Source organism: Panthera tigris, chromosome D1 (genome assembly GCF_018350195.1).
Source record: "Panthera tigris isolate Pti1 chromosome D1, P.tigris_Pti1_mat1.1, whole genome shotgun sequence".
NCBI classification, from domain to species: Eukaryota; Metazoa; Chordata; class Mammalia; order Carnivora; family Felidae; genus Panthera; species Panthera tigris.
Window position 1 is genome coordinate 998,297 of NC_056669.1, and position 258,844 is coordinate 1,257,140.

Here is a 258,844-nt window from a genome sequence, read left to right on the forward strand (position 1 = left end):
TATTGCTGAGGGAATTTTATAGTAACTTGAACTAAAAATTAACTACTGACCGAACCTCTCAGGCTTCCAAAGTCATTACAGCACAAATCTCAAGGCCTGAACGTTTACAAGAGTTTTCATTGTGTTCTGCTAAACGTGGCAAATTTCAAAAGCAAATTAATCAAGTTTATGCACTCCTGTCGCCATTTACTGCGGGAATAATCTGTGCAGTCTCCAACACTGGGCGTGAGGACCAAAACAAAACGTTAGGATGACTGGCACACTGATAACCCTTAAAAGCGAAGTTGTTTAACATAACCATGGTCTTTCTCAGTATACCCTTCAATAGAGGCATACTGGTCCGTTCAGAATCCTTCAAATCTGAGTAGGTCTGCCCTGTCATCAGTATACACACCAAGTCCCTTCCCCTCCCCAGTTCTACAGAAGTGTGCTGTTTTCAGTGACTATTTTAATCATAACTTACGGGAACATTTGCACCTGTTACCTTCGTTGGTCATACCAAATCCTTAAAGATGCAGGCGTTTTTGCCATGCTTAACTGAGTGGCTTGAACCTGGATCCAGACCCCACGGTGTCGTTCTACAGGGGCTACCAGTGGAGCGGGAAGCCTGTAACGGAAATGTGTGTGCGCGAGGTCGTACTCCCTGGGGCTCACGACTGTCCTTACTTCTTGGTTCTGGGGTTCCCTGCTCCACTGCAGCTGTGACTTGCTCTCTGTGCAGACGCAGTCCTAAAGGGACCGCGCAACACTGACCATGCTCCGTCCTGTAGGTCATTAAATCTGTCCCGTTTCTCTGAAGTCCTGTACGTCGGTTCAGCAAACACACCGTTGGGTAATACTCGAGTACCTTCCTCACGTTGCCGAAGAGACGAGAAGGTTAAGTGCCGACCAGCACGGTCCGCATGATGTGCCGTGAGAGCAGAGTCTTTGGGAAGTTGCCCTCCTCCCGAGACGAGCTCAGGCTCCGTGCCTGTAGGACCGAACCTGGCGTCGAGGGGCTGTGATGGAGCCGCCTGAAGCGCAGGTGTGGGCAGAGGACATAGCGCGGAGGGAGAACGAGGGACGTGTGGGGGTGGGGCTGTTTCAATTCGGGCTGCAGACAGTGGGTCATAGAACTTGAGTGATGTGTGCAGGGCATTAAATCTTAGGATGCTGGATGGGCCAGGACCGGGTACTGTGCGCTCACTCTGCCAGGCTCTTCCCACGTACTGGCCTAGTGAATCCTGGCAGCAGGCCAGTGACGGAAGGTCTGCCCTAGTTTGGCAGGTAAAACTGGCTTAGTGCTCGCTCACCCCAGTGCTGCTTCGGGCTGGCTGCTCCGGACCTGACTCTGACCTGACCTCTGCCACCCGCTGCTTCCGAGTCGGATCCCACAGTGAGAGGTGTGCACCCGAGGAGCAGCGGAGGCCTTGGAAGGTCCTCTGCACAGAAGGATACTGCTCCCAAAAGTTACTGGAAGTGCAGGCTCTCAAACCGAATCTGAAGCAAGTCATGATCGAACTCACCCAAAGAGCAACAGGAAGAGGCTGACACACAAGTGAAGTTATGGATTTCTGGACGCACCTCCCCAGATGTAAACTGTGGGTGGGGTGGAGTCGCTCCCACCACGTCCTGAGTCTGTTCTCCTCACCTGGGAAATGGGGGACAGGAACGGGAGGGGACCTTGAAGGCTGTCTGCTTTGAGAGTTACCGTAGAAGAGAGTCTGTTCATCAGACGGACACGAGCTGGTACCGTCTGAGCACGTTCTTAACTTGTGAAACTTACCTCAAGTGAAGAAAAACGAGGCCACCACAAGCCCGTGTCAGGGGAGGGTCCTTGGCAGCAAAGCCCGACTCCTGGGCTCATGGGGACGGTCCTGGCTCCTCCCTATGTCCAGACGGGCATATCATGCAGGCCATTGTGAGCTGGGGCCAGGCAGGCCTAGTGCACAAGCGCACCTCGGTTTCACCCGGCTTTCGTGGACCCCGGTGGCGACAGGAAGCCGGCAGCTGGGCCGGGAGGAGAGAGTCGTGGCTCAGAAGCTCTCCAGCGGGTGCCCGCGGAGGAGCCACAAAGGGAGCAGGAACCCCAGTGCCCGGTGCTGGTGGCACCCTTCACACCTCACTCCTCCAGGGCGTGTGGGCAGGGTAGCGAAGGGCAGCCTCCCTCCCTGCAGCGTGGCGGCCACCTGCAGCCGTGGTCGCTCAACCCCTGAAGAGTCAGAGCTCAAGGGCCCTCATCTGGTCGGGGAGTGAGGGAGGCCGCACATGGGGACCCAGAGCACGGGTGCGGGCCAGGGGCCAGGGCAAGTGGACCGGCGTGTCCCCCACAACCTTGAGGCAGCGGTGAGCTGGAGTCAGCCCCCAGGACGGCGCAAACGGAGCACCGTGTGGGGAGCCCGAGGTGGATGCGGCCGGGCAAGTGACCGGAGGACGGGCAGGTGCAGAGAAAGCATTCGCCAAGCGCAGCTCGCTCTGTGTTAATCTTGGGTCGTCACGAGGCGCAAGTGACCTCACCACCTTAACCTAAGGCAGCTCTCTGGTGTGTCTGACCCCGTTCAACTCGAACTCGACACCCAGGAAACCCCACAGACGACAAGACCAGTCCGCAGTGCCCTTAGAATCCAGAGCAAAACCACCCAAAGAAACCAAAACCAACACAGAGCCCTCCAAGGTGCACGACGTGGATTCAAGCATTTGTCGCTCCACCGTTTTAAACCCCGTTAGCACATACCTGCATATGGTCAAGACCTGGTGCCACCAAGATTCTCATTTAAGGCAACGCACGTGACGAGGGAAGGTTGGCAATCCTGTTACTTCATCCCAAACAGAAATAGACCTCGTTTCTCCAGTTCACTCTCTGCGTCTTAAAGTGGAACAGAACCACCTGTGTGTCTGATGACACCGTGGGGGGCGGGGCCTGTTCCTGATGAGCTGCCGGGCCGAGAGACCCCCTGGTCAGGCCCAGTGAAACCCCAGAGAGCAGCCTGGGCCGGACCTGCTGGAGCGCTCTGTCCCCAGGACGGCACCCGGGAAAGAGACCTGTGGTCTGCCCTCCCCTCCGTACGGCAGAGTGTCCCTTGGGTTACAATGTAAATGACCACTGGTCTCCGTACCAGCTACTCAGCCCCACGGCTGCTGGGCCTTCGGGCCGGTACCGACAACCCCCTCACCAACCCCTGGAGCCGAGAGGCTTCCTGGGGTCTTGAGAGGCACCCGGGCAGGGTTGCCAGGGGCGAGGCCCACGCAGTCGTGACTGGGGAGTCAGATCCACCAGGCCACAGAGTGAGACGAGAGGGGTTAAGACAGGGTGCGTCCAGCTTCCAAACTCAGAATAGAAGTCTCCAGAGAAGAATGGGGCCCAGGGAGGCAGGGACCCTTGCTCAGAGCCACACAGCTGATAGAGCAGTCGAGCCAGGAGTGGAACCTGAGACTTTTGGCTCCCCATGAATGTATCCTGTAACCACATAGGTAAAAATCAGAGTCAAAATTAATCTCAAAAACTCAAATTGTGTGTATATAGTACAGCAAGGGCTCACACCTTGGCAGACACCCAGCATGCAGCCTGATGGAGGAACAGCAGACCCGCATCCCCCTGGGACCTGTGCTCACGGAGGGGAGGGTCCCTGCAGCCGTCCAGCCTCGGAAACCTCTCGTTCTCTCTCCTCTGTCTTCAGCTCACGTAGCTTGATTCATGCAAATTCAGGCTGTGGGAAGATGCCCGTCGGAGGGCCTTGGCGGGTAACTGCTGCTGCCAGCCACGCAGCTGGGCACACCGGGCGCTGGTCTGAGAGTGTTAGGACTCATCTAATACCAATGATGAACGAGCCCGCACTCTGCTTCCAACCAGTTCATTGTTAGAGAAGTAGTTTCAAATACTGTCTGAATATTAGAGTCGCTGGAGTGAGAGGGCATGAGTGAGTGGGAGAGGGGCAGAGAAAGAAAGAATCCCAAGGAGGCTCCACGCTCCATGCAGAGACCACGTGGGGCTCCATTTCAACCCTTGGATCCTGACCTGAGCCAAGATCAAGAGTCAGACGTTTAACCAACAGAGCCACCCAGGCACCCCACTTTTGTAAGATTTTTTTTTTTTTTTAATGTTTGTGAGAGAGCGTGAGCAGGGCAGGGGCAGAGAGAGAGGGAGACACAGAATCTGAAGCAGGCTCCAGGCTCTGAGCTGTCAGCGCTGAACCTGATGCGGGGCTCAAACCCATGAACCGTGAGATCATGACCCGAGCAGAAGTTGGACAGTTAACCGACTGAGCCACCCACAGGTGCCTGTTTTTTAAAAATCTTCACTGTATGTATTTTTTTAAATTGAAGTGTAATTGACATACAATGTTATGTTAGCTTCAGATGTACAACATATTGATTCAACAATTCCATCCAATATCATATTATTGACTATTCCCTCTGCTGTGCTTTTTTTCTCTGAGACTTATTTATTTTATAGCTGGAAGCTTGTACATTTTACTGCCCTTTATCTATTTCTTCCTTTTCTCCCCACCCACCTTTCTCCTGGCCATTACCAGTATGTTCTCTACGTAAGAATCTGGTTTTTGGTTCGTTTCTTTGTTTCTTTTGTTTTTTGGATTCCACATGTGAGTGCAATCATATGATGTTTGTCTTATTTCAGTTAGCCTAATGCCCTCTAGCTCCATCCATGATATTGTAAATGGCAAGATCTCATCCTTTTTGATGGCTGAGTAATATTCCATTGCACATATATACACATCATGTCTTCTTTATCTGTTCATCTGTCGGTAGACACTTCGGTTGGTTCCCTAGCTTGGTGACTATAAATAATGATCCAATAAACGTAGAGGTGCATGTATCTTTTCAAATTTTGGGGCTTTGGGGGGTAAATACCCACTAGTAGGATTGTTGGATCATAGAGTAGTTCTACTTTTAATTTTTTGAGGAACCTCCATACTGTTTCCACAGTGGCTGCTCCAATTTACGTTCCCGTCAACAGTACAAGAGGGCTTCTTTTTCTCCACATCCTCACCAACACTCGCTGTTTCCTGTACTGTTGATTCTAGTGATTCTGACAAGTATCAGGTAACACCTCATTGAGGTTGTGATTTGTATTTCCGCGATAATGAGCATCTCTGTCTGCTGGTCATCTGGATGTCTTCTTTGAAAAAGTGTCTATTCAGGTCCTCTGCCCATTTTTTAATTGGATTATTCATTTTTTTGGCATTGACTTTTAGAAGTTCTTTATATATTTTGGAGATTAACCCCTTTTCAGTTATATCACTTGCAAATTATCTTCTCCCATTCTGTTGGGTTGCCTTTTCGTATTGTTGAAGGTATCCTTTGATGTGCACAGTCTTTTGTTTTGGTGCAGTCCCAACAATTCTTTAGCTTTTGTTTCCCTTACCTGAGGGCACATATCTAGAAAAATGTTGCGATGGCCAGTGCCAAAGAGACTACTGCCTGTGTTTTCCTATAGGAGTTTTATGGTTTCAGGTCTCCCGGTTAGGTCTTTAATCCTTTTGAGATTTTTTTTTATGTGCAAGAAAGTTTCATTGTTTTGCGTGTGGCTGTCCAAATTTCCCATCACCATTTGTTGAAGAGACTGCCTTTTTCCCAATGTATATTCTTTCCTGCTTTGTGGAAGACTGATTGACCATATGGTCCTGGGTCTGTTTCTGGACTCTATCCTGTTCCACTGATCTCTGTGTCTGTGTTTGTGCCAGTACCGTACTGTCATGATCACTACAGCTTGGTAATATGGTTTGAAATCAGGGAGCATGATATCTCCCACTTTGTTCTTCCTTCTCAAGATGACTTCGGCGTTCGGGGTATTCTCTGATTCCATATAAAGCTTGTGATTATTTATTCCAGTTCTGTGAAAAATTTTGTTGGTATTTTGATGGGGATTGTGTTGAATCTGTAGATGGCTTCAGGTAGCATGGACATTTTTAGCAGTATTAGTTCTCCAATCCATGGGCCTGGTGTATCTCTGCATTTGCTTATATCGCCTCCAGTTTCCTTCCTCATGTCTTACGGTTTTCGGAGTATAGGTCTTTCACCTCCTTGATTAAGTTTGTTTCTGGGTATTTCATTCTTCTCGGTGCACCTCTTAATAGGATTATTTTCTTAAGCTTGGTGAGCTTTGAAAAACCTTCATGTGTGGGTTCTCCCCACAGAGATTTTGCCTTAATTGGACAGGTATAGAGCCTGGGCATCAACTCTAATGTGCAGCCAGGGTTGAGAACCCCTGGGCTACGTGAGGAGGCAGACATGGAAAGTGGTAGGGGTGGCTCGGTGCGCCATGGTCTGGGTCATCCCCGTGGGCCAAGGAAAACCATAGTGGGGACACCTGACCCAGATACTGTGGGTCAGAAAGTGTCAGAGGAAGTAACCGTGAGAGAGGGCCACTTGAGGCCTCTCCCTGAGCAAGTGTGTTCCAGGGGAGTCTCCCTTCCCATCGTGCTGCTTTGATTCACAGCTGCTGGTCGGTCCTGCCCGAGCCAGTTAGGGTCAGACTGGCTCTCCTGAGGGTAAGGGGCCAGGCACCAGGTATGAAGGTTTTCATACCCAACGGGAGGTGTCTGTTCTCTGCCTGGATCCGTGGTCAGCATCGAAGCCTGTGTCTCCAGGAGGGGCTGATCAGGAGAGGCTATCAGGAAGACGGGGTCTGGCTGGCCTGACGAGCCCCGCTTCTTGGCATAACTCTCCATAACCCAGCATAATTTTTAGGGTGAGCGTTGGGGTCTTGGACACAGAGCTCCTCGTTAATATTGCAGCTGCACCACCAATCAAACAGACTTGACGAGCTGAATTAGGGATTGAGAAGTATCCCTTACCTTGCTTTTGGTGGCTAATCTCATTCTGGTTCCAAACAAGCAACTGGCAGAGAGTTCTTAGAATATAACCCAGCCGTGGAGATCGAGTCTGTATAATACAGAGTGTATCCAAGGTATTAATCGGAGCTGCCGAAGGAAGTGGGTATAAAATATATATCTTTATTTTAAAATCCTTATTTGGCCTAGCTATATCAGTGAAAAAGTGTCGGACGTGTGATTTATAAATCTCTACGATCTGAACGTCTGAGTAGACACTATTCCTGCAGGAGAGAATCTATCTTCCTACAGGATGCATCTCCAGTCTGAAACCTTGTGCGTCACTTGCGTTAAGTAAGTACGGTCATTACACGTGATTTATAGCCTCTCAAGCCGTTTTTCAAATGTTACGTCTGGATTTCCAAGGACGATGAAGTCTGCGTGATACTGCAGTGGTGGCTACGTGACATGGCGCACTTGTCAAAACCCGCAGAACTGTGAATCACAGAGACTTGTCCATAATGTCTGCACGTTTGTAAAAGACCATTTACAAATTTAAGTTTACAAGTTTAAATTTACGAGTTTAAGGGGGTCCCGGGATGGAATCCAGAAGTCTTGAAACTACCTCTCTGAAGCGGGTGGGGGAAACGTTGCTGACCTAAGTGGCCTCAGAAGTGAATGGAAGTCTGTGCACGGCCCTGCGGTCTACTCGATAATGTTGGTCCCTGCCGATGCTCCTGCTCCTGTGCCCTGGAACTGAGCAATTAACCAGATGGATGACCGTGACCAGGGCCGGGTTTCCTGCTGCTGGAGTACGGGCTCGTATACGCAAGACGAGGGTGTGTGCGGTACCGGGCTAGACCGGGGACATCGGCACGAACTCGGGTTTGGTTCAGTGTGGACACAGCTGATGGCACACTTGTGCAGACATGGGTCCGTACACGGGGCAGTGTGCACACGTGCTTCCTTGCCGTCAGCTGAGTCTGGAAGCAGCAGCAGCAGCACACAGTCCTGTCCCCACCCCTTTCTTAGTAGCGCATCGCGCACGCCGTTCTGTCCCTTGCTTTCTCACTGATCAGTGTAACCTACGTACTTCCTCTATCAGCACTGAAGGCCGCGAGTGTTTTCACAGCTGCACGATGTTGTGTTGTATGCACACCCCGTGGTTGGTGCAGCAGCCCCGATCGGTGGACGTGTGCTCTTCCCAGTCTCGGGCCGTTTCCCGGTGATGCTGCAGCAGACGCACTGGTCCGTGCAGGACCCTGTTCGTGTGCAGGTGCGTCTGTCGGACAGAGTCCTCAGGTGAGAACGCCGAATCACTGGGCATGTGCCCTTGTAGTGTGATCAGTACAGACACGTTTCAGAGCACGGAAGTTCCACTTTTATGCTCCTGCCAGTAATAAGGTGAGAGTGTCGGTTTTGCACCCACCTTACCAACAGAGCCTCATGTCTTTCTTCCTCGTCTGGCATTTCGGCACCTCGTTCGGTAAGAAATGGTATCTCTGTGATCCTAATTTGCATGTCACTTGTTATGAATCAGGCTGAGGATCTTCCAGATATTTAAGACCCGTTTGTGTTTGTTTTACGCTGAATTGTCCTCTGGGTCGTTTTCCCATTCTGTTGAGTCAGTGGTTTCTTGCGGCTGGGTTTTTTTCCCCCCCATGAATACAAAGGAATTCTTTATGGAAAATTAGCCCTCTGTCTCTGACAAAAGTCACAGAAAATTTCCCCCATTTATCACTAGTCTTCTGACTTTGCATAAGATACTATGTTAACATGTGAATATCTGTTTTTACAGGTGTATTTATTAACCACTTAACCTTTACTTAGGAGAGAATATGCCAATGTGCTCTAGACCTGTAGACCCTTTGGAACATCACGTCAGCCCCTGGGCTCATGTGGGATTTACCCACCCTTTGGGGACGGAGGCATCTCACTGAGGTGTCTGGGTCCTCCTCACAAGGTCCTACCAGCTGTGAGTCTGTAACTCACCGGAAGAGTGATTCACAACACGCCTCTGTTCACCAGACCTAGAGATTTGGTGTTTTGTTTTGTTGTTTGTTGTTACGTGGATCAGGCAGGACCTGCCTGGGCTGCCATATCATTTGGCCGCAGGGAACTCACTCAGTCCCTGGCTGCTCCTGTAGGTTGGACGGTTCTGACGATGAGCCCGACCCTGCTGCCTACTTCTGTCGTGACACTCGCTGTGCACCTGACACTTCTCGCCTCTGCCCTGGGATCGTCCTCCCTGTGGGAATCAGGGCGCTCACTTCAAGTGCGGTCATTCCGGAGAGCCACTCTGGCCCTACGCGAGGCTCCGGTCCTTTGCTTGCTGCTACTTCTCAGGGTTTTGTTGAATGGTGTCTTCCTGCCCTTCAAGGGACACAGCCGGGAGAAGAGTGAGCAGTTCACCAGCCCTCCCACCCCCCCCCCACCCCCAGGTCTTTGACTCGTTTCCTTCCCGTTACACCAGGGAATCGCTAGCATATCAAGGGCAATGAGCCCGGGTCACCTGGGCCGGACCCCATGGGCAGGTCTGTGTCTTTGCAGCCCCGGGGATGGCAGCTGAGACTTCGCTAAGACTTGACTTTACAATTGCTTCAGAACGTACACAGTTCATTCAGGGTACAGGCTGGTGCGCGTAGACAAACGCCTCAGCCTACCTTCCCCCTCCCCACCCCCACCCCCCGTTAGTCACAGAGGTGAAGCCTAAGTTCGGTACCCTCAGCAGTGTTCACACAGTTAACGAATTCGTCAAGTCGTCCGCATATAGAAGCATGATAGACACCTTTCTTTTCTTTTTTAAAGTTTTTTTATTTATTTGGTGAGCGAGCGAGCAAGGGAGGGACAGAGAGAGAATCCCAAGCAGGCTCCACACCCAGAGCCCGACACGGGGCTCGAACTCACAACCCTGGGAGCATGACCGGAGCAGAAATGAAGGGTCAGTTGCTCCACCCGCTGAGCCGGCCAGGCACCCCAGGAAGCTGCCTTTCATATCGCTTTAGGCTGAAAGAGGGAAAGCCCAGGTCGTCGCTCAAGGGTCCACCTATGTCCATAAAAGGGATTTCTTAGTCAACTGCAGAAATATAATATGGTTCCTGCTATTTTCATGGCTTTCTGCATTGCTGGGCCTGTGAGAAACTGTACGGTAGCAGGCCTGGGCAGGAGCGGGCCCAGCAGCACAGCGCCTACTATAAAAACAGCACCTTTGGAATGGCTCCCAGCTGCCGGATCCAGCCCAGTGATGGCAGGATCTCCGGTAACCTCACCCACATTGACTGTCTTAGTCTAACCTAAAGTTTCCATCTTTACACCATCAGAGCACCGCTAAGCTCTTCTTTCTTTCCTATCGTAAGCTGGCAAAATCATCTCCCATCGGTTTGACTCCGTAGCCGACCACGCAGGGCGGGCTGGGCTCTGAGTTTGGCGACGGCTTGTCACGCGGTGGAGGGACAGGGCACACGCAGAACTGGTCACACAGGTGATGTGGTTGTACGGCCTGCAAGCCAGCAGGTGAGATAGTTCGTGAGAAGGGAGGCCGGGCAACGTCCTCTAGCAAGGGAGGCTCACGATACGTTGGGGACACATTTCAGTTCTTTGGCAGCATGCTTGCCCGGAGCTCTGACTTTCACTTCTTAGAACTGGGGAATCTGAATTCGACTAATGCAGCAACCAGCAAGATCAGCTTCGAGTCTGGCTTCATCCACCTCAGCCCAGTCGCTGGAAGACACATATTTCCCTTTCAGGACCATCATAGAAAGGCTCTTGTTCTCAGCTGGCCCGTGGCCAACAATTTAGGACTTCAGCAGCCACTACCCACTCCCGTAGATGAATTCCTTGTGGCTTTCATACTGTTCTGTGTGGGTCACCGCTGCTTTCTCCATAGTGTTGCCTTTCATGAGCACTTGAGACGCGTTTCTGGTTAATAGCTCGCCACTGTGTGCCCAGAGTTCTGTCCTTTATACTAGTTGGACGTTTCCTGCTGTCCCCAGAGTCCAAACGAGGACTCCCAGATTCGAGTGATTTCCTGAAAGCCTGCTGCCTGTAGCTGCTCCTGTCCTTGGTTTCTTGTTAGCAGCAGCAAAAACAAATTTAAGCTATTTTCTGCAGAAAACAGATTAAAACATATATACTTTTTAAATTAAAAAAATATATATATAATATAAAATATACATCGAGTAGGTCACAGACTGCAGGAGCCAGACCATCAGAGTGAGAGGCTGCCGCTGAGCTGGGAATTATGCCCAAACATGCCCTAGAGGGGGGTGTGCTGGGCACACACTGCCACCTCCATGGCTCACCCAGCTTGGACCAGGACACAAAGTGTCTGTCACTGCTGCCCCTGTGAAGTGGTCACAGCAGCCACCTCCGTGGCCACCTGTGCCAGAACGGAGTCAGAGTGGTCTCTTTTTTTGTGTGTCGCTGGTTTCCAACTCAGAGTCCTGGAGAGGACTTCTACTGGGGAACACTTTGGCCGCACGCCTCCTCTCCGGACACACAGTAGACCCGGAAAGCAGATATCCAGCACTCCAGCTTCCGTGGTGCACACGGGGCTTCTGCGAATACAGCACCTGCTGCTCAGAGGCTGGAAAGCCAAAAGGAATAGTGTATGTCCAGCTCGGCTTATGAGATCGATTGACATTTACAAAAAGAAGAAATTTCTCTTTCAAACTCCTCAATGTTAAAAAAAAAAGGGCATTTAAAGTCTCCACTTTAGGGGCGCCTGAGTGGCTCAGTAGGTTGAGCATCCTACCTTGGCTCAGGTCATGATCTCGCAGTTTGTGGGTTCGAGCCCCATGTCGGGCTCTGTGCTGACAGCTCAGAGCCTGGAGCCTGCTTCGGATTCTGTGTCTCCCTCTCTCTCTGCCCCTCCCCCACTCACACGCCCTCTCTCTTAAAAATAAATACACATTATGGGGCGCCTGGGTGGCTCGGTCGGTTACGCGTCCGACTTCGGCTCAGGTCATGATCTCACGGTCCGTGAGTTCGAGCCCCGCGTCGGGCTCTGTGCTGACGGCTCGGAGCCTGGAGCCTGTTTCAGATTCTGTGTCTCCCTCTCTCTCTGCCCCTCCCCTGTTCATGCTCTGTCTCTCTCTGTCTCAAAAATAAATAAACGTTAAAAAAATTTAAAAATAAATAAATAAATAAATACACATTAAAAACATTTTATAAAGTCTCCATTTTATTTACTGGTCTACAGTGCATTTTTGCTTATCTTTCTGTATTTTCCCCGAATACGACAGTAGGGGTTAGGAAGATTCTAAATATCAAATTATTAAATTTTATTCTGTCTTTGTACTTTACTGATCTACAGAACGTATCCCGTTTTCAAGTATTAGATTTTACACAGATTAATTCAAGATGTTTTTTATTTCTTATATGTTAAAATGTTTGAAAAATAGCAGTTATAAAATAAAGTAATAGAAACAGACTCTTTAAAGAAAGGTTTACTCTTGATATTTGTTGGTACAATATCCTAAGCCTTCCTGAGTTCATTTTGCTTTGTTTTATTTTAGGTAGAGCTGACCGTGGTCCCGTCTCTGTGCAGGAAATTGGACTTAGGCAAGTGGCAGTCACAGCCACATGGCGAGTCCTTAAGTAACAGTCAGTTTCTAACACTGAACCTCTAGACATCACACCAAGCCTGACGATGTAAGAGAAGGAGCCAGATCGAAGCCCATTTGGGAAAAGAAAGAAAATAATCTCAAACTGCTGCTTTGATGTCACATTAGGCCATTAATATGCATCACGTGTGTTTAAGTTAAAACTTTTGCCCGGTGCTGGTATGACTTCATTGCATGCCTACAAGATCCAGCATTAAGTTACTGTGCATTCGGACAGGAAACGTGACTTGGGCCATTGTTACTGATGAGGCTCAGAGTGCGGTCCCCGGTCCTGCGTTCTCTGCACTTTCCACCGGCCTGACTGCCTGTTCCTTGTAAACGATGTATTCGGTGGACGCGGGAACCATACATCTGCCCAGAGATGGTTCTACTTGGGCCTATCTGCTCTCTTCCTGGATGCTGCCTTTTGATTCCCTAGAGTCTTGATTCCCTAGAATAGAGCATACGGAGTTTGGTGACCAGTCCTTCCGGCCCCACCTGGTCTCATGTTGGGGGCTGTGGGAGTGGTTGTTAGCTTTTAACAGTAGAGTTGATCCTTGAACCACACAGTTCACACTGTGTTAATCCAGTTACATGCAGATTTTTTGATACATACAGTACCATAAATGTATTTCCCTTGTGATTCTTAATAACATTTTCTTTTCTCTAGTCGAGTTTGGATTAAGAATATGGTGTATGATACATGTAACATATAAGATATGGGTTAATTGATCGTATATGTTATTGTTAAGGCTTCTGGTTAGCAGTAGGCTATTCGTGGTTAAGTTCCGGGGGGAGTCCAGAGTTAGACCTGGGTTTTCGACTGGGTGGGGGCCGATGCCTCCCCAACCCCCACATTATTTAAGGGTCAACTATATCCACCCTTCAGACCATCATCTCTATTCATATTCCAAGTATTTTTAGAACGTGGTCCTAGTTTTAGATTTTAGAAAGTTTCCCCTTGAGATTTTCTCAAGCTTTGTGCAAAAACTGGAGGAGGAGGGCTTAACGATGATATGAAGGGGCGTCGTGAGCTGTGTTCACCCCTAGCCAAGGGGGGAAACGCAGCAGTTGCCTAGCAGACTGCAGCAGAGATCAGCTCAGGCTCTCACCTCTCCTCTCCACAGGAAAGAGGGCAAGGCAGCTGGGCGTCCGCAGAAAGGAGATGGAGGGGTGACCAGCAGTGCTGCAGAGAGCACAGGGCTGCATAAACAGGGTCAGGGCAGGGGTGCTAACTGGGACAGACTAGTGTGGCTGTGAGAACTGACACTGTCAGGAAAGGGACACCCAATACGAGACAGACAGCATGATCTGAAACCATGAGCATCACCCACAATACTTAGGTATTTATAGACACATTTTTAAGAAAGAAAAGAAAGAGAATTCTTAACAGTTTGGCACAATTTTAGTCCTCAAGGGCGCCTAAGAAAAAAGACACCCTTTAAAAGTTACTGTGAGCTTTAGATGAGCCTCTTGTTGTTAACATACATAGGGGACTGAAGGACACACATTAAGGACAGAAGGACACACATGGGGACAGAAGGACAGAAGGGACAGAAGGACACACAGAGACAAATAGGAGACAGAAGGACACATGGGGACAGAAAGACACACATGGGGACAGAGGGACACAGGGGACAGGACACACAGAGGAGACAGAAGGACACGTGGGGGCAGGACACACATGGGGACAGAAGGACACACAGGGCAGAAGGACACTCATAGGAGAGCAAAGGACACACAGGGGACAGAAGGACAACATGGGGACAGAAGGACACACATTGGTAGGATGGGACAGGACAGGGTGGGAGGTGGGGTGGAGAGAACTAGAATGATGAAGACCAACACGGCCAAGGTCACAGTTACCCAGCTCTCCTGAAGGTCATTTATTGAGCTCTGACTGAGATCGACAGGTTAGGGTAGAGAATCTGCAACTTCCCCGAAACAATTTCAAGGAAAAGGAAAGTAAGGAAAGTGAATGCGTATCCTCAGGGATTTGGAGCCATGACCCCATGCGTTTCCTCTGGTGAAATAAGGTCAGTCAGTCATGCTCCTTTTTGGTTCAGAAAAGGCATTTTCGTCTATTTGTGTTGAAAGAACACTAACTGTGAATTTAAGAAACTAGGAGGGGAGTGGGGACCAGAAAGGTTTCTAGCCTGCTCGTCCTGCACTCAGAATCCCAGGTATTTGAGGTGTTACCCCAATGAAACAAGGCTGCTTTTCTCATGACCTTTAAACATGTCAGAAAATGTTTTGAGAAACGACAGCATTGTTAAATGGACATATAGCCTCCTCCCAAGAAGGCAGCACTTACTTGAATATTTAAGTTAAAATTTAAACATCTGTAACCGAATGAATGTTGTAGATGAGGTTAAGCACGAATTCCTTCCTTTGAAAAGTGAAAAATCATACCTGGGCCTCTGCGGTCATTGAAAGTAATAGCGCCCGGTTCCCGTACTGCCCAGGGCTCCTTCTGCACAGGGACAGGTGGAGGAGGATGGGGTCGATCGGGATAAAAATCTCTTCCACGAATGTAAGCGATATGACCGTTTCTGAATTCCCGCAGTAATTTTTTTTTTATTTTTATTTTTTAACATTTATTTATTTTTGAGACAGAGACAGAGCATGAATGGGGGAGCGTCAGAGAGAGGGAGACACAGAATCTGAAACAGGCTCCAGGCTCCGAGCCGTCAGCACAGAGCCCGACGCGGGGCTCGAACTCACGGACCGTGAGATCATGACCTGAGCCGAAGTCGGACGCGTAACCGACCGAGCCACCCAGGCGCCCCATAATGTGTATTTATTTTTAAGAGAGAGGGCGTGTGAGTGGGGGAGGGGCAGAGAGAGAGGGAGACACAGAATTCGAAGCAGGCTCCAGGCTCTGAGCTGTCAGCACAGAGCCCGACATGGGGCTCGAACCCACGAACTGCGAGATCATGACCTGAGCCAAAGTCAGCCGCCCAACCAACTGAGCCACCCAGGCGCCCCAAATTCCCGCAGTAATTTATACGTGCTGTCAGCGTGGGTTAGAAATGGGGAGGAGATGATGGTGGATGTAAAATGCTTTAATTTCCAGCTGTTTGCCTCAGAATCTAGCTGAGTAGCTTGGATGCATAGAAGGTCACACGAAGGGGACGTTCACCTGCTTGCTTGCGATGCCTCTTCCTTTAGGTTGATCTTCCTCTCTGGTGTCCCCCACACGGCCTTGCATGGGCCACGGGACAATTCACGTGCTTGGAAGATTTCCCTGGTGGCCGTTGGAGAGACGCGGGCGTCCTACAGCCTTGCCTCTGAGTGCCAGGACCGTGCTGACGCAGGGACAGCAGAGCAGGCCCTGACCTAAGGAGCTCCCCGTCTCTGGGGAAGCAGCGCCACAGGTGAGTTGAGCCCACGGTGTCCCAGGGGGACGTGTGCAGAGATGTGTGTCTCGGGCTCAGAGCAGGACATCAGAGTGCACCGCTGGCAGGTGCCCAGGAGTGCACAAGTGCGAACCAGGCCACGCCCGGGGACTGGGTGACTGTGCCCACAGCCCTGCGCCGGCCCCCCCACCCCCAACCCCCGGGCACAGCGCCCAGCTCCCCTCTCCCCTCCCCCTCCGGGACAGAGCGCTCACCTGCCCTCCCCCCGCTCCAGGGCACAGCACCCACCTGCCCTCCCCCTCCAACGCCAGGGCACAGTGCCCAGCTGCTCGCAGCTGCACCGGGCATCCCCAAGTACCCCCGCACCGGGCAGAGTGTCCAGCTGCACTGCCCCCACCCAGGGCGCCTGGTCGAGGGCTGGTCCCTGTCGGGGAAATGTGGCCGGCAGAGCATGACCGCCCTCGAACAAGGTGGAGATGCTGCTGTCCCGAACGGTGCCAGCCGCGCCCTCGTCTGTTCCCGGGGCAGGCCGCGGGACACCCCTCTTTGCTGACCACCTTTCCCACTGTCTCCGGGCCGCACACCTAGGGCGCGTGACCACTTTCCCACGGAAGCAGCCCAGGGTGTGGAGGAAGCACTACTGCCCTGGGTGGCCCCGCGGGTGGGCGGAGCACCTGGGTGAGTGGGGAGAGCACTAGGCAGGAGTGGGCGGGGCATCCAGGTGGTGGGCGGGACCTGCACAAGGTGGGCGGGCACTTGGGAGGATGGGACCTCAGGCTGGGTGGGCGGGGCACCTGGGTGGTGGGAGGGACCTGGACACAGTGGGCAGGGCACTCAGGGGAAAATGGGACCTCAGGCTGGGTGGGAGGGGCACCTGGGGGGTGGGGGGCCCCCTAGGCAGGAGTGGGCGGGGCACACAGGTGGTGGGCGGGGCATCTGGGTGATGACAGGGCCCTGGGCAGGAGTGGGTGGGACATCCAGGTGGTGGGCGGGGTCTGGGCAGAGTGGGCGGAGCCTGCGCACTGACACCTGCTCCCAGGCTTGCACAAAGTGGCTGGTCCGCTGCGCAAGAGGGCGTTGTAGCTGCTGACCGCTCCATCCTACCCCGTGCGTTCTTTGCCAAAGTGAACTCTGGAGACTCGATTTCATTATCCACAAAATGGGGTGAATGAGCCACTTTAGGGCTGTTTGAGGGTTAAAAGAAAGATGTATCTAAATTACTGGCGTGCCTAGCACTGGTAGGTTCTCATTGGCATTAATTTCTTTCCAAACCGCATCTGATTCAACCCCCGGCCGCTGAGCGTCCACTAGCTTCCAGGCACTGGAGACACAGTGTAAAATAACACTCAAGAAGCCTGTGCGGGGGAGAGGAGGGACCAGTAGGTGGCCGCGGGGAGAGCTGTGATGGCAGAATTGCTGGGTGCTCCCGGGCCACTTGAGAGAGGCCTCGAGGCCAGGTTCAAGGTGTCAGGAGGGCTTCCCGCAAGAAGCAACAACAGAAGGCCATGGACGAGTGGAGAGGGCTGTGGAGGGAGGCAGGCTTGCAGTGGGTCGGAGGCGGGCTGAGCAGGAGGACCAGGGCGCTGGGAGGAGCTCACACCCGCTGGAAAGGTGCGGCTGGAGGCTGTATTGAGGAAGCCCTCAAAGAATAACCACTGAAGTGTCTAAAGCAGAGTCCGATTTGGACTCTAGGAAGGTTCTTAGAGTCCCTGGATCAGGTCCATGTGAGTGCAGTTTAACACCAGGTTCGCCGTTAGCGGCTTCCCTGGCCAAATGAAGAATTCTTCTAGAGTGTTGAAAAGGCTATTTGGAATTTTTCAGGTCAGGCCCTGTAACCCTGAGTTCACAAGTGACAGCAAGGATTTGTTAGTTTTTTCTCTACAAGCCAGATTGAGCTGGTTTAGAGTATCTCCTCTACAAACCAACCGTGGTTCCACCGTGAACTGTATCACTCAGGCGGGAAAAGAAGTAAAAGTTTTATACCTGCTCAACTGCCCTCTGTGTAAATTTGGTTTCTCACTCTCCTCCACGCTCCTTGCTGCTGAGTTCCAGAGGCCAGGAGGCAATGAAAGGTGCTACCCGCCTTGCATAAGACCAGTCCCTCCCTAAAGATGTTCTGGAGAAAAAGCCGAACAGGGTGGGGTTGGGCCGGGCTGAGGCTTCGGGCTGAGGCTTCGGGCTGGGATTTGAGGCCTGGCTTGGTGGGTTAGAAGCCCTAAGTAAGCCGGCTTGCTCCTCTCCCTTTGTTTCCTGTTAGATGATACGTGGATGGTCGGTTGGTTGGTTTTGTTTTGATTTCAGTGATTCGCCCCTGAATATTGCTTTTGAAACAGCAGTTTTCAGGATTAGCTAATAACCATGCTGTCGCCCTTGTTTAGACCCAGTGAACAGTGATTTGATCCCACGCTGCTCAGCACAGGCTTTGGGCCCTGTGGGCCTAGCCCTGGCCTTGCATGGGGAGGGTGACTGAGCAGGTTTGGGGATGAACTATTCGGTTTCTCCAGGTTGGGGGAGGGTGTTGCAAGAGATTGAGTCTTGTCAACAGCAGATCCGTTTGCTTTCCACCCGGTTGACTACATAGGACACAGTGAAGATCTGGAATTTACCCTGAGCTGTTCCTCATTTGTTGCATGATCTGGGGTTACTCGTTCAGTTCCCTAAGGCTGAATTATAAAATGAGAGTTTGAGGGGCGCCTGGGTGGCTCGGTCGGTTGAGCGTCCAACTTCACCTCAGGTCATGATCTCATGGTTCGTGAGTTCAAGCCCTAGGTCAGGCTCTGTGCTGACAGCTCAGACCCCGGAACCTGCTTTGGATTCTGTGTCTCTCTCTCTGCTCCTCCCCTGCTCATGCTCGCTCTCGCTCTCTCTCTCTCTCTCTCTCTCTCTCCCCCTCAAAAATAAACATTAAAAAATTAAAATGCGAGTTTGACCAAATGCTGGAAGTTTTCCTTCCTGATCTAGGCAATGCGGGTCATCGGAGCAGTCAGTGTCACATCCCTGCACTTGAGGGCAGCGCATGAAACTAATCCAATGACCTCTCCTCCTCAAACACCTGTTTACATCTGCATACTTGCCTGTCAGGCCTTCTTGTCATTGGAAATTGATTTCTAAGTGAAATTTTAAATCTTGTCAAATTGACAGGATTACATCAAGTTGACCATGGTAATGTTGGAGATGGCAAAGTGTTTGACTAACGAGAACTGAGCTGGATGAAAATACCTGAAAACAAGGCAAAATCAGCCAGGGTGGTGATGAGGTAAGTGCTTTAATTAGCAACAGATTTCATGCAGACCTTGGGGAAAATTTCGAGAAGCCTTTTTATGTTTTTATACAAAGGATCCTCTCTGTGATGATGTTGAGAAGGGCAAATATGATGAAGGTTTTCGGAGACTGATGCCAATAATACAGTAAATTCTTGACTCTTTGGAATTGTAAACTAAGAGACAAGGTACTTATTTTTATTTCACTGTGTTTTTCAAAATACAATGCAAAAATACTTATTTTTCTGTGAAATTTTGGTTTCCTGTTAGAGTTCATTTTAGATGGCTGCTTTTGGATACCAGTGTCTCCTGTATTTGCTAATTTTCCATGTTACTTCATTTTTTAAAATATTCTAATGTTTATTTATTTTTGTGCACACAAGAGAGAGAAAACATGAGCAGGGGAGGGGCAGAGAGAGAGGGAGACACAGAATCCGAAGCAGGTTCTGGGCTCTGAGCTGTCAGCACAGAGCCCACCACGGGGTTCGAACTCACAAACTGTGAGATCATGACCTGAGCTGAAGATGGGCACTTAACCGACTGAGCCACCCAGGTGCCCCTTTTCCATCTTATTTCAAAAAAAAAATCTAAGATATCTAACATTCTTCATTGATTATCAATATATTTTAAGTTCTTTCCCACCAAAGGGATCCATTTCCTAATACCTCTCTCATGATCCTCATCTTTAAAATCTATTTTGCCTACTAATTTGCATTTTTAATTGGTAAATTTCCCACATTAAATAAGACAGTGTGTGTGTGTGTGTATGTATATATATAATTTATTTTAGAAATTATATATTTAAATTGTATGTATAAATTTTGTACGTGTTATATATACGGCTATCAGTCATGGACATGACAGTTTTATGTGTTTTTTATATATAAATATGTGTGTATTTAACAGTTTTATATACTCACTTCTGATTAGCACTACACATAGTTGCTATGATCCTAGCTAAAAGTCGAGGTGTGGGGGCTCAGTCTCTGGAGCACGTGACTCTCATTCTCAGGGTTGTGAGTGCAAGCCCCACATTGGGCACAGAGGCGTGGAGGCTGGGGAGGGGAAGGGCTTCTGGGATGGGTGGTATCCAGGGATTGGTCAGGACATGGGAGCCAAGCTGTGAGGAGGGGGAGACTCCAGGGGGAGTGACTGACCTACCGAGTAGTAAGTCTCAGTCTTTGCAGGTCTAGGGAGCACATTCTGAATTTACGTTCCCTGGTTTGGGAGTCCATTCAGGCCAGGGTTTTGGTGAGAACAGGGAAGGGAAGAGGGACTATGGGAAACATGCTGTATTTTATTTTATTTTATTTTATTTTATTTTATTTTATTTTATTTTATTTTATTTTATTTTATTTTATTTTATTTTATTTTTAATGTTTATTATTTTTGAGAGAGAGATAGAGTGTGAGTGGGGTAGGGGCAGAGAGAGAGGGAGACACAGAATCTGAAACAGGCTCCAGGCTCTGAGCTGTCAGCACAGAGCCCGACGCGGGGCTCGAACTCACGGACCGCGAGATCGTGACCTGAGCCGAAGCTGGACGCTCAACCGATGGAGCCCCCCAGGCTCACTGGGAAACATGCCATATTTAAATAGATGGGGAACAGAAGGTGAGGAGTAACAACAAATGCTTATTTTTTGTCTCCCTTCACATTCTCAGGGGAGACTGAGCGTATGAATTTATGCAAAGTTGTTTTCCTTCATCTTTCTTTTCTGTCCAGATCTGCTTTCTCTTTTCTTACATCAGTGAGCTGGGGCGGTATCGTGCATGGTGGTGATGATGACAGGTTTATTAGTAGGGCCAGACCAAGTGTGAGATCGTTCACACCACTGCTCTGTTTCCAGGAGCCACGGTGAGAAGACAGTAAGCACAGTTTAAAATATTTAGTTAGGGGCCCCTGGCCGGCTCAGCCGGTGGAGTGTGGGACCCTTGATCTTGGGGTTGTGCATTCGAGCCCTGCGTTGGATGTAGAGATTACTTTATTTTTAAGTAATATTGACACCTGTAAGATCACTTAGAGAATAGAAAGAATAAAACGAAAATCACCTAATAATTCCACCTTCCCTCGGGCACCTGGGTGGCTCCAGTTGGTTGAGCATCCGACTTCGGCTCAGATCATGATCTTGCGGTTCGTGAGTTTGAGTCCCGCATCAGGCTATGTGCTGACAGCTCGGAGCCTGGAGCCTACTTTGGATTCTGTGTCTCCCTCTCTCTCTGCCCCTCCCAGCTCGTTCTCTGTCTCTGTCTCTGTCTCTGTCTCTCTCTCTCTCTCTGTCTCTCTCCTCTCTCTCTCAAAAATAAACATTTAAAAAAATCATTAATTCCACCTTCCCTAAACTACAATCCATGTTATCATCTTGGTGTATTTTCTTTTTTTTGTATGCCTTTTGCTTCTTTTTAAAATTTTGTATCTTTTTCTTTCACTTATTCTATCAAAAACATACTTTCATGTTGCAATATGGTCAGAGAGCTCATAATGTCATGGCTGAAAAAAATCATAGTTTCCTTATGTTATTAGTAGACATTTAGATGGCTTGGATTTTTTGGTTCTGTCTTTTTAAGATATTATTTTGTTTAAAATTTTTCTTCTTAATGTTTATTTATTTTTGAGAGAGAAGGAGAGAGTGAGCAGGGGAGGGCCAGAGAGAGAGGGAGACACAGAATGTGAAGCAGGCTCCAGGCTCCGAGCTGTCAGCACAGAGCCTGACGCGGGCAGGGCTCAAACCCACAAACCGTGAGATGGTGACCTGAGTTAAAGTCGGACGCTTAATCGACTGAGTCACCCAGGCGCCCCTTGAGATACTGATTTTATGGGCTTTTAAGGAGTATTGTTTATTATGAAGTGGGAGAAAGAAGTGATTTTATTAATCCATTCTAAACGAGCACTAACTGAAGAAGATGCCGTGTTAGGCACTGAGAGTAAAAGGCTCCCAGGACAGGCCCACCTGTTCTCTGCTCGTCGCGCAAGTAATGCCAGGCCGGTGTGAGACTGGCCCCAGCTAATCCACGACAGCGTCAGGGACCAGAGCTCTGCAAACCAGAGGCTGGTCACAGCATCGCACCTGTGAGGCCGGCAAGCCACTGGTGTCCCTCCCACGAGCACACCTGTACAGCTGGAGGTCAGGCAATCCCTGCACATGTCCCTGAAGTTCCTATTTCCCCAGCTTCTAGAGAAGAGTAAGTTGGGGGGGCGGGGGGGGGAAGGAACCATGTGGGGTGTTGACTAGCTTGATGTGATCATTTTGCAGTGTAGACGCATATCACAACACCGAGTTGTGTGCCTTCATGTATGGAAATGATTTTTGTCACGTAGACCTCAATAAAGAAAACAAATGAGCTTTACGCTTTGTTTCGAAGAGACTGCACGCTCTCTTGCTTAACAAGCCGTCAGCTCGGCTTTTCGTTCGGTGGCTTCTCCCTTTCAACAGCGGTATCGAGGATGAAAAGGAAAACAAAAAGTATTCCTTTCCCTCAAGGGCACATGACCTACACACGAAAGCCGTTACCGTGGCGTTGCCACGGGAGACGCGCCAACAGGAACCACCTGAGTGCAGGGGCCTCGGAGCTTCGCAGGGGGCCCTGGAGGAAGAGTGGCCGGGCTGCCCACACCTGCCCACACCCTCCCAGCAGCAGCCACAGGAAATATTCGTCGTGTCTCATTCTGCCTTCTCCTTGCGGGATCCAGCAAGGTAATACGTGTAAACTAACGAGAGACGCGCCTGGGACACAGAGAGCGTTCTCCGCACGGCAGCCCCGGGTCGCGTCTCAGCTGGCGCGGAGTGTCATCTCCCAAGCGGCACTGTGGTTCGGCCAGGTTCCCGGGGGATCAGGCAGCACAGACAGACAGAAGCTGGCTGTGCACATCGAGCTGCGAGGCCTCCCAGCCACTCAAGTTCACTTCCTTCTCATTTCAAGGTCGAATGGACTTGCAGAATTTGTCACCGTCTGCACACCGCCACTTCCCCAGGCACCAAGGCCGGGCTCTGAGCTGATCCCAGACCCTTTCCTGTACCTTGTACCTCACGTCCCTCCTTTGTTCAGCTGGTGTTTATTACAGCTGCCATCAGTCCCGGGCATGCTGGCAGGCGCGGGACCAGGGACAGGCGATCAGTCCCGGCCGCCGCTGGCAGGCGCGGGACCAGGGACAGGCGATCAGTCCCGGCCGCCGCTGGCAGGCGCGGGACCAGGGACAGGCGATCAGTCCCGGCCGCCGCTGGCAGGCGCGGGACCAGGGACAGGCGATCAGTACCGGCCGCCGCTGGCAGGCGCGGGACCAGGGACAGGCGATCAGTACCGGGCACCACTCACCAGGGATGGAGCCAGAACAGACAACAAGACCGAGTCTGTGTCCTGACATCACTCCCACTCTTTGTTGTCCAGTCAGGGACACAAACGAGAGGAAATTATACGGTCAGGTGACGATCTGTACCCTGCAGAAACATGCACACGGGTTAGGAAATGGGGGGGCTTTAAGGAAATCTGACCGTACCTGTCTCCCCGCAGCATCTCTGCGCCATGTCATTTCCTTCCCATCGTCCAGACCCTGGATCATTGATTCTGTACCTCTTCATGTCATACTCGCGTCCCAGTGGACCAGCTGCACTGGCCGCGTCTTCCTCTGTGGCCGCACACAAGTGTCACAACTCCTGCCCCACCACACACGCACCTGCTTGTTGCCCATGTGCTCCGCCCTTCCTGCCCACACCCCCTACTGTGTCCCTGTCCCCCATCCCCGCGGGGATGCAACACCCTCCCTCCGCGGTCTTCCCTCCCCCATGTGCACCACTGAAATCCCTTCTTCGTAAACCCTAAGTTCCCCTTCCTCCCCTGGTTACAGCCCGTCCTGCACACTCTTCTCCCCTTCTTTCCTGACTCCGCCCCAGTCAGGCCTTGGACCTCAGCAGCGCTTCTGTGGAGGTCCCCAGTGACACCCGCCCCGTGGGTCCAGAGGGCTGTCGTCGGCCCCACACGGTGGACAGACTCTCCCGACTTTGTTTCCAGACGCCGCAAGGTTCTTGGTTTCCCTCCTGCCTCCCGGGCTCCTCTCTCCCTCTTCCCTTGCTTTACTTCCATCCCAAAGATCGGGGTTTGGTTCCCTTGTGTGCAGTGCACTCAGGCTCTTGCTGTCGGCGTTCAGCCCCCACGCCGTCTGTGTCCAGCCCGGGACCCTCCACAAGTCCACGCTCAGGGGTCCAGTTGGTCTCCAAACCCGCTTTCTCGCGTCCGCATCTTCATAGACGACGACGCTGTCCAGACGCTCAAACCAGAACCTGGAGTTGTTACTCTCTTTCCCATCCAACCCTCACATCCTTCAAGTCTTGGCTCGAGGTCACCTTCCCATTGACTCCTTTCCCGTCCTGATTCATTCTCCCGCTTTCCTGGGGCCGACGTGCTGGCGTTGACTCGGTGTCTCGGCTGGGAGCGGAGGGAGGGAGCTTAGAGGGCTCATATTCCGACTTCCCCACGAAAGTGGTCCTTACCCCCCAGGCCAAGCCTCCACCGTGAGGTCCCCCTTTGGGGATGAGGGTCGTGTATGCTGCGGTGGCCTGCAGAGCGGGCGGGCCCCTGTGAGCTGGCCTCCACTTGTACTCCGCCCTCTGCGGCCCTCTGTAAGGGGACCTGTGCTGTCACCTCAGGTCTCCATTATTCATGTCAGACCCAGTGTTCGAGGATTCTTGAAGTATCTGGTCATTCCCTTTCCCCAGCGTGCAGCTAGGTAAGTCCACGGCCGCTAGTCTCTTGGGCTGGGGGGATCTTTACCATGTAGATGTGGTGTTTCCTGGAGCTTCCTCTTGGGGATCGGGCTTCTCTTTTGGTCATTGGGTTCCAAGTTGGAAAACTGGTTCAGATTGAGATATTGGCAAAGAATTTGTGACTTTTTATTGAGGGGCTGGCTTTAACTTCCTTTTTATCCATCCTTGATTTCTTTTGACTGTACAGATAGAGTAGTCTGTCCTGTATAGAGACTTTCTGGCTACGCATCTTTTTTGCCCGTTAGGAGGCTGTGTTCTGTTACCTCTGAGTTTTCTGTAACTCTCAGTGCGTCAGACTTCCCTGGCCTCCCCTCTCATCTTGCCACTTGCCTTTTCCTCTTGTGATTAGGTCCTAGTCTGGTCCTTGGCTCTGTCCCCGTTCCCCCCGCGGGCAGCGCGAGCCTCTTTCTATGCTGCCAACGAGGCCCTCTGGTTTTCACAGTAAGCATTTGGTTACTCTTGGCCATTTGTTTTCTTTTTCCAAAGCCTGGCTTCTGCTTCATAAGAACTGCCCGTAAGTGACTATTTCCCCCATATTTCTTGAACACCTGCTATGTCACACCTAGTGCACATCCATCTACAAAAAACCCATCCCGTTTTGTTATTGGTGCCAGTTTTTCCTAGTTCTACTTACTGCCTGTGCTGGACTGTGTGTACACCCTCAACTTCCACGGATGGGGTCCCCGTTTCCGAGTGGGTGGTGGCCGGTCCAGCCCCCACCCCATCCCAGTTTTGTTGGTCCTTCTGGTACCACGCAGTGTGGGCTGGGGTCCCCAGGAGGCCCACTCTGAGCCGGCGGTCAGTACAGAGTAGGTAACCGGTGCAGGCTCTTGGGGTCACTTCCTATAGAGGGGAGGGAAGGAGGGCAGGAAGGACATTTGGGTTGAGGGAGACGTTGAGCAGCAAAGCAGGGTCCCTAAAGTCAGGAGGGCCTCCGGGATCGTCCTGAGTAGGGGTGTGGGCGCAGGGCCTAATCTGGTCAGCAACCGAGGTGGCTTCTCTGGGAAGGCAGCATGGCCCTCATCACTCAGGCAGGCTGTGTGGGGCCACCGTGCTCCGGCGGCTGGCCACTGAGCCCTCCGTCAGGTGCACACGGTCATCAGGTTTGCATTTCCGCGGTTTTGTCCAGGGACTGGGGAACAAGAAGTGCCTGTGAGCTCTTTTCTGCCACTGTTCGTGCCTGTCTCCCTGTAAATCCGCCTTCTCTGCCTTAACGTCCCAGGGCCCTGAGGCCTGAAAGCTGCCAGCCCGGCCCCTCAGGTGTGATGGAGCCTCTCTAGCAGCTGGTTTCTCTTGGACTGCCTGGTGCATCGTGACATGGCTGTGACCTGCCTGGGGGCCACCCTGATGGCACCTGTGACCTGCCTGGGGCCATCATGACAGCAGCTGTGACCTGCCTGGGGCCACCATGATGGCACCTGTGACCTGCCCGGGGCCATCGTGACAGCAGCTGTGACCTTCCTGGGGCCACCCTGATGGCACCTGTGACCTGCCTAGGGCCATGATGACAGCGGCTGTGACCTGCCTGGGGCCACCCTGATGGCACCTGTGACCTGCCTGGGCCACCATGATGGCACCTGTGACCTGCCTGGGGCCATCGTGACAGCAGCTGTGACCTGCCTGGGGCCACCCTGATGGCACCTGTGTCCTGCCCGGGGCCCATCACGACAGCAGCTGTGACCTGCCTGGGGCCATTGTGACAGCAGCTGTGACCTGCCTGGGGCCACCCTGATGGCACCTGTGACATGCCCGGGGCCCACTGCGACAGCAGCTGTGACCTTCCTGGGGCCATTGTGACAGCGGCTGTGACCTGCCTGGGGCCACCATGATGGCACCTGTGACCTGCCTGGGGCCCATTGCGACATCAGCTGTGACCTGCCTGGGGCCATCATGACAGCAGCTGTGACCTGCCTGGGGCCATTGTGACAGCAGCTGTGACCTGCCTGGGGCCACCCTGATGGCACCTGTGACCTGCCTAGGGCCATGATGACAGCGGCTGTGACCTGCCTGGGGCCACCCTGATGGCACCTGTGACCTGCCCGGGGCCCATCGTGACATCAGCTGTGACCTGCCTGGGGCCATTGTGACAGCAGCTGTGACCTTCCTGGGGCCACCCTGATGGCACCTGTGACTTGCCTGGGGCCATGATGACACTGGCTGTGACCTGCCTGGGGCCACTCTGATGGCACCTGTGACCTGCCTGGGCTACCTTGATGGCACCTGTGACCTGCCTGGGGCCATGATGACAGCAGCTGTGACCTGCCTGGGGCCACCCTGATGGCACCTGTGACATGCCCAGGGCCCATCGTGACAGCACCTGTGACCTGCCTAGGGCCATGATGACAGCGGCTGTGACCTGCCTGGGGCCACCATGATGGCACCTGTGACCTGCCCGGGGCCATCACGACAGCAGCTGTGACCTGCCTGGGCCCATCGTGACAGCAGCTGTGACCTGCCTGGGGCCTGTCCATGTGCACGGTCCAGGTCTCCTCCTGTGGCTTGAACACAGCCTTCTCTGCACGTCTCCATTTCCCCCTTTTGGTAGACACTTGCACTTTACCTTCCAGACGTTGTCTGTGTGCTGCTTTCCGGCCCTCAGCTCCGAAACTCCTGCGCACAACCGTCAGACCCACGCCCTGGCGGCCCCTGCCTGCCTCAGCCGCTAGGCTGTGAGAGGAAGCGCCTGGAAGACGCAGAAGAAGCTCTGGATTCCAGAAAGCGTCCCGGGAACCCGGCCGCCCCCGTCCCCATCCGGAGCACCGCCCGCCGCCCACGCCCCCGGGAGCTGGATAAGCATCCCGGAGCCTGTGCCTTGTGCATAAACCCCGTGAGCACAAATCACTGCTGGCAGCCGGGAGCCCGCAGGGCAGGCCGTAAACGGCGTCTGTAGTTAGAGTTCCCTCTCACGATGCTGTTCTGTGCAGTGATGACAAATACTCTTTTTTGTCCTGAAGTCAGTGGGAGGCGTTGCCTTCAAGTTGTAACCTCATTTTAGCGGACTGTCGTTTTCACAGCTGCTGTCACTTCCCGTCACCACACACTTGACCTTATTCACCAGGAATGCGCGGCCTCGGACCCCTGGACTTCCAGGCCCAGGAAGCTTGGTAAGAGTTGGCAGGCGTCAGTTACTAGCAGTAGAAAAGCACACACGTTTGATGCAGCAAAGTGGTACCTTCTCCAGATGCCCAGCGTCGCGGGTGCATCCGGACCGCGCAGTTCACTTGGCCTGGCCCCGGCTGCCCATACCCGCTGCCTCCGAACAGCAGTCCCAACCCCGTGCGGGCTGCCTTCCGAGGAAGTGTTTGCAACTCACTTTAGGATCCAGATCACTCTTCCGTTGGAAACAGGTAGCACCTGAAGGCGGAGTCGAGGGGCAGGCCCCCGGCATCCCCTGAACGTGCAACGTGGCTGATGGCCGGCCGGGATTCTGCTCCTCGTGGCCTTCGCCCCTGCGGTGCCCAGATCCCACCTGCCCCCACACGGTGCTCTTTCTCTAGCACCTTGTCCTCGTCCGCCGCAGGCTCGACACCCTCCCTTGACCCCCAGCCCCCCCCCAGGACGTCAAGCGTCAGTTCTGCCCCCAGACAGTCTTTCTCGTCCCCGCTGCAGAGCCGTGGTCCCCCGGTCTGGCCGCATTGCCTCTGCCCCAACCCAAACCTGGCAGCTGTCGGGTGGGGTCTCCGGCTCATCACCACCGCTCGGCGAGCCTCGTCTGCCTGCCCCTGCGCCTGCTGTTTTCTTGGCTTTGCGGGGAACTCGTGGCCACAGTTCAGCACAGGCCTGCCTCCCTGCAGCCAGAGACAGAGTCGCTCGGTCCCTGGTGTTTCCACCACCTGGCATTATCGCCCACCTGCGTTGGGCCGGGTGGATAATTGTTGGGAGCATAAAGATGAGACATCCCCCCCCCCCCCACCCCACTCCTGACTCTTCCTCTCAAGACGCTCTCTGGACAGAAACGACTCGATGATCATCCGGGATGTAAGTGTGTCTGGATGCTATCCTTTCAGGGTCCAAGGAGTAACTGGGGGCCTGGAAGTCACTAAGATTACACGGTATTTGAGCTGCTACTTGAAGGGCTCCTAGACGTTCATGAAGCGATCCCAGGGGAGAGGGCTTAGCGGTCAGTGTTTGCAAAGGCATAAAGGCTGGGAGGGGTGAGCGTGTTTGGAGAATTGCAAACGGCTTCCCGTGGTTCCAGGGCAAGGCAGGTCCACAGAGCGGCGTAAACCAGGCAGTCAGATCACGGAAGGCCTTAGCAGGCAAAATAGGAGGTGTCCCTTTCACCCCATACACGTCTATCCTAGAGCCCTGCGTCCTGCCTTATTCTTCTCTGTGGCACCCTGTATGTAATGTCTTGACGATTTAAAAAATAGTTTTTAAACTATTTTTTACGGAAAATATAGGTAAATATATTTTTTAGGTAAAATATAGGTAAAACTAGAAGTTAAATCTAATAAAATTTGCAAACACACTTCTCATTTTCATACATTTGCTTTCATTATTTTAATGTTAAAGCAAATCAGGATACACAAGAAAGTGGGCTTGTCCTCTTCCCTTTTGATTATAAAAGTTTCTGTGTAATTTAAACATTTGGAGCATGGGGTTCATGTACCTTTCTAATTTAAAGGAGAGTTTATGCTTTGTTAATTAAAAACAGCAGGTAGAGGCCCTGACGTCGTTCACTTCAATTTCTTACAGATTTATTGCACAGTAAATTAGTTAATTGCAAACCTTCCAGCAATGTTTTACTCCATTGTAGGTTACTTAAAAAAAAAAGAGAGAGAGAAAGAAAACAAGTTTGAGTTTTCCCTCTTGAGAACAATGAGTGGTTTATTTCAAAGTAGGTGAAAGGTGACGGGAAGGAAAAAAAAACCCCAGCTTCACAGATGTAGGGTTTAAAGTTTGCCAAGTACTTGGGGAAGGTTACGCGGACTTCAAACGGCTGCAAAGTACAATGTAACGTGAGAACACCAAGGTCCTGTTTCTCTTCCAGCCTTACTCTCTCCGGGTCCCTGCAAAACGTCCACATAAAGAGCAGGGGTTTGCAGAAATCGCCTCCCCTGGTGGAGAGCAACTGAACAGAAGGGGGAAGGAAGTGCAGTGCGAACTCCGTGGTACCCGCGGACCGAGCTGCACCGTCCCCGGGGTGAACTTCACATCCCCGGGTGCATCTCAGAGTCCCTCTGCTCCGAATCGTGGGAGCAACGGTCCGAAGCCCGGGACAGGCCGCGCAGAGAGAGCGCTTCTCGGTGGACTGAATGCGCATTTGTGTATTTTCCGCACCTTACTCAAGGAAGACCTACTAAGTGTCGGTGACACAAACCTTGATGCCCCACGTTGTCACCCGCTGGCCAAGCACCCCAATCCGTCCCCCTTCTGTGTTGGGGCTTAACCGTCTCAGCGGGGAGAGGCCCCTGATTTGAAATGTTTTTTTGACAGGGTTTGTCGCTGGGGCACCTCGCGCGGGGCCCCGGACAGGCCAGGTTAGGACAAAATCCCGGGAAAGGAACGTGTTTCGGTGAGGCCGATGCGGGGGAGGCAGTCCGCCAGCGGCTCGGAGACTGTCCCCGAAGTCCTAAGCAGGTGTCCAGGTTTAGTTGAGAAAGTGTGGGGCAGAGCCGGGGGGTTCATGCTGGTGGGCAGCAAAGGTTGAGCCGACCGCGGTCCTGCCGGCCGGGGGTCCCTGCACCGTGGGGAGCCCTGACCCCCTCCCCAACCATCCTCCCGAGTTCAGCGAGAAGCTGGGAAGAACTTAAGGAATAAGCACCGACTCGGGCCGCGGTGGCGGGGGGCGGGGGGCGGGAGGTACATCCCGTTCGGGCCTGGGGTGTCGGTGCCACGGCCAGCACATCCCACTGCTTGGCAGAAGGATGTTTCCGAGCTGGTCGTTTTGGGGGACAGTGGCTGCAGAAGACGTCCTGCAAACAGAGAAGTCAGCCTTTCGTGAGGGACCCTTGTCTGCGTGCAGGAGGAGGGCGACCCGGCCGTGAGACGGTGTCGTCTGCAGGGAGCCATCCCTGTGCTGGCCTCGTGGCCTCTCTCGGTGGCCTGTCCCCACCCACACACCTCTCTTTGTAGCTGCTGCTGGAGTTTCCACTGGTAGCTCAGGTCGCCTCAGGGAGTTTGCCCACGGGGGTGGGGGGGACGCGTCTGCGGACCTCTTCGTGTTTCCCCCTCGTTACGGGGGTGTCAGCCGCCAGTTCAGAGGAGTTGAAGGAAAACTAGTTGTCCTCCCAGGGAGGGTGACACCGGATCTTCTCTGGCTCCTCTCGGAGGGCACTGTTGGCCCCAGTCAGCCCGGTCTCCGGGAGGCTAGCCTTGACTAGGGCCTCGGCCTGGGACCACGTGTGACTCCACCACCCGCTCGAAGGGGAGTGTCTCCCCTCGAGGGCCAGGGAGGTGATTTCAGGAGTCGAAACTTCCCTGAGGTCCTGGAAGACGCGGTCCTCTCACCTGCCAGCTCCATCGGGATCCGAGTGCCAGACATAAAGCTGCATTCCTTCCGCCAAAATGCAAACATGCCCAGCAGAATAGTAGAACTGTTTGTTTGTATAAGTCATTTACACCATAGGGAGAGCCAGGCTCTTCTTTATCCTGAGCACAGATTTAAACAAAACGTGGAAGAGGAAAGAGCACGAAGGTATTTAGATTTTGGCAAGAGAGGGAAAGGGGAAATGCTGGTTTAAAAGCAGCAATAAGTAAGTAGATGTACCACGTGGAGGGAAAAAAAGCAGGTGAGCAAGTTGAAGACAACCTTAAGTTCAATTCTGGCTAAGACCAGGCTGAATGCGAACGTTTCCTTTCGGCAGAAGGATGATGCATTCCTTCAACAAGCATTTGGAATTTCTTCTAGAGAAAGAGTGGTAAGTAGATTTTCAAAAATTAGGCAGAGGAAAATAAAAATCAATACTAGGAAAATATATGCCAATTTTTTCCCAATAGTCCCTAATAATCAAAGTAGGCTTAAAATCTAAGTGCAGAGTTAGACTCTCTTTTTCTATCAAGAAGAAATCATAAAGGATCCATGTCTAAACATGTGATTTTTCTTCTGAGCCATTTTCTGCCTCAAATACACTTGGGAATGTGATTTACAACCGCGTTTTCTGCTGACCAGGATGACTTGATGCGACTTGAAGCGATGCGTTAAAAAATGTACCAGTTACGGAAAACACAGGACAAAAGCACGTTTGTTTAGAGCCCGAGTTGGCAGAATCCGGCCTACAAGTCCAGCGCAGTCCAGTCTGTGCTTGTAGGGCCAGCGAGTTAAGGACGGTTGACATTTTTAGGTGGTTTAAAAAAATCAAAACGAGTAACGTAACAGTCAAGAGTTCTACTGAGGCGAAATTGTAGGATCTTAGCCATTCGTTTGCATCCGCGTGCTGTCCGTGACAGCTTTCAGGCTACAATGGCAAGTCAAGTAGCTGCAACAGAACATTGGGCCCCCGGAGCCTAAAATATTGATTGTTTTGTCCCTTACAGAAGGTGTTTGCCAGACTCTCGAGTACGGCGTTTGTTCCCAAAGCGTGTTCCATGGAATAGTCTGGTACCCTGCGTGTAAAACGTCTCCCGCGGTTGGATAAGTGTGTCTGAGTCTGCGGGCCACAAGTCGCTTTCGGGCAATCGTTGTCTACACTGGCATTTTAAAGGACCTGAGAAGTCCTGCAGTGAGTAAATCCTATTTCACTTTTTTAAGCCAGTTTCCCAAGCGTACTTGACCTGGGAACAGTCTCCACGTCCATTCCCCCTGTAAACAGCCATCGGACTCAGAGAAACTCTAGCATAAAAGCTTCCATTTGGGACCTCCTCGTGGATGGGGGGTGTTTTCAAGCAAGGTTCCAGCCAGTCCTTGGACCAGACATGTGCAGCACTCATTACATGTGTAAGGAATGTTCGAGACTATCCTGTCAGGTCATCTCGTGTCGCAGGTTGGGGGCTGGGGTTGGAAGGCGCTGCCTCTGGTTGTCCTTCTGTCTGCTTTTGCCTCCTGCAGGCGGTGGCCCAAATGTCACCTTCCTGGGTGGGGGGGTGCCTACCCTGACCCCCAACAGAGGCTCGAGCCTTCCTTCCCAGCACTCTGGGCCACCTTTGCTGGGCTATTTCTGTCCACGGCACTCAACCCCAGCTCACGTGCTCTATGTCCATATATTTTTTAAACACCGTATGCCCCCCTCACTGGGACACTCTGCTCCCAGGGACTTTTGTGTGTGGCGTTTGTCACGGCGCCTGGAACGTTACACGGGTCGTGCACAGTGTTCACGGCACACAGCGTCGGAGGCAGAGCCGGGCTGGTGCCCACACCTGTGCTCCCGGTCGTGCGGTCATAGAGTGAATGTCCGATCTTAGCGTCGTGTGCGTTTCCATTCAGATCCTGCTCCTGGTTTTCAGCAGAGGTTGAGTGGGGACCAGGTTTCCCCTGGAGCCCAGTGGTGGAGACGAAGTGTTGGTTGGTTGTTATTCCTCTATTGTGTTCGGGGGTCCGGGGCTGGTATGGCCACTCTGCAGCCACCGGGGCCCCTCGCTCCCCTTACTCCACCTCCCTGGAGCTCGGGTCCCAGCCCCAGGTTCCCCAGTCGTGACACCTGTGCCGCTGGCCGCGGTGGGGGACGCGATCCATTCTCCCCTACAGAGCCTTCTCGGTGCCCTCCGCCCCTCTGTCCTCGTCCATCCCTGGCTGGGAAACGTAGGATTGAGGACGGGCGTGTCGCCCGCCCCAAGACGCCTGTTCCCTGTTGGCAAAGGGAGCCTGCCTTCCAGTTGGGTGACCCACAGGGTCCGAAAGAGCAGCTGAGGAACTCTGGACAAGCCACTTATGGACGCTGACTCCCCAGCATTGTCACAGGGAAGTGTCCCCGAGCGAGCGGCTCAGAACCACACGAGTGTGTTCTCCGGCCTCCAGGAGGCCGCCAGTCCGAAATCGGGGGTCAGCGGGGCGGGCTCCTCTCCTGGGGGCTCCGGGGGGGTGGGGGGGGAGAAAGCGTGCCGGGGCCTCCGTCCCGGTGTCCACGCGTGGCTGCTACAGGGCCCACAGGGTTTCCCCTGCCCGCGTGGCCCGGGCTGGATCCGAACGCAAAGCTGACTAATCGGGGACAGGCCAGCAGACCTGTCAAGCGTGCATCAGGTGACGCGGGAGCCTCCGTGAGGAAATGCTGCCTTGAGTGTCTCCCGTGGGTGTGACGAAGGGGGAAGTGACACGGGCCGTGTCGTCCGGGGGCACGCTGGCACAGCCTGTGGGTTTGGATTCTTGCCGTCCCTTTGTGTATGGAGACAGGGGTGTGTGGGCGCCTCTCATGGTGGGGGGGGGGCGGTGTTGTGATCTGCTTCAGGGGACAAGGGTCCTGGTGACTGTCCTGATTGTGCTGTTTGCTCAGCCCCCTTCAAGTAATTAGGTACCACATGTAGATGTGTCCCTGGCTGCAGGCGACCCCCCGCTTGTAGGCCCGATGCCCCGATTGGCCTCCTGTTCTCCATGCTTCGGGACGTGTCCTCACTCTGTGTCTGGTAACGACACTGTCAGTGGATGCCTGGCCCACGCCAGCCCAGGGCGATGGCATTTCAGTCCCCACCTCAGTGACATCCGCAAAGACCCTGTTTCCACAGGAGGCCACGTTCCGAGGCTCCAGCTGGACACGACTTTTCTGGGGCGGGGGGGGGTTTCAGTGCTGGATGCAGAATCACCAGGACTGCTGAGTCCTGTGGGCGCAGGTGCTGGCCTGTCCTGTCCGGAAACTGGAACTTTCCGCTGAGAGGTGAGCATGAAACTCCAGGCGCGTCATGAGACTCCTGCTGGGGGGACGGTGTGAACAGGGAGCAGCTCGATTACAGGCAGAGGCACGCACACGCTCGTCCTCGGGACGGGAAGGGAGCTGTCGGACGCGACAGCCGTCCTCCCTCTGTGTCCCGTGACAGAAAGGCAGGAAACCTGTGGAGGGGCGTGCAGCAGGCGGGGGCCTTCTGGGCAGGATGCCGCTCCACTCAGAACCATCCTGCCCTTTCCAGAAGCCCTCGCACCGGGGCCATGCTGCTCGGAGGACCGACCCGTCCCGCTGTTGATGCCGTTTAAGAAACGTGGAATTTTGAACCCCCGATGCCGAGAGGGGCTTGTGGGGCTGAGCCGTGTCCATGCCTCTGGTCCCGTTTCCCGCCGGCTCCCAGGGCAAACCCACATCCTCTCCGTTCACCTGCGCCAACGCAGCTCACTTTCTGCAGCCCGAGGAGCCTGGCACGATGCTGCAGTCTTTGCAGATTAAACCCGACGGAGGGCAGCGTGCTCATTACAGATCACATCTCCTCTCACACGCGTCCACTGACATGACCACAACTCCTGAAGCTTTCTGATCCTGAAATCATTGACGAGGAACACAAAACTGATTTCAAAGCCGTCTGCGTTTTGTGGATAAACCTTAGCATGCTAAAATGTGCCAGTGGACCCGGGGCGCCTGGGTAGCTCAGTCTAAGGGTCCGACTCGTGATCTCGCAGTCTGTGGGTTCAAGCCCCACGTCGGGCTCTGTGCTGACAGCTTGGAGCCTGGAGCCTGCTTCGGATTCTGCGTCTCCCTCTCTCTCTGACCTCCCCTGTTCATGCTCTGTCTCTCTCTGTCTCAAAAATAAACAAACATTAAAAAAGTGCCAGTGGACCCACTGTGAGAACCAGGACCTTGGCTCGCAGCTCTGGGAGGGTGGAGCTAAGGGCCCAGGGCAGGTGCAGACGAAATGCTGGCATTTCTACGCAATTCTGCATGTTCCTCTTACTACTATCTGTTACGTGGCTTGGAAATCTGTGGCCCTAAACCTAAGAAAGACAAAATAGAGTGGATGCAACAGAGACCAGAGTTTTCAGTGAAAATCCACACCAAAGATTTCACACTTTCTGTATTTGGAACCATGAAATTATAGAAGAAAAGCCACACAGCCATTTTATTTTTTTTGTTGTTTTTTTCCCCCTTTGGTTACTTTCTGTTTAAATCCCAGTGGCTTCAGGTGTAGGACGTAGTGGTTCCCACTCTGTGTGACAGCCGGTGTGCATCATAACGTGTGCCCTCCTTACAACTATTTTCTTTCCTGACATATTAATTAAACCTATTTGTTGCTGTGTTTTGACCTATTTTAGTCACTGAATGTAATGGTGTTTGCGGGTGGTATTTTTAGTAAAATAGAAAAGAGGGCCATCTTTGCTTTGGTGATGTATTTCCTCCCTGCATCTGTGAAACTGAGGAGGGGAGCTTGTGAGAGGCCGAGAAAGTCCTGGGGAAGGGGGGATGTGGAACGGGGTTTATCTTACCTCGCTGGCGTCCCTGAGGGTGCTTGTACTGGGGGACACTTCTCAGCTTTTTGTGGTGGTCACGGCTGCCTGGTCTCTTGAACAGTGTTTCCTTCCCAGGCCTACGTTTATGTTTCTTCTTCTTCTTTTTTAAATGTTTTTATTTATTTTTGACACAGAGAGACAGAGCATGAGTGGGGGAGGGGCAGAGAGGGAGACACAGAATCTGAAACAGGCTCCAGGCTCCGAGCTGTCAGCACAGGACGCAGGGCTGGAACTCACGGACCGCGAGATCGTGACCTGAGCCGAAGTCGGACGCTCAACAGACTGAGCCACCCAGGCACCCCCCGTGTTTATGTTTCTTAAATGTTCTCTACGCGCTGAGTCTAAAGGTGCGATTGTGTCACAAGCATTGTCCAACCTTTCTAAGCGTTGTGTCTTCCTACCTGAACGCCAGTGAATGTATTTATACGGATTGAAAAATAGAATCCAGGGGCGCCTGGCGGGCTCGGTTGGTTGAGCGTCCGACTTTTGATTTCAGTTCAGGTCATGATCTCATGGTTCATGGGTTCGAGCCCCTGGTGTTGGACTCTTTGTTGACAGTGCAGAGCCTGCTCGAGACTCTGTCTCTCCTTCCCTCTACTTCTCCCCCATTTGCATTCTCTCTCTCAAAATAAATATACATTAAAAAAGTTTTTGGGGGGCTCCTGGGTATCTCAGTCAGTTAAGTATCCAACTCTTGGTTTCAGCTCAGATCACGATCTCATGATTTGTGACTTCGAGTCCCCAGTTGGGTTCTCCATGGACAGCACGGAGCCTGCTTAGGATTCTGTCTCTGTACCTCCCCCACTGCCTCTCAAAAAAAATAAATAAGCTTAAAAAAAATGGAATGAGTAATCATACTCAGATTAGTATTTAATTGTAACCACGTATAACACATTTTCTTATTTGTTTCAAAAAATAGAACTGTCGTGGCCACTACACAGAGGTGGGAGGTCGGATGGACCCTTCCCTCCCCCACACTTGGCTCCCTAGACAGGCGATGACATGTCCACACGGAGAGGGTGTGAAAAGGCTTATTCTGGGGGCACCCAGGTGGCTCAGTTGTTAAGCGTCGGCTCAGGTCATGATCTCACGGTTCGTGGGTTCAAGCCCCACGTCGGGCTCTGTGCTGACAGCTCAGAGCCTAGAACCTGCTTCGGATTCTGTGTCGCTCTCACTCTCTGCCTTTCCCCTGCAGGTGATTGATGTAGTACTAAGTAGCTAAAAAATACCTGGGAAAAGGTCAAGCTGGTTCATTCAGAAGCTGCTTTACACGCATATAATGTGTCCATTTTTTCTCCATTAAAAGATAATTTTCACTCCTCTGTTTTCTTTTAAAGTTTTATTTATTTAAGTAATATCTACTCCACACGTGGGGCTCAAACCCACAACCCCGAGATCAAGAGTCAGTCACGTGCTCTTCCAACTGGGCCAACCAGACGCCCCTAATTTTTACTTAAAAAAATGTGAACAAGTAGCTCAGTGTATTACCTTTATTTTGGGCTTCCAAGTTTGAGACTTCTGAACTAAATCAGTTGCAGAGAGCTGTACCACCACAGTGGGGTTTGGGGCCTGTCTGTCCCCCATTAGAATATAAGTCTCTCCAGGACTAAGACTACTTTAACCCTTCACTGTTTGCTGTTATACAGTACCTGACACATAGAAGACACATAAATATTGGAGGATGGGTGGGTGCATAGATGGGTGGATGGGTGGATGGATGGATGGAGGGATAGGCAGTGAATGGATGGGTAGATGGATGGGTGGATGGATGGGTGGTGAGTGGATGGATGGGTGGATGGGTGGATGGATGCATGGATGCATGGATGGATGGATGGATGGGTGGGTGGATGGATAGACGGTGAGTGGATGGATAGATGGATGGTAGGATGGGTGGATGGGTAGATGGGTGGATGGGTGGGTGGGTGGATGGATCCATGGATGGATGGATGGAAGGATGGGTGGATGGGTGGATGGATGGATAGACGGTGAGTGGATGGATGGATGGATGGATGGATGGAAGGATGGGTGGATGGGTGGATGGGTGGGTAGATGGATGGGTGGGTGGATGTTGAGTGGATGGATGGGTGGATGGGTGGGTGGATGGGTGGATGGATGGGTGGGTGGATGGATGCATGGATGGGTGGATGGATAGACGGTGAGTGGATGGATGGATGGATGGATGGAAGGATGGGTGGATGGGTGGATGGGTGGATGGGTGGGTGGATGGTGAGTGGAGGGATGGGTGGATGGATGGATGGGTAGGTGGATGGATGTATCGCTTGGTGGATGCATGGAGATGGTGGGTGGGTGGATGAGTAGGTGGATGGATGGATGGGTTGTTGGATGGGTGGATGGATGGGTGGTGGATGGAGATAATGGGTGGGTAGATGGTAAGTTCACATGAGTTGCCACTAGGTGGCAATGTTTTGGTTCTGTGATGACCTCTTTACAGCCCCAAAACTGTCCTCGCAAGGTGGCTCTAAGGGAGGATCACATCAACCACACATGCCCAAACCTCTGTGATCCAGCCTCTCATGTCTGCCCCTTCATGCTCACTAACCCTCCAAAATGCTAGGGGCTAGCGAATCATGAGATTTTCCCTTTGTAAGTACTCTTAGATATTATCTTTTCTCTTCCAATTCCCAAATTTTTCAATCCAACTAAGTAGGGGGGGCTGCCAAACCTTAAGCCCCACAGTGGTGGCTCAGTCCTCAGCAGCTGATTTAGTTCAGATGTCTCAAACTTGGGAGCAAAAAATAAAGATAAGACAACGAGCTACTTGTTCATTAAAAAAAAAAAAAAAAAAAAACAATTTCCCCTAGCAGAGATTTCACACGTGCCCCACTGCACTCACCCATTTCCCAGACTGCACTGCTGACCTGGCAAGCCCGTCCTGCAGGTACATTTACTCTTCACTCCTGGAGGAATTTTCTGCAAATCCATAGGTCTGTCATTTTGATTTCTTTCTCCTCTTGGCCTCAGGCCCAGTTTACCTGGCTTTTCTTCTTACTGTAAGTGGCAGTATTTTTTAATCTGAAAGGCCCAGCTGCAAATCCCATTACAGAGGCCTCTGTGGAACCCAGACGTTTCTAGCTGATGGAATCCTAGCCTTGAACAGTCCTGGAGGCCTTCTCAGCTCTGCCGTATCCAGGCCCGTGCTGGTTACATGCCCGTGCATTTTAGCAATTACTGAAAAAGCACCTTTTCACGTAGAAGTGGACTAAGTGGACTGTAGCCATCATTCATCCATTAATTTGTTCATTTGTCCCTTAAGGATTTACTATGTGTTTATTGCATAGCACCAGGCTTCTTAGTTGTCTATAAAGGTAGGGTATCTAACCCTCAAATATTTGAAATGCAATCGCATCAAGTACAAGAAATCAATAAAACACATGAAATGTATTGTAGTACAGTATAGCGAAACTAAATCGCAGGATTTTTGGCCAGAAAAAATTGAAAAATTATTCTGAAATACAGATTGCTGTAGCACTGAGCCTTTGTCTACAAAATAGGAATGTTGATGCCTCCGTCCTCGGGTAGTATGAAATTCAGGGTGGAGATATATCTGTATCTGTATCTGTATCTATCTATATCTAATATCTAATATAATCTGTATCTATCTATATCTAATATCTAATATCTATGTCTAATAGCTAATATAATCTATATCTGTATCTATATATCTATCTGTATCTATATCTATCTATATATCAGGATCTGTATCTGTATCTACATCTGTGATTTAGTACAGTTCCCAGCACACAGCAGGTGCTCAGTAAATACCAGCTCCCATTCCTGTCTCTGGAATAGGGGTACAAGCCAAGTGTCGTGGGGACACGGAGGTAGGAGCAGCTGACTATAAGTTAGTTCCAAGCACAGTGCAGACCACATACGTGGGAAGTGTGTCCTTCGGGGCCTCTGGGAGCAGATGCTGAGGCAGAGTGAGGAGTCCAGGGGGCTTGCCGGGAAGTCATGTGGATGAAAAACAGAAGGGAGCAGGAAGCATTGCTGGCCGCAGAGCCTCGGACCTCCTTGCACAGGGGACAGGTCTCCGCTTGCTGGACAGGGGCGCTGACCCCGGGGCTGCCGGTGAGACGGGCCGGCCTGGAGACCCCCGGGCCCCGGTGCCCCCCTCCAGGGAGGACTGCGCAGATGCGGGCGACGTGGCCACCGGAGGCCGGCACTAGTGCCCGTGTGGCCGAGGGGCGGCAGAAGTATTCCGAAGGGCAGGTCCGAAGGGAAGCACATGTCTGTAGCCGTCACAAGACGCGTTTTGCTCTGCTTCCTCCCAGACTCACAGGGTGAGTGCTCCTCTGCCCAGGCCCCGCGCCAGGCTTGGCGGCCCTCGGAGACGGACGACATGCCCACCTTGCGGGTGAGCAAAGTGTGTTTCCACCCTGCTCTCCCAAGCTGCCCTGCTCAGAGCCGTGCGGGCGGGGGCTGCCGACTGAGCCCCAGAAGGGACCCCAGGGAGCCGGCCTCGGGGGACGTGTGGATGCTGAGGAGCCCACGCCGGGAAGACACTTGCAACTGGCAGGCTCCAGTCAAAGCGGTGGTGACAGCGGCCGTTTGGACGGCTTCCCACTGACTCAGGACACAGTGCAGGCCCTGCCGGGGCCTCTGGCACAGTGCTTGTCACCTGGGGACATCTGGCACAGCCTGGAGACACTGTGCGTTTGTCCCAGCTGGGGTGACAGGGAGAGTGTTGCTGGTGTCCGCTAGGTGGAGGCCGGGGAGGCGGCTGAACACCCCCTGGGCACAAGCCGGCCCCCAGCACAGAGTGGGAAGCCCTGCCCCTGCCCCTGCCCCTGCCCCTGCCCCTGCCCCTGCCCCTGCCCCTGCCCCTTCTAGGGCTGCGCCGCCCTCCTCCGCCACACTCCGGCCACGCGTCTGCGCTCGCGCCAGACATGCTCACGGCCCCCCTCCGGGGGCGTGTCTGCCTCCCTCCGGCCTCTGTCCCCGCCCCGTCTCTCCAGGGTGGTCGCCACAATGTGTAAGTCCAGCTTTATTTGTTGACTGTCTTTCTCGTCCCCATACTGGGAACTCCAGACACTATCTTCCCATCAACCGGCAAAGTGCCCAGCATTTTGCGTGCGCTCAGACCTCTCGCTGAGCGCATTAATGACGTTATCCAGAAGATGCCCTGGTTTGGAGGGGCTACATCCCAGACGCGTTCAGAGGACGAATGTAGTCATAGTTCAGGGACAGTGTGACATTTGTCATTTAGTTCATTATTGATGCCCACATGTTCCGTCATCAGTGCTTTTTGGGGGCTGTCTCATAATATTTGTTTCACCACGTAGAATATCCCATTTTAAAAGGTGCATCATAAGTGACGTAAGATACGGTCGGCCCTTGAACAACACAGGCGTTAAGTGCGTGGGTCCACTTACCTGAGGGTTTTGTTAAGTAACTACAGTACGTGCCACGGATGTAGCCATCTTCCTCGTCGTTTTCTTTTCTTTTTCTTTTTTCTTTTCTTTTCTTTTTTTTTTTTTTTTTTTTTTGGTGCAAAAAGGTCATTTTATTACGGCATGGGGACAGGACCCATGGGCAGGAAGAGCTGCTTTCCTCGTGATTTTCTTAGCAGCATTTTCTTCTCTCTGGCTGACTCTGTCCTCAGAATGGAGCGTACGAGACGCACAACAGAAATGTGGTTAGTCAGCTGTTTTTGTTACTGGTAAGGCTTCTGGTCAACAGGAGGCTGTTAGTGGTTAAGTCTGGGGGCGTCAGCTGTCGAGTTTGGACCGCCCGGGGGCTGGCGCCTCTCACCCTGCTCCGCTCAAGCGTCAGCTGTAAATGTTACCGTCTTTCGGTGACCTTTCTCGCTCCCACTCGTCCTCCTCCTCCCGGCTCGGGCTCGCTGACTCAGCCCCGTCCGCCCTGGGCACTGGGCTCCCCCTCCGGGCCTCGCCACTCGCTGCCCGGTGCCCGGGCCTCAGAGGGGCTTCCCTGGCCCTGCGTCCAGAAGGGCCCCTGCCCTCTGCGCCTGCCTCTCCTCTTCCTCCTGAGCATGCCCGCCGTCTGTGTGTCTGCCTCGGGCCCCCGACTACGAGGTCAGCTCCCCGAGGGCAGGACTTCTCTCATTCATGGCAGCACCCCTGTCCCTGGACTAGAGTGAATGGGGGAAGAGCTGCATCCTGGGACGCGATACCAGCGATGACAGTCTGGGCACGGCAACAGCTGTGCTGGGCCTTCCAGAAGACAAGTCTCCTCCCGTAAGCACGGCTCCCGTGTTCCCTGCGGCCAAAAGTGTGTTTCAAGCTGCCTTCGGGGAACCTCCCACGTGTCCCACGGTGCCTCCCACCGCCTCCCTGCACCGTCCCTCGTCCCTCGTTCTTCACAGACGAGCGTGATGTCAGGAGCAGTGAGAGAGAGCCCCTGGGCATGGAAAGGACGTAGCTAGTGCTCGTGGCCCCGACCATAGACTTAGATCCACCTCTCAGAACAATGAAGCCCTCTCGCCAAATGTTTACTGCCCTCAGCAACCAAAAAAAACGTACCAAGACTTCCCACACGAGGGAAACTATGTCCAGAGTTTGGAACAATGTCAAAAAGGAAACCTTCAAAATGGCGTTCTAAAGTGTCTTACTGGGTGGCCTGGCTGGCTCGGTCGGTGGAGCAGGCCACTCTTGACCTCGGGGGTGTGAGTTCGAGCTCCACCTGGGGTGTGGAGATGACTTAAATGAATTAAAAAAAAAAGAAAAAAAAAAACTTCAACAAGAAATGAAAGTGTCTCAGCATAATGCAGGTATAGGAGTTGGTTTTGGAAGAAATAGGAGGGTGGTCCCTTCTTCAGCGCTCGCCCGACTCGGTGGGGCCATGTCTCCTTCCTTTTGGTACTAAGTGAGCACTGGCACATCTTCTCTTCTGCTTTACCCAATACTCTCTCTCCCAACAGCCCGTCTGTCCAAACGCCCGTCCGTTTAATGTTGAGCTAGAGGCTGCGAAACCATTAACCACAAACAAACGCAATGACAGATCCAGTACTGGTTAGCAATCAGAGACGTTGAGAAAAGTCACCATTCAAAAAAACCCAAAAACACCTAAAATTCCCTGAACTATCTTGACCTTTTATAACCAACTACATTACGTAGTTTCACATTTACGATGGAATGGTGCTCTGAATTGACTTCAGAATATTTTAATCTCTTTTTTGGAATTTCATGGCCTTTGTGGCTTTGTTAACAAAAGGAAAGAAAAGTAAAAATACCAGGAAGCTGTAGATTATGTTTGTCTTTTTACTTAAAAAAAAAAAAAAAAAAAAAAGAAACAAACAAAAAACCCAACAAACCTGAACCATCACGGGCAGGGTTTGCTTTCTTACCACTAGAAGGTGCCAACAGCCCTGTGAAATGAAAGCTCACCGTTTAATGTAGTTTCAAATGTGACAAACCATATGAAGAAGCCCAGGCGCCCGTGGGGAAATACATTTATATGTTTATTTTTGGAAAATCGATGGATAGTAGTTTGATTTGAAAAGACAACATGTACAAGTCTGTTTTTGCTCTAATGGGACGACACCTAGTCATAAATTTTGTTATTGATGTTCAATCCAGAACAGTAACGCAAAGAAGGAATACACTTTAAAAATGATCTCTTAGACTCCCAAATGTATTAAAATAACCTAAGGCGTACTTTTTCTTTTTTTTTTTAAGTTTATTTATTTATTTTGAGAGAGGTTGAGAGAGGGAGAATCTCAAGTAGGCTCCGCGCTGTCAGCACAGAGCCCGAATGGGGGCTCGAACCCATGAACCCTGAGATCGTGACCTGAGCCAAAATCAAGAGTCGGACGCTTAACCGACTGATCCACCCAGGCGCCCCTGAGGCACATTCCTGAACTCAGTGACAATGCTTCTTAAAATGTATACCGAGGTAAAATATCCCCCAAGTGAGCAAAAAATGAATGGATAATGTGTTCGCCTCGGTGTCATTTAAATAGCGTGTAAGACTTTATCAGGGTAAACACTCACCCAAATGAAGTTGGTCTCTAGATAAGGTCATTATGTGTTATCATTATTTTCTGGTTGTGTGATCTTGGGAAAGAAATGTGACCTCTCTGTACCTCTCAGTTCCCACAACAGCTAGTGGAGGCAGGGACACTTCATAACAACAAGTGAAGCACTTAGAACAGTGCCCGGCACATAACAAGTACTCAAAAAGTATTCGCTGTCGGGGCGCCTGGGTGGCTTAGTGGGTTGGGCGTCCAACTTTGGCTCAGGTCATGATCTCGTGGTCCATGAGTTTGAGCCCCGCGTCGGGCTCTGTGCTGACAACTCAGAGCCCGGAGCCTGTTTCAGATTCTGTGTCTCCCTCTCTCTCTGCCCCTCCCCCGCTCATGCTCTGTCTCTCTCTCTCTCTCTGTCAAAAATAAATAAACATTAAAAAAATTTAAAAAGAAGTATTCGCTGTCCTACATTATCCAAATTGTCTGTATTTTCTGATTTCATGAGTGTGTATGTGTGTATTATCAGAAAAGATGATAAACTTTTGTTGTTGTTGTTGTGTTTTAGACAGCTCACCGGGGAGGAGTTGTTACCATCTATAAAAATAGTAAGTCAATTCTCATTTACCCAGAAAGCGAAGTGGTCATACCTTTCTTTTAGTGTCTTATTTTCTGGCTATTCTAAACGAAGAAATCAGTTACCACATATGGATTCTTTCCAGCATTAGGTTCGTTAGTGTCAATTCAGGCTAAAGGATAAAAACGAAATGGCAGTTAAGGCGTGTCATATAGTACGAGCTCAAAATACGTTGTAGGAGTAAAAAGAGGCAATTAAAATCATAGGGAGCTTTGCGCCACAGCCCTGCGTGGGAAAGCCATTACTTTTGTTTGGAACAAAGACCCTTAGCCAGGTCAGTGTTTGGGTGTGTGGTGGGCACAGGAGCCTGGGCGTAGTCGGGGTCAGTGCTCTACAGAGGAAAGGAGTGGAGTCCACACAGGTCGGCAGGGAGGTGTCCCCGTCACTGTGGGCGGTATGTGATTGGATGGACCCCGCAATTCTGTGAGGTCTATGTGCTCAGGTTGGCGGAAGATGATGAAAAGGCTGGATTTCACGTTTTGTGGGTGCTGGTTGAACAGAGATAGCATGTTGAGATGCAGGAGATAGTTGAGGTATGGAGATCAGGAGACCACACACCTTTCCAGAAATTCATAGACATCTTGGACACCCCCAGGCCGTGCAACGTAAGCTCAGGATGACCCAGATCTCAAGGGACAGGGCCGAGGCGGGGTGCTCCAGCTAGCCACATCCAGATTACATAAAGATGGGGCGCGAGAGGGACAAATACCCGTGTAGGAAGAGAACTGGAGAGTGGAGAGAGAAATCAGTTGTGCTTCTGAAAAATCCAACCACGTTTATATCTTTATCTTTTAACGTTATTAATAGTCACTTTATTTTTTTACTTTTATGTGCATTTATTTTATGCAGGATTGACTCCTGGGTCATAACTCTTTGTTTCTTCAGTTTCCTGTGGGATATCTTTTCTTCTGTGCAACTTCCTCTTCTGGTTTAGGAACAGTCTGCTCTTCTCCCATCAGGATCATCTCCGTGGGGCAGGGAGAGCTCATGGGTGGGTTGATCTGATCGTGAGCCCCGTAAGTTCTGCCCTGCACCTGGGGGCTTTGTTCACCCTGATGTACTCAGTGACCAGAGAGCCTACGTCCCAACCCTCAAGGCCAGCAACACTCTCTGCGTTTGTAAACACGTGCAGTAAACTGGCACACTCTTTTTGGGCCCCCGACGCTGTGGCCAGCCCCACTGTGTGGCCTGGGCGCACCCCCAACTCCACCATCGTGGCACCGGAATGCACGTGCTGCTTCCGTAAAGTCACATCCTTCGGAGTCTAGCTGGGTTTTTGGGTGCGCACACCCCGATGCTCTGGACAGTTTCACGTGTGTTCTTAAAGTGAACACCAAGATCTGAACCTCTTGGTTTGCATGATTTTGTAGGCTTTGCTGGGTCAAGTAAATCGTGACCCACGTTCAGAGATTGCCTCAGGCCGCTTACCCGAAGCTGGAGTAGTCACACTTCCTGCAAATGTAAAGTCTCTCCGGTTCCCTCCCTGCTTCCCATTAGCGGTTGAGTGCACTGCCCAATGCCCCTGGTAAGCAGATATCCCCACTCACAGGAAACGTGGTGCCTTAGGGGGAAGTCCTTTCCAGTTTTGAAAACTTCTGTGGTTAGGAAGTTCCTTGATTGAACCAAAATTTTCGTGCATTCACCTAACAGGTATTTCTTAAGTGTCTGCTGTGTCCCAGGCTCTGGGGGTAGGAGGTCCTCACTTGGAGCAGATTTACCTTGCAGTGCAGAGACCAGGGGAATGAAAGATGTAATCTGTGCCGGGCAGAATCCTGGCAATACTAAGTATCCCCTGTATGGACAGGAGACCCAAGTTAGCGAGCTCTCAGCTTCTAACTGTCTTTACCGATGAGCGGGAGTGGCAAGGGGTAGACCCCTCGGGCACTGGTGTTAACAGGGGGCCGATGTGGGGACACTGGCAAGGCAGATACAGCAGACCCTCCAACAACACGGGTGTGAACTGTATGAGTCCACCTCTACGTGGGTTTTTCTCACTGCAGTACAGTAAGTGCTGTAAACATATTCCCTCTTAACGACGTTCTGAGTCACATTTTCTTTCTCTAGCCGACTTTTACTGTAAGAGTCCAGTACATAACACACACAAGAAATAGGAATTAATCGACCATTTCTGTCATGGCTCCCGGTCAACGGTAGGCTGCTAGTAGCTAAGACGTCTCTAGAGACGTCATTAAAAGCTGCAGGGAGAAAAGAATCTCTTCGTCAAACATTAGGTTGGATTGCACATCAGTTAAAAATCAGTGCCCGTCGGGGCTCCCGGCCAGCTCAGGCGATGGAGCATGTGATTCTCGATCTCAGGTTGTGTGAGCCCCATGTTGGAGGCAGAGGAGACTTTACTTACAAAAAGAATCTGCCTCTTAGGCCAACACGCAGCCAGTTTCTGTCCATTTGGCCACAAAGACGTCGTGAGGCATCGCCAGGTGCATCGATGAGATTCAGACTTGGGCGGCGTCACCAAGCTGACAGCGTTACAAAAGTTAGCATAACAGGAAGTGGGTGGGTCAGGCCTAGACGGTTCGTTAGGATTGCTGACCTCTTCTTCCTTTTCTGAAAGCGTGCGTACTGCCCTCTGCTAATTCATCATAGACTCTTGCTTCAGATGGTGATTTACTCGGAATTGTCTGCAGAATTTCCTTTCTTTCGTTTTTTAAACATGAGAATGATGGCTTATTTTCAGTTCTATTAGTTCGCGTGATCTTTTAAAAATAATTTTGTCGACGAGATATCTTCTGCATGTTTCTTTCTAAGTCATTTGTTCAAGACAAGGAATAAAACTCTTTTAGAGTTGGTACTTGCTTTTTCCAGCCTCCTTTTGTATCTTCACCTCTGTTTTCTTCTTACTAACGTTTGCCCCATTCTGTTCCCATCAAGACCCGGCAGGGGCCAGGCTGGACTGGAGACGCGCTAGCCAAGGAGCTGCTGCTGGAGGAGGGGCCAAGTTGATCGTCTCAGTTGCGAGCAGAGAGGGACGCGAGATGGGTCCAAGCTAGTGTCCACCGGAGGCATAAAGAATTGAATGCATAACAAACAGGAGAAAATGGGGGCTGGAAAGCAAGTCAGGACCGGCAAGCGTGGCATAAGGCCGTGGTGTCAGATTTAGTGGCCACTGGATGCGTGGGCTCCTGAGCACTTGACATGTGGCTAGCACGCTGAGGAACTGAATTTTCAATTAATTTACATTGAAAATTTTAAAGTTTATTTATTCGCTTTGAGAGAGAGAGCACACCTGGGGAGGGGCAGAGAGAGGGAGAGAGAGAATCTCAAGCTGACTCCTTGCTGACAACAGAGAGGCCGACATGGGGCTCCAACTCACAAACTGTGAGATCATCACCTGAGCCAAAATCAAGAGTCAGATGCTTAACCGACTGAGCCACCCAGGCGTCCCTGTGCTGTGTTTTGTTTTTTTTTTTTTAAGTTGATTTATTTATTTTGAGAGAGAGTGTGTGAGCAGGAGAGGGGCAGAGAGAGAGGGTGAGACAGAATCCCAAGCAGGCCCCACACTGTCAGCACAGAGCCCATTTCGGGGCTCAATCTCACGAACCACGAGATTATGACCTGATCTGAAATCGGTAGTCAAATGCTTAACTGACTGAGCCACCCAGATGCCCCAATACGTTGAAAATTTCAAATTGAACCAAGGTAAAACAGTTTCTTCTATTAAATAGAACCCTACTGTTTGATAGGACCGCATTTCACTGTAAGTGATGAGTCGTGGCGAATGTTACTTGATGTGGTAGTATGCCTTGTGGGCAGGTGTCTTTTCTAGGATTACACATGCACACGTCTCCAATCCAGCGGGTGTCAACGAAATGATCTAAGTGTTGTTTCCTATGCACCAATGTAACATCGTAACGTGATTATCTGAATGCTTATGCAGATGGCGCAAGGGATAGTGATACCTATGCAAGCTGTACTTGGTAATTAGATGGATATACTCACTGTTTAATTATAATCATATTATTGTTCTAATCTTACATTTAAGTATGGGCAAAACTTTAAGTTTAAAACTAGGGCATCCTAATGATGCAGAATCACACTGAAGTGCAGAAGTCAGTCCCACAACCAGAGCAGAAAAACAAAAAGGGGGGAGGGGCGCGCCTGGGTGGCTCAGTCGGTTGAGCGTCTGACTTCGGTTCAGGTCATGATCTCGTAGTCTGTGAGTTTGAGCCCCGTGTCGGGCTTTGTGTCGACAGCTCAGAGCCTGGAGCCTGCTTCGGATTCTGTGTCTCCCTCTCTTTCTGCCCTTCCCCTGCTCATGCTCTGTCTCTCCCTGTCTCAAAAATAAATAAAAACATTAAAAATAAAAAAAAAAAAAAGACTGGAAGAAGAGATGCCTCCAATTTCACAGTGAATGACAATTGTAGTCTGTTGTGCCAGAACAAAATGAAAAAGCTCTTTGCTTGGTGTACAATTTTCTCTAATAAAGTAGACAATAGTAGGGACCTTTTTTGCAAATACGTAGTGAATTTGATGTTTCCACTTAATAGTCACAAAAGGTTTGAAAAGAATAAATTAGTTCCTTGAAATCAGAAATAAATATCCAATGAAATATTAAAAATTATGTTTAACAGGATCTGAGTTTGCAATGTAGCTGGATATTAAATGGCTTAGATTCTTGCACAGAAAAGAAAAGCATTTTTAAACTTTATTTATTGAGGTAATCTGTACACCCAATGTGGGGCTTGAACTCATGACCCTGACCAAATTCAAGAGTCTCATGCCCTTCTGACTGAGCCAGCCAGGTGCCCCAAGAAAATAATTTTTAGATGGTGACATGGTAAAAGAAATCATTACAGTTATGGAAACATCGTTATAAATTATTAGAAGAGTAAAAATCATATTTTATAAAAAGTAAAATATTTTTGGTGGAGTCACCAAACAATCGTTCATAAAACACAAGCCTTTTTAAAGAATTTCAAGGGGTGCCTGGGTGGCTCAGTCGGTTGAGCGTCTGACTTCGGTTCAGGTCATGATCTCGTAGTCTGTGAGTTTGAGCCCCGTGTCGGGCTTTGTGTCGACAGCTCAGAGCCTGGAGCCTGCTTCGGATTCTGTGTCTCCCTCTCTTTCTGCCCTTCCCCTGCTCATGCTCTGTCTCTCCCTGTCTCAAAAATAAATAAAAACATTAAAAATAAAAAAAAAAAAAAGACTGGAAGAAGAGATGCCTCCAATTTCACAGTGAATGACAATTGTAGTCTGTTGTGCCAGAACAAAATGAAAAAGCTCTTTGCTTGGTGTACAATTTTCTCTAATAAAGTAGACAATAGTAGGGACCTTTTTTGCAAATACGTAGTGAATTTGATGTTTCCACTTAATAGTCACAAAAGGTTTGAAAAGAATAAATTAGTTCCTTGAAATCAGAAATAAATATCCAATGAAATATTAAAAATTATGTTTAACAGGATCTGAGTTTGCAATGTAGCTGGATATTAAATGGCTTAGATTCTTGCACAGAAAAGAAAAGCATTTTTAAACTTTATTTATTGAGGTAATCTGTACACCCAATGTGGGGCTTGAACTCATGACCCTGACCAAATTCAAGAGTCTCATGCCCTTCTGACTGAGCCAGCCAGGTGCCCCAAGAAAATAATTTTTAGATGGTGACATGGTAAAAGAAATCATTACAGTTATGGAAACATCGTTATAAATTATTAGAAGAGTAAAAATCATATTTTATAAAAAGTAAAATATTTTTGGTGGAGTCACCAAACAATCGTTCATAAAACACAAGCCTTTTTAAAGAATTTCAAGGGGTGCCTGGGTGGCTCAGTTGGTTAAGCGTCTGGCTTCTGCTCAGGTCATGATCTCGCGATTCATGATTTGAGCTCTGTGTTGGCCTATCTGCCTCAGTGCAGAGCCTGCTTCGGAACCTCTGTCCCTCTCTCTGTCTGCACCTGCCCTGCTTGTTTTCTCTCTCTCTCTCTTTCTCAAAAACAAAAAAATAAGCATTAATTAAAAAAAAGAATTTCAAAAATCAGTTGACTCAAAATCTGAAAGATTGCAAGTACTTTTTTTTAAGTTTTAGATGAATCATGTGCAGTTAGTATTCTGGATACATTTCATCTTGAAGGACTTCCAAATCTGTGAAGAAGTATCGTTAACTCGTAGACAAAAATGTCAAACTCTGACATAGATATATTTGAACCTTTTCTGACTATCAAAGAATTTCAGATAAATAGGGAAAAATATTAGTTTCTTCTAACAGCTCTAGCTATGACATAAAAAAAAATGCAGATATATTGGGATTTTAAAACAAGGGACTGATGTTTCCCTCATTGCTTTGTTTTACCATGTGATACATAGTGAAAATATTTTTGCTTAGTTTTCTGAATCAGACTCATGGGAAGTGTCACGGATACAGTTATTGAAATTGTTCAATCTACACATGCAAATGCTGTGATTCAGCACCACTCGATGGGACTGTTGAAGGAAGTAGAAGAAACTGAATTTGATGGTCTTGTGTTGTTTACCAATGCTCATTGGTTGACTTGTAAAGGAATTTTACAAAGATTTACATTGTTGTTAATTCCAATTCAAGATTTTATTTTTTTAATCTATTTTTTTATTTGAGTGTAGGTGACACACAATGTTGCATTACTTTCAGGTGTACAGCATAGGGATTGGACAAGTTTATATTTTATGCTGTACTCACATGTGTGGCTGCCATACTACGCTATGACAATATCACTGACTGTTTCCTATATTGTGCCTTTTATTCCCATGAATAGTTCAAGATTTTCTTGAAACGAAAGGATGTTTGCTGAGCTGTCAATAATCAAAGACAGAACCAGGCAGCATGATTTGTGCGCTCTCACTCAGATCACACTGCATATGGGCAAGCAAACCTTGAAACATCAAGCAAAAGAAAAGCTTACTTTTTTGAAGTTTATTTATTTATTTTGAGAGATAGAGAGGGAAAGATAGAGAGAGAACATCCCAAGCAGGCTCCACTCGGACAGTGCAGAGCCTGATGTTGGGCTTGAACTCAAATACCGTGAGATCATTGAGCTGAAGTCAGATGCTCAACTGACTGAGCCACCCAGGTGCCCCACAAGTCTGCCATATTTTAGCTTATGTGGCAATGTGGTTTCTCTCGGATTAGCCAACCTAAGAAATACCAATTTGCTAGTTTTCTTATATAATCCTAAAAACTGTAGCATATTGTAGAACCCTGTGTAGATTCAGTCAAACATGAAAGACATATCCAAATCTTATAGGGTCCATGATTGGGAAGAATACAATTCCTTGTTTGGTGTTGGCCCTATACCCTCCCAGACTGAACTACAAAGCATTGTGGCCACTCGATATGCTTTTGCTTCAAAGTCAAATCAATTTTTAGAAAAGATGAATGGTTTTGTCAATGTGAATACAAATATGAAAAGAAAATAAGTGTATTTGGTTTAGTTATTTGAAAATTTTAAGTATGTATGCAACAACTTGGGTATGTGAATCTTTTGCAACCGTGAATTTTTTGAAATCTAATACAGTTCAAGTATTTTGATGTAAATTTAGCATCTGGGAAACTCTCTATCTCTCCTTCTATTCTGAGTAACAGCCTTTCTGGAGAGAGCACTCTTGGATGCAGGTTTTTCCCATTCAGCACGTTGAACATATCCTGCCACTCCCTGTGGCCTGACAAGTTTCTGCTGAAAAATCCCCTATTAGCCTTATGGGGTTTCCCATGTGTGTAACTGTCTTCTTTCGTTGCTTTACAAATTTTTTTTTCTGTATCATTACTTTTTCCATTTTAATTACAATATGTCTTTATGTGGATCTGCCTTTGTTGATTTGGTGGAGGGGTGCATTCTCTGTCCCTCCTGGATCTGGATTTCTGTTTCGTTCCCCATATTAGGGAAAATTTCAGCCATTGTTTCTTCAATTAAATTTTCTGCCTTCTTTTCTCTTCTTCTGGGACTCCTGTAATATGAACGTTATCATGTTTGATGGAGTCACTGAGTTCCCTAACTCTATTCTCATTTTGCATAATTCTTTTTTCTCTCTTTTGTTCAGCTTGATAACTTTCCATTACTCTTTCTTCTCAGTCATGAATTCATTTCTCTGCTTCTTCCAGCCTGCTGTTCATTCCATCAAGCGTGTTCCTCATTATTTTTATTGAGCCCTTTATGTCTGCTGTTATTCCTTACCTTTGTGTTCTCACGTGTTTTCCACTCTTTTCTCAGCCCAGCAAGTATCTTTATGATCGTTACTTTAGTTATTTTTGTTTTTTAATGTTTATTTATTTTTGAGGCAGGGAGAGACAGAGTACAAGCAGGGTAGGGACAGGGAGAGACAGAGACACAGAATCTGAAGCAGGCCCCAGGCTCCGAGCTGTCAGCACAGAGCACAATGTGGAGCTCAGACTCATGAACTGCGAGATCATGACCTGAGCCAAAGTTAGACGCTTAACCTACTGAGCCACCCAGGTACCCCTATGATCATCACACTAAATTCTCTCTCAGGCTTGTTACTTATGTCTGTTTTGCTTGGGTCTCTTGCTATGATTTTGTCCTGTTCTTTCATTTCATAATTTTCTCTGTTTCCTCATTTTGTCTGCCTCTCTCTATTTCTGTGTTAAGAAAGTCACCCTCGTCTTTTACACTTGAGGGTAATGACCTTATGAAGAAGAGGTCCTGTAGTGCCCTCCAGTTGTGCTGCATGTGCTCTGCCCTTGTGTCCTGGCCGTTTTATCCTTCAGGCCAGTTGTCTGCAGAGGCTCTCATTGCCTGCTCTGGGCAGTGTTTAGTCCCTGGCCCGAGTGTGATGCATTTTAACTAGAGACTGCTGGTCTGCTTGTAAAATGAGACCTGTCACCACTGCCTCTGGAACAGAATCCCTGCAAAAGTCCTGGGTTGGGAGACACGGTGTGGGCAGGGGTTTGGGCCAGTCTTCTGGGGGAGGGGGCCTGGGAATGAGGCAGGTGTGACTGGGAAGGTCAGTTCCACGAGAGGGTGGGTGGGGAGGGGCTTGGTATATGCAAGTTAGGTAGCTGGTGTGGCTGCACTGGCTCCTGCCGGTGGCCTGTGCTTATGCTAAGGGGTGGGGGAGGGAAATGGTGCTGGTCAGTTCCTTTGTTCCTGGAGGGGTCTCTCTGTGAAGCTGCCTCTGTGGGACGTGCTCTGAGATGAGCAAGTAACCTCGCTGCTGTGGACCCCAGGCATTCTTCAGGGGTCTGTTTCCATTCGTTATGTCTGTGGGCCCTTTATTCTGCCTTCTCTCCAGGAGCAGCACAGTGCATGCCGGGCTCCATTCCCGTCAAGCCTGTTGACTTTAGAACTCCAGGCTTTAAGCCCCACTGGGGGCAAGAACTCATGAAATGCAGCCCCTCTCACTTTCCAAGCCAGTTGCTCTGGGGATCTGTTCTCCCCGTACACTCTCCCGTGTGTTCCTCTGTCTCTCCCCCTTCTCCACCACGGCTCCCTCCCCTCAGCACCTCCTATGATGTTTCTCCCCAAACCACGTCTTTGTGCTTCTTACCTCCTCCACTGTGGGCTCTTCTCTCCCTTTAGTTGTGGGGTTTGTTTTGTTGGTCTTCAGGTTGAGATCTGGGATATTTAGGATGATTTGATAGTTACCTAGTAGTGTTCCTGGGGCAAGGCTGTTATAGCAACGGCGCCCAGGAAGAGACAAGCCACACGCACTCAGGGAATCAGAAAAGATTGTTTATTGCGCACCAAAGGCTGAGCCCCGAACCTTGGCGTCGGCCTCCTTTTATGGCTGGGATGGTAGGGTGTTGAGAGACAAAGAAAAAGGGCAGGGGGCCCTTATCAGTGGTGCTACCCAGGCAGTCGGTGGACACAGGAGGTAAGCAAGATTGCAGAAGCCAAAAGTCTGCAAGGGGAGTGTCCAGCCTTGCGCATCTGGCTGGCCCCTTTTATCTTGTTTTTACTCGCTTTTCTTCTCAAGGTGAGCCTAGGGTACTTCTACTCCACCCTCTTCCCAACTCCTAAATTAAGCATCTGATTTAAGATGTGCTGTAAGCATATAGATCTTGAAAATGTACTATAAGATACATGGTAATACGAAATATTTTTGTATTGATTACATGTTGCGATGATAATCTGGATATATCGAGTTAAATAAAATATATAATGACAATTTCACTCTTTTTACTTTTTAAAAAATATGGTTAGTAGAAAATTTTAAATTATGTATGTGGCTCACATATTTCCACTGGACAGCGTGAGTCTAAGGCTCTGGTTGATAACCTACCTTTTATACGTACATGGTGTGTGCAACCAGAGGCAGAGTGGACAATTTTATTTATTTTTTGGTAACGTTTTATTTATTTTTGAGAGAGCGAGCGAGCGTGAGCGGGGGAGGAGCAGAGAGAGAGGGGGACAGAGGATCAGAAGCGGGCTCTGCACCGATGTGGGCTTGAACTCACAAACCACGAGCTCACATCCTGAACTGAAGCTGGACGTTGAACCAGCGGAGCCACCCAGGTACCCCAAGCGGCGGAGCGGACAGTTTTAAACCTTTACATTCTGTCGAATGATCAGCTCAGAAGTGAGGCGCATTATCCTGCTGGCACAGGTTTACCAGTTGGCTCTCTTCCACTGTGGTCCATTTCCTGCTACCAACTGGACATCACTGGGAGTTGGGAAGAGGTGCTTATGACCGGCCCTCACCAGCAGGCGGCCCCTGGCTTCAGCACACGGGTCAGGACCATCCATCACCATTCACTGCTTCTGCGGTCTGTTGCGCAAAGTTCAACGACCGGAGGTCTAGTTTAAATATTTGTCAAATGAATGAATGCTCTGCTGGCTACCCATCTCCTGTGGTTAATTTTTTCTCGAACTTTTAACCTTTCTGGAATGTACGTTCCTCAAGCCGAGGGGAGATGTGTGACTACGGCAAGCCTTCTCCTCCTTGGCCATCATGGTGAATGTGTTGTGGTGTCCAGATCTGCCTCCAGCGCTGAGTCCCTCACTGCCCCAGTTCTGGGGGTGCCACCTGCTGGCGGTGCTCAGGGGAAGACCTCTGAGGGGACAGTGAGGAGCTGAAAGGTGTCATCTCTGAGGGTGACATCCCATAACCCACCTGCACACGGTCTCCATCTGAAGGTCTCCTTGCCAAAGAATGCAATCTACAATAGCTATATTAAAAAAAAAATAGGGGAGTCAAGGTGGCTCAGTGGGTTAAGCGACCAACTCTTGATCTCAACTCAGGTCTTGATCTCAGGGTCGTGAGTTCAAGCCCCACGTTGGGCTCTGCACTGGGTGTGAAGTCTACTTAAAAAAAAAAATCAAAGGGCGCCTGGGTGGCTCAGTCGGTTAAGCATCCACCTTTGGCTCAGGTCATGATCTCACAGTTTGTGGGTTCAAGCCCCACGTCGGGGTCTGAGCTGTCAGCACAATTCAAATTCTCTGTCTCCCTCTCTGCCCCTCCCCCGCTCATGCTCTGTCTGTCTGTCTGTCTCTCTCTCTCTCTCTCTCAAGAATAAATAAACATTGGGGCGCCTGGGTGGCGCAGTCGGTTAAGCGTCCGACTTCAGCCAGGTCACGATCTCGCGGTCCGTGAGTTCGAGCCCCGTGTCAGGCTCTGGGCTGATGGCTCGGAGCCTGGAGCCTGTTTCCGATTCTGTGTCTCCCTCTCTCTCTGCCCCTCCCCCGTTCATGCTCTGTCTCTCTCTGTCCCAAAAATAAATAAAAAAAAAAAGTTGAAAAAAAAAATTAAAAAAAAAAAAGAATAAACATTAAAAATTTTTTTTTAAAACAAGAACATTGCTCTTTTCTCTCAACATCCTTTTGTGTTTTACTTCATCAGCCCGTTCTTTCGCGTTGACTACAAGGAATCTGTTACATCACCTCTGCCTTAAAAGAGATAACATGGACCAACAAGGTAAGTCCAGAAGTTCTCTCTGAGAACATTCCTAAAAAACCAAGGTTCTTATTGGCATTTGGAAAGGACTTTTCAAATATGTCTGGAAGTCCTCTGTTCCTGAATACTCACTGGTAGTTTCTGTTTGGCTGTGGCTTAATGAAGCAATTGCCACCTTAAATCACTGAATCTGGGGCTATGAGTCTTTGAAAATTTCTGGGGAAGTCTCAGCCACTACATCTTTATCCTGGATTTTCCCTGTCTCTTTGCTCTCTCTCTCTTTCTGGAATTAGGCAAACCTTTGGTGTCTTCGTCTCTCTGTGCTGCAGTCTCCACAGGTTGTGTATCAAGTTCGTTCATTATCTCCGTCAGCAGTTTAATGATTTCATTATGGTTTTTGATGCAGTGATTATTTTTCAGTTACTGCAGGTGCTGTCCTGTCCTTTTACCAATCTGCCTGTTTATTTTTTATAATCTGTTGCTCCTTACCCATGTTTTCAATTCCCTCTTTCATTTCTTTTAAAAAAATATTTATTTAATTAATTCATTTATTTTGGGAGAAAGAGAGTGAGCAAGCAGGGGAGGGGCAGAGAGAGAGGGAGAGAGAGAATTCTAAGCAGGCCTCTGCACTGTCAGCACAGAGCCTGATGCAGGACTCGAACTCATGACCTGAGCCGAAACCAAGAGTCGGACGCTTAACCAACTGAGCACTCAGCGGCCCCCCTCTTGTATTTCTTTTTTTTTTTTTTTTTAATTTTTTTTTTTCAACGTTTTTTAATTTATTTTTGGGACAGAGAGAGACATAGCATGAACGGGGGAGGGGCAGAGAGAGAGGGAGACACAGAATCGGAAACAGGCTCCAGGCTCCGAGCCATCAGCCCAGAGCCTGACGCGGGGCTCGAACTCACGGACCGCGAGATCGTGACCTGGCTGAAGTCGGACGCTTAACCGACTGCACCACCCGGGCGCCCCCCCCCCCCTTGTATTTCTATAAACATATTGGGTGTACTTTTTTTTTTGCATCTGATGACTCTGGACGTCTTACGACCCTTACATGGAAGCTCATATTCACTGCGGCTCTATCAGTGGGTTTTTGAGACCCATTCTGAGGATGCATTCCTCCAGAAAGAACTTGAGTTTGCTTCTGTGAGGCAACTTACTTTTTTTCTACGGTCGTATGATGTTCCATGGTCCAAACATCATTTATTTAATTACTGCTCTACTGACAGACTTGGGGGAGGGACATACACGTGCTGTGTATTTTCCTCTTCTTAGTACGGGTGCACGTTGGGTTTGTTTTTCGCAGGTGGGGTGGTGGGTTCTGAACCACAGAGGCCACGTGCCGTGTTCCTTGTGACTAATGGTAAAAGTCAGACACTAACTTGGCCTGAGAAGCAGCCGTCCTAAAACGACTGTACTGATCGGGCATTCTGAAAATCATCATGAAGAACCACCCTGTCTTTATATCCGACGGCACCAACCTCTCATAATGAGAGCTAAAGTGGCCGAGCCCTTTCTGTCTGGGGCCAGACACTCTTCTAAGTGCCTCACAACATCAGCCCTTTTTTTCCTGACAACACTGTGGAGGGTCGTGTGCCCCCGTAGCCGAGGGCAGGTGGGCGCCCGGCGGGTGACTCACTGCAGGCACCACTCCGTTAGGCTGTCCAGCAACAGAGGCTGGCATGGGGATTCAGGGCCACGGGATCTGTCAAGTGTCCTGCTCTTCAGGGAAGCCTGTAGCAAGGGAGGGGAGGGGATCCAGCAGGGAGGGTGAGCCGAACAAAGACAGGGTCTGGCCTCCCCGGGTCCACAGGGGAAGAGCGGGGAGGCAGTGGCAGCAGCTGTGGTCGTGGTCTCAGACTCACACCGACCGAGGGTAATGCTCCAGGTGGGTCAGAGGTGTCCCCTGTTGGCAGCTTTGGTGCCTCTGGGATTCAGGTGCACAGGGTGGTGGAGGGGGTCTGGGCTGGGCGCCGGTGACGTCTGCGTCACGTGGTGCCACGTGGCTACGGAGGGGAGAGCGGAGTCCGAAGCCGGACAGCCAGCTGCGGACTTGCACTGCTGTCCCTCCGGGGCCTGCCGTCGCCTCTGCCACGGCTCCCTCCGCGTGCCTCAAGCCCCGGACTCGCCAAGCCAAGTAGGCCTCCGGCTCCCTAGACGGTTTAGGTTGTTTTGTTTGGGGAAGATTTTACGCCCCTCGGTTCAGAGGTTGCAGGACCGTTTCAACAACAAATCTTGGTTCTCCTGCTCCCGATCTGGGAAGGCGCCTCAGTGCACACTTTGCATGTGCCCGAGGCCAGGACCAAGGTGCGCGACCCGGCCGGCCAGCACCTCCTGGGCTTTTGTACCTACCCTATGTGTCTCTCTTGCCCTCCCAGTACCCCTGAGAGAGGGGCTGTGATCCGACCCCCTCTCTTCGGACAGCAGAGCAGGCGTGGCCCTGAGGGTCCTGTGGAATGGATCGCTTCAGCTTTTAAAGTTGCTGCCCCTTAGACACGTCCTCAAACCTTCGTAGGCACAGATTCAGGGAGCCTGGGGAGCTTTGCGAGCGGGGAGACCGGTCAGCACAGCGCGCTCCCACACACACCCACACACACCCACCCACACACCCACACACACACACACACACACCCACACACACCCACACACACACCCACACACACACACACACACACCCACACACACACACACACAGTATTTGGATGCACTCTCTCTCCCACAACGTTGTCCAGTCTTCTTCGCCCAGTTCCTCTGCCCTAAACAAGCTTCCCCGGGTCCGAGAGCGTTATCTCCTAGCCAGCAGAGGAGACTGTCATCGCCGGCATCACCTCCCGCAAATGGATCACGTGTTCAGCTGGTTTGGCCCGTGTAAGAATCGGTCTAGTCCGGGAGCACACGCCTACTGTTCTTTTGCTTCTGTTGTGAATGAACCTGCTTTATCTCCCTTTGCACCGAAGCCCAAATCCGTGAGAGCCACTAACTGCTTACGCCCCGACCCGCTTCAGAGAATTGTCCGCGGCTGATGCGAGTCTGCGGCCACTGCCTGAGGCCTCCTGGCTGTGAAATTCTGCCGGTGACACTGACTTCGTGGGATCGAACAGGGTAAGTGTGTTTCATCACATCCTTCTCTCCGGTCGCCGACACAGCAAGTGTGTTTAGTATAAACTGTTGACTTTTAATCAGCTCTCACCTCCTCTACCGAATTTAAATAGTTTGTGCTAGCTGTGCTCTATGTTCCTGGTATCTTAATTATTCCACTTCCATTTTCCTCTTGTTTCTCTCCTTTTCTACCCTCAACTAAAAAATCCTGAACGTAATATTAGGAAATGAAATCCAGCAATACATAATAAGGCTATGAGATCCTGAGCAAGTGGAGTTTATCCTAGAAATGCAGGGTTGGTTTAATACTCATAAATAAATCAAAGCAATTCTCCATATTGACAGAATAAACAGAAAAAAAGAAACCTCCTCAATCAGATAAAGAATATCTGTGAGAAATCTACGGTTAACATCACTTTTTCCCTGAGTGAGGAATAAGGCAAGGAGGTTGACCCTAATCAAGTCTCATCACCATTGTATGAGAGGTCCTGACTTGTGCAATCAAGCAAGAAAAAATAAATGAAAGAAAGGAATACAATTGTTTTTATCTATTTTAAAAAAATATTTGGACATTTTTTTAAACATGTTTATTTTTATTTTTGAAAGAGAGAGAGTGTGAGAGAGGGAGGGGCGGGGGGGGGGGGCAGAGGATAAAAGCAGGCTTCAGATGACAGCACAGAACCTGATATGGGTCTCAAACTTATGAGCGCTGAGATCATTATGTGAGCTGAAGTCAGATGCTTAACTGACTGAGCCACTCAGGCACCCCTGGAAATTCTTTTTTTTTTTTTTTTTTTGTAACTTTATTTATTTTGAGATAGAAAGTGCAAGTGGGGGAGGTGCAGAGAGAGAATGGATAGAGGGAGAAAAATCCCAAGCAGACTCCGTGTTGTTAGTGCAGAGCCCAACAGGGGTTCAGACCCATAAACTGTGAGATTAAGACTTGAGCCAAAACCAAGAGTTGGATGCTTAACTCACTGAGCCACCCAGATGCCCCTGTTTTTATATATTGATGACATGATAGTTCGCTAAAGAAAATCCGGAAGAATCTAAGGATTGGCTACAATAAGTGAATTTAGCAAGGTAGCAGGACAAAAGATCCTTATACTAAAATTGATTTTATTTCCACTTTCTAACAACAAATAACTGAACACTCAGTTTAAAAATAATATTACCGGGGCGCCTGGGTGGTTCAGTCGGTTGGGCGTCCAACTTCGGCTCAGGTCATGATCTCACAGTGCGTGGGTTCGAGCCCCACATCAGGCTCTGTGCTGACAGCTCAGAGCCTGGAGCCTGCTTTGAATTCTGTGTCTCCCTCTCTCTCTGCCCTTCCCTACTCACACTCTGTCTCTCTGTGTCTCTCAAAAATAAATAAACATTGAAAAAAATTAAAAAAAATATTACCAACTGGAAATCTAAATTAAAAAAAATACTATTTACAATAGCATAAAAATATAAAATATTTAGGAATAAATGTAACAAAAGGTAAGATGTTTGTACTGAACACAAGGAAATTAAATAAGACAGTGGATGGAGGGATATACCATGTTCATGGATTACAAGACTCAGTAACAGGGCACCTGGGTGGCTCAGTCAGGTAAGCATCTAACCCTTGGTTTCAGTTCAGGTCATGATCTTATGGTTCATGCGTTCAAGCCCTGCACCAAGCTCTGCACTGACCGCATGGAGCCTGCTTGAGATTCTTGCTCTTTCCTCTCTCTGCCCCTCCTCCCCACTCTCTCTCTCAAAATAATAAACATTAAAAAAAGAAGACTCAATAACGTTGACATCAGTACTTCTAAAATTGACCTATAGATTGAACATAATGCTAATCAAATTCCTGGTAACTTTTAAAAAGATATGCACGGGCTCCTGGGTGGCTCAGTCAGTTGAGCATCCGACTTCAGCTCAGGTCATGATCTCACAGTCTGTGAGTTCGAGCCCTGCGTTGGGCTCTGCTGACAGCTCAGAGCCTGGAGCCTGCTTCCGATTCTGTGTCTCCCTCTCTCTCTGCCCCTTCCCTGCTCATGCTCTGTCTCTCTCTGTCTCAAAAATAAATTTAAAAAATTAAGAAAAAAAATTAAAAAGATATTCACAATTCTAAGAATTATACAAAAATTGAAAGGACTCAAACAAGATAATTTTGAAAAAAAAAAAAAGTTTGACTAATGGTATTTGGTATCACTGCTTATTTTAAACATACAGTGACCTATACAGTATGCTATTGGCATAAAGATAGACAAATAGAGAAACAGAACACAATACAGTGTCCAACAAAAACCCCTCCACATGTAAGTTCAATCGATTTTTGACAAAGACATCAAAGCAATTCAATGAGGAAAAGAGTCTTTTCAATAAACAGTGTTGGAACAATATTTAGAAAAAAAAAAAAAAAAAGAGGGACACCTGGGTGGCTCAGTTGGTTAAGTGTCCAACTCTTGATCTCAGCTCAGGTCTTGGTCTCATGGCCACGAGTTCAAGCCCTGTGTTGGGGTCTTTGCTGGGTGTGAAACCTACATATCTACGTATCTATCTATAGCATGCATTTATATATATATATATATATATATATATATATATATATATATATATATATAAAATGAACCTAGGCCCTCAACTCACACCACATGCAAAAATTAATCTGAGATATATCATAGTCCTAAGTGTAAAGGTTAATATCACAGCTTCTGGAAAAAAAACATAGAAGAAAATCTTTATGATCTTGAGGTAGGTAATGACTTCTTAAATGGGATATAAATTGTACTCTACATAAAAGAAAACATTAACTTAGGCTCCATCAGAATTAAAATATTCTACTTATTAAAAGACACTGTTAGTAAAGGCAAGAGGCAAGCCACCAACTTGTAGAAAATATTCACAATGCGCACAACAAAGGACTCATATGCAGAATATGTAAAGAATTCCCTTCAGTCAATAATAAAAAGTCAATCGATTTAGTTTAACATGTTTTTTAATGTTTACTTATTTTTGAGCGAGAGAAACAGTGTGTAAGCCCGGTAGGGGCAGAGAGAGAGAGAGAGAGAGACAGAGAGAGAGAGAGAGAGAGAGAGAGAGAGAGAGAGAGAGAATCCAAAGCAGGCTCCAGGCTCTGAACTGTCAGCACAGAGCCCGATGTGGGGTTTGAACTCATGAACCGTGAGATCACAGACTGAGCCGAAGTTGGACGCTCAACCAACTGAGCCACCCAGGCGCCCCACTGATTTAGTTTAAAAATAGAAGATTTGAACAGTCACTTCACAGAAGAGGAGATCGAAGTCATGAAGGCGCATATGAAAATATATTCATCATCAATTACCAGGGAAATAAAAATTAGAAGCATAATGAGATACCGGGACATACTCCCAGGAAGAGGTCAGATGTAGAAAGTTAACAATTCCAAGCCTAGGAGGGATGTTCAGCACGTAGAGTTGTTACACATTGCTGGCAGGGTGTAACGTGCCGCAAACGTTTTGTAAAAGCTTTTGGCAGTTCCTTGTGAAAACAAACACGCACCTACCCCACGCGATTCCGTGTCCAGGCGTCTATAAAACAGAAACGAATCCATAGAGTCGCACAAAGACTCAGACCAAAATGTTCATAACTTCACTCTGCATCAGGGGTCAAACCAGGAAATAACCCAAACGTCCACGAGCAGGAGAATGAATACACAAATGATGGTAACAGATACCATTTGTCAGTAAAATGAACAGACTGCTAAGATGTGGTACAGTGTGGATGAAACTACAAATAGTTAGTGAAAGAAGCCTTTATGAGTACACACCACACAATTCCACTTCTGTGAAGTGTGAGAACAGACAAACCAAAGCTGAGGCAGAAGATACCAGAACAGTGCCTGAGGAGGGGGGCCGGGCTATGCAGGTAAGTATTGACCAAAAACAGGCATGGAGGAATTTCCTGGGGTGGTGGGAAAGTGTTCTTGGTATCGGTCTGGTTGGTGGTCCCCCAAGTATACACATTTGTTAAGATTCATGAGTGTGCACGTAAGATGTGTGCCCTTTGACTGTGTAATGTAAATTATATGGGCAAAGTACTGTCAGGACAAAGAAATCAAAAGTAAGCCACCATGTATGAGGGCAGCGTCATCACTTCGTCTACACTAACAGACACTTCCAGGTAAACTTCTTCATTAGCACTTGTTCAGGGCTGATCTGTGTTTTATTTGCAAGTTACGAAGTTGCCAACAGACCAGGAAATCCCCAGCGTTCACAGTGACTCTCGTATTTGCTTTGGAATCAGGAACACCATGCCCCTCTGTTAGATTTCACTTTTACTTTCAGTTCTAGACTCCGGGGCACAATTTCTATGTATCTCCTTAACTAAAAATGTACTAACTTAGAGTGAAATACCCTTGGACTGGCGCTGAAGTTGTTAGAGCACTTACGACCACGTGAAATTCCTTCCAGAGAGGGAGTATTTTTTTCATCATGATCGCCCTCAAGGGAAACAGATATTTTAAGCTTGATTTAAATAGAATAGGATAATGAGAACACACCGCAGTTGAGAGTCCTAGAAGTTCCAAACCAGGAATGGGGTGAACACGCTTCTCATACCCTGCTTAGACATGGACAGAAGAAAGCTGTTGTAAACCAGATACTAATGGCCTCGTGTGTCTATCTTGTCATTGTCCTGAAGCATTTCCTCGCTTCCTTCTGTGTGTACAAGAGGACTGGAGAGAAAACATATTTAGGTGATGTTTGGGTGCTGCAAGGAAAAGTGGAGTTTTTATAGAAAATAGTTGGGATGTTCACAGAGTTGGGAGGGAAAAGGTAAGTTATGTTTCACTATTTAAAAAATGGGTGCAGGTTTAGGAGAGGGAGGGTCCAAGTGGATACACTGAGTCCGTTTCTGTCATTCAGTCAACAGAGGTTTATTGAACACTCCCTATTTACAGGTACCCTGCTTGTACTAGAATAGTGTGCTGAACAAAATACATGCAGCCTTGCTCCTGTGCACCTTAGATTATAGGAAAACAATTATTTTTAAAACATCAATCACTGGGGAGCCTGGGTGGCTCAGGAAGTTAAGCATCTGATTCTTTGTGTCAGCTCAGGTCATGATCTCATGGTTTGTGGGCTCGAGCCCCACATCCGTGCTGACAGTGCAGAGCCTGCTTGGGGTTCTCTCTCTCTTCCTCTCTCTCTCTGCCCCTCCCCTGCCCATTTTCTCTCTCTCGCTGTCCCTCCTAAAATAAGTAAGTAAACATTTTTTAAAAATCCATCGTTAAAGTTGCGTGAAATGTTGCGGAGGAGACGTGGCGATGCACTCCGGGGCCTGGCAGGTAGGTCTCCTCTCCACTCTCACTGTGCCCGAAGCACCCGGGAAAGCCAGTCCCACTGGGACTCCTCAGGCCGCTGGTCGTTCAGTTGGGACAGGTACTCCCTTGGGCAGGCTCACCACGTCTTCACAAAGATTAGGCCCAGGCAAGTGGGAACTCAGTGTTAAAGGAATTGACAGCCTGGTGCTTCAAGTCCACAGGGGGCTCTTCCTAAACCCGATCAGCCTGAAAACCAGAGCTGCGAAGGGGGCCAGGCTGTCCCGCCTTGTCACCAACCTGTTCACCGTGGGGCTCTCTTCTTGAAGAGAAGGCTTCGTGCTCACCCATCTTGGCTTGTAAAATAGCGTCTCACCCCAGGTGTAAAGTCTTCCTGAACAATTGGAGATAATTGGCATTAGTGCTGAGAACATGGGGTGACTCTCAAATCTGGGTATAGAGCTGCCAGATGAAATCTAGGACAGCCAGTTCGATGTGAATGTAAGATAATCAATGAATAAGGTATTGTATGAGACAAACTTATGCCACCAAATTATTTGTTGTTTTATCTCAGATTTAAATTTAACGAGGTGTCCTGTATTTTCATTTGCTAACTCTGGCAACTCTCTCTGGGAACAAAGCGCCTGTGGTTTCCAAGTCACTGATTTCAACAAAATTGACTTGTCTGCTAGTAACTAAATTTTTTCATTAAAGATCATTAAAGGATTTTGGAGGTATGAAACAGAAGGTCAAAATATTGTGAAAAATTGACAAATGACATTGTTCTGGTCCTATCTATACTTACTTATGTAAACAAGGTTTTCAACACTTAGAATCTTTAGCAATAAAAGGAGCAGAATCTATGCTGAACCCTATTATAGTTAGTAATAGGTAATACTGATGAACACACAGTTGAACATTGTTCAAATATAAGCTGACACCCCCACTGAGATTGCATTTATAGTAGAGTTTTACTTTTTATATTTAGTAATTATCAACATTTGTGATCTACATTTTTTAATTTTTAAATCTTTAAAACTATTTTAAAGTTTGTTTATTGAGAGAGAGAGAGAGAGAGAGAGAGAGAGAGCATGCGCGCAGGTGAGGGGCAGAGAGAGGGGGAGAGAGAAAATCCCAAGCAGGCTCTGTGCTGTCAGTGCAGAGCCCGATGCAGGGCTCAATCCCACGAACCATGAAGATTATGACCTGAGCTGAAATCAAGGGTCATTCGCTGAACTGACTGAGCCACCCAGATGCCCCTGATCCGTATTGTTTCGACCAACTGTATAATAAGTATTGAAACTAGTATCAGTAATGCAATCAAAGAGAAATTTTTAACACTTAGAGCCTTTTGATCACAGGAAAAAGTAATTTCAAGTGTTATTTATTTATTGAGAGAGAGAGAGAGAGAGAGAGAGAGAGAGAGAGAGAGAGAGAGGATCCCAAGCAGGCTCTGTGCTGTCAACACAGAGCCAGAGGCCGGGGGTTGGAACCCATGAACTGTGAGATCATAACCTGAGCCGAAACCAAAAGTCAGACACTTAACCAACTGAGCCCCCCAGGTGCCTTGCTTGGAAAAAAACGAATTTCAATTTATACACATTTTGTTTCAGAAATATGTGCCAGGGTGATCATAAAGCTGTCCCTTGCAAACATGTATGGAAATACTGTGGAGGCACCAGAAACTAATATAACACTGTATGTTACCTATATTGGAATAATAAATAAAATTAAATAAAAATCTGTAGGGGCAGTAAAATGTTCAAGGACAAAACGCAACGCTATAATATTTACAGTTATTGAAGCCGAGCTGATGTTTAATGGACGATGGTGGGTATCGAATGGCTGGCTGTGGTATTTGTATTCGACCAATCGGTTGAAAAGAGGGCCGGATCCATTGTGTTCCAAAATACCTATGTCTGCATTCTGCAGGTGCTTCGCAACCGTGACAACTTTTATGCTTTTTTTTTTTTTAATTTTTTTAACGTTTTTATTTATTTTTGAGACAGAGAGAGACAGAGCATGAATGGGGGAGGGTCAGAGAGAGGGAGACAGAATCGGAAGCAGGCTCCAGGCTCTGAGCCATCAGCCCAGAGCCCGACACGGGGCTCGAACTCACGGACCGTGAGATCGTGACCTGAGCTGAAGTCAGACGCTTAACTGACTGAGCCACCCAGGCGCCCCAACTTTTATGCTTTAAAGTTAACAATGTCCAGAGGAGTTTCGTGTTTCAAAAATCCTCTTGGTGGCTACAAGATCAAAAGCATATAACGCCCACAAAAAAGGTTTTCAGTCACCTCCAAGATGAGTTGAAAATGTCTTGCCAGGTTTTGAACCGGGCAGGGTCGGAAGTGGACTGCGATTTCCCCGTGACATAAACTCAGTCACGTCGGCCCCTTCCAGCTGGAGCCCCGACTGCCCTGGGCGGCCGGAGCCACCGCATCCTGAAGACGCCCCAGCCCGTGCTGACTGTGCCGAACGGAACGGGCGTCCGTTTTGTTTCCACGGGAGGAAGAATTCCCGAATAACGTTACAGGATTTCCTTTGGCTCCTGATCATCTTAGCTGTGCTGGAAGGCGGCGCAGTCAGTTGAGCGCCCCCATCCATCCGGTACCCGGCAGGCGCCCCCCCCCCCCCCCCGCGTGCGCCGGGCAGCTGGAGGGACGGCAGGTGCACAGACCCCGGTGTCCCGGAGAGGACCGCCGTCACCGAGAGCTGTCCGGTGCGGGACAAGAGCCTAAAGGAAGGGACTTTTTTTTTTTTTTATAGCCAGGCCCACCCTAGTTACAAAAACAACCAACCAGGCGAAGACAAACACGCGCACACACACCTCGCTACCGGAAACGAAGAAGGCCACGCCGCCGCCCCAGGCACTGCAGCTAGGCCCACGGGGAACCCGCGCTTCCGCCCGCGCCCTCGCTCCTGCGACCGCCGGCGGGGACGCGCGACCGGGCCGACCCCGAGCACGCGGCCGCTGCCCGGGCGCGAGCGCGCGGCGCCGGCTCTCTGGAAGGCCGCCCGGCGGGGTGGCGCCCGGGGTCGCGGAAATCCCCCGGGGTGGGGGCGGGGAGGGCTGGCCAGGCCGCGGTCAGGGGAAGCGCGTGTGGTTACCGCCCCGGAGTTCCCCGTCGTCCCGCGAGGAAAGCACCGGCCGCTGCACGGACGGGCGGGGGGCGGGGGGGTCGGCGCCAGGCGCTAAAAGGCGGCGACGCCCTGCGGCGCGCCCCGGAGCCGGGCGACGGCGGCCACCCGACGACGCGGCCGGCACGCGCGGGGCCTCGGGGCGGCAGGTGCGCGACGGGCCGCGAGGGCGCGGGGGCGTGGGTGCGCGGGCGCGGACCTCCCCCGGGGCGGCAGGAGGTAACGGGTCGCCGGGCGCGTGCGTGCGTGCGCGCGCGCGCGCGGGCCTCTCCTCGGGCGAGGGGCCCACGGGGCAGCGGGTGTGCGGGTGCGCGGACCTCCCCTCGCGCGGGCGGGGGGTTCACGGGGCGTGCGGTGGAGCGCGAGGGTCGAGGCCCCCCCCCCCCCCGCCAGCCCCTGCCGTGCGCACCTCCGCGCCAGCCAGTGGAGGGCCAGTGGGGTGGGAGGCCCTCGCGGCCGGGGTGACCCCAGGGCCAGGAGGTGTCCCCGCGCCTCGGTGGATGCCCAGTGAGCTGCGGGACAGGGCGCCCCACAACTTGGTAGGGAGGCCCCAGTCGAGTCCTGCTCAAACCCGCGGAGGAACGACTGTTGGAATGTTCGCACGTGGTGGCACAGAGAGTAGATTTCTGGTCGTTTCCCCGGTGGTCGGTGCCGGGACCCTGTAGACACCTTGAGTGAGTGGTTTGGGGTTCAAATCTCACGGTCTCCAGAAAGGGGTACCGTTATTATCTCCGTGGACAATGAGGGAACTCAGGCTCAGGGACGTTTTCTGGCCCAAGGGCACCCCTCCGGTCTCGGTTACCTGAGTGGAAACGTAGGATGCCTGACTTCAAACCCTCGTATGAAACCGTCGGGGAGCAGACTTGGGAGTCATTACTGTAACATTGATGTTCTTAATGCTGTGCCGGTGACCGTGAGGGTGTTGTCATCACCGGGCGCTCAGTCAACTTTGCTAACATTCACTCTGAACTTCGTGTCTGCATTCCGAACGGTGCCCGGTGGATGCCGGCAGTGGGTGGGCCATCCGGGGCTGAAACCTGGTTCTGATCCGGAGGAGATCACAGTCCAGGGAGGCAGAAAGGGGCCAGGGTCACAGCTGTGCATTTGTCAAGCGCCTAAGTCGGTAGAGACGGCCACCAGCCCTGGGATCAGGAAGGTTGCCCACGTCACGCTAAGGGTAAGAAGAGGCTGATTCTGTGAAGGAACCGCTAGAAAGGAGACAGGAGTCCCCAGAGGGTGGCATTACAGTAGCCAGGGGACTGGGACATATCTAAGAGGCGCCAGGGCCAAATGTGACTTCCACTGGTTGTGGGGAAGAAGGCGTTGGCGTTAACAATATCGACAGCACTTTTAAGTGGTGCTGGCTGAATGTAATTGTACAGGGGGGGTCTCACCCGAGGCCCTTGGCGGTGAAGACAAGGTGAGACGCAGGCACCACCTGGGCCTTGACAGCGGGGTTTGAACCGCACAGGTCCCCTTATGTGCCTGTGGTTCCCCTGAGTACGGCACAGCATTGTAAATGTATTTTCCTTTGGTTTTCTTAACATTTTCTTTTCTCTAGCTGGCTTTATTGTAAAAATACAGTGCATAGTACATATAACATGCAAATATGCATTAGTCGAGTGCCATCGGTAAGGCTCCTGTCAACTGTACTGTGTTACTAAGGTCTTCGGGAGTCAGCAGTTACGCTCAGATTTTCAACAGCCTGGGGAGAGGGGCGGGTGCCCCTGACCCTGCGTCGTCCAGGGGTCCGCGGTAGTCGCCAGATTGGAAAGTGGGGTCGAGAGAGGATTTTTGTTGGTGTTTTCATTTTGAAACTGAGACAGACTTAAGTTTGCTTGCTACATCGAGGGAAGGGTCCGCAGAGAAGAAGGGGTGAGGGACTGGGGCGGAGAGCAGGATTTCTGAGGCAGCGGGTAGGTTATGAGGGAGAGAGGCATGGATTTGAGGAGGTGAAGGTCTCTAACAGAAGGCACAGCAGTCTAGCAAACAGGATGCGGGCCAGTGGAGGAGAAATTTGAGGAGGGCCCTGCAGGTTTGCATACTTGCAGGGGCCAAGGAGCTGCCTAGCTCACCAGAGCTGTGGCTGTGCTAGTCCCCAGCCTAGGGCGGGAGGCGTGAGGGTCCCCAGCCTCGGGGGAGGGCCGCAGGGGAGGGCCCCATCCTGGGGGAGGGCCACTGGGGTCCTCAGCCTGGGAGGAGACTGCGGGCCCCCAGGCTGGGGTGGGAGGCGTGAGGGTCCCCAGCCTGGGGGAGGGCTGCAGCTGGGGGCCCATTCTGGGGGGAGGGCCACTGGGGTCCCCAGCCTGGGAGGAGACTGTGGGCCCCCAGCCTGGGGCAGGAGGCGTGAGGGTCCCCAGACTGGGAGGAGGCCATTGGGATCCCCAGTCTGGGAGGAGGGCTGTGGAGGTCCTCAAGCTTGCGGGGAGGCCTCAGGGGTCCCCAGCATATTTGGGGGTCTGCGTGCTGAAAGAGGGTAAGAGAGTTTGAATCCATCTGGGGTGGGCAATTTTTTGTACTTTATCATACAACTGTTGCCTGTATTTCCGCAGTCATGCATGTGCCTTGTGTCCACCCCCAGGCTTCTTCAGCATAAGGCCCGTGTAAGCAGTTCACAGTCTCAGATGTATAGAGGCCAGGCAGGTGACAGAGCGAACAGATCTGGGGATGTCTCTTTTAAACAAAACCCCACTCTATTTATGCATTTAACATGTAGGAATATTCTTCTTCTCCACAAATACAGGACTCTCATTTTTCTCCAAACTTGTCTCTCTTTGTCCACCTTGCATTTTTGGTGCTTTTGACAGACACAGGTATTAGAGCAGTCTCACTCCCTTGCTGACCGTACTGTGAGAAAAACCACAGTTCCAGTTCAGGGACAAATGTATCCGTATCAGAGGGCCGGGGCGTGTGCCCTGTGTGAAAGATGAAGCCGCTGTGTGCCTGCTGGCCGCTTGTCACCCACTGTTGGCAGTCTGGTTTTCACAAGGACCTGGGATCTAGGGTCATGGGAAATCTCTTACTTTTAACAATGTTAGTAATGAAGCAGGGCAAGTACATTAAGTAACAGCACTGTATCCGTGTTAATTTCCTGGCCTCCATAGTTGTATCATGATCTTATAAGATAGTAGCTTTGGAGAAGTTGAGTGTAGGGTATGTGGGAACCCTCCTGTTTCTGTAACTTTTCTGTATGTATGAATTCATTTCAAAATCCAAAGTTAAAACAATGAGTAAAATACCGAGATCCAATTCTGTGAAAGCCAAACATAATAATACCCTTGCTGGCCACCCGCTGGAGCCCTCTGGTTTTCACTTGGGATTTCGTGGCCTCTGCAGTGCATCACACAGCACCGTGTCTTGGGCAAGGTAGCCAATCAGCAAACACTAGTGCTCTGGCTTGAAGAACGTGTTTACAAAGAGATCGTTGTGTTATATCTGTGAGGTATTTGACTTTTAAAACTGTCTTTTTCTCGTTTTAAACAGGTTTTACAAAAGAGGCAAAGTGTTCTACTTCTAGATTTTTTCCATTTTTTTCCCCATAAATCAAAACATCTCAAAATGGAGGCCTAACACCCTTAAAAGGGACTTAGTCTGATCTCCGGGAGGTAGTTTTGTGCATGAAGAAACAAGTGTGAACTGGAGTTTTTATTATCCCAAAGGATGTTAATTTTAAACAATACAGTCTAGTGGCATGAGGTGTAACTATAAAGTCTTGATGATCTCGTCTTTGAATTTGACTGGTGGATATAAAGGGAAGTGATTCTAGCCAGAACAGAACAGAGAGAAGGAACTTGTGTTTGGTACAGATCTGAAAACGAGCGACAGTTATCTAGAACAATATTCACCCCTCTACTAAGTTAGAGAAGCACGCAGGTGAGGCCTCTGACAGGTCAAGAGACTTCCATGGTGACAAAGAAATGTCCAGAACAAGACTTTGCGGTGCCCCAGGCGTAGAGTATGGCACACTAGCATGGACGATTGGTAAAGGAATGATCTAAGCACTTATCTGAATGCGCATGTGTTAAAAGTCTCAAGTTCGGCTTGTTTGAATGGGCTGTTATCTCTGACAAGGATGACGGTGAGAATGATGGCTGGATGGTCCATTTTGGGAAAAGAACAGACTTACGCAGACACAGTGACTAGCCCCGGAAGGGTTTCTGCAATAATGTGTAAAATTTTTGTCCACTGCTGACGTTAGACACAATAACTGATCCCTGGAACAGAGCCACGTTTCTCATATCACCTGGAAGTAAAGAGCCAAAGTCGCAGCGGAAACCCCAACACCTGTGGGACCCAGGAAACTGTGCGCAGAAATCACTGCTAGAGAAGCCACGGAGACCCGTTTGCAGATTGTTGTTCATGTTACTGACACAGAAACTTTTTACTGGTAGCTGGTCGTAATTGAGAAACTCTGAACTTGCACAAGGTCTCTGCTTGGCCAAAGGAGGGGATTGTGACAACGTAAATTCATTATTTTCTTGTTGCGATGAATTCTGGCTCAAGGTATGCTGTCTTTGGGATTTCTGACCAAAGCCACCTTTGTACACTTCGATTATTCATCTTCGTGTACAAACGCAGCCCTCTGACTTTTGACTGTTTTAAGAAACAAATCCATTGTCAGAATAGATTTGGTAGTGTCTTTCAACAGCGTGAAGCTGAGCCTAAAAAGACCAGTTGAACAAACACATTCTTCTCTGAGGATTTATTTGAAATACAGTATTCAGTTTCCTGGAATCACTAGGATTAAGTAACCAAGCCGCTGACTATGGGAAGTAATTGTCGTTCAGGTAATTTTGAAACAGGACTTAAGATGCACCAGCCAATTCTGTTCCCACTTCAGCTCATTTGTAGGAAAATTCTAGATCGTTTTGTTTTTCCTATTACAAATATTCTAGGAAGAAAAATTACTTAATTCGAGCACGATTTGGGATAGATGGTATTCCATCGCATCTAAGATGTCACTAATTGGAAAACACACCATTATTTTATATAGTTCCAAGAAAGAAAAGCGCTGCTGATTAAAATACGGTATTTGTTAGCTGAAAGGTACCTCTTGGTAACAGAGGTGTTAAAAAGATACATCCTACAATCAGTGAAATGACCCCAATGTACTCGTTTCTTCTGTTCAGGCAGGTCTTCCGCTTTTTCTTTTTTTCTGGCTACCAAATTTCGTAATTAAAAAAAAGCAAGATAAACATAGTTTGGATTTTTTTCTGTGGAGCACGTGCAGGGCATAGGTTTCCTCCCCGAAAACAGGCTGGCAGTGTGAGCCCCACGCCTGGTCTCCAGGCCAGCCGGGCACCGTGAAGCGCCCCCGCCGAGGCGCTGTCCTGCCTGCGGGGGTGCCCGGCGCCGAGTGGCATCTTGGTGCCCTGAAGCGCTCCCCGCTGGTGCGCGGGGTTTTGACTTCCACGGCGAGGTGCCGTGTGCCATCGTGCTCGCGCTGTGTGTGTAAAGATTATGGAAAAGCGCAGTTGCACACACTCTCCCCCTACCGCGTGTCAGCGTCGAGCTTAGAATCTCACCATGCGGAAGCCCTGAATACACAGAGGGAAAGAAGGACAAGAGACTTCCTGTTCTGGGTGTCCGCCTCGTGATAAAAGTAACCACCGTCCAGAGCCATGCACAAAGCTACCTCCCCAGAGAAAGGCTGGTCCCTTTGCCACCCCGTCCGTTTCGTCATGAACATCGGAGCAAACAGCACATTGTCATCAAAGCTGCTGAAAGGCGGCACCGTGTCGGGGCTGAAATACGACCACTCGTGTGAGCTGTACCGAATGTCCACGTTCTCGGCCTTCCCCGCCGGCGCCCCTGTCTCGGAGCGGAGCCTGGCCCGGGCCGGGTTCTACTACACGGGCCGGAAGGACAGGGTCCGGTGCTTCTGCTGCGGCCTGACGCTGGACAACTGGAAGCAGGGGGACAGTCCCCTGGAGAAGCATCGGAGGCTGTACCCCAGCTGCAGCTTCATCCAGAGTCTGAATCCGGTGAGCGCTTCGGGCGCCACCTCTCAGTCCGCCTGTCCTTCCTCAGGGACGCGCTCCAGGCTCTCGCCGCCTCCCAGCGTGGAAAACGGGGGCTGTCCTAGCCGCTCCTGCGCCACCTTCCCGCAGAACCCTGTGACCTTCAGAGCAAACCAAGGTCTCTGTCCCCGGAGGACGAGACCCCGCCACCGTGCGATGGAGGCCGAGGAAGCCAGGTTGCACTCTTTCCAGGGCTGGCCCTTGACCTTCCCGCTGCCGGAGCAGCTGGCCAGAGCTGGGTTTTACTACCTGGGCCCTGGGGACAAGGTGGCCTGCTTCGCCTGCGGCGGGAGACTGAGTAACTGGGAGCCGGACGACGACGCCCTGTCAGAGCACCTGAGACACTTCCCCTTCTGCCCGTTCGCAGAAAGCCGGCTTCAGGACGCCTTGCGGTGCGCCGTGTCCAACCGGAGCATGCAGACGCACGCGGCCCGCTCCCGAAGCTTCTGCAGCTGGCCCCCCAGCGTGCCTGTTCTCCCCGAGCAGCTGGCCCTGGCTGGCTTCTACTACATGGGTGAGGGGCTTCGTGCGGTCGCGGGAGAACGGCCCGCGTGTTGTGCCTTAGCTCGTCGTCGTGGGCACCTTGTGTGTATTCACGAGTCTTGGTCCAAAATTTGTTTCAGGGCACAGTGATGACGTCAAATGCTTCTGCTGCGACGGTGGACTGCGCTGCTGGGAATCAGGAGACGACCCGTGGGTGGAGCACGCCAAGTGGTTTCCAAGGTGATCGTTTTGAAACCCTCTGTGCGAACGTTTGTCGTCGTTATGGGACGGGTTGTGTTTACCTGACAATCGGCCGTTGCTTTATTCTTTCTTTCAAAAATGCACTCGTGAATAAATTTAGGATGAATTGCTTAGAAAAATAACTAAACCGTTTCGACGGAAGATACAGGTTTATGGTTTCCTGTGTACACACATTGTAGAGAAGTACAGAGAAGAAAATGTAAAAGTCCAGAAACCCCATTATCTAAAGAGGACCACAGTTAGCATTTTAGTGAATATCCCTCCAGACACCTCTTGAAACATACGTACATCGGTAGATGAACGTATATAGTATTAAGTGAATTAGATATTATATATACCGTTTTGAAACCTTTTTTCAGTTAGCCTCATGTCTTGGACATATTTCCATGTATTCAGCATTTCATGTTAATTGATCATCTGTTGCCAGGCAGTGTTCCAGGTGGTTAAGATACTCAGCTGAACAAACCCAAGATCCTTGGTCTCACACATTAACTTAATAGCCAGAGAAGCAGACACTTCATAAAAACTCAATAAATTATGTAGCATGTCGGAAGATAGCAAGTGCTACAGACAACGAGAGAAAATAGGACGGTGAGAAAAATCAGAAGCACCAAGCAGGTTGGGGTATTGAATAGGGTGATCGGGTCAATATAGACACATCTCTCCTCCTTTGATCACTACAGAGCATTTCCTTGTCCGTTCCTACACTTACTTTTGATTATTCCATGCTTATTTGTGCTCTTGTTTTGAAATTGAAGTCAAGAGGCCTCCGATGGTATTGTTCATGGTCAAAACTTCTAGTGTTTCTAAGAAGTGCTCCTAGCTTTCCATTGCAGGAACTTTGACAATATATAAAGACAAGGGTGAATCTGGGTTCCTTTTATACTTGGGTGACAACGGGTGTGTCTGATCTAGGAACTGCTGACTTGGGACCATCTGTCTTGTTAGAAAATGTGTTCACCTTCCTCATTATTCCTCTCTTGTCCTGCTTCGTGTATTTTTAAGTTTTAAACGTGCAGGGTTTATGAGAGAGCAGCATTATTTATTAGAGAACTTTCTCCCTGTCGCTTTGACTCTGTTCTCAGTGTTCAGAGTGTATTTGGCAATCTGCAAAATTTTGAAGAGCACAGCCGGGAGCTCCCAGTGGAGACTGAGAGCCCCGTGACCCTTGGAGCTCCAGCGTCGGTGAGGCACTGTGTGCAGTCTCTCACTTACGGCATCTTGCCTCTTCCCATGTGTGAAATGAATGTTAAGTGCTGATGTGTACGTTTATGTTCACTGGAAATACTTAGCTGCCTACAAATAATGGGGTTAAAACAACCCCCCAGACTTAACTTTGTTCGTATTTCAGGTGTGAGTATTTGATACGAATCAAAGGACACGAGTTCATCAGTCAGATTCAAGCCAGTCACCCCTGTCTCCTTGAACAGGTATGGGTGGCTTTTACAAATCATTGGTCAACAACAGATAAATTATCTTCTGCTAATCACAGAGAGGAGTACTTAGCGAACAAAGAGTTGCTTTAAAAATACGTTTCATTTCTTTATAATACCCAACATGATCTTACAGCTAAGTCTTTGCATACAGATGCCGAATTAGAGACCTACCGAAAAATAATATTTAAGGTATGGCTCTGAGTATTTCTGTAACAAGGTTTCAGTAAGTTAAATTATTTGAGGGAAAAAATTGGCACGTAATAGTTTTACTATACAGTTTTCTCTTGAAAAGATGTGAGAATGAGAATTGTACTGGTCCTTCTCCTCTTCCTGGAATGAGATTGCTGGGAAGAGGGCAGAGCAGGAGGACCCTCAGCTCACCTCGTCCACGCCGGATACAGCTAGAGAACAGCCACATCAGTAAATAACCCAGAAAGTGGCCTGAAGACTGGCCACACAGACTCTAGAACTAAATATAGAGAAAAGGCCACATCGAAGGTGGCAGGAAGGGCAGAGACGCAGTGGGCAGCTCAGTGGACTGCAGGCCATCTGCGGGAGAGAGGGAGCCACAGGTGCAGCGAGGGGGGAGAGAAACAGACCCTCACAGCAGGGATCCCACGTGGGCAAGATGAATCCCCGTGACACCTGGCTTTGAAAACCAGAAGGGCTGAATTTTGTGAGTTCTTACAACCATCAGGACTGAAAACCTGGAATTTTCAAAATTGGCACGCCCAGCTCTAGAACAGCCAATAGGTAAGAGGAAACTGAGTCCCCACCATTAGACAGCACAACAAACATCCCGTGGAGATAGAGAGTAATAAGCAGCAGTTTGGGCCCCGTGGGAGACGGAAGTGTTTACTCCTTTCAGACTTCACTGAGGGACTTCTCTAGGAACCAAGGAGCTGGCAGGCACCATTTCCTTACTCTGTCCCTCAGCATAAGCACGTGGCCACCTGTGGGAACCAGGGCAGCACCTACACTTGCTACCTGACTTGCTTAAGTCACACCACCCCCTCTGCTGGGCCCACCCCAGCCCCCGTGCTGTGGGTCCCCTGCAACCAGAAGATTGGCATGAACCTTGCTAACACCACGTTTTGCGCTTTGTGGATCCATCTCATCCAACATGCTCTTGGCCGGAGCTCATCCAGACCGGGGCTGCAAGCCTGGCGGGGCGCAAGCAGCCCCGACGAGGGCCAGCGCCGCTCCAAAGTGAGTCCCGCCCCAGGGGGAGGGGAAGACAACCACACACACGGGTCCCAACAGGCTGCGGTAGTCGGAGGGGTGGGGCGGTGGGCAGACGCCCACCAGGCCTGCCTGGTCTGACGGCAGGCCCTGCTCACCAACAAACTTCTCAGGGAGCAACAAGCACAAGGCCGGTGCTACTGCATCTCTGGCAAACCCCTGCTCTGACTCAACTCAAACCCCAGGTGGCCCCAGACTGGCCCACAAACAGCCCAGGGACAAAACCCTGCCCACAACAGGCAAAGACACCCTGTGCGGACGACTGGACTTAAGGCAGAGGGAGCTCAGCCACCACAGGAGGGTGCACATCACATACAGGACATGCCCCTGAAGGGCCAGGTTCTGGGGAACGGGACAGCACAGCAGGACATGGAAGGTTCTCTCCTTCATAAGGACACTACTTTCAAGAGCAGGAGATGGAGCTGACTTTCCTAACACACAGAAACAGACACACAGACAAGATGAGGAGACAGAGGAATATGTTCTAAGTGGAAGAGCAGGAGAAAAATCACAGTATGAGACCCAAGCAAAACAAAGATAAGTAATAAGTCTGATGGAGAATTTAAAGCAATTATCATAAGGATACTCACTGGACTTGAGAAAATAGTGGGAAGTATGAGTGAGATCCTGACATAGAGATAAGGAATAACATAGCAGAGATAAAGGCTCACTAAATGAAATAAAAAAACATGGGTGATGGAATGAACAGCAGGACGGAAGAAGCAGAGGAATGAATTAGTGACCTAGAAGGCAGAGGAATGGAAAGTTATCAAGCTGAGCAGGAAAGAGAAAAAAATTATGCAAAATGAGAATAGACTCCATCAAGCATAACAATATCTGTATTATATGGATCCCTGAAGAAGAAGAGAGAGGAAAGGGGGCAGAAGATTTATGTGAGGCAATAACAGCTGACAACATCCCTGCTCTGGGGAGGAAAAACAGAAATCCAGATGTAGGAGGCACAGGGAGCCACCAATAAAATCAACCCAAGGAGGTCCACACCAAGACACATAGTAATTAAACAGTGGTGATAAAGAGAATCTTAAAAGCAATAAAAAAAAAAAGATATTTGCATATAAAGGGAAACCCCATAAGGCTACCAGGGGATTTTTCAGCAAAAACTTGGCAGGCCAGAGGGAATGGCAAGAAATATTCAAAGTGCTGGAAGGAAAATAATCTTCCTAGAAAAGCAGATAAGAATTTATATAATAGTTTGAGGGTTACTTTGTAGCCACAGACAGTAGAACTGATCTAGGGTCCAACTTATCCCAAAGGATGACCCAGGAAATGTCAGGTGTTTGGGATGAAAGGCAAACAATGATTGTCTCATATCACTGAGAAGGTGTAGCCCTTTTCTTGCCTTCATGAATGAATATCGGCTTCATCAAGAATAGTTTATGGCATAGAGAATTACTTTTGAATGTAGATGCAATATTGCTTTTGAGGTAAAAAATCATTTGCCTATAAGCTAGTCAGTTTCCAATAAATTGAATAAAATAGATCTCTTGACTCATTTATATTATAATGGACAGGGTAAAACTTATATCTATCCTAATTTATATACTTTTTTTTCCTGCAGTTGTTATCTACTTCAGACAACACAGAAGATGAGAATGCTGAGTCACCAAGTATGTATAATGATAATAATTACTGCACTTAAATTATTTTTTTAATGTTTATTTATTTTTGAGAGACAGAGTGTGAGCAGGGGAGGGACAGAGAGAAAGGGAAACTCAGAATCCGAAGCAGGCTCCAGGTTCTGAGCTGTCAGCACAGAGCCCATCGTGGGGCTCAAACCCACAAACCATGAGATTGTGACCTGAGCCAAAGTCAGACGCTTAACTGACCGAGCCACCCAGGTGCCCCTAATTACTGCATTTAAATAGAACCTTTTGGTACGATGGTGATTGAAATGTGATAATAGTAATAATGTACATTGTATGATGTTCTGGACTGTGCAATGCATTCTCAAATTCATTCAGTCGGTATTTGTCAAACTTCAGTGTGTATCATATTTGCCTGAAGAACATTAAAAAATACTGCAGATTATGGAGCACCTGGGTGGCTCGGTCCGTTAAGCATGTGACTTTGCCTCAGGTCATGATCTCTCGGCTCGTGAGTTCAAGCCCCGCGTCGGGGTCTGTGCTGATAGCTCAGAGCCTGGAGCCTGCTTCAGATTCTGGGTCTCTGTCTCTAGCTCTCTGCCCCTCCCCCGCTTGTGCTCTGTCTCTTTCTCTCAAAGTAAAGAAACATTAAGAATTTTTTAAAAAAATATTGGAGGTTTCTGGTCTCCACATTAAACCTACTGTATTGAGTCATGGTATCTAAGGGTGGGACTTGACTATCTGTAGTTTTAACACACTGCTTACATCCAGCCTCACCCTTGTTCTCAGACCTTGTGGGAGCGCGGGCACCATGACATTAGCTTGCTCACATATTCTTCCTGTAACATGAAGAGGGTAGAAATTATTATTCCCATTCTTCTGTAGGGACCTGAGGCTCAGACAGGTTAAACCTAAAAGATGATAGAGTCACTATTTGAACAAGCTGTTCTACTCTGTCATCGAGTGTTTAATTCACTTCAGTAAATATTTATTGTGATTCTGCTATTCTGAGGAAAAAATAGAGAACAGGGTAAACATACGTCCTATTCTCATGAGCTAATAGTGCAAGAGATACAGACAAGGACGTGGGAAGGGATATGCTGGGAAAAGTGAAGCGTGCTGGGCTCTGGGGGTGCATGAGGGGCGGGTCACCCAAACTTGCAAGATCAGAAAAGGCTTTCCAGAGGAAGTACTTGTCTTAGCGCAGAACTGAAGGCAAGGGTAGGAGTTAACCAGATGACCAAGGGAGCAAAAGAATATTCTAGGCAGAGAGAACACATGAAAGTCTTAAGCCACACAAAAGAGCAGGCACATTTGAAGAAATGAGCAAAATTCTGTATGGCCAGAAAAAAGTAGGATCGCGAACAGATACATGAAGGAAGCCGGCCAGCGCTAAGAGTGGTCAGCCCTGCGGGCGGGCTTGGACCCAAGAGCCACCAGTCTGTGACTTCTGGTCTTGAGTGTAGAGCGTGAATGAGAAAGTGGCAAGAGATGAGGCTCACGAGGTGAGCGGGGCCCAGATTGGGTGCCGTCTTGTAAGCCACAGTTGAGTGTCTGTGAGAACGAAGCAGTTGTTGATGGAGTTTCAGAAGGAGTACGACACAGTCGGATCTGTGTGTGACAGTCACTCTGGTTGCAGGGCCGGGAAGGAAGTAGACAGGAGAGATTCAGTAGGAGGCCCTGTGGCGACGGAGTGAGCGAGGACAGTGGCCTCTTTGAAAAATACATGAAACATACTGGATTTAGAAAGCTCCTTTGTTCCTTCATCACGGGGAGAAAAGAATGTTTGGTGGCCGGGATCCTCGACATTCTGTTTCTTTCTCCCACTCACAGTTATGCTGGGGAATGCATATTTTGTATCGGAATACGATATTCCATATTCTTATCTTCGTGACTGAACGTGTGTATCATTATTTTAAGTTTAACAAAGTTAAGACAAAATAATGGCTCTACATTTTCTGGACTTTATGTTTTTGAAACTAATAACTTTCAATTCCAAAAATATATAGACTATCCCAACATGTGCCAAATTCTCGATTTTATGTAGTTGTTCATTTTGGGCCTGGAGAAAGTTCCTCCGAAGATGCCGTCATGATGAACACACCCGTGGTGAAAGCGGCCTTGGAGATGGGCTTCGGTAGAAACCTGGTGAAGCAGACCGTTCAGAGCAAGATCCTGACGAGTGGGGAGAATTACAAAACAGTCAGTGATATTGTATCAGATTTACTCAATGCAGAAGATGAAATCAGGGAAGAGGAGAAAGAAAGAGCCACTGAGGAAAAAGAATCAGGTACATGCGTTTAGTAATCAGTGTCTCTTTCTGTATGGAGTTGATGTCTGTCTCTAAGTTACTGAAAGTAACTCATAGTTACTCAGATTTTAGTTCAATCAGATTTTATGTTCAATGTTCTGAATTTGAATTCTGGAAATTTTTACATTAAAATATATTTGAGAGGCGCCTGGGTGGCTCAGTCAGCTGAGCATCCCACTTCGACTCAGGTCATGATCTTGTGGTTCATGAGTTCGGGCCCCGCGTCGGGCTCTGTGCTGACAGCTCGGAGCCTGGAGCCTGCTTGGGATTCTGTGTCTCCCTTTGTCTCGGCCTCTCCCCTGCTCATGCTCTCTCTCTCTCTCTCTCTCTCTCTCTCTCTCAAAGATAAAATACACATTAAAAAATTTTTTTTAATATTTTTGAATTGCTCATTAGTAAATTGAAAATGTATATATTGAATGAAAGCATTTTCTTTTCTTTTTGAATGTTTATTTTGAGAGAGTGTGTGTGCATGCAAGCAGGGGAGGGGCACAGAGAGGGAGAGACAAAGAATCTGAAGCCGGTTCTACCTCAGTGCTCAGCATGAATTATTCAGGCCTGCACACCCCCAGGCTGGCAGCAACAGAGCCCAAGCTCATCTTTGACCATCATCTTTGAGATCATGACCTGAGCTGAAATCCAGAGCCGGACACTTAACTGACTGAGCCTCCCAGGCGCCCTGAGTGAAAGGATTTTCTTAACTTATATTTTTACTCTTAACTTATATTTTTATTTTACTTATATTCTTAACTTATATTTTACCCAGAGTAAAAATACAGTTAAGATTACATTTACATATACAGTTACATATACAGTTTTTTGTTGACTGTATATGTAATCATACATGGCTTGTTTTTGATCCTAGGTTCATTCCTCTTTGCTATAAGTTAGGGTAGAATCAGGGGCAATTATGTATTTTAAAATTACCATCACAGTGTGTCTCAGCCTAATGACATTATGATAACATTAATAACACACATTAACGTATGGGTTATGATTAAGTTTCCTACCTGCCCACACAGGAACCTAGTTCCCCTTTGGGGTGTCTTTTGTTTAGGGGAGGTCTAGGATGCTGTTTCCATTCTCCCGGGTCAGGTTATCTTGCCAGCCTTGTCTGCCACTGTATCATCTCTGCTCAGCCTTCCTTCGCAAAACTCTCCTCCTCCAAGCATGTGCATTCCCATCTGGCGACTCTGAACCCTGCCATCGCTCTGGCCTAGACCAGGAGAAATCTCTCCGTTGCCACCCTTTGCTAAGCATGGACCGGATACGCCAGTGTTTTCAACACGGTTGAAAACAGACTGCAACTTTTAACAAGCTCTTCCTGGAGATGTAGGGGTAACAGAAGAGCATTGTGTCACAGATGGCCATTGACGGCTGTAACTGTTTGGGCCTCTCGGTGCCTCTGAGGCCTTCTTCCTGCGTCTATCTGCTTAGCTTCTGTTCTGGTTCATCTCTCCAAAGTTGTGGCCGTTTTACACACATGACTAGGGACGTCCCTTGCGAAAGCCCAGGTCCCCTGGTATCCCCAAAGCCCAGAATGAGAAAAGTTTACCCCTTGTCTTGTGTAGTGCCATCTGGGATCTGTTTCTTCCCAGGATGATTGACCGTAAGATCGTGCGCTCTGTGCTTGGACAAGCCTACCGCTCTGGTGGCTTTGTCTTCGGGGCCAACCTAGATGGACGTACCCGATCCTAGCAGGACGGCATCCTAGCTTTACCAAGGCAGGCATTATTCAGTCTGCAGACCCCTGGGACGGCAGTGACAGAGCCCACGCTCATCTTTGCCTGGCCTCGTCAGGGTTCCTGTTTCACCGTGAAGTGGAGATACGGCTGCTTGACCTGGCTGCTAGTCACCAGCGAGCACTTCTCAAAGTCTGAGGGCATCCAGCTATAAAGCACTTATGTTTCTTTCAAAGAAAATCCACAGTCTGCACAGATGACCCCAGTCAACAATATACAGTAATTGACATCGTCAGAAAGATGTCTTCCCGTCTCCACACACCCTAATGTCCACACTGGCAGGCACACTGTGCACATAGTTTGTGCTCCAGAAATACTGTTTGAATGAGTGAACGAAAATATCTCCGTTCAGGTTACTGATGATTTTATAGTTTTCCAAGAGCAGTAGGTAAGTAATTTCTTGACAGGTGTGTAAGTAAACTTAGGATAATTTTTCCAGAACCAAAGAATAATATGCTTCAAAGGTCTATTCAAATCTTTCCCTCTTACGTGCTAGAATGCAGTCTGTGAGTTTCAGATGAGTCCTTTTCTCCTCAACCACTAGCAATCCAATTTTAGAAGCTTTGAGAATTTCAGAGAACTTGTTACATTTGTCTAAGTAAAATGTAATTAGAAACATAAATGTTAGATGGAAAAACTAACATACTTCAACACCAGGTGCAAATTACATCACTACTTCTCTACCAGAGGATTTACCCCAGTGCATTAGGTGCAAAGTCATAGCCCTCTGGCCATTACTTCTTTGTTCCTTCTGCTCTTTACATAGGAAGGCTTGCCTCCGCCTCTGTTCAGTGCATACTTGTGCAGCCTTTTCTTTGTGCTACACACTAATCTCGGTCCTGGCCATTTCCCAGTTTTTTTCCCAGAGCTCCAGCTCTCTTCAAATAGGGTATCTCTGGCCTTGACTTTTTGACTAAGCACTATTTTTTATCCTTTATTAAATGATTCTATTTTTGTGTCCTGTTACTTGACAGAGTCAGCGTTTCTAAAATCCAACAGTCATTTCCCCCACATAAGTTTTTTAGATAGCCCCATTTCTGTCATTAGTTATTTTATAGAAGGAGCCTTATGGGTCATGGCAGAATTGTATAATAATGATTAAACTTAGGTTCATAGATCATATTGCCAGGAGATAATAAAATTGCAGAATTTTGAAATGCAAAGTATTTTGCCAAGAGGTACAAAACCTAGATCTTCCAGGGGAATATGGTGATCCTGTAGACAGGAGGGTATCCCTGACCAGTAGGATTTAATTTTTAACATGCTGTTAATGCCTTTCCCCACTTCCTAGAAAAGATTTGAGTAATGGCAACATCGTGTCTAATTTGGGGAAATAATTAAAATTTCATCTTAAAATGGAATTCTGAAGAAATTTTACGGGTGAATGATCATTTGAGAAATAAATGTTCTGTTGTTTTCATCTCCTGATTTTATCTTTCCCCAAGTTGACTAGACTGAATTGGAATTTCAGTTTTATCAGGTTCTAAATGTTACTTGGTTAAAGGCTCAGCAGTAGTTCAGAATGTCCAGGAACACAGATCACGGCTCCAGACTGCCTCCGCCTGTGTTTGACTTTCACGAGTTGTGTGTCCTTTACAGTTTGTTCGCCTCCCGGTGCCTCCGGTTCCTCGTCTGCTAAGTGGGGGCAGGGCGCCTTCCTGGGACAGCTGTTATGGAGGTGGAAGGGATTAATATATGATGCAAAGTGCTTAACACAGTGATCGTCAAGATGGCCCAGGCAGCAGGTGGCCCCGACCCCAGCCACCTGCGCGGCCTGACCAATCACAAATTATGTTGCTTTTTCATGCAGTTACGTGTAGGCGTGGAAGGAAGTATGTGAGCACAGTGGGAACATGTTTGTTTTCTTTTTTACAAAGATGATGTGTCATTAATCCGGAAGAACAGAATGGCGCTCTTTCAACATCTGACTTCCGTACTCCCCATCCTGGATGGTCTCCGAACTGCCAGAGTGATTACTGAGCAAGAACACAGTGTTATTACACAGAAAGCACAAACATCTCTGCAAGCAAGATTGCTGATTGATGCTGTGTTAGTGAAGGGAAGTTTTGCAGTCACCGTATTTAAAAACTGTCTCCTAGAAATGGACCCCGTGTTATACGAGCGTTTCTTCGGTGAGTGCTGCACAGTTATTTGGGGGATCTTTCTAAGCCAATTGAAAATATGCTCTTCGTGTGACAAGCACTGGGTGTCGTACATCAATCAGTGTTGAGTCGCTATCTTGTACACCCGAAACGAATATTGCATTGTTAACGCACTGGAATCTAAAATTCAATGCAATTCAGGTTTTTAAAAAAGAAAATATGCTTTAATCTTAATACTTTGGGATCATTGAAAATAATTCAGTCTAATTTATAAACTATTAATTGCACAAAAAGATAAAAGATTTTTATTGCCTTGATGTTATGACCGTTATGTATAGCATTTGGCCAGAGTCTAAGCTGTTAGTTTAAAAATGTGTATTCCGTGAATAAATATTAACGTTGTTTGTTATAGTGCCATTTTGTTTAGTGCTTTTTGCTTTTCTCCCTTAGTGCAACAGGACCTAAAGTATGTTCCCACAGAAGATGGTTCAGGTAAAATAGTATTAATTTAACCAATAGAAAACATTGGTTTTATTTTCTTGGCTTTTCATGGGAGCAGAAGCAGCAAGTTTCCTGTCATTAAAAATTCTTTTCTCGCTGGGGCGCCTGGGTGGCGCAGTCGGTTAAGCGTCCGACTTCAGCCAGGTCACGATCTCGCGGTCCGTGAGTTCGAGCCCCGCGTCCGGCTCTGGGCTGACGGCTCGGAGCCTGGAGCCTGTTTCCGATTCTGTGTCTCCCTCTCTCTCTGACCCTCCCCCGTTCATGCTCTGTCTCTCTCTGTCCCAAAAATCAATAAACGTTGAAAAAAAAAAATTAAAAAAAAAAAAAAAATTCTTTTCTCGGGGCGCCTGGGGGGCTCAGGTGGTTAAGCATCCGACTCTTGATTTCGGTTCAGGTCATGGGCTCACAGTTTGTGGGATGGAGCCCCCCCAACAGGGCCCTGCCTGCTTGGCATTCTCTCTCTTTCTCCCTCCCTCCCTCCCTCCCTCCCTCTCTCTCTCTCTCTCCCCCCCCCCACTGCCCCTCCCCGCGCGTGCGTATGCTCTTGCTCTCACAAAACATTAAACTAAAAAACATCAAGAAAATCCTTTTCTCTTGTTAGATTTGCCAGTGGAAGAGCAGCTGAGGAGGCTGCAGGAGGAAAGAACCTGCAAAGTGTGCCTGGACCGAGAAGTGTCCGTGGTGTTCATTCCCTGCGGCCACCTGGCGGTGTGCCAAGACTGCGCCCCTCCCCTCAGAAAATGCCCCATTTGCAGGGGCCCAATCAAGGGCACCGTGCGGACCTTTCTGTCGTGAAGAAGATCCAAAACTGTTTAAGCTTTACAACTAATGGAGTAAACGTATTCTATTTTTTACTTCTATACTGATTTGGTTTCCGGAAGATTTTTTTTAATCTATTTGCAGCTGAAAACTGTTCTATGTAAACATACACCTAACACATATGAACCATACGTATATTAGCAGGAGAACGGTGGGCTTTCGTTCCTGTGAACAGGAGTAGAGAGAGCACTCCACGCTCAATACTTATTGAAAATCGTGAGTGAAGTAAAATTTAAAAATTTTGAAATAAGCTTTCAGAATTTTAAACACTTTGGAGTGGTATGAAGAATCGGGAGCACTTTGGGGGCGCCTGGGTGGCTCGGTCGGTTAAGCATCCAGCTTCGGCTCAGGTCATGATCTCGAGGTCCGTGAGTTCGAGCCCCACGTCGGGCTCTGTGCTGACAGCTCAGAGCCTGGAGCCTGTTTCAGATTCTGTGTCTCCCTCTTTCTCTGACCCTCCCCTGTTCATGCTCTCTCTCTGTCTCAAAAATAAACATTAATAAAAAAAAATTAAATAAAAAAAAAAGAATTGGGAGCACTTTGGACCAGTGTCCTGTATGTAGAAGGTCTTGATATTTGTTGAGCGATTTTTTTAGGGCCTTGGTGGTTTTGTAAAGAATGCTGTGAGGAACGTTTTAATAAAGTCACCAACATTCCACGTGTTCCGAAAATCTTTCTGTACGGTTTGGCCCCTCCGCGGCTGCCTTCATCCTCCTGAAGACCTCTTGAGTGTTGAGCTGTACTGAGACCCCCTTCTGTAAGATGCTTCTGCGTTTACACCGGGAGGGCACCGGGCTAGCCCAGCCTGGCTCGCACCTGCAGGGCTGCACCTGCAGGGTCCTGAGGGTGGTGGGAGCGGAGATCGGACAGCCTTCCCACCGAGCTTGCTTGTTCATTCGGGAAGTCTCAGGCCTGCCTGCCCACGGGGAGAAGTCCCTTGTTTGGTTCTTACCACTATGGTATGAAATCTGGGACTTAGGAAGTATACGGATTAACATCCTTCGGAACCAGCGCCCGGTTCTCTGAATAAATTTATTCTGTACTCTCGGGGCAGCACAGTTTCCTCGTTGGCGTTACTTTTTGGTGTTCAGCACACCCGATTCATAATTCTCTATCCTTCATTTCCTGTAGACTTATTAGGGCTTCAAAACCAGAAGTGACACAGAAATGGGAATACTGCAGGGGACAAACAAGGGACAACCATCGAAAGCATCTCTAGGTGTCTGGAAACCCAGCAACCTGGAAAGGTCTGGAACCCAGCAGGGAGGAGGGGGTGTCTCCACGCAGGGAATCCTCAGGTGCAGCTGATTTCGCCTCTCTGTAAAAAGACTCAGTTGTCTGGCCACGTACTAACAGCATCCTCCCGAGTCACTCAGCCAAATTAATTGTAACATTGCCTTCTTGCTTAGGTCGTTTGTAACCTAACATTGTTACAGGATAAATGTTTACAGAGTGTGGTTCCCTTTTTTTTTTTTTATCTGGTTCTTACCGCATACTACACACAATATTTTAAATTTGCCATCTTCACTGGGAGACGCCTGTTCATTTCTCATTTTGGTAATACGTTGCTAACATAGCCAACTTATTCATTCAAATGTTTTGTTATCGCCCCATGTGTTACTTAATGTGAAATTGTGTTTTGGAAAAAATAAATCACTACGGATAGTAAGGGCAGCTTGGTGTGCTGACAATATGTCAGGCCCCGTTTGGGAGCACTGGATGCGCATTAATTCACTTGATGGTCCCCAGCCTTGACCCCTGTGCCCCTGTCCAACCTGGCCTCCAGTCCCGGAAACGGGGCTCAGTATACAACATATAAAAAGCGTTGTAATTCAGACCTTTGCCCTGAGTTTAACCTCTCCCACTTCCCCATGTGTACCTGATGCTGTTAGCCATTAGGTCCCTTTTTGGTCACCGTCACTTAACCATCTTCACATCCCCCTGACACCTTACACCCCACAGTGGGCCTCATGGTGTTGACTGAGTATATTCCGGGCCAAACTATCAGATGGAACGCTTAAGAGACTCACTGTTTTAGAAACAACACTGATATCCTTGAAAGACACTAGTATTCTTTTTAAGACTGTGCCCACCCCCACTCATGTGGTCAAGAGGAGCTATGCGAATTTTCAGTTTGTACTGTGCAAATAATAGGGATTTTTTTTCACATTGCACAATCTACCTGCTCCTTATCAGATTCCCACACGGCCTGCCTAGGTTTCTGCCCCACTTTTGGCCCCTCTCCCCTTAGGCTCACCGCATCCCTGCTACGTGGCCTTTCTGCGCTTTCTAAATGCGACACGCTCTTTTGCTTCAAGTCTTTGCCTGGAATGTTCTTTCCTTCACCGTTTACCTGACAAATCCTATTCATACTTAAGGTCTTGCTTGTCCCTGTATGCTACCTCCTCAGAGAGGTGTTCTCTGACTTCCCCCGCCTGACTTCTATCTCGCAGACTGTTGTACTTTTTCCTTACAATGCTTACTGTGCAACGCAGTTTGTAGTTACAGATTTATTTGTTTAACGTCATACTCCATCGTGAACATTTCCATGGGAACGGGGGCCATGTGTTTTGTTCGCCGGCATGTGGCCAGCACACAGCCTGGCCTGGAAAAGGCCCTCACTGAACAAATGAGTGACTGAGCCACTTTCTGTGAGTGGGGGTGGGGTTTCTTCTTGCTGAGTTCCTGCCGTCGATAAAGTGTTATGGCATCATCACCGACCGAGAACCGGGGGCCAAATTCTGCACTCCTTTAGGTAGCAAAAGGCCGGTTTAGAAAGGAAAGCTCAGTCCAATTCAAAACAGAGTCATGAACAAAGTGGGGTGTGGAGCCATGTCCTGAATGATGGAGCGCAGTGTTTCAGGAGAGAGCATTTTTAAAAAGGCACAAACACAGGCATTAGAATCCTGATGATGGCAGACGTTTGCAGAACTTGCACGTGCTAGGTGTCCACACAGAGTCTTATCTGAGGTGCGCTGCTCTTTAAGAAAGGCAGCTCAGGTCATGATCTTGTGGTTCGTGAGTTTGAGCCCTGCGTCCGGCTCTGTGCTGACAGCTCAGAGCCCGGAGCCTCAGATTCTGTCTGTCTGTCTCTCTTGGCTCTCTCCCTCTGCCCCTCCCACACTCGCTCTCTCTCTCTCAAAAATAAATGAACGTGGGGCGCCTGGGTGGCTCAGTCAGTTGAGCGTCCAACTTCGGTTCAGGTCACGATCTCGCGGTCCGTGAGTTTGAGCCCTGAGTCGGGCTCTGGGCTGACGGCTCGGAGCCTGGAGCCTGTTTTGGATTCTGTGTCTCCCTCTCTCTCTGCCCCTCCCCTGTTCATGCTCTGTCTCTCTCTGTCTCAAAAATAAATAAATGTTAAAAAAAATTTTTTTTAAATTTTTTTAATGTTCATTTATTTTTTTTTAATTTTTTTAACGTTTTATTTATTTTTGAGACAGAGAGAGACAGAGCATGAACAGGGGAGGGGCAGAGAGAGAGGGAGACACAGAATCCAAAACAGGCTCCAGGCTCTGAGCGGTCAGCCCAGAGCCCGACTCGGGGCTAGAATTCACGGACCGCGAGATCACAACCTGAGCCGAAGTCGCGAGATCACAACCTGAGCCGAAGTCGGACGCTTAACCGACCGAGCCACCCAGGTGCCCCCCCCCCCAAAAAAAAATTTTTTTTTAAAGAAAAGAAAGGCAGCATAGCTCAGGGATGAGCCATATAGGCTTTGGGGGTCAAGTCAGCTGAGTCCCCTTGGGCTAATTATTGAACATCTGTACCTTTGGATGAACCTGTGTGGAATGGGGATCCTACAGAACATGCAAACAACCCAGACCTCACCTGGGGTCTCCAGGCAGGTGCGTGAAGGCGGGGGGGGGGGGGGGGGGGGGGGGGGAGGAGAATAGGGTTAATTGCTGCCCAAAATTGGGGGATTGTAGGAATCCTTTTGTCTGGTGGTCATTCTGCCGGCAGGATGTAGGAGTCACCTCTGTAAAGAGCCTGTCACAAAGGGGTCATCAGGTCAGCTCAAATCATCTTGCTGGATAGGTGTGCTTACGGCACAACTTAGGTCATGCCTAGAAAGAGCCATCCGCGCACTTTGTCAGACCAAAATTCGGTTCAGAGTAGCTTAGCATCCATAGCGTGTTCTAATGTGATATAATACCATGCCCTATTGTACTATTTTCCAAACATACATGGTGTTAGAAAGAAGGCCACAGGCCCAAAAATGGTGTCCCCAAACCAGGGCTTAATACCTAATGGAATTGCGGTTTCAAGCTCCCCAGGAAATAGTCTTCACCGGTCATTCAGGAATTTTCTATTAGCAACAGTGAGTCAGCCACGGAAGCCTCTCCATCCCCCGGGGGAAGATGAGGTCATCTGCATAAGACCCCCCCCTCCCCCTCCTGGGAACAATCCTCTTGCTAACAACTTTCTTGCCCCATCCTCCTTCCTATAAAACCTTTCATTTCCTCCAGCTAGTCAACCCTCGGAACTCCCCTCCACGTGCAAGAAGGGGCGGTGCCCATTTCACCCATCCCAGTACATCTTCATTCGGTTGACTTTTTAAGTTTATTTTGAGAGAGAGGGAGGGAGTGCTTACACGCAAGTGGGGGGAGGAGCAGAGAGAGAGAAAGAGAGAGAGAGGATCCCAAGCAGGCTCCGCTGTCAGCACAGAGCCCGACTTGGGGCTCAGTCCCATGAACCTTGAGATTGTGACCTGAGCTGAAATCCACAGTCGGACACTTAACCGACTGAGCCACCCAGGCACCCCCAATTTTGTTTCTTAACAGTAGACACACGCAAAATAAATACACACGGAAAAGCAGTGTTGAATTTATTCCTAAGAACGTTTTCAATGATTTATCAATCTGTGGATATTAAAAGTGTCGAACTATAATGTGGTTATTCTCAAAATATTTTGAGAAGGAGGTCTTCAAACTTGAAAATATTGGTGGAAAATAGATTTGTGTGCTCTGACACGGTAGGTCCTTAGCCAGGCTACTGAGCACTTAAAAGGTAGCTTAGTCTAAATTGAGATGTGTGGTAAGTTTAAAATGTGCAATGAATTTCAAAGTTCTAGTACAGAAGAATAGAAAATATTCCAATAATTTATATTTATTACATGTTGACTCATATTTCAGATACATTGGGTTATATAAATATATTATTACAAATAAAGTCACTTGTTCCTTTTTACTTAATATGGTTACTAGAAGTTTAAAATTACTTATGTAGATGACATTACATTTCTATTGGACAGCCAGGTCTAGATAAATAGAGTTGCTCTTAATTTTCTCACTTCTAAGACATTAGAGACTCATCAGAGTGTATACAAAGGTAATGTGCACTATAAAATATTATTCTCTCTAGGAAGCTACTCTGTGTCACCTGTGAGCTCCTAGGCATGGCACTTTTAGAACTTATGTCCAAGGTATACACTCCATAAATACTTCTTAAAAGAATGAAAGAGTCAAATAATTTGCTCAAGGCCATATAACCCAAGGAAAAGCAGCAGAGATTAAAGGCTGTTTCATTTTCATGCTTAAGTTTAAAACATTGTGACGTGTTGGATATATTGCAAAGATGAGAATCATTTCATGCTGTCATTTTTAAAAATATATGTTTTCCATATTTATGTAATCTCGTTTACATAAATGGGCATGGGGAGAACGTGACTTTCTAAGTCACCTACAGTTCTGTTTATTTATTTATTGCACTTTTTCAAGGCTTTCTAACAATATTAACTATGGACTCAGCTGTCCAGAGTCACCCACATGATTGCTGTCTGGGAAACCCCAGACCTGCATCAGCTTTGTGGGTCCTAGAAATGTTTTATCTTTGCCTCCTTTGTCAGGACATACAGAAAGAACCAGCTCCCCTCTGCCTTGTATTTGCCCGCACGACTTCTGGTGACTAATTTTCTGCATTCGTGAGGCTTTTCCTTGGGATTGTGATTCCTTTTGTGATAACTTCAAGGAGGATGCGGAGGCTGATTAAAGACACAGCAACAGGTGGCAGCAGCGTATAACGTGAGCGCTGTTTTGGTGGTGCCTTGACAACGTGCAAGCCGAAGACCCTCAGAGCAGACCTTCCAGAAACCAAGAGGTGGGGCCTCCGCTAGCAGGGAGGCTCACATGTGAAGTTGCACAACAGCTGGACGGGGAAGCTCGGAGTCCGGAGGCCAAGAGGGCAGCGGTGGCCTAGGGGCTTTTGTAGCCTGAGGGCTCGTCTTTAGCTAGGCAGGCAAAGCAGGCAGGCAAAACAGCGTTATTTTAAAGCGATGAGATGTGTGAAATTTTGAGTTTGGCGCAGCCAAGCTTTTCAGCGACTGATCCCAGCCTGCTGTGAAGAAGTAAATGGTCTGAGGGGCGCCAGGTGACTCACTAGGTTAAGTGTCCGACTCTTGATCTCAGCTCAGGTCATAATCTCATGGTTCGTGAGATCGAGCCAGGAGATGAGCGCTGTACTGACAGTATGGAGACTGCTTGGGATTTTCTCTCTCCCTCTCTCTCTGCCCCTCCCCTGCTTCTTCTCTCTCTCACAAAATAAATAAATGAACATTAAAAAAAAAAAGAGAAGTAAATAGTATGAGGCCCGTATATAGGGACCACATTTAACCCATATGTACAACACCTTTATCATCCTTTTAATTCATTGATTTTTTTAAAATTAGAGCTGCTGAGGGGCGCCTGGGTGGCTCAGTCGGTTGGGCGTCCGACTTCGGCTCAGGTCACGATCTCGTGGTCCGTGAGTTCGAGCCCCGCATCGGGCTCTGGGCTGATGGCTCAGAGCCTGGAGCCTGCTTCCGATTCTGTGTCTCCCTCTCTCTCTGCCCCTCGCTCGTTCATGCTCTGTCTCTCTCTGTCTCAAAAATAAATAAATGTTAAAAAAAAATTAAAAAAAAATAAAAAAATAAATTAGAGCTGCTGAGATTTTAATTCATATTAAATGATTAAAGTTTACTTATTAAGCTTTTAAATATTTCTGAAATGTAGAAAATTTGACTTTGGTAGACAACACAGTTTTAAAGCTGCCATGAACATTCAGCTTCTCCAGGAGAGAGCTCTACAAACTTTTCTGCAGTCATCTTGGTCAAGTCTTCATATGTAAAATATGCTGATTAAAGCAAGTGAGTTCAGATTCTTTCTAGTTCCCGTCAAAACCCTAATGAAAAGGTTTTATATATTGAAAACACAAAACAAAGTCTTAAGACAGAAATATAAAGCGATTAAAAAAAAAAAACAACAGGTGGAAATGTAGTGCTTGGAATGCTTGTAAGTAACTAAAAGTTGGACCAAAGAACCGCGATGGGGTCGAAATGTTCCAGTGCTTAATGTTCTGGGTTCTGTTCATTCCTTTTACTGAAATATTTCAAAAATTCAGGAAAGTATACATTTCATCTGTGTACTCAGTGGTACCAGAAAATGCCACCCCAAAATGTGTCTCCTTGCTATGTGGATTCTTTTGAGCTGAAGGCCATTGAGAACCATCACATGCCGGAAAAACTCTAAAAACGGCACAAGTTTTCCTTTCCCAAACAGAAATTTATATTTACAAAGTAAATTTCCATTTGTAGACATGTCTCCCTCTGAAGTATCAGGAAGAGAAGGATTCTTGATTCTTACCAATGCAGAGGGCATGGTCTTAAATCTGCCAAAACACATCTTACTAAGAAACCCTTACCATATTTTTCCTGGTCATTTTCCTATGACTTTCCTCTCTCACCCAGAATCCCCAAACCTCTTTTCCTTTGTTGGTGTTTAAACCCGAGTTCTAACTACCTCTTCGGGTTACTCATTACTGAGGGTTCTCATATGTACGTGTGTGATGCACATTTTAGTAAACTGTTTTTCTCTTATTACTATATCTTGGTCCAGTCTAGTTTACAGGACCCCAGCTGGAGAACCTTCCTTGCAGTATATGACTATGTACTATAAAATAATTTTCTCAGTGTGTCTGAGTGTGTCTGGCTCAGTCAGTTAAGCATTCCGCTCTTGGTTTTGGCCTAGGTCATGATCTCATGGTTCGTGAGTTTGAGCCCCATGTTGGGCTCTGGGCTGACGGTGCAGAGCCTGCTTGGGAATCTCTCTCTCTCTCTCTCTCTCTCTCTCTTTCTCCCTGTCTCTCTCTGCCCCTCTCCTGCTTGTGCTCTCACTCTCTCAAAATAAAGGTAAATTCTTTTTAAATAATTTTCCCTCTACCCTTCTGAGTTCATGACTATGAGATTAACAAGAGAAGAAGAAACAGCAGTTCAACATGTACACCTTACACATACATGGGAAAAATTAGTAACTCCTTGAATTGGCTAAGTACGGGCTTAAATACCTTCTTCAGCTAAAGACCAAAGAAAATAAAGGTACAAGGAGGCTGGTTCTGGGAGGCTAGCAGGAAAAGCACAGGAAAGAAGGGTGAGGTTTGTCCTGCAGATTTAAGTCTGCGCCTTCTCCGCAGGTCAAGCCCCGCATCTTCTGTCTGCCTTCCCTTTTCCCAGTCTTAGCAAGAATCCCGCTACTTCTGCTTAGTGAGAATGTCCCCACCCTTGATATCTGAACAAATTTCTTACCCTCTACCTTTGATGTATAAGCCCTTAGCCTGTCTTCAACCAGAATCCCCCTGCCCTTGATGACTCCATGAACCCCCTCATTCTGCTGGTTGGCTGTAAATCCTTAGCTGCCTTGGTGGGATTCAGACTCGAGCCTGCTGTGTCTCCCTGTTGCAATGCTCTTATTGCAACCGTCCTGAATAAAGTCTCCCTTACCTGTTCTCACCTGTTGACATTTCAACAAGTGTCGGAATAAGGTTTTCTTTAGCAGTACCACATAATCAATCCTAACATTCTTTTATACTTAATTTTTAAAAATACATAAAATGTTACATATGCAATTGGTACACATGAAAAGATGTTCAGTCTCATTCAAAATAGAGCAATTAAATTAAAACTATACTGAAATACTATTAATCTAACAGACTGGCAAAAATCTGCGGGTTTGACAATGTACTCCCCTGCTGAAGCTGTGCAGAGAAAGGAACTCACATATATTGCTGGCTGGATTGTAAAACACTAGCACTCCTATGGAAGGGGAGGGGTGTTTGGCCATGTCTAGCAAAATTACATATGAATTTACCATTTGACCTTAAGTCCAACTTCTGGGAATATATCTTAAAATAAGGTGTATGTTTGTGATTATTCATTATAGTACTATTTGTAAAAGCAAAACATTGGAAACCACCAAGATGTTCATCAAGAGGGAAGTATTTGAATAATTATGATACTAGTTGAATATATTATGGTACATCTATACAACAGACTACTGTGCAGAAGTGGGGAATCTCTCTCTACATATACACCAGTATTGAGTGATCTCCAGAATGTATTATTAAGTGAAAAAAGGGAGAAGAATGTATGCTGCCATCTATCTAAGAAAAGGGGAGATACGGATAAATACATGATTAACTACAACTTGAAAAAAAATGAACCATAAAAAATGTTTAAATCATTACCTATGGGTTAGGGAGGGAGTAGAATGGAGACAGGATATTATTAAGTGAAAAAGGGGAGAAGAATGTATGCTGCCATCTATCTAAGAAAAGGGGAGATATGGATAAGTATATGATTAACTACAACTTGAAAAAAAAATGAACCATGAAATGAACCATGAAAAAAATGAACTTGAAAAAAAATGAACCCCCCCAAAACACAAGACCATATTACCTGGCTCTCTTCATGAGACAGGTTATAAAAACAATACAACTCGAGAAGAATCAGCACCACAAACATTCAGATTTATGATACTTGAAAACTACCACTCAATGAACTGGGACACTTTGAATAAATGCTTATTACAGGTATGGGTAAGAAATGTAGAAAACCAGCCCAGGGAGCAAAGACTACTAGGGCCAGGTTAAAAAGGACTCAGGAACCAAGGTGAGTAAGATAAAACCTGAGCCCTGAGGTGGAGTAGAATTTTGCCATCCCAAAATGTGTTTGACCTAAGAATTTTTTTGAGCTGGTTATTTTTAAGAAACAGCAGACACAGGATAAACTCTGAAAACCAAGTAGAAGTTGCCCTTTGTAAGAGATGTTTCTGTGTACAAGGGAAATCCCCATTTGTAAGGGTGTCTTCTTGGCATTACCAGGAAGAGGGGGATGATCACATCTCTAGAAATTCTTATCAATGGAGAAGGCAAGGACTTATATCTGCATAGAAGCTTTTAGCCTTGTCAACTGTGCTTTTCTTGTAACTTCCCTTAACTGACTCCCCACCCCAACGTCTGGTCTTCAGCTGAAGGTGTTGTTTAAGGTGATGACTTCCCCCATTTCACAGAGTTTTTGTTTTCCCGTCTCTCCCATGGTATACAGGAGGTATACATGTTATTAAACTTGTGTCTGTTTTTCTCTCGTTCATCTTTGTGCCACAGGGGCGTCTCAGCCAAGAACCTAGAAGGATGGAGGAAAAAGTTATCTCCCCCGCCCGCCAATAATGACAAGAACTGAATGGAGTACAAGTCATGAAAAAGGTTTAATCCCCGGATTCATAATGATAGCTGTTCACTTTCAGGGTTTTTATCCACCAGGAATTGAATAGCTTAGGTCACGTTCTAATTTCATTTTCCTCTGGAATAACCATTTGTTTAGCCTTACTTATTGACCAGTTAATCCTTTTCTCCCTAATGTGTAATACCAACATCACATCGAATTCATATATACATAATATGAGTACGTCTTTTTTTCTGGGCTCATCTTGTTCTTGTATTTGTCCACCCATGTGCTAATACCATACCCTTTCAATTACTACAGCTTCATCATATAACTTGGTGTCTGGAGAACAAGTCCCTTCAGTCCTATTTTTTCGCAAAATTGTCTCAGATTCTGTCTTTTTCCTACATGAATGTGAAAAGTGTTAGAATGGCAACCTCAGCAGAAATATATATCCTATTTTTAAAAATTACCACCAACTCCACACTGGAAATATGAAGAAGTGGGTAACTGAGTAAATTTAACAGTAAACCACCAGGTTCTACAAGATTAAGGTTAAAAAGCAGTATTTATTATACCTGAATGTTATTACATACTTTTTGGGAAGAGTATTTAAGGCTTTTGAGTGCTTCAAACGTGAAATGTTCCCTAGACGGAAGTATATTCATTATCTTACTTTTTTTGGTCAGGACAAGAACTGAAAAAGAGAAATAATCTTGACTCGAGAACGCACAGTGTTGCTACATGTATTTTCCCACCTATATTTGGAAGGTTCTGCAACTTTCCGAGAAACAGGGACTGAGCTGCACTCCGACACAGTAGGGAGGCATGTGCGCGTATTTGGAAGTGTTTAGTCACCGGGAGCCCTGTGTCCTGTTCGGTGACCCGGCAGAAGGGACAGGGGCAGGAAACGGAGACCGCTCAGGTCCTGGAATTCCCCGGCCGCCTGACCACGTGGCTCGCAAGCTGGGAGTCTGGAAAGGTCGCCCCCAGGGTCCCCGCGAGAAGACAGACCGCGTATGAAAGCAGTCACTCGCGGCTCATCACCGTGCGTGGACGCCCTGGGCGTCCTATCTGCCCGCCGTGCACGCAGGCCCCAGTCCCCCGTCCACAGCGGACCGGCCGCCAAGCCCGGCCCCGTACTGCGCTCACGGCAGGGTTGAGCGCTGTCGGGACGAGGACGCTGTCCGGACGAGGACGCTGTCCTGACATACGTGCTCCCAGACCGCAACACCAACAGTTTAAGAACAAAGGACACACTGAGCGATTATGAATAGACGGGATTCCCGAGAGAGTACAAAGTCCCGACTGCAAGATTAGTGTCCGGACGCTCGTCCGCGTTCCGCTGGGACTGCCCCATCCGCCCAGCCCGGCCGAGCGAAAGTCCCCGCAGCCCGCGACCGTCCGAAGGCGCGGGCGCCCACAGCACAAGCGCAGGCGCAGGCGCAGGCGCAGGCGCCGACGCAGCTCTGGAGGAATTCCGCGGGGCGTGCCCCGCCCCTCGGGAGGAAGTGAGTCCGGGGCGCCAGCTGGCGTGAGGCCCCGCCCTCTCACGCGAACCCCGGCGTCGCGCTGACGTCAGCGTGCGTCAGCGCGTGCCCCGCCTGGGCGGGGGCTCGGGACGCCGCAGAGGTGCCGGCCGGCCGCATCTCCGGTGGACGCCGCCGCTCGGGCCCTCTGGAGGCCGGCGCGCCGTGTCCGCGGTGAGGGCGGCCCCAGTCTGGGTCCGGGGCGGGTTCGGGGCGGTCGGGGCGCGCAGGCTGGGTGGGGGGAGGGGAAGGCCGCGGGTCCCTCGGCCAGGCGCCCGGGCTCTGTGCTCTCGGTCGCCGACGCTCCCGTGCGGCTCGAGAGCCCGGCCCCGAGGCTCGCGGGCGAGGGGAGTCAGAGCCGAGCTGCCGGGAAATGCGTTCCGGCCGCCGCCCCCGCCTCGTCGATCGGACTCCGGCGGAGCCGCGCGCTCAGCGTCCCCGCGGGGGCAGGTCGGCTGCAGCCTCTGGAGGGCGGGGTTCCGGGCGCGAGACCTGAGGTGCGGGGTCCTTCGGTTGCGGTCTCCGGAGGGCGGGGTCCGGGTCGCGGGATCTAGGGTGCGGGGGGCCGGGCCGCCGGGTCCCTCGGCTGCGGCCTCGGGAGGGCGGGGTCCGGGGCGCTGGGGGCGGGCCGCCGGGTCCCTCGGCTGCGGCCTGCGGAGGGCGGGGTCCCTCGGCTGCGGCCTCGGGAGAGCGGGGTCTGGGGCGTGCGGGGTCCCTCGGTCGCGGCCTCGGGAGGGCGGGGGCGGGCCGCTGGGCGTCTCTCGGCTGCGGCCTCGGGAGGGCGGGGTCTGGGGCGCGCGGGGTCCCTCGGCCGCGGCCTCCGGAGGGCGGCGCTGTTGGGGGGGGGGGGTCCTTCGCCCGCGGCCTCGGGAGGGCGGGGTCCGAGGTGAGGGAAGCCTCGCGCGGGCCGCGGTGTGTGCGGGTTTTCTAGCTGCTCTGTGCGCGCGGGTGAGATGTTGAGAGGGGCGAGCTCTCGCTGCCTCTCTTCTTAACTGCCAGTCGCCGGGCCCTGCAGAGACTCGGCGTTAGCACAGCGTGACCGTCAGGTTACTGCTGTTCGTGTGCCTCTTAGGGACCGCAGGCTCCCTCCTCCGCTGCCGTCTCTTGCGTCCAGCAAGCTGCCAGACGTGTCCTTAAGCTGTTAGAAGTGGTCACCAGAAGTGGGGGGACCAACAGCAGCGTAGCTTTCTAGGTGCTGATGTCTGTGCTCAGCCCTGTTTGTGTTTTACAAACCATCCGAGTGCTGGGGCGCCTGGGTGGCTCAGTCGGTTGGGCGCGGGACTCTTGATTTCCGCTCAGGTGGTGCTCCCGGGGTCGTGGGATCCAGCCCTGCCTGGGGCTCTGCTGAGGTGGAGCCTGCTGGAGAGTCTGGCCTTCTCTCCGCCCCTCCCCTGCTCGTCTGTGTCTCCCTCTCAAAATAAACATTTTTAAAAAAGGAACAGAGAAATAAATACGAGAACCATTTAAAAAAAAGGTATAATCAGTGCTCATGGGGTGTGTTGCATTTATTTTAATTAAGAGTTTTTCTAGTTGGAAAATTTTGGTGACTTTCTGGAGTTACCTGAAGTGTAAATCGTTTTTAGACTTAGTGAATACCCTGAACAGTCTATTAGTTGTTTACCATGAAAGTACAGTTTTCTAAAATAGCTTTTTTCTTCTTTCCAGATTTTCAGCCTTGAAGAGTCGACTCTCCCCCCGCCCCCCATTTCTTTCCCCTGCAGTAATCCCGTTATGGAGAGTCCCATTAGGGACGAACTTTATAAAGGGATATAGTTTGAATCCTATAGAGTTAATTTTGTGTGTGAATTACAGTTTTAAAACATTAAGCGTTTTCAGAAAGAAGCCTAGTAGGGTCAGTTGCTGGTACATGTGCACAAATAGTAATTCTGTTTGTGATGTTTTGTTAAGCATTTGTGGTAACACTAGAAACAATAAGCTGTTATCTTCGTAAGTTGATTTATCTCTACAAAATGAGTATTTTATATACATGATTTCTAAATGAAGGATAGTTTATTGGCTTTTTAAATGCAGTGTAGAAGTTTCTCTCGTGGGAATTTTATGGTTCAGTAGTTGATGAAGAAAATACCTCCAACTGGTCAAGTATAATAAATTGGTAGGCAGAGTTAGGAAGAAAGACAACATAACGATGCTGCAGGAAGTAGAGACAGATATAGACAATATTTAACAAAGGTGGAAGAGTTCGCTTTAGGGAGGTTTCGTTTCGTTTGACATCATACACACTAAACAGGCTATAGGTTCAATAAAGCTTGTGGGTGTTGATATCCCCAGAAGTAGGTACTGAAGTTAATGTAACCCACTTAAGTGAATATTGTGATAACCTATGTGAAATTAGCTTTTAGATAATATGACTCTATGAAGACTTTAATTCTTGTTTATTAGAATAAAACAAGTTTTTAAAAAAAATGTTAAAGTGCTTGAAAGAAATCTGAGTATAGGTTTTCCCTCTTGAGGCATAATCAGTAATTGTCTTGATAAACAGGCTTTGTACCTTATAACTAAGAGTAAATTAAAGGCATAATTAAGGTACATTGTTAATTTAGAATTTTGGGAATATCAGCCTCCTTGCAGAATCCAGCAGTTTTAACATATTTTCATTCGTGTATCAGCTTCTTTGAGGCCTTTATGTTAGCAATACACCAAATGATGTTATAATCTTAAACAGTACTAAATAGTATCTTGATAATTAAGGAAAGATATTCATCCCACCTGAGTGTAAACTCAGGTATAAATCCTGTAAAGAGGGTGTGGTGAACTTCACATAAGTAGGACCTTATTTGATTCTTTTTTACGGTAAAAAAAAAAAAAAAAAAAACCAACAAAAAACCCCCCCCAAAAAAAACCTAATATAGGGCGAAGAGTTGACAAATTTCATGTGAAGGTTTTTAGCCATCAAAAAGTGAAATCACTCATGCACAAAACTACTTCCCAGAGACTCGTGCCAGGTTCTTCTTGTCAGAGAATTAAGAGCACGATGGAAGATAGCACGATCTTCGCAAATCGGACAGTCGGCAGCAAACAAAGAATACAGTATGACCTTTCATGTGAACTGTATAGGATGTCCACGTATTCGACGTTTCCCGCCGGTGTTCCCGTCTCAGAAAGGAGTCTCGCGCGTGCTGGGTTTTACTACACTGGTGTGAAGGACAAGGTTAGATGCTTCTGCTGTGGCCTGATGCTGGACAACTGGAAGCATGGAGACAGTCCTATTGAAAAGCACAAACAGCTGTATCCCAGCTGTAGTTTCATTCACAGTCTGGTTTCTCTTACTAGTCTGGAATCCACCTCTAAGAGTGCTTCTCCAATGAGAAACAGTTTTCCACATTTGTTGTCTCCCACTTTGGAACACGGTGGCACATTCAGTGGTTCTCATTCCAACCTTTCACCAAACCCTGTGAATTCTAGAGCACTCGAAGACTTCTCCCCATTGAGGACTAACCCCTACAGTTACGCGATGAGTACTGAGGAAGCTCGATTTCTGACTTACCACATGTGGCCATTAACCTTCTTGTCACCCTCAGAGTTGGCGAGAGCCGGCTTCTATTACATAGGGCCTGGGGACAAGGTGGCCTGCTTTGCTTGCGGTGGCACTCTCAGTAACTGGGAGCCGAAGGATGACGCTCTGTCAGAGCATCGGAGACATTTTCCCAACTGCCCGTTTCTGGAAAATTCTCTGGAGACGCTGAGGTTTAGCATTTCAAACCTGAGCATGCAGACGCACGCAGCTCGGCTGAGAACGTTCGTGTGCTGGCCGTCGAGCGTCCCGGTCCAACCCGAGCAGCTCGCCAGTGCCGGCTTCTATTACGTGGGTGAGAGCCTAGCACAGCTGTGTGTTTTCTCCAGTTCACTTCTGTTCACGTATTAGAACCTGCGTGTTGAACTTCGGTCTGTTTTCTTTAGGTCGCAATGATGACGTCAAATGCTTTTGTTGTGATGGTGGCTTAAGGTGTTGGGAGTCTGGAGACGACCCGTGGGTGGAGCACGCCAAGTGGTTTCCAAGGTAATTCTTCTGAAAGGTATTTCTGCACAAAACCCTGTGCTTACAAGGGGTAGACGTCCTTGAGTGGTTTATGTTTACGTTTCAGTATATCAAAGCTGCTTTTATGCCATTGGGGAACATTTTAAAACCCCGAATGTTAGTTAGCATTAATTATTTTGATGGAAAGTGGTTCAGAATGTTCTCTTTTGTAAGCCATGTATTCAGGATGTAGTTTAACTTACTCTTGATGATTGGTTTACCATTTTGGCCCTGCGTTTTATTTATGAGGTTCCCATTTTGCTTTAAAGAAATCTTAAGGATTACAAGGATATGTAAAATAGCACGAAAGAACATACATAGGAAAAAAGGAAAAAGAATAAGAAGGGACGTAAGATGATTTAGAGAAGACCTAAAAATACATAGAATAAAAGCTGATTGAGTTTGGTTATGATTGTAAATTATTTTTTTCTCTACGGTTTATCTTATTTTTTTTAAACTGTATTTATTTATTTTGAGAGAGAGAATATGCTGGTCAGGGGCAGAGAGGGATGGGGATAGAGGATCTGAAGCAGGCTTTGTGCTGACAGCAGAGAGCCCAGTGCGGGACCTCGAACTCCGGAACCGTGGGAGCATGACCTGAACTGACATTGGATGCTTTACTGACTGAGCCCCCCGGGTGCCCCCTTTACGGGTTATCTGTGATCTGTTGCTCATCTCCTGTTAGTCACGGTGTCTCTAGTGGTGTCTCTTGTTTTATACTGTCGCCTACAAAGAATTGAGAGGCCCTGTTGTTAGTGGAAATAGAACTAGAAATTTTTCGTTTTTGAGGAGCTGTGTGAACTTGGACGTCGTGTGACCCATTTGAAACTCTGTCCTCATCTCTATAATGGGGGCGTTGGATTAGACAATTTTTCTACATTGTGGTTAAGAACACATAACAAAATTTATCACTTTTACCATTTTTGCCATTTTTAAGTCTGTAGTTCTGTGGCATTAAGTGCATTCACATCGTTCCTCGTCATTACCACCCTCCATTTCCAGATTTTCTCACCTTCCCAAGCTGTCATCTGTACCCATTGCTCCCACCAGGACTCTCCTTCCTGTCTCTGAATCTGACTGAGCTAGTTACCTCACGTAGGTGGGATTGCACAGCACAGTGTTGTGACCTGTGAGTGCCTTTCACAGTAATGAGTCGTCTCTTGAACCCCTTGAAGAAATTGAAACATCCTTTTGTCATTTTTGTGTGATACAGTAAAAAACCTGAAGTAAGAAATATTTTATTATGGATCAGTACATTGTTAAAAGTTGTGTTTTAAAATTTTATCTTTAAATTCATAATAGAACATTTGACTTTTTAACTCTCAAAGTGACCTATATCTTGGTTAAGTTACGTACGTAGGAAAAAGCATATTGTCAGAATTTTAAATGATTTGATTATGCCTAGCTCCAGGGGGTTGTGTACACGTAATTTGAAATTTAATACTGTATGAAAAAAACAAAAACAGCTTTCCTGTTCCAGTGTTTGAATTACTGCATTTTGTCCTTTATAAAGTAAAACCAAACCAAACCTTGGTTTATTTCTGTCATTTGTGTCTTTAGATGGCTAAATAAGGGAAAAGACAGGGTGCTTTTAGTAAACCGTCTGAAAACAGCAATTTCAATTGGGGATAACCTTTAATCTCAGTAAATGAGAAACCAAAATGGATTAATTGCTAATCACTGTATTGTAACGGTTCATTCGTCAAATATTTGAGTGCCTGCTGGATGCTATTGTAGATACGGGAGACATAGCAGTGACTAAGACAAATCTGTCTTTATCAAATTTATTAGAGGAGGGGAGATACATTAACCAGGGTTCATTTTACTTCCTGCTGTAATCATCAGGAATATAAATTGATTGGTCCCAGAATAAAAATAAATTAAAACCGTGTGAAGACCGAGAACATAGTGACAACCAGCTGTTTTATCTCATTGACAATAAACTTAAGTTTTGAGCAAGCCTGGATGATGTCTGTTGGTTTTACCCAGTCACCAGGTGAAGGGCATTTGGGTTTTTCTCACCGTGGAGCGATACTGAATAAAGCCACTGTAAACACTTGGGAACATACGTTTTCCTTTTGCTTGGGTGGGTAGTTGGGCGTGAGATTGGTGAGTTGTGTGGCAAGTTTTAAATTCCTGAGAACCCCTCTATTGTTTTCGGAAGCCCGCCCGCGGTGTGGGAGATCCCCAGGTGCTCATGTTCTTCCCTGCGATTGGTATCAGCAGGTGGTTTTATTTTAGCCGTTCTCGGAGGTATGTCGTGGTATTTCGCTGCGATTTCAGCGAGCATTTCCTTAATGGTTAATGATGATGAGCTTCTTATTTGTCATCTACATATGTCTTTTGGTGAAATGTCCAAATCTTTTGCCCATTGTAATTTTTTTTTTTTAATTATTAAGCTTTGAAAAGTTCTTAAATTCTGGGTACAAGTTCTTTATCAAGAGTGTTTTGCCAGCTTTCAGCTTGTGGCTGGTCTTTTCATTGTTTTAACAGTGGGTTTTAAGGATGGTAGTTCTTCAGTTTTATCTGGATTATGCTTTTGATCTCTTTGCTAAGAAGTCTTAATTGACCTAGGGACAAGAGAATTTTCTACTGTTTTTCTTCTAGAAGTTACATTGCCTTAGGGTTAAAGCTTAGTTCTGTGTTTCTTTGTTAGTTGACTTTTGCCTGTAGTATGGCAAACAAAGATGGAGGGTTTTTGTTTTTGTTTTTGTTTTTGTTTTTTTTTGCAAATGGGTATTGTGTTGTTTAGAACCAATTTATTGAAAAACAAAAGGAATGGAATGCAGGTTACTGGGAACTTCTTTAACAAGTTGTGGTTTGTAAGCAAGAATTTGGGAGACACTGTATGTAGATAGAAATACTTGCGTATTTTTTGGAGGGAGGGTTTGTGCTTCACATGTAATCACATATAATGGAAGAACGGACCCTGGAGAAAGATCATTAGTTACTTTGTTGTGAAAGACTATATCTTAGAAATACCGAATTACAGTTTCTGAAACTATGTGAAACCCCAAAAGTGAACTGACCAGAACAGCATTTTTCAAGGTTTACCTTGTGCTCCCTTTGAGTTTCAGACCCTTTCATTGTTGTTGTGTGTTAATGTGGTTAAATAGAAAATACCAGAATGCATCAATACGTAGTAAGAGTTAGTAGTGTTATACGAGGATTTTTTTTTTCTGTTTGATATGTACAAATGCATACATGTTTGTGTTGTGATGTAAAATATTTATACTCGGGGACACAGAGTTTGAAAGCCACTTGTCTAGAATGATCAGGTTATATTTTTGGTATATAATACTTGTTAAAAGTAATTTTTCTCCTTTTTTTTAGGTGTGAGTTCTTGATTCGCATGAAGGGGCAGGATTTTGTTGATGAGATTCAAGCTCGATACCCTCACCTTCTTGAGCAGGTGAGTAAGTTATATTTGGCAACACTGAATTCTCTTAAATAATAATGACCAAAAATTATTATGAATAATATTTACATCTGTTTTCCTGTAAATTATGGTTCATTTATATCCACTTAGTGAGATCTGTAATTTAACTTTTTGTAACTACGTTGTTCAAGGCTTTTTAGAAAAGGTTTTTTGCTTTTAGTCTTTTGAAAAATCATTCTGCCCCTGTACAGATTTGTGGTGCAATTGGAGGAGGCTCTGTAGTGTTTCCTCTGTCTTTTCAAGAAAAAACAAACCAACCAACTTGTTAGGAGTTTGGAATCACTGACAGTGACCTAGCTGAAATACACCTTTTCAGTGGAATGAGAAGCCATTCATATTTGTTCCTCCTTTCCTGAAACTACAGAAATACTTGAACTTTAATTTGGAAGTAGGTGAAGTTTACGGGGATTTTTATGATGGTTAAGGTGAAACAAAGCAAAGTAAGTTTATAAATTCCTAGTTGTCAGATGATTACGTACATTACTTAAGGTACACTGATCTTAATGGTGCACTGTTCAAGGTTGTTTGAGAGTTCCGATTTTACCTATTAATTTTTCTTTTGTTTCGTAGCTTTTGTCAACCTCAGATACTCCTGGAGATGAAAATACTGATCCACCAAGTATGTATGAAAATATTCCAAATATAGAATGGACATTTTTATAAGAATGTTAAACATGAAAGGATGTAAAGAGAATTTGATTTATAAGGACATAGGAAAAAGTGTGGGGAAGTTAACAAATATGACGTATTTACTAAGATTCATGACCCTTTTAGAAGATTCTGGCAGGTGTACTAAGCTTTGTTCTTAAAGTGCTGACGTTGCAACTGGGGAGACCAGACACCTGCAGAAGAGACCTGAGCATCACAGGTAGCTCGCAGGTACCAGATTAGAGGTGTGAGCAATACGCCCTCCGTAGAGGGGAAGCTTGCCACGAGCTGGTGTTTTTGAAAAGGGTCGGTTGACATGATGGAAGACTTACGCTACATGTTAGTTATTTATGAGGTATGTAGTATTCTAGTGCAAGGATAGGCATTTAGTTAACATACGTAAGTTACATACGTTAGTGTGTCCAAAATAGTGAAGGTGACAGTCCATGGTTTCTGCCCTGCACTGAGAAAGGGGTGTTCTGTTGGTGGCACGCCACTGAAAGGAATATTGTCAGAATTGCAGCAGGACCGGAACGAGGTGACCATGATGCATATGGGTCTTGGGAACCATGACATGGGAGGGTTGTTGAGGATTTGGAATTGGTGTTTGACACAATAACTCCTTCCTGTATGTTAGAACTGGAAAAGCTACCGGGGCCGAGTGGTCTTGGGCCGCCCTGCCGTGATTCCCTCAGAAAATGGCATTGCCTCTCTCCCTAAGTTTCGACACCCTCTTCCCTGACTTCCTCGCAGCTCATAGCCTTGCTTCACGGGTGCAGAGAGAACTCCGTCTCCCCTAGCAGAGTCAGCGTCCGCAGTCCATCCTGACGTCTCCTGTCCATTCCCTCTTGAAAGAACTGAGGCCAGCTCTTGCACTTGGCCTTTGTCCTCGTATCTCAGACCTGCTGCCGGTGTTAAGATCTTGGCTTGGGCAGTGATCTTCCCTTTCTGTCTCCAAGTTACTTACTTCATCGTGCAAACTTCCTCTGCCATCCCCGCCCTAAGAGGACCTTTTCTTGCACCTGTGTTGTCTTCTAGCTGTTGTCTCACTTCTTGGCTTCCTTTTACAACAAAGGAAGAATTTAATCTGAGCTTACGCTCTTCTTTGTCATTTTTTCTTCAGCTTACTCGACTGTAGGCTGTTCTTGTCATGGTCACCAAGAACCACCAGCTCGGTAAATGCACTGATCTGTCCTCAGCCTTAGAAATGTTCACTGCTTCATCCCTTTCGTCTCAGCTTTATTGGGATGTAATTGACATGCAGCACCATGTAAGTCTAGGGTGTGAAGTGCACAGTTGAGCCACATGAAGATGAACACATTGGTCTCCTCACATAATTTTAGTTTTTTTGTGAGATAGGAGCATTTAAGGGTTACTTTTTTTTTTTTTTTAAATTTTTTTTTTCAACATTTTTTATTTATTTTTGGGACAGAGAGAGACAGAGCATGAATGGGGGAGGGGCAGAGAGAGAGGGAGACACAGAATCGGAAACAGGCTCCAGGCTCCGAGCCATCAGCCCAGAGCCTGACGCGGGGCTCGAACTCACGGACCGCGAGATCGTGACCTGGCTGAAGTCGGACGCCCAACCGACTGCGCCACCCAGGCGCCCCTTAAGGGTTACTTTTTTAGTGACTTCAGAGTGTGTAATACAGTGTTGTCAGCTGTCGCCAATACACCGTTCATCAGATCCTCACAGCATACTCCTCTGATAAAGTCCATCCGTGTTGCAAACGGTAGGGTTTCCTTCTTTTTTATGGGTTAATAATACTCCGATGTGTGCGTGGCCTCCATTTTCTGTATTCATATTTGTCGATGGACACTTAGAGGTCGTCATGAATTGGCTGTCGTGAATCCTGCTGCAGTACACACGGGAGTGCAGATAAATGTTTGAGAGAGTGATTCCATTTCCTTCCGATACATATGCCGAAGTGGGATTGCTGGATCATTGGGAAGTTGTGTTTGTAACGTTTCCAGGAATCTTCCATGATGTTATCCACAGTGGCTGCATCAATTTACATGTCCACCAACAGTGCACCAGGGTTCCCTTTTCTACATTCTTGCTGGCACTTGTTATTTCTTGTCTTTTTGATTCTAGACATTTCAACAGGTGTGAGGTGATACCTCATTGTGGTTTTGATTTGCATTTCCCATTGATTGGTGATGTTGAGCATCTTTTCATATGTCTCTTGGCCATCTGTATGTCTTTGGAAAAATACCTTCAGCTCCTCTGCCCATGTTTAATTTTTTTTTTTTTTTTTTTTTTGCCTTGGAGTTCTGGGAGTTCATATACTTTTCGATATTAACCGCTTCTCTCATACATGTTTGCAGATACTTTCTTTCACATACTTCCGGATACTTTCTTGCAGATACTTTTTAGTTTGATACAGTGCCCTTGATTGGTTTTTGCTTTTGTTTTTTGTGCTTTTAGCGTCCTATCCAAAAAATTCTGGTCACGGCCAGTGTCTGGGAACTTTTTATCTGTATTTCCTCCTAGGAGTTGTATGGTGTCAGGGCTTATATTGAACTCTTTAATCCATTTCGAGTTAATTTTTGTGGTGGTATAAGGTTTGGGTCCAGTTTCATTCTTTTGCATATGAGTCTCTCGTTTTCCCAGCACTTTGTCGAAAAGACTCGCTTTTCCCTGTTTGTTTTTGGCTCCCTTGTGAAATATTAGTTAACTATATGCACGAATTTATTTTTTTTCTGAGCTCTCTGTTCTGTTCTATGGGCCTTAGATGTCTCTTTCATGCCAATACCATACTGTTCTGATTCCTCTAGCTTTGTGATTAAGTTTGAAGTCGGGAAGTGTGATGCCTCCAGGCTTGGTTGTTTTTTTTTTTGTTTTTTTGTTTTTGTTTTTGTTTTTTTCCTCCCTGATGATTGCTTTGGCTGTTTGGGGTGAATTTGAGAATTTTTCTTTTCTATTTCTGTGAAAAAGTAACATTGGGATTTTGATAGAGATTGCATTGACTCTATAGATGGCTTTGGGTAGGATGGATATTTTAACAATATTTTTCCAGTTCGTGAACATGGCATATCTTTCCACTTATTTTTGTCTTCCGGTTTTTTGTTTATTTGTTTTTTTAAATCCGTGTCAGTGTACAGATCTTTAACCCCCCGGGCTAAATATTTTTCTTAAGTATTTTATTGTTTTATTGAGATACAGTTGCTTTAATGCTACTATAAATGGGATTTTTTTCTTTCAGATACTATGTTGTTAGTGTATAGAAATGTGACTTTTTAGTTCTACAGCTTTGTGAATTTGTTTATTGTAACTTTTTTGTTGGAGTCTTTAGAATTTTGAATATGTAAGATCATGTCATCTTCGAACATACACAATTAAAACTTCGTTTTTATTTCTCTTCTTGTCTAATTGCTATGGTTAGGACTTCCAGTACTAATAAAAGTGGTGAGAGTGGATACCCTTGTTTTATTCCTGATTTTAGAGGAAAAGCTTCTAGCTTTTCACCATTTAGCATGTTAGCTGCAGGTTTGTTATATACGGCTTTCATGTTGTGTCCTTCCATGTCCATGTTTGTCCTTTCTATATGCAATTTGTTGAGAACTTTTGTTCTGAAAGGGTGTTGACTTTCACATTCAGATTTCTCAAATTTTGCATCTATTGAGTATTGAAAGGATCATGTGCTTTTTATCCTTTATTCTATTAATGTTGTTTATCATGCTTACTGATTTGCATATGTTGAACTATCTTGCATCCCTGGGATGAATCCCACTTCATCATATATGTGATCTTTTTAATAGGCTGTTGAATTCAGTTTGGTAGTATTTTGTTGATAATTTTTTTTAAGTTTTTATTTAAATTCCCTTTAACATACGTATAGTGTATTAACATACACTAGTTTCAGGTGTACAGTATAGTGATTCGACACTTGCACACATCACCCGATGCTCATCATAGCAAGTGTCCCTCTGCTTATCCCCATTACCTGTTTTCCCCATCCCCCCACCCACCCTTACTCTGGTGACCATCAGTCTGTTCTCTGTAGTTAAGAGTCTATTTCTTGGTTGGCTGTCTGTTTATTTTCTTCCATTTTCTTGTTTGTTTCTTAAATTTCACGTGAGTAAAACCATACGATATTTGTCCTTCTGACTTACTTTGCTTAGCATAATACACTCTAGGTCTATCCATGTTGTTGCACATGGCAAGATCTCATTCTTTTTGATGGCTGAGTAATACTCTATTACGTGTACATACCACATCTTATTTCTTCATTGATCAGTTGGTGGACACTTGGGCTGTTTCCATAATTCAGCTGTTGATAGTGCTGCTGTAAACATTGGGGTGCATCTATCCCTTGGAATTAGTGTGTCTGTATCCTTTGGGTAAATACCTAGTAGCACAATTGCTGGATGGTAGAATAGTTCTATTTATAACTTTTTGAGGGACCTCCATACTGTTTTCCAGAGTGGCTGCACCAGTTTGCTTTTGCACCATCATCAGTGCAACATCTGTTGTTTTCTGTGTTAATTTTAGCCATTCTGACCAGTGTGAGGTGATACCTCATTGTGGTTTTGATTTGTATTTCTGTGATGATGAGTGCTGTTGAGCATCTTTTCATGTGTCTGTTAGCCATCTGGATGTCTTCTTTGGAGAAAGGTCTATTCATGTCTTCTGCCCATTAAAAAAAAATTTTTAATGTTTATTTTTGAGAGACAGAGTGTGAGCAGGGGAGGGACAGAGAGAGGGAGACACAGAATCTGAAGCAGGCTCCAGGCTCTGAGCTGTCAGCACAGAGCCTGATTTGGGGCTCGAACCCACAAGCCACCAGATCATGACCTGAGCCAAAGTCGGACGCTTCACCAACTGAGCCACCCAGGTGTCTTCTGCCTTTTTTCTTTTTTTTTTTTTTTTTTTTTTTTACAAGTTTTTTTATATGTTTTGGACACTAAAGCTTTATTAGATAACGTCATTTGCAAATATTTTCTCCTTTAGGTTGCCTGTTAGTTTTTTTGATTGCTTCCTTTGCAGAAGGCTTTTGATGATGTCCCCATAGATTATTTTTGCTTTTATTTTCCTTGCCTCAGGAGACATATCTAACAAGTTGGTATGGCAGATGTCAGAGGTTGTTGCATGTGTTCTCTAGAATTTTCATGGTTTCCTGTCTCACTTTAGTCTTTCATCCATTTTGAATTTAGTTTGGCTGAAAAAGTGGTCCAGTTTCATTCTTTTGCATGTTGCCATCCAGTTTTCCCAACACCATTTGTTGAAGGGACATTCTTCTTCCCATTGGATATTCTTTCCTGCTTTGACACAGATTAATTGACCATATCGTGGTGGGTCCATTTCTGGGTTTTCTATTTGTTTCATTGTGCGATGTGTCTACTTTTGTGCCAGTTCCATAGTGTTTCCATTACTACAGCTGTGTTATAGAACTTGAAGTCCGGAATTGTGGTGTTTCCAGTATTGTTTTTTTGTGTTTTTTGGTTTTTTTTTTGTTTTCCAAGGTTGCTTTCGCTATTGGGGGTCTCTTGTGGTTAGAGATTGCAAATGTTTAGATTGCTTTGGGTAGTTTTGACATTTTCACAATATTTGTTTTTAATGATCCTTGAGCATGGAATGTTTTCCCATTTCTTTTGTCTCATCTTCGGTTTGTTTCATCAGTATTTTATAGTTTTCAGAGTATAGATATTTAATCTCTTTGGTTAGGTTTATTCCTAGGTATCTTATTCTTGATGCAATTTTAAATGGGATTGATTCCTGAATTTTTCTTTCTTTTTAATTATTGATGTATAGAAATGCAACAGATTTCTGTACATTGATTTTGTATCCTGTGACTTCACTGAACTTGTGTATGAGTTCTAGCAGTTGTTTGCTGGAGTCTTTTGGGTTTCTATCTAGAGTGTCATGGTATTCACACATAGTGAAAGTTTGACCTCTTCATTGCTGATCTGGATGACTTATTTCTTTTTGTTGATTAATTGCTGTGGCTAGGACTTCTAGTACTGTATTAAATAACAGTGGTGAGAGTGGACATGCCTGTCTTCCTGACAATAGAGGGAAAGCTCTCAGTTTTTCTTCCTTGATTATGATAGTAGCTGTGGGATTTTCATATATGGCCTTGATGATGTTGAGTTGTATTGCTTCCAAACATACTTTATTGAGGCTTTTTTCATGAATGGATGTTATATTTTGTCAGATGCTTTTTCTGTATCTGTTGAAAAGATCATATTGTTCTTACCTTTTATTAATGTGGTGTATCAAATTGAGTGATTTGTCAATATTGAACTATCCTTGCAACCCAGGAATAAATCTCACTTGATCATGGTGAATGATTGTTTTAATGTATTGTTGGATTTGATTTGCTCATATTTTGTGGAGAATTTTGCAACCATGTTCATCAGGCGCATTGGCTTGTAATTATCTTTAGTGGAGTTTTTGTCTGATTTTGGTATCAGGGTAAAGCTGGACTAATAAAAGGAATTTGGAAATTTTCCTTCCCCTTTTATTTTTTGGAATAGTTTGAGAAGAATAGTATTCACTCATCTTCAAATGTTGGTAAGAACTCACCTGGGAAGCAATCCGGCTCTGGACTTGTGTTTGTGGGGAGTTTTCTGATTACTGATTGAATTCCTTTGCTGGTTATTGGTCTCTTCAAGTATTCTATTCTTCCTGTTTCAGTTTAGGTAGTTTATATGTTCCTAGGAATGTATCCATTTCTTTCAGGGTTGTCCAATTTGTTGGCATATAGTTGTTCATCATATTCTGTTATACTTGTTTGTATTTCTGTGGTGTTGGTTCTTTTTCCTCTCTCATTTGTGATTTTATTTATTTTTAGGTCCTTTCTCTTTCTTTTCTTTTTGATAAGTCTAGCTGGGGGGTTATCACTTTTAATTAAGTTTTTCAAAGAACCAGCTCCTGGTTTCATTGATCTGTTCAATTTTTTTAGTTTCTATATCATTTATTTCTGCTCTGATCTTTATTGTTTCCCTGCTTGTGCTGCCTTTAGACTTTGTCGTTCTTTTTCTAGCTCCTTTAGGTGTAATGTTTGGTTGTATGTTGGAGATTTTTCTTGCTTCTTGAGCATGTTCTTTTTTTTTTTTTTTTTTTTTTTTTAACGTTTATTTAATTTTAGAGGAAGAGTACACGAGCATGAGCAGGGGGGAGGGGCAGAGACAGGGGAGACTGAGAATCCCAAGCAGGCACAGGCCTCCATCTCAAGAATTGTGAGCTCATGACCTGAGCTGAAATCAAAGTTGGGTGCTTAACTGACTGAGCCCACCCAGGTACCCCTGGTAGCATGTTCTTTAACCTCCATGTATTTGTGGTCTTTCAGTTTTTTCTTGCGGTTGACTTCTAATTTCATAGCAGTGTTGTCAGAACACATGCATGATGATCTCATTTTTTTGTGCTTGTTGATTGGTGACCTAATATCTGATCTCTTCTGGAGAATGTCCCATGTGCACTTGAAAAGTATGTGTATTTTAAGAGACTCTTAAATACTGAGAACAAACCGAGGGTTGATGGGGGGTGGGGAAGAGGGGAAAGTGGTGATGGGCATTGAGGAGGGCACCTGTTGGGATGAGGTCTGGGTGTTGTATGGAAACCAATTTGACATTAAATAATATTTAACATATAGTTCTGTTTAGATGATGTGTCCATTGATGTAAGTGGGGTGTTAAAGCCCTCTACTATTACAGAACTATAATCAATGAGTCCTTTTCTGTTATTAATAGTTTTATATATTTGGGTGCTCCCGTGTTGGGGACATAAATATATACAGTTGTCATCTTGTTGATTGTCTCCTTTGTTATGATATAATGCCTTTCTTCATCTGTTGTTACAGTCTTTTGTTTAAAATCTAGTTTTATGTAAGTAGTGCTACCATTTCTTTAGACATTTAGACCATTTTCTTTAGACGCCGTTTGCATGATAAATGTTTCTCTATCCCCACTTTTTAAAAAAAATTTTTAAATGTTTTTTTATTTATTTTTGAGAGTGAGCGAGAGTGAGAGCGAGCACAAGCAGGAGAGGGGCAGAGAGAGGGGGAGACATACAGTCCAAAGCAGGCACCAGGCTCTGAGCTGTCAGCACAAAGCCTGACGTGGGACTTGAACTCATGAACCGTGAGATCATGATGTCAGCCAAGTAACCAACTGAGCCGTCCAGTCGCCCCTCTATCCTGCTTTGAATCTGCAGGTGTCTTTAGGTCCAAAAGTCTTATAGTCAGCATATAGACAAGTCTTGTGTGTTGTTGTTGTTGTTGTTGTTTAATCCATTCTGATACCTTATTTGTTTTTTTGTTGTTTTTTTTTTTACTGGAGACTTTAGTACATTTACATTCAGAATAATTGTCAATAAATAGGAATTCAGTGCTTTTTTATTACTTTGTTTCTGGAGGTTTTCTCTGTTCCTTTGTTATCTTTGTCACTTTTGGTCTCTCTTTCCACTCAGAGTCCCCTTTAATATTTCTTGCAGGGCTGTGGGCAGCGTTTGGTCCCTGGCCTGAGTGTAGCGAGTTCTAACGATGTTTACTCTGGTCTGCTTGTGAAGTGAGACCTGTCACCACCTCCATTGGAACTAAAGCTCTGCAGAGCTCTCTGGTTCGGAGATGTGGTGTGGGTGGGTGTTTTCTGTGTGGTGTGGGCAGGTGTTTCTGTCTGTCTTCTGAGGAAGGAGTCGCCCACACTGGGATTGAGGCAAACCTGACTGAGAAGGGTAGTACTGGTAGAGCGCAGGGGCGTGGGATCTGGTGTAAGCAGGTTAGGCAGCCAGTGTGGGCGCTGTGCTGTTTACTGCAGGTGGCTCTCTGTTGATGCTGAGAGGCAGGGGAGGGAAATGGCAGCAGCTGGCTGCTTTTTCCCCTGGGAGGGAGCTGGCTGCTTTTTCCCCTGTCTCCCAGAATGCTGCCTCACAGGTAAGCCACGTGCCCCAGGCATTTTTCAGATCCTGTTTCCATGCTGTCTGCCTCCAGGTTGTTTGCCTGCCTTCTCCCCAGGTAACTCTTAGGGGCTCCATCTCAGTCAAGCCCTCTGACCTTTGAAACTCCAGGCTTTAAGCCCTCCTGGTGGTAAGAATTCATGAAAATCAGCCCCTCTTATTTTCCAAGCCAGTGGCTTTGGGGAAACATTCTCCTTGTGCATTCACCTGTGTGTTCCCCTCTCTCTCTCTCTCTCCCTTCTCTGCGACCATGCCCAACCACCACCCCCCCCCCCCCGCCCTCATCCACAGCACCTGTGATCCATTCCCTCCCCCCACCCCCAACCACGTCTGTACACTTGTTACCTTCCTCAGTTGTGATTTCTTCTCTCCCTTGAGTTGTGGAGTTTGTTCTGTTAGTCTTTAGGTTGATTTCTGGATATGGAGGATAATTTGATAGTTACCTAGTTGTGTTGGAGGGATGAGATGAGCCTGGGGTCCTCCTACTCCACTGCCATTTTAGCCCTCACCGTCCCCAAGAATTTTAGTGTCTGTGTTCATTAAGGATATTGGCCTGTGGTTCCTATTCGTGTAGTGTCCTTATCTGTCTTTAGTGTCATGCTGCCTCATGAAATGAGTTTAGGATTGTTCCCTCTCTTCATCTTTTTGAAAGAGTTTGAGAAGGATTGGTGTTATCCTTTTTAAAATATTTGGTAGAATTCATGAATTCAGTCATCTAATATTTGACTTTTCTTTGTTGTGAGGTTTTTATTACTGCTTCAGTCATCTTAGTTGTTATTGGTCGGTTCAGATATTTTATGTTTTCCTGATTTCATTCGTGGTTAATTTGTAGGTTTTTAGCGATTTGTCCATTTCGTATAGATTGTTTAGTTTGTAATGTTCACAGTAGTCTCTTAGGATCTTCTGCATTTTTGGATGTGTTTTAATGTGTCCTCTTTCATTTATAATTTTGTATGAGTCTTTTTTTCTAGGTTAGTCTTGCTAGAGGTTTGTCATGTTTTTGTATATCTTTTCAAAAACAACTGTTAGTGTCACTGTTTTTTCCTATGGTCTTTACAGTTTCTGTGTCACTTACTTCTGCTCTAATCTTTAATATTGTCTTCTTTCTGCCCACCATGGGCTTAGTTCATTCTTTTTTTGCATTCTTTTTTGTTTTTTGTTTTTTAAAAAATATTCAACTGTTCGGTGTCTTTTAATTAGAGAACTTAGTTCATTTACATTTTAAAGTCATTACTGGTAATGTGAAGACATTTGAATTCCTTTGTTCATTTCTTCCTCTCTGGCTGCAGTTCTTTTTAATTTATTTTTTGTAGTGGTATGCTTTTAATTAATTTTTCTTTACATTTTGTGTATCTGTTCTAGGTTTTTTCTTTGTGTTCACATGAGGTTTAACCTAAAACAAAGTATAGATGTAAGTCTGTTTTAAGCTGGTAACAACTTACACTTTTATTATCTTTACCGTACATTTTACACTGTTGATGCCATACTTTATATCTTTTCGTATCTATTCAAGTTATTTTAGCTATAGGTATTATTTAGTTAGTTATTTTTTAAGTAGGCTCCACACTCATCATGGAACTTGAACTCACAACCCTGAGATTAAGACCAGAGCTGACGTCAAGAGTCGGATGCTTAACTGACTGAGCCACTCAGGTGCTCCTAGCTATACTTAACTATTATTACTGTCCTTTAGCTTTTATACCAGAGGAATGGTTACATGGTAGGGAATCCTGAATTTGACTGATTGTCTACCTTCACCAGTAAGTTGTGTGCTTGTATATGTTTTCATGTTACTGAGTGTCCCTTCAGCTTGCCCAACTCCCTTTAGCATTACTTGTGGGGCAGGTCTAGGGTGAATAACTCCTTCAACTTTTGTCTGGAATGTTTTTACCTTTTCTTATTTTCTGAAGGACAGTTTTGCAGTTATTCTTAGTGTGGTTCTTGTCTTTTCACTCTTTAATGTATCCTGTCAGTCTCACCTGGCCTGCAGGGTTTCTCCAGAGTCTGCAGGTAGCCTGAGGGTGCCCCTTGTATACAAGGAGTCTTTTTTTTCCTCAGTTTTCAAAGTTCCCTCTTTATCTTTGACTTTTAACATTTTGATTATTGCCTATCTTAGAGGAATGTTTGGGTTGATCATGTTTAGGGTTCTTGGATTTTGCTGTTGCTGGGTATCCATATCTGTCTCCTGATTTGGGACTTTTTAGTTATTATTTCTTTAAATAAGTTTTCTCCTGCTTTTTCTCTTCTGGAACCCCTGTGATGGGATATTCACTTGTTCGGTGGTGTCCTGTAATTCACATAGGCTTTCTTCACTTTTTTGTTCCTATAACCGGCTAATTTCAGATAATCTCTCTTCACTCTCAGATTCTTTCTTCTCCGTGGTCAAGGCAGTTACTAAAGACCTGTGCTGAATTTTTCAGTGTATTTTTCAGCCCTAGGATTTTTTTGTGTGTGGTTTCTGTTTATTAAATTTCTAATTTTGTTCACGTATTATTTCATTTAGTTGCCTTCCTTTGTTCTCTTAAATTTCATTAAGTGTAAGATGGTAACAAATTGTAGATCTGTATTCATTTCTTTGGGGTAAATTACTGGACCTTTATTGGTTTTCTGTGGTGTTGTCCTTTTGCCTGTTTTGCATGATCCGAGTAGCATTTCTGTGGTGTCTGCATTTGAAGGAAGAACCTTCTTTTCTAGTCTTTACACTGGTTTTTGGCAGATAAAGACCTTTTCCTGTCTTTTCCCTTGGCCGATGCTTGGTTGGAGCCAGTTTCAAAGCTGTTGCTAGGTCTGTGGTGGAATCCGTCGTTGGTCTTGTTTCCAGCGGCTGGGGTTGGCATGGATCCTGTCTGGTCCATCCCTTGTCGGGCGGTACTGCCTCCAGTGCCAGTACATTCTTCTGTAGGATGTTGGGATAAGGGTCTGCTTCAGTGTCCACAGTTGGGTCCTCAGACAGCACGACCGTTAACCATATACACAGATGGGTGTGGCTCCCTCTGGGTCCTCGGGAGGGCTCCTGTTTGGTCACTGATGGGTTCCTGGGTTGGCGGGACTGGCCCTGGACAGTGGCTGAGAGGGTTGGAACTGAGTCCCAGGGCTGTTTCAGGTCCTACAGCCAGGATTGAGGTCTGTAGACCTGGCTGTGGAGACACAGGTGGCCTTGTCTCCTGCTAGATGGCTTGGCAGGCAGGACTGTTTCCTGATTGCATTTGGAGGCTGGAGCCGTTTCAAGATCTTCTGAGGTAGAGACACGAGTGTCCTGTGCCAGTTGTATTGCTGTGGACCGAGACTAGGGGAGCTGGAGCCAAGTACAGGGGTCCCTCAGGCACCCTAGGTGTGTACTGGGGATGTCTCTTGCTGGGTCCCGGGGCTAGCAGGCCTGTCTGCAGATTGCAGCTGGGATAGGTTGGAGCCTCCTTACGAGGTCCTTTCATAGTCTGCCTTTTGACTGAATTCGGTGTGTTTATCTCTCGTGGCTCCCAGACTATGCCAGATCCAGTTCACAGTTTCAGTGTCTACAGACCTGGAACTGAGGTCTGTATGTCTCTTTGCCAAAGCATGGGTAGGCCTAGCTCCTCCTCATTCTGTGTGTGGTGGGATGCTGGTGCAGGGTCAGGCCATGTGGGGTGCTGGTGTAGGACCAAGACGGGGGGGGGGGGTGCTGGTGCAGGGTCAGGCCGTGTGGGGGTGCTGGTGTAGGACCAAGACGTGGGGGGTGCTGGTGCAGGGTCAGGCCGTGTGGGGTGCTGGTGTAGGACCAAGACGTGGGGGGTGCTGGTGCAGGGTCAGGCCGTGTGGGATGCTGGTGCAGGGTCAGGCCGTGTGGGGGTGCTGCTGTAGGGTCAGGCCGTGGGGAGTGCTGGTGCAGGGTCAGGCCGTGTGGGGGTGCTGCTGTAGGGTCAGGCTGTGGGGATTGCTGGTGCAGGGTCAGGCCGTGTGGGGGTGCTGCTGTAGGGTCAGGCCGTGGGGAGTGCTGGTGCAGGGTCAGGCCGTGTGGGGGTGCTGCTGTAGGGTCAGGCCGTGGGGAGTGCTGGTGCAGGGTCAGGCCGTGTGGGGTGCTGGTGTAGGACCAAGAAGTGAGGGGTGCTGGTGTAGGACCAAGACGTGGGGGGTGCTGGTGCAGGGTCAGGCCGTGTGGGGTACTGGTTTAGGACCAAGATGTAGGGGGGGTGCTGGTGCAGGGTCAGGCCGCGTGGGGTGCTGGTGTAGGACCAAGACGTGGGGGGTGCTGGTGCAGGGTCAGGTCGTGTGGGATGCTGGTACAGGGTCAGGCCGTGTGGGGTGCTGGTGCAGGGTCAGGCTGTGTGGGGTGCTGGTTTAGGACCAAGATGTAGGGGGGGCTGCTGGTGCAGGGTCAGGCCGTGTGGGGTGCTGGTGCAGGACCAAGCCAGATGGCCTGTATCCAAGTCCTGAAGGGTATGGAGTTGTGCGTGGGTCTGTAGCCAGGACTGTCAGCCCTGTGGGTGCCCGCCCATCTTGTTAAAACAGTTCTTGGTTTTGTTCTCCACTGGGGTTTCAAAATCTGCCTGCATCTCAAAGCTTGCTCAGAAGCACTGTTGTTGACAGGTGGAATCCAAGTTGCTGTTGAGTCAAGATACATGTGGGGGGACATCTTACTCAGAAGTCTTGCTGACATGATTGTTCTGCATCCTTCTGAAGACATCTTCTCAGCTTGGCTTCCTGGACACCACATTCTTGGTTTTCCGCTATTTCTCTGCTTAATCACGAACAGTCTCCTTTGTGGCTCCTTTTTCAAACCACAAATGATAGAGTATCCCTCAACACTTGGCCCAAATTTATTTCTTCATTTTATGAGCTTCAGGCTGGCATGTCCAACTACATGTTTGAATCTCTACTTGACTATAGTGAGTATTTCAGGGTTAATATGACCAAAGTAAATCTTTTCTCTTGTCCGTCATCCCTTGGATTTGTTCCTTATCTGGTCTTCCCTAGCTCTGTTAACGGCCCCCACCTGTTAAGGTCAAAAAGTTGACTCTGGGTAGGCATCATCCCAGTTTTTCTCTTTACTTTGTATATTTAATCCGTGGAGGTCTTTCCATCTCCTGCCTTCATACTGTGCCCCAGATCTCAGCGCCCCTGCCCAGCACGACTGTCCACGTGCCTTCATTGCCTGTGCCCCCGTCCACCTGATGGAGACCTGTCATCATTGTCTGTCATAGTGTCCTGATTGGTCTCCTCATCCCATCCTACCTCATGAGAATTGATCACAGAGCTGCCAGAGTCACCTTTGGGAAAAACAAATCAAATTTCATCTTTCTTCTGCTTGAAGTGTTTGCAAAGAACATTCTAGTACATAGTAAAATACAAATGTGCAAGGGTCTACGTGATCTGGGGATCATTGTATCTCTTGACTACTTGTCACTTATACACTTCTTGTATACACTGAGATTTTTGTCTCGTTTAGGGCTTTTACGGTTGCTTTTCTGTTTGCCTAGAGATTTTTTTCCAATACTCCCGGAGCTCCTTCTGGTTCCCATATGTGTTCTGGTGTTACCTTCAGACAGCTTTTCCCCAGACGTTGGAACAAGGGAGTTGTTATTATGCCAGTTCTCCAGTAGGTGGCAGTCAGGTTTCTGTGTAATTTTCACGCAAGTGTCCCTGTTCCCTGGTAATGCTTTCCTGGCCACCCCCCACCCCCATCATTTCCATTGTCTACCTGCCTCCTAGTTTATCTTACTCGTTTTCTTGTTTTCCACACCTGTCACTGTCTGATATCACATTACTTCTTCACCCACATTTTACATCTTGAGACATATTTTGCACAAACTGGTCTCCCATGTCACTCTCCTTCCCATATTGTTCTGATTCGTCTGTTCACCTCTGTAGATGCTGTTTATCCTTCAAGTCCAAACTCTGATGCCATCTTTAATGAAGTCTTTGTTGATTCCCCCCACTTTCCTGGACTGTACCTACGTTTGTATAGTGTATTGGTTCCCCAAAATGGCCGTGCTTCAGAATCATTTTGGGGATTTAAAAAAGACATGAATTCCTAAGTGCTGTCCTTAGCGAGTCTCTCATCAAGTAGGTTCCAGGACACAGCCCAGGAAGTGATATTTTGGAAAAGTGTATTACACTTGTTACAGTCTCACTTGTTACTACAGTCTCACTTGAACCTTCTTGAGTTGATACTTTTGTTGGAATTATAGGTAATTGGTGCATATAGCTCATATCCCTTACCAGGATATATGCCTGGTAAGGGACATACTGTTTTTCTCCGTATTTTTATGTTTGTGGAACTTACCATCGGTAACCTGTCTTTTCAAATAGTTGTTCATTTTGGGCCTGGAGAAAGTTCCTCCGAAGATGCCGTCATGATGAACACACCCGTGGTGAAAGCGGCCTTGGAGATGGGCTTCAGTAGAAACCTGGTGAAGCAGACCGTTCAGAGCAAGATCCTGACGAGCGGGGAGAATTACAAAACAGTCAGTGATATTGTGTTGGCACTTCTTGATGCTGAAGATGAGACCAGAGAAGAAGAGAAGGAAAGACAAACTGAAGAGCTGGCATCAGGTATTGGGGAGTGTTAGTCACCTGCCTTATTTCCACGAGGATCCTGGGACTGCGTGACCCGACGCAGGCCTACCCGCCTCTGCTCACTGCTGGCGGCCGCGCGTCGTCTCCTTCTGCCCTGTGGGCTGTGCTGACGATCATTGACCGTGGCTTTCTAGGCTTTCTAAAATACGTTTATCTTTCAGTAACACCTGAGACTTAGGCTGATCAGAGGATCTTAGCATCACTTTTCTTGAGCCGTATTGCTTTTCTTCTTGATATAGAACAATTTTAAATTGTTTTGAGAAAGGAAGATTTAAAGTTGAGTGCAGGTTTTTTGTTTTTGTTTAAGATTACCTTCTTCAAATCGTACTCTTAAAGCAGTATTTTAACTCCCTGATCCTTGCCGAGTGGTCCTCATACAGAAGGTAGAGCTAGTGATGAAGTCCTAGGACTTGGTGAGCAGCCCCGGCCCAAGGGCACTCTCTTGGTGTCCGTCCGGGTCAGGCTAAGCCCCCCGAGTGATCGCTCCTTCTGCAGTGTTCACTGAGCGCGAGCACCTGTGTCAAGTACTGTGCCGACTGTGGTGCTTGCTCGGGGGCTCCCAGACTGGGTGTGGGGTCTAGGGGAGGCCCCGAGTTGAGCCGGCAGAGGGGAGGGAGGTGGTGTCTGTAGTGTCCACTGGGGTTTGGGCTGGAGCTTGTGAGGAACCACAGGAGGAGTTGAGGACCTTACTCTGGCATGTAGGAAAGTAGTTCAGGTCTGGTTTCTCAGTTGGTACAGATTTGTGTTTAAATCCGGGCTCTGTCAGTCAGCACGCTGCAGTTTCCGTAACCAGACGTCGGCCGTGTGCCCTGTGGAGTGGAGATGACAGTGGCACGCGCTGTGTGGGTCGCTCTAGGGTGAAGGGAGAAGCTGCAAGCACCTGAAGACGCCTCGTGTTCACTCGATCGACCCGGAAGGGGCCGCGCTCAGGGCGGGCAGCCAGGGGGGCTGGGCTGCGGGGGAGGCTCCGCGGTAGCCATGGACTCGGAGGGAGCACTCTGCTGGGATGCTGGCTCTGCCGCCGGTGCTTTCTCTGACCGCGGGGACGGCAGTCGTTGCTGAGGCGGTGGTGTCCGTATTTGAAAGTGAGAACCGTCATACCTGCCTTGTTTACCTGACGGGATCTTTTTATCAAATAAGGCAGTTGATATGAAAGTGCTAATGAAATTAAAGTGATATAATGCAAATAGAAGTCAGTATTATTAGGGGCGCCTGCGTGGCTCGGTCGGTAAAGCGTCCGGCTTCAGCTCAGGTCATGATCCCACAGTTCTTGGGTTCGAGCCCCACTTCAGGCTCTGTGCTGACAGCTCGGAGCTTGGAACCTGCTTCGGATTCTGTGTCTCCCTCACTCTGTGCCCTTCCTCCACTTGCACGTGTGCGATCTCTCAAAAATAAGTAAACGTTAAAAAAACTTAAGTCAGTATTATCAATTTCGCTGGGGGGTGGAGAAGTAGAGGTGGGAAGTTTCTACTGTCCTTTAAAATTCTCTTAGGTAGCAGGGTCATGAGACAGGTAAGTATGTAGACTTTTAGAAGTGACAGGAACAGACACTGTGTGTTGTGTGCACTACACAATATGCCCTAGCCGTATCTTCCAGAAGTCTTCTAGATGATAGGCATTAAATCGCCAACAGGTAATTTTGTGCTGCTTTTTCAAGCTCCTATGTATTTACTGCCTGCACTGTTTGTAGGCTTGGTTGTTAGTGACTGTGTGTGTGCACACGGTTGGAACGTTTTAAAATCTAACGGATTTTTTTCCTTTTTTCTTTTTTAAACGAAGATGATCTGTCATTAATTCGGAGGAACAGAATGGCTCTTTTTCAACAGTTGATGTGTGTGCTTCCTATCCTGGATAATCTTTTAAAGGCCAATGTCATTAATAAACAGGAACATGATATTATTAAGCAAAAAACACAGATACCTTTGCAAGCAAGAGAACTGATTGATACCGTTTTGGTCAAAGGAAATGCTGCTGCCAACATCTTCAAAAGCTGCTTAAAAGAAATTGACCCTACATTATATAAGAACTTATTTGGTGAGTTTTTGGTAAAATTATTTTAGAAACCTTTGAGATGATGTTCACTTTTAAGTTTGACAAACAAGAGAAATGTAATTCACAAACGGCAGTCGATAAATGTAACTCGCTCTAAGAAAAGGAAGATTTCATCACGGACGTAGTGGGGCTACGTGCTTCCTGACAGTCTGTAGGTAGAACCTGTGTTCACTAGACAGCGGGTGGGGAGGAACGAGCAGGTGAAGCCACCTTCTGTTTGGTAGAATAATGCTTTTTGTTGTTTTTCTTTCCTTAGTGGACAAGAACATGAAGTATGTTCCAACAGAAGATGTTTCAGGTAAAGCAAAATTCAGACTCAAGACCAACCTGAAATGTTACCGTGGTTAAAATTTCTAACGGGAATTAAGTAGGAACTGAATTTCACTCACGTGTTCTGTTCGTCTCAGGTCTGTCGCTGGAAGAGCAGCTGAGGAGGCTGCAGGAGGAAAGAACCTGCAAAGTGTGCCTGGACCGAGAAGTGTCCGTGGTGTTCATTCCCTGCGGCCACCTGGTGGTGTGCCAAGACTGCGCCCCTTCCCTCAGAAAATGCCCCATTTGCAGGGGTATAATCAAGGGCACCGTCCGGACCTTTCTCTCATAAGAGAAACACCGTATGTTTGCTTATATAGGAAAGTGTCGAAAGCACGGTTGAACATCTGAAGCCATCCGGAGTATAGAAAGAACGATTGTTCTTTAATTATGACACTTGTAATCTGCTTTGGTACTAGTGATCTTGTTTCAAAAAATAGTATCGTTTATCCTATTTAATGCTAGTCTTTATTGCTACAAAAGGAGAGGTTTCCGTTTGGCGGGCCCTGGTGCCGTACGTGTGTGAGCACAGGCGCAGCCTCAGCGCTGGGGAGTCACTGCAGCAGTGCCTGGTGTTGGTATTCCTTCTGGAAGCTTTGAGGGCTTCATTAGCATGTAGTGTAAAAGAAACGGACACCGGGAGCTCTGGACTTTCCCCAAATCCTGGTGCCAAATTCTCCGTGGTGTTTTTTCATTTGTGTTTTGAAATGAGTGTGTTTTCTTACTGGTACATAAGCTTTTTCTTAATTTGTGAGAAACATCTTAATAAAGTTCTTTAAAAAGATTGCACCATCATTTTTTTCTCTTAAAAATTATTTTCTATATGCCTTGTGAGATTTAAATGAGTTAATAATGTACATAAATGTAGTGTCGGTCACCCTGTAAGCACACAGATGTTAGCTGTTAAATAAAAAATTGAATTCATAAAACAGATTACTAAGAAGTGTTTAATGTGATCTATGAAATTCTTTTAGATGACGGTATCTAGTTGCTTTTATATTATAGATACTATTTTTTTCTTTTAATGTTTATTTTTGAGAGGGAGAGAGAGAGTGCAAGCAGGGGAGGGGCAGAGGGAGAAGGAGGCACCGAATTCAAAGCAGGCTCCGGGCTCCGAGCTGTCAGCACAGATCCTGACGTGGGGCTCGAACCCACAAACCGTGAGATCATGACCTGAGCCAAAGTTGGACGCTTAACCACCTGAGCCACCCAGGTGCCCTTATATTATAGAAATTATTAAAATCCAATTAAAACAAATCTGGTAAATCTGCATTGGGATTTAAAAACGAGTGTGATGGCTTTGCTGCGTGGGCATTGGTGAGCTGAGGAGGTGGAATGCAGGCAGTGGTGGGGGACCCCTCCTTGGGCCCGGCTTACTGTCCCAGATCTGGTCGATGGCTGAGGTCCCATGGAAAGCTCCGATACTTGAGATGCTCCGTGTTTCTTCTTACCCTGTAACTCCTTAGATCCCTTAGACAGAGACCGGGAAGAGTCCAGATTTCTCCATCCTCCAGTCTCTTCCCACCTTTGTTTCCAGCGGGAGGTGCTGGTGGAGTTGGTAGGTCCGCGTGCATGTGTCTGCAGGTAAGTCGGTCCCTGCCCTTCCAGAAGGAGTTGAGAGCACATTAAATCACTTTAGGAACTGTCCTGTTTCTTTTGCTTGATCGCTGCTGTATATGTTGAGGATCCACTGTGTGCCAGGCCCAGCGCTGTATTCTTTAAACAATTAGGATGCGGTCCCGGGCTGAGTTATGCTCCCCATCCTCCTCTCCCTAGTACCTGGGAATGGAAGTGTATTTCTAGGTGGGGCCTTTAAAGAGGTAATGATGGCAAAGTGAGGTCCGGTGAGCCCAAGTGTAAGAGGATTGGTGTCTTCACAAGAGATCTGAATGCAGACACACCCAGAGATAGCAGAGGAACGTGGCCATCAGCAGTCGCGGTGAGAAGCCTCCGAAGAAACCAGATCTTGTAGCCTGTTGACTCCAGAAACGGCGAGAAAGTAAGTTTCTGTTTAAGTCACTCAGTCCGGTTCTTTGTTACGGTGGCCCTCGAGGACAGCAATGTGCGAGAAGCACATTAGCCCGAATCCTGTCAACAGCCATAAAGGAAAATTTGAACATGGGTCTGCCTGGCTCCTTAGCCTGTGCTTTTTGGACAAATTATTCTAGTGAGTTGCGTTAACATTTTTAAAAATTGCATGGACTGTGATCCAGCATAAGAACGAAGTGTTTAAATTTGAATTCTGTGTATTTGAAAGTTTATCTATCTTGGCTTTGTTCAGCTAGTCCATTTTAATGTGTGAGAACGTCTTTCTTGCATTCGGTAAAAATATTGCATGAAGTGTAAGGAAGTGGTAACGTGATTCACATTTTATCTACCTGCTGAGTCCTGTCTGCCTAGATCAGGGTGAGTCGGTTTTAGTCGCTTCCTTTTTGCTCTAACGATGATAATCATAACAGGTGTACTTGAACCAAGAGGCAAATGTCAGATGCTTTGTTAATTGCTTTATTTAATGCTTAAAACCCTAGGAGACTTGTAAACGGTGCAAATTTAGGCTCAGTGAAGTGTAGATTGTTGGAGGCCTGGGTGGCGGTCTACACATGGTACGGATGAGACTTGAACAGCACACATATACTGTGTGAGACCAGTATATGTGGATTTTTTTTTTTTTTTTTATGTTGATGTTTGAGTGCATGCGAGTTGGGGAGGGGCAGAGAGAGAGGGAGACACAGAATCTGAAGCAGGCTCCAGGCTGTCAGCACAGAGCCTGATGCGGGGCTCTAACTCATGAACTAACTGTGAAATCATGACCTGAGCCGAAGTCTGATGCTTAAGCACGTGAGCCACCCAGGGGCCCCTATGCAGATTTTTAAAGTAAGTCACTTGAGGGGTGCCTGGGAGGTTGTGGGTTGAGCGTCGGACTCTTGATTTCAGCTCAGGTCATGATCTCACAGTTCATGGACTTGAGCCCCACATGTCAGGATCTGTGCTGACAGCATGGCTCCTGCTTGGGATTCTCTGTCTCCTTCAAGATAAATACACTTAAAAAAAAAAAAATATATATATATATATATGTGTGTGTGTGTGTGTGTGTGTATAAGTATATATAAATATATATTAGTATATATATAAAATATGTAAGTATAGGACACTTTTTGAGATGTGTGACATCTGTTAGCCATCTGGATATCTTCTTTGGAAAAAGGTCTATTCATGTCTTCTGCCCGTTTGATTAGTTCTTTATAGAGATTGGATACTATCCCTTTATTGGGTCTGTCTTTTGCAAACATCCTCTAACATTTAGTAGGTCGTCTTTTAGTTTTGTTGATTGTTTCCTTCACTGGGCAGAAGGTCTTTGTCTTGATGAGGTCCCAATAGTTCATGTTTGCTTTTGTTTCCCTGCCTTTGGAGACAAGTCTAGAGAGAAGTTGCTACAGCTGATGTCAAAGAGGTTGCTGCCTGTGTTCTCTAGGATTTTGGTGGTTTCTTGTCTCATATTTAGGCCTTTCAACCATTTTGAATTTATTTTTGCGTATGGTGTAAGGAAGTGGTACAGGGGGTGCCTGGGTGGCTCAGTTAAGTGTCCGCCTTCGGTTAGTGTCATGTTCTCACAGCTCGTTGGTTCCAGCCTGGAGCCCGCTTTGGATTCTGTGTCTTCCTCTCTCTCTGCCCCTCCCCCACTCACGTTCTGTCTCTCTCAGAAACAAACATTAAAAAAAAAGAGGTGGTACGGTTTCATTCTCCTGCATGTCAACCATCCAGTTTTCCCGTCACTATTTGTTGAAGAGACTTTTTTCCATTGTGTACTCTTTCCTGCTTTGCCGAAGATGAGCTGACCATATAGGTGTGGGTCCATTTCTGGGTTTTGTAGTCTGTCAATGTCATTGATTTTTGTCTACTGTTGGCTATCAAGGATTAAGTAGGATTAGAGTATGCTGAATTGGAGAACAGAGGTATTTTCCAGGCAGAGGGAGAAATATGAAGAAAGACAAACATGGATGAGGCATTTTTGGAAAAAGAAAGTGAATACTGAGATGAGAAACAAGGCTGGACAGGCAGGATGGGTACCAGGTTTAAGAGGACTACAGATTAGGGGTTTTGCCAGCATTAATTCTGCCAATCCATGAACACAGGATACCTTTCTGTTTATGTTTTCAGTGTCTTTCCCCAGTGTCTTGTAGTCTTCAGTGTAGAAATCTTTGTGCTTTTTTTGATTAAATTTAATCGCAGGTACTTTGTTTTTGGTGTTATAAATATGGGATCATCTTTATTTTTCAGATGCTTTGTGGTCAGTATATAGAAGTACTGCTTTTTGAGCATTGGTTTCTTATCTCACAACTTTACTGTGTCCATTAGCTCTAACCGGTTTTGGTGGATCTTTAGGGTTTTCTGTTTATGAGAACATGTGTGCAAATAAAGACTATTGTACTTACTCTTTTCCAATTCTGATGCCTTTTCTTTCTTTTTAACTGCTCTGGCTCGAACTTCTCATCTTGTGTGCAAATAGTGATTAACCCGTCATCCTTCTTTTTCTTTTTTGTTTACTTATTTTTGAGAGAGAGCGTGAGCAGGGAAAGGGCAGAGAGAGAGGGAGACACAGGTTCCGAAGCAGGCTCCAGGCTCTGAGCTGTCAGCACAGAGTCTGACACGGGGGCACGACCTCATGAACTTCGAGATCATGACCTGAGCTGAAGTCTGACGCTTAACTGGCTAAGCCGCCCAGGTGCCCCACCCCCGTCTTCCTTGTGACCCTGATGATAGCCTGTACGCTGTCCACGTATGATAGCGGAAGGACATTCCTTCTAGATCTAATTTAAGGTTTCATCATGAACAGATGTTGAATTTTGTCAGATGCTTTTGTCTAAGAAAACCAAACCTGTATGATCGCAGTCCATTATTGTGGTGTATCACGTTGGTTACGTGCATGTGTCAGAACAGCCTTGCATCCCAGGGATAAATCACAGGTGTCCCGGCAAATGATCCTTTAAATGGGCCGGATTCTCTTTGCTAGTTTTAAAGATTTTCGCATCTATATTCATCAGGGACTCTGCCTTTGGGATCAGGGTAATGCTGGCTTTTTAAAATGTGTTTGTGGGGGGCCCCCGGCTTGCTCAGGCAGCGGAACACGGGACTCCTGATCTCGGGGTTGTGAGTTCACGCCCCATGTTGGGCATGGAGATTACTTTAAAAAATGAGTTTGCGGGGGCCTGGGTGGCTCAGTCGGTTAAGCGTTCGACTTCGGCTCAGGTCATGATCTCACGGTTTGTGGGTTCGAGCCCCGCGTCGGGCTCTGTGCTGACAGATCAGAGCCTGGAGCCTGCTTCGGATTCTGTGTTTCCCTCTCTCTCTGCCCCTCCCCCTTGCATGCTCTCTCAAAAATAAAGGTAAAAAAAAAAAAAAAAAAAAAGAGTTTGTGAGTGTTCCCTCCTTTATTTTTTTGGAAGAGTTTGGGAAGGATTGGCATTATTTCTTCTTTGGTAAAATTTACCAGTGAAGCCACCTGGTCCCAGCTGTTGTTCATGGGGAGATTTTTGCCTAGTGATTCAGTCTTGGTAGGATGTATGTTTATGTTTTTCTTGCTTTTAGAGCTCAGCTCCTGTCTGGGCAGGGACAGACCAGGCTTCCTGGACTGCTGACGGTCTTCTGTTGAGGATCCGAGTCGGGCAGAACTGCACCAGTCTGCTGCTTCTGCACGTGAGCAGGGATGCCTGTGAACTCGGGCGTTGCAGGTAGGATGCCGTCCGACCTCTACAGACCGAAGTGCTACCTGCCACAAGACCTCCCTTCTTTTTTTCTTTAGTGTTTATTTTTGAGAGAGAATCCCAAGCAGGCTCTGCACCAAGAGCCCAACGTGGGGCTCAATCTCACAAACCGTGAGATCATGACCCAAACTGAAAATCAGGAGTCGGATGCTCAAGTGACTGAACCACGCAGGCCCCCCCAAGCTCTCCTGTGACAGGTTCCAAGTGGTCGAGACCACAATGGGGGTCTCGTAGGTGCAGGGCAGACCCCTCAGTGTATTGCTGGACTGTATTCTGGGGACAGTCAATTTTTTTATTTCTAACACAAATATACCTGTTTTTATAATTCTACCCAACTGCATAGAGCAGGGACATGAAAGGAGAATCCGGAGCAGTCCTTCTCAGAGGTTGGTGGTCCTACGAATTCCCCAGGTGGGATCGTTAACACATTGAATCAGGATGTCTGGGTGTGGGTAAGAATTTACCCACTTAAATAGTGTCTTTATTTGGGGCTTTTCATTTCTCTTGAGTTTGTGGAAATGAAAGAAAACCACACACAAACCTCTTAGGTGAAGACAAAGTTTTATTCTAAAAATAGATCTCAGTAACAATGAAATACCAAAAGCTGGTCATTACAAGAAAAAGAAAAAAGAGGTAAAAAATTTGCTTTAAATTTTCCTCCTCAAAAATACAAAATTCTCACCGTACTATATTGTGAACTCTCATTTATCTGTATGCAAATTAACTTTGATTATCCAAAGACATTTAAAGTCACAGATTGGATTCTAATGTATCTTCAAGTAAATACATTCTCCGAGAATGCAATTAAATATTTAAGTAAACATAATTGGGATATGAATTTATGCTTAGGGAAACAGTGGTTCATGTTACCACTTCCCTCTATTTTTGCAGATAACCAAAAAAAGTGACTGCACCCAAGTACTGGTATTTGAAGGTAACAGAGAGAAAACATTAACTACATTATTTCTATCTTTAAAGGCATATGATGACCTGTAGTACTTAAAAAAGTGGTTTCACATCTTCAAAGTGCTAGAGAAGCAAGTATCAGGGAAGACAAGGTTCGACCTCAAGTACTGAACTCTGAAGAATGCAGAAGACAAAAGGAGGAAAAGGTAAAAGGCCCCCATCACTGTATCCATCAAGCGGTTTAAAGACCAGGTAGGCAAGTTACACAATCAGCCCACCTCTCTGTCCTCACCACACTACCCATGGTCACCACCTCAGTTGGCTGCACAGTGACTAGGAAGGATTGTCCTGTATCAAAATTCTTGACATTGTCTGAAGGCCAAAAGCTGGTCCCAGAAGGGCCAACCTCTTCAGTGTAGACGCACCGTCATCAGGACAGCTTAGCTTGTGGGCGGAAAGTGGTGGTACTTGACTTTGCGTAGTCCTTTAGTATGACTGAAACAGCTTTTTTTCTTGTCAAAACTTGACCGTGAGTTCTGACTGCTGTAACGTAAACTCGAAGACAAAACTGAACACCCAAACATAAGTTGACTAATACTGGTGTCCCGACAATACTGTGCTTTTTCTGTTAACCTAATACAGCCTCAAGTGCCCCTCTACAGGAGAGGGGCCTGAAGAATAAGAAGAGTTTCTGGTCTTAAAAATTGCTTAAGGATTTGTATTTGGAATAAAGGTTTTTTAGTCTATCCCCAAATCAGATAAAATCAACAGTGCACAAAAATACAGCATCTTCTTCCTGTAGGTCAGTAGCCTGAGGGGTGCCCTCCTGTCCCTGGATCGATCCACACAGCCTTCTAGAGCTCTAGAGAAATCCCACAGGGGCTTACGTTAGTATGTTTACACTACATTAAACCATCCTACAACTCAACCTACAGTTAACTGGTGCATATGAAACAGCGCAGTTTCCAGCAGCGGCAACACTCACAGTAGGAAGGTAAGCGGACGAGATCGTGAACACGCTCTACGACGTGCAGAAATGAGAGAGGGAAGAGACAGACTAAGCGCCACAGAAGCTGTAATGACGACACAAGCTCGAACAGGGCTCAGCCACACGTTCTCGTGCTGGGGGCGGGGTGGTGCATTTTGTTTCTCACCCAAGCGTGAAGCTGTAAAACTAAAGTTATGTCGGAGACCTGATTTACTCGGCATTTCTGCGGTGTGGCTTTAGAGCAGAGCCGGCTCTGGGGAGCAGTGAAGGTCTGCGTCGTCGGTACGTGCCGTCACAGTGAGTTACTCCCCCGGCGTGACCAAGACCACAAGAAGGAGAACGGCACTGGTCTGTTTTTAGAAGTGACTGTAACCACTGCAAATGCTCATTTAAAAACCGAAACCAAACTCTATCTTCAGTAATCCTGAGGAATCTTTACATGCGTATAACGTACAATGTACTATATAAACAGGATCCGCGTATACTGTTTCCAAGGAGAATCATCCAAATTCATCGATAGGGCCGTATTGATCTTCCCATTGGTGCCTGGAGTCCCTTAAATGATGGCATCGTGTTCATCGCTGTAATCAAAAGGTAAAATTGTTTTGTATTCGTGCCAAAGCTGTTTCGGTTCATATTTTTAAATAACTTCAAAGCTGCAGAATGAAAATTGTCATTTACGTGAAATTTGTTCAAGTGTCCAGTGTACCGTGGGGCGTAAGGGTTCCCATAGTGACCCTCGAATGTCTGCTCTGCCCCTTGTGGCTTCTCGGCCGATAGCCACAGAAATCTAAAACAGGCCCCTCCTTCCTTGACCATCCCCTGTGTGTCGGGTGTCACATACCTCATTTTCATCCTCCCGGAAACCCTATTTACGTACTGACTTCCTTTATTCGTTTTTGCAGAGGACCTGAAGCCAAGCAAGCATGAGGGAAGGTGCCCAGAACTGCCGCTCCTGCACCAAACCCCACCCCTGCACGCTTCTGTCACCGCGGGTGACCTTTTCATGCTCACTGCTACAACTGCTACATGGGGAACGTCTCCAGTTTTGAGCGGGACAGACAAGTCCAGCGTTCCGTAAGAACTCGAACTTCAGAGCAGCTCTTGGCTTCTAAATGTGCTGTCACGTAGCACTAAGAAAAAGGCGCTGTGGTCCGCAGATGGTAAGGTGCACCCTAACTTCGGAGACGTGCCGTAGAGTGGGAACAAAACGAAAGCAGCGCGGACTTTCGCTCGGGTCCGTGAGGTACTTTCTCTGGGGCTCTGTCAACAGACTCCAGGCACAGCCCCTCCCAGGCAGCGGTGCACGGCTGTGTATGTAAAGAGTGGCTCCTACTAGCCACAGCCACATGCTGTGTGCTTAAGGCAACTTAAAACGAAGACACGGTTTGCTTCACTACTTGTAGCCTCATTTACACCAATAAACACTGACGCTATAACAAAGTGAGTGGCATTTCATGTCCTATGATCGACACGTACCTTCTGTTCAGCTGGTGAAATTCATCAAGCACACGTGATAAATATTTCTAGAAACACAGAATCTGGCAAAACACGTCGATGCTCTGAAAGCAAGTGTGCTAAACCAGTTTGAACTAATACATGAGAAGTATTTTCCTACTTTATTCCCTTCAAAGTAACCCGTCCTATGTTTTACTTTGTTAAATCAGCTCCCGACGTGAAAGTTGGTGTGGGACACACGTGTACGAGGAGTTAAACAATTGGGAAAAGTAGCCCTTCGGTGGTATTTACAGTACATTAAGAATCAAAAGAACGCATTGGCTCTTGTATTCTAGTAAGAGTGAAAAAACCCCAAAAGGGACTTAAACCCTCCAAACAAACAATGGAAGACCCACACAGTTATGGAAAGGGTGAACGTGGTAAGAGCTCTTAACTCACTTGATGCAATGACTTAGAAAATGAGACCGTGAAGAATTTCTTTAAAACCAGGTTTCTACCAAGGATGTTCCCTTAGTGCTACTGACGAGCACCAGCCACACCCTCCTGGTACGGTTACAGGGGTGAGTGAAGAGGGAGAACGTCAGGAAGCGGGACATTTGTACCCGCACGTGCATCCATTTTTTGTTTGCAAGTACAATTCATAAATCTGTGGCCCCCTTTCGGTATTTTGTCACGATCGTGAAAGAAATACAGAAATCCGATCAAAACTCACATGGTTCTGTACCGAATGCCTCTTCGTGAATAGTACGTTTTGCATCCGAAGTACAGAATCGACAGAACTCCCAGGGTTAATACGATGCCACCGAGAAAGCTGCCAATGTCAAATTTCGATCCTGGGTTTTCTTTAGAATTGATAGTTGCTGTGACTAGGAGAAAAGAAAAGTAGGCTTTAGTGGTTTTTAAAAAACATTACAAAAAGCTGCTACTCGAATTTCTATCCAAGGAAGCAGAGCCGGGGAGGAGCTCCCCGGCCGGCCTCCTGCCCGGTGGCCCCGGGGCCCCTGGAGCAGTCGCAGTTGCAGAGCTTCCCCCCGCCCCTCCCCCACCTGAGGGTGTTTGTGCCGGGGGACCACAGCCTCGGGCAGCACCCTCTGGGACTGTTTCCTTATTCCCTTGTCCTGGGAAGAATCGGTGCCTTAACCGGGGTGTCTGGACCGCCCGTCTGAATGAGGGCATCTAACGGAAGTTCTCCGTTCGATAAATAGACTGTTGTATCACACCCAGGGCCCTGGTGACATCACAGCGGATTTCAGAACACAAACTGCAGGAATAAGGCTTTAGGGTAGAAAATACAGAAATCTGCGGCAGACACGACGAAGCCTGCCGGTTGTGCTGGCCTTCAAGCGGACCTGAACTTGGAAAACCTTGAAGGGACGATGCCAAGGTTCTGAGCTCGTGGTTTCACGTTCCATCTTAAGTCCAAGCACAAAGCGTGCTGGCCGACACCGTATGTGTGGCCGCGCCCGTGACACCCAGGAGCCACCACCACCGTGAGCACGCTGTGGGGGTGGAGGCCCCGCCCAGGCGCACACGAGGGGCCCGGACAACCACGCGAAGGACCATCCGGGTAGGACTTCTTCCTCCAGTCACATGGCCTGGTTCAGGGGAAACCTGCCTCCTACGGGGACAAGGTTGGCGGCACCCACACGGTGATTTCTGTGCACGACACGGTCGTCCGCACTCCCGCCAGAACGGAGCCACGCAAGTGCGGCATCTGACACCGGCTTTGAGCACGGAAGGGGCTCAGCTCCCATACGTACTTGTCACGGGTGAAGGCACAGAGGTGGCCGAACGGTTGTGGGCCGTGCTCGCGGTGGACGGCGTCTGGGACGCGCTGTGGGAGACGTGGGTGGCGGAGGTCGTATTCGGGGAGGCCCCCCGTGTTATGAGTCCGGGTGCTGCTGTGGGCGTCGAGGTGCTGACAGCGTGTGTCCTGAGGACGTGGGACAGGGCGGGCGTGGGGGCTTTCGTCGTGTTGGGGGGCGCACCCGTGTGGCTGGAGGTCACCGTGGTGGCGTTGCCTGCGAGAATGAGACACATGAACATGTCACGTGCCCGTGACACAGGACCCTCATCTCTGGGAAGGGAGTTGGCGGGAGGACAGAGACGGCGCAGGTGGTGGGTGGCCGGGAGCGCGCACCCCATGCGACGTGGCCGGCCGCGAGCCCGTCAGGGGTGACGCCCCCCCCCTCCCCTGCCCCCCCGGGGCGTGGCCGTCGGGACGACCTCCCACAGCTGGAAGCTCCAGACGCCCCTGAATCCTGGAGACCCCCGTTCGCGCCTGGGGCGGAGGCCTTCACGAGGACGATTCGGACCCGTGCGCACCGAGCACGTGTCCCGGGTCCCCGCCCCGGCGACGGCAGCGCCGGCTCACCCCACGCGCACGCTGCCGGGGACCGAGACATTCCGTCCTCTCTCCGCCCCTTCGCACGGCCGTGCTATCTCCGCCTGTTCCCTGTCCTCGGGCTCACCCGCGGCGCTGCCGTCCCACGGGGCCTGTCTCCACCTCTCAGCCGGCCCGGGGAGAGCGACTCGGGCCGGGGGTGTCGCGCTCCGTCACTGCCGGAGGGGACTGCCGCCGACAGGAACACCCTTGCCTCCAGTCTGCTGGGCTTTTTCTTCGAAGACTTGCGGACACGCCAGGCTCGCGTGTCTACCGGCTTCCCGGTACCTCCCCCGGGCGCGGGTCCCTACTGTGCGCTCTCGTCCGCGCCGTGTGACCCCATTTTTTTTAACAAGGCCCAAGGAACACTGCTGTGCTATGTACACCGGTGAACCAGTAAATTCTCATGATTCCGAGCGGGGGACACAAGTGGCAAGAACCTGAGCTACTGTGGGTGCTCTGTGCTCAGACGACACGCTTCAGGACGGACACGCTCGCTTTTGTTCTAAACCGGTGCGTGCGTGCTATCGCGGTGGATTCGACACGGGGAAGAGCTCGCGTTTCTATCGCACTTTCAGCCCAGCACGATCTGTGCGCAGTCCACCAGGAGGCACGGTGCGACACGCGCGCCTGCCCCGCCCCTGCCCAGAGACCCGGCCCCTCGCTGCGCCAGGTCACCCGAGCAAAGACGGAGCCGCGACGGCGCAGTCTTTCCAAGTGAGAAAATCCAACCGTGTTCAAGAAACGAGCAGCTGAACATTTCTGCAAATGGACACGACAGGCCCCTAGGCTTTTTAACTGTCCTGATGCCCACGAGCGGCACCGTGATCCCAGGAGGCCGGCGAGGAGCTCCCGTCCAGTGACACTACGCCCTCGTGCGCCCATGTGCACTTGCGGGTCTTCCGGCCCCCGAGGGACAGAAGCTGTGCGGGTGTGGGTGGCGCCCGGGGCAGGCCAGGGGCTCGCAAGGTCCAGGGCTCCGGGCACGGAGCAAGCCCCGGGACGCAGCACACTGCACGAGCACGCACTCTTACTGCGTTTCCAAGTTGCCGAAAATAAATCTTTGAGGCCGTCATCACAAGGCAAAACCCCGTGACTGCGCTCGGGGCCTAAAGCTCGGACTTCCTGTGGGGACGGCTCTGCAAAAACGCACAGCTGCTGGCGCACAGCCGGGACCGGGTCTCACTAAAAGTGCCGAAACGAGACGCTGTCGAGGCACAAACGGTCGTCACTGGAGGGTGCGTGTGTCCGTCCGCTCGCCCCTCTGCTCAGGAAGGAGCAGACGAGCACGCTACCCCAGCTTCAGACCAAGCAGGAGAGCCTTCGGGGGAGCAGCCCCTGGACTTGTGGGGACACAGAGACTGAGTGACTCTGGCCTGACGAGGGCCCGGTCCCGGCGGTGAAGCTTAGAAAGCGGAGCTGGGTGTAGACTGTTCACACCGAGGGCAAAGGCGGGATTTCCCACGACCCCGGTCTGGCCCCCACCCCCGCCCCACGCAGCCCCCAGGCCCTGCACAGTGTACACAGCTCGCTCCCCCCCACCCCCCACCCCCCACCCGGCTGCACCTGCCCCACGTGACTGCCTTGTGGCAACACTCCGCAGAGGGAGGAGGGTGACCGGCGGGGAGGACACAGGACCCGGGCCACGGGTGTGTGGAGTCCGAGTCAGGAGGAGTCGGGCCCCAGCCGGGGGGGGGGGGGGGGGGGGGGGGGGGGGGGGGCCAGGAGTCCACCTCGGCCCGAAGCAGGCGTCCGGCCTCCTAGCCCACCAGCGTCCAGTCCTGCGATGTGAGGACGACGAGAGCACAGCAGCCGTCGATGTCCCCTCCCCACCGCCAGCCCCGATGCTGCCGTGGCCCAGCCTGGCAGAGGGGGTTAAGCCCTAGGTTCGGATGACCACGGCTTCATCATCTTAGGATTATTCTGGAAGGCAGAGGCACCCGAGGTCCAGGTCAGCGCTCAGTGGACACAGCTGTGGGGGAAGGGCGTGTTCGACCCATGCCAGCTGCTGCTCCGTGGGGCGGGCCCAACTCAAAGGGACACCCTCGCCCCAGGACCGCGGGATGTCCCACACACTGGCACACGGGATCCTTACGTGGGATCGAGTCACAATGAGGTCACTGGGAGGGATCTCATAAAAGGAGATTCACCCTCTTGCCTCTAGCAAACACGGTGCCACACAAGGGTCTACGAGAGGCAACAGAGATAATTTAGGTTGAGCAAGTATCACAGTGCCTGTGACAGAGGGGACATCAGTGAGTCATTATTCCTTTTATTTTCATTTTGAGAGAGAGAGAGCAGGGGAGGGAGGGGCAGAGGGAGAGGAAGACAGAGAATCCCAAGCAGGCTCCTCGCTGACAACACAAAGTTCCACGCGGGGCTTGAACTCACAACGAGATCATGACCTGAGCCGAAATCAAGAATCAGACGCTTGACTGAGCCCCCCCTCCCCAGTTGCACCAATTTTTACCCTTTTTTGAGCATGAGCTTCAGGAGCTGTATGTATTTCCTGCACCGAGCTGCACCGTCACATCCCCTGTCCCCAGGGTCACCACCAACGCCATCTGAACATCATCATATCAAAGAGGGTGCAGGGGTTCTTCAGTTCATCGAGACAATTACCCAGGACAATAATGTGAAACCAGGCCAGTGTCCAGGACCACTGACAACAGGGACACCGCGTCCACCGTCTGGATTTACTTGGCTGTCTCCTTACGGCTCTGCTCAAGCCACTTCCCTCACTCCTGCAGCCTTGGGTCCAAGGGTGTAGCTAGGTGCCATGTTTTCCCTTTAACCTAACAATTTCAAGGTTGAGGGTGACCGTGTGTTTTCATCAGGGCATCAAATACACACTTAAAGTGCAGTGGAAAATACACATGGAGACTCTACAATCACATTTAGTTTTAAATGGGACACTGGTGCCTTTTCACTTCGTGTCTCTGAGTGGAGCTCACCCAAAGACAAGGACTGAAAGTGAAGGGACGGGAAAAGGTATTCCGTGCAAATGGAAACTAGAAGAAAGCTGGGGTAACCACACTTAAATCAGATAAAACAGACTTTATTATTATTTTTTTTAATTTTAAGTAGCCTCCATATCCAATGTGGGGCTTGAACTTACAACTCTGAGATTAAGAGGTCACGTGCCCTACACACTAAGCCACTCGGGTGCCCCCAAAATGGACTTTAAAACAAACAATGTAATAAGACAAAAAAGGGCACTGAATAAAGATGCCAATTCAACAAGAGAATAAGATATTTGTGTGTATTTAATGTACCCAACATAGAGAAGTGAAATGTATAAAGTGGCCATTAATAGACCAAAAGGGAGAAAGAAAACCAATAAGAGCAACCCTATTTTCATTAAGACAGATCAACTAGGCAGGGAAATAAGAAAAATATTGACCTTAAACAATCAATGTTAGACCAGGTGGACTTCACAGATAGACACATTCTTCTCAAGTGCACGTGGGACATTCCCCAGAGTAGAGATACTATGTTAGGCCACAAAACAAGTCTTATTAAAAACAAAAACAAAAACAAAAAAACATACCAAGCATATATTCCAGCCACAACAGTATGCAACTAGAAATCAATTAGGAGAAAACTTGAAAATTCACGAATACGTGAAGTTTAAGCAACACGCTACTTAACAATGCTTCAAAGAAGAAATCAAAAGAGAAATCAAAGTATACCTGAAGACAAATTAAAATGCAAGTACGACACAACAAAACGAATGGGATACAGCAACAACGGCTCTACGAGGAAAATTTACAGAGATGAACGTCTACTTGAGAGACAAAGTTCCAAAAGCAACAACCTACCATTATAGCTCAAGGAACCAGAGAAAGAACAAAGGCCAAGGTTAGGTGAAGAAAGGAAGCAACTAAGATCACAGCAGAAATAAAAATGGAAGAGACTGAAAAGCCCAGTGAAACAAAGAACTGATTCTTTGAAAGGATGAACACAATTAACAAACTTTTAGCTACAATCACCAAGACAGAAAGGACTGTAATAAAGTCAGAAATCAAAGAGATACATGGATACCACAAAATCAGCAAGAACCGTAAGAGACTGCCAGGAGCAATTATCTGCCAAAAAATCGGTCAACCTACAATAAATGAATAAATTCCTAAAAACACACAACTTTCTAAGACGAAAGCATGAGAAGATAAGAGAATCCGAACAGACCAGACCAGACCTATCACTACTAAGGAGATCGAATCAGTAAAGAAAACCTCCCAACAAACCACAGTCCAGGGCCAGACGGCTTCACAGGCTGAGTTCTGCTCAACATTCAAAGAAATAACAACACTCCTTCTCAAACACTTTTGGAAATATAAGAGAAGGGAATACTTCTCAACACATTTTACCAGGCCGGCATTACCCAGATCCCCAAACCAGATCAGGATGCCACAAGCAAAGAAATGTAATACCATTATCTCTGATGAAAATAAATGCAAAAATCTCCAACAAAGTATTAGCGATCCATATTCATCAATATATTAAAAGGATCCTACACCATGATCAAGTGGGATTTTTTCCAAGGATGCAAGGGATGCTTCAGCATCTCTGAATCAATTATACACCACATGAACAAAATAAAGGTTAGAAATCTTATGATCATCTCGACAAATGCAGAAAATGTACTTGATAAAATACAACATCTGTTAATGATAAAAACTCTCAAAAAAGTGGGTATAGAGGGAACATAACTCACACAATAAAGGCCATATGTAACAAACCCAGAGCAAACTTCATACTCAATGAAAACTTCTATAAGCTCAGGAACAAGACAAGGATGCCCCTCTTGCCACTTTTATTCAGCGGAGTATCAGAAGTACTAGCCAGAGCCATTAGGCAGAAAAATAAAAGGCAAATTGGCAAAGAAAAAGTAAAACTGTCGCCATCTACAGATGGCATATTACATACAGAAAACCCTAAAGACACTACCAAAACAAGTGTTGGAACTAATAAACAAATTCAGTTAAGTTGCAGGATACAGACATCGCTATGCAAAATCGGCAGCATTTCTAAACACTGGCCAAGAACCTGCAAAAAGGCAAGTTAAAAAAACAATTGTAGTTACAACTGCATCAAGAAAAAAAAATACCCGGGAATAAATGTAACCGGGAAGGTGAATGACAGTAAACTGTAAAACACTGATAAAAGAAACTGAAGGTGACGCCAATAAATGGGAAACTATTCCATGCTCATGTACTGGAAGAATTACTATCGCTAAAAAATCCATTCTGCCCAAAGCTGTCTATAACCCAACGCAGTCCCAATCAAAATTCCAATGCCATGTTTCACACAAAGAGGAAATCCGTAAGTTTGCATGGAATCAACAAAAGACCTCAAGTAGCCCAAGTAATCTTGATAAAAAAGAACAAAGCTGGAGACATCAATTTCAAACTGTATTAAAATCTGTACTGATCCAGGCAGCGTGTACTGGCATAAAAACAGACATCTAGATCAAGAGAACAGAAGAGCCCCAATAAACTCATACACCTGTGGTCAATTTCTAACAAAAGATAAAAAAAAATATACCATGGGGAAAACAGCGTCTTCCCCAAATGACGCTGGGTGAGCGGAAACACTAGCTTACACCACACATACAAATTAACGTGAAATGGATTAAGGACTTCAATGTTAAGACTTAAGCCACAAACTCCTAGCAGAAAACATAGGCAGTACACTCCTTGACGTCAGCCATAGCTATTGTTTTTTTTTTTTGATCAGATACCAAAAGCAAAGGCAACAAAAAAGCAAAAATAAACAAATGGGACACTGAACTAAAAAGGTTCTGCACAGCAAAGCAAACCGTCAATAAAATGAAAAGGCAACCTATGCAATGAGAGAAGATATTTGCAAATCATTGCATAAGGGGTTAATATTCAAAATACATAAAGAAGTCATTCAACTCAACAGCAAAAGAAAAACAATCCAATTAAAAAAAAACAGAGGATCTGAAGAGTCATTTTTCCACAGACATGAAGATGGCCACCAGACATGAAAAAAAATGCTCAACGTCACTCATCGTCAGGGAAATACAAATCAAAACCAAAATGAGATACCCCCTCACCCCTGTCAGAATGGCTCACATTAACAACATAAGAAACAACAGGTGTTAGCAAGGATGTGGCTGAAGGGGAACGGTCTTAAACCATTCGTGGGAATGCAAACTGGTGTAGTTGTTCTGGAAAACAATATGGAGGTTCCTCAAAATATTAAAAATAGAAATACCAGGGGCACCTGGGTGGCTCAGTCAGTTGAGCATCCGACTTTGGCTCGGGTCACGATCTCACGGTTCACGAGTTCGAGCCCCACGTCAGGTTCTCTGCTGAGCACGCAGAGCCTGCTTCGGGTCCTCTCTCCCTCTCCCTCTCTCTCTCAAAAATCAACAAACATAAAAAAATAAAAATAGAAATACTCTATGATCCAGAAATTCCATTTCTGATTACCCTAAGATAACAAAACCGCTAATGTAAACACGTATATACACTCCCATATTTATTGCAGCATTACCTACAATAGTCAGGGTATGGAGACAACCTAAGTGTCGGTTGACAAGTACAAAGATAAATATGACGTGGTGCACGTATACGACGGAACACTATTCAGTGATAAAAAAAACCTTGCCATTTGGGATACACTGGTGGTTCTAAGAGGTGGGCTGGGTTGGGGAGGGAAGGGGAGCAAAATGAATCTAGAGGCTCAAAGGTACAAACTTCCAGTTATAAAGTCAGTCAGTCAAGGGAATGTGAGGCACAGCAGGGTGACCGTACTTAATAATACCAAATTGCATACTTGAAACATGCTAAGAGTACGTCTTAAGAAAGCTTCTTCTTATGATGCCAACTGCTAACTATGTACGGTGGCAAAGGTTAACCAGACTCACTGCGATCATTTCGCCACGCAAATATCGAGTCATTGTATGTTGTACATCTGTAATTAAATGTTCACCGATTATACTCAAAAAACAGTGCTGAAACTATAAATAATCATATGCAATAGTGTTTAAGACAAAAGTCATAACCAGAAACGTTTTAAGAAAGGACATTTCACAGGGTGCCCGGGTGGCTCAGCTGGTTAAGCGTTCGGCTCTCGACTTCGGTTCAGGTCACGATCTCGTGGTTTGTGGGTTCGAGCTCCATGCTGGGCTTTTTACTGAGTGTGGAGCCTGCCTGGGATTTTCTCTCTCTCTGCCCCTCCCCTGCTCACGCTGTCTCTCTCTCAAAACAAATAAACATTTAAAAAGAAAGAGAGAGGTGCGCCTTGGGCGGCTCAGTCAGTTGAGCGTCTGACCTCGGTTCAGGTCATGATCTCACAGTCTGGTAGTTTGAGCCCTGCGTCGGGCTCTGTGCTGACAGCTCACAGCCTGGAGCGTCCTTCCGATTCTGTGTCTCCCTCTCTGCCCCTCCCTGGTCATGCTCTGTCTCCATCTCAAAAAATAAAAACATTAAAAAAAAACTAAAAAAAAAAAGAAAGAGAGAGAGAGAGAGAGAGAGGAATGTGCAGCTTAAATCCATCTACCAGAAAGGAATCTAGGTTCGCACAGACTTCTGACATGGTCGGCCCGGCAAACACACACCACCCCTTCCTGGGACGCAGACAGAGGTTTCCCCAGGAGGAAAGGTAAGAACTCCTGAAGGCCAGAGTCCAAAGTCTACTTTCTTTTTTTTTTTAAATTTTTTTTTAACGTTTATTTATTATTGAAAGACAGAGAGTCAGAGCGTAAGCAGGGGAGAGGCAGAGAGAGAGGGAGACCCAGAACCGGAAGCAGGCTCCAGGCTCCGAGCCGTCAGCACAGAGCCCGACGTGGGGCTCGAGCTCGCAGACCGTGAGATCGTGACCTGAGCCGAAGTCGGACGCTCAACCGACTGAGCCACCCAGTGGCCCCAAACTCTACTTTCAGAGGCTCCCCTCAAGGGACAGCTCGTGCACACGGAGAACGAACCCAGGAGCACCCAGCTTGGCCCCAGCTCTGCTGAAACCGGCATCTCGAGGTGGCTCTTCCACGTACGGGTTCCGTTCTAAGTTCGTGCGTTCTGGGACTTCTTCAGCGTTCACACTCACCGTTCTTAAAATTTAAAGTATACATCTCGCTAAGAAACCCACTGATCATCCATTCATTGCTACATGATTCGAACCACCCCCGGATTCACTCAGCATCGAGCACCCTGTGTGCCAGGCTCTGAGATACGGTACTGAGTACACCTCCCAGCCCTCAAGTGCCGTCTAGGGGGAGGAAAGCGGCGACGGATCAGCCCTGCACGGCGAGCCCTAAACACGGATGAGCAAAGTGCTGGGTGAGGCCGAATTCACTTAAACCCACCAATTATTTGAGTCTACAAATCTGGCATAACTTATCCTGGAGTAAATACACACACTTGCTGCCCGTTTGCAGACGACGCGCTGTTACCAATGATGTGAGGAGCAAGCGCTCCAAGGGCATCCGAGCTGCTGTGGCACAGGGGGCGTGCACGGCCTAGCGTTCAAGTGTGGCACGGGCACTCGTGCCACAGAGGACGGACGCGGTGAGGACGGAAGGAAGCTCAAGCGCGAAGGCAGGAGGAGCGTGGCGAGGAGGGGTGCCGCCGGGGGCGACGCGGCACAGGGTCACCCGCGTGCGGGGCGGCCTGAGAAGACAGCGGTGCGCGTGAACTCACGAGGACTCCCCGGCGGTAGCACACGTGCCTCCGCGACGAGCTCTTCCCGCGCCCCCCCTTCCAGCTTGCAGGGGGACCGGGGGGGGGGCGGGGGGGGGGGGACACACAGGCCAGGAGGGGCGGAGGCCAGGACCCACCGCAGGGACCTGAGCTACGCGAGGCAGTGACGACGCCTGGAACGAGGGGCTGGGCGACGAGGGCTCGGGAGGAGTGGCTGCAGCCCCCCCCCCCCCCCGGCGCTCCCCGACGTGGCGCCCTGCCGCTCGCCGCGATTTAGACAACTTGAATTCCCCGTCCAAGACCCCAGGCGCGAGGATGGGCAAGGCCCGACTCGCGGGCCTTCGTGAGTCAAGTTTTTTTGGAACGTGGCCACTTGTTTACATGCGGTCCACGCTGCTGCCATGTGGGGGCGGAGCGGGGCTGGGAGAGAGGCCACGTGGCTCTTCGTGACAGAAACCCTGGCGGTCCGTTGAGTGTTAGTCTGTAAAGACTAACAGAGGAGTTCAGGGTCACCACGCTGTCCCTCAGGCACCAGGCGCACACGGCTTACGGGAGCGGAACCCCGGACCCACCCCCCCCCCCCCCCCCCCCCCGGGACGAGCTGCTCGCACGGTGTACGTCTGGGCCCCTCGACGTGGAGACATCGCGCGCGGCAGGGGCTGTACGTCCGGCCGGGGGTCCCCGGGCCCACCTGCCCGGGGAGGGGCCCGGGAGACGCGGGCACATCAGCTCGTACACGGGGCGCGCGCAGAAGCCACGGCTCTGCTCTCACGACGGCTCACAGGCAGGTGCTCACCGGGGCAGAACCGCCGTGGAAGGACGGAAGGACAAAAGGACGCCGGCCGCCCACAAGCCGCCCTCACCTGCTTACCGTAACAGGAAGGGCGCCTCCAGTTCCTCCCACGAGCCCAGATGAGGAAGAAAGAAGTTAAACGGAGACCAGAGGAGGGGACGGGGCAAGAGGCGGGCCTGTTTCCCTCAACGGCACGCTCTGGTCGGAGCCAGGAGACGGCCTCCGAGTCTGCCCCCGCGGTAGTGCGGAGACTAAGCCGGCACCTTGGGTGGTTCAGCCCGGAGCGTCCCTCCTCGCCAACGTCATACGATCTGCCAGCGGTCCGCACGGTTCCCGCCACGGGTGCCGACCACGGTCGAGGAGGAACAGTGCTTGAGGTCTGTCTCCCCGTGGGGGAAAACCTTCGTGGGAAAGGCCTCTAAGAAACGGGCCCACGTTTTATCGCCATCTTTTTAAATGTTTGTTTATTTTGGGGCGGAGGGGCGGACAGAGAGACACGGGCTTTGAATCAGGCTCCAGGCTGAGCTGTCAGCACAGAGTCCGATGTGGGGCTCGAACTCACAAACCGTGAGATCATGACCTGAGCCGAAGGCGGATTCTTGACTGAGCCACGCAGGCGCCCCGCACGGGCACACACTTTAGATGGACTCTACTTCGACAAAGTAAAGGTCTGTCATTTAGAGAAGTGTTGCTCTTTTAAAAGCCGGGGTGCACAGCGATCCAAGACCAGCCACGCCCACCAAGACGACAAGGCAGCCGCGCCCCCCCCCCCCCCCCCCCCCCCCCGCAGTTGTGAGAGGGACACACAGGAGTTCCCTACAAAGACGAGGTTTGACATCCAGCGCCTCATGAAAGAGCCTGGGACCCAGACACGACCGTCCTGCGCTGCCGGGTGAACACGTCCACGTGTTCAGAAGCGTCCACACCACCCTGGATTAGCCCCTGGCTGTGGATGTTCCAGCAAGTTCCAGCGGAAGGGCTCAGCCAGGTCCCCGAGCCTGTGGCTCCGAGCCCCCTCTCCGCTCCAGGGGCCGCCCGCGTTCCTGCAGCCCCTCTGCCTTCAAAGCCAGCATCAGCATGTCCGACACACGCCTGCCTTCTCTCCACCCCCCTGCCGCCAGCCACAGACAACTGCTGGCTTTAGGTCAGGCCCACCTGACCAGGGGCCGAAAGGTCAACGGATTGGTAACTCTAATCGCATCTGCAAGATCCTTTTTTCCACGGGAATGAGGGCTCACCGTCCCCGAAGAGAAGGAATTACACGGTGTGAGCGGCCCCGGGGATCATCTACAACTGTGCCCACCACAGGGTTCCGAGAAAGGCGATCTCGCTTCGTCAGTCTGGCGGAACGACATCTTCCTGGCTGTCGGAGGCGACACGGCATCCACAGCCTCTCCCTGAACGCAGCGCACAGCGGTCAGGCCGACGGAGCCACCGCCCACGCTGGGCACTAGACGTCTTCCGGAAGGCCTGCAACGGAGGAAGAGCGTGCTTCCTCACGTCGCCAGCAACCACTTACTGGGTGCCAGCAGCTTAGCGTGAAACCAGGAGACCCCGCCCCTCGTGCGCATGGGCGCGGGATTAATCCAAGGGTGTAAGCACGACAGCCCCCGGCCGGAGGCCGGTCCCCACCCACAGGACTGGACACTGCCACCCACCATCGCAGCCTCGACCCACCTCCCCCTCCCCCGACGACCGTTGTGTCCAGTCCCCAGAGAGTGGCCGCTCACCTCCCCTTTCTGTCCATTCCATCCCGCACGTCAGCAGAGGGGCTCGACGGGGCTCCATTAGTAGAGGAGGGGACAGATTCAGGGGTAGAGCCGTTCATCCAAAAACAGAATTCCACTTATTTATGAACAGAAGTTAGCGGCACAGAGTAGAAGCATTTGGTATAAAGACGGGGCCGCTTTGCTGGTACTCCCACTTTAGAAGTAGGGTTCTCACCTCCACCATTGGCTCTGTCTGCTCCTCCTGGGCCTGGAGTAGCTTTTCTGGATTAGCTAGAACATCAATGGTTTCTCCCTTGTTTTAAGTCCAGAAAGAGTGATGCTGGAAGTACATTTTAAGTGGCTTTGATCATTTCTATCTTTCCTCCCAATTAAATGCCGAAACTACACTGTTCTCTGTAGTAACTTAGAAAACGTATTGGAAGAGAATGGAAAAGGATAATTTGGGTGTAGAAATAGGCGCACAAATACGTGTTACACATGCACCGTACATAAATGTGCACAAAGACACTGGCTTAGCACCTGTGTGTCCCTGCAAACCCCTCCCCACCCTGTCCTGCCTGCTCTCTGCCCTGACAGGGACTCTTGGGAGCTGCACTGAGGCCCCTTGCTCCGTGGCTCTGGTCTGGTCCGAGGGAAGCAAGTACCATTTGCCAATAAGTGTTAGTCCTCCTTACCGTTATTACCCTGTGCGACTCACACGGCCGGAAGGACATGGCCTTTACTACCATGGGGGATGGTCGGGATGGACCCGACCCGGAATGAGCTCAGTGGACAGGCTCTACAGAGATCTGTCCACCCCTCACACACATACTGGATAAGTAAACGGTATTCACTGCAAGCTAGACCCCGTTCAAAGTATTCCATAAACACTAGCAATTTTCATAACCACCCCTGGAGGCAGATCCTATGGTCATCCCCACTTTGCAGGTACAACTGAGGCAGGCAGGGGTTCAACGTGAGCTCTAACTAGTAAGAGAAGCCAGGGTTTGAACTTGGGCAGGCGACTCAAGACCCCGTTCTCAGGCACCGTGTTTGGCCGCTAGTCACGAAAAGTAGTACAAGCAAGTGGCGAAGCTTCGTTCAGGGACAGTGACTGTGTCGTCGCCTCACTGCTGCCTTCAACAAGCAGCTGGCTGAGAAGGTGCCAGTCACCAGATTCTAGACAGAGACAACAGCTCTCTCGGAACTGCTCTGCGTGTCTAATAAACCCGAGCTGGGTGTGTACCAAACAGTCCTGCTCTCCCACACGTCCTACAAGCCTATACGCAGGACACACACCAGCGCGTCTCCGTTGAGAAATACACACACGACAGTCCCAAACGCTCACGCCCTTGTATTGTCTCGTTGTCCCAGCAGGGCTAAAACGTGTGAGGAAACACGTCCCGACTGTTCTGCAACACCATGATTAGGTGTCCGATTAGGGCTGTTATTTGCAATGTCAAAAGCCTGTGCAGGTGGTGCTGTCGTTCAGTTACGAAGATTGTTGGTCTAAACACGGACAAGAAGCAAGTGTGAGGAGCAGCTACCACAGGAGAATTCGGTCATTAAAGAGCTCAGAGCGCCACCAAAGACGCTCGCTCGGAGCGTCACCACAGAGAGATGGTCGCTCAGCAAAAAAACTATCTGTTCAAATGTCAGCAAAAAGAAATCTTCAGAGATGACAACCATATAGCCCAGTATCCGTTAGTAAACAGCATTTCACTGTATGAAGGCGTTAGAAGGTATTTGATACTGAGCGTTTTTTTCTTGCAAGACTAAAGAAAAACGTCCACTTTGCAGTTACGAAAGATCCGTATCCGTTTAAGTGCTGGGAGCGGTATCGGAACCAGGGGGGCAGGTGCCCGTGGGAGCCCACGCCAGTCGCTGTGCATAGGTGCCTCTCAAAGTCAGGGCTGTCCCCTGCAACCCACAGGCGAGAACGCGGACCCCAACGCCAGAGAAATGCCCCACGTCACTGCAGGAGGCGGTGAGCAAATCTCACCCCGTCACCAGACTCCAAGCCTGGTGACCTTTTCACGTGTTTGCTTGCTGTCTCCCGATGAAGGTTGTTTTATCACTCACCACCTTCACTGCACTAAACCACTATCAATGAACAAATACTTGGGGGTGCCTGGGTGGCTCAGTGGGTTTAGCGTCCAACTTTGGCTCAGGTCGTGATCTCAGAGTTTGTGGGTTTGGGCCCTGTGTTAGGCTCGGTGCTGGCTGCTGGGAGCCTGGGGCCTGTTTTGGATTCTGTGTCTCCCTCTCTCTCTGCCTCTTTCCTGCTTGCACTGTCTCTGTCTCTCTCTCTCAAAAACAAACAAAAAACAAATATTGGTAGTTAACACCAAAAGTTGTAGCTAAAATAAGAGGATCGCTGGAGTGCCTGGGGGGCTCAGCTGGTTAAGTGGCCAACTGTTCACTTTGGCTCAGGTCATGATCTCAGGTTCATGGGTTTGAGCCCCGTGTCGGGTTCTGTGCTAACAGCTCGGAGCCTGATTGGAATTCACTCTCTCCCCTTTCTCTTTGTCCCTCCTCCCTAGTTGTTCTATCTCAAAATAAATACATCTAAAAAAAAAAAAAAAAAGATCATAGATTTTTGAAAATTTAAATATTGAAACACTCTTAATTTTTTTAAGCCAAAAAAAAAAAAAAAGCTAAGTAACTAAAACTGAAAGACGTACAAAAAGGTACAAAGAATGATATGACCACTGTGTTCTCACTATCCTGATTAATAAAAATTTGCTGATTAAGAAACTCCTGGAAGCTGTGGTCCCCAGAGTAAGCACAATCCTGAATTTACCCCAGATTTCTTTGCAATCTTACTTCTAAGTGATACAGTAGTATCACACGCTCAAATTCTATGCGAGTAACTCGGCACAGGAGGTGTTTTCCGTTCCTGTTTTCTGTATTTAACGTTATGTTCATCAATTTCGTCACGCCGCCACCTGCCCCTCCACCTCCCTTCTCACAACATTTAACTATGTTATCGTGAGAGCCGTTTCACGATGCTGCTTCCATGCTGCGATGACATGTAACGGCTCACTCCAAGGCTCACAGGTGAGATGTGTTCGTACGCGTTCCGGCCCTTGAGTGTTAGGAGATCCATCCTCCTGGGCCTTCGCGCGGAAGCCAGCACCGACCGACATCCCACGTCCAGGAAAGGCGCACGGGGGAAAGGGGTGTGTGTGCGCAGCACTTGTTACAAGACGATACGCACCGATGAGGGAAGGGCTAAGAAAATCACAGCGCGTCCGTTCCGTGAAACGTAACCAAGGAGGGGACGGAGCCACACACAGTGATGTGATTAATGCACATCCGTGGGTTCTCTGATCCCTTTGCAAGGTGAACCCTAACCCATCCTCCCCCGATGGAGGCCTGACACTGACCTCCTTCTAAGCAAGCAGAGGGCAGAGTGAGCGGCGCTCTGTGCCTTCTCAGGCCAGGTCTTAGGAAGGACAGCTCCTGCCTGGTGCTCCAGGATTTAGTGACCGCTGGGACTGCTCGCTTCAGGGGAAGCAGGCACCCTCTTGTGAGGGCGCTGGCGCTACACCAGGAGAAACGGAGGCCTGGAGGCCAGCGGAGGAGTCACCTGGGAAGTGGGCCCTTGAGCCCGGCCCCCAGCCTCCTGAAGCTAACTCGTCAGCACCGGCTGTGCTAGTGCCCAGCTCCTGACCTACGGAGCCCGGAGACGAGCCTCCCGTCACCGCGTTCCGGGGCTCGGTCACACAGGAGATGCAACACTGTGCCGATGCAGAAACATCAGTGTTTCCCAGCAAGCTGCAGAACAGCACGTATACACCCATTTGGTGCATTCACACCAGTAATATTTCTAGGGAATTACTGGGAGGGGAAGATGGGGGGGCAGATCCTCTTTTAGATGGTCTGTGTTTTACGCTGCTGGAAAGAGTAAGCGCACCCACATTAACTTGAACGGGTTTATCAAAGCCCATAGTGACAAAAGAAAAATAAAAAAACTTGCATCAATTGAAATTAAAAAGACTCTCAGTCCCTATAAAAGAAAACTGTTTTAATTTTAGACCCTGCTAACAAGTTTCTGTTATGTGCTCTTCTGGCCGACTGCTGATTCAAAGTCACAGACCGAGAGAGGCGTGGGCCCCGGGAAGGCGGCCGACACCAAGGCAAGGCTGACGGTCGGGTCTCCGCACAAGGCAGAGGCTGAAACAGGCATGTGAACCACTCGAGGGCACAAACAAAGACCCCGTGTATCCAGAAGCCCTGAGGACGTGACTACAAAAACAGTGAGCGGTTTATTAAGTATTCCCTAAGTATTTGTTCCCGCCATCTCACAGACGGGGAGACACCAGGGAGTGGAGCCGGGACCCACAGCACCCTGAATCGCACGCTAACGACGCTGACTGGGTCACCCGGGTCCCCGATGTGATACCGAAAAGGGCGAGGGGGCCGCTCGCGGGGCTCCCTCCTGACCGGGCAGCTCTGCTCCGACCCGCGTTCACCTTCACGGGCAGGCACGTCTCAGAACAGGCTTCCGGCAAACGCCCGAGGTGGCAGAGAACCTGCGTGTTGGAAACGCAGCAGTGGGAACAAGGACAATTGTGACGCGTCTGACCCTCTGTCCATCGAGCACTCGAGACACGTTGCGGAGGCAGCCGGACGTCACAGGCTCGTGCACTTAACGCCTCTGGCGCTCAAACGGCCACACGCTTTCCAACCCGCGTACCCAGCCTCTAAAGCAGGGCCACGCTCCTCCTCTCACCCGGTTAGGGTGCGGAATTCGGGGACAGGGGAGATACCTGTACCAAGCCCGGCCTGAGAGCCCAGCGGTTGCCATGGTTACGGCCTCCATCCCCACAGGGGACGCGCACACAGACGCGGCCGCGGCACAGACCCGCTTCCTCCTGACTGCCGTGCTCACCTCTTCCCCCAGGAGGCGTCTCTGATGGGCACGTCCGCTCGCCAGTTCAGGAGCGACCTCCTTCCGGACCCTCTACCTGGAAGCCACCTCTCCTGTTCCGAGCGCTCCCTGTGGGGCCGCACTTCGCCTACTCACCTTTCGGTAGGGCAGTTTCTTTCCTGCCTTTTCACTTACATTTCAAGCAGGGTAAGGGCACTGCCTGCATCAGGTCCCAGGCTCCCGCCGTATCTCGCACCCTGCCCGGCGCACAGAGGACGCGGCGAGGGAATGTCATGGGCCTATCAGGGGCCGCAGAACCGTCAGGTGGCTCGGATCCAAGACCAGCCGGGTTCCCGAGGCAGAGTCTGAGGATCCGCAGTGACCTCTGAGAGCTCGGACCCACCCCCCCACTCCCCCACCGCTGCCCCGGCCCCCGACCGCTGTGTGTGTGCCAGAACAAGAGCCAGCACTTACACGAACAGTCACCCACGTAATCCGCACTACAACCCCATTAAGTAGAGGGAAACTGAGGCACACAGATGCGTCAGGTCACATCGTAATTCTTCTGCTTTGAACTAAGGTAAGAAAAAGCAAGGCCAATGGACCAGTCAACAGGAGCCAACAGTTCAAAAATGCTATTGTGGGGGCGCCTGGGGGTGAAGCTCTGATTTTGGCTCAGGTCACGATCTCACAGTTGGCAAGTTTGGGCTCTGCATCAGGCTCTAATGACAGCACAGAGCCTGCCTGGGACCCTCTGTCCCCCTAGCTCTCTGCCCCTCCCCCACTTGGGCTCTCTCTGTCAAAAAATGGTTAAACATTTAAAAAGTTAAGTAAAAATGCACTCGTGAACTAAGAGTTTCCCAAGCATCGCTACACTCTTGACAGTTTGCCTCCGTCAATTTTCACAGAACCCCTGCAGGTTAAAATCAGATGCCTGTTTTATTTCCCATTCCCCCATTCTTAAATTAAGGGCTACTAACACTTATGCCCTCACCCCACCAAGGCAGAAGTTTCTACCAGCTATAATCTATTCCCACCGATCTGCTGAGTTGGTTGGTTGCCCGCCTGCCGTCAGCTGCTCTGCAGGGAACCACATTAACAAAGGGCAAATAGTCAGATTTTTTACAAACAGGAAAACCCATCTAAGTGAAGCCATCGTCTTGGGTGCAAGTTTCCCTAGGATCAAGTTTTTTCCACTTTTTCCCTGAAGGGGTGACTTCAGGAGTCTTAGCTGTCTCCAGGAAGTTACCGAGATGGTCTTTAACTTCATAGAAATGGAAAAAAGCAGCAGGTTCACAACCAATAATGCACACCACGATCTGGGATCCCTTCCGAAACTGATGTGTAACAGCAAGGGCCAATTTCCTGCAGCGTGAGAAATGAGACCCAATGAGCTTGCGGCATCGTGTGTCAAAGGCCGTTTGATCCCCATGTCTCGATGGGCATCCTTCACCCGTGAAGACGGACACGGGGAGAAAACTTCTATCGGTCTGGGGACACCCCGTCCATCACGCGGCGTCAGGTGGCTCCAGCATGGGCCAGGACATCGGGTTGTTACCACGGGAGTAGCCAACTGTGGACCAGCAGGTGTGTGTCAGGGGCCGTGCATCTGCGGTCTGATGCCGCACCAGCCCGTGCGCAGGGGAGGGAGCCCCAGAAAAGGTTGTGTCCTGGTCCCCTTGAGGCCTCCGGGCTGCGGTGGGAACACAAGGGCATCCTTCCATCCTCTCCACCGATGACATGGCTCCCTGCCCTCCCTGTGCAGCTCGCTGCCCGCTCCCCCTCTTCCTCGGGGCAGGATGTGTGTTCCCACTTCTTCCCGGTGAACTTGGGTGCACACTTGTCCCTGGAGACCTTGGCGGCTCTCCGGGGCGCGCATGGCGTGCACCTCTGGGACCGTCCTGCGCTTGGGGACACCGGTGACAGAGTAGGCATGTCCGCTCCCCCACTTTCTTGGTCACCGTGCCCGTGGGCGGCACGGGGCAGGACAACGTCTGGTGTCCAGTGTGGCCGTGCTCACTGCACACACTTCGGCTGCTGTTCCCTGGCCTCTGCCGATTAGGGCGAGCGTCAGGCGGGCCCAGGCCCCCGTGGCCCGGGAGCGAGGGGACAGGGTGGCTGCCGCAGGGGAGGGGCAGGGAGGGCATCAGTTTTCAGGAAACATCCCGCCGAGAGGACAGGAACAGGACGGGACGTCCTATCTGTGAAGACTGGAGAAGGCACACAGCTGCACCTGCGAGAAGCCGCAGGAAGAGCTCACAGGGAAGCCTCTCCAGGGTAACTGACCCCCTGGAGACGCTCCTGCTGAGCAGGACCGACACCCCGCGGGTCACGGGCGTGACCACTCACCGACTCCAGGGGACACAGCGCATTTGCCGCAGCTCACGGGTGAGCACAGAGGCGATGGAGGGTCCTGGAGGGACCGGAGGCCAGCACCATCCACGACCATCCGCGACAGGGGCCACCGGCTCCCCCTGTGGGGCTGAGGGACGGCGGACGGACAAGTGACCAGACCAGCCTGTCCCTCTCCCCAGATGGAACACAATCCACACAGACACCCTGGTGGCCACACTGTAAGAGATCTTCTGTTTATTCCACCCCTAAAGTAGTAATAACTCAGGTGAGGCCACTTCCTTCTTGATTTTATTCTGGTTCTTCATAATAGTGTTTATGGTTTATCCTTTTCAAAAATTGTCTTTCTACAAGAATGCACTTTTTTTAAATGTTGAGTTTTGACAGAGGGTCTGAGCGGGGAGGGGGAGAGAGAGAGAGAAAGAGAGAGAGAGAGAGAGAAAAGAGAGAATCCCAAACAGGTTCTGAGCTGTCAGCACAGAGCCCCATGTGGGGCTCAAACCCATGAACCATGAGATCATGACCTGAGCCGAAGCTTGGTCACCCCCAGACCCGGCACTTAACCGACCCGGGCACCCCCAGAATGCACTTTTCAGCTTGTGCCTGTGGGACAGTTATAGAAAGTGTTCTGTTACACGGTAAGTTCTGGAGAATCAAGTGGAAGCTTCTACAATTAGACTTTTCTCTTGGAGATGGTCTTCAGCACCCCTCTCTGAATCTTCCACTCCAGCCTTGAGAAAAACATTTCCTAAAATGAACAAACACAGAAACAGAAACTCCTGTCTTGTTTGCCACATGTCACCATATTTAAGCCAAGCCGACTGCTGCCATCAGAGCACTGCACTAAGCACAAGTTTTACATTTTACACACAGCACGTCTTGGTGGTAAGCCGGCATAGGTTTCGGACGCGGCCAGACTCCCTGAATTCACAGGGATTTAGCGCCTGAAGCACTTAGTCTAAGAAGTTTAGCCTGGAGCCTCGATTAGGAGCAGCAACCCCGGGAGACCCAGCAGGAAGGGAGGCTACGCTCTTTGCAGAGACAGTGACACACGGACCGTATGTGTGGTGCCAAGTCTCACCAACATGATGACGCTTACACAGCGTCCTGGGTACAGAATCACTCCAGACTGTTCGACCCTGAAACAGGAGCTCTGTGGACGGAAAGGACGAAGTCACGCCAAATCTGGATCACACAGCGACACTTCCAAGGAAAGCGAATGCCTAGAATCGTCCATTTAACTGCCAACAAGCACCACTCAACACTTTCTCCTCGTTCAGTCTGAGGGTTCAGGCAAGAGCTGCAGGGTGCTCGTGAGCTTACACAGTGACTATCACACAGCTGAGCATCAGGATAGGGCTTAACACACGGAAAGATAAATCCTACGAGTAAGGCAAAGTGACGTTTCCTGCCGACATCTTTCCTAAATCTTGTGGTCTCCCCAGAACGATACCCCGAGGAGTCCCTTGGATTTTGCCTGTTAGGACACTTGATGGGCACTGTCCAGATTAAGTCTATACCATCTGTCTCTAAGTAGCAGGGTGTAAGTGTTTACTTTCCCGGGGGGTTGAGGGTGCGGATTCCACAGTGTTCTTCAGTTTCCACCCCGCCCTGCGTCACCCGCTGGAGGGGCTGTTCCGGTCTGGCAAAGGTAGTGCCTTATTCTGGGGTCTCACTGACCCTGGAGACCACACATCACATGGTACTGGCCAGTCCTTCCTGAGTTTCTCATGACCACAGGGTATGACTGTGGAAAGGTCAAGGATCCCGTCTGGCAGCTGTATCACGAGCCCATCCGTATTCCTTGTACACAGGAGTCGCGTGTTCCTTTACTCAGTGAAAAAGGAGATTCTCATCAATAAAAGGAGGTAGGTCAACAAGACATTTTAAACACATTAGAAATCCACACTTTTACTTAAAAAATACTTGTACGACTCCTTTTCCTAAACTACGTAGCAGTACATGTTGATGAGGAAAAATTCCAACGGCAGGGACTGCACGTCGGCATTTGGTAAGAAATCCTCGAGAGTGAGGGCGCCAGACGGCGACACAGGACGTGCCCCCACCCCCAGAACCACCACTACTCACATGCTCAACAACTACTCACACCCAAGACACCGGCGACAGAGTCCCAGACCGTGAGGCAGAGGCCGAAGACAGAGCACATCAGGAGGTAGGAGGCGGCCACGGCTGATCGCAGTGCCCCTCCCCCAGGCCAGCGCTGCACCGGGCAGATGCCCCCGTACCTGTGGTCCCTCCAGGCGGGAGAGGACCCGGGACGCATATCCAGCTCCCCCATCCTGCCAGTACCTCTTCGGGAGCCCCCGCTCAGGTTGTGCCCAACGGGGATCTTAGCAAACAGACGTCCCCCTCACAGGGCCCAGCCGGCCGGCCCAGCAGCAACCCCGCTCATCTGCAGCGCCCAGGCAGGGGTGAGCCGAGGGAGCGTGTGCCCCGCAGCCCTGCCTTCTGCGGGTCCTCAAATGAAGACACTTGCTGGCCCTGCAGCCCGGCCTGCCCCCGCCCAGGCCGGTCAACCGTGGGGTGCGGCCTCGGGCCCCTTCCTGCCCAGACAGCCTGCCGGGAAGCTCGCCCCGGCCCTGTCCCGGTGGGAAAGCAGAGCCACGGCCCCGCCCCGCCCCACCAGGGAGGCCCGCAAAACGCTCGGAGCCTGCAGAGCAGCACACACGGGGGTCAGCCCGCAGGACAGAGCCGGTGGCCCGCTTCAGCCAGAGAGTCACCCCGAATCCAGACACGAGCCCTGTGGGCCCCGGAGCTCGTTCTGCTCACGCACCCTCGCAACCCCTGCCAGCGCTGTTCCCCCTGCAGCCCGCTCAGCCGTGGAGACAAAACCGCACACGGCACGCATCACGGGCCGTCCTCAGGGCTGCTCACGGCGCACGGCGGGTGGGTCAATGGACCTGCAGAAAAGCTGGCGGCCCCACACGGTCAGGGCAGCGCCCGGCCCCCCACGGCAGAGACACTGGCTCAGAGCCCAGCCCCCGGCTGCTCAGGAGCTGGTGCGGCTGGCCCAGACGGTACGGATGGCCCCGACAATGTAGACGGTGCAGACAGCGTGGATGGCCCAGACGCTGTGGACAGCCCGGACGGCCAGCCCCACCCAAGTCCAGGCAGCCACAGTGCCCACCATGCCGCCTCGCCCAGGCAGGGAACCCAGCCACCAGTCCCGCCCATCTCTCTGCGGCCGACTGCACAGACCCCAAGAGCAAGCCCACCTGCCTGCGTTCACAAACCCAAACAGACACATCGGGTGAAGACCTGACTCTCTAGAAGAAGACAACAGCTTGCTTACACACGCAGAATCATGAACAACTGAGTGAGCGTCACACTAAAGGAACAAATTACTAGCTTCCAACTTCCCAAACCCCAGGAGACCGATAGATGTCCAGGTTCAGGAGGCCACAAGGAGCCCCGAAAGGTCAAACACGAATAGGGCTGTGCCAAGACACCCTATGACTAAGTTGTCAAAGTCTAAGACAAAGAATGATTTTTTTTTCCTTAAAAAAAAAAAAAAAAAGATTTCATTAAAGCAGTAAGAGAAAAGAAAATCAGATATGAGGGAATGACCATGGTGTTACAGGCAGGCTTCTCAACAAGAGTATTCCAGGCAGGGAAGGAAGGGGAGGATACACTCAAATACTGATGGGAAAAAAGCTGTCGGGGCACCTGGGTGGCTCAGCCGGTTGAGCGTCTGACGGGCTCAGGTCATGATCTCGTGGTTTGTGAGTTCAAGCCCCACACTGGGCTTGCTACTGTCATGCAGAGCCTGCTTTGGATCCCCCGTCTCCCTTCTCTCTGCCCCTCCCCTGCTCATCCTCTCTTTCTCTCTCAAAAATAAACGTATTAAAAAAATAAAAATAAAAACAAAAGTTATCACAAAAACTTACAAAGGTAGTGTAAAACTCACTGATACTGTTGTGGTAACGGTGGTACAGAATTCATTTAGAACTCTACAAGTTCGATAAGAAAATACCCATATGTTCAAAGATGTGTTACAAGTTACACGACATAAAAAAACCATAAACTACCATTAATTATCTAAAGTGTAAGGGGGACCAGAGGTAGAAGTGTCAACCTTAGCAATTCTATTGAAGTTGTTATCAGCTTAAAACAGGGTGTTAAATTTTAAAATATTTTATGTAAGCTTCATAATAACCACGAGATAAAATCTACAGTTAATTACACAAAAGAACATGATAAAGAAGTCAAAGCATTCAAACACCAAAAAACATCAAACACAGAAAAGCAGGATATGAAAAAAGTAACAACGGATCTACAAAACAGCCAGAAATCAACAAAAACGGGAAAGTAAATCCTTACCTACGAACAAGTACTTTTGATATAAATGCATTAAAGTCTCCAATCAGAAGACATAGAATGGCCGAATAGATTAAAAACAAACACACAAAAAAACAAGATCTAGGACATGCCGCCTACAAGAGACTCACTATAGCCCTGAAGACACACACCGACTGAAAGTGAACGAATGGGAGATTTCAAGCCAATGGTACACAGAATTCGTAGTAGCTACACTTAGGTGACACAAAAATACACTTTGAACTGAAAGTGCCAAGAATACACAGACAAGGCCATGATGTAATCATAAAGGAGCCAATCCCTCAAAAAGATGTCACAACTGTTGGGGTGCCTGGGTGGCTCAGTCGGTTCAGCGCCTGACTCTTGATTTCGGCTCAGGCCATGGGATCGAGCCCCAAGTCGAGCTACTTGCTGAGAGCATGGAGCCTGCGTGGGATTCTCTCTCTCTCCTTCTGCGCCTCTCCTCTGCTCTTGCTCTCTCAAAAGCAGCAACGATTATAATTATTTATGTACCCAAACGCTGCAGAATATGTAAAGCAAAAACTAAGGGGCAAAAGGAGAAACAGTAATTACTAAGGTAGCAGCAGGTTTGAATGTCCCACAGCAGATGGACCCAAGAGACATACGCAAATCAGTCCGACAACAAAATACACATTCTTCTCAAGAGCACGGGGAACGTGTTCTAGCACTGATGGTATGTTCCACAGGCCGCAAGACAAGTCGTACCAAGTCCAAGCAGGGGCATCTTCGTGGGAGTTTCTCCGGGAACAGAAGGGCCAGCAGAGGACCTTTTCCCGCTCTCCTTCTGCCTAGCTGACCCAACACCAGTTGCTAACACTTCCGACACTCCCCACCCACCGTGTGAGCGTCACTCCTGTAACCCCAGTGTTCCCGCAGAGCCCCCTTGCTCAAACTGCCCACCCTGGCAGGCACCCACACCACACCCGGAGTGCAGCTTCAGCTGGGACCGGGGCCCCTCCGAAGCACCTCCCTGCCATACTCAGTGGGCCGCCTCAGACAGGACGAGCCCCCGTCCCCCTCCAAAGCAGCTCCGGCCGGGGGGATGGGGGAGTCCCGCCCCACCAGTTCACCAGCAGCAGTCATGACTCAGCCACAAGAGGGGCAGTGCATGAGGCCCACAGGGGACATCCCTGGAGTGCCCAGTTGTGGTGGCCCGGGGGAGACTGTGCCTCAGACCCCTGCAGGATGCCTTCTGTAGAGGGCCACTCCCTCAAGATCAGGAGACATACCTGATCTACCTAAGAGAAGAGATAAATGCAAAGGCAAAATTAGGACACACAGGAATACGTTCTAAGCAAAAGAGTGAGACAAAGCCTCAAGAAAAATAACTAAATGGAACAGATGAACAATTTGAGAAAGGGTTCAAAGTGACAGTCAAAAGTAATCCCCCAAATTAGGAGAATGGATGAACATACGGAGAACTTCAAAGAATTAGAAACTATAAGAACCAATCAGAACTAAAAACTACAATAACTGAAACGAGAAATACACTAGAGGAATCAACAGCAAAGCAGAGGAGGCAGAAAAATGATCCGAGATCTGGAAAACTGGGTGGTGAGAATCACCCAAGCTCAGCAGCAGAAAGGAATTTTATCTAATTCGTAGCAAAAAGGAATTAAAATTTTTTTTCAATGTTTATTATTTATTTTTGAGAGGGAGAAAGAGAAAGAGAGAATAAGCAGGGGAGGGGCAGAGAGAGAGGGAAACACAATCGAAAGCAGGCTCCAGGCGCTGAGCTGTCAGCACAGAGCCTGACGCGGGGCTCAAACCCATGAGCCGTGAGATCATGACCTGAGCTGAAGGCGGACGCTTAGGACGCTTAACCGACTGAGCCCCCAGGCGCCCCGACAAAAAGGAATTTTTAAAATACAGAAAGTTGACGTGGTATCTGGAATGACACGAAGCATACTAACATTCACATTACAGGGGAACCAGGAGGAGAAGAGAGGAAGGGCTGAAAAGGTACGTGAAGGGATAATGTTTTCTATCCTGGGGAAGGACAGAGATGTCCAGGCCCAGGAAGCACAGAGAGTCCCAAACAAGAAAAACCCAAAGAGGTCCACAAAGACAGAAAGAGCTGCAAAGTAGCAACAGTTAAAGCAACCAGTCACATAAAAGGGAAGCCTTCAAAGACCACCAGCTGATTTTTCAGCACAACCTTTTCAGGTCACAAGGGAGAGGCATCTATTCAAAGTGCCTTAAGAAAAAAAAACCTACAGGAGCATCTGGGTGGCTCAGTAGTTTAGTGTCTGACTTCGGCTCAGGCCATGATCTTGCAGTTCGTGAGTTCGAGCCCTGCATAGGGCTCTCCACTCTCAGTGCAGAGCCTGCTCTGGATCTCTGTCTCCCTCTCTCTCTGCCCCTCCCCTGCTTGTGCACTCTTTCTCTCTTTCTCTGTCAAAAATAAGTAACCTAAAAAAAAGGCTAATATTAAAAAAAAAAGTAAAAAGAACAAAACCTACAACCAAGAACACTCTACCCAGCAATATTATCGCTTAGCACTGAGGGAAAGATCAGGAGTTCCCCATACAAGGAAAACTTAAAGGAGTTCCTCTGTAAAAGGGACCTTTTAAAGGAGAAATGAAAAGGCCATAACTAGAGGAAAATTAAGAAAAAACACCCCACTGGCAAAAGCACACATATAATAAAGGCAGCGAATGACCCACTTCTAAAGCTGGCATGAGGGGCGCCTGGGTGGCTCAGTCGGTTAAGCGTCCCACTTCGGCTCAGGTCATGGTCTCACGGTCCGTGGGTTCGAACCCCGCGTCAGGCTCCGAGCTGATAGCTCGGAGCCTGGAGCCTGCTTCAGAGTCTGTGTCCCCCTCTCTCTACCCCTCCCCCACTCACGCTCTGTCTCTCAAAAATAAATATTAAAAAAAAAAATAAAGCTGGCATGAAAGTTAAAAAACAAAAGGGGTAAAAATAAACCATATCTGTAATAGTTACAAGGCATACGAAATAAAAAGACATACAATATGTCAAATATATAAAACGTGGAGGGGAGAGTAAAAACGTAGTGCTTTTAGGATGTGTTCTGACCTCAGGGACCACCAACTGAAGAGACTGTTAAGATACACGGTGTTCTATACGAACTCCCAAAACCCGTAAGGGATGCAGGCTGACCTCTTCTCGTGCTTCCCTTTATTGTACCTTACAACCGCTTTATTATTTTTTTTAAAACAAATTCAAGGTTTATGGCAATCCTGCATCGAACGAGCACCGTTTCCCCCACACCATTTGCTCACTTCGTGTCTGTGCCACATTTTGGCGATCGTGGCAACGTGTCCTGCTTTTACGTTATTACATTTGTTATGGCGACCAGTCATCTTTGGTGTTCCTATTTTAATTCTTTCGGGGCGCCACAAACCGCACCTGTGTGTGTGTTCTGATCGCCGCCCTGACCCGCCGTTCTGGTCTCTCCCTCTTCCCTGAGACACAACGGTATGGGAAGCAGACCGACAGCCTTGCAGGAGCCCAGGGCAGGCTGCACCACAGGGGGAGGGGCCGCTTCGGCATGAAGACCATTTTGAGCTAAAAGCCATCAGGAACCAGCAGATTTAGCAGAGGCTCTTCCACCCCCACCAGCCCTCAACAACCTCAAACAACCTACAGGAGGGGCCGGGCCTGCCCCAGGAAGCCAGCGGTCACCACAGAGAGCCGCCAGTACGAATGAGGGACGGAGGACAGGGAGGAGCCTAGCAAGGCCCATCGTGTGAGTGGCCCGGCAAACGCCTCCTTCTTCCCGAGGACTCATTCCTTCAAGACTCAGACCCCCACCCCCTTGGTTCAGGATGACGGACACACCTCACTGTGTGTGTTGCTGGAGTCTGTATGTTTGTGTGGGTTCCTCATACATACGTTATTAAATGCGCTCTTCTGCTCACGTCTCATGTCCACTTGACTCTCAGTCCGGCTGGAACGACCTCAAGGGGACAGGATGTTCTTGCTCGTGCCAGCCGCTAAGCGCTCAAGTGCAAAGAAGGGTCTCAGGCCTCCACTCGCCTCGAACGCTGCAAGTGACTGGGCCTAGTGAGGAAAGCCTCACTTGCGGCCTAACGGTGAGCTGTGAGCAGAGAAGTTCCACACAGACGTGGAAGGCGCGGCTCCGGTGAGCACACGAGCAAGAGAGCGAGTGAGGCGGCCTTACTGCCAGTATGGACAACGATCTAAAGGTCCCAATACAGGATCAGACCAGCCACGACGCTCTCTTACGCCAAAGTGTCACCCAGGGCACTTGTGAGGAAGCCGCAGAGCTCAAGACTGGCCAGGTGGGTGCGTGAGGCCTCGGGAAAGAGGCCGTCTCCACGACGCCCCAGCGCAGCCACCCGGTGGAGAGGCCGCCGACTCACTGGGATGGCCCACCTGAGGGAGCTACACTAAACGACAGATTTTCAGTGTGGACAAGACGGCCCCCGCTGAAGGGCCCGCCCAGGATGTCCTAGCCGGAGACGGGTCAGCGCCCGGCTTCCCAGGACAGGCCGACCCTCCCGCTAGGGCCAGGGCGGCGATGACCGCGCGGGGGCCCGGGCCCAGGGGCCACTCTGCAGGTGCCGCCCCGGCTACCCCACCCGGGCCCCGGTTGGAACAGCAAAGCCCGATGACGGCACTGTTCTTTACGGCAGCGCTCGAGCTTTTCATTTTTAGTATTTTAACAGTCCAGAGGTTTTTGTTTTTTTCACACCGCCCGCGCGGGTACTCCCAGGGCCCGGGCCCCAGCAGCTCAGGCCCTCCCACGGGGTCCCCGGCCAGGCCGGCGCCCCCGCTGAGCCCCAGCACCTCGCTGCGTGGCTTCCTTCCTTCCCAGTCACGTTCCTTCCCGCGCTTCGGGAAGCCGGCGGCTCGCCACGTGCCCTAGTTCTCGGCCGAATCCTGCCCTTCACCGGCCTGCTCGCCACGGTACCAGGAGCATGCTGGGAGTCTCTGCAGACACTTCCGGTGTGGCCACGGCGGCACCTGCAGGGGGCGCTCCTTTCACCGGAGCCCGTTCCCTCCGCGTCCACAGCGTCCCCTGGGTTCACAGGTATGTGGCTACAGGAACACGGCCACGTTTTCTAGGAGGCCAGAGAACACGCAGCGGGCGCCTCTCCTCTTTCCCTCTGTGTCGGTCATTTTGGTGAATTATTGGCCCAGAGGCCACGCTGTATTATTTTAAGCCCGAGGTTGAGAGCTTGTGCTCAGAAGAATAGTTTCCTTTAAAAATATCAGTGCTAGGGCACCTGACTGGCTCAGTGGGTAGGGCGTGTGACTCTTGAACTTGGGGTTGTGAATTCAAGCCCCACGCTGGGTATAAAGACTACTTAAAAATGGAATCTTAAAAAAAAAAAAAAAAAAAAATCAGGGCTCACTGACAAGATATCTGGTCATCCGAAAGCTGTGATGCACATGTCCAAGGAGGTCAATGTTCTCATGTCTGCCAACACTATACCCACCCTGCAACCCATGCACCAAGGAGTAATTTCTACGTTCAAGTGTTGTTATTTAAGCAATACCTTTCATTATGTGAAGGGGATCAAGAGTACGCTTATGTTGTGCACTGAGTCATATGTGGACGTGCTGAATCACTATGTTGTACACCTGAAACTAATATAACACCGTGCAGTAACTACGGTGGAATTAAAAAAGGAAAGAAATATATTTCCTAAGGCTGTAGCTGCCACAGACAGTGATTCCTCTGATGGATGGGAGCACAGTCAATGAAAAACCTTGTGGAAAGGATTCCCCATTTGAGATGCCATTAAGAACATGAGCGATTCATGGGAAGTGGTCAAAACATCAACATTAAAAAGGGTTTCACGGTGGGGCTGGGGGCACCAGAGTGACTCAGTCAGTTAAGCATCTGACCTCGGCTCAGGTCATGATCTCGTGGTTCCTGAGTTCGAGCCTCGCGTCCAACTCTGTGCTGACAGCTAGAAGCCTGGAGCCTGCTTCCGATCCTTTGTCTCCCCCTCTCTCTGCCCCTGTCCTGCTCACGCTCTGTCTCTTTCTCTCAAATATAAATAAATGTTAAAAAAAAAGGGGGGGGGGCAGGGCTTCACAACAGTTGATTCCAGCCCTCAGGGAGGACTGTGGGGGGTTCAAGAGCAAAGTGGAGGAAGTTGCTGCAGATGTGGAGGAAACAGCCAGAGGGCTCAAGTCAGAAGTGGAGCCTGAAGACAGACCGGATCCATCCACAATCTCATGATCAAACGTACACGGATGAAGAGCTGGTTCTTACGGACGAGCAAAGGAAGTGGTTTCTTGAGATGGAATCTACTCCTGGTGGAGATGCTGTGAAGACTGTTGGGATGACAACACAGGATTCAGAATAGGACACGAACTTAGCTCATAAAGCAGATGGACTTTCAGTTATGGTTTCAGACGATGGACTCCAGTTTTGAAAGAAGTTCTACTCTGGGTAAAATATTATCTAATGGCATCGCGTGACACAGAAGGAATCGTTCATGGGAAAAAAAGGTCACACAATGTGGCAAGATTTGTCTTCTTATTTTAATAAATCCACAGCCTTCAGCAACCACACCCTGATCAGTCAGCAGCCAACAACAAAGGCAAGACCTTCCACCAGGAGAAATATTAGGATTCACTTCAAGCTGAGGTGACGATGAGCATTTTGTAAGCAATAAACTTTTTAAAATTAAGATATGTACTTTTTTAGATAGAATGCTATTGCACATTTAATAGGGTATAGTGTGAACCTAAGTTTTAAATGCACTGGGAAACCAAAAAATTCATTTAACTCTCTTTACTGTGGTGGTCTGGAACTGAAACCACTGTATCTTCAAGGTGTGCCTGTGCACAAAAACTAAAGAAAAAGAAATCCAAACACTGAAGAAATTTTTATCACATCACAAGTGAAGAACAAGAGAAGAAACAAAGAACTACAAAACCAGGAATCAACACAATGGCAATAAGTGCAAATGTATTAATAATTACGTTAAATGTAAATGCTCTAATTCCAAGACAGGGATTAAAGGGATTAAAAGAGACCCAGAGGCACCTGGGTGGCTCAGTCGGTTGAGCGCCCGACTTCGGCGCAGGTCATGATCTCACAGTTCGTGAGTTCGAGCCCCGCATCGGGCTCTGTGCTGACAGCTTGGAACCTGCTTCGGATTCTGCGTCTCCCTCTCTCTCTGCCCCTTCCTCGCTCATGCTCTGCCTCTGTCTCTCAAAAATGAATAAACATTAAAAAAAAAATTTAAAAGAGACCCATCCACAGGCTGCATTTAAGAGCCTCATTCAGGTTTAAAGACACACATAGAGTGAAAGCAAGGAGATGGAAACAGACATTCCCTGCACTGGAAATCAAGTCAAAAGAAACCTGGGGAAGCAATACTCACACCAGGCAAAATGGACTGTGCAAGATAAATGTAACAAGAGAAAGGTGTTATATGATGATAAAGGCAGCTATTCAACAAGAGGACACCACAATTCTAATGGCTATGTACTTGAGACAGGAGCACCCAAATATAGGAGGAAATGGCAGTAACAGTCAGGGACTTTTTTTTTTTTTTTTTTAATTTAAATTCTAGTTAACACACAGTACACTCTTGGTTTCAGGAGTAGAACCCAGTGATTCATCACATACATACAACACCCAGCGCTCATCCCAACAAAGGGCCTTCCTTAATGCCCATCCCCCATCTAGCTCATCCCCCCACCCTCCTCCCTCCATCAACCCTCAGTTTGTTCTCCGTATTTAACAGTCTCCGGTGGTTTGTTTCCCTCTCTTCTCCCCTTGCCCCCACCTTCCCATATGTTCATGTGTTGTGTTTCTTAAATTCTACATATGAGAGAGATCATCTGGTATTTGTCTTTCTCTGACTTCTATCAGTTAGCATAACACATTCAAGTTCTATCCATGTTGCTGCAAATGGCAAGATTTCATTCTTTTTGACGGCTCAGTAACATCCCATTGTATATATACACCGTATCTTCTTTATCCATGTTATCAGTCAATAGACACTAGGGTTCTCTCCATAGTTTGGCTATTGTTGATAATGCTGCTATAAACATCAGGGTGCACGTACCCCTTTGAATCTATATTTTTGTATCCTTTGGGTAAATACCTAATAGTGCAATTGCTGGACTGTAGGGTAGTTCTATTTTTAGTTTCTTGAGGAACCTCCATGCTGTTATCCAGAGGGGCTGCGTCATTTGTATTCCTACCAACAGTGCAAGAGGGTTCCCCACTCTCTACATCGTCGCTGACACCTGGTGTTTCTTGTGTTGTTACTTTTAGCCATTCTGACAGCTGTGATGTTATAGCCCATTGTGGTTTGGACTGATATTTCCCTGATGATGGGTGATGTTGAACATCTTTTCACGTGTCTGTTGGCTACCTGGATGTCCTCTTTGAAAAAGTGTCTATTCATGTCTTCTGCCAATTTCTTAACTGGGTTGTTCGTTTTTTGGGTGTTGAGTTTGATACGTTGTTTATAGACTGTGGATACCAACTCTTTATCAGTTATGTCATTTGCAAATATCTTCTCCCATCCTAGGCTGCCTTTTAGGTTTGTTGACTGTTTCCTTCTCTGTGCAGAAGCTTCTTATCTTGATGAGGTCCCAATAGTTCATTTTTGCTTTTGTTTCCCTTGCCTCCAGCAATCTCTCTGGTAAGAAGTTGCTCTGGCCAAGATCCAAGAGGTTACTGCCTGTGTTCTCCTCTAGGATTTTGATGGTTTCGTGTCTCCCACTTAGGGCTTTCATCCATTTTGAATTTATTTTTGTGTATGGTGTAAGAAAGTTGAAAGCATCTATGCTTCAACAGGGGATGTTCAAACCTCATTTATATTAATCATCCAGACAGATCACCGTAAGGAAATAGTGGCTTTAAATGACACATTAGACCAGATGGACCTAAGAGAGAGATATACAACATTCCATCCAAAACCAGAATACACATTCTCTTTTGGGTGTTACACAGAACACTGTGCAGAAAAGAGGACATGATGGGCCATAAAACGAGTCTAAAAAATTTAAGACTCGAATCATATCAAGCATCTTTTCCAACCACAAGTATTAAACCAAAAGTCAATTACAAGAAACAAACTGGAACAGACACAGGTGGATGTTCAGCAGTATGTTACTACAACCAGTGGCTCAAGGAAGACAACCAAGAGGCAATGAAAGAATGCCTTGGGGCGCCTGGGTGGATCAGTCCGTTAAACGTCCCACTTCGGCTGAGGTCATGATCTCACGGTTCCTGAGTTCCCCCCATCTGTGGCACAGCAAAAACCATTCTAAGAGGGAAGCTTATAGTGATACAGGCCTACCTCAAGAAACAAGAAAATTGCCCATCAACACTGATACCTAAAGAAACTGAAAAATGAAACAGACTAATAAAAAAAAAAATCAATAAAACCAAGAGCTGATTCTTTAAAGACATAAAATTGATAAACCCTTAGCCAGATTCATCAAGGAAAAGGGAGAAGTCGGAATCAGAAACTCAGGACAAATTACAACCAACAGCACAAAAACACAAGGGGTAAGAGTAACTGCTATGCATAATTACACCAACAATCTGGACAACCTGGAAGAAATGAATTCCTAGAAACATACGACCTTCCAAAAGTGAATCAGGAAAAAATGAAAAATCTGAACAGACCAATTACTAGAAAAGAAGTTGAACTGGTAATGAAAAACTCCTAACAAAACTCCAGGACCAGATGGATTCACAAATTCCCCCAAACATTTGAAAAAGAGTTAATACCTATCCTAGTCAAACTATTCCAAAAACTGAAGAGGAAGGAATGTTTGTAAATTCACTCTATGAGGCCAGCATTACCCTGAAACCAAAACCAGACAGATACACTAAAAAGAAAATTATAGACCGATATCTCTGATGAACAAGGATGCAACAATCCTCAACAAAATATTAGCAAACTGCATTCAACACTACATTAAAAGGATCATTCACCACAACAAAATGGGACATATTCCAGGCATACAAGAATGTTTTCCTATCTACAAATCAACGTGCTACACAATGTTAACAAAATGATGAATAAAAATATCATCTCAATAGACGCAGGAAAAGCAATGGACAAAAATCAACATCCATTCACGATAAAAACTCTCAACGAAGTGCCATGTGGGAACATACCTCAACATAATATTGGCTATATGTGACAAATCCACAGTTAACATCATACTCAATGGTAAAAAGCTGAAGATCTGGAAAAAAGATAAAGACATCCACTCTCACCACATTTATTCAACATAGTACAGTCAACACAAGTTGGTCCTATAGCCAACTGTATATACAAAATCCTCGACAATCTACCCAAGAACTAGTAGAATAAATGAATTCAACAAAGTTTCAGGACACAAAATTTATATTCATCAACTGGTTGCATTTCCATCCACGAGTAACAAACACAAAAGCAAATAAAACAATCCTATTTATAAAAAAGGACAAAACATCACTTTAACCAAGTCACTATACTCTGAAAACAGTAAGGCAATGATGAAAGAAACTGAAGATGACACAAATAAATGGAAAGAGACGCCATGTTCATGGAATTTATACAGGCTGACCTCGTTTTGTTGCACTTTGCTTTACTGTGCTTCACAGATAATGAGGTCTTTTTTTGTTTTTTGTTTTTTTTTTTTTGTTTTTTTACAGAGTCAAGGTTGTAGCAGTACTACATCAAGCAATTTCACTGGTGCCATTTTTCCAACAGCATTTGCTCACCTCGTGTCTGTCACATTTTGGTTATTCTCAAGGTAGTTAAAATACTCTCATTTTATTTGTTACGGTGAGCTGTGATCAGTGATTAATACTCCTGAAAGCTCAGATAATGGTTAGCACTTTTTTGTAATAAAGTATTTTTAAGTTCAGGTATATACATTTTTAGTGACATAATCCTATTGCACACTTAGCAGACTATAGTGTAAACATAACTTCACATGCACTGGGAACCCATGAGAGTCATTTGACTCACTTTATTGCAGTGGTCTGGAACCAAGCCTGTTATTTTTTTGATGTGTGCCTGCATTGTTAGGGCATCCGTACTACCTGGAGCAGATTCAATGCAATCCCTATCAAACACCAGTAACATTTTCCACAGAACTGGAACAATCCTACAACTCATAGGGAACCACAAAAGACACAGAAAAGTGAAAGCAATCCTAAGAAGAGCAAATCTAGAGGTATCACATTCAGGTGTCAATCTATACTACAAAGCTATAGTAATCAAAATAGTATGGCACTAGACATATAGATCAGTGGAACCCAACAGAGAGCCCAGAAAAAAAACCCATGTTCAAATGGTCAATTAATCTAAGATAAAGCAGGTAAAAGTATACAATGGAGAAAAGACATCTCTTCAGTGGAGAAAAGACATCTCTTCAGTGGAGAAAAGACATCTCTTCAGTGGAGAAAAGACATCTCTTCAGTAAACGGTCCTGGGGAAACTGGACAGCTCCATGCAGAAAAATCAAACTGGACCACGTTCTTAAACACACAAAAATAAACTCAAACTGGATTAAAGACCTAGACATAAGACCTGAGATCATAAAACTCCCAAGAGAAAACAGAGGCATAAACTTGTGGATAGCAGTCATGGTTTTATCCTCAAAGACAAAACAAGCAAAAATAAACAAATGCGACTACCTCAAACTAAAAAGCTTTTGCACAGCAAAGAAAATCATCAACAAAACAAAAAGAAACCTACAGAATGGGAGAAGACATTTGCAAATGATATATCTCATAAGGGGTTAATGTCCAACATATACAAAGAACATATACAACTCAACACAAAAAACAATCTGATTAAAAAATGGGCAGAAGACCTGAATACACTTTTTTCCCCAAGGAGGACATACAAATGGCCAACACACACATGAAAAGATGCTCAACATCACTAATCACCACGGAAATGCAAATCAAACCACGATGAGCTATCGCCTCACACTTGTCAGGATGGCTATCATCAAAAAGAAATAAAAAGTGTGTGGGAATGTAAATGGATGCGGCCACTATGGAAAACAGTACAGAGGTTTCTCAAAACACTAAAAATAAAACTACCATATGGGGCACCTGGGTGGCTCACTCAGTGAAGTGCCCAACTTCGCTCCAGTCACAATCTTACCATTCCGGAGTTCCAGCCCCACGTCAGGCTCTGTGCTGACAGCTCAGAGCCTGGAGCCTGTTTCAGATTCTGTGTCTCCCTCTCTCTCTCTGTCCTTCCCCTGCTTGCACTCTCTCTCTTTCTCAAAAATAAACATTTAAAAAATAAAAAAAAATAAAATTAAATTAAAATTAAACTACCATACGATCCGGCAATTCCACTCACAGGTACTTAACTGAAGAAAATGCAAACGCTAATTAAAAAACAGACACACACACACATCTCTATGTTTACCACAGTTTTACAACAGCCAAGATATGGAAGGAACCCTAGTGCCCATGAAGAGATCAATGGATAAAGAACACATAATGTGTGTGCGTCGTACAACGGAATAGGACTTCGCCGTGAAGAATGAGATCTTGCCATTTGCAACATCACAGATGGACTTAGTGGTATTATGCTAAATGAAATGCAAGGAAAGAGAAATGAAGTACCACATGATCTCACTCACACGTGAAATCTAAAGAAAACAAATGAACAAACACAAAGAGACTCAAATACAAGAACAAACTCGTGGCTGTGAGCAGGGCGGAGGATGGGAAGATGGGTAAAACAGGAAAAGGGGATTAAAGACACCAATTTCCAGTTAGAAACGAGACACAGGGATTTAAAGTACAACATGGGGAGTACAGTCCGTTCTGTAACACTTCTGATGACAGATGGTAACTGGACTTACTGTGCTGAGCAATTTGTAATGTACACACACGTTGAATCACAACGTCGTACAGCCGAAACTAAACCCGTATGTCCACTACAGTTCCAAAAAGACAACGAAAAGGACTCCTCCAACTCCACGGCAACACATCACTAATCCAATTAATATGGGCGAAGGACCTCAACAGACATTTTTCCAGAGAAGATACACAAGTGGTCAACGAGTACATTAAAAGATGCTCACTATCGCTCGGTACCAGTAAAATGCAAACCAAAGCTGTGCTGACGCATCATCTCATGCTTGTTAGCACGGATAAGATCAAGACCACTGATAAATGCTGGCGAGGATGTGGATGAAAGGGAAACCTCGAGGGTCGAGGGCCGTTGGTAGAACTGTCAAGTGGCACAGCCACTGGAGACACCAGCATGGAGGTCCCTCCAAAAATCAACAGCAATACCCTATGGTCCAACAATTCTACTTCTGGGCATTTGCCCAAAGGAAACAAGAACACTGTGTCGAAGAGATCCCTGCGCCCCCAGGTTAACAGCAGCTTATCTACAACAGCCAGACAAGCATGGAAACCTATGGGTCCATGAGGGGACGGGTGGGTTAGGAAGTTCTGATACGTGATACATACACAACGGATATTATTCAACTACAAAAAAGGACAAAATCCCACCGCTTTCAACACCATGAGTGACCCCCGAGGGCATCGCGTTAAGCAAAGTAAATCAGACACAGGCAAATACTCCATGATCTCACTTACCTACGGGATTTAAAATAAAGAAACAAACCAAGCTCACAGGAAAAGAAATCAGAGGTGTGGTCACCGGAGGCAGGGGTTGGGGAGGGGAAGCAAATGAAGGTGGTCAAAAGGAACAAGCTTCCAGCTGTAGGATAAGTACTAGGGCTGTGATGTGTAACAGTACCATGATTAACACTGCAGTAGGATATACAGCAAAACTAGGAGTAAATCCTCAAAGGCCACATACGTCACAAGAACCAAAAAACCGTTTTTTTTGTTTGTTTTGTTTTCTGGGTTTTTCTACCTATGACATGATGGATGTTAACTTACTATGGTCTTCACAATCTAAATCAAATCATTACAGTTATACCTTAAACTTATACAATGCTGTATGTCAACTATTCTCGTCAAAACCGTAAAAAATGTTAAGTCTAACGGTGGCATTACGATGGTTTAAAAAAAGAGTGCCCTCTCGTTTATAGGCGAAACAAGCAATCTCAATACACACACCTTCATGATAAAAGCCAAACTACTCCTTAGGGGGTTTTCAGCCAGTTTCCTGTGGAGAAAATCACAAATGATTCATGTTTTCATTATCTGTAAAGTTAACTGCTGTTTGCTCCTTCCATTTTCTCATCACACTAAACAGACTTAACGGGATTAAGTAACTCAGGCAGTTTGCTTTAACACCTTCGGGAATTTTCACCAGGCACGATTGTGAAGAACAGGTGTGTTAAGGGTGACAAACAAAAAACTCTTATGAACGGGCTGCAACTATCCTGTGCAGCTTTTCAGGTAAATAAGTCTTTCGGTTATGAGACTTCTCTCAAGGCATTTGTCCCTACCCTTCCTTGATAACTACTGGGCTCCTATCCAATCAAAACAATGGGAATAAAAATAACAAAATGAGGGGCGCCTGGGTGGCTCAGTCAGTTGAACGTTGGACTCTTGGTTTCAGCTCAGGTCACGACCTCACAGTCGTGAGTTCAAGCCCTGCATCGGGCTCTGCGCAGACGGTGAGGAGCCTGCTTGGGATTCTCTCTGCACCTCCCCCGCGCTCTCTTGCTCTCTCAAAGTAAGTAAACTGGAAAAAAAAAATAACAAAATCACGGTAGGACTAAGAGCACCCCGTGTCCCCCTCCCCGACCTCATGGCGGTGAGCCCAAGAGGAGGACCCCTGGATTGCCTGCCTTTCTCCCCACGTAAGATCTTATCGTTCTTTCCCAAGGCAGTCAGTTTTAAAAGGGCACCCCCGTGGCAAACAACGCCGACTCAGCAGGGGCTCCCTGGAAAGGCTGGCGCCCACCTGCCCACGTCCCGTCGTGACCGTCACCCTGACTCCGCGCCGCAGCCCTGGCCGCGTGCTCCGCTCCCCACTCAGGTCTCACGGCTCGCGGGTGCCCCCAGACCAGTATTTGTAACGTTCCAGGCAATTCTAATGTGCTGACACACCCGAGGAGCCTTGCTCTAAGGCTTGCAGGTTTTCGACATGCCGATGGGATAACATAACCACAGGGGACGTCTCTGAGGTTTACCCTGCAAGAAACCGCTTCAATCTGAGGTCACCCACCCAGTTCACACTGTGTACTTCCCACGCCGTCCCCCCATCTTTCTCCAAGACCAGGGGCCGCTTCACCCCCCACAGCATCTCCCGGCAGCGCCTGGTCCTGACCCCTTCCCGGCCGGCAGGGGCCGAGGCCGCCCCTCCTGGGACCCGCCCCTCCACCCGCCAGCCCGCAGCTGTTCTCAGCCGTACCTTCTTCACCGTGACCCGTGACAACCCCCGAGATCCGCGGGCCCGGCTGTGGGGACCGGACCGGGCCAATAAGCCCCCTGAGCTCACACCCTGAGCCCGCGGCTGGCCGTCCCCTCGCCACGATCCAGCACCTCCTGTCTCCAGCTCCACCACGGCCATCCAGGCAGGGTATCCGTTTGGGCTGATTTGTTTAAAATCCTGCAGTGCCTCCCACCTCATGGCCGGCAAATCCGAACTCCCTGAGGGGCTTCGGCGACCCCGCCCCTCTCCTCCCAGCCCCACATTCACCCGCAGGAAGCTCCTTCAGATCAGGGCAGAGCTCAGATGTTCCTGCCTGGCCACAAGGTCACTGGCCTGACCGCTGGTGGGGGGGGGGGGGGGGGGCACCTGACTCAGCAGGAAGACGGCCTGGGGCACAACCCTGGTGAGCCGGGCCACATCCCCACTGACCTCCCGGGTCCTCGCATCCCTGCCCTCCTTGGAGACTTCACCTGAACTAAGAACACACTGCCCGCTGCCCCGGGACCGGGTAACACGACCACCAACCCTCCCGCTAACATTTAAGGCCGCTCTTCACAACCGTAAAGTGAAAGGCCCTGTATCCAGTTCAAGGAATGCTGGGCAGGGAAGGAGGGAAGGGTTCGCGTTGACAAAGGAGCTCCCAGCTCATCTCACAAGTAAGACTGGGGTAGCAAGCGTTAAAACCGGCTTCTCCTGTTTCAACGGAAAGGTACACGAGGTGTTGTGCTGAGCACTGAGGAGGAGGTGGTGAGTGACAGATCGGACTTGTGGGCTGGGGAGGCCGACTTAAACCCTCAACCAGACGCAGTTGGTCAGAGACTGTTCCCTGAGGAAGGGAAGTTTCAGCTGAGATTGGAAAGCTGAATGGATGTTCACCAGGCAAAGGCAGGAGGGAAGAGTTCTTCAGGGAGTGAGAACAGTACATGCAAAGGCACTGTGGCAGAGAAGGTGAACACAGGAGGGACCAAAAAAGGGTCACTGTGGCCAAATAGCAAGCAGGAACACATTTACTTTTTCATTTGTGCCAGGTGCCATTTTAAAGGCAGCTGATTCACATGTTACCTCACCTAACCCATGATTGCACCTGAACTTGACAGAAAGCACTGAGGCACCAGGACAGTACCTAACTAACCCAAGCTCACTTCAAAGCAAAGAAATTATTTCTTCTTTTTTATCTCCCCTGAAATAAGGGCATGCATACTGGCTGGGGGAGGGGGGAGACATGAAAAACTCGTGAATCAAATTCACTGTGGAGTGAAAGTAGTCAAGCCAGTTCTCACTACAGTCAGTTGAGAGACTAAAACCATCACTTTCCAACTAGGTGTTTTCATGTTGTAAGACGTAACCACAGTGAAATGTTTTGCAGGAGACGATTAATTCCCTTTTTAAGAATCGGTGCCCATGTAGTTAAGTTCAAGTTGAAAAGAACTAAAAACACTTAGTGGAAGTCATTTGAATAATGGTTAAAAAAAAAACTTTTCCCAAATTCCCACAGGAATCATACACTATTTTTATAGGTAGAAAAAAATAAGGCAGAGACAAGCTAATACAATGACAACCTAATCAACAAATGGGCAAAGGACTTGAGACATTTCTCCAAGATGAACCAATGGCCAATAAACAGAACAGATTCATGCCTTCGTGAGTCAACAAAGAAATGAGACACTGTCTCATGCTAGACTGGGGCTCCCCAACCCCATTTCAATGTGAGAGGGATTCCCCCCACCCCCCTGGAACACCACGCAGTTCTTGGGACCCTAGCAGGGTATCCGGAAACTGAGTTCTGACTTACCCACCCAGACACAGCATGGGATCCTGCAGGCGAGGGCTGGGTCCCACAAGACCACCCCCAGGCCGCTGGCTGTGCTTCTAACCACCCGCTACGGTCTAGAGGTTCCAATGACCCCTTAGGCTCTTTTAATTTGCCAGAGCGGCTCACAGAACCCGGGGAATAAAGGACACAAGGCAGCATCCAGTCGCACAGAGACAGGGGATGAGGTCTGGCAAGAGGCATGGAGCTCTGATGCCCTTGCCAGGTGACACTCTCCCGGTATCTCTCCCTGTTCACCACCAGGAAGCTCTACAAACACACTCTTCTGGGTTTCCCAAGAGGCTTCATACTTGGTCACGCCTGACTAAGTCATTAGCCTAGGCCAACTGAGCCTCCTGCCCCCCAACCTCCCCTCCCAGAGTTGGAGACTGAAAGCTCTAACCAACCAACCAACCAACCACAGGGTAGGGCCGGCCCCATCTCTGGGTGGGGTCTCAGAGTCACCTCATTACGGTAACAAAAGACACCTTTAGCACTCCCCGATTTATGGTTCTTTTTTAAAAACCGCTCTCGGGGCGCCTGGGCGGCTCAGTCGGTTAAGCGTCCAACTTCAGCTCCGGTCATGATCTCGCGGTCCGTGAGTTCAAGCCCCACGTCGGGCTCTGGGCTGACGGCTCAGAGCCTGGAGCCTGTTTCAGATTCTGTGTCTCCCTCTCTCTGCCCCTCCCCTGTTCATGCTCTGTCTCTCTCTGTCTCAAAAATAAATAAACGTTAAAAAAAAAATAAATTAAAAAAAATAAAGATAAAAAAGAACCATAAAAAGCCCCCAAAACCAGTATGAAAATACTCCCCACTCAGTTGAAGGAATTTAGCTCCTAACAGACTTTATGAATCACATCTCAGATTAGTAAACAGAAGGTCTATTACCTGGAGTCTGTAGGAAACAGGCCCCTTTTACTGCCAGTGGGAGGAAACAAATGTGACCTTCTTGGAAGAAAATTTAGCAAAAGTCACCAATTAAAGTAATACACCATTTGCCTCAGCGGCTCCGCTGGCAGGAAAGAGCCCACGGGCGCCCTCGCACGGGTGTGCACCAAGATAGGCCAGGAGAGGTGCTCGCCACAGCCCTGCTTAAAACCGAAGTGCAGATGACCTACGTGTGCATCACCAGAGGGTGCATGAGTGAGTTAGGCTGCGTCTGTCCTGTGGGCCAGCACGTGGCCGTAAGGAAGGACGAGCTCTGTGCTGTGATTGTTGTGTGCACTACCACGTGGCCGTGAGGAAGGACGAGGTTTAAGTGAGACCAGCTGGGCAGCCAACAGTGTGCCTGGCGTCACCCACTCATGTTAATGGCCAACGTGTACACCATAGACAGATCACGCGTACGCGATTTTTTGCAAGGATACCTGCGGAAATGTAGACCTTTCCGGCTCCAGACCCTACATGAATGGCTATTCCCCTAACTGGGATACACCAGGAGAAGATGTCTGGGTGGGCAAGGAGTCTAGCTTTGAGCTGGTACAGTCCATTTGGGAAAGGACGTGGCGGGGCTCGGTGCAGGAAGGAAGACTGGAGCCACGTTCGGCATATTTCCAAGCACTGCTGAAATTTCTTATCGTGCACGTGCCTCGTGTGTTAAAATTAGTTGTAAATAAGTTACACAGTAAGAAAAAAGAGATACAGAGGACCCCAACCCTGAGCACCCGAAGCCCATCAGTGCGCGACTCTGGCCACTGTACCATGCACTGCTGCACGCTGGGGTGGGTCATGAGTCCAGAGCGAGCCCGCCAGCTTCCTACGGAAAAGGAGTATTTACCAAAAAACAGACATAAAGCAAGACGTGCTGTGGATCTGGTCCCAGCTGAGTCCCAGCTCCGACTCCTCACATTGGCCTTCAGACTCGGGGGCGGGGGGGGCGCTCCTGCACCCCGTGTGTGCCGGACCCCAGCCCTTGGCATGCACCGCCCAACGCCACCCAGAGGTCTGGGTGCCGGCTCTTCTGCCCCGGGTCTTCCCTTGGTGCCGAGTTTCACCTCCACCGTGTTTGCCTCTGCCTGCCTCTGAAAGGCAAGAGTGTGTAACAACTCCCCCGCTTGGACTTTTCTCATTTCCTTTTCTGTGGAGTTCTTGTCAGCACTGCTGGATCCCTGCACGCCTTCTTCGTCCGTGTCCTTCACGCGGTTTCTCCCGCCCAGCCCCCCGCCCGGCCCCCGGAACCGCAGCCGACAGGCACTGCTCCCGGGTTCTCCCCCACCTTGCGGACTGGTGGGTCCCCGAGCCCTGCGGCCGCGAGCCTGGAATCGGTGGCAGAGGCCTGAGGCTGCGGCCACCTCCCCGGGGCTCACAGGACAACGTCTGTGGCAGCAGCCTGCTCCGTGAACCGGGGCCCTGACTCCAGCCCGAAGCACGCCTCTGGCAGGCGCTTCGGGAAACAGAACACCAACCAGTTCCACCGTGATGCCTGCCATCGCGGGGCCCACGGCAGCTCAGAAACGCCGCAGCTCGAAACCCCTGAACGGCTGACTTCCCCCGCCCAGGAAAGGCCCAGAGAACTTAGCACAGTTGCATCAATCCACACTTCTGGTCTCTTCTTCTTACAAGCCTGCTCTACTGTATTTTTGAGGTCTCCAAATAAAATCTCCCTTCTTTTTTTTGTTAAATTTTTTTTAACGTTTATTTATTTTTGAGACAGAGAGAGACAGAGCATGAACAGGGGAGGGGCAGAGAGAGAGGGAGACACAGAATCTGAAACAGGCTCCGGGCTCTGAGCTGTCAGCACAGAGCCCAACGCAGGGCTCAAACTCACGGACCGTGAGATCATGACCTGAGCCGAAGTCGGACGCTTAACCAACCGAGCCGCCCAGGCGCCCCTAAAACCTCACTTCTTAAATACTATTTCCATGCCCTGATCTCCTACATGTGGCGATATGACCGCAGTGTCATCGCCTCACCGTGCCAGCCAAGACCTGCCTGTGCCCCTGCCACATAAGAGGCTCAGTCCCGTTCCAGGCCCCTGTGCCAACAAGTCCCTCTGGCCAGAGCGCCCTTCCCCCGGACTTACGGGGCTGTCCCCCTCCGACAGGCAGGTCTCCCAGACCACACCACCTCTGGGAAGTCCTCCCTGGCCGCCTAATCTGAAGCAGCCCTTCCGGGGCTCCCCCACCTCATTTCCTGCTTCACTTCTGTGTATGTTCATTCCATCCTGTTTACTCTTTAAATCACCACCCGAAAACACCTTCCTCAGCCTTTTATCTCCATGGCGTCTACACCCGCTGTGAGATCCTTCGTGCGGGCAGGGCTGTCCTGTTGACAAGCCCATGCCGGAGCCGGCCACGGGCGGGTGGCACACGAGACGAACACCTGTTCACTGAACACGAGTGGACACAGTACGCGTGACGTTCCCGCCCTACATTCCTGAAGACAGCATCTGATGAGGTTAAAAATCACCATCAAGGGGCGCCTGGGTGGCTCAGTCAGTTGGGCGTCCGACTTCAGCTCAGGTCACGATCTCGCAGTCCGTGAGTTCGAGCTCTGCATCGGGCTCTGGGCTGATGGCTCAGAGCCTGGAACCTGCTTCCAATTCTGTGTCTCCCTTTCTCTCTGCCCCTCCCCCGTTCATGTTCTGTCTCTCTCTGTCTCAAAAATAAATAAACGTTAAAAAACATTTTTTTTTAAAAAAAAAAACAATACTTCTGTTTCAAAACCACAAAATACTTCAGGAGATTAAAGGATACCTAGGTAGTTCAGTCAGTTAAGTGTCTGACTTCGGCTCAGGTCATAAACTCATGGTTCATGAGTTAGAGCCCAACCTCAGGCTCTGTGCTGACAGCTTGGAGCCTGGAGCCTGCTTCAGATTCTGTCTCTCCCTCTCTCTCTGCCCCTCCCCTGCTCATGCTCTCACTCTCTCAAGAATAAACATTTAAGAAATTAAAAGAAAAAGAAATAAAAATAAAATACAAAGGTCCACCATAATATTAAGAATGACTATCAGTGGGGCGCCTGGGTGGCTCAGTCGGTTGGGCGTCCGACTTCAGCTCAGGTCACGATCTCGCGGTCCGTGAGTTCGAGCCCCGAGTCGGGCTCTGGGCTGATGGCTCGGAGCCTGGAGCCTGCTTCCGATTCTGTGTCTCCCTCTCTCTCTGTCCCTCCCCGTTCATGCTGTGTCTTTCTCTGTCTCAAAAATAAATAAACGTTAAAAAAAAAAAATAAAAAAAAATCACCATCAGTTTTGAAATGCAATCTTGAAAACAGGAGTTGAACACGACAAAAAGTCTCAGAAACGGACGCGGTTCTGTAAGAGCAAGCGAGCTCCTCGGGGCAGTCTGGGAAACTCTGCCGCCCTCGTGTCCAGAAATCGGAGCTCGAGCCAGGTCCGTGTGCTCGGAATCGCTCTGGTCCTGCCACATCTGTGGACAAAACCACGCCAACTACAGACGTGGGAAGGGCCGGGCCCGGGATGTGTCACCAGGCCCCAGGCAAGTCTGTGTGCACCGCACGTGAAGGGAGACGACTCAGAGCAAATGAGGCCCAAGGAAAGAGCTTCAGCCTGGATGGTGATCCCCTGTCCTGGGGAAGCATCAGTGATAAGGGGTCACCGGTGAGAAATGCTGTCCCTTCTGAACCATGTCCAGCTCCCTTGTATCTCTGCCCAAACCTGTTGCTAACAGGTAACCTGGGCATGTGGCATCCTTGCACCGTCAACAATAAATTCATCCAGACTCTAAAATAGAAGCCCTCTGACCGTATGTAAAATGAGAAGAACTGTTTTCTCTACAGGCTGAAAACGTGTCCCAAGATCTGAGAAAATACATTTTTTTAAAAAGCGCTCTCATAATTGCCCAACAATCATTATTACATTTTAGGTAATGTATCTTTCCCCCTCCAGTTAAAAATTTCTGTAGAATCACTAGAACGAAGTAAGACCCTCTAGAAAAGAATGTCAAAAATATAGCTAATACTCATCAGACGACGATGGGGGCGTATGAAAATACAACCCTTACATATAATTGAGTGGCACAACCCCAAAGGGACCTCAACTTCTGATTCTCTGACCTCAGGCATTGACATTATTCTACGAACAACAACAAAGCAGCTATAATAATGGAGAACACTGGAGCACAGACCAGTCACGTCTGCAAAACACATACGGTGGTTCTTTGATGAGGTCAGTCAGCAGTGACAAAACACATATTTGGTTCCACAATTCAGTTCAACCCACGTGTTACCTCCTATGCACCGGGCACAGAGCTGGGATGATAAAGTCATAGACACCACTCTCAAGGAACTTAGATGGAGACTAAAAACAAACCAAACAGAGAAAAAAGATTTGCTGAATCTAATGTGTGGAGTCGTCAAAAACGGACAGGCACCAATGTCTCCAGCAGTGTTGCTGGCACTTTGCACTTTTTCCAAGAACACCATCCTGCAGTTCACAAAAGACAGCAGTGTGCTAAAGAAAAGTGTTCTTTTCCTTTTGGAATCGATGCCAAATAAACCATGCTGGACAAACAGCATCAAGTAAATTGGTGATGTTTAAAAACAATGTTTCCAATATAGAAGGGTTTGCGTTACTACAAAAGACAAAATAGTAAGCATCGCGTCCTATAAAAACACACAACCGCAACACGTTATGTGTTTCAAGATCCAAAGAGGCTGTAATAGGAACAAGTTAACAGTCACGGAAAGGGTTACACACTGAACAACCAAAAAATTTTTATAGCAGCTGTATTATCTGATGTCTTAAGAAAAACCTTTTGAGGCCATGCCTCTTTTTCACTCCACAAATTTCCTGGTGCCAGAGGAGAGGGCGTGTGAAATCATCCCACTGACTAGAGGCATTGATCTTTAACAACTTGTCCACAAGTGTCAGCAGTGGTATTTCTTCACTGAACAGGGTTTTTAAAGGTAAGACCACACCACGGTTTCAGGAAATGCCGAGAGGGCGCCCAGGTTTCGAATCCCAGGAAGCGAGTTTCAAATCTGGGCTGTGCCATGGGACCTCGGGCAAGCTTCTAAACAACCCTGGGCCTCAGTTTCCTCCTGTGTGACAGAGAACCACACCTCCCATCTGCACTTAGATCAGCAAACGTGTGACAAGTTTCTTAGGCATTGCAGGCATTCTGTAAATGCTGGCAATTAACACGGTTGTTACTGCTACCTCTCCTCTACCTCCTGGGTTTGTGCAAAGTTGATGCTCAGCGGTACTCAATTAGATTCAGTAAAGGCCAACAGGAAAAGTCACCTAATAACCTATTTTTTAAAAAACCCTCATATAACTGTCTGGCAATAATCGTTATGACATCTGGGGGTAATCTATCTAGTCTTTTTCCCCAGACGAAGAATTGCCTCCAGAATTACTAAAGCTAACACAGAAGAGTGCTCTCTATTCAGCCAGAAGCCAGTCGGGGAGGCAGACACGATGAGAAGCACAGAGGTAACTGAGAACACGACATACGCAGAGCACGGAGACGCTGACGGCAGTCGGCACTCCACAAAGCCACGCAACAATGCGAAGGTACGTAAAGCTGCTCAACCGTTCACTTAGAAATGGTTGACATTCCGGGTTTCACATGATGTGTATTTTTCCACAACGAGATAAAATAAAACCACAAGAACTCCAAGAAGTCAGGGCTTGGACAACCTTGTGTCCTGGGCACCCAGAACGCCTCCGCACATTCCAGACCCTCTGTAAATACTTGGTGGATGAAAAGTGGAGACCACGGGTCTGGTGAGGGGACCTTCATACCTGTTCTGGTTTCGACCTCAGTGCAAGCAATGTGCCGTGACGGTTTACTGCTGACGCCCAGGACATCAGCGTGGTTCCCAGATCCCTCCACGCCGGTGGGCTCTCAGTTCCCACCAAGATACCCATGTGTCAACGAAAAGCAAGTCGGGGGGGCTGCGACCTGACCGGCGCTGGAAACGTAAGCAGGGTCTCCCTGGAATCACCCACGGCGGATGGGCCTGGAGCGGCTCGTCGCACCGGCGACACGGGCAGACTCAAGTACTCAGGTTTCCCGTCCACAGCACGGTGCCAGACCTTCACGTCTAAAAACGGGCTTCGAAGCTCAGTACGAAATTCCAGTAAGACAAAAGTGTTAGCATTCATTCAGGTCCTTGCCGGCCCGAGAAAGAATATGACCTGGCGGGCTATCCGTTATTGCCGCCCACTAAGCGCAGCCCTGGAAGGAGGGTGCGGCGACCTATGAATCAGGGACTCGTGGCCCAAACAGGTCACCGTCCCAGCTCCTCGTGCTCCCCTGCCGATCTCACTTTCCGTCCCCGTCCCCGAGACAGATGAAAACCAATGCTTTCCAACCTGTCTAAACTCACCTGTTGAGTCAGCACTGTTGTTTCCTGGAGACACCAACTTCCGTGCATCTGGAGCTCCTGTAAAAATAAAAACATGTCCTGTGATGAAAAAACATCTGATATTTATCTGAGGCCCCTGGCATCGGGTGGTGGTGCTGCGAGGGGGAAGGCGGATGTCCACAGCAGGGTCCACTTTTGCCACTGTTGCTCTGAAACGTACCTTTCAAGTAAGTGTCAGTAAAAGCGGGGCCGTGTGACTGGAGTCCTTCAAGACAGAAAACACGCAGCTTACGTAACCAACACTCACACAGTACTTGCTATGCGCCAGCTACCGAAAAGTCTGTCCACCTGCCCGCGGACACGGCGAGGAGCGAGACAGAAACCAATCTTTGCTACTGACCCCTCTGCTCGGCCGAGCGCCGTGGACCGCCCGGGAGGTCCTGCACCACCAAGGCCCCCGACTTTGGACAGCAGAGAGCAGACGACCTGGGTAGGATTTTCTTTTTTTCCCCCATCTCACCTCTGGCAAACAGCAGTCTGTTCTCTGTATTTTAGACTTTGTCATTTTTTGCTTTGTTCATTTGTTTCTTAAAGTCCACATGTGAGTGAAATCATATACTTTTCTGACTTACTTCACTTAACGTCATACTCTCTAGCCCCATCTGCGTGGTTGCCAAGGGCAAGAGTTCACTCTTTTTTACGGCGGAGGAATATTCCATCACGCGCGTGCGCACATCTTCTCCGTCACCTGCCGAGGGACACTTGGGCTGCTTCCGTATTCGGGCTACTGCAAATAATGCTGCAGTGAACATAGGGCTGCATGCACCTTTTCAAGTAAGTGTCGTTCTCTTCTGATAGACATTCAGCAGTGGAATTGCTGGCCATAGGGTAGTTCTATTTTTAACTTTTTAAAAAAAAATTTTTTTTAATGTTTATTTTTGAGACAGAGAGAGACAGAGCATGAATGGGGGAGGGGCAGAGAGAGAGGGAGACACAGAATCGGAAGCAGGCTCCAGGCTCTGAGCCATCAGCCCAGAGCCTGACACGGGGCTCGAACTCACGAACCGCGAGATCGTGACCTGAGCCGAAGTCGGACGCTCAACCGACTGAGCCACCCAGGCGCCCCTATTTTTAACTTTTTGAGGACCCTCCATACTGTTTTCCACAGTGGCTGTACCAGTTTGCATTCCCATCCACAGTGCATGAGGGTTCCTTTCTCTCCACATCCTCACCAGCACCTGTCTTTTTTGCCTGTTTCTAGCCATGCTGACAGGTGTGATGTGGTTTTTCCTTGGGGTTTTGATTTGCATCTGATGAGTGACGTTGAGCATCTTTTCGTGTGTCTGCTAGCCATCTGGATGTCTTCTTTGGGGAAATATATATTCAGGTCCTCTGCCCATTTTTTAATTGTATTGTTTTGGTGTTGAGTTAACTTAAGGTCTTCATCTATTTTGGATATTAGCCCCTTAGGATTTTCATTTTTAATTGCAAGCCTTCTCACAGAAGTACGATTCTTTTAATTTCTAACTAGTACTCTAAGATTTGGAAAAAGTTTAGAAGAATTCTATGCCCCAGTTAAGCAACTTTTCAGAGGGGTTTATTCAACCCAGCTCTTGGTATCATGGAGTATAAAATATACACATCACATAGGAAGAGAGCAAGTATATTACCCACGAAGATAGCCCTCCCCGACCCAAACACCCCTCACAGCACAAGGTACGCAGTAATGAGTCTGAAGGATCTATTGTCACTGTGTGCGCACATTTCTTTCTCTTAATGAACTATTCCATTTGGTGCGAAGGTAAATCGGATGATCAAGGCCTGCAGACCGTCCTTCTCCCGTGTCTGCTAAGAGCAGCCTTGAGGGGGGCACTAGCATTCACGGACGAGTGACTCCTGGTGAAAACGAGGCAGTGTCCCAGCGGCGCGTGTTCGCCTCACTGTACCATCCTCACGTATCCGGCAGCTGGTATCGAATGCTGGCCGATATTGGGAAGAACCTTCTGCACGCCAGGACTGCGGGGGAGCACGTGACTGGCACTGGCTCACCCAGGCCTGCCGACAGGTCCTAGATAGGAATACCATCGTCAGGGCCAGGAAGGGAGGTCCAGAGAAGGCCACCCCGCTAGAAAGGGGCAGAGCGTGGATGGGGACCAGGCTGCTGGACCACAAAGCCCCTGCGTCGAAAACCAACGGTTGATTTTCTGCTATAAACCTGCTTCCTTCCCAGGCTTCTTGGCTGTTGTGTTTCCAGTTGTTCACACCCAGACCAAGAGGTCATGCCTGGACGTCTCCTCTTCCCCACTCCCTCACCCAGTCCTCTGTTAGCAAAGGGGTTTCAGTTCCACCCCCAAACAGATAAGCAATACACGCACTGTCTACACTCCCAACACGCCGTTGTCTTTCTCCTAGGCTACTGTTTCTGTGTCCCTGCCATTGTCACTCTTACGAGGCATCATTTCCTGGCAACCTTTTTTGCTTGATAAAGACACAAAAGCAGATGATCTTTGCAGTTCGAGGACCTTCTTCCTTTTTGCAGCCAATTACTTATGAAGCAGGTACCGTGGGTAGGCAGGTTTTGCATCCTAGGAGACAAAGATACCGAGCACCTAACTACAAAGAGGCTGATGCTTTCTGTGACGGAAACCCAACATTAACATACAATAATGTGCTGAATGGTAGAAAGTTACATTCATCAAGTGGTTCAGACTCACTGGGGATTAATTTAATCCCCTAACTGGCTGCCCAGGAGGGTGGTGTTTGGTGCCTGGGACTCACTTTAGAAAGTCCCAGTTACTAGGAGTCCCTCCCTGAGACTCGCCGGGGCTGAGAAATGTGAACTATGGCTTTCCTGAGAGTAGACACAGGTCATCAAGAGAGCCGCAAGTGGCCATCTCCGGGCAACCTGTTTGAACTCTTGACTCCCGCGTTTCTGGAGCCACCTTTGTTCTTGGACTTTTCTGTCCAAGACTCAACAGAGTCCCTTCTTCGCACTAAGGCTGTTCAAGGTGGGTTTCTGTGACTTACCACCAAGGGTCCTGATGGACGCCGCCCCCATCTATCCTGCTTGCCGCTTCGCTAACATGTCCACAGCCTTCCCCACACCTCCAACTGAAGATATTTACGAAACTACAGGGCAGACTGAAGGAGATTTTAAACAAGAATTTCAATGTTTTGATCTTCTCCTGCAATATTCCAGGTAATAGCACATTGGAGACTGAAGCATTATTTACCCGCACAGCCAACACCACCTAAAGTGACCTAATGGCAAAATGGTTAATCAAGGGTTTGGATTTTAATCTCTGAAATCAAACATGTATGAATATATTCATACTTTAAATACATTAAGTAAGGTCTAAGCCTCCGTTTTTTTCATCTATAAAATGGGAAGAATACTGTCAGGATTCATCAGGATGAGGATTATCCTTTTTTTTTTTAAATTTTTTTATTTTTTTTATTTATTTTTTTATTTTTATTTTTTTTTATTTTTTAATATATGAAATTTACTGTCAAATTGGTTTCCATACAACACCCAGTGCTCATCCCAAAAGGTGCCCTCCTCAATACCCATCACCCACCCTGCCCTCCCTCCCACCCCCCATCAGCCCTCAGTTTGCTAGGATGAGGATTATCCTATTAGCATGACAGGACGTACACAGGAAACTGCCTGCTGAAAACACTGTAAAAGCCCTAGTATGACTGTTTTTTGTTTTTTTAAGTTAATTTATTTTTGACAGAGACAGAGTGCAAGCATGAGCTGGGGGAGGGCAAAGAGAGAGGGAGACACAGAATCCGAAGCAGGCTCCAGGCTCCGAGCTGCCAGCACAGAGCCCGACGTGGGGCTCGAACTCACGAACTGTGAGATCATGACCCAGGCCAAAGTCGGACACCTAACTGACTAAGCCACCCAGGCGCCCCGTGCCCTAGTATGATTGTTAAAAATTACTGTACTTCACAAGGATACTTTATACACATTACACACTCCACAGGAAGGCCAGGAAACATTTCCTTGTTTTGAGAAGTTCTCTACAGAACCGTCTTTTAGTCTAATTTCACAGTGACATTAGCCTCTGTAGACGGGGATTCCAGCTCCTGTTTGCTGTACTGGTTGGTTTATGAAATGAAGGCTCTCCTGCAGCAGAGATTCATTCCCAGATTTCCAAACAGCGCTCACCTCTAGTGAGACGTTAAGTAATAAACAGAACGGTCCAACAGTGAGTATTAAAACAAGGCAATCTGTTATTAGGGGGAAAAAAAAAAAAAAAAGAAAGCAAGGACACTGTAACCAGTTTCTCTGACCAGAAATTCACCGCAGAAACAATAAAGTTTACTTTCACAAAATAACAAATAAAAAAAATGGAGACCTGCCCTTATAAATACTGGTATAAAATTAGCACCAAAACAGACTGTTTCATTCCAGATTGTTCACCTTACAGTGAAACATCTCATTAGTATGGAAAATAGGATGGACGTGATTTACTGATCATCAAACTCAGGGCTGCAAAGCCGGCTCGGGACACGCACAATTCAGCACAGCAAACCAACAAAACAACCAGCCAAACAAACAAAAAGTATTATTGTCTTAACTTCACCCAGATAATTCTAGCCAAAGCAGGTGTTGCGCCTGAACCGCAGCCTCCATCCCTCGCTAAACACACAGCAGGTGGACGGAATTTAAAACTACGGAGGACTTGGGTCACTGAAAAGAACTTACCCTAGCTTCCCGACCACTGCCCGGTGACCCGACCGCGACAGTGGCTAACAAAGGGAACACGGAAAGCACGCGGCGAACCCCAGCTTCCCGGCCCTTCCCCAAAAGGACCCCCTCACCACCCCCACCCCGAGAACGACGAGGGCCCTGCGCCGGGGGCGCGCACAGCTGGCGGTGGCACGAGGGCTGCGCGGCAGGTGCGCGCCGGGGCAGGTGCCCACCGCGCGGGGCGGGGCGCATCCGCGGGGGCGCCCGGGGAGCAGCCCGCCCCCCCGCGACGTCCCACCTCGCGTCTGGGGGCCTCAGTCCGCGGCCGCGCAGCGCGGCGCTAAAGGGCTCCGCACACCCGGCGGGCACGTGTGCGCAGGAACCCGACCCAGCTTCCAGAAGGGGGGGGCCCGGGGGCACTTACCCCCCCCCCGGGACACACCAACTTCGGGGCGCGGGAAGGGGACAGGAAACCGCGAGCCCGCGCCTGGGTCACTCAACAGGTTACGCGCCCCTCCGGGCCTGCTACGGCGGCCGGCCCGAGCCTCAGTTTCCCCGGCCACGTCCGGGGGGCCCCCCGCGCGCACAACCTTCCCGGGGAGCCCGCGCCGCCACCTACCGTCCAGGCCCGCGCTGTCCACGGCGGCCTTCAGCAGCGCCAGCACCAGCAGCGCGCATAGGACCAGCGCGGCCCAGCCGCCGCGCGCGCCCGCTCCCATTGTTCCGAGGGCGGGACGCGTCGGCCCCGCGGCTCCCGACCGAGCGTCCGCCGCGCCGCACAGCCGCCCCGCTGCGCACGGGCGCCGGCCCCCCAGATGCCCAAATAGGGCGCGGGAGCCGGCTGGGGGCGGGACGGGCGCGCAGGGGCGGGGCTTGGCGGAGGGAGGGGCAGGGCCTGGTGGGGAGGCGGGGCGGGGGTCGGCGAGGGCGGGGTTTGGAGGAGGGGCGGGGCAGGGCCGGCGCGCGGGAGAGGGGCTGGGGCTCGAGGTGGGGCGGGGCCGGGAGGGGAGGCGGGAAGGGGCAGGGGCGCGGGGGCGGGGCTTGGCTCGGGCAGCGGGCCCAGCCGGGCGCGCAGGGACGGGGCGGGGCGGGGTCGGGGGCGGGGCCTGCGAGGCAAAGCAGAGCGCGGGGGCGGGACCTGGCGGAGGCGGGACCTGGCGGAGGCGGAGGAGCGGGCCCGGGCCGAGTAGGAGGTGGAGCTCTGCTGGGGCGGGGCTTGTCGGGGGCGCGGCCCGGACACCCGGACGCTGAGGCGCCAGGCCCCCCTGCCTCGCGGGCGAGCCCCAGAAGCTTCAGCGGTTTCCTTTCTTCTCGGAAGTGGCGGTGTTGTTGTCGGGGACCGGAGCGGGCGCTGGGCCTCCGGAAGGAGTTGTTGGGTGGTGGTCGGTGGGGCCCGGGCCGCGTGGCCCAGCGGCACCGGGGAAGCTGCAGACTGGCTGAGCTGCGCGCCCCGGGGGAGGCCTCTTGTTGGGGTCGTGACCCCCTGGACTTTCTCTTCGGGGGACCCAGTCTCAGCTGTGGTGGGGGCTCTACAAATTCCTAGTTTAAATCCACACATAAAACAGCCACGATCTGGACAGGTGCACCCCCCTTTACGCCACTGGGCTTTCGGGAAGGATCTGCATCAGTACCCGTTGTAACAGATCCCAGGAGGAGCTTGCTTTTAGGACAGAAGCCATTATGTTCTGGGCCGCTCTTCCCCGACACCATTTCGGCATTTCGGTCTTGTAGGAACGATGCACTTTCCATGGGGGTCCTGTACCCCACACTGTACCTCATCCTTGGCCGCCCGTGCCCTCCAGCTCTGTGCCTGCAGAGCCCAGAGGAGAGGGGAGCCAAGCAAAAGCCGGGGAGTGGAGCCACCCAGGCCCTGCTCCTCCCTTCTTTCCCTCGGGCCTGCTGCCCAGTTCTCATGGAATAACCTGTTCGGAATAGTTTGGGGCCAAGTCCCTCTTAAGCCGATGGCGCCGATTCCACTCACTTGTCTTGACTTGCAGTGACTCTAAAGTCAGCTTTTTCTTCCTGCTAAGAGCCCTGAAGGGACCTGTAGGCACTGGTAGCTGATGCAGGACAACGACAAAGAGTGAGTGGGACCCCTCAGCTGAGATGGAAAACAGCAGGATCCAGGACACTTAAAATCCCTATGAATCCCCAAGCTACCGCTCTCTACACGCTGCAGATCTTTGATATCTGACCCAGATTTCATGTCATAAAGGCCACATCGTTGCCTTGAAATGTTAAGTTCCCAAAACTATGTTAGGAGGGATATACTTACTGATCTCACAAAGTCCATCAATATGGACTTGACTGATCATAGAGACTGAAGAGGGCAATCTATCCCAGCAAGCACTCCCTGGCCTCCACCCTGCAGCAAGCTCCACTGGGGAGTCTGGGTTAGGAATAAATTGTTCTGGCAACTGCTTAGCCCACTGACCAAGCATTTCACAGCCCAGGTTCAACGTGCCTCTCCAGCCTTGGTTTGGCCACCCACGCACACGGGAGGTTTCCAGTTCCTTGGCATTGGGACACATTGTTTTCTCCTTCTGAAATGCCCCCCTCTGTTCTCTCGACCATCCTACATGTGAGTCTTCCTTTCAGGCTCGGTGTACATGTACCTGGGAATCTGGGGTAGAATGGAAGATGCCCCCAGAAGAGAAATGAGAAAGTCTGGAAGACAAAATGTGAACATAACAGTTTCTTCTGGAACTGACCTTGACCTGAATGACCTCCATCCTGTTGTCTGATTTCCGCACCACCAGCTTTGCTTTGGTAGTAACGGCACAGAACTGTGGGTGGGCCCACAGTTTCCTCCAGTGTGAGGGGGCTGGGGAAGGAAGGGACCATGTCCTTCCTGTCCTCCTGCAAAGTCCTAGGGGAGGTCTGCCCTCCCCGGGGAGATCTGCTTCTGCTCCCACCCCTGCACCATTAGACCCTGCTGATGTGAAAAGTTCAAACAACAGCACAGGAGCCCTTGGCGATCTAGCTGTCCCCCACCTTCCCAGCCTCATGTCTGGATCCCTCTCTGCAACCTCATTGGACTCCTCGAAGTTCTCCAAATGTTCCGGGGCCTTCTGTGCCCTGCGTGTTTGCTCTTGGTCTTCCTTTTGCCAGGATGCCTTCTGACGTCCTCTCCTGGTCAGTTTTCAGTCACCTTTCGAGATTCCCTTCCTACCTCTTCTTCTCCCCAGTCACCCAGGCAGGTTTTGGTGCTCAGATCTCCCCGCTCATACTTTGACCAGCTTGGTCACCCTACTTCTACCCTCTTCCCACAGCAGCCAGAGTGATCCTTCTAGAATATAAGTCAGATGATGCTATTCCCCTGCCTGCCACTTTCCAGAGTTCAAAATCATGGCCCTGCGCAACATGGTCCTTGGCTGCTCTTCGAGCCCCATTTCTTGCCCTCTCCCCCTTCACTAACTCAGCCCCAGCCTCCTTTTAGTTTTTTAGAAATGCCACATCAGTTCCCACCCCAGAGCCTTTCTGCTTACCACCCCCTCATGTCATTTAGCTCTCTGCTCATCTCAGAAAAGCTTTTCTTGGAGACTGCACCTCACAGTTTTATGTGTCTTGGTGGCACCTACCACTTTCCATCGTTACGCTCACGTATATGCTCAGTGTTTGTCTCTCCTCCAGGGATGCAGGTCCCATGAGAACCGAAGACTGTCTCTGGATGCAGGTTTCTGGTTCGGCTCCTATCCTGTATTGCTGTAACACAGTGGACACTGGTCGTACTTATGGCCACTCATCATCTTTTGAATAGCTTGTCTGCTTTTCTATCTCAAATCCTCAGCCTTCTTTGCGGCTGGGCTCCAGCATGTGTCAGAGGCTGTGCCAATCCGACTCGTGCACGTGAAGCTTCAGTCCCGGTGTGAGCAGGCAGAGGCACCAGGCCGGCCTGGAGCGCCCAGCTCTGCGGATTCCAACAGCAGCAGACGCAGGGGGCTGTGAGGCCAGCACTCACAGCGACATCCCTTCCCCGGGGGACGGGGACATAAGACCCAGTGTCTGATGCAGATGTGGTACTGGTGGGGAGCTGCAGGGGAAACAGTTTCTCACGGGACCAGTTCTGCAGGGTTTGGGGCATTATTCCTGGAGGCTTAGCCTCCGTCATGATTCTCTACACCATCCACCAATCCTGAGAGCCACCCAGCATCTTCAATGTCCTCCTTTCCTGCCAGGTCAGCAAGGGGCAGCTTTCCTTCTCCTAAGGACGCTGGCTCTATCCAGTTGTACACGCCTTTCCCCCCACCCCCAGGTGGCTATAATCTCCACTAGATGCTTTGTCAATGCTGCGTGCTTACAGTATGATGGACAGTGTCCTGATGGACTTGGCAGTCTCGTGGGAGGACAGACGCCATGGGCAGAGTCTAGTCACTGACACAGAGGGTGGTGGATGCCACGATGTGATACTGGACCAGTACGCACTGGAATGAGGGTCTGTGTCTTGGCATTTGTACCTGGGAGTGTAACACACTTTCCGTCATAGAGAAGGCATTCAGTGTGTGTGTATTTGTGCAACGAACGTGGGCTGGACATAAAGAGAGCAAACTACGGTACTTTTCTCCCTCAGTCATGTTTTCCCCCACCCATTCTGTATTTCCCATACATCTGTGTCTTAGACGTAAGGTCACCTGAGGATGAAGTAGAGACTGGGACCATCGTTCGTTCATTCATTCATTCAATCAGTCAATATGCAAAAATTTACTGAACTCATGTCATCTACCAAGCGCGGTGCTGGGTGCTGGGAAACAGCAGCAAATAGCACAGATCTACCTGCCTCCTAAAATGACAGACCCCAGTGAGTGGTTGGAAAGGGCAATGGTCTCCAGATAGGAATGACAGAAGCTGCTTGTTAAGTCTGCACAAAAGACACGGAGATTTCATGTTCCATCACTGCAATTCCTTACATCCCATGGTCAATTTTTATTCATTCAAAGAAAAAGAGGTAATAAAGGAATTACCTTCTAACTGCACATAAACCAATCTGTTGATAAATCAGTATTTGCATGAGGAATGAGCCCGAGTTTTCCAGACTTGGAGACCGTGAGGGAGCAGCTAATAAGACAAGGCAGTGGGAGGACTGAACAAGAGTGTGGGTTGGTCTGTGGCCATCTCCCTGCCGCTGCCAATTTCCTGTCAACTTCCATGTTAGCAGATCGACAGCACGTGAGCATCCACTGTGATTAAGTCTTCACAGGGCGCGCTGATTCTCTGGGCCTCCTCCCTCTCCTGTACTCTGCTGCCTTCCCTTGTGTGCTGGAGCCCCTGCTCTACTCACACCTTCTTCCTCCCTCTGCTTTTCGTTCTTCCTTTGTGCTTCTTCCCCCAGAGTACAATTAATTCAAAAGGATCTACTGGGTGTCTATTTTGTATTCAATGCTCTGCAGGATTCGTGCATTAAGACAAGAGCAAAAGAAAGAACACAAGAAGCAAAAACCAAGTAAAGGTGAAGATCCAATGGCAGAGACCATAAACTCCTACACAACTGGGTTTTGCTCTCCAAACCAGGAGATCAGAGAAGAAAGTTCCGGGCAGACGACAGTTTAGAAGGAATGAATTCTCCAAAAGGGAGGGGGGAGCTGTGTCTGAAACCACAGCACTTGTCTGGGGGAGAGGAGGGGGTGGGGAGTTTTCGGTGTGCGATCCGGGCAGGATCATGTCGTGAGGATGGGAGGAAGAGGAGATCCGAGATCAGAGGTTTCTGGCGGTGGACACGGGGAAGCCCCCTGAGCTCTTTCACGGTTAGTCCCTGCTTGTTTGTCAGACCTTCTCTGGAGAAGGCCACGGGGATTCGGCTCACTTTCCTTTCCTCGTTCAAGTCACAGCTGACCACCCTGGCTCTTCGGTGCCCTTCCTTCCTCGAGCCTGCATATGGACATGGTCGCGAGTCCCCAGGCCACCGCTGCCAGCTGCACGGATCATAAGCCCTTTCTATGGCCAGAGTTTCAGGGCTAATCATGATGAAGAAATTGACAAAAGATAAAATAGCTATGATGAGGAAGTTAAAAAAAATCTGAAATAAAGTCATTACAGTTTTTTATCTAATGTTTATTTATTTTGAGAGAGAGAGGGAGGGAGAGAGGGAGGGAGCGAGAGAGAGGGAGACGGGGAGAGAGAGAATCCCAAGCAGACTCCGAGCTGTCAGCACAGGGCACAATGTGGGGCCAGAGCCCACAACCATGAGATCATGACCTGAGCCAAAACCCGGAGTCAGATGCCTCACCGACTGAGCCACCGTGCACCCCACAAAGTTCTGACAGTCTTGACCCCTGCTCAGTAGTTCCTGTCTCCCACCGGGGAGATGGAGGAATAGGCCTTAGCTTTCATCCACTCCACAAAAGTTTGAGACTGAAGGCACACACATACACACAAGGCCCCGCCAGAAGTAAGCGCTGTGCTGAGGAAACAGCAGTGTGATGTGGAACTGGGTGGTTCCTTCAGGACAGGTACTCAGGGGAGTTTTCTCTAAGAAGGTAACTGTCAAGCTGAGTCCTTAAAAGGGGGCCTGTGAAAAAACGAGGGGAAGTACATTTCAACCAAGCCTGGGGTGTTGGGAGAGCAGAGAGGAAGCCACTGTGGCCGGAGTTTGGTGAGTAAGGGCAGAGAAGCACAAGATGAGGGTTGGGGTTATTCAGGCGAGAAGTGTGGATTTTAATTTACATATGATGCAGAGCCATTCGAGAATTGGCAAAGTGATATGTTATGATTTATATTTTTAAAACAGACTACGCCAGGGGCTCCCGGGTGGCTCAGTCGGTTAATTGCCCACTTCAGCACAGGTCATGATCTCACCGGCCAGGAGTTCGAGTCCCGTGTCAGGCTCTGGGCTGACAGCTGAGGGCCTGGAGCCTGCTTCAGATTCTGTGTCTCCCTCTCTCTCTGCCCCTCCCTGGCTCTCTTTCTTGCAAAAATAAATAAACATTTTTAAAAATTTAAAAAATACAAAAATAAAAAAGACTACACCAGCTTTCTAAAGGAACAAGAGTAGAAACGGGGAATCTTGTCCGAGGCCTACTGCGTGGCGTCTCCAACCACCATAGAAGTGGCGACAACGGAAGCTGCAGATGGGTTTGGGATGTGGACTGGGTGTGGAGTCGGTTGCACGTGGCAGGTGACAGAAAGAGAGATTAAGGCTGACCCCTCGGTTTGTGGCTTGAGCACCTGGGTGGGCGATAGCTCCACGTCCCATTCCCTGGAATGGCCACACGCATTCTCAGAACTTGGCCTCAATGTCCCTCTGTCATCTCTAAGTCCCGCAAGACAGCCTCTCTCCAGAACGCGGGCAGAGCGAGCCACGGTAGAACCAAGTTTCGATGATCGTGTGTTGGTGTCTCCGTGGTCAGCGGTGCTCTGTCTGGGCAGCGCTGGGCGTTACCGAAGTCCACTGTCACCCAGGAGAGGTGCACGTGGGGTATCACTTGCAGTGACAGCAGACGGGAAGTAAGAAGTATAGCTGAAGAGACGAAACTGGTTGTTGGAGGATCATTGCAATGCTGGGGAAATAGAACAGAAAGATTCCAACAAAAGCCCCCTCTGTAACAACATAGAAGAGAAAGAGAACATGATTTCAATGCTGGGTAGGCATGATCAGCGATAGCATGGGTGTAAGCTACAAGTGACTACAGAGTCTGGAGAGATTTTCACATAAATTTATACAGAAAGTAGGGGAGAGGCAGGAGAGACGAGAGGATAGACCCTGTGATGGTCTCATCATACCCGAGGGAGACTGTGAGCTGACTCAGTAAGTGTTTACACTTTCAGGGGTCAGGAGGCCCAAGACTTTGCTTTGTGAGATCACAAGCTCAGGCCACTTTTACCAGGTCTGCTGTGTCCTCAAGGTGACATCCTGAAGAAGGGACGGTAGGGAGGCAGTGGCCTCCATCGTCAAAGAAAACTCATCACTGTACCTTTTCAAGTGGCCACGTAATTTTTCCCAAGACCTTTCATGTAGCCCACCCCAAATAAATAATACATGATATATGAGAATTTCATCATGTAATAAAAGCAAGGTAATACATTATAGGCATTTGTGATTTCTCCCAGGCCTTCCCCCCAGTCCTAACTAACTCCTAAGTCCCCTTCCAGGAGAGGGGGGAGTGTGCCAGCCCCATCCTGAACCTTCGTTAAGCAGAAGCAGTGGCCCAGGAGAGAGGGGCTGAGCCAAAGAAGCAAGAACGGATACCAAGATGATGCAAAGGGCTATAATTTATTGGTCGGAAGAAGCAAAAGAAAAGCAAAACGAAGAAACACAGGGATGACATTTAGAGGGAGTTTTCGGTGATGCTTTTGAGACCGGGGCTTTGAGTCACCTGTGGGCTGAAGACTCCCAGAGAGATGGATGGGGCCAAGTGGATGAAGCGCTATTACGTTACATGTGGAATTACACTCAGTATTCTTCAAGTTAGGCAAAGATTCGGATGACGTTCAAACGGCCTGTGATTACTGAACTAATTTCTTACACGGAACGGGAAGCCCTTCAGGGACTGGGTTGGGTCACCCCTTATCCGAGACTCAGGGGAGTATTAACCTCAAAGGTGATGTGAAGTCAGTAGAAATCATCCACAAGTTCTTTGAGGGGCACCTACTGTAATGACATCATGGAGGAAGGAACAGAATGGTATAAGCTGTGGCCAAACTCTTGAGGCTCTTATATTTGGATAAATGAAAGTTTTCCATAGGACACATAAGTAATAATATACCACCAAAAGGGATGTCATAAGACTATGAGGGCTGCTGAGTTGGTAGGAGGGTATGTCTGTGGTTTGCTGGGTATGAATAGCTCTTTTTCCTGTTCTATTTTTTAAGTTTGCCTCTCCCAAACTGTAATAATTTTCTTAAACTTGAAGATTCTACAATTCCACCATATATACCAAACAAAAAACACCATTCTTAGAAAAAAAAAAAGCAAGGGGAAAAAGCACTCAGGGGTGATAGTTCTCCAGGTAATCTTTTTTTTTTCCTTTCCACTTTTGTTAATTTTCCCATTTTTCTAAAGTGAAAATTTTTACATATAACGTAATACTTTTAAGCCTTAATTTTAGAACTGTAAGTGTAATAATGATAAAAAATGTGTTGGGCACCTGGTTGGGCACTAGATGAAAGATAAGCATGATTTAATCTTCTCTTGAGTTTAGACCCGAGGAAGAAAACAATAAAACAAAATTCTATGATGGAGAGCGAAATCCAAAACTTATTCAAATTCTTTCCCCCAGATATATTAAGGAGACTCTTTCCAAAGGTCCAGTCTTTGTGCAGACATCGCTGCCATTTGCCTGATCATATGACTCGTATCTTGGTGAGGTTAACCTCGGAAAGAAGATTGTCCTGGGACTTCAGTATTTGTTTCTGATCTCAGCCCTGCAGCTGACTTACCGTGTATGAGGTCAAGCTATCTAACCAGTTTTACTCTTGACTTCTTCATCGTAAAAACAAGGGATTTACATGCGCTGCTGGTGGTAATGTAAAATGCTGCAGATGGCGTGGAAAACAGATTGGCAGTTCCCCAGAGTCCAATACAGGATTATCCTATTACCCAACAATTTTACTCCCAGGTATATACTCAAAGGAATGAAAAATGGACTCAGATATTGTAAATCCAATATTTACAGCATTTTTCACAATATTGACAAAGGGAAACGAGCGTCCATCAGCAAAGGAACAGATAAACCGAATGTGGTAAACGCATGGAAAATGTTCGACACTCAGTTCCCTACACCAACAAGCAACGCTCAGGCACCAGCTGTATGCGCTACAGTTTAATTCACCTCTGACACTACCGACCTGGAGAGAGCTTCAGATGGCACAGGTGAAGGGTTCAATTCCCCCACCCCCAATACACACACTTCGGTGGCCAGCTGCCCGTCACCCCGGTTGTTAGTCGTGCTTCTGACCGACTGGCTATAAATCAGAGGTTCCAAGGGCCTGTCCTTGGGTTCGATTTACTGGAGTGGCTCACTGAACTCAGGAAACCCCTTTAGTCACTGGAATACTGGCTTACTATAAAAGGACAGAACTCAGGAACCACCAGACAGGCTTACTATAAAAGGACAGAGCAAGGAATGGGGATAGAGCACGGGGCTTCGCCTGCTCCAGGGAGCCACTGGCCCCCAGATCTCCACAGTGTTTACCAACCGGGATGCTCTCTGAACCCTGTCCTTTCTGGGTATTAATGGAGGCTTCATTACATAGGTACGGTGATGCAATCATCACCTGTGGGCCGTGTTTTTACCTACAGCCCCTCTCCCCTCCCTGGAGGTCAGGGGCTGGGACTGCAGTCCCCCGTTCTGTGAGTCACCTGGCTGGTGCCCCTGGCAATGAGTTATCTTGCGCTAGTGACTGAGGGACTTTCCAAAAACCACCTCGTTAACATAACAAAAGACACCTTGAACTTTCTCAGACTTCGGAAGTTCCACGAGTTTTATTTAGATGCTGTCCTGCTGGAAAGGGAAATGAGGACCAGTATGCACGGGGTGCCTGGCTGGCTCAGTCCATTGAGCGTGCGCTCTTGATTTTGGGTTGGGCGTGGAGCCTACTTCAAAAAACAATCCCACTGTACACCATACCATGGAATATTCTTCAGCCGCAAAAGGGAACAAAGTTCTGAGACATGGATGGGCTCTGGAAACATGCTAAGTGAAATATGCCAGATGTAGAAGACAAATATTATGTGATTCCAGTTAGTGATTTAGAAATATCTAAACTATCTTTGAACTCATGTTCTAGAACACCATGGCCGAAGGGCTCATGAAAGAAGAGCAAACCTATGTGGGCCACGAAGGATGTGTTGTAACTAGTCCCCTAGACTCCGCGAGGACAGTGGAGCCCAAATATGGCAAGTGGGAGACTGCGGGCCAAGTCCAGCGGGGAGAGGTGTTTTGTTTGGCTTTTGCAGTTTACCAACATAGCACTTAAAGATTTTAAATAATTTGTTGCTAAAATGTAAAACCCAGGGGTATCGCGATAAAAAATTCTCATGTCTAATTCCTCTTGAAATATTGAAAGATGTAGTCCCAACTAGCTAGAGACAGTGCTCGCCCCAAACATCCCTCCCTCTTTACTTACTCCCAGCTGGCCTCACTGATGTTGCTACCTGACTTGCCTGTCCTGTGGCATTTGAATTTGGGGCCCCTCGCATCGACCAATGATCGGGTGAATTGTTTCTGAGAGCCCTACACTTGGGTTGTCAATGCTTTAAAAGCAAAGTGCCAGAGAAGTTTTTCTTAATTTAGTTCCTTTCACCTCATCTACCACACGGAAGGGACTGTTCTGGGCTACCACACAGGGTTTCAGTTTTCTGTAACTGACACAAATATATGTGAATAATTTTGTGAGCACAGAGTTCTAAAGAATGCTTAAAATAAAGAGATTTTTCATGCATGAAGTCTCTGAAGTTTGATCACTGCTTCCTTGAATATTCAAACATTTTATAACAACGTTTAAAAACCTCTACTTTTACTAGGTTTATTTTCTATTTCAAAAGGAGTCATAAGTATCACATGAAAGTTGAAAGACAATTTAAACAATACACAGAAGTCTGTAAGAAAAAAAGTCCTTCCTGTTTGACCTCCCTAGGGGTAACCACAGGTGTTAGGTTTTTTCTCTCCAGACCTCTGTTTTTGTTTGTATGTGTGTTTTTGCACATACAGTTATGCAGAGATTTGTACGTGTAATTATATGAACATGGAAACATACAACAGGTTTTTTTCCACAAAAAAGAATTACACTGTAGTTATTGTTTCACAGCTTGCTTTTTTAATTGGACAATATATTGTGATCATGTTTCCATAGCTACACAAAGGGATATGCTTCCTCCTTTGCGAGGACAGCGTGGCATCAGTGCATGGGTATAGTTTATTTAAAATTAATTATTTTGACAGATATTTAGGTTATCTCTGATTTCTCCTAATTTAAATTTACGGCACTGCGCGCATCCCTCAGCCAATATCCTGGCGACACGGAGAAAGTGATTTTGAGGAGTGTACTCTTAGCAAGGAGATTATTCAGTCCGAGCATGTGTGTTTTAAAAATTCTGATCAGCGTTGTGAAATGTACTTTCAAATTTATATTCCCACTCTTGCTGACACTGAACATCACCTCTTTGTCTTTTGCCAACGTGACAGGCAAGTGATGGAGTCTCATTTTGTTCAATTTGCATTTCTCTTTTTATTAACTGAGACAGCACACCTTTGGTTATTTTATTAGGCATTTGTATTTCCTCTTCTGGGAACGACGTGTTTACATCCTTAGTTGCTTAACTCTTATTTATGTACATGAAAATATATCTATAGATCTATAAACTAAGAGATGTTGCAAAACCCAGCTCCTGGCTTGGTGAGAATGTTTGCTCTTGTTCCTGGCCAGTGTATCAGCTTCCTCTTGTCGTGGCTTGTAGATGTCTGAATCAACGGTAAGATAAGTAACTTCTGTTCTTCTCCCAGAACAACTAGCTTGGTGTGGTGTGTAATTTAAAAAGAGAGAAATGACAAAGGTCTCTCACTGGCCTTTAGAAGATCGCAATCAAATGCTATGAAATGCACATGGGAGCAAGTACAACAAAAATAATAAAAATCAATTGCCTTTGATCAGTGCTTTGCAGTTTGTGTTCTTTTGATAAATAAGGTGTAAATAAATAATGAAAAAAATAGGTAAAAAAGATAAGCACCGTAACATAACAGGGCTTTAGGGGAAAGAGAAATAAATTGGTGCTGTGGGGAGTGGTATTGTGGAACAGGAGAGAATTCTGAGGACAATGGAGAGATGGAAGATAGGATGAGAAGGATTTTTGTGGGTAGAAGAGACAGAACAAGAGGGTGAGGGTCTATCTGGGAAAGAAAGATCATTGCCCTCTGAATTGAGCATCGCATTTGGAATGTCTGGGAAGTGGCCACAGCAGTGAAGAATCCTCTACCAACTTTTCTTCCTTTGAGCACCATGCTACCGTTAACTCAATCTTGAGGTTATATTATACTTTTTTTAAAAAATTGGGTTAGCAATACTTATGTTGGTCAAAATAGACCTTAAAACAAAGACTGTAACAAGAAACAAAGAAAGTCACTACATGATGATAAAGGGGACAATCCAACAAGAGGATGTAGCAATAGTAAATACGTATGCACCCAACATGAAAGCATCTAAATACATAAAGCAAATATTAACAGACATAAAGGAAGAAATTGACAGTAATACAGTAATAGTAGGATCCTTTCATGCCCCGCTTACATCAATAGATACATCATCCAGACAGAAAATCAGTGTGGAAATAGTGGCTTTGAATGACACACTGGGCCAGATGGACCTAACAGATATATCCAGAACATGCCCATCCCCAAACAACAGAATACACATTTTTTTCAAGTGCACATGGGACATTCTCCAGAAGAGATTGCATTTTAGGCTACAAAAGAAGTCTCAAAAATTCAAAAAGACTGAAGTCATACCATGCACCTTTTCTGACCACAACGCTATGAAATTTGAAGTCGACCACAAGAAAAACTCTGGAAATACACAAATACAGGCAGAGCAAACAGCATGCTGCTAAGAATGAATGGGTCAACCAAGAAATCAAAGAAGAAATTAAAAAATACATGTAAACAAATGAAAATGAAAATATAACAGTCCAAAATCTCTGAAATGCAGCAAGAGTGGTTCCAGGAGGGAAGTTTATAATAATGCAGGCCTGCTCAAGAAATAAGAAAAGTCTCAAATAAACACCATAACCTTACACCTAAAGGAACTAGAAAGAGAGGACCAAACAAAGCTCCAAGCCAGTGGAAGAAAAGAAGACAGAACAACGGGGAGAGTGTCTATCTGGGAAAGAAAGATCACTCCCCTTTGAATTGAGCATGGCATTTGGAACATTTGGAAGTGACTGTGGAGGGAAGAATGCCCTATTAACTTTCTCCCTTTTGAGCACCATACTCCAGTTAACTCAATTGCAAGTTATTTCATAATTTTTTATCAGCCACATCTCATATGACTGGTTTATATTGAGTTTGAGGTGAACAGAAATCTTCTGGTGTTTGCACATGGACCTTGTCTGTGACCACAGGAGGAAGATGCCACGTCTGAACCATCCTGTCCCTGACACAGTCACACGGTCACAGCAACATCCGTGAACTCGCTGATTCCTCCGTTCACCTGTTACAACGTTCCAAAGACAGGTATCCCCGCCCACTCTGCATTAGGACTCTGTGCCCGGTCCTGGGGACACGAAGATGAGAACGTCAAGTTCCCTTCCTTGTGGAACACGAGGACCCCCACAGGCTGGGGGAAGGGAAGGCTTAGCTGCTCAGCTAGCTGCGACACTCCAGTCTCCAGGTGTCAGAGATAACACGTCGGAATCCGAGTTGCTTGAGGGCCTCCGGGTCTTGTGCACTCTCGTTACCGAGCGCTGGCCTCGCTGGGTGCCTGGAGCTCAGGGACTGGTGACGTGAGCTCCTGAGGAGGTGGTGACCCACGGTCTCATTCAGGGTGGCCTTGGTCTTAATTTATACTGTATTTTGTATTCTATCTGTTCACAGGTGAGTAGGCTTCAGTGGAAGAAGGAAGTTGTACTGAGGCTTAAAATATTATTTCTTATTAACCAGATGGCTTAGGTGACCCTCTAGCATATCAGAAAGGTGCTATGGCTGTAAGGACAGTGGCATTATAATCTAACATAGTTAGATACAGGTTACTTCTTTGAAGGTACTTATGTTCAGATTGTCTGGTTTTGAATTGTCTTGTTGCTTGTTGTAAACCATAAGTTTAACAATAATAAAGTATCTAATTTTCAACTCCCTGGGTTTCTGTATTAACAAAACAATTTGTATTTTCCCCATATCAAATAAATCAGATACTGTATTTATAAAACACCAATGAAAAAAGCCTGACTTCAGGGTTAAGACAGGCACAGTGAATGACACTGCCGTTAAGTGTTAGAAGACCAGATTTCTGGCCTCATTTCTGCCACTTCTAATTGTGGAGCCCAAGCCACAGACGTATAGCTCTAGTTTCCTCTTCGGTGAAATGAGAATGAGGAGTACTGATAAATATGTGTGTGTGTGTACACATACATACACACACACGTTTTGGAAACAGCTTATTTTTTTTAAGTTTAGTTATTTATTTTGAGAGGGGAGGGGAAGGGCAGACAGGGAGGGAGAGTGAGAATACCAAGCAGGCTCTGCACTGTCAGCGCGAGGTCTGACGTGGGGCTCAAACTCACGAACTGTGAGATCATCACCTGAGCCAAAATCAAGAGTCGGATACTTAATCGACTGAGCCGTGCAGGCGCCCCAGGAGGACTTATTTGACAAAGGAGTGTCTTATGTCCCATCCAACAGCAACGTGGAACCGTACCCATGAATTCAGGGGACACGAGCCTGTGCTGACTCCAGAGATGTGAGGCTGGGCATCTGCCCGGCTAAACATACTCACTGTGGTGTCCAAAGCCCGATTCTCCATCCGTCCTTGCCTCATCTGCAAGCATCAGGGAAGCCCCTTAGTTTCTCAGAACTTCCATTTCTTCAGCTGGGATACGAGAATAATAAGAGCACCTCTGTCAAAGTGATGTTAGAAAGAAGACATGAGACAATTCATAGAAAACCCCTACTGTTGCATCTGGCTCAGCAAGTGGTCAGTGTTACTTCTGTCTTCGTCTAAAATACTTAGGTCTAGCTTCCCTATGCTTCCTAGGAGCATGGTTTCATACGGTTTCTCCAGTAAGGCTCAAGCCTCTAGGATTATGCAAAAATGTTACTGATTTATAAATATTGTCACTGACAGGTGCTGGATAGCAGTAATAATTTTAATAATTTGGTCAGAATTATAATTTGAATGAAATCAACACAATATAGCTCTTATGAGTGGCAGGCGGTTCTAAGAACGTTACATATATTAACTAACTCAGTCCCCAACAAGGAGGGGTACTATTGTTATCATCCCCTTTTTATACACGAGGAAGTCCAAGGGACAGGCCACACAGCTAAGTGGCAAAGGGTATTTAAAGCCAGGACGTTTGCGTCCAGAACTCATGCTCTTAACTACTTTGTTTGATTATTTTATTTTTAAAATTATTATTATTTTTTTTAATGTTTATTTATTTTTGAGAGAAAGAGAAAGAGTGCACATGTGAATCGGGGAGGGGCAGAGAGAGAGGGAGGACAGAAGATCTGAAGCGGGCTCTGTGCTGACAGCAGTGAGCCTGACATGAGGCTCAAATTCACTAACCGTGACTTGGTGACCTGAGCTGAAGTTGGGTGCTCGACTGACTGAGCCACACAGGCGCCCCTACTTTGCTGTTTTATAAAAACTGTATACACTCCTGAGCACGTATTTGCTTTAAACATCAGAAAGTTTTAAGAAGTCTGGGAAACCCTAGAATTAATGATGAAATATGAGAGGAAAGACCAGGTAGACTAAAACATTAAGATTTTCCATGATAATAAAGAGAGAGAACACTAAATAAAGGGAACCTTTTTGAAATGCAATCAGTGAAACTCTGTGCGAATGGTCAAGTAGAATTACCAGTGTCACTGGCAATACAACATCCTAGACACCTCAGTTGACTTTCACAGCGAAAACGCATACAAATGTTGGATAAAGGATAAAGGGACATTTAGAAAACTAGACTTCAACAAATTGATGAAGTTAGGAATCTTCAAAGGCTAAACAGGAAGTGAGAAAAGCAAAAATACAAACAGGCCAAAGAGCTGGCTTTCTCCGTGAGGACCTTTGCTAAACCAACCTCTGGTTTTCAAGTGACGGGGTTCAGGACACACTACCCTGAAAGATGAGGGACAGCGTTAGAAGAGGGCAGAGGCGGGCGGTCTCTCTGGCCTCCCCTGACCCTTCTCCCCGATGCAGGTCATGAGACCCTCCAGTGAGAGGGGTCCTCCCTATACGAGGAGAGAAGGAGCAGCCTCACCTCCAGGGTGAGGGAGAAGAATCCCAACAGGCAGGCCTGGCTAGGCCTCCTCCAGCTCACCCCCTCATCCCCTTTGTCCTAACCCACTTGTCCACCCTGTCCCCTCGCCATCAAACCTGGTGTAAAAACGCTGGCCATTTCCCTATGAAAGTTCTCAGGTCACGTAAAACTTCTATTAAATGAATTTGTATTATTTGCTCCTATTAATCTGTCCTTGTCGGTTTACTTTCCGGATCCAACCAGGGACCCTGAGAGGGGTGGAAAACTTTTTTCCTCCCCTGCAGGAGCCCTTGAAGGACACAGGGGCCAGGGCCTGGGAGAGCAAAGAGCGAAGGCCTGGAGATTCCAGTGTCCTCTTAGTTTTCTTCCTCTCTCTTTCCTTCTGGAAGCCGGTCACATACCAGTCATCATTCCTGGCCCTCCTCCTTCAGCCATGCCTCTTCCTCAGTGGGTAGGAAGTGTAGTCGCAGGAGTCTCCTGGCGGCCTGGGGCCTCCCTCCCTCTAGCTGGCTCTGCAGCCTTGACTTTCCCAGCTGCCCTTTCCCAGGCACTGTGCCTGGGGGGAAATGGTGAGTCAGAAGTTTTCTACTAGGGACGAGTGACAAGCAGATGCGAGTAGAGACAGATTCTTTTCTGTCTTCCCACGGAAGAGAAAGGTGAGCCTCCCATGCGCTCGCCATCCGTTGTAGGAGCGTTAGCGCTCTGGCATTTACCTCCCAATGTAAACTTTCATTTGTTGTTTCATCCAATAAATATTTATGAAGGGCCCAGTCTGTGACAATTGGTTAAGTGCTGGGGACATACGAAGGGAGGTGAGACGTATTCCCTGCCCTTCCAGAGCTTGAGTGGAACTCTCAGGAGTGGGCTGTTTCAAACTCCAGCTTGCAAACAAAGCGCGTGAAGCTCGGAGAGGCCAAGGGAAGAGTGGTCACAGGATTAAGGCTGCACCTGTCCCTTCTCTGGCCCTCGCTCCTTCTACCACACCCGCCGCTCACTAGGATCTGTGCTAGCGAAGGCTTTTGGGTGGAAAATGACAGAAAAAGAAATCAAACTACCTTAAACTAAAACAGGAATTTGGGAATTAGGAATGAAACCAAGCCCTAGGAAGGGGAAGGGAGGGTGCGGGCTCCAGGGGAGACCTGGCCCCAGGGAATCCTACGGACAGTGTTGAGAGTCTCTCCCTTGCTCTTGTATCTTTTGCATCCCCATAGTTTGGACTGACCTGTTACCTACTATGTCAGACAGATTCTCTCCAGGCATGGGGGGGGGGGCGGCTTACTGGCAGTCTGTCCTGCATCCTAATGACGCACGACAAAGGAAAAAAGGCTACTTCCCTGCTACCTACAGTTAGAACAATTCTGGGGAAAGTGGATTTATTCTATGTGTACCATAAGCACACCTCTGGAGCCGCCCTTGACACCAGAAGGGTGAGGAGTTCTGATCGGCTCTACCTGTGTCCCCCTACTTCTGTAGCCAAGGATGACAATGCTTATAATGGAAAGAAGGGCTGGTGGCCCCAATGCGGCCGCAGCATGCTGAGAACAGTGCCAACACTCAGTAGGTACCTGATGACATCAGCCAAAAAAGAAGAAGCAATCCCAGTAAGGGTCTGGCACAGCACCTTTACGTCAATACTAATGGTACCATCTTCTAATATTCAAATGCTGTATTGATGAGCTTTGTTCTACTAGATAGCCTCTAAAAAACTAATTAGGAAGCCTGTCCTGCTTTATTCTTGTCTAAATAACATTCGATATATATGTTCCTTGATGTTTAAAAAAAAAATTCACCCATAAAAACATTGGGAACTAGGTTTTGGAAAAGGATGCTGATACTTATTTAAAATTCTTTCCTGGCTGGGGGGGGGGGGGTGCGCCTAGCTGGCTCAATCGGTGAAGCATGCGACTCTTAATCTTGGGGTTGTGACTTTAAGCCCCACGTTTAGAGATTACTTAAAAATAAATAAAAATTAAAAACAATAGAATAAAATAAAAATTCTTTCCTGGGTATTGAGTGTATTTAAATTTGTATAATTAGTAACATATGATAGATATTCAAACTACGTTAGTTTCCTCTCCAACTGGAAAACAGAGGAGATTGTAATGCTAAAGATGACTGAGAAAGGGTATGACTTTAAGGTGACTTAAGAATTTTAAGAAGATTAATATGAGAGCAGTGCTGAAAAAGAAAAGTATCAGAGAACGTTTTGGGACCGTGCTTCTCAAACAACCGGTGATGAAGAACCAACTGCTTTTCTCTTTTAAAAACTGAATGCTGATCACTTGTAAGACACTATTATGAGGAGCAGGAAAATAAAATTTGAGTAACTGGTATACAAAACGCAGCCCGATGCCCTACTTTTAGATTCAATAAAATCACTCTCTCACATTACTGTAAATGTTTCTAAAAAGTATCTCCGTTTCCTCCTTGCCTTGGGTTGGACTGGGAATCACCTTTTCAGGGAGGGGAACTAGCAGCAAGGTTGTGCAATAACGCCCGTGTCGGCACCGTCAAAGACCACCAGGCACACGCCTGCTCCTGAGCAAGCAGGGTTACTGCTCAGTGTATCCAGGGAGACAGTGCACCCTGCAACACGTTAGCAGGAAGTGACTGAAAAGGACTTTTTGGGGAGGATTTCGGCTTCTGTCAGGTCATACTGAGACATGGTTGGATGCTGTCCTCAAGCAGGGGCAATTCTATGAGTGGGTACAGGACGAGGACAGGGATAAACAGAATCTAAAGCTTTCACTGGCCCAGAGACAACGGCCAGTCATTTCCGCTAGGATGGAAAACATTTTGGTTATTTTTGTGGCTTGGACATGTTCCTGTTTTTGTCTGTGTTCAGACAAGCTCACGGAGCCGCCCGGTCTCAGGATGTTCTGCGAAACTGTTTGTGCACTCACTAGCGGTGAGGGCCAGGCCAGCTCCCAGAGGCAGGGTGACTTTCTCTTTCCCACGGCTGTGAGGGGACACGTGGGCTGTAAAAGGTTAAAAACATTTGAAGGTAAAGGAACCGGATGTGGGGAGTCGCTCACATGCAGGGTTTGTGCCCCCGCAGGCCTGGGCTGGAACTCAAGAGTCTGCATTTCTAACCAGTCACCAGGCCCAGGCGTTGCTGATGATGCCAGGGCCAGGCCATACTCGGAAAACCGGTGAGGTTGGTGAAGGTTATCAAAGGTGGGGATGTTTACAGGAAGGAAAGACCTATTGTAGTTAGCCGTGTTCCCAGGATAAAGTCTAGAGCTTTCTGGAAATACTCTGGTGTGGTTCTGACCCTGGGCTGCACTGTGCCTGTTCCTGGTATAAATGACCACTCTCTGAGGGGCATGTTCACAAAGGAAGATTCTGTCCAAAGTAATGGGTGCAGATGGCTGACAAATAAGTTTGTCATTAACGTGAAAATAAGTTATGTGTTTATGGTCCACATTCCAGGAAGTTCCCAGTTACAAAGAAGCAGATCCATTTTAGGAAAATGGGTTTGAAAACCAGCAATTCAACTGGATTATCTGCAAACTGACTTATTCACAAGTAGATGTTGAACTAAATGCAAAGTAACTCTCACAATCCCCTTTTTACCTATTTTATTCTGTCGTCTTAAGACAGAATTCCTTTTGTAAGGAAGATGTAATTGCTTACCCTTTTGAAACATATACATGTCTGTACCCAAAAAATTGAGTTTCTGCCTGACTTTGTTTATTCTTTCCTGAGACATCTGGTGAAGAGAGGAAGTGGTAAATAGGGTGGAAACGGCGGGATCTCTAATTGTTCTGAAAAAAGGTTCTGACTTTCCTCTACATTTGGCTGCAGAGGGGATAAAAGAAACCAAGTGTGACCTATTATGTGCTGGCTACTTTATTATGTTGACTGGGTTACAGAAGAACTTTGACCAAGTCCTTGTCCTCAAGGAGGCTCCAGTCCATTGGAGGGACACAGCCACAATCAGCTAGAGAGAATAAAGTGTCACGGGTGTTGTGACAGACATTTGGATAAGGACGTTGAGACTGGCAACCACAGATACTAAGTGAGGAGGGAAGATGGGAGAGGACAGGGGAGAGCGGAGGCAAAGTTCACAGCGGAGCTGACCTTGGGGTTGAGCCTTGAAGTGGAGGAAGGACTGAAGGAGGGCGAATCCCGGAAGGAGGCGGCGGGGTCAGCCTGTCCAGAGGGCGGGGGCGGGGAATACCAGACCTGTCCCCAGCGAGCCGGCGCTAACCCTCTCGGGGCCAGGGCAGGGGCAGGGGCACAGGTACCGCGGCCTGGCTGGTGGCCCTGCGGTGACCCCGGGGTCCTCGCACACGCGTGAGCAATGCCGTCCGTGTCCCACCGGCACCCCTGGAGAGTAAGACGGAAGAGGGGACTCCCTTCCGTGCCGCAAGGGTCTCCTTCCCGAGATAAAGCGCATCAAGACGAGATGGGAGAGAAGGCACCTCCCGGCCGGCCCGGTCACCGGTGAGCGGTGCGGGGTCGGGGCCCGCGGCAGGTGGAAGGGCGGGGAAAACCGGTGCGGAAGGGCCACCCCCGAGAGACCCGCAGATACAAGCCTGAGCCCCGAGCCGGGATCCGCTGCAGGTTTGCAGCTAAGACCGGAAACCTGGGGACGCGAGAATCATGACCTCTCTTCGTGGCCCTCCCCCGTGGGGCAGCGTCACGTGGCCTCCAAGCTGCCGGCACCTCGGGCCGAAGAGGGCCAGCGTCCGCCGCCCCAGCAGCTCGCACCCCCTCCAGTCACGCCCTGGGGCCGCTCGGGCCCACGTGGCCTCACCTGCCTGTGGTCCTCGTCGGCACCGTGCTGTCGCAGTTTCCCTGACACATTTAGGACGCTGGAATATTGGCCCAAGCTCTGAAACCCCGGCGCAGAGGGAGCTGGTCCCAGGGGAACCCCTCGCGTTGCGTCTGGAGGCCTGCAGCGTCCCGGGTCCCGCTGGCCCGTGCGCATGCGCACCTCTCCCCGCCCGCCTGCCGCCGTCAGCTCCCGCCCGCCCACGTGTGCGCATGCCCACGCGCGTTTCTGACACCGGTTCTCCCCAACGTCCAGCTGCGTGTCCCACGTTTTCACTCAGCCCCACGCTGTGTCCCTGAGGAGGCCTCGGGTCCCACCCGGTCCGGGCTCAGTCCCGGGACTCTGTTCCTCAACCCCCATTTCAGTTGTGGGTCATGAGGGGTGGGTCCCCAGGGTCCTCGCGACTTCTGTCCCCCTTGGCTGGACATCTCGCGATCGCACGCTCGCCCTCGTCAGAGTAAAGCATTTGCTAGGGCAGCTCTCAGAACTCAGGGAAACACGTTTACCCGCTTATTAAAGGACACGACAAAGGTGCAGAGGAACAGCCAGACGAAGAGTCGCGTGGGGTGAGTTCTGGGAGGCCCCAGAACAGGAGCTTCTGGAGTTGGGGTGTCACCCTCCCTGAATGTGGATGTGTTCACCGACATGGGAGCCCTCTGAGCCCCTTGCTTTAGGCATGATCAGTCCATTTTCAGCCCCTCTCCCTTCCCGAGAGAATGGAGGGGGAGGGTGCTGAAATTTCAAGCTCCTAATCCTGGCTTGGTCTTTGTGGTGAAAGGAGACCCCCCCTGGGGTCACCTCATACAAGTAAAAGACACTCCGATCAGCCAGGACATTACCAGGGTATCAATCAGGAGGCCTGTGCCAGGAACTGGGGGGAGGAGACCAACACGTATCTTTTCTGTCACTTCGTGGTGGTGTGGCCTCACACGGGGTCCCCTGCCTCTGGTCAAGATGGCTTTGGGATTCTTCTGTGGAGTCTGGGGGCTGGGATCCTGGCTCCGCTTCGTGGATCGCAGGGACGGCAGTCCCTGGTGCTGGAGTCAACTTACTTTTGTGTAGATGTTAAGAGTTTACTTGCTTTATTTAGGGTGCACTTCCAGCTTCCCAGTGAGGCGAACGTTACGATTTCTACACTGCCAGTGAGAAGCCTACAACCCAGACAGACCAGGTAAGTTTACCCTGTGATTCGGCTCATGCACAGCATCAAACCCACGTCCGTCGTGGCAGGCTCACCCCGGGGGTAAGGCCTTGTGGGTGACGGGGGCTGCTGTGTGGGCAACTGGTTATCTGTCTCTTTTTAAAAGAACGAATTGGAATTTGGGTAATCGTTTTTACTTTCAAAAATTCTCCATCTTACTGATTTGTAACCTTAGTTTTATTATTTCTTTTCTTTAGGAAGGATAAGATTGCCATTTCCTTTCGTGAAGCCAATTTAACTCTCATATGAAAACTTGATGAAAAACAGTACACTAGAAGTAGATTACAGTCCAGTCTCACTGGTGAATGCCGATGCAAAGATCCTAATGTGGACTAGCTCACTGAATTCAATGACTAAAAGAATATACTATATTGTGATAAATTATGGTTAACGTTTAGGAGTGTAAGGAGAAAAATACTACATTAGAAAAAAACTATTAATGTAATTTCATATACTAACAAGCTAAAGAAGGAAATACTTAGGAACATTTCAACAGATGCACAAAAAGCATCTTATTTACTATGTAAGTTAGTAGAAAACTAGAAACAAAAAGAAACTTCCTCAATGGGATAGAAAAGTATTTATCTTTTTACCTGGAAACACTTGAAAAGCATTCCCTTTAAGATCTGGAACAATGCAAGATACATGCTGTCGTAATGTTCTACATAACACTGGAGGTTCAGGGCAATGTAATAAGACACAAAAGAATACTAACAAATACAAGGATTGGATGGAAAGAGATGAGATCATCACAGTCATAACTATTGTGATCATTTACACGAAGACTAAAAACCAACAGACTTTTGGAAATAATAAGAAAGGTCAATATTATAAGGCCAATGCCCAAAAATCAGTAGCACCCCTCAATATCAGCCGTAATAAAGTCAAGAAGATAGTAGACAATAAAATACCAAAACAACAACAACCAAACTGCAAAATATCAAGGACTTAAGAGACAAAAATTCACAGGATCATTACAGAAGAAAATTTAAAACTCCAGCAAAGGGCATAAAGAAAGAGTTGAATTAATAGTGAGATGAATCGTCTTCAATATTTAAAGATAACAATTTTTCCCTAATTTAATGCAGTTTCAAGCAAAGTCACGGTCACCTTTGGGGAGATCCTGCCCTGCTCATATTTGGAATGAGTCCTCCACTGAGTGAGTCTTGGTAGAAGGCAGGAACCCCTCTGTGGAAGTGGAAGAAGGGCCAGACACCCCTTCTTGCTCTTTGGAAACTAGCATATGAGTACGTGATCCGAGCTCAGACATGAAATTCTCTTTCTCAGGGTTGTGAATCCTGAGTGATACAGTGATGCGGGGAGGGTTCAGAGGACTTTTCACTGTGGCAGCTTCCATGTTGGCGTCCCAGCAGGTGCTCCCTTCTGTCTGTCTGTCCTGCTGCCGCCTGCTCTTCCTTGGTTCACGCGCAGATTTTGAGCCTGTTTCTCTGGGCTTTTTCCCAAGAGCTCCGGTGAACTCCGATGTCTTCTGCAGTAAATTCATTTCTACATTACATCAGATAGAACCAGATTCTGTTGCTTGTAATCAAGAACCTGGAGCTGGGAACCTTGCCAAAATATTTCTGATCTTCATGTGGAAGAATTCAAGTCTGTGAATAACTAAGACCAGGAGTCGGCAAACTTTTTCTGTAACAAATACTAACCATTTAAGCTTTGGTGGCTGGATGCAGCTACTCAACCCTACTGTCGTGGGGCTCAAAAGGAGCCATTGCAGTATGTAAGCAAATGGGCATGGTTGTGTTCCAATAAAAGTTTAATTACAAATAGTTGGTGGGCAGAGTTTGGCCCAGGGGGTGTAGTTCCCTAATATCTGATTAAGACAGTCATGAAGAGGTACCTGGGTGGCTCAGTTGGTTGAGCATCCAACTTCAACTTAGGTCATGATCTTGCGGTTCATGGGTTCGAACCCCACGTTGGGCTCTGTACTGACAGGTCAGAGCCTGGAGCCTGCTTTGGATTCTGTGTCTCCCTCTCTCTCTGCCCTCTCCCATTCGTGCTCTGTCTCTCAAAAATGAATAAATTGTTAAAAAATTTTTTTAAATAAAAATAAATTAAAAAAATTAAAAAGTCCTGAAAAAGAAAAGAGGAGACAGACTCACCCTACTAACCAGTCAGACACATCACCCAGCCATAGGAAAAATAATGCAGTAACGGTATGGAAACATACAAACAGCTCACGGAACAGAACAGAACCCAGAAACAGGCCTATGAGAGTTTGGGTTACTTAAACATTTTGTAGGAAAAATTGGTTCACTATATGGAAAAAGATAAATTAGGTCCCTACTTCAGGAAAAATATAAAAATAAGCTCAAAATGTAGGTACAAAGCAGGGCGCCTGGGTGGCTCAGTCAGTTGTGTCTGACTCTTGATTTTAGCTCAGGTCATGATCTCACAGTTTGTGGGACTGAACCCTGTGTCAGCCTCAGCACTGACAGCACAGAGCCTGCTTGGGGTTCTTTCTCCCTCTTTGCCCCTCTCCGGTTCATGCTCCCTCTCTCTCAAAATAAAATAAAATAAAATAAAATAAATAAGTACATACATACATACATACATACACATGTACATAAATAAAAAGCTAAATACAGTAGAATAAAATTGCTAGAAGAAAATATGAAATATCTTCAGGACTTCGGGGTACAGGAGGATTATGATTGCTAGGCCACTATTAAACTATTTTGCATTCTCAGCGGACACATCAGCAGAGAAAGTGGTTGTTTTATTAGGGCAAGTTAACCTTGAGCTGAAATCCGTGGGGTTAACTCAGGTGAGCACAGCCTTATTCAAAGACCAGAACACAGGAAGTAAACCATTCACTGGGCTGTGGAAAGAAAGGAAGGCCAGGCTGCATAAGGAATGGGTGCTTTTTGTGTGGACAACAATGATGGCCAACCCTGAAGGGACAGTATTTGGAACCAAAAGCAATCCAAGGCTCCGATAATTCTATAAATAATATGGCTTTCAGGCCCAAGAAAGGGACAAGCAAGACAGAAAGTAGATCCTTACCGTTATCTTACTAGAGAGGCAATAACAAAGACTGGAAACACACAGCCATGGCTTCAACCCCAAGTGTCATCACAGAGAAGCTATGAGGGTTCCCTCTTCTATGAAATGGGTGAAATACTACCCTCATTTCAGGGTTGCCGTGATTCCTGGAACGTAAGCAGGTAAAGTGGACAGAGATGGTTACACAGTCTTTGTCATGCCCTCCTGTTGAGAAGTGGGCTTTGTTTTGCCTCACATTGAATCCGGGCTGCCTGGCATGATGCGACAGGGCAGAAGTGATGCTTCTGCATCCTGCTTCTTGGAATCTGTAGGTTTGGGCATCGGCCACGGTGTAAAGAGGCCATTTGGAGAGAGAAAGAGGTACCATCCCTCCAGCCACCTGTGCCAAGGCACCAGACCTGTGAATGAAGCAATCTTGGACATTCGAGCCCAGCCACTTCCTGAGGAGACCCTGATCAAGGCCCCCAGGACCATCGAGTCCATCCACAGATTTATGAGTGAGAATAAATGGTTGTAGTAGTTTCAAGACATTAGGTTTGGGGTTTATTTGCTAGATAGCCATGGACAACCAAGAGGAAAATTAAGCAACTATTAAGCACCAGAGTGCTTGGAATATGGAATATCCCAAATCATTATTCCAAGCTTTCACATGGTGGCAATTTTGCCAGTGAGCCCAGGAAAAGGGGTATCATTCAGGAAAAAGTCTATTTATAGTCATTGCTTTTCTGGACCACTCATTTATGTATCAGTTAATTTCTTCTTTCAACAAATGTTAAATGGGTGCCTACTCTATGCCATATGCTCTTTTAGATACTGAACAAAACAGATAAATTCCCTGTCTGAAAGTAATTAACACGATACCCTTTAGTCTTTGTTGGCGATGTGACAGTTATTTAGATAATCAGAATAATAGGGTTTAGCTAAAAAGGCTATATTTGTCTGACCTGGATGTGTAAGAAATGACGTTCAAAGGAAATTTATCCTAGTAAATTATAATGAATATCTTTCTAAGTATTAATACTTAAACTGAATGGAAACCATTTAGCTATTTCAAATTTAAAGTACTCTGTATTCTGCCTATCATTTTCAATTTATATCATCATCTCCTGAAAGATATTTAAAATGAAAATTTTAATTGAGCAAGTTAACTCAAATTAATATTCATTAATGCATTCAACCATTCGACAAATATCTTTAGATGACTTCTATGTGCCAGTGATCATGCTAATCACTAAGTTTCTAATTCTGAACAATTCAGACATAGACACTGTCTTTTCTGCTCAGAACTCCACCGTTCCTACCAATGTCATGGAAGCTTAAAGAAGTATTAGATTGAGCATGGTGTCTGTACTAGAATGATTCCATAGGTTAAGAAGTTGTGGTCTAGGTACTTTGAGGCGGATTCTTCCCTGTGTGTGATCTAGTTACAGGTAAACTGAGGAAGTAGAGTAGGTGTTAAGTTCAAACAGAACTTCAACCCATTATGTAAGGTTGTCAACTTTTCTATAGAGTTGCTTGTTTTTATTCGGGGCTAGGCGAGTTTGCTAATCTGAGAGGCAAGAGAAAGAAGCCTGTCAAATGCATCTGAATAAGCTGAGGTTGTTCTCAAGGTCTCTTCCAGGCAAATGTGTAACCCATACACCTGCATACAGAACGAACTCAACAGTCATCATCATCCAAGTCAGAGACAGCAAGTCCACCATTACTTTGTAATCAGAGACAGTCTCTGGTCCTGGGTTCCAAAGTCTAGAATCCTCAGGAAAATGCCTCAGCGAAAGAGAGCAGGGATAAAACCCTGTGCTGTTCCGTCAACTTGGACCTATCACCCTTTGGTAATCAGGACACCGTGTTTCTCCTCACCCACTGACGTTGCCACAGATCACAGCTGTCCCTTAGCTGGAGCTCGGGCCAAAGGGCGGTTCACCGTCCTCTTCCCACTTGCTGGTATTCAGAGTTACTCTTTCACACACGTAGAAAGATCAGTGAATAAGTGTCCAGGGTCATGTTGCACGACAGCCTTCCAAACCTGAAGAAAATACAACATCTGTCCTCAAAGACACAGCCATGGTCACCACAGTTATAGATTCATCTGTCTCCAGAACACTAAAGCACTAACACTGAAAGAGAGGTGTTTGTTGGTTGGGGCATTGATGACTGGGCTGTGGTGGCAAAAAGGGTACAAACTAGGACTTACCTTTGCCGATCCTTACGACATTTAATTGCAGCAAGCGCACTTGTGTTAGAATGAAGAAATCTCCAGTGTGAGCGGTAGATGGTTTCATAAGAGGAAGGATGACCCCATGTGGCAGTTTTAAAGCATAACCTCAATTTTTTTTGGCGCTTGGTGTATCAAGGTGGCATGCGTGTCCCCTGTCTTTACTCTGGGCGGGCTTGTGGTTGCTTCGACCAGCAGACTCCAGCACCCGTGACTTCCGAGGCTATCCACCTCCTTGCTTGTGGGAACACCTGCCCTTCGAGCCCTGAACCACAGTGTGTGAAGTCCTGTCACCTTCCCATCTCATGGTGGAGAGATCACGTGTATGCAATAGGGCTGACCATCTCTGCTGAGCCCTGATCTCCAGCCGCCTGCAACAAGGTGCCAGACGTGTGAGTGAAGCCATCTCGGACCCTCACAAACAGCCCATCTGCCCCATGAAACCAAAGAATTACTCTGTGGAGACTCACCCAAATTCCTGATCCACAAGATCATGAAATGTAATAAAGTGACTGTTTAGGGTAGTGTTTTAGTGCAGTGATAGGTTACTGAGACACCCCTTGTGTTAGTTGAGGTCCTCCAAAGAGCAGATGCCAGGACGACATTAGACATGCAAGATTTATCGCTGGGTATCCTTCCTGCATCTAGGAGGGATAAAGGGGACACAGCAGAGTGGTGGGGGTGGAGGAGGTGGGGAGCCTTCAGACCAGGTTGCGGGTCTGGAGTCTGTGAAGTCTTGGTTACATCATCGTTGTGAGACAGTCTTGACCAGGCTGGTGGGGACTCCCAAGCCTGTTAGAGACGTCCTACTTGTCCAGACTATTTTACAGTCACACTGGAGTTTTGGACTTGCATGTGAGTTGTGGTATGCTAGAGTTTGTAGATGTAGCTCAGAAACACATTACACGTCACACAGCCCTTTATGGTGGCACTTAACATGGTATGTATAATCATTTCCTGAATGTCTGCTGTGTTCACCAGACGTGGAGATTCTGGACGGTATGTGTGTGTGTCTTTCACCTTTGTAGGCTTCTTCATCCCTAAGTTCCTGACTCAGTGAATGTTTGTTGAATGGCTGAGACTACTGATCAAAGTATGTTTTCGGTGTAGTCACAGAAAGGATTATGCAGTCATAATCCTTTGACTATGTATGTGAGGGCTCATTCTGGACTCTCTCTTCTATTCCACTAGTCTCTATGTCTCTCCTTATGCCAGTAGCATCTGGTTTTGATTACTGTAGCTTTGTAGTGATTTTGAAATCAGGAAGTGTGAATTTTCCAACTCTGTTCTTCTTTCTCAGGATTGTTTTGGCTATTCAGGGTCCCTTGAAATTCCATATGAATTTTAGCATAAGCTTTCCTCTTTCTGCATTAAATCTGTAGATCACTTTGGGTGGACAATCTTAAGTCCTCCAGTCCACGAACATGGGATCTCCCCACTAATTTGTCTTCTTTGACGTCTTTCAGAAATGTTTTATGGTTTTTATCGTACAAGTCTTTCGCCTCCTTTGTTAATTCCCAAGTATGTTTTTCTTTTTGATCGAATTGTTAACGGAATTGTTGTCTTCATTTCCTTTTCAGGTTGCTTTTTGTTCATGTGCTGAAATGCAACCGACTTTTGCTTGTTGACTTTGTATCCTGCTACCTTGCTGGATTTATTAGTTTATTATTATTATTAATTATCGAGTGTGTGTGTGTGTGCACGTGCACACGTGTAATCTTTAGGGTTTTTTACGTGTAAGATCTTATCATCTGTGAACAGAGATAGTTTTACTTCTTTCTTTTCATTCTGGTTGTCTTCTATTTCTTTCTGTTGTCTACCTGCTGGCTTAGGACTTCCGGGGCAATGTTGGGTAGCAGCAGCAAAAGAAGGCATCCCTGTCATGTTCCTGATCTTAGGGGGAAAGACTTAAGTCTTTCACCACCGAGTATGATGTTTATTGTGGGTATTTCATATTTTTATCATGTTGTAGGCGCTTCCTTCGATTCCTAGTGTGTTGAGTGTTTTTAAGATAAAAAGGTTTGAGTTTTGTCAAATGCCTGTCCACATCAATTGAGACGATTATGGGCTTTTCCCCCTTGTTCTGTTAATGTGGTGTATGACACTGATCGATTTGCATATCACTGTATCATGTTTGCATCCCAGGAATAAGTCCTACCTGCTTGGCGTATAATCTTTTTCCTATGCTGCCGAATTTGGTTTGCTAATTTGGTTGAATTTGGTTGAGAATTCCTGCATCCATTTCATAAGGACTGTTGGTCTGTAGTTTTCTTGTCCTGTTTTTGTCTAGCTTTGATACAAGGGTAATGTTGGCTTTATAGAATGAGTAAAGGAGTGTTCCTTTCTCTTTAAACTTTTGGAAAAGTTTGAGAAGAGGTGACTTCAGTTCTCCTTTAAATGTTTGTTGGATTCACTGGTGAAGCTTTCAGTCCTGGGCTTTCCTTTGTCAGGAGACTTTTGATTACTGATTTAATCTCCTTACTAATTATAGGTCTATTTAGATTTTCTATTTCTTCATGATTTAATCTTGGTAGGTTTTGTGTTTCTAAGAATTTGTCCATTTAGTCTACGTTATCCAATTTCTTGGCATCTAATTGCTTACAGTGTTCTCTTATTTTTAAATTTTATTTCTGTAAAATCAGTAGCAATGTCCCCACGTTCATAGCCGATGTTTAGTAATTTGAGCCTTCTCTCTTTTTTTCCTCAGTCTATCCAGGTAAAAGTTTGTGAATTTTGTTGATTTTAAAAAAATCCAGATTGTAATTTAATTTTTAATCTATAAGGTTGTTTTTCTAAACTGAAGACTTTATTTTTTAGGACAGTTTTAAGTTCACACCAAAATCAAGTGGAAGGTATGGCCATTTTCCACAGACCACCCCCTTTTCTCACATGCAGAGAGCAACCCCGTTATCAGCAACCCCATCGTGGGGACTCGATGGTGCCCCATGGGTATGTTAAGCTACTCTCACTTTTCTTTGACCCTTTTTCCTTTTCTTCCTCAGATTTGATCATTTCCATTGCCCTATTACCAAGTTTACTGATCCTTTCTTCTCGGAGAGTGCTTCTCCCACAGAAACACATTTCTGCGTGAGACTGTTTCGCGGTCTCTGTGCTGCAGAGTGAGCTGTGTGGACATTGGGAAAATGAGTTTCTGGGAGAAGTCAGAAGGAATGGGGTATAGACCTGAGGATAAGAAGTTGGGGTCTGGGGAGGTGGGCGGCCGGTGAGAAGCTACTGATGCTGGGGCAGGTGAAGGATTGAGGGAGGGGGATCATGTCCAATTTTGGGTGTGTTTGATGTCGCTGTCCTGGTGGGGAGTGAACCCCACTGTTGATGCATCTTCAGCATCTCTGGAGACTCACGGAGGTGCTGCTGGGAGTCAGGTGAAGAGAAGAGGATGGGACTGATGTCGGGTGGGCCCTGAGGAGCAGTTGTATCAGGAGAGATGCAGGGAAATTGGGTTGGGGGTAGGAACTCAGCCACAAGTGACTATGGGAGTGGAAATCCCATAGAGGGAATTCACACATTTTGCGGGAAGACCTGGGCTCACCAGAAGACTCAGAGTGAGAGTAGGCCAAGACAATAAGGGAAACTCAGTGTGCCTTCGGGGCCACACGAGCGAATGAGAGGGGCTGGACCTCCCTCCTTGCCCACACAGTGATGGGGTGAGTGCAGCTGAAGACCCAGAATGATGTGGTGGGATTCCTGTTGGTCTGTTTGCTTGTTTCAGTCTTTGATCTCGCTGTACAGAGTACTTCCTGGGAGAAAGCTTTTACCATGGAATACAAACTTTATTTATCTGTGTATTTAACACTTATTAATATCTACCAAGTGCAAGTTGCTCGAGGAAAGTCATCAATGAATGAGACACTCAGGCCACAAGGGGGCTTATCCCCAGAAGGAGAGAGAGGGAGAGAGAGAGAGACACGTGAAAACCAACCACGATACAGGCAAGAGCCAAGTCAGTGCTCAGAGACATTCAAGGACTGTGTGCATTAGTTCTGGTTGGAGAAGAGCTACAAGGAATCCCATGAATGAACGTGTGCTCTCCCCGAAGTTCCTACTTCTTTCTTGATTTACTTCTCTTTCCTGTTCAGAGAGAAAATAGGAACATCTCACCTGGTGTAAAACACATAAAACCCATCCTAGGACCCTAAGAACAGAAGACGTGTTGCAGAAAGTACAGCGTATCATTCATGTGGCTGGTTTTCTGTGTCTGCAACAAAGGTTCTGAAGAACAATCTTAGAAGGCTAAGAAGGTGGTGCTGGGCTGAGGGGCAGGCCCTGGGGGCCGATGTGTCCCCTCCCTGTCTCTGCTGGTGTCACCACCGTGTGGTCTTGGATAAGATTCCACTTAATCTCTCTCAGTGCTAGATCAAGTGCACAAGGAGGACCCCAGCCACTCATCGGATTGTTGCCTCAAATGAACTAATGCTCGTGAAATGCTGGGTAGGCTAAATGCTAGATTTATTTTTATTATTCTGAAAAGAACATCGAGAATTTCACATCCATGAGGTTAATCATATTCTTTTGAATTTATATTTTCTGTGCGTATGACTTCTTGGATTAATGAACTCACTCCATTTAAAACCTGTATAATTAAGTCTTGCTTTCATTTGTCCAAAAGTGACCTCTTTCCAATTTTGACTCAGGGGCACCTCAGTGTCTAACATGTAAGAATTTAATGCCTTGGTCTGTCTTCTTCTGAAATCTAATCTGTCCCTTTTTTGTTCCCTTTCTACTTTTCTTAAGGTTCTAACACAATAACCCATGCCATTGAGCGCTCCATGAATCTCACAGGTATATAAGGGGAGGCACCATTTTCTGTTTTATTGGTGATAACTTTATCGACAGTTGGCAGTGGTTTATGAATTTTTCTGACAGCAGCAGCAATGTGAGCCAGAACTTTAAGGTACAGTTACATGGTATTTTCCAAAATGCGCTCTCTGCAGCACTGTTCTGTGAGGGCTCACTCGGGCATTGCGTTGAAAGGATTCTCCCTTAGGAAGTGCTGAGTTTAACAAGCACGGGAGGGACTCCTGAATATCCTGTGCACCTGAAATACAGTAGGTTGTGTTTCCTGAACTGGTTTTTCCGTAGGGAATTGTCTTGTAGGACTACTCAGTGTTCTGGGAACACAGTTTAGGAAATGCCGATTGATAGTATGTTGTAGGTGCCACTGAGAGCTTAAATGCACTTTATTCTAGGGGTAATTTTCTCCTGAGGACATCACCCCATCTGCTGGAAGCATTTTTATGGCTTCTCTGATCTTTCAGACCCTTAGGCAGCTAGGGAGGAAGATGCTCTATTCCTCAGGGCGTCCCCTCAGGGAGACACTCTATGGAAAGTATCTGAACTGAGCTAGAAAGAACAGCGAGTGGCAGCTTGGGGGGGAAAAACACCTTCCTGGTGTCATTTTCAGGATTTTACTAAACGATACCATGTTACTGAAAACTTGAAATCAATGATCTCATCGTATGAAATAGCCTGGTTACCCTCGGAGTGTCTAAGTTCTCCAATTTCTTTCCTCAGTGGGCTTGAGATGTGAGGTGCAGGGTGTTTTTCCGTTTCCCAGGGTTTCCTGTTCAAGTCCTCCCCGAGCAGACTATGTGAAAGCCCCCTTATGGGAGATCATAAATATTACCATACAATTCCTGGATTTCTCTGATATCGCCCGGCGAGAGCTTGAAATTCTCAGAGTCCCTGGCTCCGTAGGTGGGGTACATGACAGAGTCGGGATCGGACGAATGTCTCAGGCCCAGAGAATGGCCAAGTTCATGGGTTGCAACAGCCAGGAAGTTAATTCCTACGACAGAAGAGCGGCACATGGTAATGACGGAAGCAGCCATGTAAATAGAGACATAAAAGATTTGTAACAGGAAACAGAAAACACCATCTGGGGAGGACTCGCGGGCGGGGACGGCTGAGGACAGTCACAGGAGCTTCAGTGTCACCCCCTTGCTGCCATTGGAGAAATGACAGTTCTGTCCCTGCGGCCCCCCGCCCTAGGTCACTTGGCAGTTTTCTGGAGGGAACGCAGAGGCATGTGGACGCGGGCTTGAGCCCCCCGGAGACGCGGACAGACGGACAAACATGTCAGTTCCTCCCCTGCTGCTCAGAGGCAATTGCTTCTGCTGTGTGGGGCTGTCACGGGTGTGAACCCCCCGGTACCTGGGGACAGGGGCTAGTCGCTCACAGACGGGGGTGCGGAGTGTCAGGAGAGGGAGGCCGCTATGAGGACGCCCACACTAAGGGCAGCATATCCAGGCGGCATCAGCTGTGTTCCATTGACTTCCTTGTCCTCCTGTCTGTCCTTCCTTCCTCAGACTCACAGAGGGGCAGCTGCGGGTCATTCTCAAAGGGGACGCGGCGGCCAGTGTCCCCGCATCAGGCACCTCCATGCTGTGATCTCCCTTCGCACAGGCCCCGACCTCCCTCTCCAGGATGCTTGGCAGCCGTGTGATTTCGTGTAACATATTTACTTATAGAATCATCTCCACTTCATATTATTTACCCCAGAGATTTTCTTCGTTAGTGTCCTGGGGGGTCTGTGGTCTCCCATGATGGGCTGGGCCATGGCCTGGGCTCCTCTTGGACAGTGAATGATCTTCGAATGGCCTACAACTCCCAAGTATCATAGTGAACAGTGAACGATCTCAGAATGGTCTACAACTCCCAAGTATCATAGTCTCTGCTTCCCTTTCTCCTCCAGGAAAACAAACTTACTGCAGTGCCTGGGAGGCTCAGGCAGCTGAGTGTATGTCTCTTGATTTTAGCTCAGGTCATAGGCTCATGGTTCGTGGGATCAAGCCCCACGTAGGGCTCTGTGCTGACAGCATGGAGCCTGCTACAGATTCTCTCTCTCTCCTTCTCTTTCTCTCAAAATAAATAAATAAAACTGAAAAAGAGAGAGAGAGAGAGAGAGAGACTCAGAATCCTTTTAAATGCTTTCTTTTTGTGGGGCACCTGGGTGACTCAAGTCAGTTAAGCGTCAGACTCTTGATTTCGGCTCAGGTCATGATCTCATGGTTCCTCAGTTTGAGCCTCCACATCAGGCTCTGCACTGACTGCATGGAACCTGCTTGGGATTCTCTGTCTCTGTCTCTCTCTCTGCCCCTCCCCACTCTGTCTCTCTCTCTGTCTCTCAAAGTAAATAAATAAGCTTAAAAAAAAAACCCTGAAAAACACCTTACTTTTGGGAAATATAAAGAACTCTAATTTATCAAATTATTAAGGTATCCCAAACACTATGCTAAGCGCTGCATAAACATTATCTCATTTAATTTATTAAAAAAAATTTTTTTTAACGTTTATTTATTTTTGAGACAGAGAGAGACAGAGCATGAACGGGGGAGGGGCAGAGAGAGAGGGAGACACAGAATCGGAAGCAAGCTCCAGGCTCCGAGCCGTCAGCCCAGAGCCCGACACGGGGCTCGAACTCACGGACCGCGAGATCGTGACCTGGCTGAAGTCGGACGCTTAACCGACTAAGCCACCCAGGCGCCCCTATCTCATTTAATTTAAACAACAATCCTACGAGGTGGGAATTATTTATAGTACCATTTCATAGGTGGAAACTGAGACTCAGAGAAGTCAAATAACTTGGCTAGAGACACACAGGGAGTGGCTGGTAGAGGCCCAGCAGGGTGAACCAGGTGTGGTTTGCACTCCCTTCCAGCTCCCATCCACACAGCATTATAAGCATGTGAAATGAAATAATGCATTTAGAGCACAGGGTACAGTCATCGGCAGCTAACGATGGGTCAATACTTATTACTGCTTAGAGCAGTGATCAAGTTCAGACGTTTGCAAGTACGTGCAGGGGAAGAGTGATGAGGTGCTGACCTAGACCCCTGCCGTCGGCCCAGCGCTCGTCCTCATCGAAGTGGGCGTCTCCTCCCAGGCCCGGCCCAGGTTCGTAGGCATGGGCCAGTGTGCCTCCTGGTCCGTCAAATGGGTAGAAGTCCCCGTGAGCTGAAACAAAGAGGGAGGTTGCCTTTAGTGACTGTGGTTGATACAGTGACAGCAGCTATGAAGCTCGGCCCCGTCCACAAAGTCCACATGGGGTTACCAGCAGGGCAGTGTGCGTGTTTATGGGTCTCAGGAACATTCTGTTTCAGAAAACCACTGCTCAGCCCCGATAACCATCTGAGACTGAAAGCTTGGCATGTGGGTGTCACATTTGGTCCTGGGCAGGATGGAGAATGGGTGGGGTATTACGTTTGGGAACTTAACGTGTGTACCTTTTAGAAGCTTTTCCTTGAAAGCCTAGCTAGTTCTCTGTGGGCAGAACAGATGGTCTCTAGGAGAACCGTGCACCAAGTGTCAAAATGAATTTTGCCAAGCGCTTTTATTTGTGATGTAGGGATGTTTGTTTTTGAATTGGTATAAGGCTGTATCCAGTTTATCCATTTCCTGAAACCCGGGAGCACCATGAGCAATGACTTCTTTCTGCAATGTTCTCTTTGACGTTGTCAGTACTGTGCCGGAATTCAAATTTCAGCTACAGTCACAGCTCCCGGGCAGTTTCAACATTAGGACAGACTGGAAAGAACAGTATCTTTCTCTAAATTGGCATCATAAAACACTAGCCATTAATAGCCGTTTGTGTATATGGGTTGTATCTCTGGAAGCCCTATAATCTGAATGCTCTCATTTTCTGCTTTTCTACTCCACTATTGGTAACAGGTCATCAGGAAGACCACTGGGCCTTTGGAAGTTATAACCCCTTCTCTTGGTTTAGTGTTGATGTTAGGTACGTTGTAACCTGTCCCATAGATATACACATATGCATTTATACATCTATCAGGATTTATGCTACAAAACAGGGGTTGGTAAACATTTTCTGTAAAGGACCAGATAATAAGGAATTTAGTATTAGTGAGCTTGGTAGCACCTATCACAATTGCTAAGCCCTCCCACTGTAGCCCCAAAGCAGTCACTGATAACAGGAAAATGAAGGACCATCACTAGGTTCTATTTTTTTTTTAATTTTAATGTTTATTTATTTTTGAGAGAGAGAGAGAGAGAGAGAGCACTTGCAAGTGGGGAGGGGCAGAGAGAGAGGGAGACACAGAATCTGAAGCAGGCTCCAGGCTCTGAGCTGTCAGCACAGAGCCCTATGTGGGGCTTGAACCCGTGAACTGTGAGATCATGACCTGAGCAAGCCAGACGCTTAACCAGCTGAGCCACCCAGGTGCCCTGACTGTCACTGTGTTCTAATAAATATTTATTTATAAAATCCTGGAACTGCCCAACAGAGAAAAAAGGATAAAAATGTATTTACAAAAATGGATGGCAGGCCAGGTTCAGCTCATGGGCGATGATTTGGCACCCCTCTGGTGGCTCTAGAGGCACCTGGGTGGTTTAATCTGTTAAGCGTCCAACTCATGATTTCATCTCAGGTCATGATCTCAGGGTTCATGGGATTGAACTCTGTGTGGGACTCTGTGCTGACAGTTCTGAGCCTGCTTGGGATTCTCTCTCCTTCTCTCTCTGTCCCCCCTCCCCCACTCATTCTCTCTCTCAAAATAAACTTATTAAACTTATTAAAAAATAGTGGCTCTACACTAACAAACTAGCAAAAGTATAGTGACATATATACATCATTATATATGTCTATATATAGATCATTATCTATTATATATGTCATATGTATATCATATTGAAAGATCGTATGTATATAAAAGATCTTAAATCCTGAAAAGAGGAAGGTGCTGCTATAAATAACAAACAAAACAGCACCCAGGACTAGCCTGCGGGAACCCTCCTTACCTCCTCTTGCAAAGCCAATCACGATATCGGGAATTCCCAGCACAACTCTCCTGAAGGATAGTGGGATCTCTTTGCTCCACATATTCAAGGCCTTTGCCACTAAATGATCCACTGTGACACGTGGTAAGTCTCGAGTGTACGATATGATCCTGGTAGCAAACAAGAAGGCAACGTTTGACCTCCTAGGAAGAGGGTTTTACTGGTCTCTGCCCGAATGAACCGAAGGAAAACTAACCTGTAGGTGACCACTCTGGAAGTCCACTTTGGCCTGTTTCTGGATGGCAAGTCTTCTCCGGTGTCCGGAAGCCCGCATCTGGGCTGTTGCATTACCACTATCACGCGGGAGTCCAGCATTCCAGTCACGGGCAGGCGGAAGAACTTCTGCATTTCCTTGAGCTGGGCTCCGAAGCTGTCGGCATCCCTCGATTTGGCGTCAGATGGGTAAAATCTCTTGAGATACTCCTGTCGGAAAGAAGAAATTGTTCTCTCATCGTATTTACTGTCTTTTTCTTATGTCTCCGAGGTCTATGCATCATCTTTGCCTCTGGCTCCTGTGGACTCCAACGGTGGTTTGAAGACAGAGTCCTTACACGGTCATTAAGTGAAATAAGTGTGCATTAATGAGATAAAAATTTAGTATCGAGGGGCGCCTGGGTGGCGCAGTCGGTTAAGCGTCCGACTTCAACCAGGTCACGATCTCGCGGTCCGTGAGTTCGAGCCCCGCGTCAGGCTCTGGGCTGACGGCTCGGAGCCTGGAGCCTGTTTCCGATTCTGTGTCTCCCTCTCTCTCTGCCCCTCCCCCGTTCATGCTCTGTCTCTCTCTGTCCCAAAAATAAATAAAAAACGTTGAAAAAAAAAATTAAAAAAAAAAAAAATTTAGTATCGATAATGACACATAGTCATTCCATTTCGTGAGCAAAAGAGTCCGTCCATTTTCCTTTTACCCCATTAGATGTTTTGAGGAGACCCACTGTACCCTTTAGAAACCACAGGCTGGCTTGGACTGGCCCGTCAGGAAGAGCACCCCGTGTGTCCCCGCAGGGCACAGCAGAGACGCTGTGGGGAGGTCCGAAGTCAGCAGCCACGCCTGAGATTCTCGAGAGGTCTGGCCCTCGCGGAGGTTAAAGGGTCTTTAAGCTTTAGTCCTGGGAAGGTTATTGTGAAAGCATTTTGTTGAACGTGCATATTCTCTGGGGGAAGATAACAAAGCTCCTAACAGCTGAATGATGTGCTCGGGGCCACCCATTACATTAGTACCGGAACTGGCCCTGTCCCCTCACTGCCCGTGCTGGGTTCTTTTCATTGCTAAAGCTCCAGCAGAGCCCACACCTCGAGGCTGCAGGACAGGGCAGGTCTGCCAGGTGTATTCCATGTACAGCTGGGGCCTTGGCACTTTCTTAAGGGACCCGAGTGTCTGGATAGGAGCATGGCAGTCCAGCAGCCTGAGTAGCAAAAAGTAAACAGTGAATGCAACAGCGCCAGCGGCTTCATGAGAGCTTGTACTGAGCACCTGTCACTGGCAGGGACAAGACCAGGATCCTCACATACATTTAAACTCGAGCCACCCCGGGAAGTAGGGACGGCTTTGTCATGATGAGTCATGGCTCAGAGAAGGAAATCAGCACAGGGTCACCCCATGAGGAACCAAAGGAGACACATTTTGTTTTCTTTTTTCTTTTTCTTTTTTTAAAGTGTATTTATTTATTTTGATGGGGAGAGAGAGAGAGAGAGAGAGAGAGAGAGAGAGCAGGGGAGGGGCGGGGGACAGAGGGTCTGAAGCGGGCTCCGTGCTGACAGCAGACAGCCCGACATGGGGCTCGAACCCATGAACCCTGAGATCATAACCTGAGCCGAAGTCGGACACTTAACTGACTAAGCCCCCAGGTGCTCTGCAAAGAAGTCCTTTTATCCCTTCCTTAACTGCAGGCTTTACAAAGACACTCTTTTGGAAGAGATCTTTTTGCATCCTTGATATGAATTTTCCTGCTTTCTCTGGTTTATTAGCAACTGGCGCACTAAGTACAGGGGCTCAGTGTTCTTGCAAATGTACTGCTTCGGGGGAACCAGTTATATTAACCTTGTGAAATCGCTGTTTTGCAGGTAAAAAACAGTCAAATGTTAGGAATTTCGCACGGTACGGGGAGTTTCTCAGAGTTAACGTGAGACACAAGTAGACTTTTCTTATGCTTAAGGCTTAAGTTTATGAACTTAAACTTTTCCTCCCTGCTCGGGAGGAAAAATACCGAAAATTAACTACTTATACTTATTAGTTTGCTTGTGAAGTCGTATACTGGAAAGACCATGGTTTTTGAACCAGCAAGACTTGCCCTTGACTCCTGTCGCTACCATGACCAAGTACGGGAATCTGCGTGACTTTCCGTCCGTGTCCTGGGATAGAGCTGCAGGTTCCTTGACACACAGCACAGTGCAGCCCGTATGATCAGAAATGGCCTGCACGATAGTTGGCATTGTTGTCACTCGCTTCTTCACTACAACAATCCCATGAGCTGAGTATCTGTGTCCCCCTTGGGCGAAGTTACCAGTGCGTGCCCGCCCGCCGTCCCCGTCGGCTTGTAAGCGGACAGCTGCCAACTCTACCCTTGTTTTCTGATTTCAAGCCACCACCAGGAGTCCTTAAGAGTGACACTCAGCTCTCTATGGAAAGAATCTCCAGCCACAAGAAGTGATATCAACAACTTCAATTTGTTGAGGGGGCACCCCCGTGGGTCGACTGCACCGTTGTCCCCGGTTTGCACGGGGAATACCAGAGCTCACAGAAGGGCACTAACCTTCTCATGTCGTCTGTGTGGTGAGGGAGGAGGGGCGGGAGCGGGAGCCCAGTTTGGGCAGTGCTCCCCGATCGAAACCCATATTCTACATAATCAGAAAAACTACCCCAACTGAAAAACGCGCTTCCGAGCGGCAGGGACATACCTGAGCCTGCTTCCACTGTGACTCACTGTGGCCGCCCGCCTCCCGGGGGAGCGGCAGGGCTGGGCTTTGGGGCAGCAGACACAGGACACACAGCACCGCGAGCCGCATGGTCGCTCCGCATTCTCTGCCGGCCGCTGCAGAGATTTATATAGTTGTCAGCCCTGCATGTGGAAACCGGTGACTCATTTGAGTGTTTTCTTTCTTTTCGGTGTCTACAGAACTTTGGAAGCATGTGTGAGTTTTCATTAATGGCCACAAGGAAGTTTTATGTCCTTATTGGCAGGAAGCCCACAATGTATTTGCCTTTTTTCAAAGGATCCCCCCCGCCTTTGGTGTATAAATTTAACCATGAGAAAACATACTTTATTTGCCAAAATGAAATTGCTACTTAGACTCGTCTTTTCAACTTAAAATGTTGGGGAGCATCATTTAGGACTTACCGTAGCAGGATGCATCTTAAAAGAATTTTTTAAGAGTGTGAAATGCAAGGAAAATTACCAAAAAACATACAACTAATCAACTAATTATTAAGCAAACGTTCTTTAATAAACACCAAAGTCAAGGTTTGAGTCCAACTTCTTTATTTTTATCAAAGATGAAATGGAAGCCAAAATGACAGTAGCCAAAATGACTCACTTCCCCAAGGTCACAGGGTTACTTGCTAGTGGTCCTGACAGCCAGCCCAGAGCTGTTTCTATCACACCAATCATCAGCTCGTTTTGTCATTATAGTCAACATTTCTTGGGAGAGCCCCATGGCTTTTGACTAGAATACATCATGGAAAACCCCTCAGATATGCTGGAGCTGAAAAATTTAATTCTTCAAACATCCCCCAAATCATCTGGAGGTTGGGTGTGGTGAGTCAGCAAAGGTAAACTTTCCAGATGAATAAATTAAGTTTTCAGGGCACCTGGGTGGCTCAGTTGGCTAAGGGTCTGACTCTTGCTCTCAGCTCAGGTCTTGATCTCAGGGTCGTGAGTTCAAGCCCCATGCTGGGCTCTGCACTGGGCATGAAGCCTACTTAAAAAAAAAATAAATTAAATACGCTCTCTTTATGTAGATGCGTTAATTCTGTGTCATCACAGTTCAACTATACTTGAGAACCTGGTGTCTTTAGTCAGTGTGTGGCATGTAACGGGTGCATAATATGTGGTTATAAAGATCAATATTTGCGTGTGGATTTGGATCAGCTAGTATGGTAATATGAGGTTTTCTGTGATCTTTGCTTGGAATTAAAGTTCAAAGCATTCCCTATATATTATATTTTCTATTTCTGTTTATTTTTAGTAATTCAAAGAGCATTTGAGGTTACAAATATTTTAAACAAATTTTACTAACTCCCTTGAATACTCACTTTTGGGTTGCGAGAAAGACGTCTTTTCTTCTCTTGTTCCTTTGAATTATAATTTGTGAAAAAATGAACAAGTGGGATCAAGTCCCAGTCCCTGCCCAGAGTTTATGCTCTAGGGTAGGGGTGCAGGGAGGGAAGTACTCTTAAAACAGTGGGACAAACGCTTGCAGTAGGCAATGCTACCAGCCAGAGGGAGCGGCTAATCCTTCCCATGGGGACTGAGGATTGATCCATGCCTTTGAGCTGGATTTGGGAGGGTAGCCATTATAGGAAGAGCACATCGAAGGAAGAAGACAGCACGAAGAGCAAGCCGTCAGTGTTGCTGGAAGGTGAGTGGCTGGGAAGGGAGGGGGGTCCAGTTGTGAAGGGCCAGTCTTGCGTGCTAGGGGCTTCTGACTTTTTCCTAAATGGTGTCAAGGAACATTTCAGAGGAAGAAAGTGGCATTCTCAGATCTGTGACGTTGCGAGCAAATGTTGGTGGTTGTTCTGAGGATGGGCCGGGGACGACAGATGATTCTCCGTAGAGGGATATGAGAGAGGCAGAAAGGTCAAGAAGAAGTTATCCAATAATCCAGGTGAGAGAGGAAAGAAGAAGTCCTGAACCAGGACCGACTGCTGGGAGGAGAAGGAGGAAGGCGGTTCCAGATCCATCTGGAAGGTGGGACCGATGAAGAGAAAGCCAATCAAAAGCCGAGTTGCTGACTGGTGGCAGGAGTGAGGAAGAGAGAATTAAAGACTGATGGATTTAGTGGAGGGCAGTGCTGTCATTGCAGGACAAGGCTTTCGGGAGAAAGAACAAGAAGTAAATTTTTCAAGGGAAGCAGGGACTTGGTTGTGGTGAAACAATGACATCAGTTTTGGATGTTGAGTTTGGGTGTGTTCAGTGGGAACATCAGATCTGGAGCTCATGGGGGTGATCTGGTCTTGCAGATACAGGTTGTGAGTGACTTATTTCAAAAGAAGGAAAACCATGCACTTTTTAGTGTAGTAAAATTTGCGTAATATAAAATTTGCCATCTTAAACATTTTTAAACATTTTATTCTTTATTTTTTAAAATTTACATCTAAATTAGCATATAGTGCAGCAATGATTTCAGGAGTAGATTCCTTAATGCCCCTTCCCCATTGAGCCCACCCCCCCTCCCACAACCCCTCCAGTAACCCTCAGTTTGTTCTCCATATTTCTGAGTCTCTTCTGTTTTGCCCCCCTCCCTGTTTTTATATTCTTTTTGCTTCCCTTCCCTTATGTTCATCTGTTTTGTCTCTTAAAGTCCTCATATGAGTGAAGTCATATGATATTTGTCTTTTTCTGACTAATTTCGCTTGCATTAATACCCTCCAGTTCCATCCATGTAGTTGCAAATGGCAAGATTTCATTCTTTTTGATTGCCGGGTAATACTCCATTGTTTATATACCACATCTTCTTTATCCATTCATCCGTCGATGGACATTTGGGCTTTTTCTATACTTTGGCTATTGTCGATAGGGCTGCTATAAACATGGGGGTGCATGTGTCCCTTCGAAACAGCACACCTGTATCCCGTGGATAAATGCCTACTAGTGCAATTGCTGGGTCGTAGGGTAATTCTATTTTTAGTTTTTTGGGAAACCTCCGTACTGTTTTCCAGAGTGGCTGCAGCAGCTTGCATTCCCAACAACAATGCAAAAGAGATCCTCTTTCTCCGCATCCTCGCCAACGTCTGTTGTTGCCTGAGTTGTTAATGTGAGCCATTCTGACAGGTGTGAGGCGGTATCTCCTTGTGGTTTTGATTTGTATTTCCCTGATGATGAGTGATGTGGGGCATTTTTTCATGTGTCGGTGGGCCATCTGGATGTCTTCTTTGGAGACGTGTCTATTCATGTCTTTGGCCCATTTCTTCACTGGATTATTTGTTTTTTTAGGTGTTGAGTTTGATCAGTTCTTTATAGATTTTGGATACTTACCCTTTATCTGATATGGCACTTGCAAATCTCTTCTCCCATTCTGTCGGTTGCCTTTTAGTTTTGCTGATTGGCCATCTTAACCATTTTAAGGGTGCAGTTCACTGCACGAAGTCCATTCACTATATTTTACAATCATCACCAATATCTATTTCCGGAACCTCTTCGTCATCCCAAGCAGAAATTCGATACCATTCACATAAGTCTCTGCTTCCCCATCTTCCTAGCCCCTGGTGATCTCTGAATATGACTATCCCAGGCAACTCGTACAAGTGTGTTCATCTCATGGTGGTCCTATTTTTTAAATTTATTTTTTATTTTATATATATATAGAAAGAGAGCATGAACGAGAGAGAGAGGGACAGAGAGAGAGGGAGAAAGAGAGAGAGAGAATCCCAAGCAGGCTCCATGCTCAGCGTGGAGCCCAGCACGGGGCTCGATCCCACGACCCTGGGATCATGGCCTGAGCCGAAATCAAGAGTCAGATGCTCTGCCCGCTGAGTCGCGGTTGTCCACCCGCATTTGTGTTATTTCCTTCAGCACAATGTCTTCTAGGTTCATCCACGTTGTAGCTGGTGTCAGAGCTTCCTTTTTATGGCTGAATAATATCCCATCCTGTGAATGTATCACATTTTATTTATCAATGTATCTGTCAACATCTTGGGTTGCTTCCTGCTTGGCTGTTATAAACAATTGTGCAATGATCTTCAGCATACACGTATCTGTTTGAATCCCTGCTTTCAATCAGTTCAGGCATGTCCCTGTGAGAGGGACCGCGGAGCCAACACCAAACCATTTTCTACAGAGACGGCACATTTTGCATTCCCAGCTCTCCATGTCCTCGCCAGCATTTGTTATTTTCTGGGTTTACAAACTTGTCTTTTTGAAAACCACAAACTGGTATCTCGTTAGGGTTTTGATTTGTATTTCTAATGACTGATGAATGATGTGGAGCATCTTTTTATGTGCTTGTGGTCCATTTGTAAGTCTTCCTTAGATGGTTATCTATTCAAGCTTTTTGACCATATTTTTAATTGGGTTGTTTGTCTTTTGTTGTTGAGCTGTAGGAGTTCTTTGTATATTGTGGATGTTACGCCATTATTAGATGTGTGATTTGCAAGTATTTTCCTCCTCTCTGTAGGTTGTCTTTTTACATTCTTGATAATGTCCTTTGATGCCCTTGTATCCAAAAATCCACCACCACGTCCAAAGTTGTGAAGATTCCTGCCTATGTTTTACGAGTTTTATGGTTTTAGCTCTAATATGTAGGTCATTGATCCACATGCTTTACAATTTTTTTCTTTTCTTAAAGTTTTTATTTTAGGGGTGCCTGGGTGGCTCAGTTGGTTAAGTGTCCGACTTCGGCTCAGGTCACGATCTTGCGGTTTGTGAGTTTGAGCCCCACATCGGGCTCTGTGCTGACAGCTCGGAGCCTGGAGCCTGCTTCAGATTCTGTGTCTCTCCCTCTCTCTGCCCCTCCCCTGCTCATGGTCTGTTTCTCTGTCAATAATAAATTAATTAAAAAATTTTTTTTAAGTTTTTATTTTAATTCTAGTTAGTTAACATGCATATAATTACCATATTTGTTTCTGGTGTACAATGTAGGGATTCAACCCTTCCACACATCACCCCGTGTTCCTCGCAGGGAATACTCCCTTAATCCCCATCATCTGTTTCACCCATCTCCCCACCCACCAGTCTGGTGACCATCAGTGTGTTCTCTGTAGTTCAGAGTCTATTTAAGAGGCACCTGGTTGGCTCAGTCGGTTAGGCGTTGGACTCCTGATCTCAGCTCGGGTCTTGATTTCAGGTTTGTGAGTTCAAGCCCCGCATTAGGCTCCAGGAAGGGGGTGGAGCCTACTTAGGAAAAGTCTGTTTCTTGGTTTGTCTCTTTCTTTTCCCCCTGCTATGTTCATCTGTTTTGTTCCTTAAGTTCTACCTATGAGTGAAAGCCTACGGTATTTGTCTTTCTCTGACTGACTCATTTCACTTACTTTCTAGCTTATCTAGCTTCATCTAAGTTGTTGCAAATGCCAAGATCTCATTCTTTGGGTGGCTGAGTAATACTCCATTGTGTATATATCCCACATCTTCTTTATCTGTTTATCTATTGATGGACATTTGGGCGGCTTCCAGATCTTGGATTGTGGATCCAGATTTATCTTGGACAAACAGAGGGGTGCAGGTACCCCTTTGAATCAGTATTTTTGTATCCTTTGGGTAAATACCTAGTAGTGCAATTGCTGGGTCGTAGGGTAGTTCTATTTTTAATTTTTTGAGGAACCTCCATCCTGTTTTCCAGAGTGGCTGCACCAGTTTGCATTCCCACCAGCAGTGCATGAGGGTTCCCCCTTTCTCTGCATCCTTGCCGACATCCATTGTTTCCTGAGTGGTTGATTTTAGCCGTTCTGACCCTGACCGGTGTGCATGGGCTTTCCTTTTCACACCCCTGCTGTCCTCCTGCTGTGGTGTGATTTTCTGCTTTGATGCTCCGACCAGACTGACTTCTCAGATTACAGGTGGTCATTCAGTCCTGGTCAGTTTCCTCAGTTTCCTCGTGTCTGTGCCTCAGACTTGTTACCTAAAAAGCAGGGATGTGCTCATGTGGTTCCACATGTTCCTCATGTGGTTGTAGTGGGGACAGAGCGAGGGGATTAAGTGTACGAGCGTGGGAAGAGCTTTATAATTGCTAGGTAGGATCATTGTCACCGTCCTTACCTACGGGGAGTTTTTATGTCCTGTTACACCCTTTTTCCTCCACCTCTATGAACTCAGCAGGATCATCAGATAATTAGGTTTAAAAAAGAAATAGGTTTAAGTGGTTTTGTTAAAAAATTTGATGCTGGAAACGCCAATGTTTTCTGAGACACAAGAAAGTAACTATTTTAAATATCACAGTGTGGTGAGTTATAATAACCAACTAAGGAAATTGTCTTGGGGCGCCTGGGTGGCTCAGTAGGTTAAGCGTCTAATTTCAGCTCAGGTCATGATCGCACAGTTCATGAGTTCTAGCCCCACGTTGGACTTTGTGCTGACAGCTCAGAGCCTGGAGCCTGCTTCAGATTCTGTGTCTCCCTCTCTGTCTGCTCTTACCCTGCTTTTGCTCTGTCTCTCTTTCTCTCTCTCTCAAAAATAAACATTAAAAACAAAAGACATCGTCTTATCATAGATGGTATTGACTTTAAATAAGGAAAGCATTTGTGTTATTTGTCAATGAAATCTCTAGGTGCACGGTCTGAACAACGAAACATCCAGAAGAAACAGTCACAGAGATAGAGAGTAAATCAGATGCCAGGACAAGGGACACAAGTTTAATTTCAGATTCAGGAAACACTCGTGTGCAGGGCGTGCTGGGGTTCTGCAGAGCAGGAAGGCACTGTGGCACCTTAGTGGGTGCAGCTGTGGACGCGCGGCTCCTGCTGTGCCTGGGTGACAAGTGACCGCACAAGGGGACATGCAAGCCTGTTCTGAGTGCAATGTGTGCTGCTGTGGGAGCACCGCCTCTCTGTGAGGTCGCCGGGCCCGGAGGCCCACGCATCGGCTGACAGAAAGTTCTAGAACTGGGAAACAGGAGAGGCAGGAGGTGCTGAGTGACTGCAGCCTGTGACCTTCCTCTTTACCCCTTCCTTTCATCTCAGACCGGAGCCCGCAGAGATGGGGACCCGGCCTAACCAAGCCCGGCTCCCTGCTTGCGCAAGGCGGTCCCCATCAGGGCCCATCTTCACAAGTGACACTTGTCCTCATCCAGCCCAGCCCTGAGGGAGGACGGAGCCACGTACCTGACCTCCTCGAGGGCCCCGGGTCTGCACAGCGATGGGAGGACGGTCAGCGCCCAGTGTGGCCCTGCAGGTCACGTAGAACTCAGCGCAGACCTTCTTGTTCTTACAGAAACCCTCACCAGCCACGCCTTCTGCCTCCTGTCCTGCTGCTGAGTCTCCTGGCTTCCGACCCGACACTGGGGTTTTACCTTATTCTGTGTTCCAAATTAGGCACCTTCCAGTAACATCCACGCTGTCTTCTGTCCATCAAGGGCTTGGGGCCTCTCTCCCCTCATGGACTCGCTCGTCGCGGTGTTTCTCTGAGCACAGTTACTCGTGTCCAGCTGCCCCCCGGCCTCAGCAGGTGATGGGAGCCACCTGAGAGTGTCTGTGTGTCCGTGGGGAGACCCTGCCTGCACTTCTGTTGCTTCTGTGACTTTCAGATATAGTAGCAAGTGACTTACCCCAGGTTGTGCCTAGAATGGCCCTGGATGTCGTGGGCGGGGGCGGGGGGGCTCCTTCGGGCTTCAGTCAGTTCCTCTGGAAGTATATGCCCTCCTCCATCCCTCTTCTGCATGTTCAGGTCGACCTGGAAAATCCATTAGATGGAGGCTTAGAGCCCGAACGGCAACTGGGACTTCCTCCTGGGTCGTTTCACGTCTGGACCTTGACGTGTTTGTACAACTAACACTAGCACTAGTTTCCGAAGAAGCCGAGTGTCCCGGCCGGGGCTGTGCCCTCTGACCTGCCTGTGTCGGGGGGCCGGCCCCAGGGTAGCTCCTGGCTGTGCCGCACCTGCTGGGCTGTGCCCCTGCCCGAGTGGACACTGAGCCTGGGTTGGCCAGGGGCGTCTTCACTCGGCCTCTTCTGTGGTTGCGGCTGAGAGAACTGGCTGGTTTAAATCCAGATTGGAGCCGCTTCCATGACGGGCCACGGCCATGTCTCTCCCTTCCCTCCAGCTGACTATTCCTGCCTTTGGGTCTCCCCACCTCTGCTGCCCCTCCTCCCTCGTTCACTAGCTCTCAGGGGGTTCCCGGGGCCATCAGTGCCGTCTTCACCTCCATTCGTGGCCTCAGGTTACTTGCATTTTCTTTTCATTCTTTTTTAAGTTTTTATTTATTTATTTTGGGAGAGGGAAAGAGAGCAGGGGAGGGACAGAGAGACAGAGGGAGAGAGAGAGATAGAGGGAGAGAGAGAGAGACAGAGAGAGGGAGAGGGAGAGGGAGAGAGAGACAGAGAGGGAGAGAGGGAGAGAGGGAGAGAGGGAGAGAGAGAGAGAGAGAGAGAGAGAGAATCCCAAGCAGGCTCCACACTGTCAGCACAGAGCCCGACATGGGGCTTGAACTCATGAACGGCGAGATCGTGACCTGAACCGAAATCAAGAGCTGACGCTAAATCGACTGAGCCCCCCGGGTGCCCCGGGTTACTTGCATTTCAGTCCTGGTCTCTCACTGAGGAGGGTCATTCCCTTTTGGAGAAACCACGGACGTGAGTGGAGAGCGAGGGGCCCCGCCCGCCGGTCCTGCCTCCTTCACTCGTGCCTCCTTGCTTCTGGGCCTCCGTCACCTGAGAAGAGGTTTGTACCTAGCTCCTTACTGCCTCCACCTGGGCTTCCCAAACCTCTCTGTTCAAGTTCCCCCGGGGGCTCTCAGGGGGCGGTCTGAAGTGGCCCACAGGAAGGGCCGTTTCTCTGAAGCTTTACGTTTCCTTTCATACCCAATGGTTTGGTTACACGCTCCCCGAGCCTCCATAGTCTACGCAGACGTAGGAACTGTATTTAGCGGTTTTTCCAAGAACAGAAAAGTGCAGGACTCGCACTGATGTGACCAGGAAACACAGTGTGGCAAAGGCACTCTGGGAAAGAAGGCATCAGCGTTTTGCTTACTGGAGGGTTCCCTGGCGACTCCAACATGCAAATCTGTATCTGCATCTGTGATCTTAGATTCCTTTTTTGTATTTCCCCAACGTATCTGACCAAGGATTTCCTTGTAATTAATTAGGCATGCCTGAGCCGTGAGGTTCTGTGGAAGACGGGAAGGGGGAAAGTGTCCCGCTGACCACCGCTATTTCTCTTCTAGACGTTCACAAGATGAGCGCCCCCGCCCCCGCCGTGGGAGTGGGGTCACGCACCCCCTTTTCTTGCTCAGCAGGTTTCCTTCATTTTTTCTTTCTTCTGAAGTCATGAAGTTCTTCTCAAACATGTCCTCAGTATTTTGCTATTTGCTTCATTATTTTGGACGCTGTTTCAGTCGAACTATCGTTTTGCTGCTCCCACGATGTGGCGACTTGGCAGGGATACGGAACCGCGCCCAGAATTACGGCATGGTCCAGAGTTGCCGGGTCACTGCACCTGGTCTAGACCATTGCTTTGCCAACAGAATGCACCTGCTCTCGTTGACCTGGGGCCACAGCTTCCATGATTTGCTTTAAAAAGGAGTGTCACCCAGACTAGGTGAATATCGGTGAGGGCAAGGGGCAACAGGGAGGGGACTTTTCCCAAACCAGCTAGGATTGCTTCCTAAAACGTTGTGGTAACTCTTTCTTTGTGGATGTATTTTTCTTTCTTTTTTTAATGTTTATTTTGAGAGAGAGACAGAGACGGAGTGCGAGTGGGAGAGGGGCAAAGGGAGAGGGAGACACGGGGACAAATCTAGACCCTCACCTACCCAGAGCGGCACCGAGGACTAAACTCTACTAACTAGATCCTGTCCTCCACTGGTTCCTGTGTATCCTTACTTCCCCACAATGTGCTGTCCCCGCACACTCAGATTTCTTTTCCTTCTCCTGTTCCTTCTCTGAAAAGGTATGTTTTTGTTACGGTGTCATATTAGCCCAAGTTCTAACCACTCCTGACTCATCAGTCGGGGTGCCCATGTGTATGCTTCATGCACATGTCAATAAACTTCTGTTTCTTTCTCATTGATCTGTCTTTGTTACTCTAATTTACAGGCCCCCGGCGGCAGAACCCAGAGGACACAGGAAGATTTCTTTCTGCCTCTGCAGTTGTCACAGAGAAGCCCACAAGGTTAGGAGTACGAGCTGGGGAAAGGCGTTGGTTTAAAGGCTGCACGGGCTGTAGGAGTTCTGGCCGTCTGTCCGTGTCCCAGGCCAGGCTGGGCCGTCACAACGCGTTTTCCCCGCAGGGAACAGGTATCTGCTACTCTTGCCCCCAGATCCCGGGCTCTGCACTGTGACTGTCTTTCTGGGGGCTTGTTAGGTCTCACAGCTCGAACCTGTAATGAAATCATCCCTCTATTTAAATCTGGCCCTATTTAAATCTGGTAACATTGTTATCCTTCCAATAAATAGGTCAGAACGATACCTGCTATCTCAAAAATGTAAAGATTGTTGTTCTTACGTCTTAGTATCGGGGGCAGAAGACTCAGCAGCTTGTCCATCACCCGAGAGGGTGTTTTGTGTGGCCCAGGACACCGCACCCAACCTACGGTGAACAGAGCCATAGGGTAGAAAAGGTAATCTGTTGTACTAACACCTTTAATTAAGTAACCCCCCTCTCCCACTGAATCAAACCATCATCTTTACCCTAAATTAAATCATCTTTATGCCCTGTCATATAAATGTCTCCAAATATGCAAGTTAAAAGCAAGTGGCTGAACAATATGGTTAATATTTACAGACGTTCCATTTACACAAATAAATTATATGTTCAAATATAAAATATGTGTGTAATGGTGGTTTCTTTCAGGGAGGGGAGGGCAGTGGGATACAGATAAAGGGAAATTTTCACCCTTTGCCTCATAATAATAAAAGCTCACACTGATTGCCTGTTTCAGGCCCTGTTCTAAAGCTTTGAGATTCCAGAGTTCAAACCATGTACCTCAGCTGACAAACGGGCCAGCTGTGTGACTGTCACTGTAAAACTCGTTACTTAAATCCTCTGTGCCTCAGTTTCCTCATCTGCAAAATGTAAATAAAAGTGGTCCCTAAGTAGTGGGGTTTTTGCAAGAGTTAAATGAGATACACAGTAGTCCCCTTAACTGTGGCTAAGCTCTCCATGGCTTGTCATGTGTGGTCAACCGCAGTCCAGAAGTGGGTGACCTTCCCCCGCCATGTGGGCAGAGAGTCAACAGTGGCCTCAGCCAGTGTGTTATCGTCGCCCTATTTTATTATTACTTATTGTTGTTAATCTCCTGTGCCTAACTTACAGAGTAAATGTTATTGAGGGCAAGTACGCACAGAGAAACTCGGTACACGTAGGGTTCGGTACCGTCTGTGGTCTCAGGCAGGCACTGGGGGTCTCAGAACGCCTCCCCTGCGGACAAGGGACAACGCCTCCCCTGCCCTCACATGGCTCATTAGAACAGCCCTTGACCCTGATGAAACCGCTCTTATTGTTAGGGTCCTCACCATTCCATTTTACAGATGAGGAAAGTGAGGCCCAAAGGTTGTATGTGACTCGTGCGTAAGTGATAGGGCCAAGCTTTAGACCCAGCCTGACACCAAAGCTGTGTCTTCTCACTTCTCCTGCATTATTGAGGGTTTTGCGAGCCTGCTTACGAATGAACACGTCACTCACAAGTCTTGGAGAAACTTAAAACTGTCATAAGAAATGTGAATGGAAAGTAAGTTATTTTCTACGTGATGGAGAAATTTTAACTATCATCTGTGTGATTTTTAAGAAAGCCTTGTAGAGTGTTGTTGTTGTTTTTTAAACAGCTTTATTGAGCTATAATTTACATACCATAAAATGTACCTGTCAATGGTGGTCTTTTTTTTTTTTTTTAATTTTTTAAATGTTTATTTAGTTTTGAGACAGAGAGAGACAGAGCATGAACGGGGGAGGGGCAGAGAGAGAGGGAGACACAGAATCCGAAGCAGGCTCCAGGCTCTGAGCTGTTAGCACAGAGCCTGACGTAGGGCTCAAACTCACAAACCGTGAAATCACGACCTGAGCTGAAGTTGGACGCTTAACCGACTGAGCCACCCAGGCATCCTTTTTTTTTTCTTTTTAAAGAAGAGTTTTAGAGAGTTTTGTTTTACCTCATGGTAGAATTCTCAGATTCACTCTTAGTGTCCAATAATTTGATTCAATGCAACCCACTCACAGTTGTTAAGCACCTACAGACGAGAAAGCCTTGGGGAATACAGCTAGGCGTGTGAAAGTCCCCAATCTTCCCTCAAGGTGAAAAGGTGGTGTTTTTTTGATAATTTGCATTTCATTATTTTTGGCCATGTAAATCTTGATTCAATCATACACCATAGCGCTACTTGTGTGTGTGTGTGGCATTTGGTAATATGTTCACTGTTTTTGTTGTCAGGATTTTCTTCTGGCTCTGTGTTTGTTTTGAAGACGTTGCATTCGTTTGTGGTGAAGGAAAGACTTGTCTGATGTTTACCATCTCCCTTGGAAGTACTTCTAACATCGTGCCTTATGCTGGTCGTTCCAGTCTGAGAATCTCCCAAACCAGAAAGATTCCCTCGGTTACTGGGTAACCCGACCGTGGGCTTCAAATTCAGATTCACGGGGCCCTCTCGTTCCGCGTTTCCCACATCCCACGTATGGTCACAGACCGGCCCGAGTTGACATCATGTCTCCATGTGTTATGAGCAGGGTTACTGGATACAAGGGGAAATCATCCCTTCCCCTAGGGACCTGAGTTTGGTGTATGCTGTGAGCCAGACAGAGACTATCAACTGGGAAACAGAATGGAGGTTCCTGGAAAGTTATAAATACTGGGGGCGCGTAACGCAATGCTGGAAGGGTTAGTAAAGCACTCACCACAGAATGGTTACGGTTCTGAGTCCATTGAGGCAGAGGCCACGTCCAATCCTGGGTTCATTTGGGTGGACAGAGCTGGTCTGTAAAAGGAACATGGACTTTGGAGTCAGATACTCATTGATTCAAATCTCAGTTTTATCCTCTTAGACAGGTTACTCAACTTCTCTGGGCCTGTTTTCTCATCTCTAAAATGGGTTAATATAAAAGTTTTAAAACTTTCTTGTTTCTGGTTTCCTGGATCTTAGCGATTTTTTTTTTTGAAGTGCCTTTAGGCCAAAAGAAATGTCCAAGAGTCCTGTTTATGAAGTAGGTCCAAATCAACTTAAAAATTATTTTTGTTCTAAAAACTTAGAAACTATTCGAACAAAGAATATACGTAAATGAAAGAAAAATTATTTTCATTTCATTCTCAACCACAATTTCTTACTAATGGGATCTGATTCTTGGAATAAGATCAACCTACATTGGTTTTCGTACAGTATTTGCTTTTCATTATAGCAACAGTGGAAAATCCAGTTTTGCAGTTTGACGACATTTAAAGGAATCTAGTATTGAAGACATGGACAACCTTGAGCTGCCGACTTGTGCAGTGTCCAACGAGTGTCTAGAATTGTATTTCCGTCTCATGAGCTCACCTGTGCGCCTTGAGGTATGTCGGCGTGAAGTTTGGGAACCATGGGGTTGAGACAGTTTGAGTGCAGAGATCTGGGGGGATGAATAATAGTGAGCGGGCAGTGCCTGGTAAATCACAGGTGCTCAGTGAGTGCAGCTACAGACGTAAAGCGTGGCTGAGGAAAGGAGACAGGGCACATGGCCCAGAATGTGATCAGGAGAAGCACACGGATGCCCTTGTTCCGTAACCGGGGGAGGGGGGGTCACTTAGTGTCTCTGATCCTCAAGTGAAGAGGCAGCATATATTGCAGATTATACTGGTTGAGGGCACTTTCAACATGCAGGTCATTGCAAACCAGTGCTAATTTGCAGCCACAGCCCAGCCTCAGGGCCAGGGCGGTGACAGGAAGAACTGGCGGCCGCACTGGAGAGTCACCGCCCAGCCAGTGTTCTGGGCAGCCGTCGCCAACGGTTCCCAGATTTTCAGGTTTTCCCAGAGATCCCAGAAATGTTTATTTAACACTACACTGAAAGTCCTGATTTTTAAAGTCTCAGCTAACTTGAATGAATGAATGAATGAATGAACGGCGATATCATGTGGCCCAACACCATGCAGTTCAGACAGAACACCTCCTGGGGTCTGATTTCAGCCCCGGAACCCCCGTTTCCAGCTCAGAAACCAGCCCAGCCCTCACCTCTAGTGGCCGGTGATAGGAGCCAGCCTTGCGTGTACGGTTCACCGAGTGATTCATGTTTTAACACCGTCTTTCTCGATATGACCAAGTCATTTTCAGTCCCAATCAGGAAATGAAACGAGTAAGAATACTGACTGGAAGAGAAAGGCAGAAAGTGAAAGTTTCAGTTCCTGAACAGTTTATATATAACCATGCCAGGAAAACAAATACAAAAATAAAACACGGGAGCGCCTGTCCGGCAGTCAGTAGAGCCTGTCGTGGGTTTGGGTCCCACGTTGGGTGTAGAGATTACTTAAAAATAATAAAATCTTTATAAAATATTTGGGGATTTTCTAGATATCTTAAAAAAACACAAAAATTCAAGCTCGAAAGGGAAAATTATATTAATGTTGAAAAAAGGGAAAAAAACCCCTGTAATAACCTATCAGTAATGAATAATGTTACAGGTTTTGTTTCTGACCCGTGTGAACATCTGTCAACCTGTCTCCACTCAGTTAACTGAAGATCACTTTTTGCCAATTTTAATGTCGAGAAATTTCTTTCACACGGAACAAGCAATATACACATGCTTAGGAAAAGTCTTGAGCTTACGAATACATCTGTCAGAGCCGTAAAAAAATCCCAATTTCACAACAATTCCAGAAATTATCTATGTCTGTTTCTTTGGGATCAATTTGAGCATCTTTCCTACATGTCTACAGTTGGAAAACATTTATGTACAAATCAAACCTCCGCGTGGTCACAGGGCATGACCCTAACGACGGAGCTCAGGTCCTGTTTTCCTGTCTTTAGAATCCCATCTTCCCGCTACTTACTCTGAATCTTGCGTTCAAACGCAGGCAGGGGTAGGACCACGGACATGGGAGAAACGAGTTTCGCCCATGTGCGCATGAGGCAGGAGTTTCGACGGCAGCTGAGCCCTCGTCCAGGGCTCACTGTTCAGCTAGAACATCTCCAAATTCACTCTGATGCGGGACACCGTGTTCGTTAAAGGTAGATAATGAAAACCTGCTAACTGGAAGCCTGCAGGTACATGATTCAACTCTAACCTAGGCGTCTGTTTAGAACACACGGAAACAAAGTATTTAGGACTGATATTTGGGGAAGTAAAGTCCCGGAGGAGGAGAAGAAACAGCTTCTTTCTTCTTTCACCACAGGAGGCAGGACCCCAACATCTCTTGTGTAAACATCATGCATCGTGAAGTTAGAAATGTGTGAGATCTGGAATATTCTTTTGTGTTTAACTCGGTGTGTTTGCTGCCTGTTGTGTTGACCCCATCATCAACCAGGGGTGTCTTGTTTTTTCCTGGGGGGAAGAAGGGAGAGGAACCTTCTGCATTCTCTGCTACGTCCAGTCCTTAAACCCAGCTCTTGCCTGATGCAGGAGACATGATTCCTGTCCAGGACACGGCATCTGTGAGGAGTATGTTGACCCGTGAAAGAGGATGAACCGCCCCCACCCCCTGCAGCTCTTACAGGTGACCCGGTGAGTGGGGACCAGATTGTGCCCTCAGGCCCGCAGACTCCTTCTAGACTCCCCCGGAACTAATAAAACCTGAACGGGAGACTTAGGAGATCAGAGCTACTGCTGAGGACAGATGCCTGGTGTGGATGGTTTTCCTGGGAGAATATCACGTATGACATTTTGATGGTGCAAGTCAAGGTCCAGGAAACGGGAAGAGAGGGAAAGGAGGCTAAACTGCTCTGTGTGATGAAGTGATCCGAGATTCCTGGTTTTCCCGGGGGTTCCCCAAACGTGTTCAAGGGCCTGTGAACTTGGGGAAGCGGACAAAGGGGCAGGAGAGGTCACGGCAGCCAGGAGGCTGGGGCCCAAGAAGAGAGGCAGCGGGAGAGGATGCTGGCATGGGAGGGGGTGGAGGGGCTTGGTGAAGCCAAGCTCCTATCCTCCCTCTAACCGTGCCATACGGGCCTGTGCCCCTCACACCAGCCCCGCGGCCGTGATTCCCCAGAGCTGCGTCCCTGCTGGACGGGACGGCGGCCTGGAGGGTGACAGGGCAGGCACACCCCTGGGGAGCTGGAGAAGGAGCGTGGAGGAGAGATGCCGGGACAAGTAGGAGAGGGCCCCGAGTGGTGGCACGTTTGGGCAGGTGCGGGGGGACGGGGATGCAGAACGGGGCTGGCATTTTTGTATTCGGAGTTAGAAATCAGTGTTACCTCACGGTTGGGAGTTTGGAGACACCTGAGCTAGGTCGCAGCTCGGGGATCGCCCCCACAGAGAGCGGGGCCGGGCAGGGTGTCCAGGAGGCAGGCAGCGTCCCAGGCTGTGCCCCTCCGGGGACGCAGGAGCCGCGGGAGGGACTGGATGACGTCCGCAGACACCTCCAACTGCAGGCTGGGGGAGGCTCGGGGCGCCCTGCCCGGGTTCACGCCGCAGGCTGGGCAGCAGAGAGCGAGCCCCACCCGGGCGGCGAGGGGATGAGGAAGAAACCACAGATGGAGCCACGGAGCCACGGAGCCACGGAGCCACGGGCGGAGTCCAGTCGTCTCCCCAGGGAAAGGCCGGGCCGTGTGGATCTGCGCCTGCACTCGCGGCCCCGGGGCCACGGCACCCCGGGCAGGGCGCCAGAACCCCAGCCAACTCGCCCTCGCCAAATCCCAGCTCCGGGCCTCTTGGGCGAGCCGCCCACCTGCCCCCCCCCCCCCCCCCCCCCCCCCGTGCCATCCTCCCCTCCTTGCAAATCCCCGCACGGCCTCCCACGCTCCTCGGGGCCCAGCGGCCGTCGGGGTCCGGCGTGTGGTGGGTCCGAGCCGGATGCGTGCACGGTCGCTGACCCCACAGCTGTACTCGTGGGGGCACAGCACCCCAGGCGCTGCTACTTGGTGAGGTCCCCACCGTGGGAAGTAGGTTCTGAGTTCTGAAGAGCCAGCTGACAAAGCTTGGAAACGCACCCCGCTTGTAACTTGGGGCTGTCGGTACCACACTTTAAGAATTCTGTGGTCTGGTGCTCACATTCTAGAGCTTTGCTGCTGTATGGTCCTTGCCACAGCGTGGTCAGCTTAGTCATGCAGTCCTGTTTTGAAATTGGGGGCTGTGCCATTAGAAGGGTAATAAAATCTTGGCGGGGAGTTGGCTGAGATCCCCGAGTGGCCGAGGGCGGGTCCCATGACACCAGCCACCAGGCACGGTTTCTGGGTATGACGGGGACGACTCTAAAATTCTTTACCACTTTGCATCGTCAAGGACATTCTTCACCTGTGTCACAATTAACCCGCTCTTTGGTGAAATTGAACTCAACGGTCTTTTATTCTCCCCTTGGTAGACTTTTTACTGGTGATTTCAGTGTTTAAGGAGTAAGGCCTTGTTGAAATAGCTTTTGGTGTAATTATGAAGTTGTCGGCCAGTGTCACTTCTTCCTCCCCTTCTTTCTTCATATCGCCCCTGTTTTTAGGTATGTCATGTGCGTGTAAGATGATCTTGCCCATCATCTGTTTTTAGACACTGTATATGAGTATGTAACATATGAAGGTAAACGAGATAGGTGCAAATACGCACATAAATGTATGTGGGATGAATGCACAGATGTGAGTATAATATACACACACGTTACAGTGTATCTATTATATATTAGTCACGCAATCTTTAGTTCGGAAACCTGGCGAATGATTCTGTTCACAGGATAACAAGTTTGAACCCGAGGCACATCGTGCTCATGAACGGCTGTGTCCCGTGGGCCAGGGCGACCCAAACTCCGGTCCACGGAGCACCAGCTGGACCCTGCGGGCTCCTCGGCCGTGTAGGCGCCAGCTACAGAACTCCAGGGTGGGCGTTCACACTCTTTCAGAAGCAACTTCTCAGAGTAAGTTTGCTCTGTTGAATCTGCAACAATGTCTTCTGAAGAGAAGCAAGCAAGGGATTTGCCATGTTTCCTCTCCCCCTCCCCCCTCCTCCTCCCTCTCCTCCTTCTCCTCCTCCTCCTCCCTCCTTCTCCCTCTTCTCCTTCTCTTCTCTTCTCCTCCTCCTCCCGGTCCTCCTCCCCCATCCTTCTGCTCCTTCTCCCCCTCCTCCTCCCCTCCTCCCCCTCCCCTCCTCCCCCGCCCCTCCTCCCCCTCCCCCTCCTCCTCTAGATGCAGAAGCCAGCTGTTTCCACACCAGAAGCTGGCATTTTTGTTGCTCTCTGTTAAGGCAATGGTAACATAGTTTAAACCATTGTGGGAAGGGTCATGGAGAGGACGTGACCCCCAGTGACCCCCAAGCTCCTCCCGGGGAACTCTGAGGCTCCTCACCCCTGCCCCACCCGGAGGGGTCCATCCCACCATCCCCCCTGCTGAGCCATGTGCGAGCCCAGAGCCTTGAGCGCGTGGAGCTGAGACCACCTGTATAGGACACAGGACTGAGCCCAAGATCCTGCCAGCAGGTGCGCACAGGCCGGCCGTGCAGCACCCAGGACAAGCCTGCCAGTGAGTGTCCTTGCGAACCGCAGCCTGCAGGCCTGGGGCGGCTGCCTCTGCCTGTGGTCCGTCCCTGCCCCCGTGGCCTCCGTGGTCTATCCTTGCCTCCGTGTTCCCTGTGATCCACCCTTGGCCCCGTGTCCCCTGTGGTCTGTCCCTGCCCCGTGTCCCCTGTGGTCCATCGCTGTCCCCGTGTCCCCTGTGGTCTGTCCCCGCCCTCATGTCCCCTGTGGTTTGTCCCTGTCCCTTTGTCCCTGGTGGTCTGTCCCTGTCTCCATGTCCTCTGTGGTCCATCCCTGTCCCTGTGTCCCCAGTGGTTCGTCCCTATCCCTGTGTCCTCCGTGGTCTATCCCGGCCTCCATGTTCCCTGTAGTCCATCTTTGTCCCCATGTCCTGTGTGGTCTGTCGCTGTCCCTGTGTCCTCCATGGTCTGTCCCTGCTTCTGTGTTCCCTGTGGTCCATCCTTGCCCCTGTGTACCCTGTGGTCCGTCCCTGCCCCCGTGTCCCCTGTGGTCCATCCCTGTACCTGTCTCCCCTGTGGTCTGTCCCTGCCCCCATATCCCCTGTGGCCTGTCCCTGTCCCTGTGTCCCCTGTGGTCCATCCCTGTCCCCGTGTCCCCGGTGGTCTGTCCCTGCCCCCATGTCCCCTGTGGCTTGTCCCTGTCCCCGTGTCCCCTGTGGTTTGTCCCTGTCCCCATGTCCCCTGTGGTTTGTCCCTGTCCCCGTGTCCCCTGTGGTCCATCCCTGTCCCCATGTCCCCGGTGGTCTGTCCCTGCCCCCATGTCCCCTCTGGCTTGTCCCTGTCCCCATGTCCCCTGTGGTTTGTCCCTGTCCCCATGTCCCCTGTGGATTGTCCCTGTCCCCGTGTCCCCTGTGGTCCATCCCTGTCCCCATGTCCCCAGTGGTCTGTCCCTGCACCCATGTCCCCTCTGGCTTGTCCCTGTCCCCGTGTCCCCTGTGGTTTGTCCCTGTCCCTGTGTCCTTCGCGGTCTGTCCCTGCCTCCGTGTTCCTGGCAGTCCATCTCTGTCCCCATGTCCCCTGCACAACTGCTGTCGGCAGAGTCGGAAGATTTGGGTGCAAATCTCGCTTTACTTCTGGAGTCTCACTGTGTCCTTGTCTGTGAAATGGGATGATAGTGGCCTTTTCCTCACAAAGGCTTGTTTTTCTTCAAAGATTGTGTGGCATAATGGGGCAAAAATGCCCGGCATGATGTATAACACACTCAGTGTTACTCTGCTGTTTTCTCCTATGAAAACTTTTGCTTTTTATCCAATCTGGTCCGGCCACCAAAGGGATGTTCCTTGCCACGTTCTGCGTTGTGCACATTCTGCACGAGTCCTTTTCTTTCCTTCCTTGTCTACACTAGTTCTGGTATTATTTTTCTTCCTTTTTTTGGGAATGCCCACTCTTGCTTTCCCGTCGGCCCCGATCCTGTATTTCTTTCAGGATGGGATTCAAATGACCCCTCTTCCATAATTATTCATGGGCCCTTAGCTTTTCCTCCAGCTCCAGGCTATGGTTTCTCTGCTGTTGTTGGTCATCTGATTCGTGCGAGCTCTCTCTCTAACGAAAATGAATGTTCTTTGACGGCAAGGAAGATTTCCCTCTGTGATGTTTGTGTTTTCTGCTCCTGGCAGCATGGGGCGCGTGGTAGGTGGTTTGAATAGCGGAGACGGGTGTTGGCCAGCCGTGCTGCCGTGCAGGTGTCCGGGGGCCAGCAGGACCCGCGGCCCATGGGTTCCTTTGCACCCACCACCCCTGGGAGGCAAGTGCTTTAACAAAATGGTAACCCCGAGTCCTGGGACATTCTGTGCTTGTAAAGAACTGAAACCTTGAGGGTGAAAACCTCAAATGCGGGGGTGGGGAGGTGGGGGCGCGGTGGGGCTTCTTATCCTTTTGACAAAACTGGCTGTACCTAAAAATACTTGATGGAAAAGTTTTCACTTACCCTGTTATTTTGTATCGAGCTGCCTCAGTGCAGGCTTCTCTCCAGTCACCTGTCAGGTGTGGGGTTGAAAGCTGAGTCAATGCTGGTCCTTCCCTGGAGGCTGTGGGCCTGTTGCGTTTCCCCGGGTCAGGTGTTCAGATGGCCCTCGTGACCTCGTCCGCCATCCCCCGTGACCCTGGGGCAGACAGGGTCCTACCTTCCAGCAGCTTGCCCTCCGATCAACCCTCCGAAGAACTGTGCCTGGAACAATGGGAGAAGAAACTGCTGTTTAATTAATTTTCACTTTAAATATGTTGGTTTTACTTGGAAAAATAACTTCAGAAAGAAATAAAAATGGGGCGCCTGGGTGGTTCAGCTGGTTGAGAGTCCGACTTCAGCTCAGGTCATGATCTCACGGTCCGTGAGTTCGAGCCCCACGTCCGGCTCTGTGCTGACAGCTCAGAGCCTGGAGCCTGCTTCAGATTCTGTCTCTCCCTCTCTCTCTGCCCCTCCCCTGCTCATGCTCTCGCGCTCTCAAGAATAAACATTTAAGAAACTAAAAGAAAAAGAAATAAAAATAAAATACAAAGGTCCACCATAATATTAAGAATGAATATTAGAATTAACTTTGCTTATAACAGACTAGTGCTGATTTTTCTCAGCCCAGATGGGCCTAGGGAAGCAGACCGCTGGCCCAAGATCCTGCCGGACAAAGAACTAATTACATAGGACTGAGTAAACTAGTGTGGGAAATCTCATTTTTGTTATTTATTGTACGTTTTAGGAACAGTTATCAGACTTTGAAGTGGGTGAAAAAGAGACAGTACTGAGAGTTCTTCCAGCGAAGTTGCCCTGAGTGTGGTCTTGCTGAATCTCCAGGACGATTCGGTTCTGTTTCATTATTTCGCTGTCTCTGACCAACCAGGCTGCTTTACAGCTCAGCAGGGATGAACACTCACTTGCAGAACGCTAGTAACCATGCAAGCTTTTCCTGTTCATAGTAACACAAACCATCTTTTTTTAAACACTTACTTTTTGAAAAAAATTTTTAATGCTTATTTTTGAGAGAGAGAGACAGGGAGTGAATAAGCAGGGGCAGGGCAGAGACAGAGGGAGACACAGAATCTGAAGCAGGCTGCAGGTTCTGAGCTGTCGGCACAGAGCCCAACGTGGGGCTTGAACCCATAGACCGCGAGATCACGACCTGAGCCGAAGTCGGACGCTTAACTGAGCCACAAGGCACCCCAGTAACACAAACAATCCTGTTCACAGGAAGGCAGAGGCATATTGTACCACAGAGATAAAACACTAAGATGCAACATTCGTATTTTACTGAGCTATAGGATATTAACCAGTTTTGCATTTATTAGCACAATCCCATCAGCTCTAATTGCGTACATACACAGTCTCCCAAATCTCCAAATTCTTTGACACATCTTCATTTTATGTCTGTTTGAGAGCCACGGTTTTTAACCTAATTTCAGGAAATCCTACTTTAGCAATATTGGCGGCTCCACCGAGAAGGGCAAGGACGCTGTCCTGAGTCCTTGGGTCCCGGTGGCTGAACTGGCCACACCCTGTCTGGCTTCCAGCGAGAGTTCTGAGTGACAATAGAGCTCTTAGCTTTGCTTACTCTCTTATTCTCTGGTTTTTTCCTCTCTCTCTCTCCCTCCCTCCTGGTCTTGTGTTTTGTTTTTCTTTCTGATTTGCCCCAGGTCAAGAATTTATTTTCAGTTGGTTGCACCGGTGACCGGGAATTTGGGTTATAGCATAACCATGTGGTGAACGAGACGGCGGAGGCGAATTCTCTGTTGGGTGAGAAACAACATAGACTCCGGTGGATGGGTCTTTTTCGGCTGTCTGTTCATCAGCTTGTGAGCTCGAATCAGTTCAGAATGTTGTGCCCGCGGGGAAGGAGCATAGCCTGAGATCTAAACCAGTGCGTTTTTGTGTCTCTGTGTTTCTTCTTGACCCCTGGCTGAAGTGTGACAGGGAAGCCACAAGCCCTGTGTGTTCTGATCTGTGCGTGTTCGTGTCTGAACTAAAAGGGGCTGCACCTTCAGTTGTGAGAGTGGGCAGTTCTGCACAACTTCTGGAAGCTGTTAACACTGGAGGGCATTTAGGAGTCGGATTATAATGTCTTTTAAATTAAAGAGGCTCTGTTTGGATTTTTTTCTTTTTTGTAGCGGTAAATACGCCCTTATGTAATTGTCAGATTCCTGTAATTCACAGAAAATAAGAAAAGTGAAGTTTTAATGTGGGAAATGCACTAATTTGTAAAACCCTTTTTCAACAGAGGCTGTTTACTCAGAAACGTCTTAAGAATTTATGTTCACATCATAACTGTAAGTCTTGGACCAATCAGAATGGCTTAATCATGTTGGTTTTAAGAAAAAAGCTGTTTTTTCTCTGATTTTTCACCGTTAAGTATAATACACTTTATGCATTTTTTAAATAAGACATTCGTTTGTTTTCTCATGAAAATACTAGTTAATTTGTACCTTCTCAGGGGGGCTCTCCTGCTTCCCAGACTCAAAATTGCGAACTATGCCCCCAGCCCACAGTCACAATCGACTGACCCGGCTCCTCAATTATTTTTCCCATCACCTTCTAACTACCGCATAGTTTAACCACTCGTTATGTCTACTGGGCACCTGTCTTCCTCGGGTCCGGGGGAGGCTCCCGAAGGACAGCGGTTTTCGTTTGGTTTGTGGACATAATCCTGCGTCACGTAGATACTCGACAAATGTCGTTGATGCTGGTTGGCGGCAGAGATGAGAAGTCACTGACAGGACGTATAGTCGGCCTGGCCAGCTCCTGACAAATCTCCTCTGTCCCTCCACTCTGGAACGGACCCTACGCACAGTACAGGCAGATCAGCAGACCCGAGAGATCCGCAGAGCCTGAGGCTGGGTTTCTGAGATGACGCTCAGGGACCCTGGGCTGACGAGGATGAGACACGAGCGTCGTTGAGCCCAGACTCCCACCACGGAGCACCTGCCCCGAGGTGCCTCAATTCCTTCCCAGGTTCTAAACCCAGCAAGGAGCCCAAAACCCAGATGGGGGCCTTCCCCTTCCCCTAGCCAGGGAAGCTGATAATCCCACGGAAATGCGAGCTCACAGAGGAAGCGGGTGACACATCTGAGGAGAGCAGGGTGTCCGAGAACAGTTCGCACCCTGAAAACCTGTATCTGAGCACACGGGGAGCGTTTACACACATTTGACCACGTATGAAGTCAGACGGCGGCTTGTTTGGACAGTTTCTTTGAAACCCGTACTTTCTAAAATGGACACAGGGAAACTGGAAAATTTGAATAGCCTTAGATACATTAAAGAAATTGAATTTGTAATTAAAACCCTCCCACAAAGAAAACTCCAGGCCTTGGCGGCTTCACCAATAAATTCTAGTAAACATTGAAGAAAAAAAAAATACTTACCACAGACAAACTCTTTCGTGTAACAGTGGAGAAGATATACTTGCCAACTCATTTCGTGAGACAGCGTAAACCAAATATCAAAACCAAACACAAGAGAAGAAAATCTGAGGCTGATATCCTTCACGTCCGCAGATGCAAGGATTTTAAACAAGTGTCAGCAAATCCAATCCCGCAGTATAGAAAGAGGATAACATGTCATGACTAAGGGAGGCTTATTCCAGAAATAGAGCAAGGTCAGTTGAACATTTGAAAAATCACTTTACTTACGATAAAAAACAAAAACTAAAGAAACCTATTTCGCCATTTCAATATGTAGACAGTCACTCAACAAAATTCCACACCTGCTCCTGATGATGGAAGACAAGTCCTCAACCTGCTCTCAATGGGTGAAACTTCCATTCCTTCGTACGCACATAACCTACGTGGGTTTTAAGCTCTCGAAACAAATTTGAGCTGGTGGAAACTTATCCAGATATTTCTGTGACTAACTTGTGATTAACGAAGAAAGAAAAAGGAGGAGAGAGACAGAGAGATTGAGAGAGCTTGATAATGTGGCTGTAGCTCTTCTGAAAAGGTCAAAGTCCTGTCAGCAAAGCCTAACCACTAGAGTATTGTTTTGAAAACAACAGAATTGACCTTCCAGTTCGTTTGGAGGGAGGAAAATCCAAGCCATCTTTTCTCTTTCCTTCCCTCTTGCCACTTTTAATTTATTGCGGTTCCTGTAGCGCGTTTGGTCCGTGCCACTCACTCGGCAGTTGGCATGGATTTTCCTCTCTGTACGTGCTCACGGCCATTTCTAGTCTTACCTGTGTGACCATGAAGTCACGACTGTCAGGGTTACTGTGGGTCTCAAAGCAGATTGGGTATGCAGAGATGCTTGAAAAACTATAGTGTTGAATGTAATTCTGGCACCAGCCAAGGGGTGAAAGGGATTCGAGTCTGGGATTCACCCTGGACCTCAGTGCACTGGCCCACTGGCGAGCCAGACTGGCCCTTTCCATACACGCCCCCCTGGATGGCTGGACCGAAGTTCCAGGGAAAACTGTGGAATCAAACAGTGATTTCGGGATGGGGAAATGTGGTAAAGACACAGAGACTGTGGTTTTCAGGCAAACACGGGAGCATGTGGTGGAGACCTTCCCCGTCTCCTTCTAAGGCTTGGTGAGATTACACAGGTGTTTTCACTGTAAGAAAAGATGGATTAAAAAAAAAATCTTGAACGTTCTTTTACTCTGTTCAGTTCAGGTTCTTAGGCGACCAACAGCTTTCTCCTGGGAGAGCAATGCTCAAGATTTTGTGTTTTCTTTTTGTGATTTGTGCTTGGATATTTGTACCAGGAAACATAAAAACGAAGAAAAAAGAAAACTCAAGCCTCTGGTTGAGAATTAAACCATGTTCCTGAAGAAGGGAGGGAGCGTGGCTTAGTAGACTGGGCACTGGATGTGATTAAAAAACACTTGAGACTATTTTTATCTGCCTTCCTACTCCTGTAGAAGGCACTTCTGCCCCAAGTTCCATGGTGGTCGGTGGGTGTGGGGGCTCCCACCTCCTTCTTGACTTGGGCGTCTACATCTGCCTACCCAGGTGGGCCTCGACCCTGGCACATCCAGGGGGCAGACAAACCCGACTAATTTACGATCGCAGCTGCGGTTCAACCCCGGATCTTCCCGATTTCCCGCCGTTCTCTGGCTCGCGTCGCCCCAAACCTGGACTCATTTTCTACTCTCCTCCTTTTCTTAATCCCAGCACACACACACGGTAGGAGCAATTCCCGTCGGCTTTTGCTGGAGAATTTCCCTGCATCGGACCAATCTTAGCGCCTTCACTGCCGCTTCCTTGGTTGGCGTGTCACCGTCTCTACCCTGGAAGAAATCCACGATCTGGTGTCCCCACCTCCCCTTGCTCTTACACATGTTGGCCACCCAGCAGCCACAGTGCTTCTCCAGAACATAACTGAGAACACCTTATGCACCTGCTCAGAACCTTGTTGTCTAGTCAGTGCAACGCTGCCCTTCCTTGGTGGCCAGCAAGGCTCCCGCAGTTAGGGGATCCTTCCTTTCTGATCTCAGTCTTTCTCCTTGTCTCTCCCTCCCTGCCTCCAGCCTCCCTGATCTTCCTGCCTCCAGGCCTCGCACTTACTGCTTCCTTGGCCCTCCCTTTACTCACATCTCTGCATAAACGGCCCCACCTCAGAAAGTCCTCTCCCCCAACATGCCTTTGTAAAATGGCATGGCACACGCATTAGCCTCTCCCCCACCTTACTGACCGTCTTCAAAGCATGTTCAGTGTCTTTCACTACGTCTGCATCTGTTTGTTCATTTGAATGTGGAATGTCTCTCCCATCAGAATGTATGTTCCTCGGGCGCAAGAGTTTCACTGCAAAGCCGCTGAGCCTAGGTCATGTCAACGTAAGGTCTGTGCTTCGTGAATATTTGTGCGTGGACTCCATGAACACAGAGGGTAGGTGGGCGATGGCAGGGTAGCTGGGTCCCTCGAACAGGCCGAAGTGAGTATTTATGGGGATGACACAATAGTGTAGCGAAGAGATGAAATGTTTCAAAAGCAACTGCTGATAAAATTACCAACTTCCGGAAACTTCCAGCACATCATGGATGTAAGTGTGGAGTTTGGAGAAGGGGCACCCTACAAGCACTGGGCGCCCGGGGTTCTGGAGGCCGGGCCCTAGCAGGACTTCTGTGCCATCCTCTGCAGAGGCAGCTGTAAACATGTCTACGACACAACCTCTAAAGCTCTCATTATTTTTCATGGCTGTACAGGCTGGCGTTTTCTGGCTACTCACATAGACATGCTTTTTTCCGTTTCCTTCCCACTGCAGATGATCTAAAATGAATTTCTATGGCTCATTTCTCAACTTGTCTTTGCAAATGTTTTCTCATTGAGTCCGTCCCTCCTTCTCTCTTCTGGTGTCCCCTCACACTCTCGTCAGGACAACAGGCTGCATTGTACAACGAAAGTTTGATTCTGTCCCCCGCCATTTAAAATGCTACACCGAATTAAAGGAAAGTATGATGGATTAAGGTTAATGGAGGAGAGAGTCAGGACATGTGCCTTACAAGAATTCTCTTCTGGAACCCAGAGTCATTCACGAACTTCCTGCTACAGCATATTTACCAGCAGATCCCAGTTCTGCTCTTATTGGGATTACGGGAGCCCCGGTGGTGGGAGTGGGGCAGGGATTGGGGCATTTGGGGTACAACAGGATGTGCTTTAGTCTGGTCACGTTGTGCGCCCCTTGGGGGTGGTGGCACCAAGGACAGCTCCACAGATGGCACGATCAGAGGATAGTCCTTCTCCCTTCTACTGGTGCCTACAGGGGACAAATACAGGAAACCTGTGGCTTTGACTTTCCTATGCTCCGTGACGGAGTCAAAATCTCCATGCCATTGACCAGCTTTATGCATTTCTTCTCAAATGGCACTTCACTGGGTAATTTTAGCGATGAATATTCACAAAAAACCCTGCCATATCATAGAAGGAAATGACTAGAAGCAGGATTAAGTAGAGTACACGTGGATAATTCATAAACGAGAGCACTTGAAGGTGATGGTTTAAAAATATGTCAAACAGAACCCCAAAAAAAGAAACCACATAGTTTGGCATCTACGTAAAAGGGAGGTCTGAGGTGTTTCTGAATGACCATCTGGAAAAGAACAGAGGACCCGACGATCGAGCTGGGTCTCCATTTCTCTCCAGGCTATGTGGTCCTCACTGCGGGAAAGTCAGTGCAGAGCTGGTAGGGGAGCTCCCCACCGGGGTGGATCCACCTGTCCTTCAGCAGCCCCTCTGGTGCTTTCCAAGAGCTCCTGGGCCACCCGTCAAGTGACGATCACTGAGGTCAGCAGGACAATGCACACGGGTTGTCAGAAAGAAAACTGTTCTGCTTACTCCTTCCTTTCTCAGAGGAACGGTCGAGCCACACTGGGCTCAAAACTATTTCACAAAACATTGTCACACTCGCTCTGGAGCTGAGTGACGAATACATGTTATAAATTATTTCTGCACAAAGTCTTGTCTCAGGGGAGCCGATAAATATGCCGATGGAGTTTTGACACAAACACGGTTACTGTTTTTTGTGCTTGAGAGACACTGTTGAGTCTTTCCAAAATATGTCCAACTCTATCTAGGAGACAGAAGTTCTCTTACTCAACAAAGGAGTAATAATTTGTAAGATTTATTTCAGGGGGATGGGAGTTAACAACAGTCAGCATATTACTCGTGTACTGATTTCATTTGCAGTTTGGAAAAGGAAAATCTCAGGTCACTGGTTATCAACCCTCGGGGTGCTGGAGAGCTGTCATATCCTCAGCTATCCCAGAGGAGGCAGACACGTTCTCTGAGATGTCTCACAACGACAATTATAGACCGTCGAAGAGCGTTGTGTATTGTGACTTGTATATTTAAGCCTCTAAGTATCTCTGGGAGGTAAGAACTCTCCCTATTCTGATATATAAAGGAAGAAACCGAGACTGAGAATAAGGAACCTACCAACACCGTACAGCTAAAAATAACAGATCTGGGGTTTAAGCCCGTCAGACCTCAGAGCACAAGCTGTTTTGCTTCCAGTGAAGGGTCTATAATGCGCACATCCCTAGGCTAGCAGCGGGCGCCCGGGGGGACATCTGGCTGGTCGTGCTCAGCTCCAGATGTCTTCAGGCCACAGCTTCATTGCCATGGGCTCCGTGTCCGAGCTGGCCAGACCGCTCGGCCCGCAGAGATCGTCACACCACCTTGATCTCCTGGTTTATTGTCACTTTTGAAGATGACAGATTTATTGAGATGTAATTCACACACCATACAATTTATCCACTTAAGACGTACAGTCCAATGGCTTGTAGTATATTCGCAGAGCTGTGCAACCCTCACCGTCATCACTTGGGCAACATTTCCATCGCCCCACAAAGAAAGCCCCCACCCCTTAGCCATCACCTTCCAGTGCCCCTCCACGACACCTGGCAAGTGCACATCAGCCTTCCGCCTCTGGATTTTCTTATTTGAACATTTCACATAAACAGAATCCTAGATTTTGTGGCCTCTTGTATCTGGTCTCTCAGTGCACCGTTTTCAAACTCCATCTGTGCTGTTCCACGCGGTGGCTCTTTTTTTTTTTTATTGCCCAATAATATTCCATTGTATGGATTTACCACAATAAACAAACTCCATTCGTCATTTTACGAGCACATTTGCACTTTTTGGCTATTCTGAATAACGCTGCCATGAAGGTTTTTGGGCACGTTTTGTGCACATTTTTGTGTGGACATGTCTTCCTGGCTCGCAGGCAGACATTGGAAAGTGGTGGGATGGTTACATGGAAACTCTGGTTTTAGCCTCTCGAGGACCCGCCAGACCGCTTTTCCTCATTGCTCATTGCTATTAAGTAGTTCTCCTCAGCTAGCTGCTTCTGCAAAAGTGACTTTTCTTCTGGAAAGCACAAATACTCGAATGTGTCTTCAACCGTCAAAGATTCGACATCTGGTTGGCCATCAATAGCCACTTTCAGTAACAGAAGCCAAGGGGAGGGTTGAGAGTCAACCCTCCAGTGAGGGCCCCGCCCTTCTTTTTTTCCTTAAGTTTATTTATTTATTTTGAGAGAGTGAGTGAGAACAAGGTGGGAAGGGGCAGAGAGAGAGAGAGAGGGAGAGAGAATCCCAAGAAGGCTCCACACTGTCAGCGCAGAGCCCGACTTGGGGCTCAAACTCACGAACTGTGAGATCATGACCTGAGATGAAATCGAGAGTCAGATGCTCAACCTACTGAGCCACCCAGGCACCCGGCCCTGTCCCTTCTCAACACTAGGAAGGAATTCAGTAAAGGATACAACAGTAACAGCTGACAGGGTGACACTATGGCCATCCTGGGCAGCCTGGGAAGTCTACTAAATGTATTTATCATCTAATGTTAGGATCACTTCATCTTTTGACTCCTTACATTCTAGAGGGTCAGATTAAAAAAAAAAATCACAAGAATGACAAACCCCTGTGTTTTTTCTGTACTGATGAGCCGGTAAGAAAGAGAAAAGGTTTAACTTGAAGTAAGAAAAACTAAACAGACCAACTCCCCTACATGGAAAACTACTCGGAAGGGACTCACATGCGTGGTTAGAGACAGTGTCACTGTAGGTGTTTTATTGTCAGGAGGCAGGAAATGGACTGAATATCTGCCATTTCTCCTGTGTCTGCGTATGAACTATCTCCAGTTTTGAGTTTTCTCTAGGTTCGTGGAGTCTGTTGCCAAAGAATGTGTGATAGAAACTAGTAGATACTGACTGAGGAGAGAAATGAGCGACGGTTCTCATACAGCATTTTTATTGGCTGTTGTTAAAAGTTTTCCTGTTGCAAAGTTTCCCT

At 48.2% G+C, this 258,844-nt stretch overlaps 4 protein-coding genes and 2 long non-coding RNA genes across 10 annotated transcripts; 3 read left to right on the top strand and 3 right to left on the bottom strand.

Moving 5' to 3' along the window:
- Nucleotides 1-68,072: 68,072 nt before the first annotated feature.
- LOC102951731 (baculoviral IAP repeat-containing protein 3) lies at nt 68,073-86,564 on the top strand. 4 transcript variants are annotated; one of them, XM_042957545.1, is made up of 10 exons: nt 68,073-68,127; nt 71,462-74,512; nt 74,622-74,721; nt 76,094-76,172; nt 77,115-77,387; nt 79,000-79,048; nt 81,072-81,314; nt 84,955-85,209; nt 85,630-85,671; nt 86,282-86,564. In XM_042957545.1, exons 2-10 carry the CDS (start codon nt 73,600-73,602, stop codon nt 86,473-86,475), a joined length of 2,148 nt encoding a protein of 715 aa, XP_042813479.1. In that variant the 5' UTR covers nt 68,073-68,127; nt 71,462-73,599; the 3' UTR covers nt 86,476-86,564. The 4 variants fall into 4 exon arrangements, with proteins under 4 accessions (XP_042813479.1, XP_042813477.1, XP_042813478.1 ...); XM_042957543.1 differs by lacking the exon at nt 68,073-68,127 and adding an exon at nt 68,387-69,155; XM_042957544.1 differs by lacking the exon at nt 68,073-68,127 and adding an exon at nt 68,387-68,652.
- Nucleotides 86,565-98,549: 11,985 nt separating this feature from the next.
- On the top strand, nt 98,550-125,364 carry BIRC2 (baculoviral IAP repeat containing 2). Its single transcript, XM_042959188.1, has 9 exons — nt 98,550-98,670; nt 100,162-102,323; nt 102,415-102,514; nt 105,866-105,944; nt 106,542-106,590; nt 121,804-122,046; nt 123,850-124,104; nt 124,379-124,420; nt 124,530-125,364. The coding sequence occupies exons 2-9, from the start codon at nt 101,426-101,428 to the stop codon at nt 124,721-124,723; spliced, it is 1,860 nt and encodes a 619-aa protein (XP_042815122.1). The 5' UTR covers nt 98,550-98,670; nt 100,162-101,425; the 3' UTR covers nt 124,724-125,364.
- Nucleotides 125,365-130,737: 5,373 nt separating this feature from the next.
- Nucleotides 130,738-188,563, bottom strand: TMEM123 (transmembrane protein 123). Its single transcript, XM_042959189.1, has 5 exons — nt 188,392-188,563; nt 183,095-183,151; nt 135,306-135,566; nt 134,258-134,411; nt 130,738-132,668 (listed from the first exon to the last, which is right to left on the bottom strand). Exons 1-5 carry the CDS (start codon nt 188,489-188,491, stop codon nt 132,644-132,646), a joined length of 597 nt encoding a protein of 198 aa, XP_042815123.1. The 5' UTR covers nt 188,492-188,563; the 3' UTR covers nt 130,738-132,643.
- Nucleotides 188,564-194,681: 6,118 nt separating this feature from the next.
- LOC122231296 lies at nt 194,682-209,593 on the bottom strand. 2 transcript variants are annotated; one of them, XR_006208488.1, is made up of 3 exons: nt 209,441-209,593; nt 203,190-203,282; nt 194,682-195,305 (listed from the first exon to the last, which is right to left on the bottom strand). It is a non-coding gene; the product is annotated as an uncharacterized LOC122231296 (long non-coding RNA). The 2 variants fall into 2 exon arrangements; XR_006208487.1 differs by having other exon boundaries at nt 203,190-203,310.
- Nucleotides 209,594-209,729: 136 nt separating this feature from the next.
- LOC102972046 lies at nt 209,730-212,446 on the top strand. Its single transcript, XR_001509564.2, has 3 exons — nt 209,730-210,024; nt 210,549-210,629; nt 210,857-212,446. It is a non-coding gene; the product is annotated as an uncharacterized LOC102972046 (long non-coding RNA).
- Nucleotides 212,447-219,601: 7,155 nt separating this feature from the next.
- Nucleotides 219,602-228,714, bottom strand: MMP7 (matrix metallopeptidase 7). The gene is made up of 6 exons (XM_007075969.3): nt 228,607-228,714; nt 225,908-226,134; nt 225,673-225,821; nt 223,744-223,872; nt 221,543-221,704; nt 219,602-219,987 (listed from the first exon to the last, which is right to left on the bottom strand). The coding sequence occupies exons 1-6, from the start codon at nt 228,712-228,714 to the stop codon at nt 219,959-219,961; spliced, it is 804 nt and encodes a 267-aa protein (XP_007076031.1). The 3' UTR covers nt 219,602-219,958.
- Between the last annotated feature and the right edge of the window lie 30,130 nt (nt 228,715-258,844).

Coding starts and splice junctions, on each gene's coding strand:
- MMP7 (XM_007075969.3), bottom strand. CDS start 228,714: ATGCGGCTCGCGGTGCTGTGTGTCCTGTGTCTGCTGCCCCAAAGCCCA. Junction 223,873..225,672: donor GATTGGCTTTGCAAGAGGAG/GTAAGGAGGGTT, acceptor TCTTTGTTTCAG/CTCACGGGGACTTCTACCCA. Junction 219,988..221,542: donor AGAAATCCAGGAATTGTATG/GTAATATTTATG, acceptor CTCTCTGAACAG/GAAAGAGAAGTAAATCAAGA.
- TMEM123 (XM_042959189.1), bottom strand. CDS start 188,491: ATGGGAGCGGGCGCGCGCGGCGGCTGGGCCGCGCTGGTCCTATGCGCG. Junction 134,412..135,305: donor TGTGCCTTCACCCGTGACAA/GTACGTATGGGA, acceptor CTTTTCTCCTAG/TCACAGCAACTATCAATTCT. Junction 132,669..134,257: donor GGCATTCGGTACAGAACCAT/GTGAGTTTTGAT, acceptor TTTTGATTACAG/CGATGAACACGATGCCATCA.
- LOC102951731 (XM_042957545.1), top strand. CDS start 73,600: ATGCACAAAGCTACCTCCCCAGAGAAAGGCTGGTCCCTTTGCCACCCC. Junction 85,210..85,629: donor GTTATACGAGCGTTTCTTCG/GTGAGTGCTGCA, acceptor TTTCTCCCTTAG/TGCAACAGGACCTAAAGTAT. Junction 85,672..86,281: donor TCCCACAGAAGATGGTTCAG/GTAAAATAGTAT, acceptor TTCTCTTGTTAG/ATTTGCCAGTGGAAGAGCAG.
- BIRC2 (XM_042959188.1), top strand. CDS start 101,426: ATGCACAAAACTACTTCCCAGAGACTCGTGCCAGGTTCTTCTTGTCAG. Junction 102,324..102,414: donor TGCCGGCTTCTATTACGTGG/GTGAGAGCCTAG, acceptor TGTTTTCTTTAG/GTCGCAATGATGACGTCAAA. Junction 122,047..123,849: donor AACTGAAGAGCTGGCATCAG/GTATTGGGGAGT, acceptor TTTTAAACGAAG/ATGATCTGTCATTAATTCGG.